General features: G+C 43.7%; 1 long non-coding RNA gene across 1 annotated transcript; it reads right to left on the bottom strand.

Annotated features, from left to right (window-relative positions):
- Positions 1 to 172,219: 172,219 nt before the first annotated feature.
- On the bottom strand, positions 172,220 to 276,575 carry LOC146861805 (uncharacterized). Its single transcript, XR_014978339.1, has 3 exons — positions 276,510 to 276,575; positions 273,027 to 273,183; positions 172,220 to 174,843 (listed from the first exon to the last, which is right to left on the bottom strand). It is a non-coding gene; the product is annotated as an uncharacterized LOC146861805 (long non-coding RNA).
- Positions 276,576 to 288,358: the final 11,783 nt, after the last annotated feature.

Here is a 288,358-nt window from a genome sequence, read left to right as displayed (position 1 = left end):
GGTGAATGAGTGGATGTGTATGTGGATCTTAGAATTACTGAATAGGTTGTAACTGGTATTGGTATGTCCATTCTTTTGAAAATGTTTGTTTCTATTTTTGAATGTGTGTACCAAAGGTTGTATTAGGGGGAGAGGAGGTCTGCCACTATCACAAGGATGATGTCATCAGTGATGTCATCAGTGATGTCATTTGAGATGTCATCAGTGATGTCATGAGTGATGTCACTGACCATGTCATGAGTGATGTAATGTGTGACATCATCAGCAGTGCATTGTGGGCGCGCCAGTTATAGTTAGCTGAACTAACTATAACGGGGGAATTTCAATGGTATTGTACGTGTGAAAAGTCCAGCTAACTATAACGCCCTTGAAACCTATGGTTTTGTCAGTGAATATATATATATATATATACTTTTAAAACTAAATAACTTGCGCTGGATTCGCATACCTGACACAACCCCAATACGTACGTGAGGTTAGGCGGTACCGTCACAGCTCCTATAACTTCATTATATGAAGTTTAATATCCATATTATTTATGTAAATTTCACTTTTATAATTCGTTCAATAAAGATTATACGATTGATTTAATACATTTATAGTATATATCATGTATTCAAATGTTTAAAACATGAAAAATGAGAACCCCGCACCCATCGCATACCATACGTGTATCGTACATGACTTAACCAATATGGCGGCAGGATTCTAGGATTTGCGCACCCACCGTGACTGGTACACGATCGGTACGTGAATCTCACATAAAAAAATTAAATATGTAAAACATTATAAAACATCACATTACCTTAATTAAAGCGTAACAACTTAGAACACGCGTTTTTAATCCATAATGTAAATTATACACACTGTAATTTTTAAAAGATGGTCTAACATATCGTGCCATTGTTGTTCTACTCTAAAATTAAAACAAGCATTGGCATAGCCAATAGGTCTCGCCTTTGGGACCTTATAAGTGTTTAGCCATGCAACACTTGATGTTGTTGCACCAAGGATATTGTTCTGGATAAGAACACACTTATGAGGTCCCAAAGGGGAGACCTATTGGCTATGTCAATGCTTGTTTTTTAAAAAGGACAAGCACTGCTATCAGGCTCTGGCTGCCACTTAGTCCACTGCATCCCACGTAGACGCTGCAGCAATCTTTGAGAGAGGTAGAGAGAGAGGTAGAGAGAGAGGTAGAGAGAGGTAGAGAGAGAGATATAGAGGTAGAGGTAGAGAGGTAGAGGTAGAGAGGTAGAGAGGGAAAGAAGTAGAGAGAGGTAGAGAGGTGTAGAGAGGTAGAGAGGTAGCGAGAGGTAGAGAGAGGTAGAGAGGTAGAGGTTGAGAGGTAGAGAGAGGTAGAGAGAGAGAGGTAGAGAGAGGTAGAGTGGTAGAGAGAGGTAGAGAAAGGAAAAGAAAGGTAGAGAGAGGTAGAGAGGTGTAGAGAGGTAGAGAGGTAGAGAGAGGTAAAGAGAGAGGTAGAGAGAGGTAGAGAGAGGAAGAGAAAGGTAGAGCGGTGAAGAGAGGTAGAGAGGTAGAGAGGTAGAGAGAGGTAGAGAGAGAGGTAGCGAGGTAGAGAGAGAGGTAGAGAATGGTAGAGTGGTAGAGAGGTAGAGAAAGGTAGAGAGGTAGAGGTAGAGAGCGAGAGAGTGAGAAAGAGAGAGAGAGAGAGAGGTAGAAAGAGGTTGAGAGAGAGAGGTAGAGAGGTAGAGAGAGGTAGAGAGAAGTAGAGAGATGTAGAGAGAGGTAGAGAGAGAGAGGTAGAGAGAGGTAGAGAGGTAGGGAGATAGAGGGAGAGAGAGATAGAGAGAAGTAGAGAGAGGTAGAGAGGTAGAGAGGTGGGAGGTAGAGGGAGAGAGGTAGAGAGAGAGAGAGGTAGACTGAAGAGGTAGACAGAGAGGCGCTGTGAAGTTCGATTGCAATTTTTTTTTTTTTTAAAGAATGCCGGCATCGCAAGTGTGCATAGGGAATGAAACACTCTACGATGGTAGAATGTAAGTGCCAGGGAACCTGCTTACCTGAATAGTTATGCTTGATGTAACAGTGGTCAGCTGTTGTCTTGAATGAAGCTGTCAGCCCACTGTAGAAATACCATGAATGGTTCACGTCACGGTTTCCACGCTGAAAGCGTGCGCGGCCTGTCACAGCAGCTAAATGCTGTTGTCTGTGTAAACTGATACCGGAGAGGGCACGTCAGTATCATTGATACTGAAGAGTTACTGAGTCACAACAAAACTTGAACATAAAAATATGATGCAAATAACGTGCCTCTTATGGTTAGAAAGCGATGTTCCCTTCAAAAATAATTATGGTAATTCGAGAATGCCGATTGACACTTACAGGACGACCGTGTTATGGGCATTCAGATTAGAAAAAGTGATTGAGGGTGGATGAACCTATCTTGTGAAAAGCTTGATTTGCGGTGATAGAATTAAAAAAGGAATCAACCGTCTTAGTGTAATGTAACATTATTGGTGAAGTGCTCAATTTTGTATTTAAGAGGATACAATCCAATTATGAATTAAACATACATTAATTACAGATTACACCAAAATCAAACAAGAGCGCGCGCCTCGCGCTGAAAGTTTTTAAAAAAAGCATCAAAGAAACGAATAGGCGGGGGTGGTGAGAGAGAGAGGGGGAGTAAGAGCGGCTGTTTTCAAGCACACTCGTGCTTGTGGTGCCATCCGCCTTGCGGGAGCGAGCAACAGCCAATTAGCATGCGCAGCGCTGCTCGCTCCCGCAAGGTGGATGCCACCACAGGCACGAGTATGTGCTTCAAAAAAGAGCAGGACGATGGCTATAGGCCCACCTATGCAGCGCATGCGTGCTGCATAGGCAAGACCTAAAACCAAGTTACAAATCCTTAGATTGTCACTGTTGCAGGGTCATCCTTGAACTTTTTGCCTTCCTCCTAGCCTTTTTCTTACCTGTTGTTGGTGGTTTTATGACTCTGGGCACTTTTTCGCTGCTGATCAGAGCTAAAGTGCATGTGCTCTCTTTTGTAAATTGTTGTAAAGGATTAGTGACTCCATGATTGGCTATTTGATTTACTTGTCAGATCCTAGTACAGTGCACAATGTGTGCCCAGGGCCTGTAAATAAAATGCTGCTGGTAAAATATGGCTCAGGCCTGCCATTGCAGAGCCTGTGTGCAGTCTAGGGCTGCCATGTCGACTTGGCAAGTGCACCCACTTGCCTGTCCCTAAACCTTCCCTTTTCTACATGTTAGTCACCCCTAAGGTAGGCCCAAGGTACCCCTATGGGCAGGGTGCGTTGTATATGAAAGGTAGGACATGCCCTGGTGTGTGTGGCATGTCCTAATAGTGAATTACAGACAATTTCATTTTTCACTATTGCAAGGTTATCTGTTCCCATAGGCCAGAATAGGCAGTTCGATTATAACATCTTTTAATCCTTACTGACCCTAGGAAAAAGATAGGAAAATAAAGTTTAGTATGCTTGAATTCAGAATGTTAAAATACATCTTTTAGTGTGGGTGATTTTTACATTCTGAGTTTGAAAATACCACTTTTAGAAAGTAGGTATTTTCTTGCCTAACCATCCAGCATGCCTCTTCTAAGTTTGTGTATTCCATGTCTAGTTTGTGAGTGACAGGGGGCTGGAGAGGGCCTTGGCTCCAGCAGTCTGATGGGTCAGGGCTGGGCTGAATAGGACCTGCATTGAATAGAGAGCAGGGGGGAGGAGATTTCCTTTCACTGACCTGAGCCTTCATAGAATGGAGAGTAGGGGGAGAAGTTTTCCTTTCAGCTACCTGGGCCAGGTCTGCTTTCAACAATGCTCTTTCCACCTCCAGCCAGGACGCTGCACCATTGAGGACAGAACTGGTTTTGGCTGGGCACAGACACCCTCTGCCTTCAGAGGACAAAGCATTTTGCAGTATAAATATTGGAGCCCAGACCCCAGAACTTTAGATCACTTCTGGGAATCAAGATGAACCCTTTGCCAAGGAGAAGAACCGGAGAAGCTGAAGGAAGATTAATTCCCCTGTGCTGTTGCTGTTTGGGGTTGGCCTGCAGTGGTTACTTTAAAGCCAAGGAAAGGAGGAAAGGAACTTTGTGTGAACTTTTACTATCTTGAGGAAGATCTCCAAGGGCTTTAAGCTGAGCTTGCCTCCTGTTCTGAGGTCTCAGGGACACAAAGATTTCACCACCAGCTCCCCCTGAATTTCCTTGCTGGGAATTCTACCTGCAGCGAGGTGCCTGCTGTATTTTGGGCCCTCTGGAGACTGCATCTCACTGTGAGCTGGAAGCACAACGCAATGAGGAAGAAGCGTGTCACCGCCAGAGCAGTTGCCGTAGCTGCGCTACGTGCTTGAGACAAAGTTCTGTACACAGCCTCTCTGTCTTTTAGAGATGGTGCTCCTTTTGCTGCTCTAGGGCGTTTGTTAGACAAAATTACTGCATGGCATGCCCTGCCGTGGAGAGGAGCACAATCCCTACAAGGCAGAGAGGCTGTGCACAGAACTTTGTCTCAAGCACGTAGAGCAGTGAACCCCGAAGTAAAATGAACTCACCTTAAGTCCCTCAGATCTTACTAAAGGAAAATAGCGCTTTTTAATTTAGACAAATGGGAACAGATCCCACTCAGGGATAATTTATCCTCTACAAGGACTATGCGTCCCATCATGCAACATGCTAATTGTCATGCGAGATCAACTAAGGATCAGGAAATGATCAAAAACACTGAAATAGAAGAGAGCCTCATCTGTACATTTGTTAAAGCAAAGCCTATGAGGAAAATGCGTCTGTGCCTCGAAACGCGTCAGGCGAGCTAACAAAGAACCGAGTTACCGCAGAGAGTTGAAATGATAAACCGGATGGTGGGTGAGCTGCTGTGTGTCCTTTTGCTGCTCTAGGGCATTTGTTGGACAAACTTACTACATGGCGTACCCGGCTGTGGAGCGGAGCACCAACTCTAAAAGGCAGAGAGGCTGTGTACAGAACTTTGTCTCAAGCAGGTAGCGCAGCGAACCTTGAAGTAAAATGAACTCACCTTAAATCCCTCGGATCCTACTAAAGGAAAATAGCGCTTTTTAATTTATACAAATTGGAACAGAACCCAGAAATAGGGCATTTGTTGGACTAATTTCTTTTTTTTATATATATATATATCTCGTTGCTCCTTCCGGATCGCTGGGACCCGTGGAAAGTGGCGCATACACCTGCAGAGCAAACCAGCAATCAAATCCACATAATCAGTCCAAACAAGTGCGCTTTCAGGATGCCAAATACTCAAACCAAATTGCAAAATGCAAAGTGTTTATTACACTACGCGTTTCGATTGCGTACGCAGTCTTGATCACGTGTAAAGTGCACATCCAATGGGTGTCATTATAAAAGCATGGTTGAAACAAATGATGGTCAAATACAGCAGTCTCAAGCATCAGCCATATTGTAGTGGTTACAAAGGTAAAAGATAATATCCAATATAAATAAAAGGCCATTGCTCAACGGTGAACAGATGGAAATTAACTGTTGTGTAACCATGCAATATGAAACATATTTGAACATAAGTATGTACAGAGGTCCAAGTTCTCATAGTGAATCATGGCATGGTTTACTGTAAAAAAATATGTAATGATACACAATCCACATAATGATTGTCAATCTGTATTAACAGACATTCGCATGATCATTACTGCTTCATCGTAAATTGCTTGTTAACAGTGTGCCTGGCACCAACTAAAAAAGGTTTTAAAAGTACGCCTTGCATCAAATGCATAGGCGTTAAACTCCATTTGTTAAATGCACAGAGATGAATCAAACAATAAGGTATCTAATGTCCCACAAGATCCCAGATCCTAAATATTTACATAGTGCCTGAATGATCCACAAGGACCGTGGGGACATGAATAGTCAAGATGGAGTCAGTATGCTAGCTGTCCTCCACAAAACCCACAAATTGATGTTATGAGGTCTAAAAAAATAATTTAGGTTTTCATAATATTGTAATAACAGACATTCGCATGATCATTACAGCTTCATCGTAAATTGCTTGGTCACATTGTGCCTGGCACCAACTAAAAAAGGTTTCAAAAGTATACCTTGCGTCAAATGCGTAGGCATTAAACTCCATTTGTTAAATGGTGGCCGCCAGTGGGTAGTTATAGTTAGGACCTTGTTTCTATTCAAAAAAGTGTTTTTTCTTTTGCCAATATCTTTGGCGCCTTTTTGACGAATCTTCGCAAATATTTCCAAACTAAATGACCAGCTCAGGTCAGCTCCTGTCTTTAAAGTTTGGGGGTGATTTGTCAAGCGGGGACCAAGAAAAAAGGGGGTCCCAAAACCCGTTTTCCCCATGCTGCTTTCAATAGGAATTTTGGAAGACGCTGCAGCCCGAACTGCTGAACGGAATTAGACCAAATTTGGCAAACATTTTGCTCTTAGTTCAGAAAGCGCGTTTTTCTTTAAATGCTGTAATTCCGTTGAGTAGTTGCTGAGAAACTCAAAAATAAAAATATCGATATCTGAGCACCAAGGAGGATTTGCAAATCCTCATGAGCATGAGCTTCATTTTGATTTGCTGTCAACACTCCAAACCAGGAAGTGTAGGCAGCCATCTTGTGACTCAGTAACCGGCTTAATTCCCACTGGGTGCATGAATCTGGCAGAGAAAATTTAAAAAAGAAGAGCGGCCTCTTGGGTTTCTTTTTTGTATAAGCCCAGGTGGGCTAGGTCCCGGGGCCAATGTGCAATAAATTAGCGGGTCCTGCGGGGGCCCCCACCGCCCCGGGGTTCACCACCTCCCTGTAGCTTTCTCCATTATGCACAGGGGGCACGCAGCCCCCCGGGCCCCAGGGACCACCACCTCCCGGGCCTTTAAACAGTTGGGAGGGGGCCACGTTGCCCCCCTTCTGTACCCCTAGAGGACCCTGGGGGCTGCCACGTCCCAGGGCCAGCTCTTGCAATGTCCAGGGGTGCCCACCCCTGGGGCATTTCCGTTTGCTATGGCAGGGTGGGAGCGCAGATCCTGCCCTGCCATAGCAAACACTGCTTTGCCTCTTGGAAGCAAGAGTAGGAAACCTGCTCTCGCTTCCAAGAAGCAAAGCAGAATTGCTTTTGGGCAAGGGGAGCTGCATGTTAGCAGCTCCCCTTGTCCAAAAGCAATGCTGACTCCCGCAGGAGGCGGGGAGCCAGCTGGGACCGTGGGGGCATTGAGGCTCCCCCCATGGTCCCCATCAAGGAGGCCTGCCTCGAGGGGATGGGGTCCCCAGGGCCAAAAGTGGCCCAGGGACGACCTCAGGACTAAATGAGGCACATTTGCAGAGTGGTGGAGAAAGGGGGCGTGGCCTGTGTCCACCTTTCAGAAATCCTACTATATGTGATATACTGGAGATATCAGGTAGGCTAGTTGGCCCCTGAGGACCCCCAGCAGCGAATGGGACTTTAATCGTCATCCAAGAGTAAGCCCGGACGTGCGTTTGCAGAGTGGTGGGGAATGAGGGCATGGCCTGCAATGAGAACTTAGCAGTCCTGCTGTGTGGGACTTACTGGAGGTAATACGAGGTGTAGTTGGCCCCCAAAATTCACCTTGGGGACCAATTACCCCGCCTGTTACCTCCAGTAAGTGAGACACAGTGGGATTGCTAAATGGTCTTTGGAGGCCACGCTCACCTTTCTCTACCACTCTGCAAATGGACTTCCTGGCACAGTACTGGTTGGGGTATGAAGTCCACTTTATTCCTGAGGGACTTTGTTGGCCAAGTGGCCCTCCTGGTACCTCCTGTGAGTCCTACGCAGCGGAATTCCTGAGTGCTGGTTAGAGGCCTAGCCCCTTTTCTCCACCACTTTTTTAAATGTGACTACCAGTTAAAGAAACATTTGCAATGTAATAGGTCTCGCATTTGCAAGAGTTAGAGCTATTGGCTTTGTAAATCTAAAAGTATTTTACTAATGTTTTTTGGAATGTAGTGGATGTACTTTGTGTGTAGTAGAATTAGGTGGTATGTTGTGCAGTGACATTATGTGGATAGAAAGTATGTGGTATTTAGTGTATAGGAATTATGTAGAGTGGAATTATGTGTTATGAGGAGTAATTATGTGGTATGGTAGTCTGTTGTGGAGTGGTAACCTCAGGTCTAGTCTTCCTCGTTTCCATAGAAGCTAAATTATGAACTCAATGAGACAAAAAAGAAGGAATCACTGAGGAGCACTTCTGGACCTAGTCAGAGGTATGATCAGGGCCACTGGAATTATGAGGCTGTTTGGCTGCACCGACTTTTGCACAATTATACATTTTCCGCAATAGCCCCAAACTCCATCATCTGTTGCATAATCTGCAGATTTGAACAAAAAAAGCCTTGTTTCTAGCTCAAAGGGCTCAAACGTTACAAAAAATGCAGCGACAAGTTTTACAGCGTGGTGGAAGGCCCTTTGCAAACCTAGAATGGTCACCTGTGACTAATTGCTAAATGTGGGTGTTAAATTGGTACTAATGGTGTGCAAACCACTCTTGCTTCTTTCTGTGCCTCTCTTGCCACTTTCTGCATTTCTGTTGCTTCTTTCTGCAACTTTCTTTTTTTCTGCACCTTTCTTGCCTCTTTCAACACTTCTGTTGCCTCTTTCTGCACCTCTCTTACCTCTTTCTTCACCTCTCTTGCCTCATTCTGCACCTCACTTGCTTCTTTCTGTACCACTTTTGCCTCTTTCTGCATTCTTCTTTCCTCTGTGTGCAACTCTTTCCTCTTTCTGCACCTCTCTTCCTTCTTTCTGTACCACTCATGCCTCTTTCTATACCTCTGTAGCTTCTTTCTGCACATCTCATTTCTTTCTGCACCCTTCGTGCCTCTTTCAGCACCTCTGTTGTTTCTTTCTGCAGTTCTCTTCCTTCTTTCTGTACCCCTCCTGCCTCTTTCTCTACCTCTCTTGCCTCTGTGTGTACTTCTCCTAAACCTTTCTGCATCACTCTTGCCTATTTTTGCACCTCTTGGTGTTTTCTGCACCTCTTTTGCTTCGTTCTGCACTTCACTTGCATCTTTCTTTACCCCTCTTGCCTCTTTCTGCACCTCTGTTGGTTCTTTCTGCACTGATTTGCTTCTTTCTGCACCTCTGTTCCAAATTTCTGCATCACTCTTGCCTTTTTCTGTACCCCTATTCTCTCTTTCTGTATCTCTCTTGCCACTTTGTGCACCTCTCCTAACCCTTTGTGCACCACTCTTGCCACTTTTTATCCCTGTTGGTGTTTTCTACACCTCTTTTTCTTCGTTCTGCACTTCGTTTGCCTGTTTCTGTACCCCTCTTGCCTATTTCTGCACCTTGGTTGGGTTCTGCACTGCTTTGCTTCTTTCTGCACCTCTGTTACAAATGTCTGCATCCCTCTTTTCTCTGTCTGCACTCCTCTTCTTTCTTTCTGCACCTCTCTTGCCTCGGGCTGCCCACCTGTTCCCTCTTTCTGCACTCCTTTTGCCTATTTCTAGAACTCTCTTGCCTCTTTCTGCAATTCTCTTGCCTCCTTCTGCATCTCACTTCCCTCTATCTGCACCTCTGTTGGTTCTTTTGCACTACTCTTGCTTCCTTCAGCACCCCTCTTGCAAATTTCGGCACCCCTCTTGCCTCTTTCTGAACCCCTCTTACCTGTTTCTGCACCTCTATTTGCTCTGTCTGCACCCCTGTCCCGTCTTTCTGTACCTCTTTTTTCTGTTTCTGCAACTCTCTTGCCTCTTTCTGCAGTTTTCTTGCCTCCTTCTGCACCTCTGATGCTTCTTTCTGCACTTCTCTTGCCTCTTTCTGCACTCCTTGTAGGAGAGTAGGATCTGCTTCATATGAGTACCCCCACTCTTTTTGCTGGTGTTTCACTGTTTTTCAACCTTAGTATGGCTGTGGCCCTGCTAATCAGGACCTCAGCCTAGCTGCTTCCTCTCTAAAATGGCTTCCATGTATATTAGGTACATTTCTAATTGGATTCTGGAGTGCCTTATAAGCCCCTAGTATATGGTATACTATGTACATAGGGCATAGGTACCTCAGAGGCATACCAGGGGCTGAAGCATGTATTATGCCACCCCTGGGAAGCACTCCAAAATGACCCCACAGGTCTGCTACTGCAGCCTGGTTACGGTGGTGCTTGCACCCCTTACAGTGGTATAGGCTACCTATATCCACCATATATACAGATACATATAAACCTATAAGTCACTCCTATGGCAGGCCTTACCAATCCTGAAGGCAGAGTGCTTGGTTTTGTGTGAGAGGGTACCCAAGCATGAGCTGAGCCCCTCTGCAGCTTTCAGAAATATTTCCTTATGGCTGTTCTGTGATACAGCCATACCATATACTCCTAAGTGCATTATAACCTCGCGGTAAATGCTAACTTTGGAATGGCTGCATCAAAACATGTCGTGTTTGGTGTCAAACATCTTGGAATACTACCCCAGCCAGTTCTGGTGGCAGGTGTAGCATTCCACCCTTCTAGAGGGAGAGACATCTTCACGCTGGTCTACTCGGTTAAAACTTTTCAAAGCCCTGGCATCACAAAATGGATGCCACTGCTGCAGACACGGGTCAGGCCTCCTGCTGCCGAGGGAAACTCCGGCAGGGGAGGCCTGGACATTAGGTTTCCTGTCACAGGGAGGTGTAACCACCTCCCCAGACAGGCAGATGTGTATTGGGGCAGGGTGGGTGCATTCAGAGAATGCTTTTGAGACACTGCCTAGGCACACAAGGGGTCACTGTGCATAGCCCAGTTCAAACTGGTTGCAGAGGCACCCAGCCCCTGCTCTGGTGTGAAACTGGACAAAGGGGAAGGGGTGTAACCACCCCCTCCCCAGCCTACCCATAGGTGGGGCCTTAGAGTTAGTCCATCCCCTAAACTTAGTAAAAGTATAGGAACCCAGTCCCTAGGACTTCAGATTACCCTGGACAAAACTCTGCAACATAAATCCTGGACCTTTGACGTTCTATCATGACTAGAAGGCTGAAGAAATCTCCCTTGGGGTCAAGGAGGGACTCCCCTGCTTAGCAGGCACCAAAGAACCTACTGACCGGTCAGCATCGCTGAAGCTCCCACCGGACGCAGAATTATTTGCATCACCAGATGTATATTTCCCAAATTCTCCGAGGCCACCTTAAGTCCACAGCAAAGCTGAGGCCCATGGCTATCGTGGGTGATGTGGAACCATGACCCCTGGACACTGTGAACTTTTGCAGCAACAGCATCTTCCTGGTCTTCCATGAAGTTGTGCTTTGGGCTCCAAGTAGCCCCAGCCTTTAGCACCTCCTGCACCGAAGATTGCTGGCCTCCACTTCACGAGTGACCCATGGGCCAGTTTCAAGTGCGACTGCTCAAGGCTCCTTTGCGATCGCTAGCCCGTTGGCTAGTGGGTCACCACGAAGGCAACTCCTCTTCTGATTGGGCTTCCCTGGTTGCTCCAGAAGTGCCCTGACTTACCTTTGCAGGGTGAGTCCCTCAGACCTTGCTGGTCTGTTCCGCAGTCCTTTCTCGGTTTCCAAGAGACTTGCCGTTGCCAAGGCTTGTTGTGTCCAATCTGGTCACCGACACTGCAACACTCGACAAACTTTGTGGGACAGCTAGAATCCAGCTCCTGGTTGTCATCAGTACCTCCTGGACCTCATGGCTGAAGAGTCAAGACATCCGTCAACTCACCTGAAGCACCCGACATCTGTGGGCATTGGTCCATCATGCCCCTGGTCACTGGCAAGTGACCCAGACTCTGTCCCCTCTGCTTTCAGGTTCCTTCCATCTTTGATCCAGGCTTGGATCCATCCGAACACTTCTCCTCTTCACGGAAGCAGCACTTCTTGAGCAGCTTCCATTGAAATCGACAACGCGACCCGAATCGACAACGCGACCCGACACCAAAAGGCACTCATGCACCCGGCTTCCCTGGGTGAGGTAACTCGAGTACTCCAGTGCTCCCGTGGGTGCTAGCCCTAGAACTGTCTAAGTCGAAAAGGGTTTGGTCCAGAGTCCATTCTAAGTGTCCTTAATCTTTAAATTTCCAACTGCGACTTTGCCCATAGAAGGTAACGGGAACCCGCGGCTGTGTTCTCACACGGCACACGGCCCCCGTGGGTCCCCTGTTTCACTACCTTGGGTGGTTCCTTGGGGTCCCAGTGATTCTACAGGCTCTGGGCCGTATGTCTTGTTCAGTCATGGTTCTTATACCACTTTTTTGGTATATGGTTTGGTACGCCCCTTGGGCCCAAACGTGTATTTGTGCTATTACTGACTTTTAACTAAAGTACTTCAAACTCTAGCCTCATAAAGAGACTAGGGGGTGTGTTTAATCTTAAATACATATATTTTAAATATATACCTTTTATTTGATCATTCAAGAGATTATAGACTGGTAAAACAAGCTGCTTTACATTCCTTCCAGACTTAGCCTGAAGGCTGCTCCCCATAGCTACCACTAGGATAGTTTTCAATAAAGGTTGTCTTTAACATGTACCAATACGGGGTTGTTTGGACTGATACAGGGTGCCCACTAGAACTAGTGGACAGCATATATCAGGCCCACTTCTCACATTGATGTGCAGCATGTGGGATTCCAGCTTGCTATTGTTTTACCAGATAATCTCATTGAATTGATCAACTGAAAACCACTAAAGGTACCTTAGGTACATATAATATCACGTTTAGTATACAGTAAGTTCTACTGAACTTAGAGTTGTGTGTTTAGGCACACCCTTTCTACAACTCAAGAGAGTTTAGTAGGCCACACTACTGTAGGTAGTGCAATACACCACACCACATTAGCAATGTCTAACCAGCCAGGAACCAGTAGGTCCCTGCCAGAAGCCCCTGGGCTTCTCCCCTATAGATATGATGATCTTACTTTTGCACAGCTTAGGTCCTTATGTTCCATTAGGAAGCTGAAGACAGGAAAAAGCCCAACCACCCAGCATCTCTTAGAGATACTCAAGCTAGAGGATCTCTCAACCTCTAGCGGGTCTGATGGGGTAGCCAGAGTGGGTGGAGCAGTATTTGAGGGTGGGCCTAGGGGTGGAAACTCCCCTGACCCTACCTCCACTGCTGACCAGACTGATGACAATGATCAGGATCTGGTGAACACAGCTCACCTGGATGAGGATGAGGAGGATGACAACAATGCTCCCCTCTGTGTTCCTCCAGGGAGAGTTGAACACAGGGTTAGAAGGAATAGATCTCCCTCAGAGGAGTCTGTTCACTCTACCTCATCTGTAGGGACCTCTGTTTCCTCTCACAGAGGGAGGGAAACCTCCCAGGAGAGGAGAGAGAGACTGCTGAAGTATGAGCAAGATACATTCAACCTCAGAAAGCAGCAGATGGCCTTAGATAGGGAAGCCCTGGAGCTCTATAGAGCTAGTAAAAAGGAGGGACTAGAGTACCTTGGTGGCAGCAATTTCCCTAGAGATAGGGAGAGGTCTTATGGCCATAGAAACCTGAATAAGATTTCCCTCCCTACAAGAGTGGGGATGACATCCACAAATGGATAACTGCCTTAGAGAGGGCCTGTAAAGTACAGAGGGTCCCTCAAAGTCAGTGGGCAGCAATCTTATGGCTCTCCTTTGCAGACAAAGGTAGAGATAAGCTCCTCACTGTAAGAGAAGAGGATGCTGATGATTACCAGGTCTTGAAAAGTGCATTAATAGATGGGTTTAGCCTAACCACTGAGCAATACAGGTTAAAGTTCAGAGATACACAAAAAGCACAAAATCAAGACTGTGTGTACTTTGTTGACTGTTCTGCTAAGGCTCTGGAAGGTTGGTTATTGGGCAGTAAAGTGTGTGACTTGACAGGATTATATAATCTGATAATGAGGGAGCAGATTCTTAATAACTGTCAAAATCAGCTGTTGCACCAGTACCTGGTAGACTCTCTGACCTCTCCCCAAGAATTGGGAAAGAAGGCAGACAAATGGGTCAGAACCAGGGTAAGGCAGAAGGTACAGAACCAAGGTGGTGACCCAAAGAAGCAAGATTCTAAGAACTCTGACAAGGGTGGGGAGAAGGGTAAAGACCAGAAGTCTTCACCAGTGGACAGCATATATCAGGCCAACACTTCACATTTCTGTTGCTTCATTCTGCACTTCCCATGCTTCTTTCTGAACCTGTCTTGCTTCTTTCGGCACCCCTGTTGTCTCTTTCTGCACTCGTCTTCCCTCTTTCTGCACCTCTTTTGCCTCTTTCTACATCTCACGTGCCTCTTTCTGCACTTCTCTTGCTTCTTTCGACACCTCTGTTGCTTCTTTCAGCAATTCTCTTCCCTCTTTCTGCACTTCTCTGGCCTCGTTCTGCACCTCTCTTGCTTCTTTCTGCACCTCTCTTGCCTCTTTCTGTACCTCTGTTGTTTCTTTCTGTACTTCTCTTGCCTGTTTCTGCACTGTTTGTGACTCTTTCAGCACTTCTGTTGCTTCTTTCTGTACTTCTCCTCCTTTTTTCCGTACTCCTCGTGCATCTTTCTGCACCTCTCCTAACCCTTTCTGCACCCCTCTTGCCTCTTTTTGCACCTGTTGGTTTTTTCTGCACCTCTTTTGCTTTGTTCTGCACTTCACTTGCCTCTATCTGTACCCCTCTTGCCTCTTTCTGCACCTCTGTTGGTTCTTTCTGCACTGCTTTGCTTCTTTCTGCACCTCTGTTCCAAATTTCTGCATCCCTCTTGCCTTTTTCTGTACCCCTCTTCTCTCTTTCTGTACCTCTTTTGCCTCAGGCTACCCACCTGTTCCCTCTTTCTGCACCCCATTTGCCGATTTCTGTAACTCTCTTTCCTCTTTCTGCAGTTCTCTTGGCTCCTTCTGCATCTCACATCCCTCTATTTGCACCTCTGTTGGTTCTTTTGCACAGCTCTTGCAAATTTCTGCACATCTCTTGCAAATTTCTGCACCCCTCTTGCCTCTTTCTGTACCTCTCTTACCTGTTTCTGCACCTCTTTTGCCTCTGTCTGCACCTCTGTTCCCTTTTCTGTACCTCTTTTGCCTGTTTCTACAACTCTCTTGCCTCTTTCTGCAGTTTTCTTGCCTCCTTCTGCACCTCTGTTGCTTCTTTCTGCACTTCTCTTGCCTCTTTATGCACTCCTGCTGTTTCATTCTGCACTTCCCATGCTTCTTTCTGAACCTGTCTTGCTTCTTTCTGCACCCCTGTTGTCTCTTTCTGCACTCGTCTTCCCTCTTTCTGCACCTCTTTTGCCTCTTTCTATATCTCACTTCCATATCTCTGTTGTTTCTTACTGCACTGCTCTAGCATCTTTCGGCACCTCTCTTGCACATTTTGGCACCCCTCTTCTCTCTTTCTACATCCCTGTTCCCTCTTTCTATACCTCTTCTTCCTGTTTCTGCCCCTCTGCTGCCTCTTTCTGCACATTTTTTGTTTCTTTCTGTACTTCTCTTGCTTCTTTCAGCATCCCTCTTGCCTTTTTCTGCACCTCTGTTGGTTCTTTTTGCACTGCTCTTGCTTCTTTCTGTACCTCTCTTGCTCATTTCTGCACCCCACTTGCCTCTTTCTGCACTCTTCTTCCCTCTGTGTGTACCTCTCTTTCCTCTTTCTGCACCTCTCTTTCTCCTTTCTGCACCCCTCTAGCCTCTTCCAGCATCTCTTTTGCTTGTTTATGCACTTCTCTTGCCTCTTTATGCACTCCTGCGGTTTCATTCTGCACTTCCCATGCTTCTTTCTGAACCTGTCCTGCTTCTTTCTGCACCCCTGTTGTCTCTTTCTGCACTCGTCTTCCCTCTTTCTGCACCTCTTTTGCCTCTTTCTACATCTCACTTCCATATCTCTGTTTCTTACTGCACTGCTCTAGCATCTTTCGGCACCTCTCTTGCACATTTTGGTACCCCTCTTCTCTCTATCTACATTCCTGTTCCCTCTTTCTATACCTCTTCTGCCTGTTTCTGCCCCTCTGCTGCCTCTTTCTGCATATTTTTTGTTTCTTTCTGTACTTCTCTTGCTTCTTTCTGCATCCCTCTTGCCTTTTTCTGCACCTCTGTTGGTTCTTTTTGCACTGCTCTTGCTTCTTTCTGTACCTCTCTCGCTCATTTCTGCACCCCACTTGCCTCTTTCTGCACTCTTCTTCCCTCTTTGTGTACCTCTCTTTCCTCTTTCTGCACCTCTCTTTCTCCTTTCTGCACCCCTCTAGCCTCTTCCAGCATCTCTTTTGCTTGTTTCTGTTCTTCTTTTGCCTCTTTCGGTACCACTCTTGCCTCCTTTTGCAACTCTGTTGTTTTTTACTGCACTGCTCTTGCTTCTTTCTTCTTTCTACACCTCTCTTGCAAATTTCTGTACCACTCTTGCCTCTTTCGACACCCCTCTTCTCTCTTTCTGCACTCATGTTCCCCCTTTCTGCACCTCTGCTGCCTCTTTTTTCTTGTCTCTTTCTGTACATCTATTGCTTCTTTCTGCAACTCTCTTCCCTTTTGCTACACCTTTGTCGCTTCTTTCTGTACTTTTCTTGCCTCTTTCTGCACACACAGGGCTACTTTTAAACTGACCTCAGGCTCAGCAGTGCTCATATGCAAGTGCAGAAAAGGGCTGCTGGCCTCTAAACTGCCATGCCCTATTATATGCTAGGGACTTAGAGGTAGTTGTAATCCCCCTGCCCTATTATATAGCAGGGGAGGTGATGCCAATCACAGGGGTGCCCAACCCATAGTATACCCTATTGTATGTAGGTGTTTTTCCTGTATTCTAAGTGTCTTTCAGCATAGCACTGGCTCTGGGCCTGGTTAGGCAAAGCCCAGGGTCAGTCAGAGTCAGTTACCACCAGTACCAGTCAGGAAAAAGTTGGGCGGTGCCCAGGGCACAGGATGACTTTGCAACAAGGCCTCTTTCTGTATCTCTCTGGGTTCTCTCTGCATATCTCTTGCTTCTTTCTGCACCTTTCTTCCTCTTTCTGGAATTCTGTTGCCTCTTTCTGCATTTCTCTTGCTTTCTGTGCCTTTCTTCCTCTGTCTGCACGTGTCCTTCCTCTGTAGGCATAGTTCACTGAAAAAAACATAGGTTTCAGGGACATTATAGTTAGAAATTAGCATTTAAAAACACTTTAAAATTCACTAAAAAAACATAGGTTTCAGGGACTTTATAGTTAGAAATTAACATTTTAAAAACCTTTGAAATTCACTGAAAAACCATAGGTTCAGGGACTTTATAGTTCAAAGTAAGCTTTTAAAAAACCTTAGAAATTCGCTGTGAAAAACCACAGGTTTTAGGGATGTTATAGTTAGTTGGAAATCTCACTCGTACATAAAACCAGATTAATTCAGCCGTTATAGTTAGTTGAGCTAACCATAACTCGCGCCCCCGCAATGCACTGCTGATGACGTCACATATTACATCACTCATGACATGGTCAGTGACATCACTGATGACATCACTGATGACATCTTAAATGACATCACTGATGACGTCATCCAGTGACTGTGTGTTTCTGGAAAGTTTAAATATGTTTTATATATTTATAGTGAAAGGCCTGTGGAAGAATGAGTGGCTGTACAAGTGTGTGAATGGATGATTTTATAGGTTCGTAACTGACTCTATAAGTGAGTAATTAAATGTATCTTACTGCAGACTAGTGACTAAACTGTGTGAATGTATGTATGTGTCTGTCTGTTGGTGTATAAGTGGCTGCATGGTTTTGTTCATAGCTATATGAGTGTCTATATGGGTTATTGATTGGTTGTCTGAGGATCTGTGTGGGGGCCTGAGTGTTTGTGTGGGTAGGGTGTGTGTGACTCTGTGCATAGATGTGTGAGTGGGTGATTCTGTGGGTGCATGGTTTTAAGAGTGCATCTGTGATGAACTGTATGGTTGAGTGAGTGTATGTATGGGTGTGTTAGGGATTGAATGTATATCTCAGTGGTACATGTGTGACTAACTACATATGTGAAAGGCAGTATATATGCGTCAAAGAGTATATAAGTGGGTATAGGTGAGAGTGTGTGATTGTGAGAGTGGTTGTATGGATGAGTGTGTGCTTGTATCAATGATTATATAAGAGCGTAAGAATGTGGTACTACTTTTATGAGTAAGTGAACTTGAGTGTGTATAACTGCATAGGTGAGTAAATGGGAGTGTGATTAATTATTTGCATTACTGACTAGGTGTGAGAGTACCTCTATGGATGATTGGTGGTGTGTGAGTGTCTATGTAGGTGTATAAATGCATATGAAAGTCTTGTACGGAGTACCTGTAAGTATGAGTGACTGTACAGGTGAGTGAGTGCAGGTGTATGTAGACCTAAGAGTTAATGAGTGGGTATGTACTTATTGGTATTGGAGTATCTATGGTTTTGAGAATGGACGTCTGAAATTTTGAGTTGGTGTATCAACGGTTAAATTAGGGTGTGAGAAGATGCAGTAATTTATCACATGCATGATGTCATCAGTGATGTCATCAGTGATGTCATTTGAGATGTCATCAGTGATGTCATCAGTGATGTCACTGACCATGTCTTGAGTGATGTAATATGTGACGTCATCAGCAGTGCATTGCGGGGGCGCGAGTTATAGTTAGCTCAACTAACTATAACAGGGGAATTTCTAGAGTTTTGTATGAGGGAAATGTCCCGCTAACTATAACACCCCTGAAACCTATGGTTTTTTCAGTGAATTTCAAAGGTTTTTTAAATGCCAATTCCTAACTATAACGTGCATGAAACCTATGGTTTTTTCAGTGAATTTCAAAGGTTTATTAAATGCTAATTCCTATCTATAACTTATCTCTGAAGATATCATGTTTAATGATTTTGATTGGATTTGTATATTTTTCAAATTCAGTGTGTAAATTTCAGTAATTACATTTTTTTAAAATACTTTTTGATCACCATTTTTTAAACGTAATTTTTCAATTAATTCTTTTAAAAATATTATTTGATTTGAATGGGTTTTTCAAACATATTTTTTTATATTTCTCAAAATATTTTTTTAACTATATGTTCAAAACTTTATTTTACATATTTTATTCCATGTTTTTGGATCCGTGCACCCTAAGCGCACCGCTCCCGATCCCTACGCGATAGCATCCGCGCATGGTATGCGTCGGGTACATGGTTAGTGCGCGATTCCAATGCGACCGGTACGCGACTCCCAGCCTATACGCGACACGTTCGATATACGTAACGCGACGTTTACGCGCTTCCGCGATGCGTCATCTGCATCTATGACGCGGTAGGTGCGCGGATCCCGCGAAGTATTTAACATTTAAAAAAACATATTTATGTCTTTCATGTGAATATTGATTGAAGACAAACTCTAAACTAGTCTTAAAAGTAATATATTTTTACATCTAATCCTATAATTTTTTTAATCCAATTTCGCGGATGCACGCTGGGTGCGTGCTGCGTAAGCGCAGGGTGCGCGGATCCCATGTGACCTGCAGAAAAAGAGATTTGATTGGTTCATTACACTTCCTCTTCTAACTATTGAAAGACCCCACCCATTTCAATCATTCTTCTTTGACCTTCTTTAGAGGACCATCTTTTTGGAGAGAAGAAGATTTTTTAGACTAAGTTTACACTTAGCTCTAACTTTTTTCAACCAAAAATGGCTTCAGGGCAGCAGGCATCACCTGCATCTCCTCATTCATCTGAGGATGAATTTTTGGAGGAGGCACCACCCAAAGAACGTTTATCTTCACTGGTGTGGAAATTTTTTACTTTTTCCAAGGGGCAGAATAAGACCAATGCCACCTTGGTCATGTGCAAAATTTGCAAAAGAGTCCTGTCGCGATGGGATCCTAACAAGAAATACTCGTGCGGCACGGCAAGTATGATGAAGCACATGAGGACCCTTCATCCAAACAATCTTGCATGAGAAGAGTGCCGACGGATGAGAAACACTCCTGCTCCTGCGCCTTCCACCTCATCGCAGCCGAGCACATCAAGAGTGCATCCATCAGCCCAAACCTTGGACATCCGTCCTCAATTTCATTTTTTAAAAGTGCTCTGCACTAAGTGCAATGCGACTTTGTGCTATGGTGAGCAGTCGATCGATCTGATCTGCCACCAGCAAGAAAGTCACATTTGCTATTTTTTTTGTTGTTTTTTTTTATTGTTCCCTGAAGTTCATTGTTTGGTTTCTCCTGTTTTGTTTTTTGTTTTTCTTTTTCAGAAAAACCAAAAAAATCACAAAATTGTTAGAAAACCCCCCAAAAAAATATAAAAGAAGAAAGAAGAAAAGAAAAGTTCTTGCAAGAACTAACTTTCCTGGTTTAAAAAAAAAGAGCTACATTTCTTTGTTAGTGTGTGAAAGTTTAGATGAATGTATGTGTAGTACGTAATTGACTGAATGAATGCATTAGTAGCATATGGTGAATGTATAAGTGCAGAGCTATGAGGAAGTGCTGCAGCATCACACAGTAACCTCTTTAACTACAGTGTGCTGTAGTACTTCCGAAGCACAGGGATGCAACATATGTACATAAATATGTTGCAAATCTATGCTTCTCTCTGCACAGCTGCTTAAACTGCAGCCATGTGGTGACACAGGCACCCTTGCACCATAGTGCAAGGATATTGTGTCATGTGCTGTTTGTTTTTCTGCAGGAAGACACACCTTCCTGCACAAAAACAATTAAAAAATGCATTTTTCTCCTTCAATGTATGCTGAACATTTCAGCATGCATTGAAGATATAAAAATGTGGAGAAATGAAAACAATTCTCCTTGTTGTGCTTTCCTTCACCAGTTTTAGAATGGTGCAGCATTCACACACATATCGAGTTTCATGATTTCTAATAAATCTAGACATCTGTCTTGTTCTATGAGTATTCAGTGCAATCATGCACAACAACACTTATAGAACACCCTTTCAACGCAAAGTGGTGTGCATAATGAGGTTGTATTTACATGGAGTATAAAAAGTGCAGAGTGCCTTTTCCTCCCTTTGTAAATATGAAAGAGTGTCTTGCGCAATAACTATGTTACAAAAAGTGACATATTTCTGTTTTTAAAATTGCTTGCGAATGATAGAAGGTAAGCTCAGAGTTTTGTCTGCAAAGATGTTCAAAGAAGAATGATTCAAATGATTGCTGTCCTTCAATACGTACAATGGGAAATATTATGAACCCCTCAAATCTCTTTTTTAGCAGGTCACATGATATCTGATTATGGTCAGATTTGAAAACTACATACGTATAAACAGAGTGTTTTAAGAAACATGTTTCAACTTTGTAGCTTCTTGCAGACCTCGTCATTCTGCATATTGAGACTTAGTTAAACTTACCTTCACAATAATAGGAATAAAAAATGGTATACATTTTTTTCATATATTCATTGCAATCTAAATTCATATAAATTGCTTGTTTTAAAATTTGGATCTGTGAAAGAAAAAAAAAAAAATTATAACATGTACTAATACATTTTTTATAACACAGCATAATTTCCACAAAGTAATTTGTTTGCCTTTTTCGCTGTTCTCAGAATATATTGAATTTCACTAGAAATAGTGATTTCAATCGTACTCATCACTTAACAGCGGGCAAAAAAAAAACAATCAGAAAGATTGTTAAAATAAAACCAACATACTATTCTCAGTAAAATACCAGAAAATACAAATCATACATATATGAAATGCTTACATATTTCATTTTTTTAATAACTTCAACTTATAAAAACTGTAAATGTTGCCGCATTAAAATAATCACCGAATAAATGACCACCAAAAAGTCCATAATTCAAAAATATACCTTTCCTTGAGGCCAAATGGTATTTCTGCACTTCTTCTTTATGTAAATTGTCCAATGGTAGTCCTATTAAATTATAATAATAAATTCCTCAGAGAGTGAATTATCTTCTTCAAACTTTGGCTTTAAAAATATTAGGTTGGAATTTTTAATTCACTAGGCAAACGTTGTTTGAAAACCAACTGGGCATCATTACAAAGTGTCCAGCCTTTGTCACATTTTAGATAGGCAGTGTAATGTCCAGATGTGGTGGAAGGACCATCATGGAAAATTATTGCAATTGCTACAAAAGTCCTTCCTGACATTGATAGTTGTGCTGCTACAAATTGTTTTATTAAAGTATCCAATTTTCTTCCGTCAGCTGTACAACGTTGCATCATTAAAATGATGTATTTTCCATATTTTGTTAAGAATAATGTGGATAACATTTCTGATTTACATTGGCTACACTCCATGTTTTGAATTGCACCTTTCACTAATTTATTGAAAGACACTGATTTACAGTCTGGTAATGTTAAATACAGAAAACTCTCAGTATCTACATTGGTGCTACATGTATACATGCAATTTTCACACTAATGTTCCCATTTGTAAGAAAGGCCAAAAATATTTTCTATTTCTACACCTTAATTTTCAAAAATGGTAAGCATATACATTAAAAATTCCTGAGAATCCTGTTGGATATTTTGTGTAAATTGTGTAGAACCAGAACACACATCCAAAAGACTACGAACATCTGAAACAGATTGTATTTTACTTCTATCTGGTGTCAATTTTTCATAAACAGAATGCAACAGAGAACAAAATCTCCATAATTTATTCTTGCAAACCTTCAAGATAAAAAACAACATTGACCACTACATTAGCATAGCAGTTGACACCAGAACTATTTTCAAACTGATCACCAACAATCTCTCCAACAGTGTCCAATTTCTTTTTACCTGCAATCACAACATTATCTTGTTCTTTTCTTTTCTTGACACCTTCAGAACAGATATTCTCTAACCTTCTTTTTCGACCACCCACACGCTTTTCAAATACAGGATATTGACCTAAATTTGGAGCATACACCCTTCTTAACCTATTATACTCTTTTACACAGATTGCATCTGCAGTAAAATTTGTCTCATCAAAATCAATCAAAAACAAACCAGATAATGTTCTGACTCGCGACAAAGCAACATATGCCATACCCTCTTTAAATACAGTAGATCCAATGTTCACCAATGCACTGTCTACACTTAATCCTTGAGATTTATGAATAGTCACTGCATATGCCAGAGAAAATGGAAATTGTTTCCTACGGACACATAAATCTTTAACAAGCAAAAAACGAACTGAACAGCGACCAATTTCTTTAAGTTCATCAATCTGATCAAATTTAATTTTTAAAAATTCAATTCCTTCTTTTTTCTGATAATTCACAAAATCCACCACTTTGACCATTGCACCATTAACTAAACCTTTCTCTACATCCAAATTACGCCTTAAAGTTACCCGACAGTTTACACACGAATATAGTGTATTTTCTAAACCAGCAGTTTTAGATATTTTTTTTTCTAAGTAATCCAGTTTTGATCTCAACTTACCCGTCAAAATATTAGTGATTCCTTCGTGCAGTATTTTATCAATGGCTTCCATTTTTACAATTTCTTCATTTTCCAGTTTTAATAATTCTTCGTTGAATATTGAACACTCACGCAGTGTTGGCATTAAGCAAATCACTGACTTATTTTTAGCAATTTCCACATACACTTTTGCAGGGACTGCATTTTCAGTTGGAAAGACATTCCAAGGTAATCGACTCTCCAAAACCTCTTTCCCTTGTTTTGAAAGAATTCCAATTCTTATATATTGAAGAATACTTCCATATTCAACATCATTTTCCTGTCGCATATTTGTTATCAGTTCTTTGTATTCAAAATTACTCCAAATGTTCACATTACCAACACTGCCAAGAGACTTTTTGGTATCTTCATTGGCAAATGTTTTAAATACCGGTTGTCCTTTTACCGGAGTCAGTTGCAGTAGATCTCCAGAAACTATGACGTGTTTTCCTCCAAATAACACGTCATACTCTGTTTTAAGAATTTGCTGCATTCTTAAATGCACAAAGGCAAGCATCACCTCATCAATAATGAGAAGTTTCATTTTCTTCAGGACTCTTGAAACTTCACAACAAGCTTCTCCAGATAGCTTGTGGTATTCCAATTTGTTCTCATGCTCTACTGGTAGCATTAGTAAATGATGTAAAGTAATTCCTTTAATGTTATGTGCTGCCAACCCAGTTGGAGCAGTGACAACACAAGACAAATGCGACTCAGTTGTTTTTTGCAGATAACATGTAATTACTTTAATTAAGAAACTTTTTCCTGTTCCAGCTTGACCACTCACATACATTCAGATAGGATGAAATGTTGTACATGAGCACCCTCTCTTTTCATGAAGTAATCCATGGTCAAAATGCTCTTTCACTTGCTGATATATTTGTTTCTGTTCAACATTTAGTTGCTCTTCCAAGTTTCCTAACTGTATTGCATCTTCTTGTGCTTGATACATTGCTGTTTCCACCTCATTCTTTGCAATCGCTGCTTCATTTTCAACAATTGGTTGTCTTAGTGGATCTTAACTCAGTGCAGCAGAACTTTGACTGTCTTGAGAACTGTCTCTAGCAATCTCAGCTGCAATTATAGCTTCTTGATCAATTTCATCATTCAACATTTTGATATAATTTGCGAAAGCACTGCATTGTATGCTATCTTTCCAAGCATTAAATGAATCTTCATAGCTGGGAAAATCTCCAAGTAATTCCAGTTCTGAACGCCATGGTTTGAACATTTGCAAAAGGGCTAAATAGTAAAATTCCCTTTTGTCAGCAGTGTCGCAACTCAGTTTTTTGTGATTAATTACATTTCCTTTCCTTTGTTTCACCAGACATCCTTCGGAACCAATCACTCCATATTTCCCATCATTGATGTTCTCTGTAGTATTCCGTTTAAAAGTGTAGTTTTGCAGCACTTCATAGAGACACATATTCTCAAGATGATGACCTCTATTTGGATAGTATGTGTCCAACATATTGGTTTTCAAAATATCTGTACTTTCAGGGTCATTTTCTGCTAAATATTCAATTTCCTGAATAGATCTCAGTACCCGATTTCGCATTCCTGCAAGACCTAAACTCACCCAAATGATTCTTCTACTTTTGGAATATAGAATTGCAGATGATAACCGATCTGAACAGTCATATGCTCCAATTTCACGATGCGATAACATCTTCAAACTGAAACTGTATAATTTCTTACTTAGAGTCTTCTCGTGAGAAATCTCTTCCCACATTTCTTTCAATTCAGTCTTTTCTGATTTAGTAATGTAAGACGTTACATATCGAGCAACAGCAATGGAATTGTCCGCAACATACTGAATATCCATGTTAGCGTTCAACATGGATAAAATAACTGGATTGTAGTCATTTATGTATTTTGATTCTTCACTTCTTCTTAAGTTGTAGGTGTTTATCAGAGACTTTCTCGTGATGGTATGTCGTACAGCTGACATAAAACTGTTCACTCTTCCTTTGGATAATACAGGACGTGGAAATCTAAAACGACATTTGGTATAGAACTTACCCTCTGACTTGTACTTTCGTCGACAGTATTTTCCACACCTGTGGCTTTGAAATCGTAAGACTTGTTGTTTTAAGTTTTTGTCTTTTCTGCTATTGGGAAGAGCACATGTAGCATAATCTTCAATGAAAGACAAAACAGTTTCATCTGAATCTGTTCCAAATTTGGGGGCGTCCTTGACCCATAACAACATATGTATGTGAGGAGCACCTCTTGCTTGATACTCCTTTCTCCAAAAGAAATCCACAACTTCTCCAAGAGGAGGATTCTTTTTATTGCAGATGAAAGACATCATAGCTTCAAATCTATGATTGAAATATCTGCATACATTGACAGGATCCAAAGAGCACAATTCTCCAGGTGTCTTGTATTCAATATTTTTTATATTGGAGTTTGCCTCTCGAAGAAATTCAAGTAAATCATCCCAAGCATACTCAGCACAGCTTAGTGTAACGAACCATGTAGGAGTTCCCAAGTTCCGTAGCATACATTTCAGTTCTCCATGTCGACGATTTCAATATTCATTAGTCCCACGCTGACATCCCATCAGATTAATCAACTGAGATTCTAAATGATCATCTCTCTGATGCACTTTATCCATAAAATCCTTTGCAGTTACATTTTGAAGATGCATTCCAGTTTTTAAAATGTGATTTACTGCATATGAAAGTCCAGACAAGTCACTTTCAAACAGAAGATGAAACATATAAGGGATACATTGACGAAATCTTGGATCTTCTGCATATAATCTTGTTGTCCGATATTCAGATGCAGGAATCTGCACAGGACGTTCATCATATCATCTACCTTTTCCTGTTGGAAACAACTGCGGGAAACAACGAGCTTCCAAGCTCTCTTCCCATACACTCATTGGACTTCCTGTTGCTTTTTTCATTTGAAACAACTCAATCGTATTCCCCATCACCTCTTTGGAATGAAGTGGATGTACACTGTAATGTTCATAGATCTCTTCACATCTGGACATGTCCACTTTTTCAATTTGTCCACTTAATGTTTCAGTATCTTCTGCTAAATCTATTTCTTCTTCTCCAACAAACACATTTCTATAGTACTCATTATTTTTTAACAGATACAATGATGCCTTTTGCACTTTTCTAACATCCACTAACTCTTGCCAGATTTTCTTATTCTTAGTAGGAACACCATTAACTAGAATGACTAGTGGCTCATTTTCTGCATGGTCTACACCAATAGTTTCAATATTTTTTCTTAAATCTAATGGTAAATACACAACTCTTCCTTTCAATCCACTTTGCAACTCTGATGGAGGTAATTTACTTGTTTTGGGCTCCATACGAACAATAGCCTGAAACGAGTGAACACATTGTATGAGAATAGACTCATACGTATTTAAATCTATCAGCTCTGGAGGAATAGCAACCAACTCTAGGTTATTATGAACAGCTCTAGCAGGCATTTTATTCTCATCTAATTTGTTATAACAATATTTGCAAATACGCTGCTCACATCCCAAATCAAACCAATCCTCTACCAACAAATAAGTTGCAAATTCCATCTACTTATCATTATCTTCTATTTCACTTTTTAAATACAGATTGACACCCCTAGTCTGATTTTTATAGTGACTTCGCCGACAACAAATACAAGAAACATTTGGTCTTTCACCTGAAATTACCTTAAACTTTGTGATTTCATCCTCAAATTTTTCTGTAATTACGGGTTCTACATTGTCTTCAACATTTTCTTCTACTAATGTGTCCGTTTCTTCACTCTCTTGCTGAGGCCCAAAGTAACAAAACTCAATATCCTCACAGACATGCTTCACATCTGATAATGACCCACGCAAAAGAGCCCTGTTCAACTCACTTAACTTTAGTGCTGGACTTTTTGCATAATACAACCTTCTCACTAACTTCCGCATTTGAGTATGATGTACCGCCAGCATTCTGAAATGGTGAAAAACACTTTAACAAACTTTCCTAGAAAGACAAGCCAGAGAATGACCTTGCAAACCAGTATGTTTTCTCACTCTGCAAGGGTCTAGTTCTTGCTACAGCTTAATCTTTTGTTTTACACTTTTTTTACTATAGGCTCGTAAAAAACTTCATAATTTTTCAATAGATTCCTGTCGTTCACTGCAAACACTACTGCAATCCCAAGTGTACACAGGGTTATTAGCACGTCTCCCTAAAACTTCATCAGCTATAATTTCTTTCAACCATTTTCTCTTTCTCCATTGGACAACCGTCACTAACCTCATAACCTCTACCACTGGTGTCAACTGCATACAATAATTTTTCGCTCAGTGAATAACTCTCTTCATTTAAAAAAGGCTCTGAACTAAAACTGTGTTTCCATTCTCCCAAAATAACATCACAACATTTTTTTTTATTAATAACTCTTTTCCTCCTACTTTTGGCCTTCATTACATATATTGGTTTATCTAGTGATCGAATTCTGTTTAACACTAAAATAAACAGTTTCCTTTTTACTTCAAATGCCTTTTCTACAATGCTTTCAATATGCTTCTTCTTTTTATAAAATAAAGCTCTCTTTTTATATTTCTTCACATCTTTCAGCAAATTATGCACTACTCTCTTGTAAAATATTTTTTTGCGTAGTTCCCTATACTGATTTTGCCTTCTTTTACCATACTTTATCTCCTTTGACTGAACATTTGCTTTTGTACTTTTCCTCTTATTTTGAATTTTTTTCTTACTTGAAAAATTCTCAGAAGTTCCAGCATTATCCACATTCTGTTTTCTCCTACAAACATTTTTAATAAATTGCTTTGTGATCTTACCAGAAGATTTTTTTCTTTTAGTCACATTATCTTGTTCATTCAATACTTGTGGTTGATGTTTCTTCAAACAATCCTCCTGTCTCTGTTCTTTTCTTTTTCTTTTTTTTTTCTGGCATGATTTCTCTATTTTAACAGTGTCTGTAAAAAAGAATCACAAATGTATATTAATAACTTTCAAATTTACACTATTCCATTACTGTACAAACACATTTTATATAAAAACTGACTAAAAAACTATAGCCCTGAACCACAAGTGTGAAGATGGTTAAAACACTGCCTGCATAGTGCATACTACTTTGAAGCAGTTCATTACCTAAATCCTACCTCACTAAAAGACTACATGCTAACTAACTGAATGATTACAGTACTATAAGGAGACACACTGGGTGAGTAACAGGGTGTTTGCTAGAAGTGTATGAATACTAACTGGGGAATTGAAGGTGTGAAAGACAACTGTGTAATTGAATAGATGACTGAATGCATACTGGATAGTCATTTAAAACAGTCCATGTGCTAAGGCCTGGCTCACTGCATAAGTACTTGGGTACTGACTGAATGATTAGAGTACAGCAAGGAGAGTACCTGGGTGAATTTATAAGTGGTAGGCTTTTGGCGCAGTGAATGGATTAGTACATGCTGCTGAATGGGTCACTAGTGGAGTGCAAAGGGAGTGACAGGATGTTTGCTGGACGGTATGGATACTGACTAGGGAATTGAAAGTGTGAAAGAGAAGTGTCTAGGTGGTTAGAAGAGTGCATGCATAGTGGATAGGGGTTTGAAGCAGTCCATGTGCTAAGGCCTGGCTCAGTGCATGAATACTTAGGCACTGACTGAATGATTAGAGTACTGCAAAGAGAGTGTCTTGGTGAATTTATAAGTGTTTGGGTTTTGGCACAGTGAATGGATTAGTACATGGTGCTGAATGGGTCACTAGAGGACTGCAAAGGGAGTGACAGGATGTTTGCTGGACGGTATGGATACTGACTAGGGAATTGAAAGTGTGAAAGAGAAGTGTCTAGGTGGTTAGAAGAGTGCATGCATAGTGGATAGGGGTTTGAAGCAGTCCATGTGCTAAGGCCTGGCTCAGTGCATGAATACTTAGGCACTGACTGAATGATTAGAGTACTGCAAAGAGAGTGTCTTGGTGAATTTATAAGTGTTTGGGTTTTGGCACAGTGAATGGATTAGTACATGGTGCTGAATGGGTCACTAGAGGACTGCAAAGGGAGTGACAGGGTGTTTCCTGGAAGTGTATGGATACTGACTAGGGAATTGAAAGTGTGAAAAACAACTATGTAGGTAGTTACAGGACTACATGCATAGTGAATAGGCGTTTGAAGCAGTCTATGTGATAAGGCCTGGCTCACTGCATGAGTACTTGGGTACTGACTGAATGATTAGAGAACAGCAAGAAGACTGCCTGGGTGAATTTATAAGTGGTAGGCTTTTGGCGCAGTGAATGGATTAGTACATGGTGCGGAATGGGTCACTAGAGGACTGCAAAGGGAGTGACAGGATGTTTGCTGGACGGTATGGATACTGACTAGGGAATTGAAAGTGTGAAAGACAAGTGTCTAGGTGGTTAGAAGAGTGCATGCATAGTGGATAGGGGTTTGAAGCAGTCCATGTGCTAAGGCCTGGCTCAGTGCATTAATACTTAGGCAGTGACTGAATGATTAGAGTACTGCAAAGAGAGTGTCTTGGTGAATTTATAAGTGTTTGGGTTTTGGCACAGTGAATGGATTAGTACATGGTGCTGAATGGGTCACTAGAGGACTGCAAAGGGAGCGACAGGGTGTTTCCTGGAAGTGTATGGATACTCACTTGGGAATTGAAGGTGTGAAAAACAACTGTGTAGGTAGTTACAGGACTACATGCATAGTGAATAGGTGTTTGAAGCAGTCTATGTGATAAGGCCTGGCTCACTGCATGAGCACTTGGGTACTGACTGAATGATTAGAGAACAGCAAGAAGACTACCTGGGTGAATTTATAAGTGGTAGGCTTTTGGCACAGGGAATGGATTAGTATTTGGTACTGAATGGGTCACTAGAAGAGTGCAAAGGGAGTGACAGGATGTTTGCTGGACTGTATGGATACTGACTAGGGAATTGAAAGTGTGAAAGACAAGTGTCTAGGTGGTTAGAAGACTGCATGCATAGTGGATAGGGGTTTGAAGAAGTCCATGTGCTAAGGCCTGGCTCAATGCATGAATACTTAGGCAGTGACTGAATCATTAGAATACTGGAAAGAAAGTGTCTTGGTGAATTTATAAGTGTTTGGGTTTTGGCACAGTGAATGGATTAGTACATGGTGCTGAATGGGTCACCAGAGGACTGCAAAGGGAGTGACAGGGTGTTTCCTGGAAGTGTATGGATACTGACTAGGGAATTGAAGGTGTAAAAGACAAGTGTATAGTATGTTAGAACACTACATGCATACTGCATAGACATTTGAAACAGTCTATTTGGCAATGAATGGTTCACAACATAAGCACTTAGAAACTGACTAAATCATCAGACTACTTGTAGGACAGTGACTGGGTAAAACATTATAATTTTCAGTTGTGCCACAGTGAAGAGAATAGTACATGGTACTGCACCTTAGTGTCAAACCCTGACTCATTTTATCAATGCATAAGCAAAGACTAGCTTCTAATGCTACTAAAACTTGACAACATGACCGGTTTTAAAAGAGTTATCTGTCAGAAAATACATGATGTTACCCAATCCTTCTCTCACAGTGGTTCCCAAATGCACACAGACTCACTGTGTGATTCTAGACAACAACCACTATCCCTAGAAGTTTACCAAAACTCATTTACTACTGTGGAAGTGGTAAGGGAACTGCATACAATCTACATATTTCAGGACTGCACTTTTGTGTCAAAGCCGGACTCATTTAATCAAAGCATAAGCAAAGACTGCCTTTTAATGCAACTAAAACTTGACAACATGACAGGTTTTAAAACAGTTATCTGCCACCAAATACACGATGTTACCAAATGCTTCTCTCACAGTGGTTCCCAAATGCATACAGACTCACAGTGTGATTCTAGACAACAACCACTATCCCTAGGAGTTTACCAAAACTCATTCACTACTATGGAAGTGTTAAGGAAACTGCACACAATGTACATGTTTCAAGACTGCACTTTTGTGTCAAAGCCTGACTCATTTAATCAACGCATAAGCAAAGACTGGCTTCTAATGCTACTAAAACTTGACAACATGACCGGTTTTAAAAGACTTATCTGTCAGAAAATACACAATGTTACCCAATCCTTCTCTCACAGTGATTCCCAAATGCACACACACTCACAGTGCAATTCTAGACAAGCACCACTATCCCTAGGAGTTTACTAAAACTCATTTACTACAGTGGAAGTGGTAAGGGAACTGCACACAATCTACATATTTCACGACTGCACTTTAGTGTCAATGCCTGATTCATTTAATCAAAGCATAAGCCATAACTGTCTTCTAATGCTACTAAAACTTGACAACATGACATGTTTTAAAACAGTTATCTGTCAGCAAATACACGATGTTACCAAACACTTCTCTCACAGTGGTTCCCAAATGCACACTGACTCACAGTGTGATTCTAGACAAACAACACTATCCCTAGCAGCTTACCAAAACTCATTCACTACTGTGGAAGTGGTAAGGGAACTGCACACAATGTACATATTTCAAGAGTGCACTTTTGTGTCAAAGCCTGACTCATTTAATCAACGCATAAGCAAAGACTGGCTTCTAATGCTACTAAAAATTGACAACATGACAGGTTTTAAAAGAGTTATCTGTCAGCAAATACACAATGTTACCAAATGCTTCTCTCACAGTGGTTCCCAAATGCACACAGACTCACTGTGTGATTCTAGAAAAGCAACACTATCCCTTGCACTATACCAAAACACATTTCTTCATCCACAAGGATTACTACATTTTAGTGCAGAAACATAACTCATTTCACAAATTCATAAACAATGACTGGTTTCTAATTCTACCAAAATATAAAAACTGCATAGTTATCTGTCTACAAACACATGAAAAAACCAAATGCTTATCGCAGAATGGTTTCTACATGCACATACACTGTCAATAAGATTGTAGAGAAAAAAAGTACTCCCTACACTTTAGCAGAAGAAATACATTAGTCTGATTAAAATCAAAATAGTCTACATACATCCCCTCACAATTAAATAACTCACCTTTCAAGTTGTTTTGTAGATTAAGAAGTATATCAGTCACACACCAGATATCAGTCACACACCAGATTTTCTTATACAGAATCTCTGCACTGTGCACCAAAGAATGGCAAAGATTTCTTCTAATTTTCCACACATATACATGTAAACATCAAATCACATTCCTTCCCACATCAATTCAAAAGCAAACACACATTTCTATTAGTTAAACGTTTAAACCCTTTCCAAATGACATACACTTCAACCCTTCCCCCAATCTGCCTTCTGCCCGTTACCATAGAAACAGGTCATGGAAGACTGTACTGAGCACACAGGTCACAAGTTCAGCACACACAATGTTGCTAATCAAGACAGCAAGTGTGCTTGACTTTTCAACATATCAGCTTATCGTATATAATGTTCCTTACAATCAGTTTTTGTTGACCAATAAGAATCATGCGTTTAAAAAACAGAAACATGCACCCTACCTTTCAGTGTAGAAGGTTGTCAAACAACCAATGATTTCTTGTCTTTTTTCAAAACTGCATCTTAGCCACCATTTTAGAATCATCTTACTTTCCAAACTGCCATTTCATTTACAGAGACCATCTGAGTGCATCCAGACCTCCTTACAAGATGCTTAGAGTGTGGATTGTGGGATACAGCTATTTTTGCTGGAGCCAAAGGTATGCAGAAAACAAAGGCATTCACAAAGACCTAGGTTTGCCAAATGTAGGCATTAAATGGATTGGACAGAGAGGGTTAAAGTGGCACCAATTGATTCCATTGGTGAAATCCTTCATGCAAATCCAACACCCTGACCTCATAATAGTGCACTGTGGTGGCAATGACCTAGGCACTTTGACCGGGGTAGGTCTGAAAATGCTTATGAAGGACACCTTTACAGAACTGATTTCACTTTTCCCTAAAACTCCCTTTGTGTATTCTAACATATGCCAAAGGCAGAAATGGAACTGGTCCGATCATTTTTGTCCACAGATTGAGAAAGCTAGGAAACATGTGAATAAATCTGTTTCTGCTTTTCTCTGAGACTACAGAATGGGGTCCATTTACAATAATAATCTGCTCTTTCGTATGCAAGAGATGTATAGGAGAGATGGAGTACACTTTACTGATGAAGGAAACAGAGTCTTCCTCAACAACTTTAGACTCTGTATAGGTACTTACTTATAAGTACCAAAAACTCTGAATGAACACAACGGCTCTTTTTAGAGCCTTTCAGGAACAAAACACTTAACCTTAATCTTTATCTCCCAACAATTTAATTTTTAATTCCTTGGATCCGCGAACCCATCGTGAGAGAATCCGTGCATTATTTTTAAAAAGGAGGCCCCAGGGGGTCCATCTGGAACCCCCTAAGCACCTCTAGAGGGTCAGAGTATTTCCACTCTGCCCCCTTTATATGTTTTACACACTTATTCCCCTTGCTTCTTCAGCCTCGCTTCTACCGAGGCAGAAAATGGCCACCAACAGTTCCTGGTTTCGAATGTAGACAGACACTCGACAGCCAATTAGCATTCAGCGCGCGATCGGGAGGGTGCGCGCTTGGTTCGCGGAGGGTGCGCTTACGGTGCGGGTAGGATCTGTGGATCCTCCCCGGCCATAGATATTTATGTACTTTTAACTCTAATTTTCTCTGGAATTACTGAACGGATTCACACCATTTATGCAAAAGGCACGAGTCTGAACTAAGGACTATCTCTGTGCTAAATTTGGTGTCATTCCGTTCAGCGGTTCGGGCTGTAGTTGCGACAACAAATCCTATTGGAAATTGCATGGGGAAAATGCATTTTGGGACCCCCTTTTTTCTCGGCCCCCGCTTGACGAATCACCACAAAACTTTCAGGGTAGGAGCGGAGTGGAGCTGGCCAAATGTTTGGAAAATTTCGCAAGGCTTCATCAACCGGTGCCAGACTTATTGGGAATAGAATGTTGCGGATTTCCTATGGAAAATAGGTCCTAACTATAACTATCTACTGGCGACTGCCAGTAGATAATATAAATATATATATATATATATATATATAGCGTAAGAAGAATAAAACCAAAGCTGGATAGCAAAAGCATCTCCTGTGTCGGTGTCCGATTTTATTTAAGTCGGGTTTGGTTGTAATATATATATTCGCCAGTGTCCGAGTGCAAACTCAATCGTGTGGGCAAATCTGAGCTTTGATGTTAGGCCGCGGCCCGGTCGCCGAGTTTGCACCACCCCAAGAACTGACGGGGGCCACGCGTCCGGAGATATGCCGAATCGCTTTGTGGGACATTGGCTTGGGATGAGTGCTGACACTGCTGGTTGGTGGCCCATCTGAGGGCGCGGACTGTCTTTTCCCCAGAAATCAGTGCGTCCATCTAGGGATTTCATTACAGGACCACGTAGACCACAATGCCATGCTGTTGGTATGGAACCCGCCCATCTGGGGGTGTGTCAAGCAGCGTTTAATAAGAAGGAACTTGGTCCGGTGAGCACATATCTTACCTGCAACAACTCATAGCCTCCGAAGAAGGAAGTAAATTTTCCGAAACGCGTCAGGCATGCTGCGGGAGAGACTGGATTGAAAAGCAGCAGGCAGTTGTCAGCACGTACTGAAAATTAAGGCTTGCCACCTTTCGCCAGTGTCCGAGTGCAAACTCAATCGTGTGGGCAAATCTGAGCTTTGATGTTAGGCGGCGGCCCGGTCGCCGAGTTTGCACCACCCCAAGAACTGACGGGGGCCACGCGTCCGGAGATATGCCGAATCGCTTTGTGGGACATTGGCTTGGGATGAGTGCTGACACTGCTGGTTGGGGGCCCATCTGAGGGCGCGGACTGTCTTTTCCCCAGAAATCAGTGCGTCCATCTAGGGATTTCATTACAGGACCACGTAGACCACAATGCCATGCTGTTGGTATGGAACCCGCCCATCTGGGGGTGTGTCAAGCAGCGTTGAATAAGAAGGAACTTGGTCCGGTGAGCACATATCTCACCTGCAACAACTCATAGCCTCCGAAGAAGGAAGTAAATTTTCCGAAACGCGTCAGGCATGCTGCGGGAGAGACTGGATTGAAAAGCAGCAGGCAGTTGTCAGCACGTACTGAAAATTAAGGCTTGCCACCTTTCGCCAGTGTCCGAGTGCAAACTCAATCGTGTGGGCAAATCTGAGCTTTGATGTTAGGCGGCGGCCCGGTCGCCGAGTTTGCACCACCCCAAGAACTGACAGGGGCCACGCGTCCGGAGATATGCCGAATCACTTTGTGGGACATTGGCTTGGGATGAGTGCTGACACTGCCAGTTGGGGGCCCATCTGAGGGCGCGGACTGTCTTTTCCCCAGAAATCAGTGCGTCCATCTAGGAATTTCATTACAGGACCACGTAGACCACAATGCCATGCTGTTGGTATGGAACCCGCCCATCTGGGGGTGTGTCAAGCAGCGTTGAATAAGAAGGAACTTGGTCCGGTGAGCACATATCTTACCTGCAACAACTCATAGCCTCCGAAGAAGGAAGTACATTTTCCAAAACGCGTCAGGCATGCTGCGGGAGAGACTGGATTGAAAAGCAGCAGGCTGTTGTCAGCACGTACTGAAAATTAAGGCTTGCCACCTTTCGCCAGTGTCCGAGTGCAAACTCAATCGTGTGGGCAAATCTGAGCTTTGATGTTAGGCGGCGGCCCGGTCGCCGAGTTTGCACCACCCCAAGAACTGACGGGGGCCACGCGTCCGGAGATATGCCGAATCGCTTTGTGGGACATTGGCTTGGGATGAGTGCTGACACTGCTGGTTGGGGGCCCATCTGAGGGCGCGGACTGTCTTTTCCCCAGAAATCAGTGCGTCCATCTAGGGATTTCATTACAGGACCACGTAGACCACAATGCCATGCTGTTGGTATGGAACCCGCCCATCTGGGGGTGTGTCAAGCAGCGTTGAATAAGAAGGAACTTGGTCCGGTGAGCACATATCTTACCTGCAACAACTCATAGCCTCCGAAGAAGGAAGTAAATTTTCCGAAACGCGTCAGGCATGCTGCGGGAGAGACTGGATTGAAAAGCAGCAGGCAGTTGTCAGCACGTACTGAAAATTAAGGCTTGCCACCTTTCGCCAGTGTCCGAGTGCAAACTCAATCGTGTGGGCAAATCTGAGCTTTGATGTTAGGCGGCGGCCCGGTCGCCGAGTTTGCACCACCCCAAGAACTGACGGGGGCCACGCGTCCGGAGATATGCCGAATCGCTTTGTGGGACATTGGCTTGGGATGAGTGCTGACACTGCTGGTAGGGGGCCCATCTGAGGGCTCGGACTGTCTTTTCCCCAGAAATCAGTGCGTCCATCTAGGGATTTCATTACAGGACCACGTAGACCACAATGCCATGCTGTTGGTATGGAACCCGCCCATCGGGGGGTGTGTCAAGCAGCGTTGAATAAGAAGGAACTTGGTCCGGTGAGCACATATCTTACCTGCAACAACTCATAGCCTCCGAAGAAGGAAGTCAATTTTCCGAAACGCGTCAGGCATGCTGCGGGAGAGACTGGATTGAAAAGCAGCAGGCAGTTGTCAGCACGTACTGAAAATTAAGGCTTGCCACCTTTCGCCAGTGTCCGAGTGCAAACTCAATCGTGTGGGCAAATCTGAGCTTTGATGTTAGGCGGCGGCCCGGTCGCCGAGTTTCCACCACCCCAAGAACTGACGGTGGCCACGCGTCCGGAGATATGCCGAACCGCTTTGTGGGACATTGGCTTGGGATGAGTGCTGACACTGCTGGTTGGGGGCCCATCTGAGGGCGCGAACTGTCTTTTCCCCAGAAATCAGTGCGTCCATCTAGTGATTTCATTACAGGACCACGTAGACCACAATGCCATGCTGTTGGTATGGAACCCGCCCATCTGGGGGTGTGTCAAGCAGCGTTGAATAAGAAGGAACTTGGTCCGGTGAGCACATATCTTACCTGCAACAACTCATAGCCTCCGAAGAAGGAAGTACATTTTCCGAAACGCGTCAGGCATGCTGCGGGAGAGACTGGATTGAAAAGCAGCAGGCAGTTGTCAGCACGTACTGAAAATTAAGGCTTGCCACCTTTCGCCAGTGTCCGAGTGCAAACTCAATCGTGTGGGCAAATCTGAGCTTTGATGTTAGGCGGCGGCCCGGTCGCCGAGTTTGCACCACCCCAAGAACTGACGGGGGCCACGCGTCCGGAGATATGCCGAATCGCTTTGTGGGACATTGGCTTGGGATGAGTGCTGACACTGCTGGTTGTGGGCCCATCTGAGGGCGCGGACTGTCTTTTCCCCAGAAATCAGTGCGTCCATCTAGGGATTTCATTACAGGACCACGTAGACCACAATGCCATGCTGTTGGTATGGAACCCGCCCATCTGGGGGTGTGTCAAGCAGCGTTGAATAAGAAGGAACTTGGTCCGGTGAGCACATATCTTACCTGCAACAACTCATAGCCTCCGAAGAAGGAAGTAAATTTTCCGAAACGCGTCAGGCATGCTGCGGGAGAGACTGGATTGAAAAGCAGCAGGCAGTTGTCAGCACGTACTGAAAATTAAGGCTTGCCACCTTTCGCCAGTGTCCGAGTGCAAACTCAATCGTGTGGGCAAATCTGAGCTTTGATGTTAGGTGGCGGCCCGGTCGCCGAGTTTGCACCACCCCAAGAACTGACGGGGGCCACGCGTCCGGAGATATGCCGAATCGCTTTGTGGGACATTGGCTTGGGATGAGTGCTGACACTGCTGGTTGGGGGCCCATCTGAGGGCGCGGACTGTCTTTTCCCCAGAAATCAGTGCGTCCATCTAGGGATTTCATTACAGGACCACGTAGACCACAATGCCATGCTGTTGGTATGGAACCCGCCCATCTGGGGGTGTGTCAAGCAGCGTTGAATAAGAAGGAACTTGGTCCGGTGAGCACATATCTTACCTGCAACAACTTATAGCCTCGAAAGAAGGAAGTAAATTTTCCGAAACGCGTCAGGCATGCTGCGGGAGAGACTGGATTGAAAAGCAGCAGGCAGTTGTCAGCACGTACTAAAAATTAAGGCTTGCCACCTTTCGCCAGTGTCCGAGTGCAAACTCAATCGTGTGGGCAAATCTGAGCTTTGATGTTAGGCGGCGGCCCGGTCGCCGAGTTTGCACCACCCCAAGAACTGACGGGGGCCACGCGTCCGGAGATATGCCGAATCGCTTTGTGGGACATTGGCTTGGGATGAGTGCTGACACTGCTGGTTGGGGGCCCATCTGAGGGCGCGGACTGTCTTTTCCCCAGAAATCAGTGCGTCCATCTAGGGATTTCATTACAGGACCACGTAGACCACAATGCCATGCTGTTGGTATGGAACCCGCCCATCTGGGGGTGTGTCAAGCAGCGTTGAATAAGAAGGAACTTGGTCCGGTGAGCACATATCTTACCTGCAACAACTCATAGCCTCCGAAGAAGGAAGTAAATTTTCCGAAACGCGTCAGGCATGCTGCGGGAGAGACTGGATTGAAAAGCAGCAGGCAGTTGTCAGCACGTACTGAATATTAAGGCTTGCCACCTTTCGCCAGTGTCCGAGTGCAAACTCAATCGTGTGGGCAAATCTGAGCTTTGATGTTAGGCGGCGGCCCGGTCGCCGAGTTTGCACCACCCCAAGAACTGACGGGGGCCACGCGTCCAGAGATATGCCGAATCGCTTTGTGGGACATTGGCTTGGGATGAGTGCTGACACTGCTGGTTGGGGGCCCATCTGAGGGCGCGGACTGTCTTTTCCCCAGAAATCAGTGCGTCCATCTAGGGATTTCATTACAGGACCACGTAGACCACAATGCCATGCTGTTGGTATGGAACCCGCCTATCTGGGGGTGTGTCAAGCAGCATTGAATAAGAAGGAACTTGGTCCGGTGAGCACATATCTTACCTGCAACAACTCATAGCCTCGGAAGAAGGAAGTAAATTTTCCGAAACGCGTCAGGCATGCTGCGGGAGAGACTGGATTGATAAGCAGCAGGCAGTTGTCAGCACGTACTGAAAATTAAGGCTTGCCACCTTTCGCCAGTGTCCGAGTGCAAACTCAATCGTGTGGGCAAATCTGAGCTTTGATGTTAGGCGGCGGCCCGGTCGCCGAGTTTGCACCACCCCAAGAACTGACGGGGGCCACGCGTCCGGAGATATGCCGAATCGCTTTGTGGGACATTGGCTTGGGATGAGTGCTGACACTGCTGGTTGGGGGCCCATCTGAGGGCGCGGACTGTCTTTTCCCCAGAAATCAGTGCGTCCATCTAGGGATTTCATTACAGGACCACGTAGACCACAATGCCATGCTGTTGGTATGGAACCCGCCCATCTGGGGGTGTGTCAAGCAGCGTTGAATAAGAAGGAACTTGGTCCGGTGAGCACATATCTTACCTGCAACAACTCATAGCCTCCGAAGAAGGAAGTAAATTTTCCGAAACGCGTCAGGCATGCTGCGGGAGAGACTGGATTGAAAAGCAGCAGGCAGTTGTCAGCACGTACTGAAAATTAAGGCTTGCCACCTTTCGCCAGTGTCCGAGTGCAAACTCAATCGTGTGGGCAAATCTGAGCTTTGATATATATATATATATATATATATATATATATATATATATATATATATATATATATATATATTACCTACTGGCGGTCGCCAGTAGGTAGTTATAGTTAGGACCCCTTTTCCATAGGAAAACCTCAACATTCTATTTTGAATAACTTTGGCGCCGGTCGATGAATCCTCGCGAATTTCTCAAAATAGGTGGGGCGCTATGCTCCGCTCCTACCCTGAAAGTCTCGGGGGGATCCGTCAAGCGGGGGCTGAGATAAAAGGGGGGTCCCAAAACGCGTTTTTCCCATGCATTTTTCCATAGGACCTTTAGAACGAGCTACAGCCCGAACGGCTGAACAGAATTACTCGAAATTTGGCAGAGAGGTAGTCCCTAGGTCAAGGAAGTGCCTTTTGTAGGTTTGGTGTAAATCTGTTCAGTAGATTCTGAGAAAATAGCCTTTAAATCAATATATATATCTGAGCCCGCTTACGGTACGCTTACCGTACGCTTACCGTAAGCGTACGGTGGCGTGCGCGAGCGCGATTCTGATTGGCTCTTAGATCTTAGTAAACATTCGAATCGGCCGAAACCAGGAAGCGGCGGCAGCCATTTTGTGTATTTCACTCTGAAAAAAAAGAGTGAAAACAAGAAAAGGGGACAATGAGGAGAGTTACAGACCCCCTAACATTTGTAAGGGGGTCAAAGAAGGACAGAAAAGTACAAAAAAAACATTTATTGATTTTTAAAAAAATCACGGGGTACGCGTACGGTAAGCTTACGGTAAGCGTACGGTAAAAAAAATAAAAATAAATAAATGAAAAGCAGATTTAAGAGTTTAGATATTAGGGAGCTCTAAAAAGAGCTGTTGTGTTTATGAAGTCATTTTTTTAGTGGTACCTACAAGTAAGTACCGATGCAGAGTCTAAGGTTCAAAAGGAAGACTCTGTTCCCTTCATCATTGAAGTGCACACCATCTCCTCTATAAATGTCTTGCATGTCATAACGCAAGTTGTTGTGGTAAATGGCACCCATACCATAGTCACGGAGGAAAGCAGAAACAGATTTGTTGACGTGCTTTCTTGCTTTGTCAATCTGTGGACAGAAATGATTGGACCAGTTCCATTTTTGCCTTTGGCATATGTTGGAAAACACAAAGGCAGTTTTAGGGAAAAGTGAAAACAGTTGTGCAAAGGTGTCCTTCATAAGCATTTCCAGACCTACCCCAGTCAAAGTGCCTAGGTCATTGCCACCACAGTGCACTATTATGAGGTCAGGGTGTTGGATTTGCATGAAGGATTTCACCAATGGCATCAATTGGTGCCACTTTAACCCTCTCTGACCAATCCATTTAATGTCTACATTTGGCAAAGCAAGGTCTCTCACCATATCTGTTTTCTCTGCAAACTTTTCACTCCAGAAGACATAGCTGTGCCCTACAATCCACACTGTGAACATCTTCAAAGGAGATCTGGATGCACTCAGGAGGTGTCTTTCAGTAGAATGGCAATATGAAAAGAAAGACAGTTTGGAAATGGAGGCATACATATTTTTTTCAAAACAAAAAGAACTGATTGGCTGTTTCATACCATTCTAGAATAAAAACTAGGCTGTATGTGTAAATTAATAGAAGCATGTTTTGTATTGGTACAAAAAAATGTGTAACCAAAGAACAGTACTATGGATTTGCTGTTAGGTTTGAAAAGTCAAGCACTCTTGCTCTGTGGAATTGAAACATTGTTTGGCGAACTTCTGACCTAACTCAACACAGCAGTGTTCCATGAGCTGTTGCTATGGTAGCAGGCAGAAGTCAAGTTGGGGGAAGGGTACTAGGCAGAAGTCAAGTTGGGGGAAGGGTACTTTTGGAAAAGGGTTGGTTTTCAACCAATAGAAATGTGTGATTACATTTGAAAAAAAGGGGGAAGCACTGAGATTTGAAACTTACATGTATATGTGTGGAAAAATAGAGGGAAAGTTTGCCATTATCTGGTTCTGCTGAGAGGAGAGAGGTGAACACAACAGAGATCCTGGCTCTGATAATCTGCTGTTTGAGTGTCACATTTCTTTCACAACTAACTAATTTTAAAGGTGAGTTTACAGTTTGAGAGGGGATGTATGTGGTAACTTAAGAAATGAATAATAGAAATGGAAATTGTTTTTGTTGCGTATTGCTCTGGTGATTTCCCAGTTGCATTAGATGGAAAGGGGGAGCGAATTTTTGGGGGAAGAAGCAGACTCTTAGCACACACCCATGTGCTTGCCATGTATAATCATGCTCAGTATTTACAAGCGAGTGGGGTTTTCAGGTTTCAGTCTGTAATGCAAATACATTCAGCATCACTAAGGCTGGTTGCCCTTGCTGGAGTGTAGGCAGTCACCGAGAATACACATGGTGGTGGTCTGAAAAAACAGTTTGGACATGTGCATTTAAATAAATCAAAAAAAGTGGTTTCATAATGTGTCAGTCTGTAAAAGTGATTTTCACTTGCCCCGAAAAAAAAAGAGCAGTAAGTGTGCTTTCAAATTGGCAAAGAAATTTCGTTTTGGGACTAATGTGAAAACATGACTCTGTGTGCAGAGAGGAATTATAGGCAGAGATTTATTGCGTATTGCTCTGGTGATTTCACAGTTGCATTAGATGGAAAGGGGGAGCGAATTTTTGGGGGAAGAAGCAGACTCTTAGCACACACCCATGTGCTTGCCATGTATAATCATGCACAGTATTTACAAGCGAGTGGGGTTTTCAGGTTTCAGTCTGTAATGCAAATACATTCAGCATCACTAAGGCTGGTTGCCCTTGCTGGAGTGTAGGCAGTCACCGAGAATACACATGGTGGTGGTCTGAAAAAACAGTTTGGACATGTGCATTTAAATAAATCAAAAAAAGTGGTTTCATAATGTGTCAGTCTGTAAAAGTGATTTTCACTTGCCCCGAAAAAAAAAGAGCAGTAAGTGTGCTTTCACGAACATTTTTAAAACTATTTTTTAAAAAAACAAATGAATAAATATTTTTTCAGTGAGTATGGTAAGTCAATAATAATAATTGTAGTCTCTCAAGGACCTTGTAATGTGTTTATTGATTTTTAGTGTTTTTTAAAAAAAAAAAAAAAAAAGTACGCGCACCGTACGCGTACGGTAAAAAAAAAAAAAAAAAGTTTTAAAAAACATATGTAAAAAAAAGATGAAAGATAAGGTTGGCTCTTAAAAGAACCGTTGTGTTCATGCAGGGACAGAGGAAAGGAAGCATGGGAAAATTATTCAAAGCGACAAATGTGCTGATCTATTTTGTTGTTCACTAGGGAAACACTGGTCTCCCTATAGCAAATTAGATCTTGACAAAATGTGCATCGAATATCAACCTTCCGAAATCGAGGGTTGATTTCCAGAGGGCCAGCAAAAGGAGATTCTCCCCCCACAGATGAAGGGCTCACCTGACCTGCAGAAGAAGGAGTCAGCCCTGCAGATGATGGTCCAGGCTGAGCTGCTGTGGATGTACTGGCTTGTCTTTCTGAAGAGTTACCTCCAAAAAGATGACCATGTGTCCTTCTGTGTACATCCTGGAGGTGTCTCTTCATGGTGTGATTCCCAAAGGAATACTTCCTGTTAGGATTACCTCTAGAAAGTACACGCTTACACAGCTTACAAGTCACTAAGGGTGCATTTACCTTTTGCTGGCCTTCAGGAAAAGTAAAATAATCCCATACATAAGAGGGCTTTTGTTTCCTCGATCTCTGCCTCAAGACAGTGCTGCTAGTGCTAGCCTCACTCTCAGAAGAGCTCTGCTGTTCTGCCATCGTATCCCAAAGACAAACCAGCTCCTTCTCCCAAGGGATCACAAGCAGAAATGAGGGGAATGGGTGTGGTGTAGGAGAGTTCTAGAACTGAAAGTAGTTTCAACCAATCAAAAGTTGTGTTTCATGATCACATGACCTACCGTACGCTTACGGTACGCTTACGGTACGCTTACGGCAAAAGTGCGCATGCGCAAAAAAAAGACACGCGCTTGCGCGCATGCGCATAACAGTCACTCCCGGCACTTCCGCGTAACGTGCGCGTGTAGCGTACACGCGTACGCGTCCCACGCGGAGTACGCGCGGCTACGCAAATTGCGTAACTATACGCAAGCAGCGTAGGAAAATTACGGACGTTGCGTAAACCGTACGCTTACCGTGAGCTTACGGTACGCGTACTAAAAAAATTTAAAAAAAAATAGAAAAAAAGTACTGCAAATAAATTTTACATGTTTATTTTAAAAAATATATTAAAAAAAACATATTAAAGAATTTTAAAAATTTAATCATAGTCTTTATAAAAGGTAAGAAAATTAAAATAAAAATATGTTAGAAAAAATAGAAGAAAAAAAAAAAAGTAGCATTTAAAAAACCTTGCAAATTCACTGAAAAAACCATGGGTTTCACACACGTTATAGTTAGGAATTAGCATTTAAAAAACCTTGCAAATTCACTGAAAAAACCATGGGTTTCACACACGTTATAGTTAGGAATTAGCATTTAAAAAACCTTAGAAATTCAGTGAAAAAACCATAGGTTTCACACACGTTATAGTTAGGAATTAGCATTTAAAAAACCTTAGAAATTCAGTGAAAAAACCATAGGTTTCACACATGTTATAGTTAGCTGGACATTTTACTTGTAAAAAACCACTGAAATTCCCCCGTTATAGTTAGTTCAGCTAACTATAACTCGCGCGCCCGCAATGCACTGCTGATGACGTCACATATTACATCACTCATGACATGGTCAGTGACATCACTCATGACATCACTGATGACATCTCAAATGACATCACTGATGACCTCACTGATGACATCATCCTTGTGATAGAGTGGCAGACCTCCTCTTCCCCTAATAAAACCTTTGATACACACATTCAAAAATAGAGACTAAAATTTACAAAACAATGGACATACCAATAACAGTTACAACAACCTCTTCAGTAATTCTAAGATCCACATACACATCCACTCATTCACCAACAGTCCAATACAGTCACTCATACATGTACTCACTTATCATATGTACTCATACACCTATACATCCTGTTACACAATGCCACTCATCCATAGAGCTACTCACACACATAGTCACTCATGCTAATAAAGAATCAAACATACATTTACTTGCATATACAGTTATACACACACCACCACACTTACTTCTACGGAAACTTACACATACTTAGTCTTTTAAACAATTACTTATAGAAATACATACTTATTCATACAGGAACTCTTTCAATCTCTCACTCTCACATATACTCACATATATAAACCAATAGTCACATATACTAGTTTTAAACATATGTAGTTACTCATAAAGACACTATTGAGACAGTCATTCACTCACTAACACACCCATACACACACTCATCCACCCATGCAGTCCTGCACACATGCTCTGTTCAACACATACAAACAGTGAGTCACTCATTCATGCACCGCTCAGCCGAGTCCTTCTTCGGAAGCTCAGCAGAGCCCTTCATCTGTGGGGGCACATTCACCTTTTTCTGAACCTCTGGAAATGAACCCTCGGTTTGGTAGGGTTACTATGCGGTGTTCATTTTGCCATGATCTAATTGTTCATAGGGAGACCAGTGTTTCCCTCATTAACAACAGAATAGATCAGCACAAATGTCCAACCAGCTAATGTTCCCATACTTTCTTTCCTCTGTCCCTGCATGAACACAACGGCTCTTTTAAGAGCCAACCTTACCTCTCAACTTTTTTTTATTTTTTCTTTAAAACTTTTTTTTTACCGTAAGCGTATTTTTTTTTTTTTTTTTTAAAACACTAAAAATCAATTACCACATCTCAAGATCCTTGAGGAATTATTAACTAAATACTAAAAATCTGTTTGAGGAAAAGTGGAAGAAAGGGACCTTCTAATTTCTCAGTTACCTGTCCCACCCAACAATTTAATTTTTAATTAAAATGTCATTGAAATTACTTGAAAAAATGGTTGGTTTTTTTTGAAAATTTTCTTTCACAATCTGAAAAAAAAGAAAAAAGTATTAATATTTAATAAATCAATATATTACACAGTACACGTATTTACATGTTTTTCCCAAAAACATTTTTGCCTTTTTTTTGCTGTTTTCAGAATATATTGCATTTCACTATAAATTGTGAAAGCAATTGCATTCATCATTTAACAGCGGGCAAAAAAAAAATAACAATCTCAAAGATTGTATAAAAAAAGCCCAGAATCTCTTTTAACTTAAACATAACATTATAGAAATGCATAATATTCTAAAAAAATATCAACTAATATCAATACTTATTTCTTTAAAATACCGTCTGACATTTTTGTTTCAGAAGTATAATCACAAAAATATATCTCAAATAACTCCACAATACATCTGGTTCCATTTCCTTTAGGCCAAATAGTAATTTTAAAATTCTTTTTTGATTAAATTTCCAATGGTAATCCAATAAAATTCTAAAGTTGTACAGATCTCACCGATTCTCTGTAACATTTTGGTTTCCGAAAGATTAATTAATAATTAAATAAGTCCACAATACAATTGTTTACCTTTCCTCATGGCCAAATAGTAATTTTAAAAATCTTTTTTGAATAAATTTCCAATGGCAATCCAATAACATTCCAAAATTTAAATTGTGCAGATGTTACCGATTTTGTCTAAATTTTTGGTTTTCCAAAGTTTCATTAAAAATTTAAAAAGTCCACATTACAATTGGTTACCTTTCCATTAGGCCAAATGATAATTTGAAAAATCATTTTTTTTGAAAATTCCAATGGTAATCCAATAAAATGGTAAAATTGTTTTGTACACATCTTGCCAAGTCTCTCTAAAATTTAGGTTTCAGGAAGATTAGATAGGAATTTGCTAAATCAAAAGGCAAACGTTGCTTGAAAATCAATTGGGAATCATTACACAGTGTCCAGCCTTTTTCACATTTAAGATAAACTGTGTAATGTACAGAAGTAACAGTAGGTCCTTCATGGAAAATTATTGCAACTGTTACAAAAGTTTTACCTGAAATTGATAATTGCTGTCCTGTAAACTTCTTTATTAAAGTATCCAATTTTGAACCATCAGCTTTACATCTTTGCATCATTAAAATTACATATTGTCCGTATTCCTTTAAAAGTAACGTTGAAAACATTTCAGATTGACACTCACTGCATTCCATGTTATGATTAGCATCTTTAACTAATTTAGCAAAAGTGACTGTTTTACTTTCTGGCAATGTTAAATAAATAAACCTTTCAGAATCAACATTAGAGCCACATGTATTATAACAGTTTTCACAACTATGTTCCCATTTATAAGAGAGACCAAACAAATTTTCAATGGGAACCCCTTCTTCTTCCAGTACCTGAAGAAAAAACATCAAGAATTCCTGTGCGTCTTGCTGTACATTTTGAGAAAACTGTGTTCGTCCTGAACATACATCTAAAAGTTTTCTAATTTCAGTAGCACTTTCTATTTGAGTTTTATCATTACTCAGCTTTTGAAAAAGGAGACTCAACTCAGAACAGAATCTTTTTCTCTGATTTACTATTATCTGCTCTTGCACACTTTCCAGATAAAATGCAACATTCAGCACTACATTAGCGTAGCAGTTGACACCAGAGCTATTTTCAAAATGACATCCTACAACCTCTTCTTCATTTTCCTTTTTCTTTTTGCTTGCAATTACATCACTCCTCTTTTTTTTCCTCCTCTCTACATCTTCATTACAGATATTCTCATTTCTCCTTTTACGAGAAACTACACGTTTCTCCAACACAGGATACTGACCTAAATGAGGAGCATAGGTTCTTCTTAATCTATTATACTCCTTTACACAATTTGTATCAGCACTAACTTTTGAGTCATCAAAGTCTATCATGAATAAACCAGATAATGTTTTCACTCGGGACAAAGCTACATAAGCCATACCTTCTTTGAACACAGTTGAACCAATGTTCACAAAAGCACAATCTACAGTCAATCCTTGAGACTTGTGAATAGTTACAGCATATGCTAGCGAAAACGGAAACTGCTTCCTACGTACATATAAGTCTTTCACAAGCATGAAACGAACTGAACAACGACAAATGTCTTTAACTTCTTCTATCTGATCAAATTTTATTTTTAAACATTCAATTCCATCTTTTTTCTGATAATTAATAAAACCCACAACTCTTCCCATAGCTCCATTAACTAAACCTTTTTCAACATCCAAATTTCTCCTTAAAAATACTCTACAGTTCATGCAAACATATAGATTTTTTTCTAATCCAGCTGTTTTGGAAATGTTCTTCTCTAGTGAATCCAATTTATTTTTCAGTGTGCCTGTTAATGTGATAGTAATTCTTCCATCCTCAATTTTGTCCACTGCTTCCAATTTCCTGATATCTTCCTTTTCCAATTTTAAAAGCTCCTCATTGAATATTGAGCATTCACGTAGAGTTGGCATTAAGCAGATGACACTTTTCTTTTCTGCAATGTTCTTGTATATCTTCTCTGCAACTATTTCTTCCTTTGGAAATAAATTATGTAGCAGCCGACTCTGTAATGCTTTTTTGCCAACTTCTGTGAGTAGTCCAATTCTGATATCTTTCAGAATACTTCCATATTCTTCATCGTTTGCTTGCCTCATATTAGTAGTAAGTTCCTTGTACTCAAAGAAGGACCAAATATTTGCATTACCGATGCTTCCCAATGATTTCTTTGTGTCTTCATGTGTCACAGTATTAAACACTGGTTGTCCTTTAACTGGAGTAAGCTGTAGAAGATCCCCAAAAACTATGACATGTTTTCCACCAAATAACACGTCATAGTCTGTCCTTAGAATTTGCTGCATTCTTAAATGCACAAAGGCAAGCATTAAGTTTGATACCATGCTTACCTCATCAATAATGAGAACTTGCATCTTCTTCAATACTCTTGAAACTTCCAAGCATGCTTCTCCAGTTAGCTTGTTGTATTGTATTTTGTTCTCATGCTCCACTGGTAACATTAGCAAACGATGTAAGGTGATTCCTTTTATGTTATATGCTGCTAACCCAGTTGGAGCAGTAACCACACAAGACAAAGTAGAATCCGTTTTTTGCTGTGGGTAGCTTCTGATGACTTTTATTAGGAAACTTTTTCCAGTTCCAGCTTGTCCGCTTACATACATCCTGATTGGATGAAATGATGTGCATGAGCACTCATTTTTTCATGTAGAAATCCGTGATCAATTTTGCTTCTGATCTCTTCATAAATTTGTTGCTGCTCTTCATTCAGTTGTCTTTCCAAATTTTGTAAGTCTATAAATTCTTCTTGAGCTTGATTCATAGCCGTTTCCACTTCATTCATGGCTATTGATGCTTCATTTTCAACGATTGGTTGTCCTAGGGGATCTTGACTGAGTGTTCCTGATCTTTGGCTGTCTTGAGAACTGTCTCTAGCTTCTTCAGCTGCAATTGTAGTTTCCTGTTCAATTTCTTCATTTAACATTTGCAGATAAGTTGAGAATGTACTGCATTGTATGCTGTCTTTGCAAGCATTAAAAGAATCTTCATAGCTTTGAAATTCTCCCAGTAGTTCATCCTCTGTACGCCATGGTTTAAACAGCTGTAAAATTCCTTTTTGTCAGTAGTGTCGCAACTCAGCTTCCTGTGATTTATCAAACTTCCTTTTGTTTGCTTCACCAAACATCCTTCCTCACCAATGACTTTATATTTTCCATTGTTGATGTCTTCTGCGGCTTTCCGTGAATAAATGTAGTTCTGCAGCACTTCATAGAGACACATGTTCTCCAGATGATGACTTCTTTTTGGATAATATGTGTCCAACATGTTTGATTTCAAAATATCTGTACTTTCTGGGTCATTCTCGGCCAAATATTCAATTTCTCCAACAGATTTCAGTACCCGATTTCTCATTGCTGCAAGGCCTAAACTTGCCCAAATTATTCTTCTTGATTTCGAGTAGAGACTTGCAGAAGATAACCTATCTGAACATTCGTAGGATCCAATTTCTCGATGCGATAACATCTTTAAACTGAAACTGTACAGCTTCTTACTGACAGTCTTCTCGTGAGAAATCTCTTCCCACATTTCTTTCAATTCAGTTTTTTCAGATTTAGTAATGTAAGACGTTACATATCGAGCAACAGCAATGGAATTGTCAGCTACATACTGTATATCCATGTTAGCATTCCACATGGATAAAATGACTGGGTTGTAGTCATTTATATTTTTTGATTCTTCTTTTCTTTTTAGGTTGTAGGTATTCTTAGGTGATTTTCTTGTGATAGTATGTCTCACAGATGACATAAAACTGTTTACTCTTCCATTTGAAAGAACAGGTCTAGGAAATCCAAATCGACATTTAGTGTAGTATTTTTCTTTGCTCTTGTATTTCCGTCGACAGTATTTTCCACACCGATGACTTTGGAAACGTAAAACTTGCTCCTTTAACTTTTTTTCTTCTGTGCTTTTTGGTATAGCACATGTTGCATATTCTTCAATGTAAGATAACACTGCTTCATCAGCATCTGTTCCAAACTTTGGGGCATCCTTGATCCACAACAGCATATGAATATGAGGAGCACCTCTTGCCTGGTACTCTTTTCTCCAAAAGAAATCCACTACTTCTCCAAGAGGTGGATTTTTTTTATTGCAGATGAAGGACATCATAGCCTCAAATCTATGATTGAAATATCTGCAAACATTAACCGGATCCAATGAGCACAGTTCTCCTGCTGTCTTGTATTCGATGTTTTTAATGTTTGAATTTGCCTCTCGTAGAAAATCCAGTAAATCATCCCAAGCGTACTCAGCACAGCTTAGGGTAAGGAACCATGTTGGTGTTCCTAAATTCCGTAACATGCATTTTAATTCACCATGGCGTCGGTACCAATATTCATTTGTCCCACACTGACAAGCCATCAGATTGATCAGTTGTGTTTCCAAATGATCATCTCGGTGCTGCACTTTCTCCATAAAATCCTTAGCAGACACATTTTGTAAATGTACTCCACTTTTTAAAATGTGATTTACTGCATAAGACAGTGCAGACAAGTCGCTTTCAAATAAAAGATGGAACAAATCAGGAATACTTTGTCGAAATCTGGCATCTTCAGCATATAGTCTTGTAGTCCGATACTCAGAAGCTGGAATCTGTTCTGGACGTTCATCGTATCGTCCTCCTTTTCCTTTAGGAAACAGCTGGGGAAAACATCGAGCTTCCAAGCTCTCCTCCCATACACTCACGGGAGTTCCTTTTGCTTTCTTCATCTGAAACAGATCAATATTGTCTCCCATAACTTCTTTTGAATGAAGAGGATGTATGCTAAAATGTTCATAAATTTCTTCTTCCTTTGACTTGTCCACTTTTTCAATTTGTCCAGTTGATGTTTCTGTGTCTTCTTGTAAATCTTCTTCTTCTTCTTCTATATAAATTGATTCATACCATTTGTTATTCCTTTTCAAATACAAATTTGCTCTTTGTACTTTCCGTACATCTACCAGCTCCTGCCAAATCTTCTTATTCTTTGTAGGTACACCATTAACCAGAATAACTAATGGTTCAGTTTCCAAAGTATCCGCATCAATAGTTTCCATATTTTTTTTCAAATCCAAGGGCAAATACACCACTCTACCTTTTAAACCTCTCAGTAAATCTGAAGGAGGTAATTTACCAGTTTTGGGCTCCATACGTACTATGGTCTGGAACGGATGAACACATTGAATAAGTATAGACTCATATGTATTTAATTCAGAAAGTTCAGCAGGAATAGCATCCAATTCTAAATTATTATGTACAGCTCTGGTCGGCATTCTATTTTCCTCTAACTTGTTGTAACAGTATTTACAAATACGCTGATCTTCACCCAATTCAAAACAATTTTCTAGAAATATATATGTGGCAAAATCTTTCCACTTATAATTATCTTCATTTTCACTCTTTCTGTAGAGATCAACATTGCTAGTTTGTTTTCTATAATGAGTTCTGCGGCAACAAATACAAGTAATATTTGGTCTTTCATTAGAGATTTTTTCAAATTTTGTTATGTGATCATTAAATGTCTTACGTACAGAGGGTTCTACATTCTCTTCCACTTCTTCCTCATTTACTGTGTCCTTTTCTGCACTGTTTTGTTCAGGACCAAAGTAACAAAACTGAATTTCATCAACAACCTTCTCTACATCTGATACCGATCCACGGAACAGAGCCCTATTCAATTCATCTAACTTTATTGCTGGACTTTTAGCAAAATACAACCGTCTCACAAACTTTCTCATTTCAGTATGATGAACAGCCAGCATCCTAAAATGATGGAAAACACTATTCCACACTTTTCTAGATAGACAAGCCAGAGAATGACCCTGCAAACCAGTATTCTCTCTCACTCTGCATGGATCTAGACTTTGAAGCACCTTAATCTTCTGTTTTACACTTTTTTTTACTATATTCTCTTAGAAACTCACGAAATTTATCAATAGATTCCTGACGCACAGTGCAAATACTACTACAATTCCAAGTGTACACTGGGGCTTTAGGACGTCTCCCCATAGCCTCATCCGCCATCACTTGTACCTCATCTCTTGGAACCATTATCTCCTTCTCCATTATGCAACCATTTTTCACTTCATAAGCACGACCTCTGGTGTCAACTGTATGCAGCAAACTATTACTTTGAAAATAACTCTCTTCATTAAAAAAAGGTTCACTACTTGAACTATGCATCCATTTTCCTAAAAACACTTTACAAAAGTTTGTTCTGTTCACTACTCTTTTCCTTTTGCTTTGTGATTTCAGTACATTAACCATTTTATCTAATGTACGCATCCTATTCAAAATTAAAATGAATAGTTTCCTTTTTAATTCTAATGCCTTTGCTGCAATGGCTTCAATTTCTTTTTTTCTCTTGTAATATTTTGCCTTTTGCTTCTATTTCTTCACATCCTTTATCAAATTGGACATAACTCTTCTCTGAAACATTTTTCTACGTATCTCTTTAAACGCTGTTTTTCTGTTTAAGTTAATCTTTGTTGTTGCAGAAGGTATATTTGCATTAACTAAATTCTCAATTTTTTCCTGTTTTTTTCTATTGAAAACATTCTTTCCAGCACAGACATTTTGTACATTTTTCCTTTTTTTGAATATGTTCTTTAAAACATCTTTTGTCTGCTTACCAGAAGATTTGTTCTTTTTCCCAACATGAGCATCTCCAACTAACTTAGGTCCTCCAGTTGTCTTCAAATATAGGTTTTTTTGTGGTCTTTCTTTAGTCTGGATTTTGTAGGCATCTTAAATTTTGTTCACTGCTCTTTAGCAATACCTGAAAAAAACTTAAAAAAAATTCCTTTATTTTATTTAAATATATTACTACATTTTTTATGATCTTTTCAAATCTTAAAATACTATGTACCCCTTTCCTACAAATGAAAATCACAATAACACCATCACAAATTAAATATCTAAAAACAATTCCTGTGTGCACACAGAGTCATGGTTTGAAATTAGGCAGAAAACGAAATTTCTTTGCCAATTGCAAAGCATACTCTCTACTACTTTTTTGGCAAGTGATAAGTACTTTTACAGTCTGACACATTTTGAATCCACTTTTCAGATTCTGAAAACAGCACATGTCCAAACAGCTTTTTCAGACCAGCAACATGTGTAACCTTGGTGACTGACTACACTCCAGCAAGGGCAACCAGCCTTAGTGATGCTGAATGTATTTGCATTACTGATTAAAACCTCAAACCCCACTCGGTTGTGAATACCGTGCTTGATTCCACAGGATAAGCAGCTGGCTGTGTGCTAAGAGTCTGCTTCTGCATACAAAAAAATGGCTCCCCCTTTCCATCTAATACAAATGTAAAATCACCAGAGCAATACGCAATAAATCTCTGCCTGTAATTCCTATTTACACACAGAGTCATGTTTTCACATTAGTCACAAAACGAAATTTCTTTGCCAATTTGAAAGCACACTTACTACTCTTTTTTTTTGGCAAGTGATAAACACTTTTACAGACTGACACATTATGAATCCACTTTTCAGATTCTGATAAAAGCACATGTCCAAACTGCTTTTTAAGACCAGCACCATGTGTAACCTGGGTGACTGACTACACTCCAGCAAGGGCAACCAGCCTTAGTGATGCTGAATGTATTTGCATTACTGACTGAAACCTCAAACCCCACTCGGTTGTGAATACTGTGCATGATTCCACAGGATAACCAGCTGGCTGTGTGCTAAGAGTCTGCTTCTGCATACAAAAAAATGGCTCCCCCTTTCCATCTAATACAAATGTAAAATCACCAGAGCAATACGCAATAAATCTCTGCCTGTAATTCCTATTTACACACAGAGTCATGTTTTCACATTAGTCACAAAACGAAATTTCTTTGCCAATTTGAAAGCACACTTGCTATTCTTTTTTTTGGCAAGTGATAAACACTTTTACAGACTGACACATAATGAATCCACTTTTCAGATTCTGATAAAAGCACATGTCCAAACTGCTTTTTCAGACCAGCACCATGTGTAACCTGGGTGACTGACTACACTCCAGCAAGGGCAACCAGCCTTAGTGATGCTGAATGTATTTGCATTACTGACTGAAACCTCAAACCCCACTCGGTTGTGAATACTGTGCATGATTCCACAGGATAAGCAGCTGGGTGTGTGCTAAGAGTCTGCTTCTGCACAAAAAAATGGCTCCCCCTTTCCATCTAATGCAAATGTAAAATCACCAGAGCAATGCGCAATAAATCTCTGCCTGTAATTCCTATTTACACACAGAGTCATTTTTTCACATTAGTCACAAAATGAAATTTCTTTGCCAATTTGAAAGCACACTTACTTCTCTTTTTTTTGGCAAGTGATAAACACTTTTACAGACTGACACATTATGAATCCACTTTTCAGATTCTGATAAAAGCACATGTCCAAACTGCTTTTTCAGACCAGCACCATGTGTAACCTGGGTGACTGACTACACTCCAGCAAGGGCAACCAGCCTTAGTGATGCTGAATGTATTTGCATTACTGACTGAAACCTCAAACCCCACTCGGTTGTAAATACTGTGCATGATTCCACAGGATAAGCAGCTGGCTGTGTGCTAAGAGTCTGCTTCTGCATACAAAAAAATGGCTCCCCCTTTACATCTAATGCAAATGTAAAATCACCAGAGCAATACGCAATAAATCTCTGCCTGTAATTCCTATTTACACACAGAGTCATGTTTTCACATTAGTCACAACACGAAATTTCTTTGCCAATTTGAAAGCACACTTACTACTCTTTTTTTTGGCAAGTAATAAACACTTTTACAGACTGACATATTTTGAATCCACTTTTCAGATTCTTAAAAAAGCACATGTCCAAACTGCTTTTTCAGACCAGCACCTTGTGTAACCTGGGTGACTGACTACACTCCAGCAAGGGCAACCAGCCTTAGTGATGCTGAAAGTATTTGCATTACTGACTGAAACCTCAAACCCCACTCGGTTGTAAATACTATGCATGATTCCACAGGATAAGCAGCTGGCTGTGTGCTAAGAGTCTGCTTCTGCATACAAAAAAATGGCTCCCCCTTTACATCTAATGCAAATGTAAAATCACCAGAGCAATACGCAATAAATCTCTGCCTGTAATTCCTATTTGCACACAGTCATGTTTTCACATTAGTCACAAAACGAAATTTCTTTGCCAATTTGAAAGCACACTTACTACTCTTTTTTTTGGCAAGTGATAAACACTTTTACAGACTGACACATTATGAATCCACTTTTCAGATTCTGATAAAAGCACATGTCCAAACTGCTTTTTCAGACCAGCACCATGTGTAACCTGGGTGACTGACTACACTCCAGCAAGGGCAACCAGCCTTAGTAATGCTGAATGTATTTGCATTACTAACTGAAACCTCAAATCCCACTCGGTTGTGAATACTATCATGATTCCACAGGATAAGCAGCTGGCTGTGTGCTAAGAGTCTGCTTCTGCATACAAAAAAATGGCTCCCCCTTTACATCTAATGCAAATGTAAAATCACCAGAGCAATACGCAATAAATCTCTGCCTGTAATTCCTATTTGCACACAGAGTCATGTTTTCATATTAGTCACAAAACGAAATTTCTTTGCCAATTTGAAAGCACACTTACTACTCTTTTTTTTGGCAAGTGATAAACACTTTTACAGACTGACACATTTTGAATCCACTTTTCAGATTCTGAAAACAGCACATGTCCAAACTGCTTTTTGAAACCAGCACCATGTGTAACCTGGGTGACTGACTACACTCCAGCAAGGGCAACCAGCCTTAGTGATGCTGAATGTATTTGCATTACTGACTGAAACCTCAAACCCCACTCGGTTGTGAATACTATCCATGATTTCACAGGATAACCAGCTGGCTGTGTGCTAAGAGTCTGCTTCTGCATAAAAAAAAACCTCCCCCTTTCCATCTAATGCAAACGTAAAATCACCAGAGCAATACCAAACAGCTTTCTGAGACCAGCAACATGTGTAACCTGGGTGACTCACTACACTCCAGCAAGGGAAACCAGCCTCACTGATGCTGAATGTATTTGCATTACTGAGTGCAACCTCAAACCCTTAAAGTATGCCTTATTTTTACCAGTACACCTTAAATTTTCGTGAAAACATAGTCCATATTATTTTACATGTTCCTCACATTTAAATTTCTCCCAAAACAGAAAATAATAAACACAACTTCAACAAAAGGAATTCCAATTCTATTATTCATTTCTTAATTTACCATATACATCCCCTCTCAAACTCTAAACTCACCTTTAAAATTAGTTAATTGTAAAAGAAATGTGGCACTCAAACAGCAGATTATCAGAGCCAGGATCTCTGTTCTCTACACCTCTCTCCTCTCAGCAGAACCAGATAATGGCAAAGTTTCCCTCTCTTTTTCCACACATATACATGTAAGTTTCAAATCTCAGTGCTTCCCCCTTTTTTTCAAATGTAATCACACATTTCTATTGGTTGAAAACCAACCCTTTTCCAAAAGTACCCTTCCCCCAACTTGACTTCTGCCTAGTACCCTTCCCCCAACTTGACTTCTGCCTGCTACCATAGCAACAGCTCTTGAAACACTGCTGTGTAGAGTCAGGTCAGAAGTTCACCAAACAATGTTTCATTTCCAAAGAGCAGGAGTGCTTGACTTTTCAAACTTAACAGCAAATCCATAGTACTGTTCTTTGGTAACACATTTTTCTGTACCAATACAAAACATGCTTCTATAAATTTACACATACAGCCTAGTTTTTATTCTAGAATGGTATGAAACAGCCAATCAGTTTAAAAAAAAAAAAAATATGTATGCCTCCATTTCCAAACTGTCTTTCATTTCTTTTTACCATTCTACTGAATTACACCTCCTGAGTGCATCCAGTTCTCCTTTGAAGATGTTCACAGTGTGGATTGTAGGGCACAGCTATGTCTTCTGGAGTGAAAAGTATGCAGAGAAAACAGATATGGTGAGAGACCTTGCTTTACCAAATGTAGACATTAAATGGATTGGTCAGAGAGGGTTAAAGTGGCACCAATTGATGCCATTGGTGAAATCCTTAATGCAAATCCAACACCCTGACCTCATGATAGTGCACTGTGGTGGCAATGACCTAGGCACTTTGACTGGGGTAGGTCTGGAAATGCTTATGAAGGAGACCTTTGCACAACTGTTTTCACTTTTCCCTAAAACTGCCTTTGTGTTTTCTAACATATGCCAAAGGCAAAAATGGAACTGGTCCAATCATTTTTGTCCGCAGATTGACAAAGCAAGAAAGCACGTCAACAAATCTGTTTCTGCTTTCCTCCGAGACTATGGTATGGGTTCCATTTACCACAACAACTTGCGTTACGACATGCAAGACATTTATAGAGGAGATGGTGTGCACTTCAATGATGAAGGGAACAGAGTCTTCCTCTTGAACCTTAGACTCTGCATCGGTACTTACTTGTAGGTACCACTAAAAAATCACTTCATAAACACAACGGCTCTTTTTAGAGCCCCCTAATATCTAAACACTTAAATCTGAATTTTATTTCTCTTTTTATTTTTTTTTTCTACCGTACGCGTACGGTAAGCTTACCGTAAGCTTACCGTACGCGTACCCCGTGATTTTTTTTTAAAATTAATAAATGTTTTTTTTGTACTTTTCTGTCCTTCTTTGACCCCCTTTCAAATGTTAGGGGGTCTGTAACTCACCTCCTTGCCCCCTTTTCAAGTTATCACCTTTTTTTTTTCTGTGTGAAACACACAAAATGGCGGCCGCCGCTTCCTGGTTTCGACCGATTCGAATGTTTACTAAGATCTAACAGCCAATCAGAATCGCGCTCGCGCACGTCACCCTACGCGTACGGTAAGCTTACCGTAAGCGCACGGTAAGCCCACCGTAAGCTGTCACAGATATATATATTGATTTAAATGCTATTTTCTCAGAATCTACTGAACAGATTTACACCAAACCTACAAAAGGCACTTCCTTGTCCTGAGGACTACCTCTCTGCCAAATTTCAAGTAATTCTGTTCAGCCGTTCGGGCTGTAGCTGTGTCTAAAGGTCCTATGGAAAAATGCATGGGAAAAACGCGTTTTGGGACCCTCCTTTTATCTCAGCCCCCGCTTGACGAATCCCCCCAAGACTTTCAGGGTAGGAGCGGAGCGTAGCGCCCCACCTATTTTGAAAATTTCGCGAGGATTCGTCGACCGGCGCCAAAGTTATTCCAAATAGAATGTTGCGGATTTCCTATGGAAACAGGGTCCTAACTATAACTACCTACTGGCGACCGCCAGTAGGTAATATATATATATATATATATATATATTCACTGAAAAAACCATAGGTTTCACACATGTTATAGTTAGCGGAAATTTTACTGATAAAAAACCAATGAAATTCCCCCGTTATAGTTAGTGCAGGCAACTATAACTCACGCGACCGCAATCCTCTGCTGATGCTAATACTGTATTTAGACACTTATTTGCCCATGTCTTCTTCCATACATTTTTAGCTATACATATATTACAAATATTTTTTTTTCATAAAGACACATATGTCATCAGCAGAAGATTGCGGTCGCGTGAGTTATAGTTGCCTGCACTAACTATAACGGGGGAATTTCATTGGTTTTTTATCAGTAAAATTTCCGCTAACTATAACATGTGTGAAACCTATGGTTTTTTCAGTGAATTTGCAAGGTTTTTTAAATGCTAATTCCTAACTATAACGTGTGTGAAACCTATGGTTTTTTCAGTGAATTTGTACGGTTTTTTAAATGCTAAGTTACTTTACGCCATTCGTGGCGTGCGCGCCCACTTAACGCAGTTCGTTCCATGCGCGCACGGTGCGCTTCGCGCACCGTGCGCGCACAGTGAGTACGCGGTGCGCTTCGCGCACCGCGCGCCCACTTTACGCAGTTAGTGCCGTGCACGCACGGTGGGCATGCGGTGCGATGACAAAGCAAGAAAGCACGTCAACAAATCTGTTTCTGCTTTCCTCCGTGACTATGGTATGGGTGCCATTTACCACAACAACTTGCGTTATGACATGCAAGACATTTATAGAGGAGATGGTGTGCACTTCAATGATGAAGGGAACAGAGTCTTCCTCTTGAACCTTAGACTCTGCATCGGTACTTACTTGTAGGTACCACTAAAAAATCATTTCATAAACACAACGGCTCTTTTTAGAGCCCCCTAATATCTAAACACTTAAATCTGATTTTCATTTTTTTTTTTTTTTCTACCGTACGCTTACCGTAAGCTTACCGTACGCGTACCCCGTGATTTTTTTTAAAATCAATAAATGTTTTCTTTGTACTTTACAGTCCTTCTTTGACCCCCTCACAAATGTAGGGGGGTCTGTAACTCTCCTCATTGCCCCCTTTTCTTGTTTTCACTCTTTTTTTTCTGAGTGAAATACACAAAATGGCGGCCGCCGCTTCCTGGTTTCGGCCGATTCGAATGTTTACTAAGATCTAAGAGCCAATCAGAATCGCGCTCGCGCACGCCACCGTACGCTTACGGTAAGCGTACGGTAAGCGTACCGTAAGCGGGCTCAGATATATATATTGATTTAAAGGCTATTTTCTCAGAATCTACTGAACAGATTTACACCAAACCTACAAAAGGCACTTCCTTGACCTAGGGACTACCTCTCTGCCAAATTTCGAGTAATTCTGTTCAGCCGTTCGGGCTGTAGCTCGTTCTAAAGGTCCTATGGAAAAATGCATGGGGAAAACGCGTTTTGGGACCCCCCTTTTATCTCAGCCCCCGCTTGACGGATCCCCCCGAGACTTTCAGGGTAGGAGCGGAGCGTAGCGCCCCACCTATTTTGAGAAATTCGCGAGGATTCATCGACCGGCGCCAAAGTTATTCAAAATAGAATGTTGAGGTTTTCCTATGGAAAAGGGGTCCTAACTATAACTACCTACTGGCGACCGCCAGTAGGTAATACATTCTTGTCCATCAAAATTACGATAAAACACACTCTCAGGCTCCAGAGTAAATGATGAGTGGGATGTTTATTTCCACGCTACGCGTTTCGGCTAAACAGCCTTGTTCACACGGCTGTTTAGCCGAAACGCGTAGCGTGGAAATAAACATCCCACTTATCATTTACTCTGGAGCCTGAGAGTGTGTTTTATCGTAATTTTGATGGACAAGAATTTTGAATACCGGGTGCTCTTCCGGGGCACACACCACCCTCCACGGGTCCGTGGTCTCGCAAGGAGCGATTCTGGTTGGATATATATATATATATATATATATATATATATATATATTTTTTTCACCACGTTCTCCCGTCAACTCCCTGGTCTCAACACAGCGGGTGCCCCAGCCGCGAGGACGTAAACTCGCGAATATGTGGCTGGCATATATATATATATATATATATATATATATATATATATATATATATTACCTACTGGCGGTCGCCAGTAGGTAGTTATAGTTAGGACCCCTTTTCCATAGGAAATCCGCAACATTCTATTTTGAATAACTTTGGCGCCGGTCGACGAATCCTCGCGAATTTCTCAAAATAGGTGGGGCGCTACGCTCCGCTCCTACCCTGAAAGTCTCGAGGGGATTCGTCAAGCGGGGGCTGAGATAAAAGGGGGGTCCCAAAACGCGTTTTTCCCATGCATTTTTCCATAGGACCTTTAGACAGAGCTACAGCCCGAACGGCTGAACAGAATTACTAGAAATTTGGCAGAGAGGTAGTCCTCAGGTCAAGGAAGTGCCTTTTGTAGGTTTGGTGTAAATCTGTTCAGTAGATTCTGAGAAAATAGCCTTAAAATCAATATATATATCTGAGCCAGCTTACGGTACGCTTACCGTAAGCTTACCGTACGCGTACGGTGGCGTGCGCGAGCGCGATTCTGATTGGCTGTTACATCTAAGTAAACATTCGAATCGGTCGAAACCAGGAAGTGGCGGCCGCCATTTTCTCTCTCGCACTCTGAGGGGGGGGCAGTAAATAAAGGAAAAAAACATATAAAGGGGCTGTTTAGACAGCGCCCATGCACATAGCCATGTTAGTTGAGTCCTCAAAGGCCAAAAACGGTAAATTTTTATTTTTTGAAAATTTCGCCGATTACGCTTACCATACGCGTACGGTGCGCTTACGCTAAAAATTTTTATAAAAAAAAAAAACTCTCTGTGCATGGCATATTATTGTCATCACTTACAAATTAAATTTAACAGATTACCTATCACAAGGAAGCGCATAATATGTCCTCCATGTGCGCACGGTGCGTAACGTGGGCACGCGGTGCGCGTAGCGCACTGCGTGCCCACCTTGCGTGTACGGCACTAACTGCGTAAAGTGGGCGCGCGGTGCACGAAGCGCACCGCGTGCTCACTGTGCGCGCACGGTGCGCGCACGGAACGAACTGCGTTAAGTGGGCGTGCACGCCACGAATGGCGTAAAGTAACTTAGCATTTAAAAAACCGTACAAATTCACTGAAAAAACCATAGGTTTCACACACGTTATAGTTAGGAATTTGCATTTAAAAAACCTTGCAAATTCACTGAAAAAACCATAGGTTTCAGACATGTTATAGTTAGCGGAAATTTTACTGATAAAAAACCAATGAAATTCCCCCGTTATAGTTAGTGCAGGCAACTATAACTCACGCGACCGCAATCTTCTGCTGATGACATATGTGTCTTTATGAAAAAAAAATATTTCTAATATATGTATAGCTAAAAATTTATGGAAGAAGACATGGGCAAATAAGTGTCTAAATACAGTATTAGCATCAGCAGAGGATTGCGGTCGCGTGAGTTATAGTTGCCTGCACTAACTATAACGGGGGAATTTCATTGGTTTTTTATCAGTAAAATTTCCGCTAACTATAACATGTCTGAAACCTATGGTTTTTTCAGTGAATATATATATATATATATAACTGTTATGTTAACTGAGGCCGCCCTGAAGGGTCGGGGGCTCCGGTACTCGGAGGTTTGTGTTTGGACTTTCCACTCTGATCGTTCCTGTGGAAGAGCAGCCTTCTGAGGCGAAGGATTTATAAAAAATTATGCAAATCCGGAGAAAGCACATGAATGCCGAAAATAATGTTCACTAAAGTAATGCAGGTACTTACTATGAATTGGGGAACACCCGAGGAATGCGAGTCTATTAAGATTCCAGGTGATACTTTGAATAATGTACACTGCATTATGGGACTTGTAGGGCAAAGACTATGTCATGTGACTTTGAAATATAAAAGCATGCACTGCGCACGTAGCTTTTTCATTGTGTTTCCACCTGTGATCAAGGCTGTAAAGCTGAAACGCGTAAGGAGTTTGGAAACTAGCGTGCTGCTGTCGTCACAATAAATGCTCCTTCACTCGAAATGGGCCTCAAATATATATATATATATATATATATAGATATATATATTACCTACTGGCGGTCGCCAGTAGGTAGTTATAGTTAGGACCACGTTTCCATAGGAAATCCGCAACATTCTATTTTGAATAACTTTGGCGCCGGTCGACGAATCCTCGCGAATTTTTCAAAATAGGTGGGGCGCTACGCTCCGCTCCTACCCTGAAAGTCTCAGGGGGATTTGTCAAGCGGGGGCTGAGATAAAAGGGGGGTCCCAAAACGCGTTTTTCCCATGCATTTTTCCATAGGACCTTTAGACACAGCTACAGCCCGAACGGCTGAACAGAATTACTTGAAATTTGGCAGAGAGGTAGTCCTCAGGTCAAGGAAGTGCCTTTTGTAGGTTTGGTGTAAATCTGTTCAGTAGATTCTGAGAAAATAGCCTTTAAACCAATATATATATCTGAGCCAGCTTACGGTGCGCTTACGGTGCGCTTACCGTACGCGTGCGGTGGCGTGCGCGAGCGCGATTCTGATTGGCTGTTAGATCTTAGTAAACATTCGAATCGGTCGAAACCAGGAAGCGGCGGCCGCCATTTTCTCTCTCGCTCTCTGAGTTGGGCAGCAAAAACGAAGCCCAAAAATGTGTAAAGAAGCAGTTTCTTGAGATCCTAACCACCCAGGATTGATATACGGGTCCCCCAACAACCTCCAAGCCCAAAAAAAAAAATTTTTTTTTCGGAAATTCGCCGATTACGCTTACCGTACGCGTACGGTAAAAAAATGTTTTAAAAAAAATTATCCACATTCTCCCCACCCCGTGTGCAAATGGTGCCCGCAGGGCACCATTTGTGCATGGCCTAGCACAACTATGAAATTAACAAAAAATACATTTCACAAAGATGCGCATAATATGTCCCCCATGTGCGCACGGTGCGCGAAGCGCATCGTGCGTACATGGCCCATCCCGCATAACGTGGGCACGCGGTGCGCGCAGCGCACCGCGTGACCACCGTGCGTGCACGGCACTAACTGCGTAAAGTGGGCGTGCGGTGCGCGAAGCGCACCGCGTGCTAACTGTGCGCGCACGGAACGAACTGCGTTAACTGGGCGCGCACGCCACGAATGGCATAAAGTAACTTAGCATTTAAAAAACCGTACAAATTCACTGAAAAAAACATAGGTTTCACACACGTTATAGTTAGGAATTAGCATTTAAAAAACCTTGCAAATTCACTGAAAAAACCATAGGTTTCATACATGTTATAGTTAGCTGTACATTTCACTTGTAAAAAACCAATGAAATTCCCCCGTTATAGTTAGTGCAGGCAACTATAACTCACGCGACCGCAATCTTCTGCTGATGACATATGTGTCTTTATGAAAAAAAAATATTTGTAATATATGTATAGCTAAAATTTAATGGAAGAAGACAGGGGCAAATAAGTGTCTAAATACAGTATTAGCATCAGCAGAGGATTGCGGTCGCGTGAGTTATAGTTGCCTGCACTAACTATAACGGGGGAATTTCATTGGTTTTTTACAAGTGAAATGTACAGCTAACTATAACATGTATGAAACCTATGGTTTTTTCAGTGAATATATATATATATATATATATATATATATTCCATACTGGTGATTTCCAGTAGGTAGTTAAAGTTAGATAAAGTTAGGACCTAGTTTCCATAGGAAAAGCAATTTTGACTTGCCATTGGTGTTATATTTGTCCACTCCTAATTTTATTTTCCCAAAAAACTGTAAAAGTAGGCTGTGTGTGTCATGGAAAGGTTAGGGGTGATCCGTGCAGTGGGGATCAAGAAATAGGGATGCAAAAAAGGGTATGTTTGTAATGTTCATTCCCATAAGAATATGTTGTCGAACCTTAAGCCTGAACCGCTAGCCGGAATTACACCAAACTTTGGTTTGGGCTTTTTGCTATTTGGTGTACATTCATCCAGTAGTTTTTGAGAAGTTTAAACTAAAAATTATAGATAAATCTCTGGACGCGAATATTTCATGTCAATTTTACGATTAATTGCAAATGCACGTGCCAACAAGAATGCTCTGATTGGCTGGTCACAACCTAAATAGAAAGCTACAGCCGTCATTTTATTGTCGAGGAATGATTCCCGGGCCTGAAAATTTTCGGGAAAGCTAACATAAGGGGTCAGGGTGCAGCTACTCTGACACTATGTTTGAGAAATGGGTGTGTTAGTTACACAAGTTATGTTTCCCAAATCGATTTTTTTAATCACGCGCTATATTTGCTATGATGCCGTGACTGTCTGTGCGGCCTTCCACGTACCAACGAGAGGACATCACGAACACCACAACGTCATTGTGAATGTTTTTGTGAAAATATAACAAATATATATGTATTTGTACTAACTCACTGGTCACTCACTCATGTATGCACTCACAAACTCACTCAGACACTTATACAACCATTCACATATCCACTCACACACTTATACATCCAATCACATACCCACTCAGATACTCGTGCACTCACTCACTTACTCATTCAGGTACTTATTCACCTACTTGCAAACTTACTCATGTACAGACCCACTGGGACACTCATAAACCCACTCACAGATCCACTTAAATATTCATATACCAACTTACACTTGACGTGAGGTCATAAGCAGTGCAAGGCAGGGTCATAAATTAAATCCAGATCAGAAAACTATAATTGCTAAATGTCTATGGTTTTGTGTGTGTCAAATCTAAGCCTTACTATAACGTCCCTGTAACTTCTGTTTTTTTCAGTGAATTTCTAAGGTTTTTTAATGTTATTTCCTAACTATACCGTCCATGTAATGTTTGTTTTTTCAGTGAATTTCTGTGGTCTTTTAATGTTATTTCCTAACTATAACATCCCTGTAACCTTTAATTTTTTCAGTGAATGTCTAAGTTTTTTTAATGTTATTTCCTAACTTTATCCTGCAACCTTTGAGAAAGGGCGTGTCAGTGGCTGCATAGGTCAATAAGTGGGCGTGCTCATGGCTGTAAGGGTCTGTGAGTGGGTGTAAGTGGCTGTATGGGTCTGTGAGTGGATGTTTGAGTAGCTATGTGGGTCTGTAAGTAGATTTGTGAGTGGTTTTGAACTGGATTGAAATGGGACTAGGTAGATCCACAAATTCGAAATAGAAATCATCTCAGGTAACCACAATCTTATCAATGGGTGTTTGAAGTTAGATTCTACCCCTAAATAGTATAGGATTTTGAGGTTCTCTGCACCGATATTGCCATGAGGTTGGTTAAGAAAATCCCCCAAAAACAATCTCCACTGGTGCCTTGTTTTAACAACGAATGTACCAAAGCTCATAAGGAGCTAAAAGAGGACCTACATACCATTCCTCTTGATAGAGTGTGAATATAAACTATGAGGAGCAATTATAAAACAGTGATTGAACAGAGGAGAAGGGAACTGAGGAAGGAGGTGTGGGAGGTGTGGGAGGACTTGGAATGTGCAGGTTCCCTCAAAGATTCCCAAATATTCTGGGAAATTATAAGCCACCCAATGTTCTCTGAAGATGTGAGGCAGATGGACTCACTGATCCTAGTTGAAACTTGGGAATCCCACTTTACTAGTATTTTCAACCCTTCACACAGGATGATAGATGAGTCAGTACGGGATTCATCGTACAATCCAAATGAACCTTTAAAGCTTAGTCTGTCCATCTCAGTTTAAGAGGTAGAGATGGCTATTGCCTAGGGCAATTGTCTGAAAGTCCCAGGTCCAGATGATGTGCCCTTTGCTCTTTTTAAGAGAAATCTTAACCTGTGGGCACCATTATTAACAATCATTTTTAAAGCAGCCATCATTGACCCACTTCCTGGGTATTGGAAGGAGGCGATAGTAGTCCCCGTTTAAAAAAAAAGGGTGACAGTAGTGCCTGGCTGATTAGATGAGTGCATGACTAGAGTCTGAATGATAGCATTACTCCATTGTTAAAGCTTGAGAGATTAGATGAAGTAAGTGTACAGCTTGGGTGGATGGGAGTGTTGCCTCAGTAATTAAAGAAGTGCATAAGTACTGAATGGTTTACTACAGTGGTAGTCTCTATGTAATTAGATGAGTGCATGGGTAGTGCCTGAGTGTTTGCATGAGTGCAACGCATGTACCTCAGCATTTTAATTAGGGGTGGGCGGAATTTGCGAAAGCGACTTTCGCAAATTATCGCGAAAATGTTTAAAATCTCCGCAAACACGCGGAAATATTGCGAAGATGTGGAAGTTTTTTTCCCGCCCGTTCGCGGTATTTTCTGCGTGTTCGCGGCTCGCCAACTTACCCATGCGGTTGCTTGTGGGCGCGGCCATCTTGTTTTCACTCTTCTCGCGGTGCATGATCGCGAGAAGAAAGACGTGATCGCGCGACGCATGACGTCACTGCGGGCGCGAGACAGCGCAAATGGCTAAAACAATACAACATCTCATGGAGAACGCGACCGGATCGGGAAAACTTGTCGGCGAACGCGGGGATTCAGGTAAGGCGATCGCGCGGGCGCGAGAATGTATTATTTTACAGCGCGAGCAAGAACCAAATTATCGCAAAGCTGCGGAATGTGGAAATTTTGACATTTCCGCGCTCTCCGCGGAACGCGGAAATGCCAAATTATCGCAAATTCCGCGAACGGAACGGAAATTTTGCCCAGGCCTAATTTTAATGAGTGAATGGGTTATAAGTGGGTGTTTAGATGACTGCCAAGGTTCTGCGCAAGTGTTATAATGACTGCATAGTTACAGCCTTGTTATTTGCATAAGTAAATAATTAGTGTCTGGGTGATAAGATGAATGTATAAGAAGTGCCTGCATAGTTGAATGACTACATAATTTCTGCGTGCCTGATTGCAAGAGTACATGTGTAGTGTCTGGGTAATTGAATAACTCCATGGATAATGAATCACTGATTTGAACACTGCCTGACTAGTGGCTGGGTGATTGCATGACTGCCTGAAAACTGCCTGACTGATTGTGAAAGTACCTTTATTGCTGTTAGGTACATAACAGTTGTGACTATATATCCAACTCATTGGTTATCTCCTTCTGTCAGTATCAAACAACCTGATTTACTGTATATATGCCTGTCCCCTGTGCTAAATATAATACTTGATATATAATCACATACATGACTCTCTAGGAGCATACATTGCTTTGTTACTGAGCGTGCACATGCATCAGTACGTTTCTAAAACAGGAAAACAACATTTTGAAATTGTTCAAAGCACAAAACCTTTTGTGAATGGCATACCTACATCATTTCTCAAATACGTCTTCTGCTTCTAAAACATATATTCAGCATTTCTCAAATAAAAGTTACACTCCAAATGAAGCTAGCGCAAGAACTGTAGGCATTCTGCTCTATTAATCCTCCTCAATTTTAAACAAACCATGTTTAAAGAAAAAGCACCATCCTCACCATATACATGAAATTTTCCTCAGCCTTAACTGAACATAGATTACCATGTAAACATATATGCAATTTCTTAATAGATGTACACCTTCAAGCCATCTTTGCAAAAATATATACCTCTCTGCATCTTTAAGTAAACTAAAAAGTCCCACCACATATATAGCTATGTACAACAACATGAACTATATCTCACCATGTAAGCATATGCAAAGTGGTCATATAAGTTAAAAACCACATTGACAGTCACTTCTAGGGGTGGGCGACAATTTCCGTTCCGCTCGCGGAAATTGCGACAATTCTACATTTTCCACGCGAGGGAACGGAAATTGTCGCCTTCCACAAAAATTAAACCTCAACAGGAAGCACTTACAGATATAAATAAAGTAGGGGCCCGAGTTGAAGCTCAAATTCAGTAATGCATTATTCAGCACAAAACATTCGGGATCGGTCTCTGGCCCTTTAAGCGGCATGTGAACTGCATGGAAGCCCCGCATAAGGCCTGAAGTCGCGTCAAACGCACTCTGAAACTAGGCCCAAAACACCCCCTCCCCTCCATGGATTTTCTTCAAAACACTTGCAATCAAAATAAGACCTTCCCAACTCTGATCCCAGCTAAGCAAATCCACTCGGAACCACCTGCAACACCCTACAATCGAACCCCAGAAACATGCAAAACTCACGTTTAACATGGGCTCCTATGGCAGCTGTTTCCCTTCCTCGACTTTCCCAAAAAACACCCTTCCCATCGATCGATTCCTCCCAAACTTCCTGCACACTCATGAATTCCCCCTCCCTGCCACTCACAGCAGCCCCGTTCCTGTCGATCCACTGGAACACCCTAAAAACCACCTCTCCGCGCACCCCAACACCGCCCATTGGATAACATTGCAATCCGGGCCTTCACAAAAAAATGTTGGCACTTCCACTACTTCGATCATCTTCAAACTCACTGGGACACTAGTTCCAGCGATTCCCAATAAGCTCAGCAAGAATTACACAAATCCATCCAGTGGAAGGGGTACGACTTTTCGCCCAAACACGTGCCCCCCGCAGACCTATTTTCTGTTTTTGCGGTTATTCATGACGTTGCAATGATGTTGTTAACCGCAACGATCGTGCCTTTTCTATAAAGTCTAAAATACATCTGTTTCTTACAGTATTCTCTAAAGTCATGTTTTTTCCAGGGATTTTCTATCAAAATCATCTCTAAAACCAGTTTTATCTTTTCGCGTTGACTCAGGAGACCGTGATAGCATCAGTTATCGCAACCCCCCGGACATGTCATGAAAACAGACGCACAAAAGAAGACATTCAATGACCGCCAACGCATCCAAAAATAATATGTAAAAAAATCTATTCTGAACATTGACCTACACCTATTAATATGTACATACTTCTTTCAAAGCATTTTAAACTCATATTTTTCTACGAAGTTTCTTTAAAAACCATCTTTCAGACCTATTTTTCATTTTTGTCGTTATTCAGGACGACGCGATGATGTCATTAGCAGTTTTTTATAAAGTCTAAAACACAAATATCCACACATATTACAGTATCTTACACACTAGAGTTTCCTTACAATATTCACTAAAGTCATGTTTTTCTAGAGAGTTTCTATAAAAATCATCTTTAAAACCTATTTTATATTTTCACGGTGACTCTAGAGACAGCGATGACGTCGGTAATCGTGATACACCCGGACACATGGCAAAAACGGAAAACAAAAGCAGAAATTCGATAGCCACCACCACATCAAAAAATTATAACTATATCATTATTTCTAACCATCACAGTAGATAACTCACTATATAAATAATTCTATAAAACATTTATCAGAATCTCAATAGCCCTATAACAATGCGTGTTGATGATTGACTGATATATTTTTTTATATTCCAACCAATATTCGCGAAGACTTGGGTGGTCACAACGTCCCCGTGATGGTACATGTGGGGCCACCCTGGCGATTGCATCATTGTCACAAATATCACGCACAATTAAAAAAAAAGACACATAATTTGTGTCACTAACACCCCCATTTCTCAAACATGGGGTCAGAGTACCTCTACTCTGACCCCTTATGTTAGCTTTTTCAGAAATTTTCAGCCCTGGAAACCGTTGCAGCTTTCTGTTCAGGTTCCGTTCAGCCAATCAGAGTATTCCCGTTGGGGCGTTCATTCACGTTTAATCACGGAACCACTGTGAAATATCCACGGCCAGAGATATCACTATAATTTTCAGATTACATTTCTCAAAAGCTACTGAATAGATTTACACCAAACAGGCAAAAGGTACTTCCCTGAACCAACATCTAACTCCCAGCCGAATTTGCTGTAAGCATGTTCAGTGGCTCGGGCTGTAGGTGTGGCTAAAGGTTCCTATGGAAATTAACATTACAAAGGTACCCTTGTTTTTCACCCCAGATTCTCGGTCTCCACAGGGGTAGCGTTACCATTCAGTCTCGCATTATAATCAAAATCTTTGATGTAACGCGTTAAGGCACACCTGCCTTGTTCACACAAACAGTCACCATTGATGGAATGCATTAAAAAAACAGAGTGTTGCAGTCACATGACCCAGCGTTCATCAGGCATAGAAGATAGACTTTTACATCAACAGGAGCATTTGCATATTATTAAAGCCTAAACTTACTTTCAATCTCCGGCTTATGCATGTATTTTTTATCTAATTATCGTTTTGTTCATTACCACAATTTCTGCATGGTCATAAAAATATTAACAGAAACAATTTTTAAGAAAAAGAGGGTATCTTTGTCATTCATATACAACATAAACCTTTTCATTACGCTATTAGGCATACATGATGTTTTCTCAATGTAACTTCAGAGCAAGTGCCCTTTTGACATATAATTCCACTCCATGATAAATCTCATGAGAAGTGTTCAATAAACAAATTCATCAACTAACATGGGTTAAACTTGTAAGTCTCATTACAGTTTTTCCTCTCTCTAACTGTTCTCAGCATGAAACAATCTGTGCCCAGTTTACCATTGCAAATTTCTTATTAACTATTTTGATACTTTCTGTATTTAAAAACCTTAATCATAAGAACTGTACAAATACGACAAAATAGGGATGAAAAATATGCTTTTCAATAATGCAATCGTCAAGTAAAGTGCAAGTGCCCTTATCCACGTTTTCTTGAATATTCAATCACTTCAATTAAATTAAAAAATTCAGGTAGTTTTTCATTTTGATCTGCAGATGAACATACGAATAAATCAAATATATCACTTTAAGTGTGAAATCTTATATCTTTATCATCTAATATGCAACTTCATTACAGTACTCCAAATATGTGCAAATTTGCTTAAATAAAGTGCAAGTGCTTTACAATACATAAGCTGGTAGGCACATGTCATAATGCACTGCTATCAATAAAAGAATTAAAATTCCATACCCTTTTACAGTGCAAAATGAATTACCACAATTTAAATATGTGCAAATTTGCTAATTAAAGTGCATCTGCTTCACAGTACAAATAATCCTAAAATATATTCATTTTAGATCATTATCAGTTGCATTGATGATTAAATATTACTTCGTAGTTAATAATCGCTACAAACACCTGAATGGAATAAAAATGTACTATTACATAGATAAATGATTTGATATTGACACTGCAGTTTTTATTTTGGATGATGTTTGTCTACCTTCATGACTCTGTTAAATATAAAAAGTGCTGATTTAAAATCTCAGTGCAATGGATAACTCTTTTACATTAAATGAACATGCAAATCCTCTTCAGCATTTAATCCAAATGGATTCTTGAAATTAAATAATAAGATGTATTTTGATTCAAGCTGGCGAAGTTTACTTTCTCAGTTCCCACCCCTTCTTTGTTTTGGTACTTCATCAATTGCAAAATATGATAATTCATTGATGTTACCTTTATGCACCTCATTAACGTGGCGTGCTACGAAATACCTTTTGCCATTATTTTTTACTGCCCTGAGGTGTTGCAAAATACGGACATCTGCCATATGTAGTGTGCTTCCAACATAAATATTTGGACATGTATATTGTAGGATGTAGACCACAAATTCACTTTTACAATTTAGTGAGCATCTTATTTTCCATGGACTATTTAATGAGGGTGATTTCTTTCATTTCAACCAAATTTACATGCCTTACAATTAAAGCATTTATGGAAGCCGGGGCTGGCTTTCAGCCAACTTGCCCCTCTCATCACTTCCGGGCTGGTATTGAACAGGTCGTTCCTCATTGACTTAGCTTTGTTGAAAGTTACCGTGGTTCTACGCAACACCAACCCTTGCAGGATTGGGTCTTGTTTAATTATATGCCAATGCCTACACAGACTATCTCTCGCTTTAGACTTGTAGGCATTGTATCCGGTAATCATCCTGATTTGATTTACAGTATTCTTTTTCTTTTCCTTCTACTTTTTCACATCTGGTCTTAATAATGTTGATCTCTCTATTTTGTTCACTTTGTTTCTTGCGCGCCTCAATGTGTCAGATTTGTTCCCTCTCTGTACATATAAGCTCCTGTAGAACAAGTGGCTCACTGCAGTTTCATTTCATTCTTAAATGTTCAGCATACGGGATGCTCATTTTAAGTCGCTGCAGATGAAAACTTCCTGTGTGCAGGATGGTGTTTGCCGCAGTTGGGTTTCTAAAAGTACGAGCATGGATCACCCCTGGTTTAACATATACTTCTAGATCCAAGTATGAGACACTGGATTCACGAATATGTTCTGTGAATCTTAAATTAAGGTCATTATCATTGATGTCACAAACACAAGCCATGGCAGATTCTTTTGATCCATCCCATAATATGAAAAGGTCATCAATGAATCGGATCAATGTCACTACATGATCATTCCATTCCCTGATGTATTTGGTTTTGAGCACCTGCTCCTCCCACCAGCTCATGTGCAAATTAGCATAGCTGGGGCGAAGCAGGTGCCCATTGCTGTTCCCTGTAGCTGCTTGTACGTGTCATCCCCAAACAGGAAACGATTATTGGTTTAGCATAATCTACACATTTCTACTAGCATGCCTGTGTGTTCGTATAAGTTGATAGGTCTTGTATTTAGAAAGTGCTGTATTGCTTGCAAGGCATCTTCATGAGCAATGCTCATAAACAGACTCACAACATCCAATGTGATCAGGAGATACAAATTTTTACAGATCACATTGGACATTTTAGTCAGGAAATCTCTTGTATCTCGGATATATGCAGGTAGTGCCTTTGCATACACCTGCAAAAATGAATTTAGATATCTTGAAGTGGGTTCAAATAAGCTGCCTATGGCAGAAATTATCGGCCTACCAGGTGGTATTTCTTTGTATATATATTCACAGAAAAAAACACAGGTTTCAGGGACGTTATAGTTAGTTTGACATAGCTGAACTAACTATAACATCCACATTTCTCTGGTTTTGTACCAGTGAAATGTCCAACTAACTATAACGTCCCTGAAACCTGTGTTTTTTCAGTGAATTTCTAAGATTTTTAAATGCTAATTTGCAACTATGCCTACAAAGGAAGGACATGTGCAGAAAAAGGAAGAAAGGTGCAGAAAGAAGCAAGAGAAATGCAGAAAGAGGCAACAGAAGTCCAGAAAGAAGAAGAAAGGTGTAGAAAGAAGTAAGAGCCATGCAGAAAGACCTAACAGAGGGGCAGAAAGAGGCCTTGTTGCAAAGCCATCCTGTGCCCCCAACATTTTGCTGACTGGTACTGGTGGTAACTGACTCTGACTAACCCAGCCTGGAGCCATTGCTATGCTGAAAGACACGTAGAATACAGTAAAAACACCTACATACACTAGGGTACACAGTGAAAACATCTACATACACTAGGGTACACTATGGGTTGGGGTACCGCTGTGATTGGCATGACCTCCCCTGTAAGACCCTAGTACATAATAGGGCAGGGGGATTAAAACTACCTCTAAGTTTGAGGTGCAGAAAGAGGAAAGAGAAGTGCAGAAACAAGCAACAGAGGTGCTGAAAGAGGCAAGAGAGGTGCAGAAAGAAACAAGTGAAGTGCAGAAAGATGCCACAGAGGTGCAGAAAGATGCAATAGGGGTGCAGAAACAAGCAAGAGACGTGCTGAAAGAGGCAAGAGAATTGCTGAAAGAAGCAACAGAGGTGCAGAAAGAAGCAAGAGAAGTGCAGAAAGAGGCAAGTGAGGTGCAGAAAGAAGCAACAGCAGTGCACAACGAACCAACAGAGATGGAAATAGAGGCAAGATGGTTTCAGAAAGAGGAAAGAGGGGTGCAGAAAGAAGGAAGAAAAATGAAGAAGAAAGCAACAGGAGTACAGAAAGAGGCATGTGAGGTACAGAAACAGGCAGGTAAGGTGCTGTCATGTAGTTCCTATAACAAATATACAGGATCTGCGCGTTTAGACAACATACACTGTAGGGTTGGTATCAGACAAACTCTGATCACCCTCTCGGGCATGCTGGCTCTTTTTGTACCAACTTGCTCACAGTGCCACTAGAATCTCCTCTTACCAAGGAGAGAATAGTTCTTGGCAACCATCGAACATGACAACCCCGATCCCTCAGGACCGTGGAAACAATATACTACTTTTCGATCAGTCGCTCGTGCTGTCTCAGAGAAATACACAGAATAAACAGGCTGGGCGTCTTCAATAAGAATTTATTGAACAGATGTTATTTTGGTGTAGAATAGATGAGCTGCAGCAAACTGTAGGCAGTGTAAGATATAAATGATTAGCAGTACGATGAAGGTAAATGGATGGTATTGCTCTACCATCTTACTACAGTCATGCATACATATGAATACATAAAACACAAGATAAAAGATGCGTACTCCTACGATGCCTCCCTATCTAGTTGTACCTAAGTATACCTAGCATATATGTAGGTGTTAAGCCAAGAATCCCTCTAGGATTTAGTCAACCCTATTACCTGAAGTGAGAGACTGTGGGACCCCGTCCTGGTCTTGAGTTCGACACTCCGCGAGCGATGTTAGACCACTGCGAGCTGGAGTGTCTGCATGCAGGAACCTCAGCGTCTCTGGTCGGTGTGTCGCCCGGGAAGTTTCGGTCTCCTCTGTCTTATCTTAGCAAGAAGTGATGTATATATACCAATAGGTCTCCCCAGGGGTCCTACCTTGCTGTATTACTGTGTCGGCATAAGGATGACGTTGGGCATGAACTTTGTAAATAGATTTTATGCAGGAGATGGTAGCCCTGCTGTGCTTCCAAGAATCCTCATACATAATGTATGAGATTTCAAACTAGGGAAAACCTGCGTTCTGACTGCAGTGTAATATCTAGGTAAAAGGTCAATCCCTGTAAACCGTGACAAGTGTAATGTAGGGAGAGAATATAGGTGGTGGGTAATGAGATTATCGGGCCTGTATTATGATACCTTTATGGAATATAACACCCAGTCCTCTTTCGAATGGACGACATTGTTAAATTTTAAACGTACTACTAGGCTAACTAGATACTGGTATGCAAACGGTAAAAACATTTGTTTCTTCTCATGCTTAAAAACAATGTTTAAAACGTTAAAAATAAATTGTTCTAAAAAGAATTCTAAAAAGAGGTAAGAAAAAATTGAAATTGACACTTAAGCTATAGCTCTAATATGTCCGTAGGTATAGTTTGAACTACTACAAGCATTTGAAAGCCATGAATGTTCAAAAGAATGTCAATGTAGATATGTTGTTCCAATTTTCTGTTTGCTCTCAAAAAGGTTGATTTTTTTCCCAGCACACGACGGGCCAAAATGAGTCAAATGTTTATGTGTCCTGGATGGTAGATGCAACATTCTCTTGCTTGCTTGCTTCCAAAGCTGGCAGTCCTTGTAACACCTCGCATATTATGTCAATTGAGCACAAATCTTCTGAACTATCCGCTGCCGGTTCTGGGGCAGCCTGTGCACCATCCAAGGCCTGGGTGTCAGAGAAGCCAGTGTCCGTACCAACAGAAGCTGATCCTACCTGTGGTGGCTCTAGGAATGCCACCATCAACATGGGAATATGCTGGGGACACTGCAGATCTTGGGCCGTTATCGGGTCCAGTAAGGCATCAACGTCGGTTCCGCATATGACGGGAGTGTCAGACAGAGATCCAAAACGCATTCTTCTCCACAAAACAAGCATCGGAGGACAGGTAAGATGCAGTCCATCCAGACTGGTCTAAATGACAAGAACCAAGAAGCACTTAGTTCCCTTAGGCAATGTGTGCCTAGAAGTTGTACCATGCCACAGTATTTTCTCACCAGGAGTACTGTTTTCATCTTCTTGGTGACTGGGACTTCCATTGCATAGCAGAAAAATGACAATCAGGATACCTGCTATTAGAAACAGGATCAGCGGTAGCTCTCCAAAGATGCTTTCAAAGACGGAGTGTATAAAAGTTTGGTATAACTCCGAGGACCGTCTGAAAAGTGCTTAATAGTCCCGAACCTATGGTCTTAAACAGGTGGACAATGCCTGTCGTATCAGATATGTTAAAGATACGATTTACCCTTTCTGTGAAATTAAAAGTACATATAAGTGTCTGTATCTCTGCTGAAGACCTTGCTACTTAAAGATCAAAAGTCTCTCGAGCGCAGGTTAAGGGCACGGATTTCTGTATAAGCCTGGCTTTCATTCTGCTCAAAGTATCATACCGTATTAATGAAACATTTAGTGAAGGCCATAATGGCGCCTCCCTCACTGTATGTGTAGGTGGAAACAATACTTGCATACAGCAAGTAAGCCTGGAACTCACAGTTACCAGATATGTGATTTCTGGAAGCATCCCAAAGCAACCTTGATCGTTCAGCATCAAGTAACTCCCATTTGAAAGTAGCTCGAACACTGGAGTGATCACGGCAGCTGGGGCACCCTTTAAGTGACAGGACAAGTTTGCTACTGAACCCTTACAGGTAACCCTGGGCGTAGGACTATGCTACGCTCGCGTAGTTTGTGTAGTTTGCACAACTACGCGCTAGGCGAATTGCACGTAGCACAGTGCAAAAACACGTAGCGTAGCGGGCATTTTTTGCTTGCTCGCAGTCCTCAACATCAAGTTGGCGACCGCGAGCGAGCAAATGACATCCCGGTGAGACTTTTTCCTCGTTTGCGATCAGTAACATCAAGTTGCCGATCACAAGCGTGGAAAATAAACCTCCCGGCGAGATTCTCAACGCGGGGAGGTCAGGTTTCTCATTGCGAGTGGTCGCATATGCTCGCGACCGCTCGCGATGAGAAACTACCAGTCCGCGTTGAGAGAACTGCAGCTCGAGTACAAATCTACTCGAGCGGCAGAAAATGACCACTTGCACTGTGCAAGATGCTGTTTGCAATGATTGCACAGTGCGGACAAGCATCCAGCACTGTGCAATCAGTGCGAACAGCATTTTCCCCACCGCACTACGCAGCTTGCATAGCTACACGTAGCTTGCAAAGTGCACTTTGCGTAGCATATCGCTACTACGCAAACTACGTCCAGGCTTAATTACAGGCCCCATTAAAGTATTCTCGCAGTTTTTACCGCTTAGAAACACTTCTTTTTCCCCACTCTGGCATCAAAATCCGTATGGTAGTTCCCAAGATTCCTAGATGAATTCCCTACCCATTTCATCATGTCTACCTGCCTGCATTTGTTCAAGGCAATATTGGAATTGAAAAGTAGTGACCGGAAGAGTTATGTGGCCATGGATTAACCATTCTGTGGATGGTGACTCAGCCACTGTGAAGGCTAATCTGTCCAGTTTTCCAATGCACAGCATTGTATACTTTGCCCCCCTCTGTGCCATTTCTATCTGTTTTTCTGTCAGATTGTACAAGGAAAACAGAGACGTGCTGTTTATGAAACGCCAAGGCACACAGCCTGTGTGCAAAGATTGCAGCGTCCAGCTTAGCAACATAATAGAACGCAATTGTGATTGCCCGTGTTGTAATATGGACTAATCTTGTTCAAGTACATCGATAGCAGATGATACAATATTGCCCAGTGAAAATATTCTGGATGTTAGTGTTGTTACCTATTGTCAACCACTGCTAAAGCTTTAGTTAGGTTAATATGATCTATTGCTGGTAATCTTTCTGCGTCCTCTTGTTGTGATATTTTCCAAATCTCATTGTAGACAGTGTAATAGAAACAGTTGTGATGTGGCTTCCTAGGACCTCATAAAAAATCCGTAGGTCCACATCTTGTGAAAGTAAGGATGTGTTGTTTCACCTATGTAAGTGTTAAGGTCTTTAGCCAATCAAGGCATAACTTCCCAACACTGTATGATGTCACTAAATGCTTTAGTTTTACCCAATAATCTTTCTTGACAGTTATAGGTGTCTACGGGCCAAACCAACCATTCCCTCCAATCAGGGTCCGATTTATTGCTTTGCAAAATGTCATCTACTGTAACCTGTTTGTGTGATGTTATGTTAGCCTCAGTGTGTGATGGTGTGGGCATCCAAGGTGTATTCAAATCTTTACTACTGGCTAACCTAAGACAAGTTGTTTGTTACACTGTTTCATTCAAGAATATTACTTGTCGAGTGAATAAGACATGCTCTAAATAGTGCCTCTGTTCCCTGGACCTGCAGTCTCTAGCACCCCAGACAGGGTTTAAGTCTATGTTGTCTTTCCATAGGTCGAACCCTTATTCAGACAACTGGGCAATACAGGAAGCAGAATAAATCTCTTTTGTGTTTGTCAACATATTTTTCTGTGCCAGTGTATGTGCAACCTTATAGTAACATGAGGCTGGGTCTGACGTGTTAAACCCTGAAAAATATGGAAATGTTTGTGCAAATGTTTTTAATCTGCTTTTCGTGATGTCGGGCAATGTTCACATTGGTGATATGTAAAAACATTTCTAAGTTTAACAGATTTATGTAGAAAGTGATGACCATAATGTTGATAGCAATATGTTTTCTTAAAGTCGGATATGTCCTCTAACATTTCATTATTAGAAAAAGCAGCAGATTTTTCTCAATCAGACAACATATTATTTACGGTTTCATAATCCCAATCATCGCAAAATGTAATGGAGGTAATGATATCAATCAACGATATTTTAAATAAATGTGGTATTTTTAAAAGTTCAGTCGGGCCAAATATATCGGAATCAACCTGCCCCACACTATACCGTCAGGTATAGGAACTGCTGTAATGTTCACTGATGATAGGTCTCTTTTTTCACGATGTGATGTTAGATGTGGTTTCAGAATCACATTCACTTTTTGTGCTGCAGAACTTTCTCAAAGATAAGTTCCATTATTAAGCATGCTAAAAACTATAACTAGGCCTAGCCAGAAAAGACAGAAAATAATTCCTGTACATACCCAGAGCTCCACCCAAGGTGATACCAGGTAAGTCTTTTTATGAAAGTTCAGAAAATCTTGAAATCGCTGCAGTCGAATTCTTTGGGCTGGTGTTGTTTCAGGTTCGTTTGGATCTAACTAGAAGGTGTCAAAGTCAATAAAATAGCCAAATGCAGTTTAATCAATTTTCGGTAGTTCCGTAGGTTTTGTAAAAAGTGTAGCTTGGTTTTGTTGGGGCATGTTGACATAGATATCCGTGTTTGGTAGAATTGAAATTTTTCTTTCAGTGGAGTTCTCATTTCGAACTTCAGTTTCAAGAGGAACGATTTCCATTGCATTGTTGTTTAGTCCTTCATTTCGTGCAGGTGACCCTTCAAACGTGATGAGTCTTATTTTTTTAACTTCTTGTATAGTTGTGAGAGGAGGGTGTCTGTTACTTTGGAGTCCACGTGGCCTACTATTCAGTATCGGCCACATAGTGTGGTTTGATTAGGTCAATTGTGACAAATCTTTTGTCCTTTTTACCAGCAAGAGGTGGCAGAAGTATTGTTCTTGTTCCCTCTTTGCCAGGACAGGTACAGGCTTTCTGTATGAAGGCCCAAATTCCTTTTTGTCTGCTATTTTTTCTCTGACCAGATCCCGCCCTTTAGGGATACAGACAGGACTTGCCATGACACTTTTTACTTCCCCAGTGGCGGTCTGGACATTACTCTGTAGTGCCCTGCTTTTGTTCATGTCCTGTAAAACAGCCAAACGTTCATGGATGTCAAAAGGTTTCTCATCCACCATGTGCCTTCACATTCAAGATCAGGTACCCACATTCTCATCCCAAATAGGACCTCATAAGGAGTGACCCCCTTTAGAGAGCTTCTTGGCTGATTGTTTAATACCGTCTGGACTCCATACAAATTATTTTACCCAATTTCCACCCGAGCCTAATACTCTAGCTGCCAAAAATTGCTTTATGTCCCGGTTTTTACTCTCCACAACAGAATTTCCCTCAGGATGATACAGAGAGTAGTACCGCAATGCTATACCCAAACTTCCCATGGCTTCCTTGTGAGCCCTAGAGCTAAACGCTGGACCATGGTCAGATTGTAAGGTGCCAATTGCGTATGTCCCTATAATGACTCGATAATCTTTTTATAACACTTTGAGCGTCAATCGAGTGCTGGGGCCTTACCCATAGGAACCTAGAGCAAGAATCCACTGCAACCATGATATACTTGTAACCACCATCCGACTCTAAGGGGCCGCAGTGGCCCAAATAAACACATGTGAGTGGTTTGGCTGATATTAATAATGATGTCTGCACTGGACGTGTTACAGTGGACACTTTCATCTGCTGACATATGACACATTTCAAGACATAGTACTTAGTCTGCCTTCTTAGTTCTGGCCAGCAGTAGCGTTATTACAATAGAGAAACTGTAGCAGAAACTCCTGCGTGTACAGAACATATAACCTTGTGTGCTGCTAAAATAAATCCTAACCTGAGATCCATATTTGGTATTACTCTATCCCCCACTCCTGGAATTTGAGCAAATGGAACATTGTTTGCATCTAACTTGTAGGAGTTCTTGAGTGGAAATCTTTTCCTGTACTGCTGTGTTCTTGCGTGTGGCAATAATAGCAACTATTATCTCACCGTCTAACGCCGTTTTTGAAAAAGTGATTGCAGAAGCCGTTCGTACAGCCCCCTTTGCGCCTTAGTCAGCCAATGAATTCCCTTCAACGTGAAAGCCATCACATTGATGACTCAATGTGTGTATCACTTGAGCCCTTGGTAGTTCGTTTTTCAACACCACTACCTGTTCCCATAGCGTTTTGTGCTTAATTGTGCCAACCTTTGCATCTTTAAACCCGTTTCATCCCAAGTGATGTAAATATTCATTATATGACTGTACACAGTAAAAGGAATCACACATGATTAGTGTGGGGAATTCTCGATCCGTATTTACAAGAGCCAGTATTAGTGCTTTAATTTCTGCCAGCTGCTCCGTGCAGTCTCCTAGAGACTGTATTTTTGTGCATTGTGGATGCATGCATCATTTAACAATAGCACATGTGGCGCTGTATTGCTGTCTGCTCCCTATGGCCGGTTGCGCAGAACCGTCAATATAAATAATATATTCATACTGATCTAGAGGCATTATTTGGTTTGGTAGAGGATATTGTTGTTCCTTTTGCAAAAATACTTGTATTTTTAGATTTGGGTCGTACCTCTATTCTACATCTGTTGCAGTAAAATAATTTGCCCATTGTATCCATCTCTGATGTAAGGCTTTAGCATTGGGAACGCTTGCCTCTAAGGCTGGAATCAGGGTAACTACTATTATAAGTTTCCCTTGAGCCAGGGCTCTTTCTCTGACTACAGCAGTCTGTACTGCTGTCAGAATTTTTTCAGTTGATGCAAAACACATCTCAGCATTTGTGTACAAATGTGATTTATATGCTATTGGTACCGTCTCACCTTCATTATATGTTAGATAGGTGTACCCTGATTGACCCGCAACTATACGGATCACTATATTGCATACATTTATGCGTTTCGGTAAGTGTTTTGAAGCTATCATGTCAGCTTGTAAGGAACGAAGAGTATCTGTGTGTTCCTGTGTCCACTGTCTAACTGAAAAGTCAGGTTTTATCAAATCGTAAAAAGGTTTTACTCTTTCCGCTTAATCTAAAATGTATGTTCTGCCAAAGTTCAGAAATCCTAAGATTGATTATAAATTTCCTCTTCTAAGCCCTGGTGAGACGAATCCTGCAGCAAGACCGCCGTGAGGGGAACGGCCTGTCGTGGTGAGCGCACAAACCCAGATTCTTGCCTGTTCCTGCCCATTCTACCGCCGTGAGGGAAACGGCCTTTCAGACTACATTACCCAGCGCTCCCAGCCCCGGGCGCCTGCCGCTGACATCATCAGGCAGCGCCTGGGCTGCATTTAGACCACCTGAGTGCCCCGCAGCGCGGGATCCTCTTCTAAGCCCTGGTGAGACGAATCCTGCAGCAAGACCGCCGTGAGGGGAACGGCCTGTCGTGGTGAGCGCACAAACCCGGATTCTTGCCTGCTCCTGCCCATTCTACCGCCGTGAGGGAAACGGCCTTTCAGACTACATTACCCAGCGCTCCCAGCCCCGGGCGCCTGCCGCTGACATCATCAGGCAGCGCCCGGGCTGCATTTAAACCACCTGAGTGCCCCGCAGCGCGGGATCCTCTTCTAAGCCCTGGTGAGACGAATCCTGCAGCAAGACCGCCGTGAGGGGAACGGCCTGTCGTGGTGAGCGCACAAACCCGGATTCTTGCCTGCTCCTGCCCATTCTACCGCCGTGAGGGAAACGGCCTTTCAGACTACATTACCCAGCGCTCCCAGCCCCGGGCGTCTGCCGCTGACATCATCAGGCAGCGCCCGGGCTGCATTTAAACCACCTGAGTGCCCCGCAGCGCGGGACGCGCGCGGGCAGCGCCCGGGCGAAGCCCGGGCCAAGGGCGGGCCCGTCCTTGCCCGTCAAGGACCGTACGAGGCCGGGCTGGGCATACCCTCTGACATCTGCCGTAGATCATCAGAATTGTAAGTGCTGCCAGTGATTGCTTGGCTTTACTAGATACTCTTGTGCTTCTGTTGATCATTAAAGCAGCATTGTTTGTGCACGAATTCATAGGCACCCCTGCGTCAGTCCTGCCTTCGTGCTTTCAGATTCACCTGAATTCGGCTATACCATCTGGCATTGTCCCTTGGGATATATGTTATTACTAACTCTGGACTGATAAGGGTCGTAGATGAGTCTGTCATAGATTAGTAGTTCATGTTGGAACCTTTTTGAACTGCTCTCTATTTCCTTTTGAGTTCCTTTTTTCGCTAAATGTGCTGAGTACTGTTGCACCTATCGACGCCTTCCACATATCAGACCATCGGCCCTTGCTGACGTCGCCAACACGTCCGGTGGCGCCTTTAAGATCGCGGCTCCCCCCGTGTTGCGGGACGCCCCGGCTTAGGGCGGGTTGCCTGTGACCGCAAGGGGTTGACAGAGGCTGGGTCGGGCTACCCCTCTGAGCTCTTGTGATTCACAAGTAAGACTGGTGGACTGTTTAGCCGAGGTTGCGCATCCATCGCTGCCATTGATTTAATACTCTGTTAGCACTTGTGATTGTGATACCATGGCTGGGAAAGGGAAGCGGACTACGGGTACTGCCTCAGTGACGGGAACTCTTGACCAGTTCATCACTAGAGCAGTTTCCGTCCTGGAGCATGAAATTTCTATCACCGAACGCAGCCTCTCAGCTGAACCTATGTATATTAGGCGTTCATCTATTGGCGCATTGCCCCGGGCTAAGTCACCAACCAGGCCAGTGGAACAAACTTGTGATAATTTGCTCCAGCATAGAACTTCTGACTCTAGTCTTATTTTATCTTTGCAAAATACAAGTGTAAGCGCCTCTGAAGCTATTAATCTCCCTCCTCCAACTGAGGGTCATGTAAGCCCTGTAGGCATTGCCCCGTTAACCAGGGCCAATAATAAAGTATCCAAATTATCCAAAGTACCTAGATCAGTTCCTCCCAAAAGGAAGAGGGGTACTGACGTCCAAGGCGCAAGACAGTGTAAAATTCCCAAAATCTCAGAGAATGTGTCTATTTCTGCCATTCCCCCACATGAAGTGCGTTCAGACCCTGCTGAGGCTTCTATTTGCCCACTAGGTCAGCCACAAGCCAATGATATCCTTTCCACGATTGAGCAACTGGTTCGCTCTCTAATGCTACCGCTTTTGGAAAGAATCAAACTGGTTAGTGATAAAGTTGACAACCTAGAGCAGACAATTCTTGACAACTTTTGTTCCTTAAAGAATGTAGTTAAACTCACCGTAAAAGCAAGTGATAACCGGAGCTCTCCACCTATAGTCACCCCTCCATCTGTTGTTTTAGCTCCTTCAGCTCTTCCTGGTACACGACCAGTTTCAACACTTGATAGCTCTGGTCAGGGTCCCTTAAAATCAAGGAATAAAAATTGTGTCCCTCCTAAGAAGGCTTTACAGCCAATTGCTGTCCCAGAGGTTGATCATACCGAGGTTGTCACACATACTGGTCCAATCGAATTCACTTCTCGTCCTGCCTTGGCCCATATCCATCTTCCCCCTCAGTCTCTTCCTTATGTAGTGGTTTTAACTGGTGTCCCCGAAATAAAAAATCCAAAACCTGAAACCTGTGAAGAACTTAAGAATAAAGTGATCCACTGGCTAAATAAGCACACGCCCATTCCTAACAATTTGGATGGAAAAATTTTGCTTGTAAGAAGGGTTAGCTGGGTAGGATCACGACCCAAAGATGTTTTGGGCGATTCTATTATTATTAATTTTAAAGACAGCTGTGTTGTTAATTTTATATGTCACCATGCTCCTTTTTGGTTTCATTCGGGGATCCAGGTGCATGATCTACACTATTTTTATATGCAAGTTGCCATCCACGAGGACAGAAGGGGCCTCGCTTGGCCGGGGATAGGTTTTAACTGTGGGTCTTCTGCTCTGAATCCCAATGATAATAATGGTACGTGCTATTGGAATGATATAGACTGACCAGTGGTTGATCATTCTAGCGCAATGATCCCTGGTGGAGCTTGCTCTAATGTTGATTTGCCACTGGCTTACTCTGATGTTTCTTCCTTGGCTGACTTTTGTACTTCCTCCCCTCCTAAGGAAAAAGTTTTAAACCTGCCTATTCAGCTTCTGAGTCCACAGGTAGTCACACATTGTCTTGATGCCCAGAGCGGGGTGTCAAGATCTAGGCCTGGATCCTTGATTTCCTGGAATGTTGCTGGCCTCAAGGTGAAGATGGATTCCCTTGCATGGTTAGAGTTCATAGGTAACTTTGATGTCTGTTTATTTCAGGAGACTTGGTCTGTTGAGCCATTATTTCTGCCAGGTTATTTAAATTTCCATATTCCAGCATCTAAGGGCCCTAAGGGCCGCCCTATGGGTGGCCTAACCATCTGGGCTCGCCAGGCTTTATTCCCTAAGGCTAGTGAGTTCCAGACCGGGTCTCTAGATATTCAATTAGTTAGGTTGCCCTTGGTCTCTATGCAAGACCTGGTTATTTTTAACCTCTATCTTAGAGGGACAAAGGGGAAAAGGTCGCAAGTTTTGGCCACTCTGGATTCTCTTATGGATACCTACGGCAGTACGAAGGGCACGATTATTGCGGGAGATTTTAATGTTACGTTCGAACCCCTTTTAGCCTCGGATTCAGAATGGAGTCTTGATCCCGAAGAGGATCGTCTGTGGGATATCCCAGCCTTGGCTCTTCCCCCAATTAAACGTTGGTCTGAGGTCATAGTCCAGGTAAATTCACTTTGTTATGAGCATGGTCTTAGGGCTTTGAATGGTAGAACCCAGGGTGATAAGTTGGGCGCTAATACTTTTGATAATGGTCGCTCCAAAAGTAGAATTGATTATGTCTTCTGCTGTAATAATTTATGGCATTCCATTAAAGATATGGTGGTGGAATCTAGAGCCGAGAGTGACCATAATCCCATTTGTGTCACCCACCAGTGGTGGAGCGGTACTTCCTCTGTAGCAGGTACAATTGAACTCCATCCGCCAGAAGTTGTTCCCTCTAATAATATGCGCAGGGTTAGATGGCGGGAGGTGGCGGCTAATGATATGTCCCTAGTAAAAATAGATTCTGATTTGGCTGGTGCCATCTTGCATCTAGAGGACACATTGGCATCCGACGAAGGTTTGTTTCAAGTTACAGGTATTCATGAGCTATTCTTTGAAAGATTAAAAGGTTACTTTTTGAAGCCAGTTGTTAAAAGTAAAACACGCCCTTTTGGGTGGCTTCGATGGTTTGATAGGGAATGCAGAAAGGCAAGATCGAATCTAGCTGCTGCCCTTTCAAGTGGCAATAGGACTCGCACCCAGCTGGCAAGGCAGGCTTACAAAGAATGCCTTGTGCAAGCTAAAAAGAATTGGGACGAGCTCTTTTGGCAAGATTTGAAGGGAGCAAGCTATGGGAATGACCCAAGAAAGTTTTGGAACATTATTAAATGGAATAGGGGTGGCTTGCCCGATACTCCTTCAAATCATGTGGCCCAGGATGAATGGCTTAGGTATTTTAAGCCTCAATATGCCTGTAGTGTTTTATATAGCGATTTGGTTACAATCCCTCATGTTTTTTATAACAAAGGTCCTTTCAGCCCCAAAGATGTTTCTATAGCCCTGGCCTCGGTAGCCACCGGACGTGCACCTGGATCCGAAGGGGTTCCGTCTGATGTCTTTCTCCAGAATAGAACTTGCTGGAGCAAGTACATTGCACTAGTGGCCAACGCGGTGGCTGAAGGTGCCCCTGTACCAAAATCTTGGGGGGGCGCCATTATTATCCCAATCTTTAAAAAAGGTGATAAGGCTCTCCCGAGTAACTACAGACCTATTAGTCTGATAGATACAATACAGAAGATCATCGGGAGGATGGTCCTGAATTTAATATTAGATTGGGAAGAGGATAATGGGGTTTTATCTATATTTCAAGCTGGATTCCGTAGATCGATTAGTATAGTGGACCAGGTTTTTCGTTTCATCCAATTACATTGGAAGACTGTGACTCTGGGGAAAGGCAGTCTCTTTGTGGCTTTTGTTGATCTAAGAGCTGCCTTCGACCTAGTTCCACGTTCAAGGTTGTGGCTTGTTTTAGCAAAGCTGGGGCTTCCTCTGGAAGTTCTGACTCTGGTTATGAGATTACACGAGTCCAACTTTGCTAAAGTCCAATGGGGAGGTTATGATGATGTCACTCCTGAGTTCCCAGTCGAGCGCGGTGTACGCCAAGGCTGTACTATGGCCCCGACGCTCTTTTCCTTGTATATTAATGGGATTGTAGATCGTATGCTCAGTGTTTCCACAGATGCTCCTAAGTTGGCGGGGATAGTCACCCCAATACTGATGTTTGCGGATGACACTCTCATTGTGTCAAAAACACCAAGTGGTTTGCAAAAAGCTTTGTCTGTTTTTGATGATTTTTGTCTAGCCCATGGATTGGAAGTAAATGTCTCTAAGACCAAACTTATGGTTTTCAACCCACCTCCTAGTTACAGAGTAAGGAAGTTCTTTATGAATGCCCAGCCATTAGAGGAGGTTAACAGCTTTATATATCTTGGTATGCACATATCTAATGACAATAAGTGGAACAAGCATGTCATGATGACCTCCTTGAAGTTACAGCAGACTACTGGGGTTTTACTCAAGGAGTTTAAAACCTCCTTCACTAAGCCAATTAAACCTGTCCTTCAAGTCTATGAGGCAAAGGCTTTAAGCTCTGTCTTGTACGGGGCAGAGCTATGGGGTTTCGACTCATTGAGATCCCTAACGGTAGTCGAAAATAAATTTTTACGTAGTATTACAGGCCTACCGCAGAGTACTCCATTGGTCCCCTTAAGATACGATTTAGGTAGGAGAGCTATCCTGGAACTAGCCAACCTCCGTCCTGTCTTATACTGGCGGAGGTTGTGGTCTACTCCGGAGCTCTCCTCCTACGCCAGGGGACTCTTGGATGTTATTAAGTCTGATACTTCTCATAAGATTGGCTGGCTTAGGAAGATACGTGCTGCCCTGGTTGACTTGGGCTTGATGGGGCTGTGGAGTGATCCAATGACAACGACATTCCCTTCTAAGAGCTCCTTGAAAATGTTGTATTGGGAACATATTGATTTCAAGATCTGGAGCCAAGTTAATAGCTCCTGGATGACTAATTGGTTCCTAGTGACAAAAATTACTCCAGCCCTAGAAACTTATTGGGACCTGATTACCAAACCTAGTGACAGGAAATTATATTTTCAGCTACGAATAGGTTCCTTGCCACTCAGGTCTCTGACTAGTAGCTGGTCAAGTGCTGGTAATGATACATGCCCTGTATGTGGCATGCAGTCTGAATCGATTGGACATTTCTTGTTTGTATGCCCCGCTTATATTGTCCCAAGACGCATTTGGTTGTCTCCATTGTGTAGGGCTTTGGGCACTAGGAGTAGTATTGTGGCCCTAAGGATCTTACGCACTAATACCCTACCAATTATTTCCATTGGTCTTGCCAAATATTTGGGCTGGGCATGGTACCTAAGAAACAAATTGTTACGCTCACTCTGTTATTCTTAATTGAGCTTTGTATACTAGAGCTATGGAATATTCTTGCTGTTTTAACTCCCCTTATTTTATATGACATTCTACCATCTAGTCGTCTGCTTTACTGTTTAATCTTTTTTTTTATCCATTTTAATATTTATTATATGATGTACTTTATGATTCTGTTGCATCTATTTTGTGTTTTTAATGAATTGTAATTTTGTGATACTTGTGTCTTTTATGAATTTGAACTTTCGAATAAAGACTATGATGATGATGATGATTATAAATTTCACAATGATTTTAGAGGTTGGAGCAGCAAGCATTTTTCTAAAAATTTAGCTGATAGATTTTTTCCTTCACTTGAAAGTTCATATCCTAGAAAAAGGACATTAAGGTGGGCAATTTTTGAATTTGAATTTGTAACCTTCAGTTGCAAATCCTATAATTATGGTGTTTACTCTGTTCAACAACCCTGGGCTGTTCCTATAACCCTGAGGGAGTTGGCAAAATTGCCACTGAGACCCTAGCGCTGAGAATGCTGTCAAATTAATGCTCTCAAGCGCTATATTTTGTCAAAAAAATCCATTTGCTATATCTAGCATTGTTTTGTATTTTTTCCGCACAATGTTATTCATTAATGTGGCACTGTGTGCATTTTGAAGTGCAAGTGTTTAAATGTCTGTGATCTAAAACTAGACGATATGTGTTGTCCGGTTTTTATACGGGAAACAAAGTGTGATTCATTTCAGAGGTGCACGTTTCAATCACTCTTTGGTATTCAAGTTGATCTAAGATCTCCCTGACCTGTTTTGCAGCTACTTGCCTTACTGGATACTGCCTTTGTGACGTTGGAGTATTTTTTAATGGAATTATGTGGTGGGTTGAATCCTCATTCCATCCAACATGATTTTTGTATAATGCTGGTGCTTGGGCTACCACCCACTCCCGCGCATATGTATATTTGAAATATTTGGGAACGTTGTTGGAAAATGCTGGTAAAATTACCGTTTCTCCTCTAGGGCAATCCATGATGAATGCTGGCTGCCAATCTTGTTCAGCTAACAAAATGTCATAGCCAAACATTAGGTTCTCCCAAAAGAGACCTTCACTGTCCAGCAATTGTCCCCCTCCTTTTGGAGTGCAATTTCATATAGTTTGTGTGGGACACTTACCCTAGTATCAGGTGTTTCCACAGTGATATAATCGTTCAAGTCTGCTGTGTGAAGGTGGCCTGGTATATACTGTCCACTAGTTTAAGTGGGCACCCTGTACCAATCCACACAACCCTTATGATGTATGAGGTCAAAGATAACCTTTATGAAAGCTATTCTAGTAGTAACTATGGAGAGCAGCCTTCAGGCTTAATCTTGAAGGAATCTAAATCAGCTTGTTTTACCAGAATATCACCTCCTGAATGACTAAATGAAGGAGACCCACAAAGTAGTTATATAAAAATATGTATTTATTAATATAACAGGAGGATAGATCACAAAGCACTCCATACTATATCAATAGATCAGTTGTAAGTAGTACAATACACAGCGGGCTCCAAGGGAGACCGATCCATATACTAAAATAGTGGTATAACAATCACGACTTGACTAGACACAGTGCCTAGTGCACGTAGAATCATTGGGACCCCAAGAAACCACCCACGGTGATGACACAGGAGACCCACAGAGGACGGGTGCATTGAGGAAACATGACTGCGTGCTCAGTACAACTCTACGGGAAAGTCACGGTTGCAAAGTTAAAGTTTAAGGACCCTTTTAGGAGGACTTCAGACGAACCCTTTGGAATTTAAGAGTTTAAAGAGCCACCCCACCTGTGGATACCATAGTCTCAGAGTTACCTAACACAGGGAAGCCGGGTGCATAGGTCTAAAGTGGCATCGGAAACTCTTGTTGTTCTTTATGGAAGAAAGTGAAGAAGTACTGCTGCTGTGAAGGTGAAAATAGTCCAGTGGAATCCGAGCCTGGATTCTGGATGGAAGGAACCTGAAATCAGAGGGGACAGAGTCTCGGTCACTTCAGAGTGACCAGAGGCTCGGTAGACGAATGCCCACCGATGTTGGGTGCATCAGGTGCAAAGCAGGGATGCTTGACTCTGCAGCCACGAGGACAAGGAGATGTCGAGGATGACCAGGAGCCAGAGGTGAGCTGCCCATGAAGGATGTCGAGTGCTAAAGGGTCGCTGTCTGGTGGGAGCACCAACAAGCCTTGGCAAAAGCAACCCATGCAGGAAGGTCAAGCAGGTTGCGTGGTGGACCAGCAAGGTCCAGGGGACTCACCAAGCAATGGGGAGTCAGGGCACATCTGGAGCAACCAGGAAAGCCCAAGAACAATTATAATGACCCCCAGGGGGACCCACTGGCCGAGGGACCAGAAGTCGCGAGAGGACCTCAAACAAGTTTGCAAAGCACCATCCCACGGAGCACATGGTGCAAAGAGGCTGGAATTCTTTGGTGCAAATACTGCTCAGGGTCAGGACCACATGGGATCCAATGCACAAGCTCAGGAATCATCAACAAGCTTATGTACTTGCAAATGGATGCAGTGCACAGGGGTTTAGCTTACGCAGCCCCACAAGGGTTACTGGCCTCAAACTCGGTGAGAGGGCAGATCAACCGCAGGGACCTTCAGGAACCCACCTCCTGTGTTGCTGAAATCTTTGGAGTCCGCAGGAGCTCAGAAGCACTTACTGGTCAGATTCCCTTTAGGTGCCTGAGAAGCAGGGGAGTGACTCCTTCACTCCAAGGGAGATTTTTCTGTTGTCTTAAATGCCCCAAAGGTCCTGCACAGAGCCTGTATGGAGTCTCAGCACAAACTAAGCTTTGGATGGAAAGGGGGATGAAGTCAAGCCCAGTCGAGGTCCAGTGAAGTCCAGGTGTCCAGATGGTCGAAGGTCAGTTGTTTCTTCTTTGTAGAATCTGGTCCACATAAAATCCAATGTTCTGTAGCCAGGTAACCCATTTTATACCCACAGGAGAGGGTTGGACAGATTCAGGGGACCCTCCTAGGGAAGGGGCAGGACAGAGGGGTGGCTACACCCATGTCCTTTGTCCAGTTTTGCGCCAGAGCAGGAGCCAATGTCTCCCAGAACTGGTTTGAGCTGGACTATGCACAGAGACACCAAATGTGCCACCAGTGCAGACTTTCAGGCACTCTCAGAGTAAATGTACAGATATTTATATAGCGCAAATCACCAACCGGTCTCTAAGCGCTTGCTTAGGGAACCCGTCCTGGTATTCCCCTGTGAGATAACCCAGCAGGGCATCCACAAGGTGAAAGCCACCCACCTAGCCCCAATACACTAAACCCTGTCTGGGAGGTGGTCACTTCTCCCTGTGACAGGATGCCTATTGTGCTGCCTTCCTCTTCTCAAGCTTGCCTTAGCAGCAGGAGGGCAGAAACATGTCTCTGGCTTGCAGCATCCGTTTTAGGCTGTCCAGGTCGAGGAGGCTGGTACCGGGTAGACCGGTGACCCCACGAAGTTCGCTTCAGAAGGGTAGAATCATACCTCCCACACCAGTCATAATGCACCTCTACTTATATGTCCAGCGGAGTCACAGACAACCCGGGAGAATGGTCTCTGAAGACTGCATAGGGGCTCTGCTCATGCAGGGGCACCCTCTCATATAAAACCCAGCACCCTACCTTCAGGATTGTTAAGGCCTGCTATAGGGGTGACTTATAATTTTTAAGTGTAGTGACCATTAGTTATAGTGACCCTATATCTAAAGTAAGTGGTGCAAGCACCATCTTACAGATGCTACAGTAGCAGACCTAGAGTTCCATTTAGCATGGCCTCTCATGGGTAGCATAATACATGCTTCAGCCCATGGGAGGCCTCTGGGTTACCTATGGCCTAGGTGCATGGTGTACCACATACTAGGGACTGATAAGGGTACCCCATTATCCAATCTGGAGTGTACCAAAGTACATGTATGTCAATTTAAGGGAGAAAGCAGATAGGCTGGGGCCCTGATTAGCAGGATCTCAGCCAGACTAGTCAAAAACAGTGAGACATTAAGCAAAAAGTGGGGGTAACCATAAGAAGCAGATCCTGCTTTCCTACTTCCGCTGTCACCAGAAATTCCATCAGGTTCTGGTGAGCTATTGTTACTTCTGTCACACTGTCTAGCATCTTCAGAGCCTATTCCCCGTTCAGTAGTTGGGTCCTCAGAATTCTGGGTATGTCTGATCTTTAGACCTGCAACCTTCTTCTTTTTGAACTGTGTCATTGGTTTGGCTTTATCATCTTTTTTTTGGAAGTGTATTCTTGAGCGTTCTGCTTGTCTCTGGACTTGTGCACTTTTCTTGTCTGTCTAACCGTCATTCCCTCTCGAAGTTTTTCGATGAACCCTGAAAGTAACGAGAGGGACGTGTATCAGTATCCTGATACCCGTCAGGTTTCCCAATATTATCCCTATTCATAAGGTTATACCTCCTTTGGGAGGGATCCTGTGGAGGAGATCTACATCTGGATTTCGATCTATTTTTTTTAACTTTTTGAATTTTTGTTATTGTCCAACTTCTTCTTAGAAGAAGTAGGTGTCTGCTTCAAAGTCTCCTTCTCGGGACTACCCAACAATTGTGGTTTTAACGTTTTTCCACCCAAACTGTCCCTGACTAACTCTTCATATGCAGTTTCTATTATTTTTGGTAGTTTGTGTTCCTGTTGTAAAGTACTGAACTCCCTTAGGCATTGGTGGATGGCCACTGATGCTGCCTCTCCTTTAATATTTGCTAATATTATGGCTGATTCCTGGGCGTAGTTACCTAGTAAATTCATCCCTCAGTTCAGAGCAGGCTCTGCTCTGTACTCATTTTGTATTTGTCGTAATACATCTGTTATTACAGCTGAGGACGGTATACCATGAGTTCTGGTATATATGGCAGCGAAAACTGTACCGCAAGAGGTGCAATCCTCTATCTGTGGTGTTATCCCCTTGGGTAAGCAGATTGTCAGCATTCTGTATTTTTCATAAGCGCTGGTATTTGGGAATACTGCTTCTAGCTGTGTTATTTTCTGCGCTATCCAGAATGGCATTTGTTCATGTTTTGCAGGCATTTTACCCATTACTGCATGTAATGTTTGTGGTGTAATTCTAGTTGCTGTGTTCTGAACGTGAGCTTTATTTGTTGTTACTATCGCTGGCTGGACTGTAAGAGTACTCATGACGTATTGCGTCATGTTTCTGTAAAGTTTTATTCATTCTTTGTGAAGGATGAGTAAGTCTGGTCCTGGCATTGTTTTAATGTCAGGATGTGGTGTGTAGGCTGCTAGTATTGGCCATGTTGCCCCTTCTCTTACGAGCGGGCCGAGTTTCATTATTTTTCTTTTAAGGGGTAGGGCGCCTTTAAACCAGTATAAATGTTCCTGGTACGTGAGCGGAACTTCAATGTCCTCATATGTACAATAATCCGCTGGTGGTTCATCTTCTGTGTAAAAATGAAATGTTTTTATTCTTGCATTTGCTGTTGGGAATGTAACCCATGAATAAAATACCTCTGTTCTATATGATTTGTGTACCTCAATCACAAAAGCTTCTACGCCACCCCTAGGTGTTAACCCATGCACAAGCAGTTTCTGGGTGACTGCATGTCTAATGTATGCCGCTATATGTATTGTGTTTGCATCTTCCGAGAGTTGTAATAGCTGTTCTAGTGGGTCGAAGACCGGGTTAGTCATTGGGTTTAGAACTCGAAATAACTTTTCAAGGGAACTAAGATAAGGTGTTTTGCACAATTTTTAGGAACACTGTGTCCTTCAAGCTTGATTAACCAACAGCCAATAAATAGGATATTTCGCCTACTCAGCTGTGGTGGAATTTTGCCCACCCACTCTAGACATCTCTGCTGTTTTGTGAATAGGGATTTCTGAGATTAGCACGACTGAACTACTCGGATTCTACTGTTAAATAAGTACCCAACCAATGCTGGTGACGCCATGTTGTGTAGTTCCTATAAGAAATATACAGGATCTGCACTTTTAGACAACATATACTGTAGGATTGGTGTCAGACAAACTCTGATCACCCCTACCGGGCATGCTGGCTCTTTTTGTACCAACTAGCTCACAGTGCCACTAGAATCTCCTCTTACCAAGGAGAGAATAGTTCTAGGCAACCATCGAACATGACAACCCTGATCCCTCAGGACCGTGGAAACAATATACAAATTTTCGCTCAGCCACTCGTACTTACTTACACAGAATAAACAGGCAGGGCGTTTTCAATATGAATTTATTGAACAGTTATTATTCTGTTGTAGAATAGATGAGCTGCAACAACCGTTAGGTAGTATAAGATATAAATATTTAGCAGTATGATGAAGGTAAATTGATGGTATAGCTCTACCATTTTACTACAGTCATGCATACATATGAATATATAAAACACATGATAAAAGATGCATGCAAAAAAGGGAAGAAGGGTACAGAAAGAAACAAGAGAGGTTCAGAAAGAAGCAAGAGAAGTGCAGAAAGAAGCAATAGAGGTGCAGAAAGAAGCAAAAGAGAGGTGCAGAAAGAGAGAAGACAAGTGCAGAAAGACATGAGGGGTGCAGAAAGAGACAACAGGGTGCGGATAGAGACACCAGGGGTTCAGAAAGAAACAAGAGAAGTCCAGAAAGAAGCAACAGAGGTGCTTAAAGAGGCAAGAGAGGTACAGAAATATGCAAGAGAAGTACAGAAAGATGCAACAGAGGTGTCAAAAGAGGTGCAGAAACAGGCAGGAAAGGTACAGAAAGAGGGAAAATGGGTGCAGAAAGAGGTAAGAGGGATACAGAAATTTGCAAGAGAGGGGCAGAAACAAGCAAGAGAAGTGAAAAAGAAGCAAGAGAAGAAGAGAAACAGGGATGACGGTGCAGAAAGAGGCATGAGGGATGCAGATATTTACAAAAAAGGTACAGAAAGTAGCAAGAGCAGTGCAGAAAGAACCAACAGAGGTGCAAAAAGAGGCAAGAGGGGTGCAGAAATAGGTAAGAGAGGTGTACAAAGAAGCAAGAGGGGTACAGAAAGAAGCTGGAGGGGTGCAGAAAGATGGAAGAGAAGTGCAAAAAGAAGCAACAGAGATACAGAAAGAGGCAAGAGAGGAGCAGGAACAGGTATGAAAGGTACCGAAAGAGAGAACAGGGGTACAGAAAGAGGCAAAAGAGGTGCAGAAAAGGGGGAGAGGGGTGCAGAAAGAGGCAAGAGAGGTACATAAATAAGCAAGTGAGGTGCAGAAAGAGGCAACAGAGGTACAGAAAGACACAAGAGAGGTGCAGAAACAATTAAGAGAAGTGCAGAAAGAGGCATGAGAGTTGCTGAAAGAAGCAACAGAGATCTAGAAAGAAGCAAGAAAATTGCAGAAAGAGGCAAGTGAGGTTCAGAAAGAGGCAAGAGAGGTGCAGAAAATGGCAAGAGGACTATGGAAAGAAGGGTGCAGAAAAAGAAAGAGAGGTGCAGAAAGAAGCAAGAGAAGTGCAAAAAGAAGCAAGAGAGGTGCAGAAAGAGGGAAGACGAGTACAGAAAGAAGCAACAGAAGTAAGGAAAGAAGCGAGAGAGGTGCAAAAAGATGGAGAAGGGGTACAAAAAGAAGCAAGATGGGTGCAGAAATAAGCAAGAGAGGTACAGAAAGAAGCAAGAGAAGTCCAGAAAGAAGCAACAGGGGTGCAGAAAGAGGCTACAGGGGTGTAGAAAGAGGCAAGACAAGTGCATGAGGGATGCATAAATATGCAAAAGACTTGCAGAAAGAAGCAAGAGCTGTGCAGAAAGAACAGACAGAGGTGTAAAAAGAGTCAAGAGGGGTACAGAAATAGGTAGGAGAGGTGCACAAAGAGGCACGATGGGTACTTAAAGAAGCAAGAGGGCTGCAGAAGGAGGTGCAATGGGTGCAGAAAGAGGAAAGAGAAGTTCAGAAAGAAGCAACAGAGGTACAGAAAGAGGCAATAGTTGCAGAAAGAGGCAAGAAAGGTGCCGACAGAGAGAACAGGGGTTCAGAAAGAGGCAAAAGAGGTGTAGAAAGAGGGGGGAGAGGGGTGCAGAAAATGGTAAGAGGGGTACAGAAAGAAGAAGCTGAGGTGCAGAAAGGGGCAACAAAGGTGCAGAAAGACGCAAGAGAGGTGCAGAAAGAGGCAAGTGGGGTACAGAAAGAGGCACAAGAGGTGCAGAAAATGGCAAGAGAACTGCAGAAAGAGGGAAGAGGGGTGCAAAAAAGGGAAGAATGGTACATAAAGAAGCAAGAGACATACAGATCGAAGCAAGAGACGTGCAGAAAGCGGCATGAGGATTGCTGAAAGGAGCAACAGAGGTGTGGAAAGAAACAAGAGATTTGCAGAAAGAGGCAAGTGAGGGGCAGAAAGAGGCAATTGAGGTGCAGAAAATGGCAAGAGAACTTCAGAAAGAGGCAAGAGGGATGCAAGAAAGGGAAGAAGGGCGCATAAAGAAGCAAGAGTGGTACAGATAGAAGCAAGAGCAGTGCAGAAAGAAGCAAGAGAGGTGCAGTAAGAGACAAATGAAGTGCAGAAAGAAGCAACAGAGGTACAGAAAGAGGCAATAGAGGTGCAGAGAGAGGGAGGAGGGGTGTAAAAAGAGGCAAGATGAGTTCAGAAACAAGCATGAGAGATACAGAAAGAGGCAAGACAAGTGCAGAAAGAAGCAACAGAGATGCAGAAGGAGGCAACATAACTGCAGAAAGAGGCAAGAGAGTTGAAGAAACAGGCAAAATGGGTGCAGAAGAGTGAACAGGTGTGCAGACAGAGGCAAGAGATGTACAGAAAGATGAAAGAGAGGTGTTGAAAGAGGCAAGAGGGAATTTTCTGTAGAGGTGCAGAAAGAAGCAAGAGCAGTGCAGAAAGAAGGAAAAGAGGCAAGAGATCTGTAGAAAAAAGTAACAGAAACGCTGAAAGAGGCATGAGGGAAAGCAGCAATTTACAAAAGATGTGCAGAAGGAAGCAAGAGCAGTGCAAAAAGAACAAACAGAGGTGGAAAAAGAGGCAAGAGGGGTGCAGAAATAGGTAGAAGTGCACAAAGAGGCAAGAGGGGTACAGAAAAAAGCAGGAGGGCGTGCAGAAATTAGGAAGAGAAGTGCAGAAAGAAGCAACAGAGGTGCTGAAAGAGGCACAAAGGGTGCAGAAATAGGAAGGAGTGGTTCACAAAGAGGGGTACAGAAAGAGGCAAGAGGGGTGCAGAAAATGGCAGGAAATGTGCAGAAAGAGGCAGGAGAGGTGCAGAAGAAAGTGAGGTGTGGAAACAGGCAAGTGAGGTACAGAAAAAGGCAAGAGAGGTACAGAAAGAGGAAAGGGAACTGCAGAAACAGGAAAGAGAAATGTACAAAGAGGCAAGAGAGGTGAAGAAAGAGGTAAGAGAGGTGTAGAAAGAAGCAAGAGAAGTACAGAAAGAGGCAAGAAAGAAGAGAGGTTTGTGCACCATTAATACCAATTTAGCACACACATTTAGCAATAAGTAACACGTGACCATTACAGCTTTGCAAAGGGACTTTCACCACGCTGTAACATGTGACGCTGCATTTTTGGGAACATTTGAGGAGTTTGAGCTAGAAGCAAGGCTTTTTTTGTTCAAATCTGCAGATTAGTTAGCAGATGATGGACTATTTGGCAAATGCTGAAAATGATTAATTATGTGAAAATTGGTGCAGCTGAACAGTCATACAATTCCAGTGGCCCTGCTCATACCTCTGACTACGTCCAGAAGTGCTCCTCAGTGTTTCCTTCTTTTTTTGTGTCTCATTGAGTTTATAGTTTAGCTTCTATGGAAACGAGGAAGATTAAACCTGAGGTTACCACTCCACAACACAGACAACAATACCACATAATTACTCTCCACAACACATAGTCCCACTACACAAAATTCCTATACACTAAATACCACATACTTTCTATTCACACAATTTCACCGCACAACATACCACATAATTCTACTACACACAACGTACTTCGGCTCCACTCCGGAAAATATTAGTAAAAAACTTTTACAATTACAATGCCAATAGCTCTAACTCTCACAAATGCGAGACCTATTACATTACAAATGCTTCTTTAACTGGTAGTCACGTTAGCAGAGTAGTACAGAAAGGGGGCTGGGCCTCCGACCAGCACTCATGAATTCAACTGCGTAGGACTTACAGGAGATACCAGGAGGGCTTCTTGGCCCTCAAAGTCCCTCAGGAGTAAAGTGGACTTCATCCCCTAACCAGTACTGTGCCAGGAGGCATGCTTGCAGAAAAGGGGGCATGGCCTCTGAAGACTTCTTAGCAATCCCACTGTGTGGGACTTAGTTGAGGTAATAGGAGAGGTAGTTGGCCACCAAGGACAACCTTGGACACCAAATACGCCATCTATTACCTCCAGTAAGTCCCACAGAGCCGGATTGCTAAATTGTCATAGCAGGCCACGTTCCCTTACAATACCACTGTTCAAACGCACTCCCTGGCGCACTCTTGGATGGGGATTAAAGTCCCCTTCAATGATGGGGGTTCTTAGGGGCCAACTAGCATACCTGACCCTCAAGTAGGCCCCAGATAGTGGGATTGCTGATAGGTGGACACAGGCTACACCCCCTTTGTCCACCACTCTACAAATGTGCCTCCTGGCGCATTTTAAGTTGGGGGTATGTTTTTTTAATGTTGTTTTTCCCAGGAGGGGGGCCATGTGGCCTTCCTCACCTGTGTCACTTCTGGCCCCACCTATCCCCCGGGGCCTGGACTAATGTTTTTTATTATTTTCCCCAGAGGGGAGCCACATGGCCCCCCCCATCGGCCACTTCTGGCCTCCAGAACCCCATTCCCCGGGGCCTGGCCAACCTGCTTTTTTGAGGAAGGGGCAGCGTGGCCCTCGCCTGAGGCCAATTATGGTCCCGGGGACCCCATCCTCAGGGTCTGGCATTATTATTTATTTTTTTAAACATCGAAAGTGAGTGGGCTAATTGGCCCCCCTCTTAGGCCACTTCTGGCCCCAGGGACCCCATTCCCTGGGGTCAGCCCTCAAGTAGGGGACCATGGGTGGAACCCCAATGCCCACACAGTCCCTGCTGTCTCCCTGCCTCTTGCGGGAGCTGGCATTGCTTTTGGGCAAGGGAAGCTGCTGACATGCAGCTCTCCTTGCCCAAAAGCAATCTGCTTCACTTCATGGAAGTGAGAGAGGGTTTTCTGCTCTCATTTCCATAAAGCGAAGCAGAATTTGCTATGGCTGTGCGTGAGCCATGCTACCACCCTACCATAGCAAACAGCAATGTCCTGAGTGTGGGCACCCTGGGACATTGCAGGAGGTGACCCTGGCGGGTGGCAGTCCCCAGGGCCATTGAGGGCTCCAGGAGGGGGGCCATGTGGCCCCCCTCCCAACTGTTTAAAACCCCAGGGAGGGGGTGGTCCCCCGGGCTGGGGTCCACAACGGACCCCTGCATTTTAATTGATAGCGCCCTGGGGAGGTGGTGGTCCCTGGGGAAGTGTGGGGGCCTGCCCTTTGATTTTACAAGTAGCCCCGGGGAGATGGCGGTCCCCAGGGCTGTGGGGGGGCGCATGCCACCAGCATTTCAATCATGTAGCCTCAGGGAGGTGGTAGTCCCTGGGGCTTGGAGGGGCCCGTGAGACCCCCACCCAAACATTTTGATAGCCCCGGGGAGGTAGAGGTCCCCAGGGCTTGGGTTGCCCACAAGGCCCCCCACCTTAAATTAACAATGCCCCGGGGAGGTGGCAGTCCCCAGGGCAGTGTGGGAGGGGAAGGAGCCCCCCATGCATTTTAAATAAAAAGCCCCAGGGATGTGGCAGTGCCCAGGGCTGCGGGCCCCCGCTAATCAATTGTGAATTGCCTCCAGGACCTGGCCCATCTGGGGGCTTATGGAAAATGAAGCCCAGGAGCCCGTGCTTTGTTTAAAAAAAAAAAATTGGCTGGTTTTGCTCACCCAGTGCGAATCGGCCTATTTGTTTTTTAAAATAAAATGCTTTTTTGGTCCCTGGGGGTCCTTATGGGACCCCCTGAGCAGGCTTAGGGGGTCAGGGTGTTTGTACCCTGCCCCCTTTTCACGTTTATTTGTTTTCACCCTCTTTCTTCTGACTCGGTTACCGATGTACTTGCCATGCTGCTGTCTGTTACTTTATATCTCCAAATTTGATAAATAGGATGGTTGTCAGCTTGAAACCAATGACTACTGGTATCGTCGTCATGGTAAGCTCAAGCGTATGTTGAACATTTAGGAGCACCAACTTGGTTTCTAACCCTCCATTGTGCAGAATATCCATGGGATGACTTACATGACTTTTTGAAAGAAGCAAACTCTAACAAAAAATGCATCAAATTCAAGACACCCGTTGAAACTTAGAGATAGAGTCATGTATTTGCTGAGTTTGTGCAGTTTAACATCTGCAGCCAGTATCAGGAGAGACTAGTAAAACGTATTCTTATGAGAGACGTTCCATGTGAAAGCATCTTAAAACCATTCACGAAAGGACGTACCATTACTTGTTGTGGGAAAATGCAAGTGGAGGAGAACCACACATATCTGTAGAAGTCTTGAGGGATCCTCTAAATGTTCAAGAAATAACACTACCAGCTTACTGCAACAAGTTTTCTAAGTTGGTAACTTTATTATACAGTTTAACCAAAACAATTAACACATAAACATAGCCTAACCTATTTAACTGTTTACATATACACTTTCATGCCCAAGTACTTCAGATGCATAGAGGTATGTCTTTAGACCAGTAAGGACAACATGACCCTGTACTGCCTGAGCAGGGAGAGAATGCACCTCAAACAAGGAGAGGGATGTTTGGAAACATTTCAGTATTCCATGGGAAAGAAAAAGGGTTATGCCAAGTTTGTTCAGTGCATTGTCTGAAGCAAACAGTTGTCGACACAGACTGGGAAGATGTATTTCCATGAAACAAAGTCCATGTGGGAGCGCAATAAATCTATCCATCAATGCATGTACCATTACATAATGCGGGAGAAGGCAGCTGCAGCAGAAGAACAGTCATTATCTGCAGCAACCTTAGGGGAATCATTGTCACTGGCTGTCATACCTGCTCCAGCTGTCTGCGATAAGTAATCTGAGATAGTAACTAAGTGTAGAAAATGCCAGAGATCCGTGTCTCTAAAGATGTCGTCCATGGCTGCATACCTGAATATAGTGAAGAATCATTGTTGGTAATTATTTTTTTAATACGTTTTATTGGGTTTTGACAAACAGCCATGGTCTCATAGGCCGACAAATACGCACAGGATGATAGAATCAGCACAGCCCTGAACACTATAAAAAATCTGCATGTCCTACCCCCTCCCATCCCACCCAAGCACAAGACTGCAAGACATATCTTCTACAGTAATTTGGCCCACTCCCACTCCCCCTTTCACCATCCCATTACATTTGAATTTTCTCCTCAATATATGAGCGTGAGTGGCGACCTAGTTCCAGAGCAATTCACCTATGATCCACCCATGTCTGTCAAATTTCAGGGTGCTTCTGGGGACATCCTCTCGCCTGATACACACCTACCTCCAGCCCCATACAATGTTCCATCCCTTTTTTCCACATAGCAAGGGATGGGGGACTCCCACCATCCATGCCTTGGCTATATCTCTTTTCACCAGGGTTAGACACATAAAATAGAGCCATATTTTATATCTGTTCCCCCAAAGAACATCTGTTGCATGTAGAAGGATACATCTTGTGGGATGTCTACCAGAGGACCTCTCCCAGGTAAGATGTTCTGCCATTTTGAATCAAAAAAGGAGCTATAGAGGGAAGACGCGCCAGAACACCCTCCAATCAAATACAATTTCAACAAACAAGAACTGACACCATGTAGCATAATTTTATGTAGTCTTGAATGAGTGGAAGCAAGAATACTTTATCAAAAACCTCCAGTACCCATTGAATCATATGGTATAACCCCATCCAGTGTGCTACAAATATTTAAAAAAAAAATCAAAGACAACAGAAAAGATGGAAACAAGAAAGTGTAAAGTCAGTCCACAGGTTAATTAAACAATTTAGCTCACTCTACACACACCCTCAATAACGGAAAAAAATAGGTGAAAAAATGTGTAAAGGAAGAGAAAGTATCTCACGTGCGCACCACCAGAGGAGCTACTGGTTGGTTCTCACCAGCTTGCCCATGTCTATTTCATCATTGATAGCTTTCTCTTAGGAAAAACGTGAAGTGTCCAGTGCAAAAAAATACAACAGAAAAAATGTGTATAGTGAAAACAGGAACACAAAAAGTGTGCAACAAAGAAGGGGTTAGACTCACAAATATACTTTTTATTCTTGTTAGGAGTCTATCCCGCTGATTAAAAACACAGCGGGCCCGATTCACAGAACTAACTTAAGACAAAATCCTAAACTTACTACCAATATGGTATTCACAGAAGGCACTTACTCATTTTGGTATTCACAGAAGGCACTTACTCATTTCGGTATTCACAGAAGTTAGGAGTCCTAACTTTAGGACTCCTAAATGCCTTCTGTGAATACCGAAAGTCTTAAAATTAGGATTTTTCTCAGTTTAGTAGTAGTATAGTTAGTACTCTTAACTTTAGGACTCCTAAATGCCTTCTGTGAATACCGAAAGTCTTAAAATAAGGATTTTTCTCAATTTAGTAGTCCTAAAGTTAGGACTCCTAACTTTAGGACTCCTAAATGCCTTCTGTGACTCCCGAAAGCCTTAAAATTAGTATTTTTCTCAGTTTAGTAGTAGTATAGTTAGGACTCCTAACTTTAGGACTCCTAAATGCCTTCTGTGAATACCGAAAGTCTTAAAATAAGGATTTTTCTCAATTTAGTAGTCCTAAAGTTAGGAGTCCACTGGGACAAAAGAGCACAATTCTGGAATGTTATCATTCTTCAAAAAAGGGGTATTTACCGTCTCCCAGAAAAGTTTGTTACTTCGGGTTTTTACTGCAATAGCCACATTTTCCCAAGCCTCTTCCTTACATGTCCTTTTCCGGGCCACTATAGCTGCCTTATATTAATGCCGTAAGGATTGGATATTAGAAAGGTAGAGGAAGTACAAATAGAAAGCCCGGATATACTAGCCATATTTATACATCTGAACCATCCACCCAACATATTGGTGATAAATGTATATGCTAGAGGGGTGGTGGGTGATAAACGATCTAACACGGTCAGTTTACTTGAAAGGTTTATTGACAACAATAGCGGAAGTAGTAATCTGGTGATTACGGGCTATTTTAATTGCTCATTTGAGCCCCTTGACCAGGAAGATGGTAACCTTAGTGTAGAGGAGTATGCCCAATGGAACATCACATCCCTGGATCTACCCCCAATAAAGAAATGGACAGAGGTCGCACTCCAGTTAAAATGCCTCTGCCTGGAAAAAGGGTATCAGGGCAGTTAATGGAAGGACCCCTTCAATAGAATGGGCTCCCACACATATAGTAATGGATATAGAAGCAGTTGTATTGATTATTTTTTAATTAGTTTGGAGCTATGGTCCACCCTCTCTGATATGGTGATCCTTGAGAGAAGTGAAAGTGACCACTGTTGATGACCTTGCACGTACGGTGTTCCCCAGAGGCACAGCTGGCAATAATAGAGTGTGAGACCACGGATGGCGTATTGTGCAATGACATGAGAAGAGTAACATGGGTCATGATGGTTAAAAATGAGAATTCGTTATAGCAGATGAAGGAACTGTTGGAGTGCATATTAGTAGTTGTTCAAAACCTAGATTCCCAGGAGGAAATTAATATAAACATCATGCACATCCACTATAATAAGTTCACGAAACTCAAATCCTTCTTTATTAAACCCCTAAACCTAAGAAAAAGCCAATTTTAAAAGCAGCTAAATGGTATAATAAGGCCTGTAGAGAAGACTATAAGAGGCTCCCCCAAGCTATAAAACATAAACAAATGGAGGAAATTAAAATTGCACGGAAGAGTTACAAAATAACCCAGCTTATAGCCAAGAAGGAGAGGGACGAACAACGCTGACTTGACCTTCTCCATGCCAGTACAGAAAAGAGTACGTGAAAATTCTGGCACATAGTAAAATGGGGCAGTAGAGATTGTCGACACACGCCTATTAACTATGTAGCCCCTGATCAGTGGGTATCCTATTTTGAGGCTCAATTTGCTGCTACTGGCAACAACCTAGACAACATAGATCTACCAAGACCTGAAACCACTGTTTCTTTTACTAGAGGCGAGGTTGAATCTGCCCTAAATGCAATACCAAGAGGAAGGGCTCCGGGCCCTGATTGCATTCTGGCAGATTTATTCTTACACGATAAGGATAACTGGCTGACATATATACACATACTTGCCAATGCGATAGCTAGTGGTGCTCCCATCCCAGATTCTTGGCGAGGTGCCGAAATTCTTCCGATATATAAAAAGGGGATCGCTCTAGCCCAGGAAACTACAGGCCAATTAGCCAATAGACTGCATACAAAAGATCATGGCTAGGCTCGTGTTGAGCAGAATCCATTCCTCGATTATAGACAATGACATTCTGTCCCCACTACAGGCTGGCTTAAGCCAACATGTAAGCACTATAGATCAAATTTTTAGGTTCATATTGATCTATTGGCGTGTGGTGGTCATCGAAGGAGGTACAATCTATGCGGCATTCATAGATCTCAAATCCGCCTTTGACCTGGTCCCCCGTACCAAATTATGGGGGGTACTTAAAGATTCAGGGATGCCACTAGAATTGTTATCATTGGTAGCCAAGCTACATGAATCCAATTTCGCCCAGGTTCGTTGGGGTGCGCAGGGTAACGTCACTGACAGGATTCCAGTGACTAAAGGGGTGCGCCAAGGGTGCGTCCTGGCGCCAACCCTATTTTCACTATTTATCAACAGAGTTGTTAATTATTTCACCTCTCATCCAACTGACGCCCCTACCCTTGCAGGCATGAAGATACCTATATTTATATTTGCCGATGATAGTCTTATAATATCGAAAAAAACAAAAGGGGTTGCAAAGTGCACTGGAGAGATTTAAGGATTTTTGTGGAGATCATGAGTTATTGGTTAATGAGGAGAAAACCAAATTCATGGTTCTCCATTAACACAAAGTGATAAAAGGAAGGGTTTTTATGAATAAGGTCCAACTCGAATAGACAGATGTATTTACATATCTAGGGATAACACTGGGAAGGAAATTAAACTGGAGACCCCAGGGTGACATAATGTCCCTGAAACATGCCCAAGAGGCTGTCTCACACCAAACCGGTAAGCCCGGCGCTAAAGATATATGATTCAAAAGTCAGGGCCTCGGTTTTGTATGGCACAGAGCTTTGGGGCCTCGACAATTTGACACCCCTGACTACTGCCCAGAAGAAATTCTTGAGAGATCTAGTCAACCTACCAAAATCTACTCCTCTCAAGTCCCTACATCTTGATTTGGGTTGCTGTCCTCTAGAAGAAATAGCTCGATACAGACCTCTATCGTATTGGGGAAGGCTCTGGTATTTGTCACAATATGCGAATGCTCTATCAGATGTAAGAGGGGCGAATTCATAATGCAAAATCCCCTGGTTACAAAAAATAAAGTGTACACTGGCTAACATGGGGATGAGCCATTTATGGGAAGACCCGATAGGCAGTCTGCTTCCCTCCAAGAAAATCTTTAAGGAGGCATACTGGAATATGGCCAAAATGAATTGTCTGAAATCCACCAATGACACCTCCCTGTCAGGCATTTTTCTTGGACACAAGCAATATACTGTGTATGAGGAGTACTGGGATCCAATCATTAAACCTTGTGACAGAAAGCTATTCCATCAATTCAGGGTGGGTACACTTCCCGTTAAAATGTTTACTCATAAATTGAATGGCTCATTGGACAATAAATGTGTTTCATGTCCCGAGCAGGTTGAGTCAATCCCTCACATCTTATTTTTGTATCCAGCATATACCCAACAGAGGGAGAAATGGTTAAAACCTATCTGTTCCAATCTGGGTACCAGATCTAGTGTCACAGCCCTTCATATTTTAAAGACCAACACGCAGGAGCTCATTGTGATAGCCATGGCCAAATTTCTGAGCTGGATGTGGGGTATGCGAGCCAAAAACATGAATAAATAAGAAGTAATGAATGGCATTTGTATCCGAAGAAAGATGTATTTACATTTGCTGTATAATCCACTATGCTATTGGGCTGCGCATGTTAGCCATTTTGCCCACTCTTGTATTTTTAGTAGTACTGGAAAGAAAACATTTTGTACGAACGATAGCTAGGTGGAGGCGATTGAGCAATGTATTTGTTCAATTACTAAAATACTGAAATTATTAACTCTTTTTTAAACTTTTAATATCATAGCCAATTTTAAACTCATTTTGTATTCAATGTATTTTATTTTACAGCTCTATGTTGGTTATTCATCAAAATTATTGCTGCATTTTAACAATTGTATGTATATATGGATCCTTCTCCTATTTTATGTAACAGTGCTATCAATTGTGTCTTTTATGATCTAAATGATCAAAATAAAGACTCTTTTTACTTGACTTGATAGGTCACGTGGAGATTGACACAGGGCGTGCTTCAAACCCCTTAGGGCTTTAGAGCAGGCACCGTCAAACCACCCCTTCTTCTTACCGCCTAGTGGCCTAGGAATCTTTGCTAAAATAGATTTCATCGATTTAGTGATATTAAAAAATGTCTTGGTCAGTACTAATGGAGTAATTTCCTCCTGCAGACAATATGTAATTGCACTTTTGTTGGAAGTTATTATTTTCCTCATTGTCAAGGAGGGATCAACGCCTGTCCATTTAATAGTGACCCCATTTGTCCCGACCGGTTTTATATGGTTAGCTAGGTTAAAAACATCCATCTTTTTACCCCAGAAAAAAAAGGTTAGTTTTAGAAGCTTATGGTCACTAACCAATGAGGGTACCTGAGTAAGATTAGCACACAAGTGGCTTACAGAGGCAGAAAGCAATACATGATCAAGTATAGAATTAGAGTTCCTGCCTATTAAAGTTGGATTGGAGGTCTCATTTACGCCACTGGCTCCTCTAAGGAGGTAAAAATCATATTTGACCATCATCTGATGCTTCCCCATAAGCATTGAGGCAACAATGATCAGATTCCTCATCTATAGTTATGAGGCCACATGGCTTAGTATTGGGAGCTCCACATGCCTGCAATACTCAGTATTAACTATGGATAGGAACGTTTCCAGACCCTGATCAATAGCTCTAACCACACTATCTCATGAACTGTCAAAGACATTATTGTAGAAGTTTACTATTACCAGTTCTTTTACCCCTTTTATGTTTAGCCATAGGATTTGGGCATATGGGCCCATAGTTACAGCCTTCTGGACATTTACCACAATTTTGTTGGAAATTTGGATTTGCAGGCCCCCCTTTTTCTCGGCCAGATAATGAGCTTGTAGCTGCCAAAAAATGGGATGAGTATCCTTCCATATGAAACGGGCTAGTACACCAGGTCTCCTGGAAGCATATGATATCATAGCCAAGGATGAAATTAGCCCAGTCTGTTGTTAGGACTTACCGGAAAGCCCATTCACATTCCAGGTGGCAAACACAAAACCTTCACCATAGGAATGCTCTACCAGGTGCCTTCCTATCAGATTCACAGAGTCACTGCTTATATCATCATTAGTTGGCGTACCATAGTTTACTGCCACTGAGGGTAAGTGCAAGGTGTTTACAATTATAGGCTGAGGTCCCATAGTGCTAATGCCAGATGCATCACTGGTTGGCTGTGCACCAATCAATGCCCCCCGTTCGCTATAATTATGACCATCAGGAGGGACAATCCTAATGCTACGGACATCATGGATAAAGTCCCTTGCTACATTGACCATAGATTTCATACCAGATCTAAAAAAGTTGGTTGAGATTGGCCCTCTTTGGACTATAGAATTAGGCAGAGGAGTAAGTCAATCTATGTCATCCAGGGATGGAAGGATGTCAGATCTAGTATATAAGGGCAGCCTGAATCGTTGACGTGCATTTAGAATAGTGGATATCTGTTTTAAGGGGGAGTTAGTATTATTCACTGGGGAATAGAAAAAGACAAGGGGCAATACATTCATGCCACTGCCAATTGCAAGATCATTACCTAGTCTGCGTAAAACCTCAAGTACCAGTCTCGGTGATCTAAATGTAAGTACAATACAGTCACCTGGAAGTTTTTTATCCCTTATCCCCACCCAACTTACTTGTCTCACCATTTTGAACTCGCCAAAAAGGGCCTCTGTGAGCCCAATTTTTGTTCCGAGCCAACAAAGAGCCTTGTTTCTCAAGCCCTCCCATGTTTCCTTAGCCATGGGGGTAAGCTGCAGAACATTTGCTAGTATGATGGTATATGGAGTAGCTTCCGGGGGCAAACTCAATCTGGTCTCCTCCCTATCCATAGGGGTCGCGCAGGAAATAGGCGGGGGCTGAATATCTCTTGGCTCAGTATTACCCAGGGCAACCCTATTGACAGTGTTGCCGAGCCCCTTATGATCTTCGGGCACTTTAACTGAGCTATGCAGGGGTTCAGTCTGCAAGAGAGGAGCTACCTTATCATCATCCCGCACAGAGTTGAAAGGGTTGTGTGAAGGGTTGGTGAAATAAGCCCCCGGCCTGACCTTAGGAGTTCCTCAATGGCAGTAACCCTAGTCAACAATTTATCCAGGGAGGCAGAGGCAATACTGTTATAAAGTACATCAGATGCAACCGGTACAGCTAGGCCCACACCCTGCCCTGTAGTATCAGTATATTGTGACCCCTCAAATTTACCAATCAGTGTGGTCAATACAATATCCATGTGATCTAGACGACCTTGGAACAAAGCAAGACTATTATCTAATAGTTCTTTAAGGCGCATAAAAGTGATGTCAGAAACAAACTCCCCAGTGGTATTTAGAACAGCATCCCCAGGAATACAGGCTAGCGAAGTGGGAGGGGCGACTTCTGTCTGTGTACTGATGGAGCAGGTATGAGTCGTTACACTATTGGCACGGCAGGGCCGTTTCTGGTGTTTTGTTTTTTGAATACCCGATTCCCTCCTTCGCTTCACTATTGGCTCCTTTGTTTTGTCCTCATCATGGGGTTTAGAAGTCAGAGTTCTTGTAACTCTGTCAAGTCCTCGTGTGGTAGTTGCAGGGCTTTCTACCAAGGCGGATACATTGGGGGATTGCGACTGACCATGGGTGATAGGGGGCGTTTGTACACGAGTAGCATCTCCCAAATCAATATGACCCAGGGAAAGGCACCTCTGCAAGGGTATAGGATCAAGAGCGAGGCGCCTCTCAGTCAGTGCGATCCCATGGCTAAGCATTGATTCTGCCTTAACAATGGAAGCGTCCAGGGTCCCCGCAACTCCCTTACGCTTACTCATTATTAAAACCAATGTAAGCCCCACCACGAGCACAGTTAATGGTATAGAGACAGCGTTGGAATGCCAAAGTACCTGGGAATAGTTGATAATTTGTTCAGATACCCCGCCAATCCATTGTTAGAGGGGCGGCCCAGCCTCTTCCGGGAGATGACGGACAAGGACGGGCCCGAGCTTTGCCTGGGCGCGTCCCATGCACGTCCCACGCTGCGGGGGGAGGGAGGCAGCGCTATAAGCGCAATGGCTAGTGCCACCCCCTCACTTGTGGCACCTGAGGCTGGAGCAGGGGATTCTGGGACCAGTAGTCTCGGTAAAGTGCCTCACGGGGCTGGCGGTGCTGGGGTGAAGAAACCCTGGGACTCCAGTCCCACCAGGGCACAGCATGATGTCACCACGATGTCCCCAGGTAGCATAAGAGCAGTGAAGCAACTGTTGCAGACCTTTGAGTCACCTTTTCAAGGGTGAATAGGAAAGGTGCCATTTAATTCTTGCATGTCGTACACATTGAGAATGACTACTATAACCAAATTAACATGCCAGTAAAATCTTGTTGCTGTTGTCCAATTTTTATAATTATATCTGTTAACATCTTTTCTCCACTGCAAATCTCAAGTCAGAACTATGGGAATTCTTCTCCACTCTCAGTAGAAAAGAAACTAAAATGGCCCCCATTCGTGCTCTTACTCACACTCCTATACTTAGCAAATCACAGACTTCCGTTCATCTTTTATTTTTGTTATACCACTCCTAAAGGGTAATAACTTTTTAACCGTTTCCATGTTTCCTGGAAGGAAACCTAATCGGTAGTTTTTTTTGCAGGTCCACAGTGACACTCATCGCGCCCCCCCTCTCGTGTAACTTTGCAGTAGAAAGCGGATTCACATGGAAGACTTTAAAAGCCTTCAACACCCTACTTTCAATGCTTTTTAATTATATTTCATTTTGTAAAATATTGCCATCTACCAGGCGTATAATCCCAACTGAGCAATTTTTGCACACTGGTTCTATGTTTTACACAGCAGCCTCTTGTGTTTTCTTCCCCTACAGTCTGTTTCCATAGTATCCACATTTCCAGTAGTCTATGCCTGCAGCTGAAAGGTTCACAAGACTTTCTATAAACAGCATACTAGCTTTACATTAACTGTCGCAGGTGTGGTTGTCTATTTTCAATCCCAAGCATATTGCAAACAACATAACTTTTTTCATTTTTCCAAAGTTAATCACAGGAGTAGTTACTTTATTTACAGACACTACATAAGTTTAGTTCCATCCAATCAAATGTTTTTTTTTTATATTTCACTCGCTGCTCTCCATTTTAGCTGCCTTTCATCTTAATAACTACCTCATTCTGCTACAGCCTTTTCCTGTGTGCGACTCCTTCTTGTCTCCAAAATGATCAGAGTTTAGTTTGTGGATCATAGTTTTGCATTTTGGGCCAGAGTGAGTGTTATAAAGAGTGTCATTAACAGGGATCTAGGTTTACCTAAAGTATACATTACATGGGTTGGCCAGAGAGATTTAAAGTGGCATCAATTGCGGAGTTTGGCTGAAAGCATTGTGGATTGCCAACATCCAGACCTCATGATTGTGCACTGTGGTGGCAGTGACATAGACACAATTACTGGAGTGAGACTTGAAATCCCAATGAAGTATAACGTTGGTAAATTATTGTCATTTTCATTTTCATTTTCATACGTCTTTATTTCGATATTATTTCATCATAAAAGACATGCAATAAAACATTCCACACATGACTAAAAACTCCAGATGTCAAAATAATCATAATGTTAAAAAAAAGTCGTAAAGATAGATTAAATACATAAAAGAGTTAATTTAGGACAAATCATCACTAATAAGCGGAATTAAACATGTAATACACAGTAAAATAGAATTTAAAAGTAATTAAATTGTCAGTAAAAGACGTATTAGAAATATGTACTGATATCAAGGACTATTAAGCCACTATTACAATGTTGTCTGGCTCTAATAATCCATGTCCAACCTAAAAATGTTGCAACAGCTATGGCCACTGGAGTCGATGTATTAGTCCTTAAGAGCCATAGTGCCTCCTGACTCACCCGAGTTTTCATATTTTTACAAATGGGTTTAAGCCATTTTATTCTAGGGGCTGAGTAGGATGGACAAACAAAGAACACATGGCCTATGGACTCTTTTTTGTCCCTACACCAAGGGCAATACTCATTCGTCTGACCACGCCATGTAGCTGTAAAGGATTTCACTGGAAGTGACCCCACCCTAAACTGATGGTACAATTTTCTGTCACAGGTCTTAGTAATTGCATCCCAATACTGCTCTAGAGAGGGAGTAACCTTGTGTTCCAGAAATCTACCAGAAAGAGAAGTAGGATCTAACTGGACTAATTGTTGGTGACGTATGGACGCCCAGTACTGTTCTTTGAAGTCCTTTTTTGAAGGAAAAATGCTATTGCCGGGATCCAACCATAACTGATCATAACCCATATTTACCAATATCGATCTCACATTTCTAAACCAGGGGATATTAGCAGATCCCAATATGGGTCTAACATCTAATATCTCCTTTGCAAAAATAGCGAGTTCGGGTGTTGACCAGATCCTTCTCCACAGAGCAATGGATCTAAACCGTGCCACTTCATCAATGGGGTAGCAACCCAGGTCTAGTAACAGGGGTTTCAAGGGACTAGATTGGGGCAGGCCAATAAGATTACGTAAAAATTTATTTTGGACTTTAACCAGGGAAGACAAGTCTGAAGAGCCCCAAAGATCTGCACCATATAGGATTGCTGAGCTTATCTTAGCATTATAAATTCTTAACGCAGGGCCAATCCTTTTGGTGATGGAGGTTCTTTGTTCCTTGATTAAAGTACCAGATAGTTGGGCAAACTTCAGAGACAGGACATCAACCTGTCGTTTCCATCTTAACTTGTTTTCGAGTACGATCCCTAAATATGTCATAACTTCCACCTGCTCTAGTTCAACGTCATTCATCCTGACATGACCCTTCTGTGGCTTATTTCTAGTAAACACCATAAATTTTGTTTTGCTGACATTGACTTGAAGGTCGTTGACTTTACAAAACTCCTCAAACTTATTTATGGCGAGTTGGAGCCCCTTTTGAGTCTTAGATAGGATGAGGGTATCATCCGCAAAGATGAGAAGTGGAAAGTTAGTACCACCTAAAGTAGGGGCATCAGTAGGAGTGTCTACAAAGTACTGCACAACCATGTTAATAAATAACAGAAACAGTGTCGGTGCAAGGACACATCCCTGGCGAACGCCGCGGGTGACTGGAAACCTCTCTGTTATCTGTCCTTGCCTGCCCCATCTCACCTGGGCGAAATTAGCCTCATGTAATCTTATTATTATATCCAGTAGTGCTGGCGGCATTCCCATGTTTCTTAGGGCAGCCCATAAAATTTCTCTTGGTACGAGATCGAATGCAGACTTTAAGTCTACAAACGCTGCGTAAATAATTCCTCCGCCCAATGTCACCACCTTCCAATAAATAATAAGGAATCTGAACACCTGATCAATTGTACTGACGCTAGGTCTAAACCCTGACTGCATAGGAGATAATATATTCTTGATCTCCATCCATTCAAGGATTTTAACCAACACCATCCAAGCTACAACTTTCTGTATTGAGTCTATTAGACTTATAGGTCGATAATTTTCCGGGGCCGAGCGTTCCCCCTTCTTAAATATAGGTAAAATTTCTGCCCCACGCCATGAATCCGGAATTTGTGCACCACTTGCAATGGCATTAGCCATAAAGGTGATGTAAGGGACCCAATTCATTAAATCAAATTTAAATAGGTCGGCCGGGATACAGTCTATACCTGGGGCTTTACCTGCTTTGATCAAACCCAGTGCAAACTCTGCATCTGTGTTCTCAAAAACTATAGGTTGACAGAACAGTGGTTCACTTAAATGAAAAACAGATAAGCCACACACAGTTTCTGGTTCACTACTCCTGAACTGGTGCTCAAAATATTCTACCCACACTTCTGGAGAAACAAAATTCGTCGGGATCTGACTGTCCTGATTATTACCCCATTTGACTATCTGCCAAAACTTGGTCTGGTCCTTTAACTTACTGGCTTCATACAAGTCCAGCCAATGCAGATCATCCCATTCTCTCCTTGACTCTCTTTGTGCCTTTTTATACGCGAGCCTAACCAACCTAATCTCTGGATTTTAGGGCTTTGATCAGATGAGTATGTGCCTGTCTACAGGAATTATTATACCATTTTTTCCCTGATTTTTGTAGTAAAAAGACTTTTTAAAACACCAAAAAGCTTGTCATGCTGTCTAGTTATATACGATAGATGGTCCGACGGGTCAGCCAGTGCTTGTAGGGCAGATAAGGTGCAAGAGACCTCCAATGAAATTCTATCTAATATTGAGGGATCCTCCACTATCCTGCTCCACCTAAGCCTTCTGCTATCGTTTGTTAAAATTCCCTCCGCGGTTGCACACTCAGTCGGACTTGATCTCCTTAGGCAATCCTTTAGATTTAAACCAAGCACTAACGGGTTATGGTCGCTCTCAGGTCGAGCCATTATTGACATGTCCTCCAATAGCACCCAGTACTCTACACCGATTAAAATATAATCAATTTGACTAGTACTGGTGACATTATCAAATGTGGCCCGGCCTTCTTTATCAGAATGTGATCGGCCATTAACCGCTCTCAACCCCCACTCAAGACACAAGCCCATCCATTGAAGTACTGCCTCTGTCCCTCGCTTAATCGGTTTTAGTTTGAGGGAAGGGATATTCCATTGCACATCTTCTTCAGCAAATATATCTGCTCCCTCACATTGGAGCGGTTCGAAGGTACAATTAAAATCCCCCGCCACTATCTTGAACTTATCCCTACCGATATTATTAAGGAGGAGGTCTAATTCTCTAATGACCAACGGACTACGTCCCCCTGGGAGTCCGCGAGCATATATGTTCACTATAAAAATCTCCTGGCGATTGGGACCCGTCAGCATAATCCCGAGGATATCAGGATTATCCACTAGCACTTCATTGGTCCTATAACTAAGTGACTGCCTCACCCAAATGGTTAGTCCCCCAGAAGCTCTGCCCATTCTACTCCTCTGGGCAGGTTTATAAAAATTGATATACCCATGTCTATAAATAGGATCAAGGGCCCAGGTTTCCTGAAATAATAAAATGTCATGGTTGTCCACAAAGTCAGCCCACTCTCCTAGGCCTACCTTGCTTTTCAACCCCGCAATGTTCCAGGAAACTATTTTAAGCGGGGTATTTATACTAGGGGATTGTGAACATTCAATAGCCTGAAGACAATTGCTCGATAACCCACCACTCTCCAACAAGGGATCTCTATCAATGGTTATCCTGGTTGGAAGTGCAGACTGTCTTTTTCCTTGCACACCCTCCATTGTCGCCGTCACCAACTCCACTAGGCCACCTAAAATTAAACCATCAGGGTCGGCTACTACCCCCCCAGAAGTACCAATCCCCATAGAGGCCACTTCAAGATTCAACGGCCAACTGTTTTTGCCCTGCCTAAGTGAAAGTCAATCAACCCCCTCGAGACCTATAAGGGGCTCATAACGATTGGACAAAGGAAGGTGTCGCTCCATCTGGACTACAGGATTTCCCCCCGAGTGTCTTCTCCTACATGGTTTAAGGGTAAATAGGAAGAGCCACTAGTTGAGCGAGGGTAGAAATAATCCAGACCTAAAGATTGTATGTCTCCTTCCCTCCCAAATCTTGGCTCTCTACGAATAAAATCAACCACCCAAGGGTCCCTAAAATTCTTGATAATACAGTCACCCTCTAAATCCTTTGGACATTGTCCCACCCAGTTCACCCTTCTAACACACAGTATCTCAGTATTAGAGAAGGGAGGGAGAGATCTTTTCTTATTAAGCCAAAATATGACTTTGTTTTTTAGCTCTCTATCTGATTCTTGTCTATCCTCCCCCAGTGGAGGGACTCCCACCAGAATGATAGTATAAGGTGTGGATTCTGGGGGAAGGTTTACACAGGGCAGTCGCTGCTTGTTTTTCTCCTTCTCCAACCGAGAATACCCAGATGGCCTACTGCCTGGGACTGGAACTTGCAGTGCTACCTTTCTTTTAGACACCGCCCCCACCCCAGTGTTTCTAGCCTGTGTGGTAACTGTAGTGGTTTTACCAACATGGGGGATCTCCGTACTCTGTTGTACTTCTTGGGAATTAGGAATGTCATTTACGACTGGCGTTAAAGCACCTATTCCATTTTCTGTCCCTGTTTTTTGGGATTTAGCAGTCAATACATTAGGGTTATCCATTTCTTTTGCTAATTTGTGCAGTAAATCTGTGTTTGACAAAACAAGGGTCTCCAGCTTGTCTATTTTCAAATTAATCAACCTTGTTCTCTCCACTAAGGGTAAGATCAGGGATTTAATTAAGGTTTCCAATTTGCCCGATGGACCATCACCAGCACCACTCATGGGGGTCTGTTGGGCTGGACCTCTTTTGACCAAAATTGGATTTGTTGGCTGGGTATTATCTTCAAGGATCGATGCTTTCCCTGTTTTCTTAGGGATTTTGGGCATTTTAGCAGTTCCACCCTTCTGCGGGCCACCCCCTCTTTTCCTTTTGCTGGGTTTAGTATATACTAGTGAGCCTGTTATTTGGGTTTCTGTAGTGGGTCTATGTGGCGGAGAAGGGCTAGAGACTGTACTGACTAGGCTACTAGAAATCATGCTGGGTAGAGAAACGTTGGGGGTAGAACAATCCGCTGAAATGTCCGCGACCAAAATCTTTGGGCTTAGGCAGGAACGAGATTCCTGGGTAATAATAGGGTTGGGTAATCTTGAGGGATCAGGGGAGATCACAGACCCAATAGGGCCTAATGATGAGCGTTTCCCTGTATTGAGATCTAGGGACAGACGTTTCTCAGTAAGAGCTATCTCTTTCTCTAAAATCACTGTTGCTCGTTTTAGGAATTGGTCCATTGTTCCACTGACCACCCCACCCGTGTTTGGCAATTGAGCAATTCTTCCCTTCCCAGAGCGTAATGCCATTACTGGATTAGTGACAATACTAGGCTACAATAAATGAACAACTTAAGAACCAGATGTGAGGGGAATAGCCCTGCCCGGCCTCAGTCGACCTCGGACGGCCTCAGACGGTCCCGCCCTTGTCCCGGGCTTCTCCCGGGATGCTCCCGCGGCGCTCCCGCGCAGCGGAATTATCAGCTTGCTATGAAGGGAGAGAGTGATTAGGGGGCGGGGCAGGCATGCAGGGAGAGTGGACCAGGTGGTGTTAATTGGTCATGCAGGGGCTCCTGGGAGATGAAGTCCCTGTATATACGCTCGCAGCCCTGTAGCCAGTTGGACCCTCACCTTTCCTAAAACACAACGTTTCAGCGTCAGTCCTGGTGCAGGCAAAGTCAATATCCCCAGACAGCGAAGCGGGACCCGCGGAGCGGGTCCGGCGAGCAGTTGGCAAAGACACGGGCAAAAGCACAAACAGTTTTTCCAGTACTGCTGCACCTCCTCACGATCAGCAGCAAGAAAGAATGTCACTTTTCCCACATAGTGCCTTGGTGTTATCCAACATATCCAAAGACAAAAGTGGCAGTAGTCAACCCAGTTGAATTTTTCCACAGATAGCGAAATCCAGGATATTTGTCATGAAACAGTTTCTTCATTCCTCCGAGTCCACAACATGGGCACAACAACTTATGGATTCGATATGGACAGAATATATGGAAAAGACGTAGTCCATTTAACAGATGGAGACAACAGGGTGTTCCTCAGCAACTCGAAAGGCTACATCCTGTTCTATGTGTAATTATCATCCAGACATCATAAACACAAAGGTTCTTGAGGGTGTGTGAATGGGAATGTGAGTGACTGCATGGGTCTGTGAGTTGGTGAGTGAGTGGTTTGTGAGTGGCTGTATGGGTCGGTCAGTGAGTAGGTGTCTGAATGGCTGTATGCATGATTGAGTGGGTGTGTGAGTGGCTGTATGGATCTGTGAGCAGGTGTATGAGTGGCTCTATGGGTCTGAGTGGGTGTGTGAGTGGCTGCATTGGTATGTGTGTATTTGAGGGGCTGCATGGGTCTGTGAGTGTGTGTGGCTGTATGGGCCTGTTAGTGGGTAAGTAGCTGTATGGACAGTGAGAGGGTCTGTGAGTGGGCTGCATAGGTGTGTGAGTGGCTGCATGGGTCTATGAGTGGCTGTATGAGTCTGTGAGTAGGTGTCTGAGGGACTATATAGGTCAGTGAGTGAGTGTCTGAGTAGCTGTATGGGTGGGTGAGTTGGTCTGTAAGGGGCTGTGTGGTTGTGTGAATGAGCGTCTGTATGGATGGTTGAGTGGGTGTGTGAGTGGTTGTATGATTCTGTGAATGGGTCTCTGAGAGGCTGTATGGGTGGGTGAGTGAGTATATTAATGGCTGTATGGGTCTGTGAGTGGGTGTGTGGGTGACTGTATTGTCTGTGAGTAGGTGTATGAGTGGCTGCATGGGTCAGGGACTGGGAATGTGATTGGCTGTGTGAGTCTGAGAATGGGTCTCTCAGTATCTGTATAGGTATGTGAGTGGGCATGTGTGGATCTAAGAAAGCATTTAGAGTGGCTGAGTGGGTCTGTAAGTGAGTGTGAGACTATGGGTGTAGGTCTGTGAATGGTGTTGGAGTGGCTGTGTGGTGGGTCTGTGATTGGGTGGCTGTAAGAGTACCTGTGTGGATCTGTAAGTGGGTGTGTGAGTGACTGTGTGGGTCTGTCAGTAGGTGTGTGGGTACCTCAGTGGATCTGTGAATGGGTGTTAAAGTGTCTGAGTGCCTACATGGGTCTCTGAGTGGGTCTGAGCAGGTACATAGGTCTTTGAGTGGGTGTGTGAGTACCTGCCTGTTTATGTTAGTGAGTCTGTGAGTGTCTGCATGGGTCTGTGAGTAGATTTCTGAATACCTGTGTACGTCTATGGCTCTGTGAGTGCTTATGTGGGTATGTTAGTGGGTCTGGGAGTACCTGCATGGGTCTCTGAGTGGGTGTGTCAATGCCTGCATAGGTCTGTGAGTGGGTGTGTGACTGCCTGTGCAGGTCTGTAATATGTAGGGGAGTGCCTGTGTGGCACACACACCATAATAGCAACAGGCATCTAATCAAATACTTTTGTATTGATCATGTATCGCGTGACAAGGAAGGGGGAGACAGAGAGAAGCGATTGCGAAGATTGGAATCGCTTTATATTTTAGATATGGTGACAAGGTCATCGTCAGGCCTGAATATGGATGAGGAGCTTGGGGTTCATCTGTAAAGTTGTATAAATGGTCTAGGGCAGCATGCAGAACAGGGGTTTGATGTTCTTGTCATTAGACAGTTTGTGGAGTGGTATTGCTGAATACATAGCCCATTCAGGGCCCAATTGTGTTACATGTGCAAGTATCATGTGTAATCTGCAAGAGGCTGGGTTCCCAGAGGAGCAGGCCCATTCAGGGCGCTATCAGTGTGTATATATACCCATCTCATTAACCATTAGAGGTTTTATCTATGCTCTTTGAGATTAACAAATGCAGTTAATTATTGTAAGGGAGCAGGCTATGATGCGCTTATGCGACCCAGGAGGTGATGAGACCGATGATGCACTCATGGTAGGACCCATGAGGATTTTCATTTAAATGTATTGTTTAACCACTCTAGCATGGTGCGATCTATGTATGCCTGACTTGTTAAACGCTTTCTGCCGACTTCCAATTAGCTTTGAATGTAATTAATATGACAATGTCTATATGATGAGCCACAAACATGGCGGCCCCCAACACTGAGGAAGGAGTACTGCTGAACCGCGTTTGTTTGTTTATTCAATGTGCCAATACATCTGAAGGAGAATATACACGGCGTGAGTGCTGGTATTTGTACTTTGAGCCCTAAGGTGATGCGCGAGTCTGCCCTCACGCACCAAGCACCCGCTAGCGAGTGCAGGAGCACTGGCAGGCTGTGGAGCAGAAAAATATATATTAATTTCCTTTGCGTTCCGTGTAGGATTCTTTGCACGGTAAAAGTCATGGCACCACAGCAAGGGTAATGAGTTTAAATATAATTTATTTTACACACCACAGTGCAAAACGAGCAAAAATGACAGTATATATATATATATATATATATATATATACACAATGAATTCCGTCACTCAAGTGGGGGCGTGGTTTAAAAAACGTTATTGAACTCTGTTGCCTTAAGAGACACGTTTCGGCAAAAAATTGCCTTTTTATCAGTCTGATATAAAAGCACGTTTGAACAATTCAAGCAGGTATAGTTCATTTAGATAAAAATGAGGACAGCACCCTGATACTTTTTCACTCCATGCTGGCGTCCTGGTCAACGTAATCCCTACCAAGGTCAATGAGTGTTGTCAGTGTTCAAACAGTGCAAATTACAAATGTGATGGCAGTTCTTCAACAAAACAGTGTTCCGGGGCTCAGTCTGTTTCTCTTATACAAGGGTCTGCCACTCACCCTTACACTTCCCTGTTTCAAGCAAAGCCCTGCTCCGTGATCCTCTTCAAAAGCGGACAGGCAGAGAACAGGCTACAATCCAGGGTGCCTGCTAATCACTCTCGTAAGTTGTGAGTCTCTCGTAGCTGTGGCGAGCACCATGAGCCTGTCCAACATGCCTGCCTGTATATATATATATTCACGAAAAAAACATAGGTTTCAGGGATATTATAGTTAGAAATTAGCATTCAAAACCTTAGAAATTCACTGAAAAAACCACAGGTTTCAGGAATGTTATAGTTAGTTGGACATTTCACTCGTATACAACCAGAGAAATTTCACCGTTATAGTTACTAGAGCTAACTACAACTCTCGCTGCAGAAATGCACTGCTGATGACATCACATATTACATCACTCATGACATGGTCAGTGACATCACTCATGACATCATCCAGTGACTGACTGTTTCTGAAAAGTTTAAGAATGTTATCTATTTATACGCCAAGGTGCATTTAAGAATGAGTGGGTCTATGAGTGTCTGTATGGATGACTTTGTGGGTGCGTGACTGACTGTATAAGTGAGTGATTAAACGTGTCTTAGTGAATGCATGGGTGAGTGACTAATCTGTGTGAATGTCTCTATCAGTCTGTCAGTTGCTGTGTAAGTGACTGCACAGGTTGTTGAGTAGCTACATGAGTGTCTATAGGGGTTAATGATTGGTTGTCTGAGTACCTGAATGGGTGCCTAAGTGTCTGTGTGGGTGCCTGAGTGTCTGTGTGTGTGGGTGACTCCCTGCATGGATGTGTGAGTGGGTGACTCACTGGGTATATGGTATCATAAGTGTATCCGTGAAGGGCTCTATTGGTGGGTGAGTGTGTGTGTGTAGACCTATGAATCAGTGAGCGGGAATGTACTAACTAGTATTGGTGTGTCTATGGTATCAAGAATGTTAACCCCTTCGCTGCTAGGCCTTTTCCCCTCCTGTGCTAAGCCTTTTTTGGGCTATTTGGGGTAGTGCGCGCTTAGGCCCCTGTAACTTTTTGACCACATTAGGTATCCACGCCAAATTTGCGTCCTTTTCTTCCAACATCTTGGGGATTCTAAAGGTACCCAGGGTTTGTGGATTCTCCTAGAGGGTTCCCAGAAATTAGTCAAAATACAGCAAAGTTTTTTTTTTTGTGAAAAATGGGAAAAACGGGCTGCAAATGAAAGCTTCTGGGTTTTTCTCTGCATATGGTATCAAAAAAGGGTTTGTGGGGCTGAAATCACCGTTTCTCCAGCTTTTAGGGAATGACAGAATTTTGTTAGAAAACCAACATTTTTTACACAGTTTTGGCATTTTTCTGGGACATACCCTCTTTTTGCTATTTTTTGTGCTTTCAACCTCCTTCCAGTTAATGGTAGAAATGGGTACAAAAACAATAATGGATCCTGGAAAGCTATACATTTTTAAAAAGTAGACAAAATTCTGAATTCAGCAAGGGGTCATTTGTGTAGATCTATCAAGGTTTCTTTATAGAAACTTACAGGTAAATATAGGAAAAATTAAAAATTTGTTGAAAAAAGCAGCCTTTTGAGTCAACGTTTTCACCTGTAACTTCTTCGAATTATGACATCTCTTTAAAAGCAATGTACCGTTACATCCGGTGGACCTTCCTGGTTGTGGGGACATATAGGACTTGTAGGTTCACCAAGAGCCCAACGAACCCAGAGTAGAAAACTGAGCAGCATTTTGTAATGTTTTTTTTTTTTGTTCCGGGTATATAGCAATTATTGTGGGAAAATGTATACATGGAAAAATCGGTATGAAAGACACCTATGTATTTCTGAAATGGGAACGAATTACAGAGTTTAGAAACAGTGCATATTTGCACATTTTCGAAATTGGGAATACTCATACTTGCATGACAATTATTGGTCATTTTTCAAAATGACTTTTTTTTTACACAATGTCTTTCATTTGGAAGGGAGAAATGCATCAAAAATCAATAGGTAATAAAAGTTGCTGTACAAATCTGAACTACCCTAAGTCTCCTGATAAAAATGGTACCTCACTTCTGTGGGTAGGCATAGTGCCCACGACAGGAAGTGGCTCAAAACTTAAGGTGAACGCACCACATTTTCACACTGAAAATTTACACTTTTTTTGCGAAGAGTCTAGCTGTAGGTTTTGAACCCTAGCCCTTCCCCAAAGTCCTACGAGAAAAATGGTACCTCACTTGTGCGGGTCGGCCTAGTGCCCGCGACAGGAAACGGCGCAAAACGCAACGTGGTTTTGCAGTGAAAAATGACCCTTTTTTTGGCAAAGTGACTAGCTGTAGATTTTGAACCCTAGCCCTGCCGGCACCTAGGGAAACCTAGCAAACCTATACATTTTTTAAAACTAGACACCCAGGGGAATCCAGGATGGGGTGACTTGACTGCCTCCCACCATGGTCTGTTACCCAGAATCCCTTGCAAACGTAAAAAACTGACAAAAAACACATTTTCCCCACATTTCTGTGATGGAAAGTTCTGGAATCTGCGTGGATCCACAAATTTCCACCCACCCCTCGTTCCCCAAAGTCCTACGAGAAAAATGGTACCTCACTTGTGCGGGTCGGCCTAGTGCCCGCGACAGGAAACGGCGCAAAACGCAACGTGGTTTTGCAGTGAAAAATGACCCTTTTTTTGGCAAAGTGACTAGCTGTAGATTTTGAGCCCTAGCCCTGCCGGCACCTAGGGAAACCTAGCAAACCTATACATTTTTGAAAACTAGACACCCAGGGGAATCCAGGATGGGGTGACTTGACTGCCTCCCACCATGGTCTGTTACCCAGAATCCCTTGCAAACGTAAAAAATTGACAAAAAAAACACATTTTCCCCACATTTCTGTGATGGAAAGTTCTGGAATCTGCGTGGATCCACAAATTTCCACCCACCCCGCGTTCCCCAAAGTCCTACGAGAAAAATGGTACCTCACTTGTGCGGGTCGGCCTAGTGCCCGCGACAGGAAACGGCGCAAAACGCAACGTGGTTTTGCAGTGAAAAATGACCCTTTTTTTGGCAAAGTGACTAGCTGTAGATTTTGAACCCTAGCCCTGCCGGCACCTAGGGAAACCTAGCAAACCTATACATTTTTGAAAACTAGACACCCAGGGGAATCCAGGATGGGGTGACTTGACTGCCTCCCACCATGGTCTGTTACCCAGAATCCCTTGCAAACGTAAAAAATTGACAAAAAAAACACATTTTCCCCACATTTCTGTGATGGAAAGTTCTGGAATCTGCGTGGATCCACAAATTTCCACCCACCCCGCATTCCCCAAAGTCCTACGAGAAAAATGGTACTTCACTTGTGCGGGTCGGCCTAGTGCCCGCGACAGGAAACGGCGCAAAACGCAACGTGGTTTTGCAGTGAAAAATTACCCTTTTTTTGGCAAAGTGACTAGCTGTAGATTTTGAACCCTAGCCCTGCCGGCACCTAGGGAAACCTAGCAAACCTATACATTTTTGAAAACTAGACACCCAGGGGAATCCAGGATGGGGTGACTTGACTGCCTCCCACCATGGTCTGTTACCCAGAATCCCTTGCAAACGTAAAAAATTGACAAAAAAAACACATTTTCCCCACATTTCTGTGATGGAAAGTAATGGAATCTGCGTGGATCCACAAATTTCCACCCACTCGCGTTCCCCAAAGTCCTAGGAGAAAAATGGTACCTCACTTGTGCGGGTCGGCCTAGTGCCCGCGACAGGAAACGGCGCAAAACGCAACGTGGTTTTGCAGTGAAAAATTACCCTTTTTTTGGCAAAGTGACTAGCTGTAGATTTTGAACCCTAGCCCTGCCGGCACCTAGGGAAACCTAGCAAACCTATACATTTTTGAAAACTAGACACCCAGGGGAATCCAGGATGGGGTGACTTGACTGCCTCCCACCATAGTCTGTTACCCAGAATCCCTTGCAAACATAAAAAATTGACAAAAAAAACACATTTTCCCCACATTTCTGTGATGGAAAGTTCTGGAATCTGCGTGGATCCACAAATTTCCACCCACCCCACGTTCCCCAAAGTCCTACGAGAAAAATGGTACCTCACTTGTGCGGGTCGGCCTAGTGCCCGCGACAGGAAACGGCGCAAAACGCAACGTGGTTTTGCAGTGAAAAATGACCCTTTTTTTGGCAAAGTGACTAGCTGTAGATTTTGAACCCTAGCCCTGCCGGCACCTAGGGAAACCTAGCAAACTTATACATTTTTGAAAACTAGACACCCAGGGGAATCCAGGATGGGGTGACTTGACTGCCTCCCACCATGGTCTGTTACCCAGAATCCCTTGCAAACGTGAATAATTGACAAAAAAAACACATTTTCCCCACATTTCTGTGATGGAAAGTTCTGGAATCTGCGTGGATCCACAAATTTCCACCCACCCCGCGTTCCCCAAAGTCCTACGAGAAAAATGGTACCTCACTTGTGCGGGTCGGCCTAGTGCCCGCGACAGGCAACGGCGCAAAACGCAACGTGGTTTTGCAGTGAAAAATGACCCTTTTTTTGGCAAAGTGACTAGCTGTAGATTTTGAACCCTAGCCCTGCCGGCACCTAGGGAAACCTAGCAAACCTATACATTTTTGAAAACTAGACACCCAGGGGAATCCAGGATGGGGTGACTTGACTGCCTCCCACCATGGTCTGTTACCCAGAATCCCTTGCAAACGTAAAAAATTGACAAAAAAAACACATTTTCCCCACATTTCTGTGATGGAAAGTTCTGGAATCTGCGTGGATCCACAAATTTCCATCCACCCCGCGTTCCCCAAAGTCCTACGAGAAAAATGGTACCTCACTTGTGCGGGTCGGCCTAGTGCCCGTGACAGGAAACGGCACAAAACGCAACGTGGTTTTGCAGTGAAAAACGACCCTTTTTTTGGCAAAGTGACTAGCTGTAGATTTTGAACCCTAGCCCTGCCGGCACCTAGGGAAACCTAGCAAACCTATACATTTTTGAAAACTAGACACCCAGGGGAATCCAGGATGGGGTGACTTGACTGCCTCCCACCGTGGTCTGTTACCCAGAATCCCTTGCAAACATAAAAAATTGACAATAGAAACACATTTTCCCCACATTTCTGTGATGGAAAGTTCTGGAATCTGCGTGGATCCACAAATTTCCACCCACCCCGCGTTCCCCAAAGTCCTACGAGAAAAATGGTACCTCACTTGTGCGGGTCGGCCTAGTGCTCGCGACAGGAAACGGCGCAAAACGCAACGTGGTTTTGCAGTGAAAAATGACCCTTTTTTTGGCAAAGTGACTGGCTGTAGATTTTGAACCCTAGCCCTGCCGGCACCTAGGGAAACCTAGCAAACCTATACATTTTTGAAAACTAGACATCCAGGGGAATCCAGGATGGGGTGACTTGACTGCCTCCCACCATGGTCTGTTACCCAGAATCCCTTGCAAACGTAAAAAATTGACAAAAAAAACACATTTTCCTCTCATTTCTGTGATGGAAAGTTCTGGAATCTGCGTGGATCCACAAATTTCCACCCACCCCGCGTTCCCCAAAGTCCTACGAGAAAAATGGTACCTCACTTGTGCGGGTCGGCCTAGTGCCCGCGACAGGAAACGGCGCAAAACGCAACGTGGTCACATCTCAATTTTGCAGTGAAAAATGACCCTTTTTTGGCAAAGTGACTAGCTGTAGTTTTTGAACCCTAGCCCTGCCGGCACCTAGGGAAACCTACCAAACCCACACATTTCTGAAAACTAGAAACCCGGCGGCTTCCAGGGAGGTATGGCTTGTGTGGATCCCCCAACGTTTCCTTACCCAGAATCCCCTGCAAACCTCATTTTTTGCTGAAAAAATCACTTTTTTCACACATTTTGGGGTGGGAAAGTTGTGGCATCACCGGGCTCACACAAATTTACCACCACCCAGCGTTCCCCCAGGTCTCCCGGTAAAAATGGTGCCTCACTTGTGTGGGAGGCCCAAGTACCCGTGGCAGGCAAGGGCCAGGGGGAACGCTGGGTGGTGGTAAATTTGTGTGAGCCCGGTGATGCCACAACTTTCCCACCCCAAAATGTGTGAAAAAAGTGATTTTTTCAGCAAAAATTGAGGTTTGCAGGGGATTCTGGGTAAGGAAACGTTGGGGGATCCACGCAAGCCATACCTCCCTGGAAGCGGCCGGGTGTCTAGTTTTCAGAAATGTGTGGGTTTGGTAGGTTTCCCTAGATGGCCGCCGAGCACCGGGTCAAAAACCAAAGTGACCCCCCTTGCAAAACCAGGTGGTTTTGCGATAGGCCATTTTGATGTCACCTCACTACGTTTTGGGCCCTTGCCTGCCGCGGGTACTTGGGCCTCCCACACAAGTGAGGCACCATTTTTACCGGGAGACCTGGGGGAATGCTGGGTGGTGGTAAATTTGTGTGAGCCCAGTGATGCCACAACTTTCCCACCCCAAAATGCCTCCCACCATGGTCTGTTATAATTGAAAAGGCGAGAAACTGAACCATTGACTCACAGCTCGTGAGCTGTAAAGCCACGACAAGGCACCAACCTCTTTACAGGCCATTCATACACCTTTCATACGTGTGAGACATACAAAACCATTCACACCGCCAGCCGCGGGCCCATCACATAACAAAACTCACACCAGCACACAGCGCCATTCAAGGGCCCATCACTTTCACACGCCCACAATCCAGACACAGCAACTACACAGGCTGATGGATTGCGTGGAGTGGCACTCAGCTAGCAGTGTGTGTAGTGACCAGCAGAAAGTCACTACTCACACACAGCCAGCCGAGCACCAGTCCACACACACCGCTAGCCAAACGCCAGTCCACGCACACCGCTAGCCAAGCGCCAGTCCAGGCACACCGCCAGCCAATCGCCAGTCCAGGCACACCGCCAGCCAATCGCCATTCCAGGCACACCGCCAGCCAATCGCCAGTCCAGGCCCACCGCCAGCCAATCGCCAATCCACCTACACCGCCAGCCAAGCTCCAGTCCACGGACACCACCAGCCAAGCACCAGTCCGCACACACCACCAGTCCACGCACACCGCCAGCCAAGTACCAGTACACGCACACCGCCAGCCAAGCACCATTCCACGCACACCGCCAGCCAAGCTCCAGTCCACGCACACCACCAGCCAAGCTCCAGTCCACGGACACCACCAGCCAAACACCAGTCCGCACACACCACCAGTCCACGCACACCGCCAGCCAAGTACCAGTCCACGCACACTGCCAGCCAAGCACCATTCCACGCACACCGCCAGCCAAACTCCAGTCCACGCACACCACCAGCCACGCACCAGTCCACGCACACCGCCAGTCCATGCACACCGCCAGTCCACGCACACCGCCAGTCCACGCACACCGCCAGCCAAGCACCCTTCCACGCACACCACCAACCAAGTGCCAGTCCACACACACCAACAGCCAAGCGCAAGCCTACACACACTGCCATCACATTTAGGATTTTTTTAGAAAAAAATAAAAACACAAACAAATTGCAAATAGATACAAATCTTCTAACAGAAAATCAGCAACTAAATACATTGCACTAACACCAACCTTGAAACAGAATCAAATTTTCCACAGAATACAGACCAGGCAGTTCACTTTACCACTCATGAATGCTCCCAAATTTTTTTTCGCGTGTGGTACGCTCTGAAACAAGCAGGGAGACACAGTGCAGGATGAGAGGGACAGTCGGGGCAGTACATACGACTCTCCTTCCGCGAACCTCTTCGCCAACAGACTCTACATCTCCTACTGGGAAAATCTTTTGCGGGTGTGGGAGGAATGTGATCTGGAAAGTGGCGTTCTTTCAATCTAGCAACATCCTCCACCAGTCCAACTCTAGGAACACTTGCCTGTTCCACTACAACAAGGCTGCCTATTACAGACTCCTGAAACTTAGCAAAAGTCATCTTTGACTCAGGGCAAGAATCCTGGAACACAACAAAAGCATTAAACATTGCCAAGTGGAAAAGATGGATAGCCAACTTCTTGTACCAAATGTAAGCCTTACAAAGAGCAGTGTAAGGTTCCAACCTCTGATCTACTCTGTCAACACCACCCATGTGCCTATTATAGTCTAAAATGCACACAGGTTTGCGCGCTTCAGCGACCTGACCCCAAACAGTCACAGGTGCAGTGCTTTCATCATGGATGGTAGTCAGCATGTAGACATCTCTCCTGTCTGAAAACTTCACAGCAAGAAGCTCCTCGCAACGCAACGCACTGCACTGTCCCCGCACAAGCTTTTGACAAACCAATTCTTTTGGGAAACCTTTTGGGAAACCTTTACAGTTAGAGCGGATTGTGCCACAAGCAACAGTGTCCACTTTGGCCAATTCCCTGAACAACCGCACACCAGTGTAGAAGTTATCTACATATAAATGGTGGCCTTTGTTAAAAAATCCTCTACCAAGTTCCCAAACAATTTTCTCAGTCACTCCAAAAGTGGACGGACAACCAGGGAGGTTAATCCTAGATTCCTTACCGGTGTACACCCTGAAATTAGAGACATATCCAGTCCTACTGTCACACAGCATATACAGCTTAATTCCATAGCATGCCCTCTTACTAGGAATGTATTGCCTAAAAACCAAGCGGCCCTTGAACAACACCAAAGACTCATCCACTGCAATTTCTTTCCCAGGGGCATAAATCTCAGAAAAACGATCAACAAAGTGATCAAGGACAGGCCTTATCTTAAAAAGACGGTCACAGTCAGGGTGATCTCGTGGCAACGCCAAACCATTATCAACAAAATGCATCATCCGAAGCAGAAGCAAATACCTGTCACGACTCATGACAGCCGGAAAAATAGACGTTGCCATCAAGGGACTGCTAGACCAATATGAAGACATTGATGGCTTCCTTAGCAAGCCCATCAAAAAAGTTAAACCCAAGAACTTCTTCATCTCTTCAACATTTGTGGGAGTCCACCGGGTAGCTCTAGAGTGTGGCTTAAGACTGGCACTGTTGTCCCTCAAAAACTGTTCGGCATACAAATTAGTCTGCTCAACAATCTCAGCAAAAAACACATCGTCCATAAACAACTGAAAAAAATTTACCGGCAAAATGTTTTCAGTATTCACTCTAGACCCTGGAACACCAGTAAACTCTGGCAATGCCGGCTGCACCATGCCAGGGGCAACCCAGAGGTCATCACTTTCAAAGGGAAGCCTTGCAGCCCCAGCCTGCAGCCCAGATGCCTCTTGCCGCACTACACCAACGGGAAGCCTTGCAGCCCCAGGCTGCAGCCGAGATGCCTCTTGCCGTACTATCGGCACATCAGTCTCCTCCTCTAACACAGGCACTTCATCCGCACTAAGAGTATCTTCATCATCCGATGACTCCATACGGAGAGACAACTCACTGCCAGAATCATCCCCTGCCTCCTCTCCCTCAGATGCAGAGTCAGTCTCTGAACCAGTATCAGAGTAAGACTCAAACAGCAAACCAACAACCTGCTGAGCAGTAATCCTGCGGCTAGCCATTATACTTACAAAGATTGAAGACTGCACAAACAAGTCAACAACAACCAACAATGTGCAAACCAAGTAAGTAAAGAAATGTGTACCTTTATCACAAAGATCAATGTACTCAAAAACTATACAATCCCAATTACAAGAGACAGCTGCACTCACCAGAAACCAACTCTGCAGTGACACAGCAAAAACCAACGATATCAAACTAGAAAGAAGAAAAAAAAACAAATTACTCACAATACACATCGAGCACCAATGCAAAAAGTTTTTGACACTCAAAAACCAAACATACTGCTATTATTACACCATTTGCAAAAAAAAACAGGCAGAGAAATCAAACACATTTACATTGTACAAAAAAAAGTCTCTTACCAAACAAATCAAACAGCAGAACAAAACGGCACACTGAAAAGAGCAAAAGCCTTCACCTAGAACAAAAAAGTAAAAAAAAAAAACATTACAATTGCAATTCACAAAAAATATAACAATAAACATTATAACATGCTATGTCACTACCCAAATGGTCAATCGGGTTGTGTGCCAGGTGGGACAGAAAACAAATTGCACCCTGGAAGCGAGGGGTCACTTCTATTTTTAATTGAACTAATTCCCTGGTGTCTAGTGGGCTTTTCTGCCCCCCCTGGGAGCAGAAACGGCGAAAAAATAAAACCGATCTGCCCCCAGAGGGGGCAGAAAAGTCTACAAATAAATTAGGGGCCCAAGGAAGCGACCCTTGCCCAAGGGGTCGCTTCCTACAATAATAATTAGATCCCTGGTGTCTAGTGGGCTTTTCTGCCCCCCCTGGGAGCAGAAACGGCAAAAAAAAAACACCGAAAGTCTTCAAATAATTTATGGCCCCAGGAAGCGACCCTTACCCAAGGGGTCGCTTCCAAAATAAAAAAAACACACATCCCTGGTGTCTAGTGGGGCATCCCTGCTCCACGATCGCGACGCTGTGCGCGACCGTGGTGCAGGAATGCCCTGTATTGAGACATCAGGGGAGAGGAAATACTCTTTCCTCTCCCCCGATGCCTCAATACACTTCAAAAGGCCCCCGCCGCCCCACCGGAGCAAACAACACTCACCCTGCCTCTGTGGACGCCTGGAAGCAAATGGATTCCAGGCGTCCGAGCGCTTCCTGATGACGCCGGCGTGCGCTGTGCGCGCTGACGTCACCAGGAAGCGTGGGGGGGCTCGGGGGTGGCAGCGGAAACTCTTCCGCTGCCATCCTCGTCTGTGGGGGCACGATCGATGCCCCAGGGGGGGGAGCGCCAGCGCTTCCCCCAGGGGCTGTCCTCATGACGGAGCGGTTCCGTCATGAGCACAGCCCAACCGATGCTCATGACGGAACCGCTCCGTCATGAGCATCGAAGGGGTTAATCTGTATTTTTGAGTAGGTTTATGAAACGTTATATTAGGGTGTGAGGAAGTGCATCAGATAATAAGTGGATGATGTCATGAGTGATGTCATTTCAGATGTAATCAGTGATGTCATGAGTAATGTCACTGACCATGTCATGAGTGATGTAATGTGTGACGTCATCAGCAGTGCATTGTGGGGCGCGAGTTATAGTTAGCTCTTCTAACTATAAGGGCCGAATTTCTCCGGTTTTATACAAGTGAAATGTCCAACTAACCATAACGTTCCTGAAACCTGTGTTTTTTTTCAGTGAATTTCTAAGGTTTTTTAAATGCTAATTTCGAACTATAACATAGTAGTCGCGTTAGCAGAGTGGTGCAGAAAGGGGCCTGGGCCACCAACTAGTGCTCAGCAATTCTGCTGTGTAGGACTTACAGGAGATACAAGTAGGGATACTTGGCCCCCAAAGTCCCTCAGGAGTAAAGTAGATTTCACCCCCAACCAGTAGTGTGCCAGGAGGTGCATTTGCATAGTGGTGTAGAAAGGTGAGCGTGGCCTCCAAAGACTTCTTAGCAATCCTACTTTGTGGGAGTTACTGGAGGTAACACGAGGGGTAGTTGGCCCCCAAAGACAACCTTGTGGGCCAACTACCCCTCCTATTATCTCCAGTAAGTCCCACACAGCAGGTTTAGTAAGTTCTCATAACAGACCACACCCCTCTTTGCCCACCACTCTGCAAACGCTCTCCCTCTCGCGCTGTTGGATGGGGATTAAAGTCCCCTTCACTGCTGGAGGTCCCTAGGGACCAACTAGCCTACCTGATACCTCCAGTATGCCCTAGATAGTGGGACTGTTGAGAGGTGGAAAAAGGACACTCCGCCTTTCTCCACCACTCTGCAAATGCACCTCCTGGTGTGCTCTTAGTTGGGGGATGAAGTCCCCTTGCCTACTGAGGGTCACTGGGGGCCAACTTGCCCACCTGTAATCTCTAATAAGCCCCACAGCTGGATTGATGAGAGTGGTCCGAGGCCACACACCCTTTTTATTCCACTCTGCAAATGCGCCTCCTGGCACACTGCTGCTTGGGGGATGAAGTCCACTTTAGTCCTGAGATCCTCAGGACACAAGAGGACCCATTCGCCCTCCAGCAGTGCGCTAAGTGGTGTAAATAGAGGCATGGCCTCAGACTACCTCTTAGCAACCCCACTGTGTGGGCTTACTGGAGGTACCTGGTGGGCTAGTTGGCCCCTAAGGACCCTTAGGATTGAAGGGGACTTAATCCCCCAGCCCAGAATGCTCCAGGAGGCGCATTTGCAGAGTGGTGCACTGAGTGGGTGGGGCCTCCGGTGAGATGCCTGCTTCTTTTTCCTCTTTTGCTTCTGGAAGGGGGTTGTGTGGCCCCCGTCCCTTAATACTTTTTGGGCCCTGGGAACCTCATCCTCCAGGGCCTAACCCACTTAAAAAAAAACAGGAAGGGGGCCACGCGGCCACCCTCCCGAGGCCGATTTAGGCCCCGGGGACCCCATCCCCCGTTGCTTTGCCTCTTTTAAAAAATGTATATTATATTTTATGGGAGGGGGGATGCATGGCCCCCATTCCCTGGGCTACTTCTGGCCCTGGGGACCCCCACACCCCCAGGGCCAGCCCTCCAATTGGAGACCGTGGGGGAGCCCCAATGCCCCAGCAGTCCCAGCCAGCACCCCGCATCGCTTTTGGACAAGCGGAGCTGCTGACATTCATCTCACCTTGTCCAAAAGCAGCCTGCTTGGCTTCATGAAGCAAAGCAGTGTTTGAAATGACAGGTCATTGCAAACTGCAAAGTCCCGGTGGTAAGCACCCCGAGACATTGCTGGAGCCAGCCCTGGGGGGTGACGGTGTCCAGGGCCTTGGAGGGCTCCAGGAGGGGAGCCGCACCTGTTGTGAAGCCCCAGGAGGTAGTGGTCCCTGGGCCAATGTGGGGGGTCTTTAGCCCCCCATACTCACTTTCTATAATAGCCCCGGGGAGGTGGTGATACCCAGGGCTTGGAGGCCATGAGGCCCCCACCCATAATTAAATAAAGCCCCAGGGAGGTGGCGGTCCCCAGGGCTTGAGGAAGCCCGTGAGGCCCCGCCACTCATAATTAAATAAAGCACCGGGAGGTGGTGATCCCTGGGGCTTGGGTGGTCCCTCGAGGCCCCCCCAAATGTAGCCCAAATATCACCCAGATGTAGCCCAAGTATAGCCCAATGACAGAATGTCCCAGAGTGTTCTAACGAACAACTAGAGCGCTAACAGTCTTACTTATGACAAAAGTATGGCACACCTGAAGCCATCTTGATTGGAATAAACTGGTAAGACTTAAAACATTTAATTTAAAAAGGAAAACAATGAGGGGGTTCATTTTGCCATAGAAATTATGATTAGTGCCGATGAAAGAAAAATTAGGGCACTTTTTGAGTGACTTCTCAAATCCTCGTCTATTTCATTAAAAGATTCTGATATGCAGACTGAAACATGCACTTTTAATACCAGCAGCAGACTTCCGTGGTGAGCAGTAGCTTTACTACAGTGATCTAATGAGCAACTAGAGTGCTAACATTCAGAATTTATGGCAAATGTGTGACATATTTGAATACCTTCTTGATGGAATCAAAGTAAAAAACTGAAAGCATTTCCTACTGAGAAGACTGCAGTAAATGAGGAAATTAGGAAACTTCATAACAAATAAATCTCCCAAGATGGCCACCAGAGACAAAAGAGCCCAAATGCAGCACAGACATCACCCAGATGTAGCCCACATGTAGCCCAATGACAGAAGTGTGCAAAACACTTATTTTGTGTGTATTTGCAGTTTTATATAGTGCAGACTTGTCAGGTATTGGAGTGCTTTACATGAGCAATAGTTACATCACACAAGATCAAATTCATTTTGGTTGTAGACATGGGGAGATTAAGTGATTTGACCAGAATCACAGAATGTTGAGCTGAAGCAGAAACTCCAACCTGGTTCCCCAGTTGCAAAGTTTGCAGCTCTGGAAGTAACACCACATTCTCTCCCCTAGGTGCAACATTTAATCAAGTGGTCAACTGGATAAAAAAACATAAAGATTACAAATAATTTAAAAGTTCTTTGTCGCTATTTGAAAACTCAGAAAATATGTCCTCATTTTAGTTTTTTAGAGCAATAACCATAATTTTGATGCAAATAAGACCCTCTCATGTAATTTCTAAAGGAAATGCTCTAGGTATTACAGTTTTGATTACATCAAGATGACATCAGGCGTTCCACACTTTTGTAATAAATATAGGGGCAGATTTATGAGCCCCTTGCGCCACTTTTGCGTCACTTTTCCCATGTTAAAAGTGACACAAAAGTGGCGCAAGGGGCTCATAAATCTGCCCCATAGAATGTTAGCAATCTAGTTGTTCATTGGGATACTGTTGAGATGCAGAGGCCAGGGGCACGGACTCTGAAAATTGAAGGCAGGTAGGAGAGTGCAGAGGCAACAATTTGACCACACTGGGCAGGCAGGAGGGGCAGTGGCAGCACAAAGGGGGGCATGGGCAACAAACCAACAATACAGGACTGGCAAGAGAGGCTGTGGCAATATAATAGACCATTGTGGGCAGAAGGAAGAGGCAGTGGTAGTACAGCCATACATGCCAACAGACCCGTTTCAGCCAGGAAACGTCCAATGCTCTAAAGCTCAAATGGGCTTTATTTGATCTGTCTCCTGTCTACAATCTCCTCTTTTTCAACGTAACTCAAAGTGGACAATCAATACCCCAGGTTTTTTTTCAAAATCTCCCTCTTACCAAGTTCAAAATGTTCGCAAGTATGGTACATTGAATCATGGTAGGCAGGAGGAATTGGGGTAGGGACATGGACTCGGATAACAGAGGACAGGAGGGACATGGAGAGGTGCACCAAACTGACCCTACAGGGCAGGCATCAGGGTTTGCAGCAGCACAATACACCACACAGGGCATGAGGGACGGGAGTGCAGCACAACAATCCATAGAAAGCAATAGGGAGGGGACAGGACCATGCACATGGACAGCAGAGAACAGAGGGGAAAGAGGCAATGGTAGCTAGCTGACCATAATGGACAGGCAGGAGAGAAAGCTGCAGCATAACAGACCATAAAGGGCAGGAGGGACGGATCAGGGCATTACAATGGAACAGACAAGCCAGGAGGGAGGGAATAGGGTTCTGCACATGGAAACAGAAGGCTGGGGGCAAGGGGGCTGGCAGGAGCAGCAAGATGACCATGGAGGTCAGACAGGATGGGCACTAGAAACAAGACACACCATGGAGAGCAACAATGAGACTATGATGGCATACACACAGACCATGGAGGGAAGGTGGGAGGGGGTCAGGGGCAGCTAGCTGACCACACAGGGAAGATAGGAGGGGCCATGGCAGCACAGAAGACCATGCATGGCAAGCGGGAGGGTTAGTGACAGCACAATGGCTATGATGGGCAAGAAGGAGGGTGCAGGGGCATGCACAAAGGACCATGGAGGATAGAAGGGAGGGTCAGGACCTGGGCACAGACAAGAGAGTTCAGGGAAGGGGCCCCACAACAGACGGCACGGGGCAGGCAGGAGGAGCAGTTGCAGCACAACAGACCAGGGAGGGCAGAAGGGTGTGGCAGTAAAATGGACCATGGAGGACAGGAGGAAGGGGATAGGGGCATGGCATGTGGACAGGCAGGGTGGAGGTGGCAGGGACAGGTTACAGTCATCTGACAATGCTAGGCAGGTGGGAGGGGATTGGCAGCTTAACAGAACACTCAGAGTAGATAGGAGTGGCAGGTCCATGGAACATAGTGGGCAAAAAGGATGGAGCAGGGGCATGTCCAAAGACATCAGAGGGCAGGGGGAAGGAGAATAGGGGCAGCAAGCTAAGCACCGAGGCTAAGCAGGAGGTCAATGATGGGCCATAGAATTAAGCAATGGAGGGCAGGTGGAGTGGACTGGTACATCATGCTAAATGGAGGGCAGTGGTAGCACATCAGACCATGCATGGCAGGAGGGAGGAGGCTAGTCCATGGATTCAGACAACAGAGGATAGGGAGAAGGTGGATGGGGCAGCAAGCTAACTGTTCAGAGAAGGTGGGAATTAGGAACTTTATTGTTTTTAAAATGTGTGTCTGTGCGAACTACTTAAAATATGAACAAGTATGCAGCATAATCTCACTTTTATTCAGGAAGAAGAGGACGTTTGTGACTGTGACTCCGGGCTCACTTGGCAGAAACACCCCCTGACCCTCCACCCCCATCGCAAAATGTAATGCCCGTGAAAAGGGTAGGTGGACGCATATGTTATATAGAACATAGTCCTGAGAGCGCGATAGAAAATGAAAACTAGATATAGTATATGGTATAAACTATGCACCAAAAAGTGTGATATAAGATGAACCGGGGTGTGAAATATAATATGCAATACATTGTGCGCAATGGCAGATTCATTGGAGAGCGCGAGATACCACAGGCACTAGCTCGTGCTATGCGATAGGCGCCTTGGAGTGTGATATGCACAGGGCAGTGTTGTGTAACCTAACTAGTCTCTAAAGTCGTAATATAAAATATGTGCTGGGGAGTGTATCATTGCATATGCACTGTGACAAAGATATGGATCCGAGATTGTAATATGTATGGCATAGCGCTGTGCGTTATAACATAGGCATCGAGGAAGGCAAGTTAGATGGGGCAATATAACCCGTGCGAAGGCAAGTGTGGCATGACATATTCACGGGGTGGTGTTACAGTGCACATGGGCTAGAGAGTGTCATAGCATATGCACTAGCTGGTAGAATACAACATAGAGGTGTGTGGCACTCGGCGGGCACTGGTGGGTGTAACACAGCATTGGGCTCAGCCAGGAGCACGCTGTGACTCTCAAGTGAGGTTTGTCTCCTTTCCAGAGAGTAAAATAAAAGTATTACACATCCGGCGGTGGATGTGTGTTTTATTAACCGTGAGGGGGGTTTCTTGCATAGTTTGGTCGAATTTTTATCGAATCCCCTTTGAATGGCTTGGTGTGCGTGTGTATTAAATGGGCCCGTCAATAGCTACCCATGTTTGTATAAATAAACAACAAGGGTGTCTACTTGGAGAGTACCCACCGGCGGGGGCGCCGGGATTAGGCACGGTAGGACGTCAGACACGTCAGAGCTTCACTAGCGGTGTAAATACATTCCACGTGGATTCATTATATGCATATTCGCCTTTTAATGAATATCACGCAAATCGTCATGGTTATAGGTACATACGGTCTTCCAGCATGTCCTAGGTGTTTCTATAAATATATAAAAAAATAAAAGAATAAAAAACAAAGGCCGGCCCGAGGGATGGGGTCCTCTGGGCCATAAGTCGCCTGAGGAGGGGGGCAACGCAGCCCCCTTCTAAAAAAATAAATAAACAAAAGGCCATGACCTGGGGGTTGGAAAAAGAATGGGGGCCACACAGCCCTCCTTAAAAAAATAAAATAGATAAAAGACCGGCATCGCGCTGGAGGCCACGCCCCCTCCTTGCAGCACTCTTCACACGCGCCCCCTGGCAGTTGTAAGTTGGGGAATTAATTCCCCTTCAATACTGAGGGTCCCTGAGGGCCAACTAGCCCACCAGGTGCTTCCAGTAAGCGCCACTGCTCTGCGTTGCAGAGAGGTGGTGCAGGCCGTGCCCCTTTTTACACCTCTCTGCAATGGCGCTTATTGGACGTACCTAGTGGGCTATTTTGCCCCTAGGGACCCTCAGGATTCAAGGGGACTTAATCTCCCAACTTACAAAACGGCCACAGGGTGTGTTTACACAGTGGGGAGGGAGGGGACGGGGCCTGAGGTGACGTGTGCAAACACGCCCTATGGCACGTTTTAAGTTGGGGAAATAATTCTCCTTCAATCCTGAGGGCCCCTGGGGGCTAACTAGCCCACCAGGTACTTCCAGTAAGCGCCACTGAGCTGCATTGCAGAGAGGTAGTTCAGGCCGTGCCACTTTTTATACCTCTCTGCAACGCAGCTCTGTGGCATTTACTGGAGGTACCTAGTGGTCTAGTTGGACCCTAGGGACCCTCAGGATTCAAATGAACTTAATCTCCCAACTAAAAACGGCCACAGGTATGTTTACACAGTGGTGAAGGGAGGGGACGGGGCCTGAGTTAACGTGTGCAAACAAGCCCTGTGGCACATTTTAAGTTGGGGAAATAATTCCCCTTCAATCCTGAGGGACCCTGGGGCCCAACTAGCCCACCAGGTGCTTCCAGTAAGCACCACTGCGCTGCGTTGCAGAAAGGTGGTCTAGGCCGTGCCCCTTTTTACATCTCTCTGCAACGCAGCTCTGTGGCGCTTACTGGAGGTACCTAGTGGTCTAGTTGGACCCTAGGGTCCCTCAGGATTCAAGGGGACTTAATCTCCCAACTTAAAAAGGCCAGAGGGCGTGTTTACACAGTGGGGAAGGGAAGGGACGGGGCCTGAGGTGATGTGTGCAAACACGCCCTGTGGCGCGTTTTAAGAGGTAGTTTTAATCCCCTGCCCTATTATATACTAGGGGCTTACAGAGGAGGTCATGCTAATCACAGGGGGACCCCAACGCATAGTGTTCCCTCATGTATGTAGGTGTTTTCACTGTATTCTGAGTGTCTTTTAACATAGCACTGGCTCTAGGACTGGTTAGTCAGACTCAGTTACCACCAGTATCTGTCTGAAAAAGTTGAGGGTACAGGATGATTTTGCAACATGGCTTCTTTCTGCTCTTCTGTTTGTTCTTTCTGCACGTTATCCTTCTTCCTGCACTTTTCTTTGTCTTTGAGGACTTCTGTTGCTTCTTTCTGCATTTCTTTTTTTTCTTTCTGTGCGTTTTTTCTTCTTTCTTCACATGTCCTATCTCTGTAGGCATAGTTAGAAATTAGCATTTAAAAACCTTTGAAATTCACTGAAAAAACCATAGGTTTCAGGCACGTTATTGTTAGGAATTAGCATTTAAAAAACCTTAGAAATTCACTGAAAAAACCATAGGTTTCAGGGGCGTTATAGTTAGCTTGACTTTTCACTCGTACAAAACGATTGAAATTCCCCCGTTATAGGTAGTTCAACTAACTATAACTCGCGCGCCCGCAATGCACTGATGATGACGTCACATATTACATCACTCATGACATGGTCAGTGACATCACTAATAACATCACTGATGACATCTCAAATGACATCACTGATGACATCACTGATGACATCATCCTTGTGATAGAGCGGCAGACCTCCTCTCCCGCTAATATAACCTTTGATACACATATTCAAAAATAGAAACTAAAATTTTCAAAACAATGGACATACCAATACCAGTTACAACAACCTATTCAGTAATTCTAAGATCCACATACACATACACTCATTCACCAACAGTCCTATAAAGTCACTCATACATGTACTCACTCATCATATATACTCATACACCTATACATCCTGTTACACAACACCACTCATCCATAGAGTTACTCACACATAGTCACTCATGCTAATAAAGAATCAAACATCCATTTACTTACATATACAGTTATACACACAAAACCACACTTACTTCTACAGAAACTTACACATACTTAGTCTTTTAAACAATCACTTATAGCAAAACACATACTTATTCATACAGGAACTCTTTCAATCTCTCACATATACTCACTTATATACACCAATAGTCACATATACTAGTTTAAAACATATGTAGTTACTCATAAAGACACTATTGAGACAGTCACTCACTCACTAACACACCCATGCACACACTCCTCCACCCATACAGTCCTGCACACATGCTGTCTTCAACACATACAAACAGTGAGTCACTCATTCATGCACCTATGCACTATGTAACACCCCCCACCGAACCATGCAGACACTCAGACACTCATACTGATACTCAAAACACCAACTAATAACCTTTATAGACACTCATGTAGCTACTCACCAACCCATGCAGCCACTTATACACAAAGTGAGAGACTGATGCAGATATATACATATTTAAACATTACTCACTAAGCCATGTATTCACTAAGATACACTTAATCAGTCAGTTATACAATCAATTATTCAAAAACAAATCATCCATTTAGACACTTATATACCCATTTATTCTTCCATCAACCTTGAGATCTATATAAAACATATGTAATTTTGAGAAAAACACACATTTACTGGATGATGTCATGAGTGATGTCATCAGTGATGTCACTGACCATGTCATGAGTGATGTAATATGTGACATCATCACCAATCACCAGTGCATTGCGGGCGCGCGAGTTATAGTTAGCTCAACTAACTATAACGGGTGAATTTCTCTGGTTTTATATGAGTCAAATGTCCAACTAACTATAACGTCCCTGAAACCTATGTTTTTTTCAGTGAATTTCTAAGGTTTTTTAATTCCTAATTCCTAACTATAACGTGCCTGAAACCTATGGTTTTTTCAGTGAATATATATATATATATATATTGTTTTTCAAAGGCTCTGCATTCGGAAAAGCACTCGACAGCAGAGTAGAAGAAAACTTCATTTATTCATGGCATTTTAAAGGTCACTCCAAGCCGTCATTGTTACTTCTAGCCAACGCGTTTCAGAGCTGTCTGCTCCTTCCTCTTGGGCAATGAGATTTACGGAAATGCAAGGCTTCAGGTAGTCCCATGATTCAGCTTACTTTAGTAGTCGCCGTTTCAGGTGTGCGCACTTAGTAGCTTTCGCGCATACGCAATGTATGATGGGACATGCAGTCCTTGCTTGTTAAAATCTTCACCCATAGTGGGCTCCGCAATTTCATTTTATTTAACCAGTCTCACAGTGATTAAGTACACATCCTCTGTGAATTGAAAAGCACTCAGTGTGCTCCGGATTGGAATTTCCTTCGTAAGTGAAGCCATCTGCTGTGCCCCTTCAGCACGAAGATTCCTGCTGGCGGCCCCTCCTTTTTCAACAGGTGGTGCTACACCCACGACGAAGCTGTCATGCAAATTAATTGTTTTTCAAAGGCTCTGCATTCGGATAAGCACTCGACAGCAGAGTAGAAGAAAACTTCATTTATTCATGGCATTTTAAAGGTCACTCCAAGCCGTCATTGTTACTTCTAGCCAACGCGTTTCAGAGCTGTCTGCTCCTTCCTCTTGGGCAATGAGATTTACGGAAATGCAAGGCTTCAGGTAGTCCCATGATTCAGCTTACTTTAGTAGTCGCCGTTTCAGGTGTGCGCACTTAGTAGCTTTCGCGCATCCGCAATGTATGATGGGACATGCAGTCCTTGCTTGTTAAAATCTTCACCCATAGTGGGCTCCGCAATTTCATTTTATTTAACCAGTCTCACAGTGATTAAGTACACATCCTCTGTGAATTGAAAAGCACTCAGTGTGCTCCGGATTGGAATTTCCTTCGTAAGTGAAGCCATCTGCTGTGCCCCTTCAGCACGAAGATTCCTGCTGGCGGCCCCTCCTTTTTCAACAGGTGGTGCTACACCCACGACGAAGCTGTTGTGCAAATTAATTGTTTTTCAAAGGCTCTGCATTCGGATAAGCACTCGACAGCAGAGTAGAAGAAAACTTCATTTATTCATGGCATTTTAAAGGTCACTCCAAGCCGTCATTGTTACTTCTAGCCAACGCGTTTCAGAGCTGTCTGCTCCTTCCTCTTGGGCAATGAGATTTACGGAAATGCAAGGCTTCAGGTAGTCCCATGATTCAGCTTACTTTAGTAGTCGCCGTTTCAGGTGTGCGCACTTAGTAGCTTTCGCGCATCCGCAATGTATGATGGGACATGCAGTCCTTGCTTGTTAAAATCTTCACCCATAGTGGGCTCCGCAATTTCATTTTATTTAACCAGTCTCACAGTGATTAAGTACACATCCTCTGTGAATTGAAAAGCACTCAGTGTGCTCCGGATTGGAATTTCCTTCGTAAGTGAAGCCATCTGCTGTGCCCCTTCAGCACGAAGATTCCTGCTGGCGGCCCCTCCTTTTTCAACAGGTGGTGCTACACCCACGACGAAGCTGTCGTGCAAATTAATTGTTTTTCAAAGGCTCTGCATTCGGATAAGCACTCGACAGCAGAGTAGAAGAAAACTTCATTTATTCATGGCATTTTAAAGGTCACTCCAAGCCGTCATTGTTACTTCTAGCCAACGCGTTTCAGAGCGGTCTGCTCCTTCCTCTTGGGCAATGAGATTTACGGAAATGCAAGGCTTCAGGTAGTCCCATGATTCAGCTTACTTTAGTAGTCGCCGTTTCAGGTGTGCGCACTTAGTAGCTTTCGCGCATCCGCAATGTATGATGGGACATGCAGTCCTTGCTTGTTAAAATCTTCACCCATAGTGGGCTCTGCAATTTCATTTTATTTAACCAGTCTCACAGTGATTAAGTACACATCCTCTGTGAATTGAAAAGCACTCAGTGTGCTCCGGATTGGAATTTCCTTCGTAAGTGAAGCCATCTGCTGTGCCCCTTCAGCACGAAGATTCCTGCTGGCGGCCCCTCCTTTTTCAACAGGTGGTGCTACACCCACGACGAAGCTGTCGTGCAAATTAATTGTTTTTCAAAGGCTCTGCATTCGGATAAGCACTCGACAGCAGAGTAGAAGAAAACTTCATTTATTCATGGCCTTTTAAAGGTCACTTCAAGCCGTCATTGTTACTTCTAGCCAACGCGTTTCAGAGCTGTCTGCTCCTTCCTCTTGGGCAATGAGATTTACGGAAATGCAAGGCTTCAGGTAGTCCCATGATTCAGCTTACTTTAGTAGTCGCCGTTTCAGGTGTGCGCACTTAGTAGCTTTCGCGCATCCGCAATGTATGATGGGACATGCAGTCCTTGCTTGTTAAAATCTTCACCCATAGTGGGCTCTATTCCCACCCACACAAAGTAACTCCCAAAGTTCAACTTGGCCTTCAATACCTACTTTGAAAACAGATTTTATTAAACGGAGCAAACTGAAAGCGCTTTTGTTTCAAACAGAAGTGTCCCTCACTTCTCCAAAAGTAATTCATCAACTGCAGATAGCACAAATTTTAAGTAAAATGCACTCCCTTTTAAATACGAACCTCCCATTACATTTTGTGAATTGTTACACAATTTTCAACACATCTGACATTTAAGGTCTGGCACACTTTTTTAACATTGTCTCCTCCGGCCTTCTCACAGGCTTTCAAACTGTTTTAGTCTAATACCAGACTTCATTCATTCGATCATCTCTGGAATAACAGCAACAGTGCCCATAATTCTCTCTCTGTTTGCGGCCATCCTATTACTATTTTAGCTTGTTAAAAATGGCTACGCTCCCTGTGGTAACAAGCATGTCCTACAGAATACGCCTCTACGCAAAGCTACATCAATACCGTGAAAAAAAATTTCGGCTGCCTACCTCTATCTATTATCGGAGCTAGCTACAACATGACATTTATTTACACATATACAATCTGTGTGCAACCATCTTTTTATTGCAAAACGTGCCCAATCGACTGGCGAATGGATCTATGCCTTGCCAACATCCCAGCAAATGCTCCTGATATCCAGCAGGTAATGGAGCATCTTGGAAACCATGAACTTGATTGTTCGGGCAGTGGAGCAATGGCGGTTGCAACGCAAAAAGGTATCCTGGCGGAATGGGATTTCTGCGCAGCCACGAAAGATCTCCTGCAATGTGCGACCTTTGACAACATCGCAGGTTGCCTGCCAATTCAAATTGCCGCTCCAACATTCGAGGAACATTACTGTCCCTTAGAAGATATGAATTGGATCACTTCGCTTTTCTCACATGATGGCAACAATCGCCTCTTGGAACATTACGCATCTCAAGCCACTGAAGAACTTCTGGACTGCAATCTCCAAGACTTGTAAGAAATTCACTTTATTCTTGGATTGATTTTTTCCAACTTTTTTGACTTTTTCCTATTACATTTTTCAATACACTTCAATTTAACTATATTCATAAAATAACTTTCTAAGTATGCTTAGGCATTTGAACTCTGTTTTCATTAATGGCCCTTACCTCTCCACACTAACCACGGATGGATGATGTATGGCCTATGCAAATACGCTATTTACTTGCTAAATTAGCCTAAACCCGACATCTATTTTGAAACCATATCCATTCTTTTTACACGCGTCTCTCTGCCTGCCTCTTATCCACGAAGCCCTTTCACACAAATTAGCTCATCCTCAGCCTCTGCTCATGAACTGGCCATCAAGATCAAGAAACACAGCATTGTTTAGGAACTGTTTGGCACAGTGTAGTAATCATATCCTACCTTTATTTCATTGTTCAATTTACAATCATTCATGTCTTATAGGTATTGTTTATGTCACATGGAACTGTGACATTTAATGTGGAATTGACTGATGCAGAAGCTTAGCTTTGAATACAGCAGAAGCAGTTGGAGTTTGCCTCAGCTGGACCTTAGCTCTTGCACCAGTGTTTCCATTTATGGCACTTACATAAAGACACTTTTTATATAACTTGCAGACTCCATCGCTTTATCCCACACAGCCACTTTCTTAAACACACCTGATTTCACCATTTGTCTTCTGTGGCATTGCAACATTCTGCATTATATTCTTCATGATTATTCCTTTATTCCTGCTTGCTAAAACATTCCATTCAAGTCTTCAGACCGGTAGGGGTGAGTAGTTTGCTTCCCACTCCTGCTATAGTCTAAACCCATGCTAACACCACTTGCACAGCTATGCTACAGCGCCAGGAGCACATCAGTTTACAGCAATCAGCTCATGCTTTCATCCCTGAGTGTACTGGCACCTCATCTCAGCACCATCTCACTCTGGTCAAAACAGCACTTTCACACCGCTAGGGGTGAATACTTCACTTCACACTCCCTGTAAAGCACACCCTAACCACCCCACAGAGCTCACACCGCTATACTCTAAACCCATACTAACACCACTTGCACAGCTATGCTACAGCGGCCAATATCCTACAGCGCCGAGAGCACATCAGTTTACATCAATCAGCTCACAGTTTTATTCCCAAGTGTACCGGCACCTCACCTCAGCAGCATCTCACTCTGGGTAAAACTGCACTTTAACACCGGTAGGGGTGAATACATCGCTTCACACTCCCTGTGTCCCACACCCTAACCATCCCACAGACCTCACAGCACTCCTATCCTCCTCTTTCCTACTCTTTTTGCCCTTTTTTCCCCTTACTTGCTTCAACGGAATCACAAAATGGCGGCCAACACTTCCTAGTTGCAACCGCTCGCAGTCCTCACAACCAATAAGCAGCTAGCTCGTGCTCGTAACGCCTCAGCCAATCAGATGGCAGAATTCCTAAATATCAATATCTGTAAATTTCGATATTTCTCAAAAACTACTGAACAGATTTACACCAAATAAACAAAAGTGTGCTTTCTATACCAAAACCCTTGTCCCTGCCAAATTCGGGGTAATTCCGATCACCCATTCAACCTGTAGCCTTGTCTAAAGTTTCCTATGGAAATTAACATGGGGAAAACACGTTTTGGGACCCCCTTTTTTTCAGCCCCCCCTTGACGAATCACCCCCAAACTTCCCAAATAGGAGCGGATATGAACAAAGAATTAGTTTGGAAACTTTCATGAAGATTCATCAAACAACGGCAAAGTTATAAGCAAAACAAGAACTGCTCTTCCTATGCAAACTTGGTCCTAACTATAACTACCTACTGGCGACAGCCAGTAGGTAATATATATATATATATATATATATGTATATATATATATATATATATGTGTTCCAACAAACGCCACTCGTTCCGCCGAACACTTTGCTTGATGGGTGCCTCCCTCGTGCAAGTGGCATGCACGCTTTAAAATAATTCAACAATATGTCCCTCCTTCAGGAACAAACATGGAGCACTCTTTGGGTTCTTAGAAATACTTTATTACATCCAGCATGACACGTTTCGTCTTCTTTGACTTCCTCAGATGCTGTCAAGTGAGTAAGGAGATCTGTAGCTTCATCATTTTGTTAAGAAAGCCTCATTAGGCTCCTCCTGCCCAGTGTTCAGCGAGGAAGGACTACGCTGGAAATGCAGTCCCTCCCGATTTTTAGCCGCCATCTTTGAGTGTATGTTCTTTCGTTTGATATTCCATGGTGGTATATATTTTACAATGTTTGTTCTTTTTAGTAAACTTCCATTATTTGATGGGAAACAGGACATACCTCTTTTGTCACACTGTATCGCTGAGCAGTTGGTTGAGGAGCTTCAGTATTTGTTTTTAAACCCTTTCATCAGCCGCTTTTGTTCAAACACGATATCCTGAGTCTGAGAGTGCCGGTTATAGTAATCCGCACTCAAACATGAGGTCATGTTCCAACTTCTTGTTGGCAGAAACATTGTATCCTTTGCTGCGGCGGTTCTGGCAGAGCACATTTAAGAGTTCCAACAAACGCCACTCGTTCCGCCGAACACTTTGCTTGATGGGTGCCTCCCTCGTGCAAGTGGCATGCACGCTTTAAAATAATTCAACAATATGTCCTTCCTTCAGGAACAAACATGGAGCACTCTTTGGGTTCTTAGAAATCCTTTATTACATCCAGCATGACGCGTTTCGTCTTCTTTGACTTCCTCAGATGCTGTCAAGTGAGTAAGGAGATCTGTAGCTTCAGAATTTTGTTAAGAAAGCCTCATTAGGCTCCTCCTGCCCAGTGTTCAGCGAGGAAGGACTACGCTGGAAATGCAGTCCCTCCCGATTTTTAGCCGCCATCTTTGAGTGTATGTTCTTTCGTTTGATATTCCATGGTGGTATATATTTTACAATGTTTGTTCTTTTTAGTAAACTTCCATTATTTGTTGGGAAACAGGACATACCTCTTTTGTCACACTGTATCGCTGAGCAGTTGGTTGAGGAGCTTCAGTATTTGTTTTTAAACCCTTTCATCAGCCGCTTTTGTTCAAACACGATATCCTGAGTCTGAGAGTGCCGGTTATAGTAATCCGCACTAAAACATGAGGTCATGTTCCAACTTCTTGTTGGCAGAAACATTGTATCCTTTGCTGCGGCGGTTTTGGCAGAGCACATTTAAGAGTTCCAACAAACGCCACTCGTTCCGCCGAACACTTTGCTTGATGGGTGCCTCCCTCGTGCAAGTGGCATGCACGCTTTAAAATAATTCAACAATATGTCCCTCCTTCAGGAACAAACATGGAGCACTCTTTGGGTTCTTAGAAATACTTTATTACATCCAGCATGACGCGTTTCGTCTTCTTTGACTTCCTCAGATGCTGTCAAGTGAGTAAGGAGATCTGTAGCTTCAGAATTTTGTTAAGAAAGCCTCATTAGGCTCCTCCTGCCCAGTGTTCAGCGAGGAAGGACTTCGCTGTGAATGCAGTCCCTCCCGATTTTTAGCCGCCATCTTTGAGTGTATGTTCTTTCGTTTGATATTCCATGGTGGTATATATTTTACAATGTTTGTTCTTTTTAGTAAACTTCCATTATTTGATGGGAAACAGGACATACCTCTTTTGTCACACTGTATCGCTAAGCAGTTGGTTGAGGAGCTTTAGTATTTGTTTTTAAACCCTTTCATCAGCCGCTTTTGTTCAAACACGATATCCTGAGTCTGAGAGTGCCGGTTATAGTAATCCGCACTAAAACATGAGGTCATGTTCCAACTTCTTGTTGGCAGAAACATTGTATCCTTTGCTGCGGCGGTTCTGGCAGAGCACATTTAAGAGTTCCAACAAATGCCACTCGTTCCGCCGAACACTTTGCTTGATGGGTGCCTCCCTCGTGCAAGTGGCATGCACGCTTTAAAATAATTCAACAATATGTCCCTCCTTCAGGAACAAACATGGAGCACTCTTTGGGTTCTTAGAAATACTTTATTACATCCAGCATGACGCGTTTCGTCTTCTTTGACTTCCTCAGATGCTGTCAAGTGAGTAAGGAGATCTGTAGCTTCAGAATTTTGTTAAGAAAGCCTCATTAGGCTCCTCCTGCCCAGTGTTCAGCGAGGAAGGACTACGCTGGAAATGCAGTCCCTCCCGATTTTTAGCCGCCATCTTTGAGTGTATGTTCTTTCGTTTGATATTCCATGGTGGTATATATTTTACAATGTTTGTTCTTTTTAGTAAACTTCCATTATTTGATGGGAAACAGGACATACCTCTTTTGTCACACTGTATCGCTGAGCAGTTGGTTGAGGAGCTTCAGTATTTGTTTTTAAACCCTTTCATCAGCCGCTTTTGTTCAAACACGATATCCTGAGTCTATATATATATATATATATTATCTACTGGTGGTCGCCAGTAGATAGTTATAGTTAGGACCGTGTTTCCATAGGAAATCTCAAAATTCTATTTTGAATAACTTTGGCGCCAGTTGACGAATCCTCGCGAAATTTTCAAAACTAATGGGGCGCTCCGTTCAGCTCCTACCCTGAAAGTCTCGGGGTGAATCGTCAAGCGGGGGCCGAGAAAAAAGGGGGGTCCCAAAACGCGTTTTCCCCATGCATTTTTCCATAGGACCTTTAGACGCAGCTACAGCCCGAACGGCTGAACAGAATTACTTGAAATTTGGCAGAGAGGTAGCCATAATGTCAAGGAAGTGCCTTTTGCAGGTCTGGTGTAAATCTGTTCAGTATTTCCTGAGAAAATAGCATTTAAAAGCATATCAATATCTATACACGCGCAGGGTGCGCGCACCGTGCGAGCATCGTGCGAGCACCCTAACGTGCCCAAGCGTAATTCTGATTGGTGGTTACATGTTAGTCAACGTTCGAATCGGTCAAAATCAGAAAGTGTCGGCCGCCATTTTGTTTGTTTTCAGTGCGAGAGTGAAAAAGGAAGGTGGCGAATGTGAAAAGGGGGCAGGGTAGAGAGTTTGTGACCCCCTAGCCTTTGTCAGGGGGTCCCTGAAGGACCCCGAAGGCAAAAAAAAAAATTTGACACGCAGGAAGGGGGGGGGTGTACAATGCATTTAAATAGAGTATGGCGGACTGTGTTCCGTATGTGAACAAGGGCACTTGTTGCTCGAAAAGCGTCATCGAAGTGAGAAGGAATATAAACAACTTGCCAACATATCCCTGGGTGTCCTTTACTCTGTCATTGCCGAGATGAGGTTTTGAGAGTGTGGAGGGTTGGGATATATATATATATATATATATATATAAATCTGATGTTTTTTTCTGAGCCCTCTCTTAAATCTATTCCATTGCGTTTATTTTCTGCATTTTAGGAACCCAAACTTCTGTGCACCTTGTGCTTGTGTAGCCTCTGCTTCAGAAGCCATTTTGAGACCACTCTTGTGTGTTGCTATTTAGTGTCTGTAGGGGCCTGAGAGAATCTCTTTTTCCTCATAACAGATGGCATCTGAGTCGTGAAAAGACAATTGCAATGGAGCTTTACTGGTCAGTGAGGATGGAGAGATTCTGACCTAGAGCACCTTAAGTGGGTGTCTCTCACTTATCACTCTGGTGGGCTCGCCCAGCCCTTACTCGTCTCCCAAGAATCTGACAGGTGGAGCAGTTTGACATACTGCTTAGCTATCCCTGCAGCATTGCTAAGAGTACCTCCGCTCTTTTCTTTTACACTTAACTAACAGTGGCTCAACAGTTTCTGAATACAATTCACAGTTACTCAATATACCAGATGTCCCAGGCACCATGGTATCAAAGACATCTCACTCCCCTGTCTTTGCATAGTAGTGTGTGGAGATTAACCCTCCATCCACTGTTCTCCTCTGGCCAGCCAGCTTTGTCAGGTGTTTTTCCAAGCAAACTGCCTATCGCTCTACCAGTTTTAGTTTAGGGCCAAAAACAAGTCCTCTTTCTGCTCCTCTGTTGGTTCTTTATGCACATGTTTTGCTTCTTCCTGCACTTTTCTTCATCTTTTTGGACTTCTGTTGCCTCTTTCTGCATTTCTTTTGCTTCTTTCTGTGCGTTTTTTCTTCTTTCTTCAGATGTCCAACCTCTGTAGGCATAGTTAGAAACTAGCATTTAAAAAACGTTAGAAATTCACTTAAAATACCATAGGTTTCAGGCATGCTATAGTTAGAAATTAGCATTTTAAAAACCTTAGAATTTCACTGAAAAAACCATAGGTTTTAGAGAAAGTTATAGTTAGCAGGTCATTTCACTCATACAAAACCAGTGAAATTCCCCCGTTATAGTTAGTTCGGGTAACTATAACTCACGCCCCATGCACTGCACTGCTTTTGACGTCACATATAACATCACTCATGACATGGCCAGTGACATCACTGATGACATCACTGATAACATCTCAAATGACATCACTGATGACATCATCCATGTGATAAATTGATGCATCTTCTCACACCCTAATATAACGTTTGATACACCCACTCTAAATTACAGACTACCATTTTCAAAACCATAGAAACTCCAACACCAATATCTACATACCCACTCACTGATTCTGAGGTTTACACACACATCCACTCACTCACCCACACAGTCACTCATACTTATGGTCACTCAGTACAGGACTATCACATACACTCATACACGTATATAGACACTCACACACCACCACTCATCCATAGAGGTACTCAGACACCTATTCAGTCATGCAAATAATTAATCACACTGCCATTTACTCACCTACACAGTTATACACACACCAGCTCAATTACTCATACAAATACTAGCACATTCTTATGCTCTTATACAATCACTGATACAAGCACACACTCATCCATACAGCCACTTTCACTCTCACTTATAGCCATTTATATACTCCAACACACATATATACTGCCTTTCACAAATGAAGTTACTCACACATGTACCACTGATATATACATTCACTCACTAACACACCTATACAGACACTCACCCACCCATACAGTCCATCACAGATACACTCTTGAAACCATGCACCCAGTGAATCCCCCACTCACACATCCATGCAGAGTCACCCACACCCCACCCACACAAACACTCAGGAACCCATACAGATACTCAGAGAACCTATCAATAACTCATGTAGACACTCATGTAGCTATTCACAAACCCATGCAGCCGCTGACACACCAACAGACAGACGGATACAGACATTCACACAGTTTAGTCACTAACCCCTGCATTCAGTAAGATACATTTAATCACTCACTTATAGTCAGTCACACACCTAGTAAATCATCCATTCAGACACTTATACACCCACTCATTCTTCAATACACCTTTCCCTATATATATTAAACATATTTAAACTTTACAGAAACACACAGTCACTGGATGATGTCATGAGTGATGTCTTTTGAGATGTCATCAGTGATGTCATCAGTGATGTCACTGACCATGTCATGAGTGATGTACTATGTGACGTCATCAGCAGTGCATTGCGGGGGCACGAGTTATAGTTAGCTGAACTAACTATAACTGGGGAATTTCACTGGTTTTGTACGAGTGAAATGTCCTGCTAACTATAACTTTCTCTAAAACCTATTGTTTTTTCAGTGAATTTCTAAGGTTTTGTAAATGCTAATTTCTAACTATAACGTGCCTGAAACCTTTGTTTTTTTTCAGTGAATATATATATATATATATATATATATATATATGTATGCATTCAAAAGAAGCCCGCACTCGCGTTCAATAGGAGATATCGTGTTTATTTTCTGGCAGCGTTTGTATTAGAAAATAAGTAACAGGAACACATTTCGGCTGTCTCTGCAGCCTTTGTCTACCTGAACAGTACACATAAAGTTCCACATTTTAAATGCTGTCCTCAGCTGTTGATTGCATCGACATGGAAAAGTTACTTCCGCTTTCCCAGGCTTACAATTTTTTAAAGATATCTGTCCATTTCTGAATAAACACCTGTGGTAAAGCAAAAAATTATATTTCCGTATTCAGCAGTTTTGACATGAATGTCGTGTTTTCACAAGTTCGTAATAGACAGTGTGAGCACTCTGATCTTTGGAAAATAGATATTATTATCGTAACCACTCCACAACTGTCTGACGTGTTGGCAAACATCATCATATATATTTCAACTGCGTATGCAGGTGAGTATACCTTAATTATCCGATGACTGTTACCAGCCCCGCACTTTAAGTTGTTCCTCTTGGTAATAATAAACTATAATAATAAACAATCCTTTTAGTTTGTGCTCACCTTCTTATTGGTTTACTGCTGAAGTTGTTGGTTTAATAAAACAAGTGCTGCCTTTATAGTTGCAATGTCTCCTTTGAACACGCTGTTTAACATAAAGTAGTACCAACGCCCGGCTCCGAGATTGCACGTAATCCAATGTAGAGGCTCCCTGCATAGCTGAGGACCCCGCCAAGGGCAGCCATCTGACTCCCAGTACGGAACCCTCACCTCTGCTGTTAGCCGTTTTCATTCTGTGTTGAAAATTCATAGCGGGCGGGCCTATCAAAAAGGCCCTGCACGTAAACTTTATCCACATTTGAGCTATGCAGCCGACGGGCATCCCTTTTGAAAAATATATCCAGAAAAAAGCGGTGTAAGGAGCGCCCAGCCTCTCGGGTCGTAAGGAACGCCCTGCTATGACATTTCTGATGAAAACAGCCAGGGTTGAGGGGGAACCCTTGGACGGCATGCAGGAAGAAAGCTTTTTCAGGCAAGTTAAGAACCTAAACATCATGGATGAATGGAAAGTGACATTGCCTCTTTGTTTTAAAGTTACCAAATGTCTCTGCCACATATGGAATTGTATTCTTGAAAGTCTCCTCAGCGGCCATTTTGAAACTTTTACTCCATGGTGAGGATATGATTTGATTAAGAGGTGTTGGAGGAATGGGGCATTCTTTAAAAGACTTTCATGAAGCATTATGGTATTTGTAGTCCAAAAAGGTGATAAATAAGAACAAAACCGGCATTGAAACCTGTGTGTATGAAACAGTGCTCAGATAATGGATTGACCATTGTAAAGATGTGCTCCGACTTTGAATTGCACTGAGTTATACGAAGTTTCCTTTTTAATAATTAACTAATGGATCACTTCCACTTTAAAAACTGCGGCTTAAATTCCGATACTTTGAAGTCCTTCAACACTTTCATGAAAATGACGCTGAAAAGACCTGATGACTGCTTACTCTGACCTTGGCATATGATTAAGACTTGTAAGAAGTTGAAACCCGTTATGCTGCAGTACTTCCCTAAATTAAAGAATATTTCTATTGAAGCACGTCTGAGTCAGTGCATGTTTTTCTTTTGGAATATATATATATATCGCTTTGGCGATCGAAACGTGTCCAGGGTGGACACTGGTCTGTTTCATTGGGTGAATACAAGAATAAATAATGGAACTTTTGAAACAGCTCTCTTTGGATTTATTGGAATACTTTGTTGGTCCGTACCTGCTGTGTTTTCCCTCCCTATATATATATATTCAGCTCCTTGCACACGGTAAATGATGACCAGCACACGCGCTAGGTTAAATCCCAGTTGCGGAATTTATTGCGAAAAGTTTTGATCAAACAAACGCGTTTCTGCGTTGGCCTTTGTCAACACAAGAATAAAGTGGGACACAATCCTGTATCCAACGCAACATATATAACAAATGACACAAATGAACAGAAATACATAAATTAAGAAAAAGGCCCAGGCAGGGCAAGAAATGCTTGTAAATTGTATAAAGAATTACAAAAAGCAAACAATATGTAGTGACACCTTTACACATTAGTAATTAATTCAATTGCGTTTACGGTGCATAGGAGGTCGATGATGTTTCGATCTCGTAGAAATAATATTGGGATCCTCATCAGGACGTAAATAGTAGGCATGCTCGTAATGGTTTTAGACCATCCAATTGGCGGTTATTTCAGATATTCATCTCTTTTTACCAGCAACAAGACACTCCAGTGATCTAACAGGCCCCTGTGCGTCCGTAGTAATCGCTTCCTGGCATAATCACAACCACCTTATCCCTTACGCTTGGTAAGCTGCGCAAACTCACGCCGCTATAGCACTTGTTTGCAAGGCTGCCATTTCACCCCATGCATCCATGCCATAACAATTTAAGGTCTTGCTCCATTGTTGTACTTTAAGATCGGGTTTCTTCTCACCCAGCATGTGTATCATGTCAACACCTAGTACACAACGTCTGGATGGATGAGTTGTACCACCATTGTCTCTCACTAGCACTATGTTATTGACCATTTTTTCTAAAGTCCTTTTTATCTACTTTTCTTTTGTCCCCTTTTACCTCTCACTATTGTCTATCAGGCCAAAATTCTCTCAGGCATGTTATTTTTACGTCCTGATGATGATTCCAGTATTTTTTTACCGGATCGAAACGTTGTCGACCTTACATGCACCGTAAACGCAATTGAATTCATTACTGATGTGTAACAGTGTTACTACATATTGTTTGCTTGTTGCAATTCTTTATACAATTTACAAGCATTTCTTGCCTTGCCTTGCCCTGCCTGAGCCTTTTTCTGAATTTGTGAATTTCTGTTTATTTGTGTCGTTTGTTATATATGTTGCGTTGGACGCAGGATTGCGTTCCACTTTATTCTTGTGTTCTATCTGATTTGATACATTATTACAATATTTCTGTCTGGCTGGAAAGCTTTAATATAGCACCGATCTCAGGCCTATATTCATTGTTTTCTGTCTGAATCTCTCCTGTCAGGGACTGCTTTGCAAATGTAACGTACTACTAGCTAAGGTCCCTGACAATTACAATTGGGTTCCCTTGTTATTTAAAGATGTCACATATGACCTTAACTATTACATGGTCAGTGACATCACTGATGACAACCCTCATGACATCTCAAATGACATCACTGATGACATCATCCAGTGTCTGTGTGATGCACCTCCTCACACCCTAATATAACCTTTCATAAACCTACTCTAAAATAGAGACTACAATTCTCCAAACCATAGACACACCAATACCAGTTAGTACATACCCACTCACTGATTCATAGGTCTAAACCCACATCCACTCACCCATACAGTCACTCATACATGCAGTCACTCATCAATACAGCCACTGTTATATTCACTCATACACCTATACAAATACTCACACACTGCCACCCACCCATAGTCTGGTTTTGTACAAGTGAAATATCCAACTAACTATAACCTCCCTGAAACCTGTTATTTTTGTGAATTTCCAAGGTATTTTAAATGCAAATTTCTAACTATAACGTCCCTGAAACCATTGTTTTTTTCAGTGAATTTCAAATATTTTTTAAATGCAAATTTCTAACTATAAAGTAGTAGTCACGTTTGCAGAGTGGTGCAGAAAGGGGCCTGGGCCTCCGAACCAGTTCTCAGGAATTCCACTTCGTAGGACTCACAGAAGGTACCAGGAGGGCTACTTGACCCCCAAAGTCCCTCAGGAGTAAATTGGTCTTCATCCCCCAACCAATACTGGGCCAGGAGTTGTATTTGCAGAGTGGTGGAGAAGTGTGAGCGTGGCCTCCGAAGACCTCTAAGCAATCCCACTGTGTGCGATTTACTGGAGGTAACAGGAGGGGTAGTTAGCCCCCAAGGTCAACTTTGGGGGGCAACTAACTCTCCTATTACCTCAAGTACGACCCACACAGCAGGATTGCTAAGTTATCATATCAGGCCATGCCCCCTTCCCCCACCACTCTGCAGACGCATTACCTGGCGTGCTCTTGGATGGGGATTAAAGTCCCCTTCGCTGCTAGGGGCCCCTAGGGGCCAACTAGCCTACTTGATACCTCCAGTATGCCCCAGATAGTGGGATTGCTGACTGGTGGACACAGGCCACGCATCCTATTGCCACCACTCTGCGAACATGCCTCCTGGCGCGTTCTGGGTTGGGGAATAAGTCTCCTTGAATCCTGAGGTTCCCTGGGGGCCAACTATCCCACCAGGTACCTCCAGTAAGCCCCACACAGCTGGATTGCTGAGAGTGGTCTGAGGCTACGCCCCTGTTTGTCACCACTCAGGGATGAAGTCCACTTTACTCTTGGGGTCCTCAGGACACAAGAGGGGCTCTTCGCCCAACCAGCAATGCGCCAAGAGGCGCATTTGCAGAGTGATGTAAAAAGGGGCGTGGCCTCGGACCACCTCTCAGAAATCTCACTGCGTGGGGCTTACTAGAAGTACCTGGTGGGATAGATGGTCCCCTGGGACCCTCAGGTTTCAAGGGGACTTAATCCCCAAACTTAGAACGCTCCAGGAGGCGAGTTTGCAGAATGTTGCAGGGAGAGGGTGGGCCCTCTGGCGAGATGCCAGCTTTTCTTTTTTTTTTGTTAAAAGGGGGCTGTGTGGTCCCCCCTTCTCTTAATATTTTGTGGGCCCTGGGGACCCTACCCCCCTGGGCCTGACCCATTTAAAAAAAAAAAAAAAAAACAGGAAGTGGGCAGTGTGGTCCCCTCCCGAGGCCGATTTCAGCCCGAGGGACTCCGTCCCCAGAGCATGGCCATTTGTTTAAACATAAATTTAAAAAAAAATACAATTAAAGGAGGGGGCTGCGTGGCTCCCCTCCTGAGGCCTTTTTCAGCCCCGGAGACCCTGTCCCTGGGGCTTTGCCTCTTTTTTTTATTTAAAGGGAGGGGGTTCGCGTGGCTCCCCTCCCCTTCCCAGGTCCACTTTTGGCCCCGGGGACCCCATCCCCGGGGCCTGGCCTCATGTTGTGGATCATGGGGTGAGCCCCAATGTGCCCGCGGACCCAGCCTGCTCCTACCTCCTGCGTGAGCCGGCATTGCTTTTGGACAAGGGGAGCTGCTAACATCAATAAAAGTTCACATTAAACATTCTTTATTTGAATTTGAGCCTTATATGAAATGTTATCCATGTAATGCATTTCTTTACATTTTCCACAAATGTTTCTGTTACTAAAGTGATTCCACATAGTTACAATCAATCTCTTTATACTCTTAATAACTGTGATATGGGAAACATTTAATTAAAGGTTCATGATGAAGCTGTTTCATTTTAAAAGTTATTTCTATCTGTTTCTCTCTAAAATGGCTCTCATTGTTAAAGGTATATTGTAAAAATATATAAATTGTAAACTAATCGTTTTAAGAAATTCAGGGGCAGATTTATCAATCTTTCACACAGCACAATGCAGCAAGCCACTTTGCTGCACTGAAAGCGTGAAAGAGGAATGAGCCATATTTAACATTATGCGGCACATTCCTATCCTTTCCTAGCACTGGTGCGTTTTTGGCTGCCTAAATCCAATTCAGGCACCCTGCGTCATGTTGCAAGCGTGCCTGCATTTTAGGCAGGATTATTTTTGTGCCTGAAGAGACACCTTTTTGCACAAAAACTGTCCTGAGAGGGATTTTCCTCTTTTTATGTGTGCTACTGTTTTTTTTCACATGCCTCACACGGGAAGGCATTCCCAATCAACCACTAATGATATATCTGAAAATTTGCCACAATACATGGGTGGGATCACCCACTCTCCACCCATGGAACGCCTCCGTGCTACAGAGTAATTCAATATTAAAAAGAAAAAGGGGCAATCCAGTAACCCAGGGACCTGTGCTAGACACTTATTATCAAAAAGGGGGTACCTAGGGGAGAAGTGTAGCCTTGGATTTCAACAGAAATAGCATCCTAAAGAAATGTTTCATACAGATTTATTTCAATTATGAGATAAGTGCATTTATTTACTCAAATTACATGCACATATGGCACAGTATTAATATTTTTTCTCTTTTCAAAAGAGAAGGTCCTCCTGTAGAGTGACAGCGCAATGAAAGTGAGTAAAGTGACTGAGTAGTGCACATGTTTATATACAAAATATAAGATTTGGGGGCATATTTATCAAAGGTTCCAGAAGTGTATGGCAGCAAGCAATGTTGCTACTAAGATATGGTGCTCTTCAGGTTTCAACTAGTGCTGGCACGTTTGTGGCAACCTAGTGCCAATGTAGGCACTGTTCCTACGTTATAGACAGGGTTGTTTTTGTGCAGGAAGGAATATGGTAGGCATACCAATTTCATTCAATTCAAGCTTTACAAACCTTAGCAAATTTGGAATTGCATGTAATCAATGGGTGTATGCGCGAATGCCCAGGCTCCAATTTATGCAACTCCTACCACTAAGAAATGTAATGTAACACAGCACAAGCTGCTGTGCTGCCTTACCCTTTTTTCAAGGCCACTTATATCAATTAATACTTATTGTAACCCACAAATAAGCTTTTGCGTCTACTTGTGAGACGCAAAGGTGATGCAAAGGCTTAGTAACTCTGGGCCTTGGTTTGGTATTCTTAAATGTTATTGAAACAATGCTTTTCAGTTTCTTAAGTTTCCCTGCATGTTTGAACACTTTTTTGATAATATTATTTTCTTGGGTAGGATCATGATCTAGTTCTATGTAAGTGTTTGGCTCTGAACCTAGTTAAATCAGAGCAAATTCCTATTATAGAAATGTACATTTTATCAGTTTGTTTTTCATGATATATTTTTTGCCTGAATTACTGGCACATTCTCGCTTGTCACATGAATCGTGATGCTTTGCTTCTTGATTTGGTTAATCTGTGCATTTTTTATAACAGTTTACAAAGTTCCTAAGTAGGTCAAATACCCACTACGTACAATGTTTCTTGAAAGGTTCATGAGTTTGGCAAAGTACAAAGCTCATGAAGGAAAATAAAAGGGAATCTTCAGGCACCTTTTGAAACAGCTGGAAACCCTTCCTGCTCATGTAAGATCGTTTAAGGGGCTACCACCGCTCAATAACAGACAAAGACCTTGGGGCATGGCTAATGTCCAACGTATATGGACGAGTATATTTGGAGCAAAGCCCGTGCAGCCTCTGACCTTGGAATATGCTTGCTGAGGGGGGCTCTGACCCACCCATTCAGGCAAAACATTGGGATGGGCATCTGGGGGCACCAGATGCAGTAATCGGAGTACCAATGGAGGTGCGTGTCTCCTCTTAATCTACTGAATTCAAGACTCAAAGCGAGGACGACATGGATCCCAAGATAGCACCACAGCGGCAAGCCTCGCCTTAATGGCAATTGACTGGGAGAGCCTGCATAATCTGAAATGGCTAGGAAATCCTGAATTTCTACCAATAATAGAGTGCTGTGAATCTAGAGCTGCCCGCACGGTGACTGCTCTGCTCCACCTCAAGGGCCCACACTCACTGGGTTGTGTTTTCACTGGGTTGTGTTGGCCAAAGAGTTTGATACTGCCTCCAATTCTCATTTTCTGCGAGGGGAGTAACCTGCTTTTGCTCTTGAAATTATGGTGCTACAGATAATGGTGATCAGACTTGTGTGGCCCCTCTTTTGATCTCCTGATCACGGCAATTATTTTAAACGCTTAAGTGACATCGTTGTTGGCATTTTGTCTCTCCACTCCTTCTGAATTCATTGTGTGTCTCGGAGTTTGTTTAACTGAGGGCCACTTTACTGTCTCATCTAGCGTTTAGTGAACTTTACACACTTATCATAAATCTACAGCTACCCTGCACTTCCCATCTTCTGGTCCTTTTGCGACCTTGGGTTTTAGGTTCTCTGCCACCACCTACGCAAACCTGCTGTGCTAAAGCCGATTGGGCAATGCCAGTGCACTCTATCTAAAAGGGCTTTCCAGCATGGCCGATGCTAAGGAAAAAGACCTAAGGAGGAGAACAGAGGTACCAAGTAATTGATTGAACAGACACCTAGCAAAAACGACTCAGAATCTAGGATCAGCGGGGTTGAGGATAATCAGACCTTTCTGAAGAGAAAATCGAATCTAATGTCACATAAAGTAGTATCCCTGGAGAGGGAGCTATGCAAAAAAGAAGGAGTAATTTAAGAACATTTGGGCATCCTAAAAATACAGAAATTACTGAAAATTCTTTGCAGCCTTCCTAGAATCCTGGCTACGGCAGGTACTCAAAATATTGTTTGGTAGGGACTTCGAAAATTAAAGAGTGCATAGAATTCCATCAAGAGTCACCTCTGCTTCATCATCACATCCAAGAGCCCTTATCTTTAGACCTCTTAGATACCAACGTACAAAAATGATCCTGGAACACATGAGATGGATTGAAACCATTGACTGGATGGGTCACAAAGTGGGAATCTCCCAAAACTATGCCAAACCCACGGTGAACCAAAGGAAAAAATCCTGTATTCCATACAGAACTTAGGTTCTGTTTTGTTGACCAGGTCAAGGATGAGGATTACACACAAGTATCCCTCTATGATGAGCCTATAGACCTAGAGACTTTTGTGTAGAACTTGCTGGACTCTTGTATGTCTTATAACCAAATGTTCTCTTCCCTTACCATTCTAGTACAGGTGCCTTGCTTTGAACTCTGCGGCACCTATCAACTCTGGATAGGTATCATTATACATCACGTAATGTTTGTTTGAATTGCTGCTTGTCATCAACTATGTAACTGTTGGCGCCTTATCCATGCTAGAATTTGGTCACAGGTATCCTACAATGGGATTGTTCAGGTGATTCACTGTCTGTGCCATACTGTAATATTAAGAACTACTTGTGGCATTGTCATGCTTTGCGGTAAACTGCTTGACTATGATCAAACTGTTTGATAATGTTAACCTATTAGTTGGCCACTTTCCTCTAAGGGGGCAGGTTGGTTGTTGGTTTTCATGATTCAATACTCTGTGGTATAGAGCCTATCTCTATTGATAATGTTAGGCATTGTGATCACTCTGTCATGTATGACACTCAGGCAGAGAGTGGTGTTACCATAGATTTAATGGTTCAAAGCAAACCGTATCGTGGGGTACCGTCTGGGGAGGGGTGTCTTTGCACCTCACATGGGGAGGAAAAAGCCTTAAAGGTGTCATTTTCTTCACTGTACACCGGTGTGGCTCCGTTTATCCAAGGTTCCTGGGTCTGGTCAGTGGTTTCCTTATTCTTCTTGTCCCGTCAGGAGGGGGGGTCGGCATATGTCCCTCAAAAATAAAAATAATGAAAAAAAGGTCCGGTGTCTGTGGGTAGTTCCTGTGTACACACCAGCCCTTCACCATTACTGTGCTTTTCCCTGCTGTATGTTCCCAATACCAGTGTGTCAATATTTATTTGTGCCCCGACCTCCACCTACCCAGTGCAAGGAAGTTCAGGAAGGGTACTTGCCTTGGGCCATGGCCCTCCAGGGTCATGACAGAGGGAGTCGCGCTGCCCTTCTCTCCTCCAGGATGGCTTGACTGGATGGCAGTGCCCTCGGCGTCACACCTCCTGGTGCTCTTGCTCTCTGGTCCTCGATGGCTCCTGTCAGTACATCTGGCAGCTTTCTGTTCCCTGCAACTTCGGCGTGTCTCCTCTTAGATCGGGGCCTCGCCTGGGCCCCCCATGGTTTGTCTATTCTGTTTGCCGTATTCTGTTACTGCTCTTCTCCTCGTCCAGCTTTCTCCTTCCCCTGTTTCTGCTTTCTTCATCTTGACGCGCCTGCGTCACGTTAAGTGTGTCTGCTAGAACGCTGCTCTCCCTCTCCCGGTGCCCTAGCTCTGGCGCCATATTGGAAATCCCACCCGGGAGCGGCGTGGGATTACACTGCCTTCACTCCAAGTATGGAGGATCAAGCCATATGGATACTGGACACCGGGAAAAAAAAGTCCACATTCCCTTGGGACTCTCCTGGGGTATGGAGTGCCTGAAAAGAGAAAGGCTGTAAGGGCTAAAAACCAATGAAGCACCTTTGGATTTGTGTCTTTATGGGTGGTGAGCCAGGTAAGTGGGGCATGGTTGGTTATCAGGAAGAAGGTACAACCTAACAAGTTGTACTGCAAGGCTTCCATGGTCCATGTATTGGCCAAAAATTCCTTTCCCGTGATTGCATAGTGTAAACTGTTTTCAGCTACAGTAGAGGAGAGGCCAAAGATCTCCCTGTGGGTCAGGGTGGGACAACACGGCCCCCAAGCTGCGATCAGATGCATCCGTTTGTAACACAAAAGGCTTTTCAAAGTTTGGACACAGTAGGACAGGGGCCTGACACAAAAATGTGTTTAGAATTTGGAAGCTGTCCTCTTGAGCCGTAATCCACTCTATTTTGTGGTTCGGTTGTGGGCTTGTCAACAAGTCTGTGAGGGGGCAAGCTATGTCAGATAATTGAGGGATAAATTGCCTATAGGAGCCTACTATACCCAGAAATGCTCTTCTGTCCTTTTTAGTTGTTGGCCTTAGAATCCCCTGGATGGCTTCTAGCTTGTTAATCTGTGGTTGTCGAATTCCGAACGGTATGGAAAAGCCTAAATATTCTATGTGGTCAGTCCCCAGGGTTGTCTTTTAAGGGTTGAGGGTAAGCCCAGCCTGGCATAGAGAGAAGAAGAGGTGCTGCAAGTGTTGCCTGTGTGTTTCCAAAACAGGGCTATACACAACGATATCATCAAGATACGCTACTGCATACTGTTGATGAGCCCTTAAAAGTACGTCCATTAATCTCTGAAAGGTGGCAGGGGCAACATGTAGACCAAAGGACATAACTTTAAAATGATACAAGCCAGAGGCAGTGTAGAATGTTGTTTTCTCTATAGTGGCTGGGATGAGGGGGATTTGTTGGGCGTAGTTCGCGAAGTAGCACTAGTGAAGTTTACACTACGCGAGCTACGCGTAGCACTTCGCGAACTGCATAGTAACATGTTCGCACTGTGCAAGATGTTGTTTTCAATGATTGCACAGTGCGGACAAGCAACCGGCACTGTGCAATCATTGAAAGGTGTAGGTGCGAGGTGTAGTTTTCTGCTGCTCGAGTAGATTTTTACTCGAGCGACAGCTTTCTCAACGCGTACTGGTAGATTCTCATCGCGAGCGGTCGCGAGCATACGCGACCCCTCGCAATGAGAAACCTGAGCTCCTCGCGTTGGGCATATCGCCGGGAGGTTTATTTTCCATGCTCGCGATTGCCAACTTGATGTTGCTGATCGTGAACAAGGAAAAAGTCTCGCCGGGACGTCATTTTGCTTGCTCGCGGTCGCCAACTTGACGTTGAGGACCACGAGCAAGCAAAAAATGACCGCAGCACTACTCAACACTACGCTACGCGTGTTCGCACTGTGCTACGTGCAGTTCGCGTAGTGCGAAGTAGCGCGAACTTCGCAAACTACGCGAGCATAGCGTGGTGCTTCGCCCAGGCTTAGCTAGTACCCTTTTGTGAGGTCAGTAGTGGACATTGCCAGTGCTCCTCCCAGTCTTTCTATGAGTTTGTCGACTCTGGGCATGGGATAGTTATCAACCTTTCGAATGCACATTCAAGTGGCGGAAGTCAATACAGAACCTGAGGCTCCTGTCTGGTTTGGGGACCAAAACTACAGGTGAACTAGGGGTGGGCGTGTTGTGTGTAGTGGGGCTACACGGAGTGCCACAGAGGGGGAAACAATCTCCGCACACTTTGCTCACTCCATGTAGCGCCACTACGCGCCACCCGCCTCCCTCCCGCCCTATTAACATTTAAATTAAAACATTTAAAAACAATGTAAAATAAGGAAAACTGCTTACTTAAGCTGCAATGTTGCGACTTCTTCATCAAAACTGCGCATGCGCGGACCCGCGCATGCTCATTTTTATGAAGAAGTCTCGATGAAGGAGGAAGAGGGAGCCTGGGAACGTCGCAGCTAAGGTAAGATGTTTCCCTTACTTTAAAATTGTTTTTAAAGCTTTTAATCTAATTGTTAATAGGGCGGGAGGGAGGCGGGGGCTGGTGTCAACTCCGCTCCGCCACGGAGTGTGTAGGGTGCTGCCTACTGCGCCTATTCGGCAAAACGCGGAGTAGGCAACACTCCGCATATTCCGTGGGCGGAGCAAAGCTCTCCGACCACCCCTAAGGTGAACACCAGTTACTATGAGATGGCTCAATGATATCTGCTTGTAACATAGCCTCTACTTCCTGTTCTACGGCCTGCCTTCAAGCGGCCGTAATATGATAAGGTCTCAACTTTATCACTTTCCCTGCCTCTGTCTTGATATCATATGAGACAAGCGAGGTTCGTCCGGGTTTGCTGAAACGTAGGCCTGGGAAACAGTCTAGTAGATCATACATTTGATATTTCTGGTTAGTAGTGAGTTTCTCCCCAGTATTGGGTTGTTTCCCTGAAACTTACCTAAAATGTAAAATTTCTATCTCCATATGTTTGTTAAGAGTGACATTGCTGGCCGACCCAAATGTGTCCCCTTTTGGAGGGGTGGGATCTTCACATTTTTTAACAGGTTAACATGATACACCTGTCCACTAGGCCTCATCCGCGGAATCGCCACTCTGTAGGTAACAAAGTGGTCCTTGCCAGGTTGCTAGGAGATTCTTATCCGAGAATGGTAGAAGAATCAATACATTGTCTCCCTTTATCAATTCTTTCAGTCTTGCACCCTGATCATTATAGGCTTTTTGATTTTTGTTGTGCCCTCTCCATGTTCTGTTGGACCTCCTCCCACAAGCTAGACAGAGTGGTCTTCAGTCCCACAGTATATCCTAACAAAGGTCTCCCTTCTTTCTCCTACTCAGTCCACTGCTCTGCTGCCATGTCCAAAAGGGTGCGTGGTCGTCACCCGAATAAGAATTCAAAAGGACTTTTGTTCATGTCTCCTGATTGCAAACAGCACCAGAGGGAGTTTGCGGTCCCAGTTCTTTCCAGTGTCATTGATACACTTCCTTAAGATGCTTTTTCTAGTCCGGTTGTACCTCTTGACCAGTTTGTCTGTCTGCGGGTGATAGACTGCTGTCCAGATCTGACAGACTCCAAGAAGGGTACAGATCCCCTGTATCTGTGTTGCATCGGAAATCTGAGTGGGAGGAACCAGTTCTCTGGAAACCACAGTGTGATGGCACCCAGTATCGAGCATTGCATCTTTGGGTCAACCATTAAGATCGATGGTGATCTTGTAGCGTCCCTAGGGTCCCCCTGTAGCCAGGATCCTACCCCGGGACAAGCCTACCTCCATGGGCTCTACCTTGTCACCCTTGACCGGGCAGTTCTAGAAATATGTCCCCATTCTGAACATCTGAAGCATTGAGGCCTAATCATGCTTCTATTTCCACTGGGGTTCCTTGGCTCAACTACCCTATGATGTGGTTTTTGAGTATTTGTATGGACTTTTAGTGCTTGTACCCTGAATTCTGGGGACCTATGATAGGCACATGCCAGTTCCACAGCGGTCTGCACCATTAAGTGTCGATGTTGTTTTTACCCAGGTTTGAGTGTTGGTGGGTAGGACCTCTAGGTACGGTTCTAAATAAACCTTGACTGTGACCTCTTCTATGGGAGTTGTAACCACCTTTCCCCCAAATCCTTGATTCGATAATAGAGAGCCCAGGGGTTGCCGCCCGCTGTCCACTTCTCCTTACACAACATAATTCTGTAAACTAAGTGTCATGTCCTCGTCTTTCCAGGATGTTTTTTTAATTTCAGGGTATGGTGTGAGTCCAGCAGAGCTAGCAGCCTGATAGGTGGCCTGCAACTCACCAGACAGCAGGGGAGTTATGTATTGATCCCATCTTTCCTGGGGCCAAATAGCAGTTGTCGCTACTCTTTTAAAGTTTACAAAAAAAATAGTCAGTTTCATCCCCTTCCTGGAACTTCTGTAGTACTGAGCTGGGGATATTTGGGTGAACTCGTGCTGTGGTGATGGCATCTGTCAGGTGCAAAATGGCAGTGTCCGGTTTCTGTTGGTTGATCATCAGGATGCTTGCTTGTTCTTTAAGGGCTGTCTCCCTCTCTTTCTGTGCACTCTGGTTCTGTCATTCTATTACCAGCTGCAAATGTATTTGGCCCTCTGCTTACTGAGTGATCATGGCCTCCATGGTGATAGTTTGGGTCATGGCAGGCTTAAATGACTGAAAATCCCACTTTTGACTTCACTGTGATCACTCGCTCACGTATGACGCTCAGGCGGAGAGTGGCTGGTGTTACCATAGATTTAATAGTTCAAAGAAAACAATATGGTGGGGTACAATCCTGGGAGGGATATCTTTGCATCTCATTTGTAGAAGAAACAGTCTTAATTGTGTCAGTTTCTTCACTTACACCGGTGTGGCTCCGTTTATCCAAAGTTCCTGGTTCTGGTCAGTGGTTTCCTGCTACTTATTGTCCTGTCAGGAGGGGAGGGTCGACATATATCCCTCAAAAATAAAAATGTTGAAAAAAAGGTCAAGCATCTGTGGGTAGTTCCTATGTACACACAAGCCCTTCACCCTCACCGTGCATTTCCCTGTTGCATGCTCCCCATGCCAGTGTGTCAATATGTATGTGTGCCACCTACCCAGTGCGAGGAAGTTCAAGAAGGGTACTTGCCTTGAGAGGCGGTCCTCCAAGGTCGTGGCAGAGGGAGTCACTGTAGGAGAGTAGGGTCTGCTATCCTATGGTCACCCCAAATTTTTGCTTTTTGCTTCACTGGTTTTTGACATATTGAGGCTGTGGGCCTGCCAATCAGACCCCCAGCCTGCTGTTCTCTCTACTAAATTAAAACTATGCACCCTAGGTGCATAACCAATTGGAAGTGGATCACCCTGTCAGCCCCTGTACCAGTGTACACTAGGTACCCAGGGCATTGGTGTACCCAAGGCCTGCCAGGGGCTGCAGCATGTATTATGCCACCCCAGGCTTGGCCTAACAATCTGACACAACTGGCTGATCACTCAGCTGGGGTAAGTTGGTGTAATCACCTCTTAGTTAGGTGTAGTATACCTATACCTAACCTTAAATGGGACGCCTGGTAACCTCTAAGTCACTCCTATGGCAGGCCTTAACAATCCTGAAGGCAGAGTGCTTGGTTCCATGTGAGATGGTGCTCTGGCATGATCAGTTTGTGGTGATGCCCTTTGGTCTGAAGAATGCACCTGCCACCTTCCAAAGGCTGGTGAACCAAGTCCTTACTGGGTTGGATGACTTTTGCGCAGCATATCTTGATGACATTGCTGTCTTTAGTTCCACCTGGGAGGATCACCTGATCCACCTGAAGAAGGCTCTTGAGGCTCTGCAAAGGGCAGGCCTCACTATCAAGGCTACTAAGTGCCAGATAGGGCAGAGTAAGGTTGTGTATTTGGGCCACCTTGTAGGTGGGGGCCAAGTTCAACCACTGGAGAGTAAGATACAGTCCATCAAGGATTGGTCCCCTCCAACCACCCAGACTCAAGTTCGAGCTTTCTTGGGCTTGACTGGGTATTACAGGAAGTTTGTTAAGAACTATGGGTCCATTGTGACTCCTCTTAATGATCTGACATCCAAGAAGATGCCCAAAAAGGTTCAGTGGACAGTAAGCTGTCAAAAGGCATTTGATGACCTGAAGGAGGCCATGTGCTCTGCACCTATCCTGAAAAGTCCTGACTACTCCAAAGAGTTTATTGTCCAAACAGATGCTTCTGAGTTGGGTGTGGGAGCTGTGCTGTCACAACTTAATGTAGATGGTCAAGACCAACCCATTGCTTTTATTAGCAGAAGGTTGACCCCCAGAGAGAAGAATTGGTCAGCTATTGAGAGGGAGGCCTTTGCTGTGGTGTGGGCCCTGAAGAAGCTGAGGCCATACTTGTTTGGCACTCACTTCAAGATTCAGACCGACCATAAGCCCCTCTTGTGGCTAAATCAGATGAAGGGTGAAAACCCCAAACTGCTTAGGTGGTCCATTTCCCTACAGGGGATGGACTTTACAGTGGAGCACCGGCCAGGTACTGACCATGGGAATGCAGATGGTCTCTCCAGGTACTTCCACTTAGGACATGAAGACGAGACTGGTCAAGGCTAGTTTAATGTCCCAGCGTTTGGGGGGGGGTTGTGTAGGAGAGTAGGGTCTGCTATCCTATGGTCACCCCAAATTTTTGCTTTTTGCTTCACTGGTTTTTGACATATTGAGGCTGTGGGCCTGCCAATCAGACCCCCAGCCTGCTGTTCTCTCTACTAAATTAAAACTATGCACCCTAGGTGCATAACCAATTGGAAGTGGATCACCCTGTCAGCCCCTGTACCAGTGTACACTAGGTACCCAGGGCATTGGTGTACCCAAGGCCTGCCAGGGGCTGCAGCATGTATTATGCCACCCCAGGCTTGGCCTAACAATCTGACACAACTGGCTGATCACTCAGCTGGGGTAAGTTGGTGTAATCACCTCTTACTTAGGTGTAGTATACCTATACCTAACCTTAAATGGGACGCCTGGTAACCTCTAAGTCACTCCTATGGCAGGCCTTAACAATCCTGAAGGCAGAGTGCTTGGTTCCATGTGAGATGGTGCTCTGGCATGAGCTGAGCCTGTCTGCAGTGGTCGGAACAACTTCCTTCTGCTGTTTCCAGATATCGTCATACCATATACTCTTAAGTGCATTATGAACCAAGCGGTTAAATGCTATCTTTGGTTTGGCTTTATCAAAACATGTCGAGTAAGGTGTCATACGAATTGGAATACTAACCCCTCGCCAATTCTGGCGACGGGGTTAGCATTCCACCCTTCTAGAGGGACACGACATGTACAGTACCTGAAACCCGGGTAAAATCAGACATAGCCTCAGCTCCACAAAATGGATGCTGCCACCACAGACACAAGTCTGCCCTCCTGCTGCTGGGAGTCCTTCCAGCTTGGGAGGTGTGGACAAAGGGTTTCCTGCCAGGGGAGATGCGTGCACCACCCCAGACAGGGTTTTGTGTATTGGTCAGGTAGGGCTTGAAAGAAACCAGACATGCCTGTGGCTCACAAGGAGCCTCGGTGCATATGCCAGTTCAAACCGGTCCTGGGGCACACCAGTCCCGGGCCTGGGGCGAGCTGGACAAAGGGTTGGGGGTGTAACCACCCCCCTTCCTGGTCCCACCCATAGGGAGGGACCTAGCAGGTAGTCCGGCCCCTAGAATCCGCTTAAAGGTAGGAGCTGTGTCCTAAAGACTTCAGACATCCTGGAATCAACTTGAAACTAAGAAGAAGACGGGAACTTCGACATTCTGCTGCACAGAAGACTGAAGAAAATCTCCCCTGTGGTCAGGGAGTGACCACCTTGCTAACGCAAGCACCATCCAGCGAATCACCGTCTGCTTTGCCGCCGCCTCCCGCCGGAGCCCGAGCCCAGAGACTGACAAGACCTGGACCTCCAGACCTCTCACCGCCCGATCCACAGTCCCTGAAAAGAGGAGACCCGTGGAGGCACCGAGACACGTGGAGCCAGCCATCTTGGAACGACTACGACAAGCTGACCAGTGCAACAACCGAGGCTCCCTCCAAGTTGTGCTTTGGGTCCTGAGAAGCCCAACCCTCGAGCAGCATCTGCACCAAAGGTGAGCCCTCCAGCATCTCCACGATCTGCGTGGGGCCCTTCTGCATTTTGCCACTCGACGCGCCTAACCGGTTGCTGGCCCGCTGGCTAGTGGCCATCTTGGCGACGAAATCTACGACAAACACCGCTGGTCTGGTTGCTCCAGACTGGCCCTTGCTCCCCTCCAAAGGAGCAATCCCTCTGACCTTGCTGGTCAGAACCAACAGCTGATTTCCGAATCCTCCTGCAATTGCTTTTGCCAAGGCTTGTTTGCTTCGATCAAGTCGCCGACACCGCCGACAGCGAGAGCCTGCGTGGGACAGCTCGTGAGCCGACTCCTGGACGTCGTCGACCTTCAGGGACCACGTGGCTGCGGAGACAAGCTACCCCTCATCACCTGTTTGCACCCGACATCGCCTGGTACCCACCTGGTGCCACGCTGGTCACTGGCTAGTGACTGTGAACACTGTCCCCTCTGCTTACAGGTCTTCAACATCTCCGATCCACTCTTGGATCCACTGCATCTCTCCCGGACCGACCGCCTGCAGCATCTTTGTCTTCAAGCTCCACGGAACAGATAGAAGAAACCCGACGCACTTCGAGGCCTATGCACCCGCTTCCTGTGGGTGAGGTAAAGCTGGCACACCTGTGCCCAAGTGTAGTAATACATCTCTAGTGCCTGTGTTCCAAATCTTAAGTTCCTAGGTCATCCGGAAGATTCCTTTTGCAGTAACTTTGTACTTTTTACGCACCCATTGAAACCTATGGGAGCACGCGTGTGACTATTTGCTCTGCACACGCCACCCGTGGACCTCCTGGTCACTAACTGACGTTAGCTCCTTGTAGGCCCAGCGATTCTAGAGGCCTTAGGCCTTTTCCCTTTTCTGTTCGTGGTACTTATACCACTATTTTAGTATATGGTTCGAGTGGCCACCAGGGCCTATCCATATAAAGTGCAACTTCTGTGTATTCTGTGATAATCTTGTTTGACGATTTGTGCTCCTGTGCTCATAAAGAGACTAGGGGTTACTTTGATAAATAAATACATATATATTTTGAATATATATCTGTGTGGTGTCCTTTCATTGGTATAAAAGGGGGTTGCATTTGGTAAAACAGCTGGCTTAACACGCTTCACGAGTTTAGCCTCAAAGACTGCTTAGCCTACGCTACCACTAGGGCAGCTAGTCCGAAAAGGTTGACTTACAACCACACCATAAGGGTTGCTTGGCATGGTACAAGGTGATCACTTTAACTAGTGAGCATCATATACCAGGCCAACTTCTCACAGTCACGCTGCCCTTCTTTCCTCCGGGACAACTTGACTGCATGGCAGTGCCTCTCAGCGTCACATCCAGCAGTGGCCGCTGCAGGTAAGAGCAGTGGGGTTGTGGGGCCAGGTGAGGGGGGATTTCGAGAGACAACCACGAGGGAAAATTATTATTTATTTAATTTTCCCTTGTGGTTGTCTCTCGAAATCCCCCCTCAGCTGGCCCTACTGCTCTTATTTGCAGCGGCTGGTCACAACTTTTGGTGCTCTCTGGCCCTCGATGGTGCCTATCGGTACCTCGGGCCGCTTTCTGCTCCCTGCAATTCGGCGCGTCTCTGCTTGGGTTGGGGCCTCATCGGGGACCCCCTTGGTTTGTCTCTTCTGCTTTTAATCCGACTTAGTTAATCCTCTTTCTCTTATCAGTGCCTTGACAATAGACAGTTTAAAGTCCCTCACTCCTTTAAGATTCTGAAAGACATAAAACTGGAGATAAAATCTCTGGATAGATGCTTCATCCACAAAATAAAACCTTCAGAATTTAATTCTTTGTGGTTCAATAGTGCCATCAAATTAGATACTATCTTATACTTCTGGAAGGAATGGGCTGCTCTTTGCATACTTTACATTAAAAATGTTGTTGATTCCGGTACTCCCCTCTCCTTTGGTATGTTGTCCGAAAGATTCAACCTACAACCATATGATTTTTAAAACATTCTGAAACATAAAGTCGCATTACGTGAATTTAAGCATCCTCACCCGGCCAATTGCCTACGCTTCCTTAAGAAACTTTTGTTCAAATCCCATACTGCTTCCCATATTTATAGAATCTTGTAAAAGAATTCCAAGCTGGAATTTGCACATACTCAACAGGTTTGGGAGGATTCCTATTCTGAGTGCAACATTAAACCCATCTCTCCCACTTATTGGGGAAAATCTGGGATTCCTTTTTGTGGCATAAAATGTCCCCTTTAAACCTTCAATGCAAGTTTAGGATTGTTTACATGTCATTCTTGTCTCCTGTGTGACTGTACAAATATGGTTTATCACCCTCAGCAGCCTGTTGGTATTTTGATCATCCATGCAATAAGCTTGACCACTAAGGGCCCTATTTATGACGCCTTGTGACACTTTTGTGCTTCCGGTGCATCACTTTTTGTGACGCACCGGCAGCGTAAAAAATGTGCCATGTTGTGCCCTATTTATAAGGTGACGCAACTAGGCAGATGTATCACTTTGCAAACCCCTGCACCACATTATATCTACACCAGCTATAATGTATGCAGGGTGGGCATTCCCCCACATCAAAGCCTTGTAGAAGTGGCTCATTAAAATCTGTGATTTCTGTGCGCCACTTCTAGGATGCCATTGCGTCAATATCTTACTCCTGCCTCACACCAGGCATAAGACTGATGCAATGCTATAATCATAGCCCTCCCTCCTGCATTGCTGGAATTGCGTTACGCTTCCGACACAACTCCAGCAATGCGTCAGTTTTGTGCCAACAGATACGCCACTAATACTGATGTATCTGTCTTTCCTTGTGACATGATGTGTCATACAGTAAATATGACTCATCAATCATGTCGCAAGGAGGGCGCAGTGAAAACTGTTACATCGCGGTTTTTACGCAGCGATGCAACAGTTTTCATAAATAAGGCCCTTACTATTTTACTGCAAACAATTTCATCCTCTCTGGATAGAAATCGGAGAGACTCTGAACAATATTTTTGATATAAAACTCACCCTAAATCACCTAGTCGTTACACTAGGAATGCTGACCTGTGCAGACATCCCATTATTAGCTCCTCTAAACAATTGGGACTGCTTCCTAATCAATATTTTGCTCTCTATCGGTATAAAACCCATCCTTTCCAATTGGAAAAACAATAACGTTTCAAACCATATATGGTGGGCATGGAATAGTTTACACACAATGGTGATTTTAATAACATCCTCCAGCTATTGTGGTCTAAAATGGATATGTACCTGCCAAAAAAAACCTCCTTGAGTTACGCTTGCCCAGAACTCTTCATTTAACTCATTCTTCCTCTCCTCTCCTTTCCCTTTCTCTTTTACTCTCTTACTCTCCTTCTCTTTCTTCTCTGTTTGTGGCTCAACATCTATCTCCTATCATTTTATGTTGGTAAGTTGAATTAGATTCACACAATTGTACAATGCTTTCTCTTTATTGTATGTTTGCCATCTCTTCTTATTCTCATTTTGAAATAATTGCTTACTGCACTGAAAGTTTGCATTTGTCACATTTCCCTAACCCTGCTGTAATGCCTGATGATTAATTTCTCCAAATAAAAAAGCTTTTTGAAATTCAAAAAATTAAAAAGAACAGTCAAAGACCTCTACCTGGCAAGTCACTTGCTCATCCCTATCCCTTACATCTTTCCTTGCCACATAACTTTTCTATCCATGCCAAAGTGTCTATTGGTAAACCTTCACATCCTTTATGCACTTACCAAAAGCTCAATCTTTATGCCAAGCCCTGCCCCATCCACTGCTCTCCCCCATGCCATTCTCGTATCAATGTGTCTGTTGTTCAGTCACAGGATGGTTAAAACTTTCAATGGATAGAAAATAGTCTAGTTTGTGGACAACCTTTAGATACACTTTCCATTGGGGAAATCTGTGAACCTATATATTTTCATAGCTTTGCCATAGCAAGCTTTCCCCCAAAAACCTTACTTTACAGACAATGGATTTACTTTTTGTACAGATTGCACTGGTGCGATTTCAACTGCCATTTCTGAATTATAGAATTTCCTGGCACAAATTCTGCACTAACGTTTTCACTGCTGGGAACAAAGTGAGCAGTGCAGGGAGGACATTTTGCACTGGCTGGGTGGTTTGAATGTCATCTAAAAAATTTAACCACACCAGTCCAGCTGGCATCCAAGCAATCTGTTCAATCCAGTCACAGGAGTGTTGTACTGCAACTGTTCTATTCACTGATTCAAGCATTTTCTGTTAGTCATACCCTTCACTTCTGCCTTCTTTACCAATCTAATTTAGGGACTAAAAACTGACTGGTAAATCACTATACTACCACACGACATAGATAACAACCCACATTCTTGCATCATGTCCGGAAATCATGTGCTATAATTCATATTTCAAATGTTCCTTCTTGACATGAAGTTGTGATACAGAACAGTGATTAAACAATATCTTTCCATTTTGGTCTCTTGTAGTACATCATTCGAGAAGCTTGGAGGTTTCCACGGACAGACTACATAACTCGGGGGTATTTGTGCCACAGCATTTAAGGTATATGTTTTCTCTGATAAACAACCACAGGTTTAAATTGCAAATAATATTCAACCTTATGATGTATGGCATTGTTTATATACTTGTGCAATATGCTGACCCTTATTTGTTTTCAACCTGGAACACATTACAAACTAATCCCCATACCTGGCATCATTTTACAGGGATATTATCCCAGACCAATGTGTTGTTAATAGTCCTATGTTGTAACAAAAAACAAGAACAACCCATATGTCCTTGTCAACCGGGAATAGATAATCAGCCAACAAACAATTGTTCACAAGGAACTCATTTGAACAGCAAATGTAGGAACAAGACAATTACGCCCATGTTCGGCTCAAGTGGGCTTGATAGAATCTTTTTGTTTTTTGTGGGCTTTAATATCTAGAAACGTTGATTAGTTTATTATGGAACAAATATAGTAACAGTGTTAGAAGGATACCATTCTAACTACAAACTCTGACTTGTATGCAAGCAATTAACACTCCTTGTCTTATTCTTACATTTGTTGTTCAAATGAGTTCCTTGTGAACAGTTGTTTGTTGGCCGGTTAAAAGTCCTCTGGCAAGCGACAGCTCCCTGCCAGAATTGATTTATACAATGCATTCTTCTACTAACTGCCATTACTCTGGTCTTACAAACCACAGATGTGTTCTTACAATAATGTGTGGTGAAATGTGGCAAAGCCTTTCAACAGCGTAAAGATCCATTGGATTTTAAAGTGGGTCAAAATAATGTCAGAGATCATCTCTTTGAATCTATGTGTCAGTCATGAACATAGGAGTAGGTATTTAGTTTTGCATTTTTAGGTTTCATTGCTCCTATTGAAGTCTCTAATAACGTCAATTTTATCAATGCAATAGAAACCAGAACATTGTTTTTCTCCAGCATGAGTTTTGGAAAGGCTACTTCATCCGTTGTATTGGATGACCCTCTCTGAACTGATATATTTCCTTCTCTGTTGAGGAATATCATTGCAACCTTCAACAATGTCAGCATCTTTGGAGGTGATCTAACTTCAGCGCAATCATTAGGGTGTTGATCAGCCCTTTGCCAAATCTCCTTGCTGGGTTTGGGAAGAGATTTGGTCACTTTTTCTTGTGGTCTTGATGGCATCTTCTTAGTCTTTTGTGATAATTTGTATTCAGCTGAAATAGATACAAGATATAAAATTAGCAGGGACCAATATAAAAAGACATTTGTACATGCATAAACCATTACCTTGAATAGCAGCTTTCGCATGCGCTAGAATAAAAAATTCATAAATCGATTTTATGTGCCTAGAAGCGTATCAAAGTGCAGCAGTGCCTAAACCACCCTACCAAAGCAAAGATATTAATTCACATTTCACAAAGAATTAAAGTGCCTTCTGTACAAAGTGTGTTTCATATCCACTTGTCCTTCCAGCCTTGGATAGTTGGCTTCAAGCAGGCTCTCCAATTCTGAAAGATGACGGAGTGAGCAATCGTAAGTGCAATAGTCATAAACTGTTCTCCCCTATTGAGCCGCTGGCTTTCTTTGGAGACCCCGAACAACACTAAACTTGCTTCTGGAGTTATTCTAGACTGTAAAGCCTGACTGATAGCATCAATTAATTTCTCACAATATTTGGATAGTTGCGGGCAAGTAAAGAATGTATGGAGCTAACCTCCTGCACCTTGCTGATGACTGCGGAAACAGTTGTCAGAAACTGACTGGTATATGTTATGAAGTGTCGCTGGGGTATGATACGGCATCCAGGCGGGTAAGAGTGATATTTTTTTGTTTGCTGCTCTTAAAGATTTATATTCAATCTCTGAAATAGAGTGCCAGTCATTTTCAGATAATTTACATGGTGTTTTTTCAAGAACCTTGGACGAAAATCTATTAATATCCTGTTTCGTGGACTGGTTATGAAGCAGCCTATACCAGTTACCCATCGCCGTCAATTTACTCTTCACAAGCGCTCAACTGATAGGTGCGGTCCTTGACCATCACCCTGGATATTGGCTGCCAAAAAGTTGGTTATCTGTTCAAAGTTAATTAAAGATAAAACGCTTGCAGTGTTTCCCACTCCTAGTGAGGACCTCCTTCCAATAGATGCATTTACCCCATAAAAAGAAATCCCGGAGATCTTTAAAACCTATTGAGTTCCAGAACTTGATCTCCCTACCAGATAAAGATAGACCTAGAAAATGACCTTCCTTGAGTTGTAGGAACAAACAATCGATACAAATTTGATATGATTTACTGAGGGCGCTCAGCCTTCCTCTGAATCCCTAGATAAGCTTGTATCTGGTCTTTTTGGGTAGTTTTTGCTGTTTTAATAAATGCTGGTAAGCTAATTTCAGATTCCTGCACCATTCTATTTCAGAGGAATAGTACCCTACTACCATCTAATTACCTTGCTTAAAATATCCATTAAGGCTGCCTGATAGTAGCTCTGTATATGGCCAAACCACCCTGTGTTTTCTCTAGTTGCAGAACAAAGAATTTTACCCTTGGTGCCTTTTTATTCCAAATATAGCTCCTTATTGATGAATCTAGTGCATTAAAAAAGGTATTGGGAACTTTAATTGGTGCACTGGAAAACAGAAATATGAGTAGTGGTAGGACTGATATTTATATGAGCGCGACTCGCCCAATTATGGTCGGAGAGAGACGAGATCATCTTTCAAGTAACCCATTCATTGTTGTAAGCGTTGCCTCCTAATTCAAACTGAGCAAGTGAGTAATATTGTTTGTGATGAATATCCCACAATATCTTATGAGAGTTGCAGCCTCGCTTGTGGTTGAAGTGAGTCTGGAAGATCTGCAATTACCACATTGAAATGCAGAACTTCGGTTTTGCTTTGGTTCAGCTTATAGCCACCTATGCATATACATTCCTTAATCCTCTGCCTAGCCCCCTTTATATTCAGCTCATCTGGTTGAAGACAGAGAATAATATCATCTGCAAATAGCTTGAGCCTGGCCATCCCCTCAACTGGTGCCCTAATATCCCCTTTACATAGCTTTTCCACAAGAGGATCAATAACGAATGTAAATAAAATTGGGGAAGGAGAGCACCCCTGTGCCTCTGTTAATTGAGATGGTGCTGGCTATCCTAGAGTTTACCATGAGTTTGGCCTATACACCCTGATATAGATTTACCAGCATTGAGGTAAATTGTGGGGGAACTCAAATTTGTGTAGGCTAAAAAATTAGGCACCCCAATTCACGAGATCAAATAATTTTTCAGCATCTAATCTCGAGGTGAGTCTCCTGGAGAAAAATGACATCAGGTGAGAAAGAGGAGAGCCACCTCATTAAACTCCTGTATTTGTGCTTATTTATAATGCACTTTGCAATATAAGATAGAATCCTCAACTTCTACATCACATGAAAAATAGATTGTACTATCCCCTTTATTAAGCAGATTCAAATCCCACATTACCGAGCCACCTTCCACAACTCTGCTCCCACGTTGAAGAGATACTACAACCAAACCCTGCAGTCTATCAATTAAAAGTTAGTCCAGATCCTAGCAAGTCCTGATTTTCCACAATGCTCACCCTTCTCCCTGACCATCATATTTCTGACCTTTTTATGCATATTCTCTCCCCTCCCCTCCAGTGCACCCAACCTCAGGATCTCCGTTTACCCCATTGATTACTCCCCTACCCTGCAGGGGGTTGCCCCCCTTACCCCCACCCACCCATGGTATAATGTGCCTTGGTGCAGCACTTGATATGTACTCTCTGGTGGCAGCTGACACCCCTCCGCTTATCTGAGTAAAGCACTGTCTAAGCCTTGAAACATAGCTAGCGCAAAAGTAGCAAACTCAGAGCTAGGTCCTATTTCCCCTTCCCCAATCACAAATTAATTAGATAAAAAGTCACAAAAATGTATATAGGCTCGAATACACATGGACTACTTAGCATGATTTTGCAACAACATAGAGCCACCTATATGCATAAATCATTTATCATGATGCAGCCTCTGCAAAAGTTTGTTCATCTGCTGAACCAATCCCAAAATATGGAACTGTCCATTAAAGAGAACTTTCAATTTTAACTGTTGCATTAATGCCGCTCATACGCCTTCTTTCTTGAAAAGTCCAGAAGGGATTTGAATTCCCAGCAGCGCTGAGCTGCCATTGCTGCCGTATCAGAAAAGATATTAAATCAGAACTTATCTGGCATCTGGAATTCTTTTTTTATGGCAGTCAACAGGATTTATTCTTTCATGCAAAAGTCTCCAAAACTGGTCAAAAAGGAAAAAGGGTACCTGGCATTAAATGGCTGATGAAATGGAATGTGATGTGCCCTCATGATTGAAATATTTTGTGTGTTGGGAGAACGCTCTGGGAAGATATTGCTTTGATTTAAATCAGAGATACATTTTATGGGCTCTTGCCCTGTTTTCTGTCCTTCTGAGATAGCTTTGAAGTGGAAATTTGAGTGTCTGGACCAATTCTCAAACTCATCAAGCTTCACCTGAATTTCCAACATCTCCTTCTCGTGCTTGGCTTGGAATGATTCAAAACTTTTCTGAGCACCTTACAAATCTGATATACACTGTTCTGCTTGTGTAGGTCTCTGATTTACTTGCAATAATCTATCATTCATTGTCCCATGCTAGATCCAAACTTCCCTATGGGCATTTTTTTGTGCATTCTTCATCCTCCTACTTTACTCTAGAACCACTTGAAGAATCTCTCCCAGCAGAGTTTAATTTACAGAGGTTTCAGAAGCGGCATCCCCCATTTTGCTCAGGGCATATTCATAAACCAGGGAGGTCTGGTGAATGATAGCAGCTTGAGATGTTAGCATTTCCTGTTGTGCGTTTGTGGGATTCGGGCCAGTATGTAAAGTTAGCATAACGTATCTTGGGTTGTATCTCTTTCCTATGTACATCGAGAACTGCTTTATAAGATGGCCTATTCCTTTCTTTGCCTAGTATGATAGAAAGGGCCGAAAAGCCATACTACGGCCATCTTGGATCATGACTAGTTGTGCTCAGGTCACGTGGTTCTCTCTGAACACCATCTGTATAATTTAGCTCGTACCAGCCTAAAGACAGGGTGAATTGTATTTACGACTGAGGCCCAAGGTCACATCTGCAGTAGGGAGTATCAAGAGAAATTCCTCAGAGCCCGAGACGAAAGGGAGTCACCCCGCCAACCTTCTCTGCAGAGATAGTAACCTTATGTGTGAAGATGGTATGAGCTCATTTAGGAGCTCTAGGGCTAACTGGTGTTTTTCCATTTACAATGCTTTGTATGCTGACTCTGTTATGTATATAAGTGTGGTTCTGTCAAGGAGCCAGTAGTCTTCCTCGGCGCACCTGATGGGTGAGGTTCGATGAGGCTCCTCTATGTAGAGTTCTGCTGTGGCCAATAAACGCTTGAACCTTCTACGTTGCCAACTGCTTATTATTGACTTGATATTATGGGCCACTGGTAAGTGTGGCCCATGGGATTACTATTAGATTACTTCACGTTCACATTTTAAGACACCTGGGGTATTTGCATACTGTTGGGAACCAAGGAAATCAATTCCTTTATTCCTGCCCCAGATTCAAGAGGCATTTGTAGTACCCTACCATCCCCAGTTAAGGATTTCACCTCCTTGGGACCAAATAAAGGGTATGTTGGTTTCTCTCTAGGTTTCGTACTAGGAATTATGGTAGGTACAAAGGCCTGGCTGTCACCTGAAGCAAACTCCTGAAACTGCAAAGAATCATGCCTTATGGGTTGAGCAGCCCCCTGTACTGTTGGAGTTTTGAGAGAGAGTGACAGCTGATTCATGGCCATCAATGTGGTCAAGCCCGCAGACTGATACTTGGCAGAGGCCCCATTAGAATTCATGGAGTCCATGATCCATTCTTTATCCAGAGAGACACCCTTTGACGCCCTTAAGTTATTGGTTGGGCTCCAATTATCCCTCTCTTCCGTATTCAAACAACCAGACTGCCCATCCTGGTTTTTACAGGCCTTTACCACCTTTGCAGTTTTTGACACATTCACGGAAGTGCAAATTCTTCCTGCAGCCTCACAAACTGTGTGCTACTTCATGAGCTATGGATTCTCGGGACAGTTTTCATTAATAATGCTGCTTTTACTAGACCTTATGAGGGCTTATTTTCCCCCATAGCAGCTCCTTCGATGTTCCTCATCTATCTGAAGATGAAAAGGAGGGGGCACCAGGCTGCAGCAAGCCATACCCGCACCTAGGAGGGCCTCCTCCGCCACCACCTAAGCCCCTTGCCTCACTTGAGGATTGCCTAAAGCACTCCTTACCGAGTTTATGTTCCTTTCTTCGGAGGCAGCTCTGGCAACACTGGAAGAGCTGAAGCTAAGCACAGCACTTGTTCACCTTGGCACAGTGTGTCCTTGATGGCATGATCTACGCTAAGGTGCCCCTTCCGATGGACGAAGCGGTCCATATTGTGGCACCAAGTTGCACCCAATCAGCCGAACCACTGGAGCTGCTCCCCCGGACTCCACTCCTGCACTTCAGGAGCACCAGTAAGCCCTCTCGGTAGCAAACGCTGAAGATGCCATCTGCAGTGCAGCGGCCTCACCGGAAACGAACCCATAAGCACAAAGCATGAAGGGAGCTCAACTCACCCTCCCTCGGCATCTTGTTAGCCAATGGTAACCAAAGTTGATGAGGTGTGCACCACATCTGTTAAAAGGGCACCCATACTATCTTCACAAACAAGGTTGCACTGGAAGGACTTTCTTTGAAGCATAATAAAGTTTACTTGTTCCACGGCCCGTTCTCAAAGTGATTTTGAGTCCTCATTGCCAGTCCTCTATACACAAGTGTAGTGAGAGGTCTGTGGATAAGGAGGATGGACCGAGAGCTTGTATTCTATTATGGCCTTAATCCAACTTTTTTCACCAGTTTTAACTGCCTGTATAGGCTCTTGTAATTTGATTGTTTTTTCTGCCTATTTACCTGAACTGTGCTGGTCTTTTTTGCTACTAGTAGCTTTAGTCCCATAAATACCGGTGCATTAGTCTTAAATTACCCTTTGTGATGTAACACCAGACTGTTCCCTTTCCAATTATTTGACTGTCCCTCAATAATTTGTCTTAGTGTATAGGCCACCAAGACCCAGGAGATATTTCCAGCTTCATTTTTGCAAAACAGACCGTGGTTTGGATTCATAATAAAATACTAAATTATTGTGACAAGTTAAACTTTTGTTTAGCCTAAAAGACTACTTGATTCTGTTATGTTTTTATATCTGGCATAACCACAAAATTGCATTCAACCTCTTCAGCCAAGACAGACACTAAAGAAGCCTATGTGAAGGACTCTCCAGAGAAGTATATTAATTCACACTGCACAGCATCCATTGAGATCACTTCCTCTTTCTCCAAACAGCAGAAAGAGCAGAATAGTACACGTTTCAGAAGGAAGTTGACTGGGAAACCTTTAGGGTTCACTACCAGGGGTACAAGATTGCAGTATTCAGGTGAAGAATGCTTGCTTTGCTTAAAGGATTGTTAGACCTGGCATCCTTGGCGTGGTTTCCCCTGTCCTTTTTGCTTCTGGCTCCTATATATTTGACTGTATGTTGTACGTTTTTGCTGGATTTTAAACTCTGGTTATTTACCACTGCTGATCAGTGCACGTGCTCCCTGTGTAAAATGTGATTATGATTGGTTATCCATGAATGGTATATTTCAGTTGCTGGTAAGCCCCTAGTAAAGTATGCTGTGTGTGCTGAGGGCCTGTAAATCAAATGCTACTAGTGGGCCTGCAGCACTGATTGTGCCACCCACATGAATAGCCCTGCAAACATGTAACAGGCCTGCCACTGCAGTGTCTGTGAGTGCATTTTTAAACTGCCATATAGACCTGGCCAGTGTACCCATGTGCCAGGCCCAAACGTTCCCTTTTTCTACATGTAAGGCACCCCTAAGGTAGGCCTAAAGTAGCCACAACACTGAGACAACCTGGGTCTGGGGCTGAGTAAAGAAAGTACACAAATTAGCCAAGGTAAACCCCATTATAAACGTGACAGCTCTATAAGAGAGCAACTCCTTAAACAGGACCCATCAATCACTTAAGGTGGTTAATTGTTATTATCATCTGGGTCTGTATGCTCCAACCTGCTGGACCAGTTCATGAAGCAACGATCCGGTCACTAGCATAGAAGAGGCAATAAAGGAGGATTGTCACCTGATCCCTCACGGGTATTGTCTGGGATGAAATCCTACCCAAAGAGCAAAACGGGAAATCCTAAAATCAGCAGTAAAAATTATAATGGTGTGAATTTAAAAATGGCTAAGGGTGCTCAAAGGTTCTTTATTGGTAGAGGACCCTTGTCAAGATTAAGAAGCAAAATGGCAATATGGCATAAATAGTTTTGACATTATGCTATTGTCCATAGCAAGATCGGTCAACATGTTTCTGCCCGTAATAGATCAAATAGTATCAGGGCTTTCGTCAGGACCTAAATTACTGCTGTGGTTCAATGTGAAAACGTGTAAACACAAATATTCAAAAAGGGGTGTGTGAATAAACTAATCCTACCGCACCGGTCAGGTCAGGAACAATCAAAACCGGATACCTGTGGAAGAAAGTAGAAAGATACAATGGCCATTGTGTACAAACATACTTAGTTAGAGGTCACTGATCCTAAATGACCTTGAATCACGCATATACTAGTGCTGAATGGCATTCAATGTAGTAAATTGAATTGCACTTACCCATATCAAGTGGGTGCTGCCCTCACCTCAACCTGGTCTCAACTCAGGGAAAGGGGCCCCGCTCTAAACACAAAACACAGTAGGAGAGAAAACAGGTAGCAACTGGTAATACCTGAAAAAACTCTCCTCTAAAAAGCATGGCTTAAAACATGAGAGATGCACCCAAGCAGCGCAATGAATGGCAAAGATGGTCAATCAAAAACGTTAACAAACTGATAGTAATCAAGGAAGTAGATGGACCTGGACAGGGGTGCCATATATATAAAGACGGTTAGGTATTCACTATCGTACTGACTCTTATGGTGCCTCTAGGCAAGTAGAAGGGCCACATTAAGATGTACCCTAGAAAGACAAGCCTCTAGACAAGATCACCAGATCTCTAAAGGTGTAAAAGTCAGACCAGAATGAGGTAGAGTAAGAAGGAAAAAACCAAAGGTGATCTCTCTACCCTCCCGGCGCTACCAAATGTGCAAGACCAAGAGAGTCAACTAAAGTTGAAGATCGCAACCAAAGTGCCTAGCATATTCGAAACAAGGGCGAAGGGCTGAGTTGACAGAGCTAAAAGGACTAAACTCACCTGTCCGTCGGTACCCCGGGGCGGTCTTTGAATCAAGACCGGAGGTATCGGCGGACGAGTCGACACTGTCTATTTATCCCTCTGAACCCGAAGTCGATACAGGTGCGACGGGCCGGATTAGGTGTCCACAGAGATGCCTGTTCTCAAAGACCCGCGCATGCGCAGAGAAGGGAACGCTAACTCACAATCCCTCACTCGCAATGCGCGTGCGCAGTGTCTGGTAACCGCTCAGTACCGCGCCTTTACCACTCACACCCGTAATATGGACAAAACTGCTGCTATACGTTGGAGTCAAAAACAGATAAATAGCAACACAGTCTGTTGCTTGAAAACACCATACCGTGCTGTACGTATATACCCAGAGTCGGTCAAATGGGGCAGTGTTTTGTATGCTCAAAAACCCAATCATGAGTGCTAAAGACCAAATACAAATACCAATGGGGGTTACAAACAGTCTCCCTATGGTAAGTCTGACAGAATATCACTTATAGTACCAGAATCCCAGTATATCAAGGTATTATCTGTCTGGTATGCAGGTCAGTCCATCTCATTAATACCCTGGGAGAGGAAATACTATAGCAACAGCCAAGGAATCTCATCATTCAGACCCTCAGTATCTGAGTGTAGTCTGTGCACCCATCTCTGCTCTCTGAGTAATAGGAACTTTTGAATGTCAGTAATATGAGGTGGAATGTGTGGTTGTTCTAGGATGACCCACTGCAGCTCACTCTCTTTGTGACCCACTGTTATAAAGTGGTTAGTGAGCTTGGTCGCACTTTTCTTGCACCGAATGGTGCTCTTGTGCTCCGAAATTCTCACTTTAACCTTACGTGATGTCATCCCCACATAGTTCTTGTTACAGGGGCATTTTATTAGGTAGATCACCCTTTCACTGTTGCAGTTCGTGTGTGTTTTGAGGGACCAAGGTCTATTTGTCCCTATATCTACCTCGGTAGTATGCCGAGTTTGAGAACATACTGAACAGGTTCCACACGGGAAGTGACCCACAACTGGCGGTAACCCCCAAAGTGTAGTTGATTCTGGGTTTCTCATTAACTTGGGGCGGGTATGTACCAATTGGTCTTTCAAATTCGAGCTCCTTTTAAAGGCAAAAAGGGGAGGAGGTAGAGAGCTACCCTCTATTTTGAGCACCCTCCAGTTCTTTAAGATGCTCTTCTTGAGTGCATTGGAGTAGTTGCAGAACGTGTTGACACAAGTGATCCTTTTGTTGTCTTCGATGGGACTCTGTGTTCTCTTCTCAAGCAGAGCCTCTCTATGGTTGTTCCTAGCTCTTTTCATAGATGTCTTTATGATCTTCTTTGGGTACTGCCTCTCCTGTAGTTGTATGGACAGAAGAGAAGCATGTTCATTGTATTTAGACACCTCAGAACAATTCCGCCGAATACGGAGAAATTGTCCAAATGGAAGGTTCTCCCTAAGAGCTCTGGGATGATAACTCTGGAAATGTAAAAGGGAGTTCCGTACCATTGGTTTCCTATAGAGTTCAGTACTGAGAGTGTCATTATTTGGGCTAATCCGTAAATCCAGGAAGGATATGCTTTCTCTTGAAAATTCACAAGTAAAATTCAGGAACTTGTTCTTGTTATTCAACCAGGTGTGAAAATCCCTGATTGTCTCGATCGAGCCTCTCCAGATGACAAAAATATCATCAATATAACGTTTCCAGGTCAATATATGACCTAGAAACGGGTTTGTATCAGAGTGGATCTCGGTCTGTTCAATATGGTGGACATACAGATTTGCTAAGGACGGTGCAAAAATGCTCCCCATGGAAGTCCCAGAGACTTGTAAAAAGAGATCCTCCTCGAACTTGAAGAAGTTCTCTTTCATGGCTATGGTTGCACATGTCATGATAAAGTCCACAGGAGTCGGGCTCTGCAGGGAGACACCTTCAAGGAGCATTCTTACAGTAGATAATGTCTCATCTTGTGGAATGCATGTATACAATGACTCTACGTCAAAACTCACCAAAAAATCTTGGGTGACATCAAATGGCATCCTGTCCAGGATGCGTAGCAAATCTTTCGTGTCTTCGACAAAAGAGGGCATAGTTCTCACAAGCGGTTTCAAGAAAAAATCTACAAAGGTAGATAGGGGTTCAAGAACAGACCCTATCCCCGAAATTATGGGTCTACCAGGTGGAGGAGAGACCCCTTTATGTATTTTGGGTAATACATAAAAGTAAGGAATGATAGTTGACTCTCTTGGTCTTGCACATTTGGTAGCGCCGGGAGGGTAGAGAGATCACCTTTGGTTTTTTCCTTCTTACTCTACCTCATTCTGGTCTGACTTTTACACCTTTAGAGATCTGGTGATCTTGTCTAGAGGCTTGTCTTTCTAGGGTACATCTTAATGTGGCCCTTCTACTTGCCTAGAGGCACCATAAGAGTCAGTACGATAGTGAATACCAAACCGTCTTTATATATATGGCACCCCTGTCCAGGTCCATCTACTTCCTTGATTACTATCAGTTTGTTAACGTTTTTGATTGACCATCTTTGTCATTCATTGCGCTGCTTGGGTGCATCTCTCATGTTTTAAGCCATGCTTTTTAGAGGAGAGTTTTTTCAGGTATTAACAGTTGCTACCTGTTTTCTCTCCTACTGTGTTTTGTGTTTAGAGCGGGCCCCTTTCCCTGAGTTGAGACCAGGTTGAGGTGAGGGCAGCACCCACTTGATATGGGTAAGTGCAATTCAATTTACTACATTGAATGCCATTCAGCACTAGTATATGCGTGATTCAAGGTCATTTAGGATCAGTGACCTATAACTAAGTATGTTTGTACACAATGGCCATTGTATCTTTCTACTTTCTTCCACAGGTATCCGGTTTTGATTGTTCTTGACCGGTGCGGTAGGATTAGTTTATTCACACACCCCTTTTTGAATATTTGTGTTTACACGTTTTCACATTGAACCACAGCAGTAATTTAGGTCCTGACGAAAGCCCTGATACTATTTGATCTATTACGGGCAGAAACATGTTGACCGATCTTGCTATGGACAATAGCATAATGTCAAAACTATTTATGCCATATTGCCATTTTGCTTCTTAATCTTGACAAGGGTCCTCTACCAATAAAGAACCTTTGAGCACCCTTAGCCATTTTTAAATTCACACCATTATAATTTTTACTGCTGATTTTAGGATTTCCCGTTTTGCTCTTTGGGTAGGATTTCATCCCAGACAATACCCGTGAGGGATCAGGTGACAATCCTCCTTTATTGCCTCTTCTATGCTAGTGACCGGATCGTTGCTTCATGAACTGGTCCAGCAGGTTGGAGCATACAGACCCAGATGATAATAACAATTAACCACCTTAAGTGATTGATGGGTCCTGTTTAAGGAGTTGCTCTCTTATAGAGCTGTCACGTTTATAATGGGGTTTACCTTGGCTAATTTGTGTACTTTCTTTACTCAGCCCCAGACCCAGGTTGTCTCAGTGTTGTGATTATTGTTCTTTAGGGGAAATGCAACCTGCTGGTCTACACTTTTTGTGCTAAAACTTTCCCTTAGACCTCCCCCCACATTAATTTGTGATATTAGGCCTAAAGTAGCCCCATGGGCAGGGTGTAATGTATTTGACAGGTAAGACATGTGCTGGTGTGTTTTACATACCTTAATAGTGACATACTGCCAATTTAGTTTTTCACTTTTGCAAGGACTAGCTCTCCCATAAGTCATAATTGGAGCTGCTTTGTAACATCTTACAAGTGTAACTTTCCATTGGGAAGAGACATAGATTTGGAGTTTGGGTTGCTTAAACTCAGAATTTAAAAACACATCATTCTGTGAAGGTGGCTTTTAAATTGTGTATTTGAAAATGCCACTTTTGGGAAGAGGGAATGTTCTTGCTTTACCACCCAGTGTCTCTTCCTGCCTGTGGAATCCACGTCTGGTTTAGACTGACAGTTGGGCTGTTTGTGCATTCACTCTAGACAGTCACACAAAAAGAGCTGAGTTGTGTCCTGCATATCCTGATTACCCATCACTAGGCCAATGGATCTTCCTGAGCTAGCGTGGTGGGAGGAGTTGACACTGACACCTGATTAGGGCTGTGCCTGTCCTCAAACAAAGCTGTCTCCATCCCCTATATTGTGTCCGGAATCAGATCAGGGCAAGGCAGTATATGTGCACTGCAAATACTATCCTTTGAAGTATGCGTTCTTCAAAGTCAGAAAGGGGCACTGTAATCCCACATTTTTAGAAATCTTCTGGACTAAGAGGAGATTCTACCAAGAAGAGCTGGAGAAGCTGTAGGAGGGAAACTGCCACTCTGCTTGTTTCTGTGTTGTGCTGGGCTGCTGCTTGCTGCTTCTGTCTTCGAGAGTGAAGGGACTGGACTCTATTTTTGATCATCCTGTTTATTAAGGTTCTCCAAGGGATTGTGTGTGGGTGCCTCCTGTTAAGAAGTATCAGGGCCATCAAAGACTTCACCTGCAGCTCCTGAACTCCTGTGCTGGGCCCTTGGAGGTGGCTTTTGCTGCAAGAAAGAGAGAAAATCAATGCCCCGGTCTTCAGTGCCTGTTTTTCCTGCTGCAAGCTCGCCATGCAGTTGAAAAACCAACACATCATCGCAGCGCAGCCAAAGAATCACTGCAGCAGCAGCTGCGTTGCCCGAAAGTCGCCGCAGCCCGAGCCCTGAGCACTGTGTCTCCGACGTCCGAGACCCCAGCTTTGACTCCGACGCAGGCCCTGCTGTGTGGCTGAAGATTCAATGCATCACCTGCTTGCGGCTGGGAGAATTAACGCTGCACTTGTTTGCTTCTTTGACCCCAGTGTGCCAGGATTTTCCATGCCTCGCACCTGTGCACTAAGTCTGCATTGATGCTGGGCTTCAGAAAGGAAACGAGGCCACTTGTCCGGAGAGACAACGCAACACTTTCCCTCACAGTAAGAAACCAACATATCACCTCCCCTCACAGTAAGAAACCAGCATATCACCTCCTCTCACAGAAAGGAACTGAAGCATCACCTCCCCTGCCAAGCAGTAAGGAGCTAAAGCATCACCTCCCCTGGGAGCCAGGAACCGACACATCACCTTCCCTGCAAGTAAGGAAACAAAACATCCTCTTCACTGACAGTAAGAAACTGATGCATCGCTTTGCTTTTCTGGCGTCTCACCTCCCCTGTGCCTGTTTTCATCTTTGATTCTGATGCATCCCAGGCACTTGTGATAAAAGTGACGCAGCCATAGTATCCTATGGACCGAAATAATTTGAACCTTCAAAAAGTGATATCTGTGCTTGTGTATGTTGGATTTTTATCGTTTTGGTCTTGTTTTATTTAGATAAGGATTGGTTATTTTCTTAAACTGATATGGTGTCCATTTGTAGTGTTTTCACTGTGTTACTGTGTGTTTAGGAACAAATGCTTTACACATTTCCTCTGAGAGAAGCCTGACTGCTTCTGCCAAGCTACCAAGGGGGTGAACAGAGTTTATTTTAGCTCTGTAATCCCCTTACACTGACTAGAAGGAAGGGTCCCCTATTTTGACAGGGTTCAAGCCACTGCCAACAAGAGACCCCCATTTCTAACAAGGATCAACAAGATAAAAAACAGCCTAGCTGCTGTTATCTACTATATCATCACTTAGTTGTTGACCACAACAATTTCACCATACAGGTCCAAAGATAGACGTTTTGAGATAAGGAGTGTTGTAGATGTTATGAATACTCACAATACAACCAGAGCCTTTTTGTTTTCATCTGTATTTTTATGTTGCTTTTAAATGTACATATCTTATTTCATCTTTTCATTTGCACTCTTTAATCTCTGCATCATCTGCACTTTCACCACCATAGAAAGATGTTTTCCTCATAAATTAATAATTAATTAAAGGTGTTCCACAATAACACTCCCATTTTTAAGTACCATCCAAAAAGCCACATGGATACATTCTACACTTACATTTGTGATTACTGGTGTTCTAAATCAGTCCAGATGGGATACCGTTTTCAAATTCCTCCTGGCATACTAGGTTACTCTACTTTACCCCCCACTCCAGTTCCTCACTGGCATGAAAGCATTCATCATAGTGGCATTCAATGTCTGGGGTGTCAGAAACCTTTCATTCAATGTCAAGGTAGAAATTAAAGTTACTCAGCACTCCAAAACATATCACAGAAGCCATGTTGTATTATAGACCGTGTGAGGCAGATTAATGTATTTTGTTATTGCAACATGAGGTATCTCCATTAGATGACATCATAATTTCCACAAGGTCAGCAATAGAGCATCGAAGAGGGGCCATAAAAAAGCATAAACTGTATATGAGCCCACTCTTAATTGTAGATGCTTCTTTTCAAGCCATACGCCAGACAAGTGGTAGCTTTGTTCCAGGACTGCAAAAGCTCACCAGTCACACCTTCTATAAAACAGGGAGAAGATATACAGACCACCCGAGTTACAGCCATTACTTTGTTGAAGAAACTTATCCTTCTGACTCCCTGGTTGTTTTCTTCAATCAGATAACACTACTATACCATAGAATCAATATCCACCACTCTCCTGGAAAAGAACCACAAAAGGGAGGGCTTCAAAGGGAAGAAAGTCTGCCAGATTCAATTTCATTACCATCATAGGGATATGCTATAGGGAGTTGTAGAATTCCTTGGACTGTTCCACTGACCTTCCTTATAGAGAGAACTAGGACTACTTCAAAGTCATCCTAAAAGAAGGCCTGTTCACCCACAATCTCACCATAAGTACTGCCACACATTTTACAGATCTAGCTTCTTGATACATTTGCTGTGGTGTTTCCAATAGATGCTATTGTTGCTTCTAACTTACACTTTTCTTCCATTATACTAAAAAAAAGATAACAGTCCTGCCTTTTTGAGGATCATCACTCAGACTGATTTGAAATGAAACCTGAGACTAAAACTTTACATTTGTTTCGCAAGGATAAGTACAAAGCATTTCTGAACGTCCAATTTAATGGATATTGCAGAAGTCAATAAAACTCCCTTATTCCTTATTGATAAAGACATTACCAGCCAGAAGCAACATTTTCCAAGGGGCATGTATCTTCACAGCCTTCCACGGCGTGGGTAAGGATCACCTTCAGAGAAAGACTTCTCCATCATGCTGCCACCACCAAATTATGGCGAACAATCCAACTGTATTCCCTTGTGGCGGAGAATAACAAAGGACATCCAGTCAACCCTGGTTCTGACCCTGCAAATCAGTTCTTCCAAATTGATTGTCTATCATGTTCTGGTCATCCATCACATGGATGCAATGCTGGGACACAAAATTGCAAAAGGGAAGACCATCATGTATAAAATCAAAGACATACCTCCTGAAAAATAATCCAGCCTCAATCATCAGATAGGTCTCTCTCTATTTCTCTGGAAGAATGGCCCTTTACTCCTTCTCTGTTCCCAATGCCAGAATGCATATTGCTTTTCCATGATTTTCTAGAATATCACTGGAGTCAAACACCAAGGCACTGCAAGGAAAAGATTCAATTGACTAACTGGGTCACCAGGAAGGCAACCATGGTTTAAGGAGAACTATTTCAGAACATTGCTTTGACCAAAACCGTGGTGATGGATGCATCTGTTGAGGGGTGGAGAGTCTACATGGGTGAGCTCTCTGCTCAAGGGTATTGCACTCCGTAAGAAAAGTAATAAAATATATATTTGTTAGAGAACTAAGGGCTAGCCATAAGACTCTCTCTTCCATTACACTTCACATCAGCTATCCGCCTCCAGACAGGCAGCACACTGGAATTGCACTGTTTCAAGATACAAGAGGAACCAACCTATTAAGGTAGAATTCAAGGGAGTCATTCTGTCATTTATCTTTGGCAAGGCATAGCTTGTTGATAGTGGTGCATTTCCTAGGACAAAAGCATTAGAAATCGTATGACATCAGCAGGTACCGTAAGCGAGAACATGAGTGTGTGCCCGACAACAGTGTTTTATCAGACATCTTCAGAGCCTGGAAATATCTACAAGTTTGATTGTTCATTACACCAAAAATGCTAAATGCCCTGAAATGGCATCCAGGGTCCTAGAGTCTCAGTCCATAGGGAATGCCATTTTCATAGACTGATCAAGACCATTTGCCTTTACCTTTCCTACAATCCCCCTAACTCCCAAAGATATTGTCAGGTTGAGTCAATTCAGGATGATTGTGATCACCTGTCTATGCAACCACAGTAGAGATTGCAGTGAAGGCAGGGTCTTCTCATCAGGATGCCAGGCAAGATTTTCCATCCCACCCTGTCATCACTAGATAGACCACTTGTTCCTGAACACCTATAACATGGCTATTTGATCCTGTCAGATGACATGATGAACTTCCAAGGAGAGTTTAAATGTCGTTCCACTTTTCCAATGTAAGCAGCCTTCAAGTGGAAGAGAATCTGCATCTCATGCCTTCAGATTGTCCTGGGTACTTGCTAAAAACTGTCGATATTTTGCCATCTTTATTTGGAAAAATCAGATCTTTGGTTTTCATCTTTAAAAGTGCTTTTGCCTGCCGTCACTTGTTAGAGAAAAAAGTCCATCTCATGCATCATTTGTCAAAATACCTATGTATAAAGATAGTTAGAAGGTCTTAGGACATGGTTCCACCTGATAAAAAGGCGATCCCCCCTGTGAATTGAACATTGACCTCTACAAATTAATGAAACTCCCTTTTTGGGACACAAGCGCAAATGAGTTCTGCAACAATTGTCATGGTAAGATGTTTTCCTCATCGACCTTCACTTTGGCCAAAAGACTACGGATCTAATTTAGATCTTAGTGGATGGGTTACTCTGTCACAACGATGATGGATATCCCGTCCTCGAAAATATAAATCATTTATTTCCAATGGTAGTTACATTTCGGCGGATGGGATACCCGTCACTGTTGTGACGGCATAACCCCTCCACTAAGATCTAAATAAAGCCTAACTTTTAAGCTCTTTCCATGGAGGATCCTTAAATGATATTCCATCCTTGAAAAGCATCTCTAAGAAATCACCCTTCTTTCTTATCAAAACTGTATATCAGATTTTCATTTCAATTAGATGATTTCTCTTACAATTTGTTAATTGGACCCTTCTCCGGCAGAGCGGACCCTTCGTTCAATAGGTGCGTCAAGAGCTCCGAGACATTAATTATCAAAAACAGAAAACCTAAAACAATTCAAACAGTAATACATCCATTACGGGTATTACTATAGATTTGTATTCTACAAAGAATATAAGCACAAGATGAATATGTTTTGCATGATTATGTATATCAGAAGGTGAACAGAAATTCACTAAGTAAACTGAGGACCCATTCTGCCAGAGGCATGGGATGTATTGTTACCCTTACAAGGAGGATCCTTATTCAAGACCTTAGTGGGGTGTTCCACTTGAGGATCAGTTCTTAAATGTTCTTCGCACTATTGTATTGATTCTGATTCCAGGTCAGGAAAAATTGGTCAGCATTCAACCTCTTACTTATTTGCTTGCCCCTTGCAGTTGTTAGTTGTTTTCCCTTCTGTGATTTTCGATCACCACCTCAGAAGGATTTTCTTTAACTTACTACTCAATCCTATAATATGTTGTTTGTTTGTTTTGTTTGTAAAATCTTTATTCGACAGAGGATGTGATAAAAAGCTATCGAACTACATTTTTCAAAGAAAAGTGCAATCACGCAATACAATAAACTTGTGTGAACAGACAATGCAACATGGTAGCCTATTAGGCCCTAGGCACGATAATGCATTTGTCATGATCAAATAGTTAAAAATTAATTAATCGGATAATAATGTGCAATTGATAAATCAGATAAAAATATACAGTAGCAACAAGATAAAAACAAATAACATTTCATCTTAATACCAAGCCTTCATGATATTAAAGGCGTCTAATAATTTGCTGAAGCATTTTAAATTTTGCCTAGGGTGACATCAAAGATAACAAATAAAGTGCTTGGGCATAAAACAAGGTTGAGTGTTTAGCCAAGCAGACTTAGGGTCGTCGCACATGTTTGTCACTGCCTCGCTCAGGTTAGGGCTGTGCCACTCTTGCAAGGGCCTTCCACCTAGTAAGCCATGCCTGGCCAAGAAACTTTGCTACGCAACAAGCAAAGAGGGGTCTGGAGTCGGGCCTAAGGATGCGCAAACCTGCCTGATAATCTCGTGTGCCCAGTTGCTGACAAATCAATCCTAGCCATTTTGCCCGCAAGTTGTTATATGCCGGGCAGGCAAACATTACAGGGGCAATGCTTTCTATCGGGGCTCTGCAGGATGGATAGGCTTTTGATGTCTAGTTGCATGGGTGCCACTTCACAGTCACCTCACAATGTCGACAGTGAGAGTTCCAAAGCTGAAATGTATATATATAGCATCCTGTCCCTCGGGACCTGGATTATGTCGAGAAAGGGCTCGAGGTATCTATTATGTTCTTTTGTGAGAGGAACTCTTAGTTAGTTTGCCCACGTTAGGTTTGCTATTCTCCCGTTGGTACACCCATTCTCAGTAAAGCCATTTAAGCTTGTCTCTCCTAGGGGTTCCTGGCTATCCCAATAAGCTTGGAGGCCAATAGATGTCAGCATTTTTTAACTTTGGAAATCCAGCCTATTTTGCCGCCAGTATCTAGGCGGATGATCTCAGTAAGGTCTTCACCATAGGGGAGAAGCTCTACGGTCTGCCTGATGCGGGCCCAAAAAAGTAATCGACCAACTACTGTAGTAAAAGAGGCGCTCTTATGATTTGGCACCCAATGATGACCCTCAACTACCACCATTTTAACTGACTTTAGTGTTGTATTTTGCCCTAGCCTGGATATATGAGATGGTCCTGCATATGCCTGCTTCTCTTCTATCCTGAAATCTTGCTGTCTCTGAGTGGGACCTGTCACGGAGTAGAACAGTCTTGCCAAGAACAGAAGGTGTGGGATGTGCATTTGAAAGCGTGAGAGGGAGAGAGAGGTGTGGAATGTACTCTTTGGTTTTGAAGTGCAGTGTTGTGAGCGGTGGTGCACACATGTGCTCGGTGTTGTACATTGAGAGATAAAGTATGTGATGCTATAGGACATTGAGAAATAAATTATGTGATGCTATAAGCAGTTGTGCAGAAATGCGTATGGTGTTGTTTGGGTTATGTGAATTATGAGCTCTTACTATTGGCTTTGACATGGTCTCATATCATTTTTGTTTAATGCCATCAGTGATGTCACTGACCATGTCATGAGTGAAGTAATATGTGACATCATCAGCAGTGCATTGCGGGGGCGCGAGTTATAGTTAGCTGAACTAACTATAATGGGGGAATTTCTAGGGTTTTGTACGAGGGAAATGTACAGCTAACTATAACGCCCCTGAAACCTATGTTTTTTTCAGCGAATATATATATAGATATATATATAACCTATTGGCGGTCACCAGTTGGTCGTTTTAGTTAGGACCTTGTTTCTATTCATAAAGCGTTTTTTCTTTTCCCAATAACTTTAGCGCAGGTTGACGAATCTTCGCGAAATTATCAAACTGTTGGTCCCGCTTCGGTCAGCTCCTATCCTGAAATTTCGGGGTGATTCGCAAAGCGGAGGCTGAGAAGAATGGGGGGACCCAAAACGCGTTTTCTCCATGTTATTTCCCATAGGAAACTTTAGACACGACTACAGCCCGAACTGCTAAACGGAATTACACCAAATTTGGCAAAAAGGTAGCCCTTGGTTCAGAAACATAAGTTTTATTTAAATGGTGTAAATCCGTTCAGTAGTTCCTGAAAAATTCAAAAAATAGAGGTAAAAAAAATAAATTTCTCATAGGAAACTTTAGACACGACTACAGCCCGATTTGCTGAACGGAATTGCACCAAATTTGGCAAAAAGGTAGTGCTTGCTTCATAAAGCGACCTTTTTTTTAAATGGTGTAAATCCGTTCAGTAGTTTTTGAGATATTAAAGGAAAAAAATCTTTATATATCTAGACGGGCCCTAACTACAATCTTGGCTCTAATTGGCTGCCAACACTTCAATCCAGGAAGTGTTGGTAGCCATCTTGGTGCAATGCTTTTTAGGTCTCGCCTAGCGATGCAGCACATGTGCTACACAAACACAACTGCACTGCCCTAAACCCTAAAACACTACCCCAGCACAAGCCCCTACGCTGCACGAACACCACTGCACTGCCCTAAACCCTGAAACACTACCCCAGCATGACTTCCTACACTGCCCGAACACCGCTGCATGGCCCTAAACCCTGAAACACTACCCCCAGCACGACCCCCCTACACTGCCCGAACACCACTGCACTGCCCTAAACCCTGAAATACCATCCCCAGCACGACCCCCTACACTGCCCGAACACCACTGCTCTGCCGAAAACTCTGAAACACCACTGTGAGAATTTGGCCTGGTATATGCTGTCCACTAATTAAAGTGGGCACCCTGTACCAGTCCAAACAACCCCTTATGGTGATAGGTTAAAGACAACCTTTATTGAAAGCTATCCTAGTGGTAGCTATGGAGAGCAGCCTTCAGGCTAAGTCTTGAAGGAATGTAAAGCAGCTTGTTTTACCAGTCTATAATCTCCTGAATGACCAAATGAAAGGACAACCACATCAGGTATATATTCAAAATATATGTATTTAACCCCTTCGCTGCCAGGCCTTTTCCCCCTCCTGTGCCAAGCCTTTTTTTGGCTATTTGGGGTAGTGCGCGCTTAGGCCCCGGTAACTTTTTGACCACATATGGTATCCACGCCAAATTTGTGTCCTTTTCTTCCAACATCATGGGGATTCTAAAGGTACTCAGGGTTTGTGGATTCTCCTAGAGGGGTCACAGAAATGAGCCAAAATACAGCAACATTTTGGGTTTTTTTCCAGAAAAATTGGAAAAACGGGCTGCAAATGAAAGCATCTGGGTTTTTCCCTGCAAATGTTATCAAAAAACGGTTTGAAATCACCATTTTCCCAGCTTTTCGGGTATACCAGACTTTTGTCAGAAACCCAAGATTTTTTACACAGTGTTGGCATTTTTCTGGGACATAGCCTATTTTTGCTATTTTTTGTGCTTTTGACCTCCTTCCAGTTAATGGCAGAAATGGGTACCAAAGCAATAATGGATCCTGGAAAGCTATACATTTTCGAAAAGAAGACAAAATTCTGAATTCAGCAAGGGGTCATTTGTGTAGATCTATCAAGGTTTTTTTATAGAAACAAACAGTTAAATATAGGATAAGTTGAAAAAAACAGCCTTTTGTGTCAACGTTTTCACCTGTAAATTCTACTGGTTGTGGGGATATATAGGACTTGTAGGTTCACCAAGAACCCGACGAACCCAGAGCCAAAAACTGAGTAGTAACTTGCAATGGTTTTTTATTATGTACCGGGTATATAGTAATTATTCCGTAAAAAAGTGTACATGGAAAAATCGGTATGAAAGACACCTATGTATTTCTGAAATGGGAACAAAATGTAGAGTTTAGAAACAGTAGATATTTGCACATTTCTGAAATTGGGAATACTCATACTAGCATGAGAATTATCAGTCATTTTTTAGACTTTTTTACACAATATCTTTCATTTGGAAGGCAGAAATGCATCGAAAGTCAATAGATAATAACAGTTCCTTTACAAAATCTGAATTACCCTAAGTCTCCCGATAAAAATGGTACCTCACTTGTGTGGGTAGGCATAGTGCCCACGACAGGAAACGGCGCAAAACGCAACGTGGTCACAACTCAATATCGCAGTGAAAATTTACCCTTTTTTTGCAAAGTGCCTAGCTCTAGTTTTGGAACCCTAGCTCTGCGGGCACCTTGGGAAACCTAGCAAACCTATACATTTTTGAAAACTAGACACCCAGGGGAATCCAGGATGGGGTGACTTGACTGCCTCCCATCAGTGTCTGTTACCCAGAATCCCTTGCAAACCTAAAAAATTGTCAAAAAAAACACATTTTCACCACATTTCTGACGTGGAAAGTTCCGGAATCTGCGTGGATCCACAAATTTCCACCCACCCCGCGTTCCCCAAAGTCTTACGAGAAAAACGGTACCTCACTTGTGTGGGTCGGCCTAGTGCCCGCTACTGGAAACGGTGCAAAACGCAACGTTGTCACACCTCAATGTCGCAGTGAAAAATGACCCTTTTTTGGCAAAATGACTAGCTGTAGTTTTTGAACCCTAGCTCTGCGGGCACCTTGGGAAACCTAGCAAACCTATACATTTTTGAAAACTAGACACCCAGGGCAATCCAGGATGGGGTGACTTGACTGCCTCCCACCAGGGTCTGTTACCCAGAATCCCTTGCAAACCTAAAAAATTGTCCAAAAAAACACATTTTCCCCACATTTCTGTCGTGGAAAGTTCCGGAATCTGCGTGGATTCACAAATTTCCACCCACCTCGCTTTCCCCAAAGTCTTACGAGAAAAATGGTACCTCACTTGTGTGGGTCGGCTTAGTGCCCGCGACAGGAAACGGCGCAAAACGCAACGTGGTCACACCTCAATTTTGCAGTGAAAAATGGCCCTTTTTTGGCAAAATGACTAGTTGTAGTTTTTTAACCCTAGCTCTGCGGGCACCTTGGGAAACCTAGCAAACCTATACATTTTTGAAAACTAGACACCCAGGGGAATTAAGTATGGGGTGACTTGACTGCCTCCCGCCAGGGTCTGTTACCCAAAATCCCTTGCAGACCTAAATAATTGTCAAAAAAAACACATTTTCCCCACATTTCTGTCGTGGAAAGTTCCGGAATCTGCGTGGATCCACAAATTTCCACCCACCCCGCGTTTCCCAAAGTCTTACGAGAAAAATGGTACGTCACTTGTGTGTGTTGGCCTAGTGCCCGCGACAGGAAACGGCGCAAAACGTAGTGAGGTAACATCAAAATTGCCTTTCTCAAAACCACCTGGTTTTGCAAGGGGGGTCACCTGGGTTTTTGGCCCGGTGCATGGCGGCCATCTAGGGAAACCTACCAAACCCATACATTTCTGAAAACTAGACACCTGGGGGCTATCAGGGAGGTAGGGCTTGCATGGAGCCCCCAACGTTTCCTTACCCAGAATCCCCTGCAAACCTCAATTTTAGCTGAAATAATCCCTTTTTTCACACATTTTTGTGTGGGAAAGTTGTGGCATCACCGGGCTCACTCAAATATCCCACCTCCCAGCGTTCCCCTGGGTCTCCCGGTAAAAATGGTGCCTCACTTGTGTGGGAGGCCCAAGTACCCGCGACAGGCAAGGGCCCAAAACGTAGTGTGGTGACATCAAAATTGCCTATCTCAAAACCACCTGGTTTTGCAATGGGGGTCACCTGGGTTTTTGGCCCGGTGCTCGGCGGCCATCTAGGGAAACCTACCAAACCCATACATTTCTGAAAACTAGACACCTGGGGGCTTCCAGGGAGGTATGGGTTGAATGGATCACCCAACGTTTCCTTACCCAGAATCCCCTGCAAACCTCAATTTTAGCTGAAAAAATCACTTTTTTCACACATTTTTGTGTGGGAAAGTTGTGGCATCACCGGGCTCACTCAAATTTCCCACCTCCCAGCATTCCCCTGGGTCTCCCGGTAAAAATGGTGCATCACTTGTGTGGGAGGCCCAAGTACCCGCGACAGGCAAGGGCCCAAAACGTAGTGTGGTGACATCAAAATTGCCTATCTCAAAACCACCTGGTTTTGCAAGGGGGTCACCTGGATTTTTGGCCCGGTGCTCGGCGGCCATCTAGGGAAACCTACCAAACCCATACATTTCTGAAACCTAGACACCCGGGGGCTTCCAGGGAGGTATGGCTTGTGTGGATCCCCCAACGTTTCCTTACCCAGAATCCCCTGCAAACCTCAATTTTAGCTGAAAAAATCACTTGTTTCACACATTTTTGTGTGGGAAAGTTGTGGCATCACCGGGCTCACTCAAATTTCCCACCTCCCAGCATTCCCCTGGGTCTCCCGGTAAAAATGGTGCATCACTTGTGTGGGAGGCCCAAGTACCCGCGACAGGCAAGGGCCCAAAACGTAGTGTGGTGACATCAAAATTGCCTATCTCAAAACCACCTGGTTTTGCAAGGGGGTCACCTGGATTTTTGGCCCGGTGCTCGGCGGCCATCTAGGGAAACCTACCAAACCCATACATTTCTGAAAACTAGACACCCGGGGGCTTCCAGGGAGGTATGGCTTGTGTGGATCCCCCAACGTTTCCTTACCCAGAATCCCCTGCAAACCTCAATTTTAGCTGAAAAAAATCACTTTTTTCACACATTTTTGTGTGGGAAAGTTGTGGCATCACCGGGCTGACTCAAATTTCCCACCTCCCAGCGTTCCCCTGGGTCTCCCGGTAAAAATGGTGCCTCACTTGTGTGGGAGGCCCAAGTACCCGCGACAGGCAAGGGCTCAAAACGTAGTGTGGTGACATCAAAATTGCCTATCTCAAAACCACCTGGTTTTTCAAGGGGGGTCACCTGGGTTTTTGGCCCGCTGCTTGGCGGCTATCTAGGGAAACCTACCAAACCCATACATTTCTGAAAACTAGACACCCGGGGGCTTCCAGGGAGGTATGGCTTGCGTGGATCCACCAACGTTTCCTTACCCAGAATCCCCTGCAAACCTCAATTTTAGCTGAAAAAATGCCTTTTTTCACACCTTTTTGTGTGGGAAAGTTGTGGCATCACCGGGCTCACTCAAATTTCCTACCTCCCAGCGTTCCCCTGGGTCTCCCGGTAAAAATGGTGCCTCACTTGTGTGGAAGGCCCAAGTACCCGCGACGGGCAAGGGCCCAAAACGTAGTGTGGTGACATCAAAATTGCCTATCTCAAAACCACCTGGTTTTGCAAGGGGGGTCACCTTGGTTTTTGGCCCGGTGCTCGGCGGCCATCTAGGGAAACCTACCAAACCCATACATTTATGAAAACTAGACACCCGGGAGCTTTCAGGGAGGTATGGCTTGCGTGGATCCCCCAATGTTTTCTTACCCAGAATCCCCTGCAAACCTCAATTTTAGCTGAAAAAATCACTTTCTTCACACATTTTCGTGTGGGAAAGTTGTGGCATCACCGTGCTCACTCAAATTTCCCACCTCCCAGCGTTCCCCTGGGTCTCCCGGTAAATATGGTGCCTCACTTGTGTGGGAGGCCCAAGTACCCGCGACAGGCAAGGGCCCAAAACGTAGTGTGGCGACATCAAAATTGCCTATCTCAAAACCACCTGGTTTTGCAAGGGGGGTCACCAGGGTTTTTGGCCCAGTGCTCGGCGGCCATCTAGGGAAACCTACCAAACCCATACATTTCTGAAAACTAGACACCCGGGGTCTTCCAGGGAGGTATGGCTTGCGTGGATCCCCCAACGTTTCCTTACCCAGAATCCCCTGCAAACCTCAATTTTAGCTGAAAAAATCACTTTCTTCACACATTTTTGTGTGGGAAAGTTGTGGCATCACCGGGCTCACTCAAATTTCCCACCTCCCAGCATTCCCCTGGGTCTCCCGTTAAAATGGTGCCTCACTTGTGTGGGAGGCCCAAGTACCCGCGACAGGCAAGGGCCCAAAACGTAGTGATGCGACATTTGGGATAGGCAATGTTGATGTTGCATCACCATGTTTTGGGCCCTTGCCTGTCGCGGGTACTTGGGCCATTCACACACCTTTCATACGTGATACACACAAGACCATTCACACCACCAGGCTCAAAAACAACACATTACAAAATTCACAAAAGGGACAAGGTACACTCTGCTTCAGAAAGGCAAATATTACTGCAAAGCCATCTAATCCTGCAGCACACACACATACTGGTTGGATTTGGCACGAGGGTGAGTGATGGTTCAGTATATACAATTGTATTAGCAAGTGATTTCACAAAAATGAAATGCACTGTTAATAACTGAAAGGGCGAGAAACTGAACCATTGACTCACAGCTCGTGAGCTGTAAAGCCACGACAAGGCACCAACCTCTTTACAGGCCATTCATACACCTTTCATATGTGTGAGACACGCAAAACCATTCACACCGCCAGCCGCGGGCCCATCACATAACAAAACTCACACCAGCACACAGCGCCATTCAAGGGCCCATCACTTTCACACGCCCACATTCCTGACACACCAACTACACAAGCTGATGGATTGCGTGGAGTGGCACTCAGCTAGCAGTGTGTGTAGTGACCAGCAGCAAGTCACTACTCACACACAGCCAGCCGAGCGCCAGTTCACGCACACCGCTAGCCGAGCGCCAGTCCACGCACACCGCTAGCTAAACACCAGTCCACGCACACCGCTAGCCAAGCGCCAGTCCAGGCACACCACCAGCCAATCGCCAGTCCAGGCACACCGGCAGCCAAGTACCAGTCCACGCACACCGCCAACCAAGTGCCAGTCCACACACACCGCCAACACATTTAGGATTTTTTTAAAACAAAAATAAAAACACAAACAAATCGCAAATAGAAACAAATCTACAAACACAAAATCAGAAACTAAACACATTGCACTAACGCCAACCTTGAAACAGAATCAAATTTTTCAAAGAATACAGACCAGGCAGTTCACTTTACCACTCATGAATGCTCCCCAAAATTATTTTGCATGTGGTACGCTCTAAAACAAGCAGGGACACACAGCCCAGGTTTAGATGGACAGTCGGGGCAGTACATACGAATCTCCTTCCGCGTACCTCTTCGCCAACAGACTCTGCATCTCCTAGTGGGAAAATCTTTTGCCGGTGTGGGAGGGATGAAATCAGGAAAGTGGCGATCTTTCAATCGAACCACATCCTCCATCACTCCAAATCTAGGCTAGCTATCGCAGAGTGCTGAAACTGAAGAAAAGTCAACTTTGACGCAGTAGAACACTCCTTGAACACAATAAAAGCATTGAAAATTGCTAATTCGAAGAAATGGATGGCCAACTTCTTATACCAAACATAAGCCTTCCGAATAGCAGAGTAAGGTTCCAACCTCTGATCTACTCTGTCAACACCACCCATGTGCTTATTGTAGTCTAGAATGCACGCAGGTTTGCGCACTTCAGCAACCTGACCCCAAACAGCCACAGGTGAAGTACTCTCATCATGGATGGTAGTCAGCATGTACACATCCCTCCTGTCCACAAATTTTACAGCTCGTAGTTCATCACTACGCAAGGAACTGCACTGCCCCCTCTGAAGTTTTTTGCAAACAAGCTCTTTCGGATAACCTTTATGGTTAGAGCGGATTGTGCCACATGCAAAAGTGTCCACTTTATACAATTCCTTAAATAATTGCACAGCAGTATAGAAGTTATCAAGGTACAAATGGTGGCCTCTGGTAAACAATCTTCTAGCTAGATGCCACACAATTTTCTCTGAAACTCCAAAAGTGGACGGACAACCTGGAGGGTCAATAGTAGAATCTCTACCAGTGTACACACGAAAATTAAAAACATATCCTGTCCTACTCTCAGACAACATATACAGCTTAATTCCATAGCGTGCCCTCTTGCTAGGGATGTACTGCCTAAAAACCAAACGGCCCTTGAACAAGACCAAAGACTCATCAATAGATATTTCTTTCCCTGGAGTATAGATCTCAGAAAATTGATCTACAAAGTGATCAAGAACGGGCCGAATCTTAAAAAGACGGTCACAGTCAGGTTGATCTCATGGCAACGCCATAGAATTATCAACAAAATGCAGCATACGTAGCAAAAGTAAATATCGATTACAAGTCATAACTGCAGGAAATATGGCAGTTGCCAACAAGGGGCTAGTAGACCAATATGAAGCCAAGGTTGGCTTCCTTACCACACCCATCAATAAAGTGCAAACCCAAAAACTTCTTAATCTCTTCCAGATATGTGGGAGTCCACTGGGTAGCTCTAGACTGGGGCCTAAGTTTATCGCTGTTGTCCCTCAAAAACTGTTCAGCATACAAATTGGTCTGCTCAACAATCTCACCCAAAAATACATCATCCATAAACAACTGAAAAAACTGTATAGGCAAAAAGTTTTCACAATCCACTGTACACCCTGCATTACCGCTAAAGGCAGGCAACACCGGCTGTACCATGTTTGGATCAACCCAAAGTCCAGCACTTCCAGTAGGAAGCCTAGCAGCCTCAGACTGCAATCCAGATGCCTCTTGCACCATCTGCACAGCAGTTTCCTCCTCTAAGACAGGCACTTCATCCGCACTGAGAGTTGTTTCACCAACACCAAGAGTACCTTCATCTGCACTGAGAGTACCTTCATCATCCGATGATTCCATGTTGAGTGAAAACTCACTGCCAGAATCTTCCCCTCCCTCCTCTCCCTCAGACGCACTGTCAGTCTCATAATCATGCTCAGAGGAAGATTCAAGAAGCATACCAACCACCTGTTGAGCAGTCATTCTACGGCTAGCCATATTGCTTACTGATAAAGGTAACTTGTCAAACAAGTCAACAACAACAAACACTTTGTAAAATAAGTAATAAACAAAAAGCACCTTTATCAAAAACTCATATATACTCCAAAACAATACCACTCACTTGCCAGAGGCAGCTAAACTACTCCCCACCACCTACTCTGTACAGACACAGTATGGATCAACAATATCCCACTAAAAAAGAAAGAGAAAAGCAATTACACATAAGACTATGCAAAACACATCGCAAAGAATTTCATGCTCAAACCACTAACTAAATATGCCGCCATTATGACATCACTTACAAAACAATTCATTCAGACATTATAATATTACTCATTTGGAGTAAATTCAACAAAAAAAAAATTCTTACCAAAACAATGCAACTACACAAAACTGCAGAACAACCACTGTCGAAAAGCTTTAGACTAGAATAAAAAGGAGAAAAAAACTTTATTGTCACATTTGCATATAATGCTCTAGACCATCACGTACTGCGCAAAATGTATTACTAGAACCTCCCACTTTCAAGAAGGAAAGATCGATGGCACAATCCTTTACAAGCAACGCGGCGAGAATCTGAAACTGAGCCTCAGCTCCGGACCACCCCCTCCCTCTTCCCAGTCCTTCAAAACTTAATTCACACCCTCTCTATTGTCTGAAGGAAGTCTTTACATTATAGGAAATTCTGTTCTCCATGCCCATAGAAGTGCCTTCCCAGTGTGTTTCTGTGTTTTGCGTGTCTGCCATTTACTGCACTTTTATACCTCTACTTGTACTTTGTACTCTTTTGTAACTTGCACACATCACTTTTCCTCTTGTAACGTATTGTTTGCTACCTCTTGTATTTCGTTTGCTTTTGATACATGCACAATTACCACCATTGCCTCAAGTAAAATAACGTTTGCTCTTGTTTTCAGAGTGTCTGCCATTTATTGCAGTATTTTACCTCATGTGACATCCATCAGAGAGCTGCGTGAATAATTACCTGGTAATCCCCTCATCACAATGCAAACACCCACCCGAAATAGGTACCCAGTGAGGACACACCGTTCGCATCGCCCTAACCTGCTCAAGGTTCATGTGACCTCAGTGACAGTCACAGCGACTGGATCACTGTTGCTCTAGGGTGTGCTGCTTCAAAGGCCTGCCCGCAACACTGGAGATGAACTTCAGTATGGATTGTGGTGGACAGGCCTTCAAGGATAACCCACAATTGACACCACTACAGCACACCTGCTTGTGCTAAGACATCAAGCCTTCTAAGGTCTAGTGGGGCCTTCTACGGTCTAGCATGGGAATGTGCTCCCTCAGTACAGTGGTATGGTGGACTGGTCATGAATGCTGAACCCGGTTCCCCAGTTCCAAATTCGACAGCTCTAGCCATAGTGCCACATCCCCACTGAACGCCATACTTGCCCACTGAGAGAAACTCGCACTGCCTTCAGCTATAACCTAATTGTGCCCGCTATAAACACTTGGATGTGGCTCAATTCAAATTATGCACTTGATAAGAGTAATACGCTGCCTAAAAATAAAATAAAAAGCAACCACTCATAGGGAATGCAAAGCATGTGAAATGTAAGCAGAAACAACATGGTTACCTAAACGATCTCTCACTAACTATTCAGAAATCAGCGAGTGGTTTCACCTGAAAAGTTATGGACATGACTAGAGTGCCCTGAAGGGAACCGTTTCACTGTCCATTGCTTACATCCTTACAAAACATAAACAGTATGGTAGACCACATCCATAAACACAGAGCCATGGTGCACATTGTGTTTTCCATTTCACCCATCAACCCGGTATTGCAGTACCTCCAGGAATGGTACACTCTCCCACCCTGGAAACAACAATGCTGTTCAAAGGAAGACGAGAAAACGAAAGTAGCACTTCACTGGCAAACTCTGTGATGCTGGTGTATTTGGATGTAAAAAAAAACAATCTGGCCACTTTGCAACCCCTCTGTCTTACTTTATTTCGCCCCCCCTGGGAACAAAAATGCTGTTCAAAGAAAGAAGAGAAAACAAAAGTAGCGCTTCACTGGCAAACTCTGTGATGCTGGTGTATTTGGATGTAAATAAAATCAATCTGGCCACTTTGCAACCCCTCTGTCTAACTTTATTTCGCCCCCCTGGGAACAACAATGATGTTCACAGAAAGAAGAGAAAACGAAAGTAGCGCTTCACTGGCAAACTCTGTGATGCTGGTGTATTTGGATGTAAATAAAATCAATCTGGCCACTTTGCAACCCCTCTGTCTTACTTTATTTTGCCCCCCCGGGAACAACAATGGTGTTCAAAGAAAGAAGAGAAAACGAAAGTAGCGCTTCACTGGCAAACTCTGTGATGCTGGTGTATTTGGATGTAAATAAAATCAATCTGGCCACTTTGCAACCCCTCTGTCTTACTTTTTTTTCGCCCCCCTGGGAACAACAATGCTGCTCAAAGAAAGAAGAGAAAACGAAAGTAGCGCCTCACTGGCAAACTCTGTGATGCTGGTGTATTTGGATGTAAATAAAATCAATCTGGCCACTTTGCAACCCCTCTGTCTTACTTTTTTTCGCCCCCATGGGAACAACAATGCTGCTCAAAGAAAGAAGAGAAAACGAAAGTAGCGCTTCACTGGCAAACTCTGTGATGCTGGTGTATTTGGATGTAAATAAAATCAATCTGCAATCACCACGAACCAAGCGGAGCCTAAAATAAAACATTTCTCCTCCCCCCAACATTGTGCCCCCACCCTACCTAACCCACCGATCACAAAATACCCCCCTCCCCAGCCCCAAAACTCACCTTTCCTCTCCGACGCGCAGGAAGCAAATGGCTTCCTGCGCCTCGGAGAACAAAGGGGAAACCTCTATAACGTCAGCGCGGCTTGCGCGCTGATGTCATTGATGACGCAGGGGTGGGGGGCGGGGGGAGGCAGGGGAAGGTCTTCCCCTGCCTTCCCAGTAAAAAAAAAAAAAATCGAACACTCACGGGGGGAGCGCCAGCGCTTCCCCCGTGGGTGGGTGCCATGACGAGCTGGACTCGTCATGGGAACAGCGTGACTGTGCTCCATGACGAGTCCAGCTCGTCATGGGCACAGAACGGGTTAAGATAAAACACACCCCTCTAGTCTCTTTATGAGGCTGGAATTTGAAGTACTTAAGTTACAAGTCAGTATTCAACAGTAAAAGCACAAATACACGTTTGGGCCCTAGGGGCGTACCAAACCATATACCAATAAAGTGGTATAAGAACCACGACTGAACTAGACACAAGGCCTAGAGCCTTTAGAAGCGTTTCGGCCCCAAGGAACCACCCATGGTAGTGACATAGGGGACCCATGGGGGACGCGTGTAGTGTTAGAACACAGGCGTGAATCGCCGTTAACTTCTATAGGGAAATTCGCGGTTAGAAAATTACAAGTTAAGGACACTTAGAAGATGACTACAAGCAAACCCTTTTGGACTTAGAGGTGTCTAGGGCCAACACCTACGGGAGCACTGGAGTACTCGAGTTACCTCACCCGGGGAAGCCGGGTGCATAGGTGCCTTTTGGTGTTGGGTCGCGGCACTGTTATCAATGGAAGCTGGCAAAGAAGTGCTGCTGCTGTGAAGAGGAGAAGTGTCCGAAGAGATCCAAGCCTGGATCGAGGATGGAAGGAACCTGAAAGCAGAGGGGAGTCTGGGTCACTTACCAGTGACCAGGGGCACGATAGTCCAATGCCCACAGATATTGGGTGCTTCAGGTGAGTTGACAGGTGTCTTGACTCTTCAGCCACGAGATCCAGGAGTTGTCGACGACAACCAGGAGCTGGATTCCAGCTGTCCCATGAAGTCTGTCGAGTGGTGTGGTGTTGGTGATCAGAATGGACCCAACAAGCCTTAGCAACGGCAAGTCAAGTGGAAATAGAAGAAAGACGTCGGTGCAGACCAGAAAGGTCTGGGGGACTCACCCAGTGAGGGTAAGTCAGGGCACATCTGGAGCAACCAGGAAAGCCCAAGCAGAGAAGGAATTGCCTTCGTGGAGACCCACTAGCCAATGGGCTAGCGATCACGAAGGAGCCTCAAGCAATCGCACTGGAAACCAGTCCACGGATCACTCGTGGAGTGGAGGCCAGAGATCTTCAGTGCAGTAGGTGCCCAAGGCTGGGGCTTCTAGGAGCCCACAGCACAACTTGGAGGAATACCAGGAAGATGATGTACTGGCATAAGTTCATGGTGTCCAGGGGTCACGGTTCCACATCACCCACAACAGCCACGGGCCTCAGCTTTGCTGTGGACTCAGGGTAGCCTCGGGGAAGATTGGAAATCCACATCTGGCGATGTAAAGACTTCGGCATCCGGCGGGAGCTTCAGAGTTGCAGACCAGACAGTTGCTTCCTTGGTGCCTGCCAAGCAGAGGAGTCACTCCTTGACCCCAAGGGAGATTTCTTCCATCTTCTAGTTGAAACAGAAAGTCGAAGGTCCAGGATATATGTTGCAGAGTTTCGTCCAGGGTAATCTGAAGTCTCAAGGGCTGGGTTCCTATACATATACTAAGATAGGGGGTTGGACATACTCTGGGGACCCACCTATGGGAGGGTTTGGAAAGAGGGGTGGCTACACTAATTTTACTTGGTCCAGTTTTGTGCCAGAGCAGGGGCAGGTAGCCCCTGCAACCGGTTTGAACTGGACTATGCACAGGGACACCAAGTGTGTCCCCAGTGCAGGACTTCAAAGCACCAGAGAGTGCTCCCGCCCAGCCCCAATACACATCTGCCTGTCTGGGGTAACCACCTCTGACAGGAAACCTATTGTCCAGGCCTCCCCTGCTGGAGTTCGGTCAGCAGCAGGAGGCCAGACCTGTGTCTGTGGCAGTGCCATCCATTTTGTGATTCCAGGGCTCTAGAAAGTCTTTACCGGTTAGACCAGTGGGTACATATCTCTCCCTCTAGAAGGGTGGAATGCTACCCCCGCCACCAGAACTGGTGGGGGAGGTAGTATTCCAAAGTGTTTGACACCAAACACGACATGTTTCCGTGCAGAAAGTCCAAAGTTAGCATTTACGCATATGGTCAGGCTGCACCACAAACAGCATCAGAGGAGGTACTCTGAACGCTGCAGAGGGGCTCTGCTCATTCAGGGGCACCCTCTCACATAAAAACCAAGCACTCTGCCTTCAAGATTGTTAAGGCCTGCCATAGGAGTGACATAGGTTTTATATGTGTGTGCAATGGTAGTGATATAGGTAGCCCATACCACAGTAAGGGGTGCATGCACCACATTACCCAGATTTCAGTAGTAGACCTGTGGTGTCATTTTGGAGTGCTTCCCAGGTGTGGCATAACACATGCTGCTGCTCCTGGTAGGCCTCTGAGGTACCTATGCCCTGGGTACATAGTATACCATATACTAGGGACTTATAAGGCACCCCAGAATCCAATTAGAGATGTACCTATTGTACATGGAAACCATTTTAGAGAGGAAGCAGCTAGCCTGGGGTCCTGATTAGCAGGGCCACAGCCAGACTAAGGTAAAAAAACAGTGAAACACCAGCAAAAAGTGGGGGTACCCATGTGAAGCAGATCCTACTCTCCTACAACCACACCCAGAATGTCCCCCTACACTGCCTGAAAACCACTGCTCTGCCCTATACCCTGAAACACCAGCACGACCCACTACACTGCCCGAACATCACTGCACTGCCCTAAACCCTGAAATACCAGCCCCAGCCCAACCCCCTACACTTCCTGAACACTACTGTATTGCCCTAAACCCTGAAACACCAGCCCCAGCATGACCCCCCACACTGCCCGAACACCACTGCACTGCCCTAAACCCTGAAACACTACCTCCAGCAACACCCCCTACACTGCCCGAACACCACTGCCCTAAACCCTGAAACACCACCCCCAGCAAGACCCCCTACACTGCCCGAACACCACTGCACTGCCCTAAACCCTGAAACACCACCCCCAGCAAGACCCCCTACACTGCCCGAACACCACTGCCCTAAACCCTGAAACACCACCCCCAGCAAGACCCCAACACTGCCCGAACACCACTGCTCTGCCCTAAACCCCGAAACACCACCCCCAGCAAGACGCCCTACACTGCCCAAACACCAGTGCACTGCCCTAAACCCTGAAACACCAGCCCCAGCATGACCCCCTACACTGCCCGAACACCACTACACTGCCCTAAACCCTAAAACACCAGCCCCAGCACAACCCCCTACACTGCCTGAACACCACTGCAGTGCCCTAAACCCTGAAACACCACCCCCTGCACGACCCCCTACACTGGCCGAAACAAGTGCACTGCCCTAAACCCTGAAACACCAGCCCCAGCATGACCCCCTACACTGCCCGAACACCACTACACTGCCCTAAACCCTGAAACACCAGCCCCAGCACAACCCCCTACACTGCCCGAACACCACTGCAGTGCCCTAAACCCTGAAACACCAGCCCCAGCACGACCCCCTACACTGCCCGAACACCACAGCACTACCCTAAACCCTGATACACCACCCCCAGGAAGACCCCCTACACTGCCCAAAGACCACTGCACTGCCCTAAACACTGAAACACCACCTCCGCACGACCCCCTACACTACCCGAACACCACTGTCCTGCCCTAAACCCTGAAACACCACCCTCCACACGACCCCTACACTGCCCAAACACCGATACACTGCCCTAAACCCTGAAACACCACCCCCAGCACGACCCCTACACTGCCCGAACACCACTGCACTGTCCTATAGCCTGAAACACCACCCCCCAGCACGACCCCCTACACTGCCCGAACACCACTGCACTAAACCCTGAAACACCACCCCGCATGACCCCATAATCTGCCCGAACACCACTGCACTGCCCTATACCCTGAAACACCACCCCCCAGCAAGACCCCCTACCCTGCCCGAACACCACTGCACTGCCCTAAACCTTGAAACACCAGCCCCAGCATGACCAGCTACACTGCCCGAACACCACTGCACTGCCCTAAACCCTGAAACACCACCCCTGCACGACAGCCTACTCTGCCCAAACACCACTGCACTGCCCTAAACCCTGAAACACCAGCCCCTGCACGACACCCTACACTGCCCGAACACCACCGCACTGCGCTAACCCTGAAACACCACCCTGCACGACCCCTACACTGCCCAAACACCACTGCACTGCCCTAAACCCTGAAACACCACCCCAGCACGACCCCCTACAGTGTCCGAACACCACTGCACTGCCCTAAACCCTAAAACACCACCCCCAGCAAGACCCCCTACACTACCCAAACACCACTGCACTGCCCTAAACCCTAAAATATCACCCCCAGCACGACCCCTACACTACCCAAACACCACTGCACTGCCCTAAACACTAAAACACCACCCCAGCACGACCCCTACACTTCCCGAACACCAATGCACTATCCTAAACCCTAAATCTAAACCCAGCATGACCCTGTACACTACCCAAACACCACTGCACTACCCTAAACCCTAAATATACCCTCAGCACGACCCCTACACTGCCTGAACACCACTGCACTGCCCTAAACCTTGAAACATCAGCCCCAGCATGACCCGCTACACTGACCGAACCCCACTGCACTGCCCTAAACCCTGAAACACCACCCCCCGCACGACCCCCTACACTGCCCGAACACCACTGCACTGCCCTAAACCCTGAAACACCACCCCAGCACGACCCCCTACAGTGCCCAAACACCACTGCACTGCCCTAAACCCTAAAACACCACCCCCAGCAAGACCCCTACAATACCCAAACACCACTGCACTAAACCCTAAAACATCAACCCCAGCATGACCCCTACACTACCCAAACACCACTGCACTGCCCTAAATCCTAAAACACCACCGCAGCACGACCCCTACACTTCCCAAACACCACTGTACTATCCTAAACCCTAAATCTACCCCCAGCATGACCCCGTACATTACCCAAACACCACTGCACTACCCTAAACCCTAAATCTACCCTCAGCACGACCCCTACACTACCCAAACACCACTGCTCTACCCTAAAACACTACCCCCAGCACGACCCCTACACTACACAAATACCACTGCACTACCCCAAACCCTAAACCACTACCCCAGCACAACCCCCTACACTACCCGAACACCACTGCACTACCCTAAACCCTAAAATACTACCCTCAGCACGACCCCCTACACTACCCAAACACCACTGAACTACCCTAAACCCTAAAACACTACCCCCAGCACGACCCCCTACACTACACAAACACCACTGCACTACCCCAAACCCTAAAACACTATCCCAGCACAACCCCCTACACTACCCAAACATCTCTGCACTACCCTAAACCCCAGAACACTACCACCAGCCCGACCCCCTACACTACACAAACATCACTACACTACCCTAAACCCCAGAACACTACCACCAGCTCGACCCCCTACACTACACAAACACCACTGCACTACCCTAAACTCTAAAACACTACCCTCAGCACGACCCCCTACACTACTCAAACATCACTGCACTACCCTAAACCCTAGAAAAATAACCACCACCCCATGCCCAATCCCCCTTACCTCTCACTCCTTGTGGTTCCTCTCTCCTCATGGTTCCTGCTTCATGTCATCTCTGAGGAGTGGTGCACATCGTTGTGAGGAAACGGAACAGCCTCTGTTTCCTTACAACGACGTAGATCGTCTACATATTTTTAGAACTCATGGTCATTTACCATACATACCTTTACAACAAAATTCATTGTAAAGGCATGCGTGGTAAATGACCATGCGTTCTAAAAGAATGCGTAGTAATGACTTCGCGATGTACACCGCATGCGTGGTAATGCATGCATTGTAATGGTATCTCAAAGTAAAAAATTAATTGTAACGGCTGTTTACCGATCGAAGCTGGCCCCTGTTTTTCAGTGAGTCGTTTTTTGATAAATTAGGAGGAAGGAATGTGTTTTATTTACCAAAAAGTGCATTCCTGGCTGTTGTATAGTGAAAGTGTCCGCGTGGCCTGGTTTCACTTCCGGTGAGAGAGTGGAAGAGTCTGTTTGGATCTAAAGGGGTTCTGCTGTTGGACCAGGCCGGTGCGACACGTCATCAGAGAACACAAGTAATGGAAAGCATTGTCCCCGAAGTGTGGATCAGTGCCATGAGAGGTCAATGAGTGGGCGTCCCACCGCAGTATGACCGTACCGCGTGACTCATGTGCCGCCTCCAGTGTACGGAAGGCAGAAGCGGCATCCATCGCAGGTCCTCTTAAAGACCGTTGTAGCACTATTTCTACATTTTGGAACTAGGGCATTTTAACCTTGTTGTTCCTGCCAGATACAAAGCGAAGATCCTGTGTTATTCAGTGCCCTCGTTACCTTTTCTGTGGGTAGTGGTGCTTGTCACTTCGCTGCCCCGCCGGTGCACACGACTGGGCTCCCCACCTCATGTGCCATCTGCAGGGCCTCTGCCCTCGGATCACTGGTTTCGGTTTCTGGAGTGGAAACATAAACAGTTGCTCCCAAAGGCCTAGCCTGAACACTTAGGTGAATATCCCCTGCGCCAGCATTCTGCGGAAATTCTTTCCTAGCTCTCCTACGTCAACGACGATGTCATAATAGCATGGCTCCGCTCGCAACACCGTATGACATCATAGGAGCCATAAGAGGACCTCGTCGGCATGCTGACTTTCAGTTCCACCCATTTTTTCCGTGCCACAGAGGTAAACAGGTGGACCGACACATTTTCACATGCATACATAGTATACTAAGTAAATATATATATATATATATTATCTACTGGCGGTCGCCAGTAGATAGTTATAGTTAGGACCCTGTTTCCATAGGAAATCCGCAACATTCTATTTGGAATAACTTTGGCGCCGGTCGATGAATCCTCGCGAAATTTTCAAAATAGGTGGGGCGCTACGCTCCGCTCCTACCCTGAAAGTCTCGGGGGGATTCGTCAAGCGGGGGCTGAGAAAAAAGGGGGGTCCCAAAACGCGTTTTTCCCATGCATTTTTCCATAGGACCTTTAGACACAGCTACAGCCCGAACGGCTGAACAGAATTACTTGAAATTTGGCAGAGAGGTAGCCATAAGGTCAAGGAAGTGCCTTTTGTAGGTCTGGTGTAAATCTGTTCAGTAGTTCCTGAGAAAATAGCATTTAAATCAATATATATATGTGGGCGGAGCCTAACCACACATCTCATCCTGAGATCTGATTGGCTGTCAGCACTTCATCCAAGAAGTGTTGGCAGCCATCTTGGGACCAATATACATGATAGCACCTCATTAAAAAGCATTGCAGTTAATAGAAGGTTTTAAGACTTTAGTTACATTATAAATCATTTGTTGATGGTACCATACTCATTTTAGGAATTGTGGTATGTTCTAAGGTGATTTCACCATGTGAAAAAGCCTTCTGCTGGGATATCATGATTGAGAGAAAAATATTTTCTCATGCTTTTACCACAGAGGTTTGGAAGGTGATCTATAAGCTAAACTGAGAGCTTATTTTCTGTAAATTCACATTATCTTTCTCAGTCATGTGAGAATGAAGTCTGACATTCTCAGTAAAACATGTACATCCAACAAGGGCAGAGACTGTCAGTTGATTCCTTTGTGTTCTACTGCAGCTTTCCAGAGTGTTCCAAAGAACTACTAGAGCGCTAACCGTCCTACTTATGATAAATGTATGGCACACCTGAAGCCATCTTGCTTGGATTAAAGTGGTAACTCTTAAAACATTTAATTTAAAAAGGAACAAAATGAGGGGGTTCATTTTTCCATAAAAAGTATGATTAGTGCTGCAGAAAGAAAAATTAGGGCACATTTTGAGTGACTTCTCAAATCCTCTTCTATTTCATTAAAAAATTCTGACATGCAGACTGAAACATGCACTTTCAATACCAGCAGCAGTTTTCCCTGGTGAGCAGTAGCTTTACTACAGTGATCTAATGAGCAAAAAGAGTGCTAACATTCTGATTTTATGGCAAATGTGTGACACATTTGAATGCCTTCTTGATGGAATCAAAGTAAAAAACTGAAAGTATTTCCTACTGAGGAGACTGCAGTAAATGAGGAAATTAGGAAACTTCATAACAAATAAGTCTCCCAAGATGGCCACCAGAGACAAAAGAGCCCAAATGTAGCCCAAATATCACCCAGATGTAGCCCAAGTATAGCCCAATGACAGAATGTCCAAGAATGTTCTTAAAAACAACTAGAGCACTTACTGTCTTCATTATGACAAAAGTATGGCACACCTGAAGCCATCTTGATTGGAATAAACTGGTAACACTTAAAACATTTAATTTAAAAAGGAACACAATGAGGGGGTTCATTTTGCCATAGAAATTATGATTAATGCTGAAGAAAGAAAATGAGGGCACATTTTGAGTGACTTCTCAAATCCTCTTCTATTTCATTAAAAAATTCTGACATGCAGACTGAAACATGCACTTTTAATACCAGGAGCAGACTTCCATGGTGAACAGTAGTTTTACTACAGTGATCTAATGAGCAACTAGAGTGCTAACATTCAGAATTTATGGCAAATGTGTGACATATCTGAATACCTTCATGATGGAATCAAAGTAAAAAACTGAAAGCATTTCCGACTGAGGAGACTGCAGTACATGAGGAAATTAGGAAACTTCATAACAAATAAATCTCCCAAGATGGCCACCGGAGACAAAAGAGCCCAAATGTAGCCCAAAATCACCCAGATATAGCCCAAATATAGCCCAATGACAGAAGTGTGCAAAACACTTATTATTTTGTGTTTTTGCAGTGTTATATAGTGCAGACTTGTCAGGTATTGGAGTGCTTTACATGAGCATTGGTTACATCACACAAGAACAAATTCATTTTGGTTGTAGACATGGGGAGACTAAGTGATTTGACCAGAATCACAGAATGTCGAATGAAGCAGAAACTTCAACCTGGTTCCCCAGTTGCAAAGTCTGCAGTTCTGGAAGTAACACCACATCCTCTCCCCTAAGTGCAACATTTAATCAAGTTGTCAACTAGATAAAAAAACATAAAGATAACAAATAATTTAAAAGTGCTTTGTCGCTATTTGAAAACTCAGAAAATATGTCCTTATTTTAGTCTTTTAGAGCACTAACCATAATTTTGAAGCCAATAATACCCTCTCATATATGTAATTTCTAAAGGAATGCTCTAGGTATTACAGTTTTGATTACATTAAGATGATGTCAGGCGTTCCACACTTTTGTAATAAATATAGAATGTTAGCAATCTAGTTGTTCATTAGGATACTGTTGAGAGGCAGAGGCCAGGGGCACGGACTCTGAAAATTGAAGGCAGGTAGGAGGGTGCAAAGGCAACAATTTAACCACACTGAGCAGGCAGGAAGGGCCGTGGAAGCACAACAGACTATGGAGGGCAGTGGAAAGGGGGGCAGGGGCAACAAACCAACAATACAGGACTTGCAAGAGAGGCTGTTGGAGGGAAGATCTATTACGGGTCAAGGAAGCTAGGGGCGGTCCCCAGAGCCCCGGGAGCCACCACAGAACTGAGCAGGAGAGTGAGTCAGGGACAAAAGGGGCACCTTAATTTGAGGCGGGGTGCCTAGGAACGCTTGCTCCAAAAATGAAGAAAACAGACATATGAGACATGGAATTGGAGGCAGAATACAATGGCAGTTTAATGAGAAGATGCAACTTCAAAGAAACCGCAGAATAGAGACATAAAGTACAAAATACAGAATCCAGATAATCATACAGCTGTCATGATATTCTCTGTATCTCAATTAATGGACTGACAGAGAGAGAGAGAAAACACATCTATAAATGCATCATGAGAAACAAGTTTCACCAAGGAAAATGTTACCTAGGGACACTCACATTTACTCTTAGAGCAAGCATTCCTGCAATTACAATACAACATCTTTTAAATGCAAAAGTAAAGAGAACAATGGTTAAACATAACATGACATTTCATATAGGTAAAATAGAATAAGATACTTCAAGCAAAGCAGAGCAAGACATTTTAAGCAAAGGAAGACAAGAGCTCCCAGTTCTTGGGGAAAACCTGCACAGCCTGTTAACCTACATACAGACGGCGAGGTTGTCCGTCGATATCTGTGGGTGCTCCCTTTTTATATCATTTTGTGGGCTCCTTTGCACGCTACATCTACCTACGTATGCTACCCAAAAGCTTCGTCTGCAGATTTTACCAGACATTTCGTCATTTACCCACTTAATGCTGACAATGGACTGGGTGAAAAGGTCAGTCTCTCAGGCCAATCGCTTATCGTAAGTTCCATAGAGCAAGCAGAAAATAATGGGTGTTGTACAGGAATTCAATATATTCATGTATAAAATCTCCTCAGTTCTCCTAACTTGACGCTCTGCGGTTGCCACTTCCTTAAAAGCGGGAAACCTGCCCAGGAAGCAAGTACCAGTCCAGGATGCAGCCTACTGTATGTCGACAGCTTCAGGGGGATGTTGAACTTTGATACCGAGCACGGAGCACTCGGGTAGGGTGGGGGCTACTAGTTTGGAGCAGAAGGCCTCGCAGACCTGCCTTCAGACTGCTATACACTAAAATTGCAGAGCTATGGTCAATTTAACAAAGAGGCCTACATATTGAACAGAAGGGCCTACACAGGGGTTTTATGCTGGCTGAGTGGTAAGGATGTCTCAGGGTAATTATATAGCAACACAGGACCCGCTGGTCAATTTAATACGGCCTACAAATGCGGCTGGCAGGGCAAGGACAAGGGTCTCATACTTCAGGTGTGGACAGAACGGGCCAGGGGCCCCCTGTGATACAAAATCTACCCTCCTTCAAGGCTGTGGCAATGTAATAGACCATTGTGGGCAGAAGGAAGAGGCAATGGTAGTACAACCATACATGCCAACAGACCCGATACAGCCAGGAAACGTCCAATGTTTTTAAGCTCAAATGGGCTTTATTTGATCTGTCTCCTGTCTACAATATCCTCTTTTTCAATGTAACTCAAAGGGGAAAATCAATACCCCAGTTTTTTTTCAAAATCTCCCTCTTACCAAGTTCAAAATGTTCGCAAGTATGGTACATTGGATCATGGAAGGAAATGGGATAGGGACATGGACTTGGATAACAGAGGACAGGAGAGACATGGAGAGGTGCACCAAACTGACCCTGCAGGGCAGGCATCAGGGTTTGCAGCAGCACAATACACCACACAGGGCATGCACAACAATCCATAGAAAGCAAGAGGGAGGGGACAGGACCATGCACATGGACAACAGAGAACAGAGGGGCAAGAGGCAATGGTAGCTAGCTGACCATAATGGACAGACAGGAGAGAAGGCTGCAGCATAACAGACCATAAAGGGCAGGAGGGACGGATCAGGGGCATTACAATGGAACAGACAAGCCAGGAGGGAGGGAGTAGGGGTCTGCACATGTAAACAGAGGGCTGGGGGCAAGGGGGCAGGGCAGGAGCAGCAAGATAGCCATGGAGGTCAGGCAGGATGGGCACTAGAAGCAAGACACAACATGAAGAGCAACAGTGAGACTGTGATGGCATACACACAGACCATGGAGGGAAGGTGGGAGGGGGTCAGGGGCAGCTAACTGACCACACAGGGAAGGTGGGAGGGGCCATGGCAGCACAGAAGACCATGCATGGCAAGTGGGAGGGTTAGTGGCAGCACAATGGCTATGATGGGCAAGAAGGAGGGTGCAGGGGCATGCACAAAGGATGATGGAGGATAGAAGGGAGGGTCAGGACCTGTGCACAGACAAGAAAGTTCAGGGGAAGGGGCCTCACAACAGACCACACGGGGCAGGCAGGAGGATCAGTTGCAGCACAACAGACCAGGGAGGGCAGAAGGGTGTGGCAGTACAATGGACCATGTAGGACAGGAGGAAGAGGATAGAGGCATGGCATGTGGACAGGCAGGGTGGAGGTGGCAGGGACAGGTTACAGTCATCTGACAATGCTAGGCAGGTGGGAGGGGAGTGGCAGCTCAACAGAACACTCAGAGTAGATAGGAGTGGCAGGTCCATGGGACATGGTGGGCAAAAAGGATGGAGCAGGGGCATGCACAAAGACATCGGATGGCAGGGGGAAGGAGAATAGGGGCAGCAAGCTAAGCACAGAGTTTAAGCAGGAGGTCAATGATGGGGCATAGAATTGGGCAATGGAGGGCAGGAGGAGTGGACTGGTACATCATACTAAATTGAGGGCAGTGGCAGCACATCAGACCATGCATGGCAGGAGGGAGGAGGCTAGTCCATGGATTCACACAACAGAGGATAGGGAGGAGGGGGATGGGGCAGCAAGCTAACTGTTCAGAGAAGGCGGGTATTAGAAACTTTATTGTTTTTAAAACATTTTGTCTGTGCAAACTACTTAAAATATGAACAAGTATGCAGCATAATCTCACTTTTATTCAGGAAGAAGAAGACGTTAGTGACTGTGACTCCGGGCTCACTTGGCAAAAACACCCCCTGACCCTCCACCCCCTATCGCAAAATGTAATGCCCGTGAAAAGGGTAGGTGAACACAGTGTTATATAGAACATAGTCCTGAGAGCACGATTGAAAATGAAAACTAGATATAGTGTATGGTATAAACTATGCACCAAAAAGTGTGATATAAGATGAACCAGGTGTGAAATATAATATGCAATACATTGTGCGCAATGACAGATTCATTGGAGAGCGCGAGATAGCACAGGCACTAGCGCGTGCTATGCGATATGCGCCTTGGAGTGTAATATGCACAGGGCAGTGTTGTGTAACCTAACTAGTCTCTAAAGTTGTAATATAAAATATGTGCTGGGGAGTGTAACGTTGCATATGCACTGTGACAAAGATATGGATCCCAAATTGTAATATGTATGGCATAGCACTGTGCGTTATAACATAGGCATCGAGGAAGGCACGTTAGATGGGGCAATATATCACGGGGTGGTGTTACAGTGCACATGGGCTAGAGAGTGTCATAGCATATGCACTAGCTAGTGGAATACAATACAGAGGTGTGTGGCACTCGGCAGGCAATGGTGGGTGTAACACAGCATTGGGCTCTGTCAGGAGCGCGCTGTGACTCGCAAGTGATGTTCGTCCCCTTTCCAGAGAGTAAAATAAAAAGTATTACACATCCGGCAGTGGATGTGTGTTTTATTAACTGTGAGGGGGGTTTCTTGCATAGTTTTGGTCGATTTTTTGTCGAATCCCCTTTGAATGGCTTGGTGTGCATGTGTATTAAATGTGCCCGTCAATAGCTACCCATGTTTGTATAAATAAACGACAAGGGTGTCTACCGGGATTAGGCACGGTAGAGCATCAGACATGTCAGAGCTTCACTAGTGGTGTAAATACATTCCACGTGGATTAATTGCATGCATAGTCGCCTTTTAATGAATATCACGCAAATCGTCATGGTGATAGGTACGTACGGTTTGTCCAGCATGTCCTAGGTGTGTCTATAAATATATATTTTTTAAAAATAATAAAAAACAGTGGCCGGCCCTGGGGATTGGGGTCAAAAAAATATAAATGGAGACAGGCCCTGGGGGATGGGGTCATCAGGGCCAATAAATTAGAATAAGAAGGGGAACCACACAGCCCCCCTTCTTAAAAAAATAAAATAAATAAAAGACTGGCATCGTGCCGGAGGCCATGCCCCCTCCATGCAGCACTCTGCAAACGCGCCCCCAACAGTCATCTCCAGTATGCGCCAGGGAGCTGCGCTGCAGACAGGTGTTCTGAGGCCAAGCCCCTTTTTACACCTCTCTGCAACGCAGCTCTGTGGCGCTTACTGGAGGTACCTAGTGGTCTAGTGTGACCCTAGGGACCCTTAGGATTCAAGGGGACTTAATCTCTCAACTTAGAACAGCCACAGGGCGCGTTTACACAGTGGTGAAGGGAGGGGACGGGGCCTGAGGTGACGTGTGCAAACACGCACCATGGCACGTTTTAAATTGGGGATATAATTTCCCTTCAATACTGAGGGCCCCTGGGGGCTAACTAGCCCACCAAGTGCTTCCAGTAAGCGCCACTGAGCTGCATTGCAGAGAGGTGGTCCAGGCCGTGCCACTTTTTACACCTCTCTGCAACGCAGCTCTGTGGCACTTACTGGAGGTACCTAGTGGGCTAGTTGGACCCTAGGGACCCTCAGGACTCAAATGAACTTAATCTCCCAACTAAAAACGGACACAGGGCGTGTTTACACAATGGTGAAAGGAGGGGACGGGGCCTGAGTTAACGTGTGCAAAAACGCCCTGTGGCCTGTTTTAAGAGGTAGTTTTAATCCCCATGCCCTATTATATACTAGGGGCTTATAGAGGAGGTAAGGCTAATCACAGGGGGACCCCAACGCATAATGTTCCCTAGTGTATGTAGGTGTTTTCACTGTATTCTAAGTGTCTTTTAACATAGCACTGGCTCTAGGACTGGTTAGTCAGACTCAGTTACCACCAGTATCCGTCTGAAAAAGTTGAGGGTACAGGATGAGTTTGCAACAAGGCTTCTTTCTGCTCTTCTTTTTGTTCTTTCTGCACGTTATCCTTCTTCCTGCACTTATCTTCGTATTTGAGGACTTCTGTTGCTTCTTTCTGCACTTCTTTTGTTTCTTTCTGTGCATTTTTTCTTCTTTCTTCACATGTCCTATCTCTGTAGGCATAGTTAGAAATTAGCATTTAAAAAACCTTTGAAATTAACAGAAAAAACCATAGGTTTCAGGCACGTTATAGTTAGGAATTAGCATTTAAAAAACCTCAGAAATTCACTGAAAAAAACATAGGTTTCAGGGGTGTTATAGTTAGCTGGACTTTTCACTTGTACAAAACCATTGAAATTCCCCCGTTATAGTTAGTTCAGCTAACTATAACTCGCGCGCCCGCAATGCACTGCTGATGACGTCACATATTACATCACTCATGACATGGTCAGTGACATCACTCATGACATCACTGATGACATCTCAAATGACATCACTGATGACATCACTGATGACATCATCCTTGTGATAGAGTGGCAGACCTCCTCTCACCCTAATATAACCTTTGATACACACATTCAAAAATAGAGACTAAAATTTTCAAAACAATGGACATACCAATACCAGTTACAACAACCTCTTCAGTAATTCTAAGATCCACATACACATCCACTCATTCACCAACAGTCCAATACAGTCACTCATACATGTACTCACTCATCATATGTACTCATACACCTATACATCCTGTTACACAATGCCACTCATCCATAGAGTTACTCACACACATAGTCACTCATGCTAATAAAGAATCAAACATACATTTACTTGCATATACAGTTATACACACACCACCACACTTACTTCTACGGAAACTTACACATACTTAGTCTTTTAAACAATCACTTATAGAAACACATACTTATTCATACAGGAACTCTTTCAATCTCTCACTCTCACATATACTCACATATATACACCAATAGTCACATATACTAGTTTAAAACATATGTAGTTACTCATAAAGACACTATTGAGACAGTCATTCACTCACTAACACACCCATACACACACTCATCCACCCATACAGTCCTGCACACATACTGTGTTCAACACATACAAACAGTGAGTCACTCATTCATGCACCTATGCACTACGTAATACCCCCACCGAACCATGCAGACACTCAGACTGATACTCAAAAAACCAACTAATAACCTATATAGACACCCATGTAGCTACTCACCAACCCATGCAGCCACTTATACACAAAGTGAGAGACTGATACAGATATTTACATATTTAAACATTACTCACTAAGCCATGTATTCACTATGATACACTTAATCAGTCAGTTACACAATCAATTTTTCAAAAACAAATCATCCATTTAGACACTTATATACCCATTTATTCTTCCATCGACCTTGAGATATACATATATAAAACATATTTAATTTTCAGAATAACACACATTCACTGGATGATGTCATCAGTGATGTCATCAGTGATGTCATTTGAGATGTAATCAGTGATGTCATGAGTGATGTCACTGACCATGTCATGAGTGATGTAATATGTGACGTCATCAGCAGTGCATTGCGGGCGCGCGAGTTATAGTTAGCTGAACTAACTATAACGGGGGAATTTCAATGGTTTTGTACAAGTGAAAAGTCCAGCTAACTATAACACCCCTGAAACCTATGGTTTTTTCAGTGAATATATATATATATATATATATATATATATAGAAATGCATAACCAATAAAGGCATAAAGAAATAGCAACAGATCAAGCATTTCTCACTATTAAAACATAAGCATGATTAAGACATATTAAAAACATTCATGCCAAATAGTAAAAGCATCTTTTTGGTAGAAACAGGTGGACAACGGGGAGGCGGTGGGACAGTGAGGAATCCACAGGCAGATACTGTATCCACCAGAAAAAGCGTTACCGAAGGTAAGTAACTTGCTCTTCTGATGGATATTTCTGCCTGTTGATTCCTAGCCTTTTGAATAGAATCCTCAAGCCGTACCTCACCCGGAGGAGGGTGTCCACCTGACTAGACCAAAAAATCTTGCAACACAGATCGAGCAAAATAGTCATCCCTCCTAACCTCCGAATCCAATAATAATAGAATAATTTTTAGTCGAAATTATATTGAAAATAATATTTTAAAAATACTTTTATTAATAGATTTAGACACTTAAAGGAAAACTTTTATTTATAATAAATTTAAAGATATTTCATACTTTACAAATTACGCCTAAGTCGTGACCACAGCGCAACTTTTCCAAATGGCTACCGGAATGCACGCAGCAATTTTGTAGGGTGCGCGACTTCTGTATGATATTTTTTAAAAAAAAAGAATTAATATAGTTTTCCTTACTAAAAATTATTCACAATTTTTTAAAATATATATACATATATATATATAGTAGGAATACTGTGTATAAGCACCATTTTTGCCATATGCATTCTGAACAATAGTGGAATCCATGGTAAAAGCAATCTTTCCATGTTTTCCTAAAAACGCAATTTAAAAAAACGCAATTTAATATGTAAATTTAAAAACTCATTAGAGTAGTATTATATTGCTTTTTTAGCGTTGAGTAGTACATTCATACACTCGTATTGTAATTTGCGTGTGGTCCCACTCATCTCTAATATATTCACACCTATTTTTGTATCAACACATAATTTGCATTTATGTTGTGTATTTAACAACAGTCTAAAACAAAGCCTCTTTAGTATGTTTCATTTTTCTACATTTAGTTGGTAAGTGTGATATTTTCTTCGTAAACGCACTGATAAGTTATATTTCTTCTATTTCCTTTCTAAAGAGAAACGGTTGCTGTGACAACCGATGTACTTTGTGCCACGTACATGTACATAAAAGTAACACTGTATAGAGACCAGATGTAGTGAACAAGGCGGTCTCATCCGTCGAAACGCGTCTGGGCGACCCTATGGAATAAACATTTCTCTTTGACTAATTGTCCCACGGTGTCAGCGCCTGCTTTTGCATACCTGAAATCAGGACTGGTACTATATATATATATATATATTAAAAAAACATAGGATTGAGGTACATTAGACTTACAAATTTTCATTTAAAAAACCTTTGAAATTCACTGGAAAAACCATAGGTTTCAGGCATGTCATAGTTAGAAATTAGCATTTAAAAAAACATATAAATTAACTGAAAAAACCATAGGTTTCAGGAACGTTATAGTTAGTTGGACATTTCACTCATACAAATCCATAGAAATTTCGGCGTTATAGTTAGTTCAGCTAACTATAACTCGTGCCTCGCAATGCACTGCTGATGACGTCACATATTACATCATTCATGACATGGTCAGTGATATCACTGATGACATCACTGATGACATCATCCACATGAAAATCTGATGCACCTCCTCACACCTGAATATAACCTTTGATACATCCACTCTAAAATACAGACTACCATTTTTGAAAAAATAGACACATCAATACCAGTTACAAAATGCGCACTGACTGATTCCAAGGTCTACATACACATCCACTCATTCACCCATACAGTCACTCATACATGCAGTCACTCGTCAATACAACACTATCATATGCACTCATACACCTATACAGACACTCACACACTGCCACATATCCAGAGTTACTCACACACTTAGTCAGTCATGCAAAGAATCAATCATACTTCCATGTACTCACCTATGCCGATATACAGACACAACCTCACTTATTCATACAGATACTAACACATAATTACTCTCTTATAGAATCACTGATACAAATACACACTCATCCATGCAGCCAATCTCACAATTACTGACTCTCACATATAGTTATTTATATACACCATCACTCACATATACTGCCTTTTACATATGTAGTTACTTGTACATGTACCACTGAGACATCCATTCACTCACCAACACACCCATACACACACACTCACCCACCCATACAGCTGTATCCACATGCACTCTTGAACCCATACACCCACCACCAGCTTCGTCCGAGGGGGCTCCAGCCGCTCCAGGGGACCCTCTTCCTTGAGTATAGCGGTCCATGTTGTTCGTCTGGACCGGACCCCCGCGGAGGGATGTCTTAGTCTTACGCCCCTCGGGGCCCCCCCTGCCACCCATGAGAACCACGCTCACCAACGGGGACCACCGGCCCAGCGTCAAGGGGGCACCGGCCACTCAGTCAGAAGCCGCACCAGATACCGTGATGCGGCCGGGCGAGGAAACCAAAGTCAACGGGCACACTGGCGGCAAGCGGAGACAAGGGCATCCAGCAGAGATAAACACCCAGCCGCTCCAATCAGTTACGATCTCCAGCCCCTCAGGGATCCAAAAGTGAAACCGAAAGTAATGGAGCGGCCACTGGCACAGATCCGCTGCCGCTGTTGTTCAATTACACCCCGGCTCCACAGGTCACCCTCACACCGGGCACAGCCATCGATTGGGCCTCGAAAGTTCCAACCACCGTAGATCAGGATTCCCAGGTCCGATTCGGTTTCTGAAAGAAGGTCCACGTTCAGCCAGAATTCGCCTTCCAGATTCCGTCAGCTAAGTCAGGATAATGTCAGGATAAATTCCGAGGAGCAGCGAGGGTCCGGGGAGCCCTGTGCTCACGCGACCATCTTGGATGCGCGCTAGGCTCCTCCTGGCTTGGTCCTTTCTAACCTCCTAACCCTAAATGTGGTCCCTCTGTCCTCATGATTTGGCTCTCCTTGTCTAGATAGTTCTTCTCGTTTGCCTGTGTGTAATATTTCTGCTCCTGCTCTAGGAGTACATAGTAATGAAGACAAGAGGGACCAGGAAGTCTGGACCATCAGAACTAGGAAAGGTTAAAATGATCACTGGTGATCTAGCAAAGTTACTGCAGACTACAAAGACAAGGAGCAGAAGGTCTAGTGTCAGGAGGATCAGGATCAGATTATGGGGAAAAATGAAGACCAGGACACATATCAATGGCCAGTATGACCAGGAGACAAGGACAAGCAGAATAAGGACTAGGAATGCCAGGGTACCAGCACCAAGGCCATTTGGAGAACAACAGCAATAAGAACTTTATTGACTAAAATGGCCATGACCGGGAAGGCCAAAAACAGGGTTAAGAGGGCAATGTGGATCAGTGCCTAGGGAATAAGGGCCCAGAGTACCACATGGAGCAGATTGATCATCTCAGGTAAAATCAAATGTAAGAAGGCCTATTATAATCAAGGAGACCAAGGAGACCGGAGAAGGGCAGACAAGAGGACCAGAACCAAAATGACCAGCCTCAGGAATATCTGAACAAGCACAACCTAGATCAAGACGGCTAGCACAGGTTAGTTCCAGGAGGAGCAGGACCATCCAAACTCGGAGGACCAGGCATAGAAGAACTACAACATGAGTGGCCAAATGGGCCAAGTGGATCATCAGGAGGTCAGGTAACAGGGCTTGGAGGTGTACTGTGAGGAAGAAAAGAGAAAGTTCACCAGGGCCAAGAGAACCAGAATGGACCAGGGCAGGAGAGGCAAGACTGAGGGAACCAGAAAGAGCAAGGATAGCCTGAAAACACATGTGTATGATTCTCAACATGAAAGAGCAATAACAAGGAGGACTAGGACAATCAGGACTAACGCGGCCTGGACTAGGATGGCTAGGAGGACCAGGTCCAGGAGTACTAGAACCAGAAAAACTCAAACTGTAAGGAACAGGATGAAGACAATCAGATCCAGCAGGCACTGAATCATCAAGAAAAGATTCCCAACTATGCAAAGAAAGAATAGGAGGACCATGGATCTTAGGTAATCAGAACCAGAAATATAAGCTCTAATAGGACTGGAAACAGAATGGTAAGAGGCCCAGTGGGACCAGGAAGATCAGGGCAAAGAGGACCAGGACTTGGCGTGCCAAAACAAGGAAGACAAGGGTGAGGGGGGAAGGAGGTTTGTGACACAGCAGATCAAGACCAGGATGACCATATCCAGGAGGATCAGGACAGAGGGCTAGGAACAGGATGGCCAGGAAGACGAGAACTGGCTGGAAAGGAGGACCTGAACAAGGAGGATAATGGCCAGTTAGTGTAAAACCACAAGGACAAGGGGCAGAAGGACCAGAGCCAGAAGATTAGGACCACATCTAGTAGGTCTAGGAAGATCAGGAGCATGAGTACTCTTGCCAATAGGACCAGGAGACCATAATAAGCAGGGAAGATAAGAGTGTAGTACCAAGGATACCAGAAGGACCAGGACCAGAGCAAGGAGGATTAGAAGGATCAGGACAAAGAGGATTGGTAACAGGCCTGGGAGTGTCAGGGGAACCAGGACCTCAACACCACGGTCCCAAGTACCAAGTGGAGCACTTGTGAATAGCAGTACCAGGGCCAGGAAGACAATAGAGACTGAACCTGGGTGTCCAGGAGAAGATGCTAGCTCATCTTGTCTATTTCTGGCCCTCTTATCTCATGTCCACTTGATCTTGTCCTTCTAAACCTCTTGACCCTGTTCATTCGATTCATGGTACAATAGCTCCTGGTCCGGTGTGTCCGCTTTGTCCACCTAGCCTTTTGTGTATTGGTTCTCTTAGGCCTGGCTCTCTTAATTTTCAACCTCCTGGTTTGACTATTCCTGGCTATCCTGGCCCTGTTCCTTGTCCTTGTAACACTGCATCCACTGGTCTGGGCCACCTGTTCCTGTTGTCTTTCTCTGGGCCCTTCTGAGCGTTTTTATTTTAACACTCCCCACTCTCTTGACACATGCTTTTTCAAACTGTTTTGTCCGTAGCGTGTTTGCACACCACCCCTGGAAGGTTGGAACCATTCTTGTCTTCCAGTTTTGCAGCATTAATAAACATGCTATTTTTGATAAAATTGAAGTAAAATACAGCCCATATTTATGTATTGTACGAGTTTCTTTAAAACTCCAAATATCACAAAACTCACCTCCACATCCACCCTTAACTGCACAACTGTATTATAACTACAAATACTTTCTTCAGAACTGAGAAAGGTTTGGGCATGAACAGAATATGAGAAGCTAATCCCCCATTGCTTCCTTATGACTATGAAAGCACTGATACAGAACTGAGGGAAACGTCTTATGGAGAACTTGGAAAGTAATATGCCATGCAGCAGGACAAAAAGGACATTCATTTATCATTTGCTGCTCTAAGGAATTTATACCCTAGCTCAGCTATTAGCTGCCAATCTCCCTCTAACAACTTGCATTGAGATCTTTCTGAAAAAGTTTCCAGAAATCTGGCTGTCAATTCCTGAGCTCGGTGTTTAGAGAGCAGCCTGAACCAATTGCAAACACCTGTAACCATAATCTAAACCAATGCACGCCAGGCTGAATGGTCTTCTTGACTCGATTTCTGTATATTAGCTGAGAAAAAATGAGTTATTTGTGCAAAACTTAGAAAAAACTGACTGCGCTGAACCCCATCTGGCATGAGGATCTCTGTCCACTCAATATAATTGTCCCTTCTAACAAAATCACACAGCTCCCTTGGAGTTCCAAAAACCTATTGCTGTCCTGGATAAATTTAACCCAAAATAGTTACAGTCCTGTAGCTTAAGATAGCTATAGGCAGCTGTAATCTGACGGGAACTTAATAGGATGTCAAGCCTATGGTGCAATTCCTGAATGAATTTATATCACGTTTTCTTGAGCAGTTTTGATAAAGTACACATCTTAATAAGTGAGGCCCTCCCTATCAATGTCAACAGAAGAACAGGCTATCTTTCCAAAAGTGCTTGAACTTTTCTTATCATGGTCATGTAATTACATTGAATTACCTGATCTTAACTTTTGCCCACATACCAAATAATGAATTGGTCTCAAAGAACTTGCCTGTTGCCTTAAAAAAGTGGGAAGATCATTGGCTGTTGCCTTAAAGAGAAAAAGCTCTGGTTTGCTTTGATTGATCTTGTATCCACCTATCTTAGTAAATTCTTTAATCAACTCAAATTCCCTCTGTATATTTATCTCATCCGGCTTCAATTATAAAATAAAAATGTCTATGAATAGCTTTATTTTGGCCATGCCAACACCAGGTTAATGATTTCCCCCCATACTGCAGAACTTTACTGCCACCGGATCAATAAAAAAAGCAAATAAAATGGGGACTGGGGTAACGGGCACCCCTCTCGGGTGCCTCTCTTAATTGTCAGCAAACCCACAAGTCTGGAATTGATAATGATCTTGGGCTGTTGCTTCTTGGTATAAATTCCTAAGCATTCTAATGAATTGAGCAGGGAACCAAAATTGACCCAAGCTATAGAACAAGGGTTCCCAATTAACTAGATCAGGTACCTTCTTGGCGTCCATCATTATTACTGCTGCACTGGTTTGATTATGTGAAAAATAATCAATAGCATGAATTAAAAAAATGGTATTTTCTGCTATAAGTCTATTGGCTACAAATCTCCTCTGTTCTCTATAAATTATCAATTGAGCAACCAGGATAAGTTGAGTGGCCCAAACTTTTGTTAGCAATTAATAATCTGCTTTAAGCAGACTTATCAGAAGATATGAGGTGATATTAGTTGAGCATTTGTCCTTCTTTAAAAAACTAACTTTTGTGAGTTCCTTGAAGGTAGAGGGGATCTCCCCTTCTTCCTTTATACCATTATAGAGGTCTACAAGGATTGGGGCCAATTCTTTTGCAAAAGCCTTACTAAATTATGTTGGAAATACATTATTCCCACATGCTTTTGAGCGCTTCTGCAACCTTGTGGACAGTTGTTTTTGCTAAGATTTCATCCATGTGAGTTCTTAGCAACTGGGGCAGGTGAATAGAGCAATAGTACTGTACAGTAGTGGAAAGTGGAACAGGATAGTTATTCTCGTATATTCTACCACAATGCTGCAGAAAAATAGAGAGAATATCATTGTTTTGAGTGACTTATGAATGAGTAATGATGTGTTCAATTTGTTTGTCGTGTTTAATTCGGATAGACCAAGCCAAAAACTTTCCAATCTGTTGATTTTCTTAATACATTTGTTGGTGGAATTACCTTGAGTTATTTATTTCCCCAAGTATGAAGAAGATTTTGCTTGGCCTTTTCCTACTCTTTTTTGGAGGTCTCAAGAGTTCTCACTCCAATATAATCACCTTTGGTATTATTCACTGCCAACTGTATTTCCTTTATTCGTAGAGCCCGTGTTTTGTTTTGGCTAGCTATATATGCTATAATGTGGTGACGCACCTTGGCCTGAAAGGACTCCCATACTATAAAACCTGAGAACGTGTTCCGATATACAAGAAAAAAACTCTTTTATGAAAGTTCTCATCTCTGCCACTGGTTAGTTAGCAGAGACCTATCAAACTGTGATTTGGGCCTTCTCTGATAGTAATACCTAGCTCTAACAGAATAGAGATTACCGAGTGATCTGAAAATGTGTTTGCCCAAATATCCGAACCCCTCCCCTCTTTTGATTACTTGGGATATGTTTTTTAAAAAAACAACTGGGATACTGTTTTAAAATGATGTGAGTAACAAGTATATTAAGCGAACCCTGGATGATCCTTCCTTCAAGTATCTACTTGTTGTAAATCCTGATTTATAATGGCGACAATTTGTTTTGTATTAGGTTTAAGTTGCTTTTTTGCTTGATTAGTCGGTTTAAAGGTGAGGTCCTGAATATAGTTAAAATCCCCCCCAACTGTGATAAGCCCTTGTACCCCCATTGCAATGTTATGCAACTTTGTTAATGAATTGATCTCATCACTAAAAGGACCATAATAATTAACCAGCCTTAATGAGACACCCTGAACTGGAAAATTCAACAAGAGCCATCTACCTCGAGGATGCCCAATAACTTCCTTTTTTTCCAATCAATATCGTTCTACAGATAAATCACAACCCCCCCTCATTGCAAGTCCAGAGGAAGCAAAAAATGCAGAGGGAGTGCCTCTTTGGAATATAAACCTCCAGATTGTTGCTCTTTCAATGAGTCTCTTTAAGTTAAATTACTTCTGGACTGAATGATAGCCTTCTTAGCAAACCCACAAACTTCAAATAATGCATATTTAAATAATAGAGATATAATTGCAGAAATGCTCATCACTCCTCTCAAATTGACTTCACTGAGACCTGTTTGTCTCGTGCTCATTTTCACCAAAAGTGCATCCTACCTACCCTGAAACCCACCCTCTAATAACCCAGTGACCGTGTGCCCCTCCAAAGTCAACAGGGTGGAAAATTGCCCGCACTACTTTTCCGTGTCCCCCGGTCAAGGGTTGCGTGGTACTTCACCCTACTGCTTTTGTGACCCCCAAAAGAAAAAAGGAGAAGAGCAGCTCCCCATTCTTGTAATAATCACGCCCCTTAGAATCTTACTCAATCATGGCGTGGGCTTTCTTTTTATCCCCATCACAAAATGCAACGATCTGCACAGCAGATTACATTTCTAAACACTAACCAGAAATTGTAGCCAAACGTTTTTGGGACTGTTATATTAAAGAACAATTGAAACTGACCTTTCACGAAGAACCTTTAGTTTTGACTGTTGCACAATATATTTCTGAGGACCCTGAGTCCTGAAGAGCCCTGCCATCCTTTTGAACTCTTTCTGATGACGGGCTGAAGATTCTGGCATGTCAGAAAATATGCGAAACTGGGATATGCCTGAAGTCAAGAAATTTTTTTTTACGATTGCGTTAGTAAGAATGCACTCTTTTATTCGATAATCAGCAAAATTTACCAGGATGGTATGTGGGTACTTGCAACTAGAAAGACATTGAGCCAGGACTCGTTCAGCGCTCGTAATAATGAGGACCCCTGACAAATCAGTTAAACTGAGTTTTTATTCAAAGTATGCACCCACTGGGGTACCTGCTGGCCCCTTCATCCATCTGGTATACCTACAAGTCATAAATTAGAGCATTGCGTGTAATTCTTGAGCTCTTCCATCTTTTTCTCCAAGTACCCCTTTTGCTTCTTAAGCTTCAACATCCATTGGTGCACCAATTCAAGCTCATCCTCCAAATCTGATATCCTGGATTTTGCCTCTTTTAATCTTGCAGGGAGCTGTGTCATGCTCTTCTCGATCCAAGGAAATCTCTCATGCAGAACAGCAATCTTGTGTGCCTGTGAAACTTTAAGTCCTCTAATATCCAACAATATAATTTCAAGAGTTCTTTTAACAGAGTCCTGGTAGGAATCTTCACACAGGGTATCCCCCTAGCTTTTGCTCATTCTTAGCAGTGAAATGTAAGGAAATATGATCCAGGACAGCACTCTGGGGCTCTCGTGTCCTCCTTGTAGCTGATGATGCAGGCATCTGGTGAACAAGAGCTGGTAGCTCAGTTACTATTGCCAGGGGGCTAGTTGGCTGAGATATTAGCTGTACTCCTAGTGAGTTTTCTTCCATGAGTGACTCTGTCTGGTCAATCAATGCACTGCCAATTACTTTTGTTTTTTCAGTAAATAGCAGATACTCTTTAGGCTGTGCTTGATTTTGCCCCTCTTGTACTATATTCGCTACTCCCAACCTTTAATTAGTGTCTAAAAGTTGAATTTCTGTTGAAGGAAGCCCTGCAACATTATAGTCATGCTCTGTGGAGTCACTTGTCCCAGCGGGTTCCAGCTCTTTCTCACTACCACTCTGAATACTAATGGTATTAGCATTTAAAATTGCTGCAGACTTAGAGTCTACCCTTAACTGGAGACTTCGATGTGCCTGGGCTGCCGCTGACGTGGCCTGAATAGCATGTCTTTGGGTGAAGTGCTAGTGGAGCTTGGGTGGTACTTGTCTTAAAATGTTGCTTTCTCACACTTTTGGAGATTATATGAATCGTCGCTTCATCACGTTGCCTCCTATTGTCCTTGCTTTTATCTTACTTTTGATTTTAATTTCTTTATGTCTTGCCTTGTAATTGGCTTGTAAGTTTAGAGCTCTTAATATTCTAAAGAATCTTGTGAGCAATGCAATCTTCATGAGTACTATGATGACGACTTCCCCAGTACTTACCCGGACAGGGCGCTTTTCTGGCGATAGTCCTTTCTTACCCCAGATTGCTCTAACTTACAGAAAAATTCAACATGGGGCCGTGTGGTTGCGTGAATTGAAAATGTTGCCTCTCAGCTTGACAAGAGAGTTCCGTGCGGCACTAAGTGCTTTTGGCTGGCTTGTACTTTAAATGAGAATGGTGGGGTAAAGCATCCCTAGACTGGAGTAAACAGAGGGAGGATGTAAATTAGAAGCTCATAGAAGCAAATAGAAGTTGTGTCTCCATTGAATTTCAAGATACAAGACTAGAAGAAAATGAGCCCATCAGCAGTGATTAATAATGGCCTTGCACATTTGCAAAGTATTCCAACGGAGCTGACTCCGAGGTAGTAGCGGTCGAGTTCTGATATAATTTGGCTGGTTCCAGGGTGATTTGGCCAGCAATTTGGCTGGTCTTTCTAGAATATCCCTCTGGGCCAGTTACCTGAAGAAACACTTCTTGCAGCCCAGTAACCCTGCGGGTGCGAGCGCAGACCCACCGACTCCTTGCAGCCGGCGGCACTCCTCTCTGCCTGTGTGGTGGTGGCTGCTGTCGCCAGCAGTCCATCTCATCTCCCGATTCTCCTACAGCTGTGGTTGCAACTCAGGCATTTGCCAGGATCTATGCTGGCGTCAAGGAATCCTTTGAATCCTCGCTATCCTAAATTCCTGAAGGAAGGTCCACCATTCATTATTCCTCGTGTACCTCCGTGGCGTGTAAGAGTGCAGGTTGCTGCCTGCTGTTCATGGAATCCATGACCCTAGAAACAATAACCTTCAGCAGAGGGGGTGGGTGAGCCACTGAGTGCAGTAGCAGCAGAGCACATGGGTTACGTCTGCTGATCCCCAGTGATCTGCCACCCTTTAACTATTCACCATGAATGGGGTCACCAACAACATACACAAAAATCTCAGACATATGCAGCTTTCTTTCCCGAAAACAACTTCAGTAGTAAGTTCTTAATTAGTTCTTAGCTGAATAGATTAATGGGTGTGTGCTGTCTCTCTCAATCTTCTCAAAACGTATTGCAGGGTTTCCCGATGGGCCTACTTAATGCTGGTGATAGCAGTGGGCTATAGAACAGGGAAGTCATCACAAAATGAGATCCCACTCCCACTTATTCTGAATGATGCCTGTGAGGTGAAGTCCAACTGTTGTATTATTCAGGAGGATTGTCTTTCACAGACAACTAGACTGAAAGAAAACACAGAATTAGTGGGTAATACAAGACTCAGACCAGACAACCATGACAAAAAAGTCATATTACAAGCAACAATCAGCAGTGGTAACTCTTAAGCAATCTAGGGAGATAGGAACTATTTAATTTATTTAAAAAATGTAAAATAAACAAAATTTGAGTCAGGCCTCAGGAGAAGGTTACTCCATGTTGCGTAGATATTCTAAGCAGCACAAGGCCTTATTCACAAAGGTAAAGTAAGTAACACTTTTGGTGTTACTTTACTCTGGCAGTGTAAGATTATGACAAGTACCTATTTCCATCAGTAACTTTATTAGTAGCACATTTGCAAGCAGTATGTAACACCTATAACTTTTAAGGAGTTAATATTACTACTAGCTATTTACTATTCATAAAGTTCGTACTCGTTAAGGGGCCGATTCACAGAACTAATCTGAGATAAAATCCTAAATTTACTAATTTTGGTATGCACAAAAGGCATTTAGTAGTAGCAAAGATCAGGATTCCTAACTTTACTATTACTAAATGCCTTTTGTGAATACAGAAAGTCGTAAAGCTAGTATTTTGTCTCAGTTTAGTAGTAGTAAAGTTAGGAGTCTTCACTTTACTACTACTAAATGCCTTCTGTGAGTACCAAAAGTAGTACGTTTAGGATTTTATCTCAGATTAGTTCTGTGAATCGGCCCCAAAGTTATTGGTAGGTAGTATAGTTACATTGCAGGAGTAAACGTACACCAAAAGTGTAACATTACCTTTGTGAATCAGGTCACATAGTGCACACTAGTACTACATATCCTGGGACATGAAATGTTCTAACTAAGACTCTGCACTATGATGATGAGGTCCCTATCATGCCTGGGTGGATAGTAGAGCTGGCGTGGGCTATATATATCATAGGAGAATTGCGTCAAAGAGAAAAGTAAACTTGGGGAGGACTATCATTTTCACCAAGTAAAGTCGTCTGAGTAAGGTGAGCTGAAGATGAGACTAATTCTTCAATAGGACTCCCACTTCTTTCCTAACTTTTTCAAAGTTTACTTTAGTTAGTTTAGTGATATCTTGGGGGGTCTTAACTCCCAGGTATCTCATTTCCCTTCTGCTGGCATCATCCCCTACCTCCATGTTCCAGGTCATGGTCTCCGTCCTATCTCTGTTGATATCATAGCTTGAGATCTTCCCAAAGTCTGCCGTTAGGGTCATGACATGGCTCAAGGTATTTTGTAAGTGGGTTGTATAAATTAGTATATCATCTGCATATAAACCTAATTTCTTGCTCCAACTCTTATATTGAAAAGGTAAGATATCTGGGTCTCTCTTACATTTTCTGGCTAGGGGTTCGATGTAAAGATTAAACAAGAGTGGTGACAGGGGGCAGCCTTGCCTTGTGCCCCTAGTGATCTGTACAGGGTTTGTCAAGAGCCATTAACCAGCACCCTAGCTTCTGGTACTGCATTCAAATCTGCCACCATCAACACCTGGACACCGGTCATCACTGAAGACACCGCAATGACCATGAAGAGCACCAACTCAGGAGCCCACACAGACCCCTGCCCGCCGTACTGCTTCAACAGAGCCGCCGCTTTAGCACCTGAGATACACCCCATCATCAACTCCAGCTTTGAATCCGGCTTCCCCGATCACTGGAAGCGGGCAGAGGTCATGCCCCTCCTCAAGAAACCCTTGGCTGACCCGACAGACCTGAAAAACTACCGTCCCATCTCTCTCCTTCCCGATGCATTCAAGGTAATTGAAAAAATCGTCAACGCCCAGCTGACAACCTACATCGAAGAGAACGCCATCCTTGACTCTTCCCAGTCCGGCTTCTGCAGTAACCACACCAACGACATCCGCACGCTGCTCTACCAGGCCCTCATCCTGCTAGACCTCTCCGCAGCTTTCAACACCACCTCCCACTGCACTCTTGCAGCCAGACTATACGACGTGGCATATGGGGAACTGCCCTCGACTGGATCCGCTCCTTCCTAACCAGCAGAACCCAAAGGATCAGACTCCCACCCTTCCTCTCCGAACCCACAGAGATCAACTGAGGAGTAGCCCAAGGATCTTCGCTCAGCCCCACGCTCTTCAACATCTACATGGCCACCATGGTCAGACAGCATGGACTCACCATAGTATTCTATGCCGATGACACCCAGCTCACCCTCTCCCTCATGAAGAACCCAGAAGACACCAGGCTCAGCCTCCAGGAAGGAATGAAAGATGTCGCATCCTAGATGAGCAGCAGCTGCCCTAAAGTTCAACTCAGAGAAGACTGGGGGTCCTCATCCTTGGACCCTTCCCCACTGCCTGGGACAACACCTGGTGGCCCTCTTTCCTCAGAAACTCACCCCCACGGACAACGCCCAAAACCTTGGCATCATTCTCCACTCCTCTGTCACAATGACTTGCCAGATCAACACCGTCGCCTCCACCTACTTCAACTCCCTCCACATCCTCTGCAAGAGCTTCAAGTAGATCCTCCCCGAAGCCAGGAAGACCGTCACCCACACACTCATAACTAGCAGACTGGACTACAGAAATGCCCTCTATGCTGGAATCAACAAATCCCTGCTACACAAACTCCAGACCTCCCAGAACACTTTGGCCAGACTCGTCCTCAGCACCCCACGGCACAAGCACATGACCCAACACCTGAGATACCTCCACTGACTCCCCGTCGAGAAGAGAGTAACCTTCAGGCTACTCACCAACACCTGCAAATCCCTCCACATCATCGGTCCAAAATACCTCAACGGAGTCTATTTCCATGTACCCAAGAGAAACCTCCGCTCCACAAACCTTGCCCTAGCAGGAACCCCACGCATCCTCCGAACCAGAGCAGGTGGAAGAGCCTTCTCCTATGTTGCAGCTAAGGCCTGGAATGAGCTCCCAGTCAACATCAGATGCTCCCCTACCCTGCAAACCTTCAGGAAGAGCTTCAATACCTGGCTTTTTGGCTGATCCAGAGCTGTACCCCCAGCCACCCCCCAGCGCATTGAGACCCTCACAAGTGAGTAGCACGCTTAAAATTCCCTGATTTATTGAAATCTAATAAAATCACATCATCCACGTAGAGAAGACAACCCAGATTAATTGCTCCTAGTTTTGGTGGGTCTCCCTTACACTGTCCTGCTCTGCTAGGTAAGTCATAAATATAAAGGGAAAAGAGAAGGGGTGCAAGTAAGCACCCATGTGTCAGCCCATTGTGTGTCTCTACTTTACTAGACGAACCCTTATTTCCTTTCCATCAGGACCTAAGTAATGCGCGGGGATCCTTAATGCAACCAATGTCCTTCTCAGCGTCCCACGATCAACCCTTTCGAACGCTGTGGAGAAATCTATAAAGGCAGCACATAAAGCCATACCCTTACCCACAGGATAATTTTCAATCCAGGTTTGGAGGCCAGTGATATTATCTAGGGTACCACAATGCGTACGTAAACCAGCCTGCTCCACAGGGCCAAGATTATTACCAAATGCCAAATCCTGAAGGTGAAGAAGAATACTTTTGACAAACAATTTACCAATTGCATCCAATAATGCAATCTGCTTAAAACTGGTGGTAGAAGGTTTAGGACCCTTTTTATATAAACCATTATAAACTAATGGGATACTCCCAGAAAGCACCAAAAGACCTGGGTACAATGCAATAAGTGCAACAATTGACCCTGATGTAGTACCTCTTTAAAACACCCAAAGAGGCAAATGATCCATCAAACGAGTCAAACGAGTCATCAGAAAAAACTTTACATGTATATAGGAATAAAGCACTCTTAAGGACTATACGATATAGAAAGTCAAAAAATCAACTTAATTTTGAACACAAAATCGTTCTTTGTATAATCCTTATTGAATAGGTATAATCAATATAGCATTTGACCTTAAACACATGTCCAAATAGAAAGTGCAGAAAAAGTGCTCATGTGCAACGAGTGAAGAGAAAAAGGAAAATTCAGAAGAAAGCAAATGAAAATCAAATTCTCATAATTCATACATAAACAACACTGGTTGAGGTTGTTCCAAGATGGCTAAACCAATGTTAGGCTTGTTTACAACACCGTTATAATATATTGCTATATGACCTCATTACAGAATGATGCTTCTTGTTTTAAAATGCATCATCCAACTTTTAGAATGGCCAGCATACTGTATTACAGGTCACAAAATAAAGTGTGTTGATATTTCAACCCGTCTTAGGCGCTGATTGTGGTTCATGACCTCCCCATGCGGGTCTTCATCAGGACATAGAAAAAAGAACCTAAACATAATAAAAATGCAGTCAGGACCTGTCTCTCTGGTGTGTATAATATCATAAAAGAAAGTGTAGTGAAAGCACTAATCGTATTTGCTGCCTAAAGTCGGCCGGGACAGTCCAATAAATGAGTAGTCTGTAATGAGGAAATGGACTGAATCCATACATCAATCAATAAAATGGTGGTCTGCAGAATAGATAATGCAGCAATTCAGAACCACTCTCCGTCAAAGAATGAACCAAATTAAAAGGGGTTAAATGGCTAGTCTTATTAATTCTAACCCTGGGCGTAGGACTACGCTATGCTTGCGTAGTTTGTGCAACTACACGCTACACGAATTGCACGTAGCACAGTGCAAAAACGCATAGCATAGCGGGAATTTGTTGCTTGCTAGCGGTTCTCAACGTCAAGTTGGCGACCGCGAGCGAGCAAAATGACATCCGGGTGAGACTTTTTCCTCGTTCGCGATCAGCAACGTCAAGTTGCTGATCGCGAGCGTGGAAAATAAACCTCCCGGCGAGATTCTCAACGCGGGGATGTCAGGATTCTCATTGCGAGTGGTCGCGTATGCTTGCGACCGCTCACGATAAGAAACTACCAGTCCGCGTTGGGAAAACTGCAGCTCGAGTACAAATCTACTCGAGCAGCAGAAAACAACCGCTTGCACTGTGCAAAATGCCGTTTGCAATGATTGCACAGTGCGGACAAACATCCGGCACTGTGCAATCAGTGTGAACAGCATTTTCCCTACTGCACTACACAGCTCGTGTAGCTTGCGTAGTGCAAAGTGCACTTCACGTAGCGTAGCGCTACTACGCAAACTACGCCCAGGGTTAATCACCCCCATCTTGAAGTGGAAGGGCTCCCTAGAAGATTTGTAGAAAACTTGGCAGGGCAATATTCGAGTGACTCCAACTTGGAGTTGACTGCCTCAGTGAGCACTTCGTCAAGAAGATCTAAATCAAATAATAAAATGGCCGTAAATGTGCACACTAAATGCAACTCGTAAGAGGGCTTATAAAAATCTTTAAGAAAAATGCGCTCTATCTTGGCAGGTAGCCGTGCGGTATGATGGCTTCATGAATATTCATTATTGGTGGGGCCCATAATCAAAGTCCAGAGAAAAGCGAACAAATCGCCAGGTTCGTTTAAAAATGAATAAAGAAATAATGAATGTAAAGATCAGTATACTAACGAAAAGATCTAATTCATTCCAAAAACAGGAGCCAAACAAACCTTAACTCGTAAAAGTGCCGTTGGTTTGGTGGAGCGCTGTAGCTCCTATTTCTGTGGGAGTCCAACAAGGAGTGAGAGTCTCACGGCTCACGGTTAAAAAACTAAATCGCCTTACGCCTAGTGTGCACGTCGTTCGGTGATTGACGTGACACGGTCGAGCCGCAGATGCTGTAGGCTGTCATGGGGTGGACGCGCCTGTCCTCTCTGTCAGTGGCCTCAGTGCATTCCAAAGACTAAAAACTATTGACAACTGACTAACCGTCAGTTGTGGTGGATCATACTGTAGTGAAAACATGCCCCAAAAGTACACGTTGGTAAGGTTAGAAAATCTGCAAAAAGCACTATATGAATCTGATATTCTAATGCATTAAAAATGGGGATGTGTCTGAACCTATATCACAAAACATAACATAAAGGACCATAACGAGACAGACGACAAGACTCATAATTTGTGGAAAAGAATGTAAAGAATATAAGATGCCAGATAAATGACATACAAATATTCAGTTACAAATTCAGAAATAACACCACAAATCAAACATGATGACAATTAGACAATGATTGAGACAAACTGTATACAATTACTAAACAAAATATATCATGAAACAAAACAAGCACCATTGACAATATTACAATATTTACAACAAGGAAATCAAACTGTATTAAACAATTATAAAAAAGTACCACATAGTGAGAGGAGCATGTAATTCAAGGAGCCACACAGGGATGTGGTATCTGCAGAGGTACATAACAGGTAAAAAGAGAAACAGGTTAACCATTATTCAAGATAGCAACTTGCCGTGCAATCTCTTCATATTCATTTAGCTCCCTTGCCGTAGTGTCAGAAACATGAATCTATTTACATTCCCTTAAGTTTGTTGTACTTATTTTTTTTTATATAAAGGCACCACTACTCTTCCTTTCCAGTATGGTCCCATATGAATAACACTATTGAAACAGCGGGTGCAGAAAAAGGGCAGATGCAGCAACATCTTGTTTGATAAGAGATATTGGGAGATCATCTAGGCCCATCTTCCCGGAAACCTAGCGCCCTTAATAAAACTCTTTATCTCCTCACAGGAAGTAGGGCCATACACATTCAATGAGGGAGACTCATCATTCAACTCCAACAGAATCCCACAACTAGAATTAGATGTCTATAGCTGTAAGATATATTGAGTCCACTCTGCATGATATATATTAAAATGGCTTCAGCTGTTGCAGGGATTCTGCTCATGCACAGAACTATGCACAGGAAACCAGGACCTCAGTGAATTGTGGTGTACCAAAAAACTCACCTCAGTAGCTAGAACCCCTATTCGACTAGCATCAGTGTCTCATTTGTTCTCCGTATCACAGCGAAGCTACCAATGATTAGACAACCCAGAACAAGCGACTTAGGTTACTCTCAGGAATGGTGGGAATCAGGGAACACAGTTTCGTTGTTATTCTCATATCAGTCCACAACATGAGTAATCAGAGACACGGAAAAGTTTAAAGTGTTTATTTTAACCACGTGCTCTAAGATCCAGTATTTTGGCTAACATAAGCAGGCAAATGATTAGAAATAAAACAATCAGCATTGTTTCAATTCCATAAAACACAAAGGGAGAAATCATATTCTAATGATAGTGGAAAGAGGTCTTATAGCACCTTGTGTACCACCCTCCCCTGGCTAGAAGCTAATTTTATAATAATAGAAGGTCTCTAGGTTTGAATGGGGAACCCCATTCCTCCAAGATCAGCTTAGGTGAATCAACTCAAAGGATCAGCAACGCTTTCTGTAGCTGGAAAGGTTTTCTTCAAGTGCCACGATCATGCATGCAATGCAATATTAAAGGCACCAGAGTTTCAGATATTTGCAGCTGTGTGTTTGTTGTGTCTAGAGTGTGGGCCGATCAACCTGAATTCAACAGCATACATTTTTATTTGACCGTGAAGGCTTCTGCACACAGTGTTCAGATTAAGTTCGCGGTGTAAGTCTAGGGATGTGAAAAACAGACCGTTCTCATGTGAAGAAAAAGCAAGCAAGCAGTTTTACTTATAATAACAGTTACCTGTAGTATTGTGTGCAAAAAGCGGCAAAGTGGCAAGATGGCGTTTAACTTCTAAAACGCTTATGCTAACATAGCAATGTGTGCAGGCAGAGCCCTGTCTTCACTACACAGCCTTAACTCTAAAATCACAATATTCAGCTATTAAGGACCAATATTTATGCTTGTCACCAGAAAACCCAACTTCTCTCAGATTAATCCAGATCTGATCCTCCTCCCTCCTACATTCATGTACCTTCAGTCTCATTCTTACCCGCTTCAACCTGCTAATTTCCCTTTGTCTCAGTAGCGACGGCTGCTTAAATTGTTCCTCTACTAGGGAATTTCAGATCACGATTTTCCTTTTTTACCTCCCAAGGGGTGACCACCAAGGGTTTAACACTGGTGGCTTGTTTCTTACTCCCACAAGATCGAAACAGAGACAATTGCTTTTTTAACCAGGAAATAGGGTTCTCTCGTGAGCCTCGGCTCGCTGTTTTAACATATCCAGCCAAATTCATCATATTATTGTTTGACCAAAAAGTAGGACCATTTATTTTGTTATAGATAATCATATCATTTCTGGAATTTCAGGACTCGTGCGCCTTAAATTCTAAATCGATAGCCACCGAGAGAATACTGTGATCAGTCAAATCCATCCTCAATCCCTCAAACTGTGTGCAAGCACCAAACATTTGGTAGGAAACCACCATATAATCAAGTAATGGTTGCCCTCGAGAGAAGTGGAAAGTGAAGGAGGCTGGAGAATACTCTGGGAATCTACCATTTAAAACAACAAGGTCATTGGTTCTCAGGCAATCCAAAAAGCATAACCCCGCCAGTCTGATCTCCTAATAATAGGTAAAATTGCCTCTGGGATACTCCACACCTTTTCCAAACCTAGGTTTCAAAAGATCAAAGAGGAGTAATTTATGGTTTTAGCATTACAATCTACCACCATAATTATCAGTAGTCATTCTTCTGATAATACTATGCACAAAAGAAAACATAGACTCAACTAAAGAGTCAGGCGAGCTTCCAGGGGAAATATAAACATTTATAAGAAGAAAAGATAAATACGATCCTGCCATTACATTGCACAGGGCTAACTTTAAACAAATGCAAAGATTTGAGGGATAGACAAACACCATAGGATTCCAATTTATACTGTTACTTAGCTATACCTCAGCTGGTGTGACCTTTTACTATGGGTTTTGCTGCACACAGAAATATAAAATAATTCTCATATTTAAAATCAGAACAAATCCAAGTTTCCTGTAAGCAAATTATCATTGGGGAAAATGCATTAAAAACTTAAGCTTGGAATTAGACTGTTCTGAACCCGCCATATTCCAAGAAAGAATTTTACCTAAGGGGCTGCCTCAGCAGCATTGGAAGTTTTATGGGTTTTTTTGGAAGCATTCAGTGCACCTGCTACCCAACTCCAGTGAACTAACTCATCTCCTTTTCCAGATTCCCTGACCATCTGGTCCTCATGTCCCACAATATTTATCACTCTCCTCCCCGTGACTCTATCAATAGAGATTACGATATCCTTCGGATTTACGACCCCCTACTATTGCATACATCTCTGGTGGGGTCTTGAAGGCCCACCCTGTGACTAGCTATCTTAGCGTCAATGGTTTCTTCAAACGTGAAAACATCAATACCTTTTTTCCAGAAATGGTCCACAATTAGCCTGGATTAGCATTACAACAATTGTAGAACTAAATCTGACTCTAGAAGTCAGAAGTGTGGTTAGGGAATCCAAGAACACCCGCGTAATATCTCTAATTGATAAAAGGCACAGATCCTTGATATCTAAAAAGAGCTGCAGGATGAAGCTTCTATTCAATGAGCACAATTCCCTATCAAACAGAGAGACAAAATTTAAGATATTAGGAAAATGAACAGACCCAAGTCCTTTGCCTGGATTATTACTCTGCCTTGGACCAGTCCCTGATTTAAGCATTTTGGGCTGATCGAAAAAATGGAGGAGCCTTCCCATTGAGAGTCCTCACATGTTTGAGATCAATCCGTACAGGAAACAAATTTCCACAAGAGTAGACTGGGGAAAATCTTTCAGAGATTCAGCCAGCCTCTCGAGGAACTCCAGTACCCTCTACATCTGAGCTCACTGATTCTACAATCCATTCCCAGCATCATCATTCACTATTCCCATGCTCAAACCACCACAGCTATTATGAACAGTTACCCCCATATCAATAAGCCCCTTCTACTGCCGATGACAAAAATTGATACATCTGATATAATAGGATAAGGGCGCATACTATTTACCACTGGGGACTCAATCTCCCGACCTATAAGGGGAACGGTCTTCAACGTCTCTTCTGCTTTTGAAGGCTGGATAATGGCAGCAGACTCTACAAAGGGGTTAGAAAACCTCAGTTTTTTAAACGTATGCTTCATAATGGGCCGTATCCTTTTCTTTTTCTCCTTCTGGCATTTTGCCACATTACAACCTGGGAGAGAGGTTTGCTTCACGGAAGAAACACCATCTTGTTTAGCCCTTGACAGTTTAGCACTAGGAGGGTCATCTTGTAAAACTACAGCCCCAGGGGTAAGGGGAACCCCTTTTTTAAGTATCATCAAAATGGGAAGTGGGTTTTCAGATAAAGATACATTTGCCCCATGGGCTGCCCGGCATTGATCTCCAGATAAATGGTTTGGGAAGGAAGAAAAGAGCATTGTGGCCGCTCCTTAGTGGCCTCAAATATACCATTGGATTGCCCAAGAGGAGTGGCCCCAGGTCCATCATAGTCTCCCACCTAAGTCCAACTTTTGTAACCCCATTAAATGCCACTGTATTAATTTGTGATGCCTGAGATCACATTTCAGACTGATTGTCCAACTAGGCCAAAATAGAGGAAAAGATCTTCTCTACAGAAAATGAGATCCCAGAGTGGAACCTTTCCCACCTGTTCCCTTGATTTCCAAATTCAATGACTGCACGAGGACTTCTGCCCCTGTGGATGTGAACAGATCACAATTCAGCGAGTCCATTCAACCTAAGACAGAGACCCTCGAAGATGGTGTACTGTTATACAAAGCTAGTAATGGAGGACGATTAGGTAGGCAGTCAAAAGGTAAACTCAAGACCATGTCCGAGTCAATTGGCGATTTTAGGTTATCCTCCCTAATGCAATTTTTCACTATGGGAGTGGCAATGTCTGGCAGAGAATAGTCCTCCAATATATCAGGGTCACCGCTACACACATCGCCACAGAGTTCACCATGAATCAATTGAGAGTCCTCTTTAGACAACGACATTCCTGATACAGGAGCAACATTTTAACCACCAGATAAGGCCACAAAACCCTTAGGCTTGATACCGACCATATTCATCTTAGAAACAGCCTTTGTGTCCTCTATGTCCATTTCTTACACTGCTTCCCCTGAGCGACATAACTTGCTGGACTGACTTTGGGGAACGGGCTGCACTGGATTATGGACAAAGCGATTAATCTGACATGAGACTGTGCCCTGGGACAGAGCCGTAACTAAAGTCAACTCATCTACTTTGTTTACGCCAGAAGACAATTCCCACTCCTCATTTCCTGTCCCTCTCCCCCTCTTTGAAAACAGAAACAAAACAGAATTATGGGACTTCAAGAGAGACAAATGGGACAAGTTGGACTGGGGCTTCTTTCCCCAAATAGTTTTTTTAATTTCTAAAATAATGTGGCTAGCAGTTGGACCAGTTGGGACTGAACAGGAAATTAAACGACCAGAGCGCAGACACCTAAAAGGCATATTCTAAAACAACTTCTAAAAACTTGTCCACAGGTATCCACTTGTCCAAAGATGTCACGAAAGCCCGATGCCTGCTTTCTCTCTCCCTGCAACTTCACAAATTGACGTTAGCTCCCAGAGGGCAAAGCAGCGGCACACAAGAGAGCACCCAAAGTGAGTAATGCATGTGTGTGCAGGGAGCAGGCCCTCCTAGAGGCACAACTCTCACCAGCCTAATACTGACTGCCTCCACACCACCGAGGGGGCCTGCGGCATAGGCCTCCCTAACACACAGCAACACAGCAGGAACTAAGCTTCCAATACACCAATGCAACAATGCTTCAATACTCCAAGGGCAAGAATGAGGAAAATCTCCTTGCAATTTCATGCAGTCTTGTGTCTGGCAAAAGACCAAACAAAGAACATGCTGGGGGGCAGAGCCGGGTAGGTGCAACAAAGTAGGAATGTGATGTGGGCCTCAAATATTCCATGTTGCCCACATCTCCTGGCTCTCTTGAGGAACAAAACTGGGATCTGGGCTATGTGTAGCTCCACAGTGGCCAGTCGCCTCTTCTTACTCCCTTCTCCTTGCTCCCCCCCACTCCCAGCTCACAGCTTGCTGTCTTCTGTCTGGGGGCCACTCAGAATCACAGAACACTCCGGGCTACAGGGGCCACTTCTTAAGTCCTCAAACGCTTCCAAACGCCGCCTACGGCAGTATAAAGATGTCCCAGGTTGGGCTTCCAGCTGCGTAAGCCCCGAAGGACACAGAATACACAAGTGGGCAGCAGCCTGCGGGCACACAGGAAGCACACTGAATGACTGTTTCAGACCTCTGTGTTGAAGACGGAGGGCCAATGGCAGAGCGCAGAACCAGAAATGATGGGAAAAGATATGAACGATCGTTGAGGATAGGTGCAGTGTTTTGCACAACGTTCAAGCTGTGAGGATCCTCCTCCTTGCATACATGCGTGCGCAGGCACGAATACAATCTCAAAAAAATATATTTGCTATGAGACAACGGCAATGCCCTCTCTGGAGGTTGAAGGCTGCACACCAGACCTTATACTCGGGCCTCCAACTTCTAGCAGCTCTCCTTCCAGGTCTCTCACTTTCATTTGCTGTGGAGAAAGTATTTTGGCACATATGTACTCTTCGGAGGATATATTCTCTCTTTTCATCCTTGGATTAACAGCCAAGCAAAGTATTAAGCTCTGAACCAACTGATAGGCGTCTTAGTTAACACTGGTGAACCATTGCACCACCATTTTCAACTGGTACTGTTGCAACAACAGAACAGCTTTGCTCATCGTACTATCCTCCTTGCTGACTTCCCATGTGAAAACCTTGAAAGGAAGGAGCATTTGTGTCAAGCACTTGACTAGCCCTCATTTGTCCACATCAATTGGCATGCTTTTCCCAGTTGCACTCATTTCTCTTTGAAGGACGTAGTTGTGAATAGTCTGTACTGCTCAAACAGATGTTACAACATGTAGCAGGTAGAGTTCCAACATGTTGACACCTCCTGTAGGAAAGCTTTAACTGGTATTCTGTTAGTACACTGAATAATTCTCAACTGCTTTCGGGCTTTAAAAAATGACTTTAAATGAACGCACATTCTTCAGCAGGTTGGCTAGTATGTTGTTGAGGATGTCTTTTTCTTTTAGAAGGTCCAGCACAATCAGGTTGATGCAATGAGCCAAACACATGACCTTGAAATAGCCACCATATGCCATGGCGTTAACTATTGTTGCAGGGTGATAATTCTGTACAGCTTAATTTGTATCGGGGTGCTGCGTTTTAACGAAGAAAACACACGTGTAAACAATAGAAATTGAATCAGGTTTGTTTGCACTTTATTACAATGAAACCACTTCCAACATGAAGTGAAAAAGGAAACACTTTTAAGTGCAATAAGGAAATGCTGTGTCTTAGCAAAGACAAAATGGAACACAATACACGCAAAAAATATGACATGAATATATAATGGAACGCTTTAATTCAATAATGAAAAATCACATATGTAGAGAGGGAGAGAGAGACCTTTTGTGCATACCATTGCACGAAATTAAACAATGAACACAATATATATATATGTAAATGATGAATACTTTAAAGCGTTATGAGAGAAATATATCTTTTGATAAATGCAGTGAGAAAATCATATGTTTAAATGACACAAGGAGAAAACACATGGAGAAAAATGCATTCTCTGACAAGTGAAGCATATAAAAGGAGAAATGCTACCTAATAATACATTTGCAAATATACAATACTAAGACAAGAATTCTATAATGTGCACCAACGATCAATCGGGACAACCCACATGTGACTCACAAACACAGTGTAGGGTAATCCAACGAGTGGACTGTGGGCTGGCGTTTTATAGTGGTTTAATACAGAACAGTTAAACCACAAATTCATCTTTTGACCTTTTGTGTACGTCAATCCTACCACTATTTGGAGACATCTTTATCATCATCATCATCATTAACTTTATTCGGTCATTAAGACCATCAAAGTGCATAGGCGTACAAAAGTATGGTAATTAAAACAAGATTTGCATGATATAAATTGTAAGCCAAAGTAGATGACATTATTTATACAGCAACAAAACATATTAAAACCCGAGCCATTAAGAATTAAAAAACAAGTTAAAAGATCTTGCTTCCAAGGTAATAAAACCATACAAGCTAAAAACACATAAAAGATACACAAAGTGCTAGTGTGTAATTGGCAAAAATACAGTGTAGCTCAGTTCTCTGTAATTTATAAATGAGTCATAAAATGCCATGATCATAAGACATCAAGTACAAACTGGATACTTTGTGAAAAATAATACTTAATCTAATGATATGCTCAATTCATTTTAGCTTCTGCCTCCTAATGAACCAAAACCTCCCCAGGAATTTGGCATTGCACATGCTATTTGTGGCCTTTTATCTGTCCTGAGGATGCGTAGTGCCTCTAGGTGACTACGGGTTCCTAGTTGTCTGCAAACAGGGGCTAGCCATATAGTTCTTGGGTTTTTGTATAAAGGGCATGCAAAGAGAATATGCTTAGTTGTCTCCTCTGTCTCGAGGCAACATGGGCAGTTGTTTGGTTTCGCTTGGGAGCCCCTATTCCATGATGCGGTCAAAAAATTTGAGGGGAGACATCCAAATCTAAATTGGATAAATAACTTCCTCTCTTGCGGGACAGTGATAAAGTTTAAATAGGGCTTGTACACACCAACCATCATAGACTCCATGAACTCTATTGTGAGTCGACCTCCTTTCACTTGCGTGACTTTTCTCTCTGCCACCCATTTCCAATAGTAAGACTTGACCCACTCTCTACTAGGCAGTAAGCTAAAGTCCTTTTCTTCTGAAAGGTTTCCCAGGCCTATTTCAAACAGCAATGTTTTGAAATTACAGAACCAAGCAATTTTTTTTAAACGATCCAGCTTAAAAACCTCCTTGGTAGCAATCGCATAATGGACAAGCTCAGGCGTTTTTTTAATGCGGAGCCAAAAAACAAGAAGACGAAGCCTCGCTTTATCAATAATTGTAGTTCTGCCCAAATCTAGTCATAGGGGAGTGAGCGGGGTACTCTGGGGAAGTGAGCAGAGTGATCTTAAGAATTTGTTCTCTGCAAGAAGCAGGTCCTCCAAGTTATCGAATCCCCAGATTTCGACCCCGTAAAGAGCAGAGCCAACCACCTTCTGATCATATATCTGTAGTGGTGCTACAACCGGTCTAGATTGTGATGACCTATATTCTAAGATTATTGCCCCAGAAGTCTTCCTCTGCTGTAGAATTCGCTTCAAGAAATGTTGTTTCCATTCTATTTTTTCGGTGAGGGTTATACCAAGATATACAATGGAATCTACCCTTTCCAGCGGACTCCCCCCAGTAATAGTTTCCCTTTAAATAATTTGTGGGGGTTGATTAACAAAAGTTTAGTCTTTGAGGTATTTACTTCTAGACCACTCCTCTCACAGAAAGACATGAAGCGATCTAATAGGAGTTGAAGGCCACTTGGGGTTTTAGAAACTAATAGCGTGTCATCCGCAAAGAGCAATGTACTTATTTTTACACTCCCTAATGAAGGGGCATCTGCATGGGATTCCGCTAAATAATTCACCACCCCATTTAACAAAAGTGAAAATAAGGTGGGGGCTAGAACGCACCTCTGCCTCACCCCTCTTATAACCTTTATTGGGTCTGTCAATTGCGTTTGATCTCCCCAGCGTACCTTTGCATAGTTGCCTTCGTGAAGGCGAATTAAAAGTGCCAAAATGTCGTGGGGGAGCCCCTGATCATAAAGTACTTGCCAAAGTGTAGCCCTTGGAATAAGATCAAAAGCTGACCTCAAGTCAATAAAAGCAGTGTAAAGACTGCCCTGTTCCAATGTCACAGACTTCCAGGCCAAAAGGGTAAAACGAAAAACCTGATCGATAGTACTGACCTTTTTCCTGAACCCTGCTTGGAAGGGGATAATATGTCATTCCCTTCTATCCAATCGATAATTTTTGTGAGCAGGGCACGAGAAAAGACTTTCTGCGCCCCATCTATCAGACTTATCGGTCTGTAGTTTGAGGGCAGAGATCGATCCCCCTTCTTACTTGAAGACCGGGATAACCTCCGCTCCTTGCCAAGACGGGGGTATAGGGGCCCCAGCAGCTATACCATTGGCAAGTAGCCACATATAGTTAGTCCATTTAGGAATATCGGCTACAAATACATCACCAGGTATTCCATCTGGGCCTGATGCTTTATTTTTAAGTATAGAGCTAATACTTTCAGTAATATCTGCTACTGAGAAAAAATTACCATCAGCCTGTAAGTTGGTTAAGTCTAAAGAGGTATCTCCAGGAGTGGACATTCCTGTTCCAGAATAAATTCCGGAAAAGTGGTCAAACCAGGCTACCGCTGTGATATTATTAGTGGGTGAACTCGGTCTCTCAGCATCTCCCCTTGTTACAAGAAGCCAAAATTGCTTTTGATCTTTCAGTTTACAAGCGGCATTGATCTGTTGCCAGCAATCCTCCACATGTTCCCTTTTGGCTACCCTCTGTACATTCTTATATGCTCTTCTAGCTATACTTATATTAATATTATTTTTGGCTTTAATCTCAGCTGCCAGAAGTGACCGTGCCTCCTTACACTTTTTGTTAAACCAGGAATAATGAGAGTTAACAGATGTCTTCTTACGATGAGATCTCTTACATACAAAATGGGAAGCTAACTGTGTAAAAAAGGACGAGTGTAGCCGTTTTAAGCTCATCCTGTTGGTCGGCTCTATTATAGAGCCTATCAGTATTTTCTTGTAAAATTAAAATTATAGCTTGAATCTTGTCAGTATCCAATGCTCCCCGCGCCCATTTTAATTGTCTATTATCATTTGTAGGGTGTAAATCCTTAGACGAAAGCATCATCTCTAAAATAACACTGGTTTTACTTAAGAAGGAGGTCATGGAAAGCTCAAGTGGATTGTGGTCACTGTCAATTGTTTCTCCAACCACCATGTCCTGTACTTCTGGCCATAGTCTGATATCTATCAAAACGTAATCAATGCGACTCATATTTGTTGTCCTATTAAAGGTATTAGCTCCCATCTCATCCGAGTTTGTACGGCCATTTGCTGCCCTAACTCCATATCCAAGGAATATGGCCTAATGCTGCAGGGCAGTTTGTGTCCATTTTTTGATTGGTGGTAAATCAAGGGGGGGAACATGCCAATATGCCTCTACCTGGTCGCTGCTGGATACATCCATCGAAGATAATGGTTCATATGTACAATTAAAATCACCTGCAACTATCAGGGTATTGATATCTCCCTCTCTTCAAGGGTGTTTTCTAATGCATGAAGAGTTGGTGAGGATGTGCCTGCCTTGGTCCAGCGGGCATAAACATTAAAAATGTCCATCATCCTACCATTTCTACCCCTGAGGCTAGCTGCAAGCATGTTAGGATCATTAATTGTAATCTCTCTTATTGTACATATAATATCAATCCTGATCCAGATCAATAGCCCTCCCGCTGGTCTTCCTGGTCTATCTGTAATAGCCGATCGGTATAAAGTAACATACCCTGGGATATAAGTCGGTGTAGTGGCCCAGGTTTCTTGTAAGATACATACATCAAATTGTACAATATATTCAATCCAATGGGGAAGTAGCATTTTAGATTTTATTCCAGCCACATTCCACGTCAGTATATGGAGTGATGTTTTTTTCCGTCTAATTCTCGAGGAGTAATATGGTGGCACCTCTCAAATGGTCTACTCGTCTGTGGAACTTGGGAGATGGTTTGCTGATCATACCTTAATAGTGTTTCTTTTCCCCCACTAGAAAGCAATGAACCAAAAGGCTCAAGGCATCGAAGCGGCGTTATAGCCAAAAAAGCAGTTGTTAAGCCTTCTAGTTGTAATATCTCCGGGGCCTGATTAGTGTTTCTGTCATGAGGACTAAAGTTTTTACAGGGTGAGGTGTCATGACACCTCAATCAGTCAATCTGAGCTAGTATTGAATCGAATCCCATCGAGACACTAGCTCTTCTATTCATATGTGGGTGCACTAATGCAGAGGGACTATATTTCATCTGGATGTTAGTGGTGGTTGGAGAACAGGTTCTTGCTTCTAAAGCAATTAATTTGTGGACTAGATTTTCATCACTTAAATGAAGTTCAATAGAATATGTGGGGGAGGCACCATTTGATATTTGTTTAGCCCAGAGAATATGTTCTCTAATAATAAATCTACACCCTCTTGTTTTTCGAATCCAATGGATTGATTTATTGAGTAATGAGTGTTGATCCTCTTGTCTGCCTTCCAATAAAGCCTTAGGCACATTAGTCAAGAAAATACTCTTAGGGCTTTTGGTGGAATCATAATCCTGAGTCTGCCTTAGAGTACTATAATCTCTATTCACCGTACGCCTTAGTCTGGGAGGACTTATATTTCTATGTGCTAATGGGCAGCATGTTTGGATGGACATTTGGGGAACTAGATTTCTCTTAAGCCCTACAGAGGAATTGTTATCTTTAACAGGGGCATGAATCGTTAGAGGGCTGGGGAGCAAAACACTAGATTTTACAGTCATTTGTTCACTTGTTGTCAAGCATTTCACCTGGTTTGACAGCACTAAAATCAGTGTTTTAAGTGAGTTAATTTCTTCCCTTAATTCTGCAATGAACTTACAAGTGTGGTTCTCTTCCATTGAATGCTGTGCTCGGGAAATCTCCCCCCTTTCCCCAAGGACCTAATTCAGGCTCTTTGTACCTATAACACCCTTATTAAACTGTGGATTATCTCCCAACACTGCTTCCTGGCGATCCGCCATTAGTTCTGTCTGGTCTTGAAGTGGCGAAAATCGATTAAATAGTGGAATATCAATTGTGTGCGTGTCATTCCTACTATTATCAATGTTATTATCTAACTCAAGAATAGGAGGGGGGGAATCCTATCTTCCTATCATTCTCCTCGGTTGCGCACTGCATATCGGTGTTATGGTCAAGAGGCTTAAAGACCTTGGGGGCAGTGCTTTGTGTGGTGAGCTTTGCGAATATAGATGGAATTTGCTTTATTTTGATGAGAAGGCCAGGCTCTATGCCTGGTTCGATGGTGAAATGCTGCTCCTTTGGCTTAGAAATAAGGACAGGAGTACTGGAGGGAGGAGTCAGGATATCTTGACATTCTACCAATAATTCATCTATACGAGCTTAAACACAATTTTGGGCTGCCGTTTTACGTGCAGTTTTGGCTTTCCTTTTTTTCTTACGCCCCTCCTCGGGTGACCTACCCTCCTTGTTGGCACTCACAGTTAGTTTCCTTTTCCCCATTAGAAGAGAGAACCAAGTACTCAGATATTAAAATACGTTTTTGATTGGCCAATATATCTAGATATTCCTCAGGTAAAGATGCAATATACCATCTATGCAATGTCGATGCTAGTAGAACTCACAGTTTTCGGAATATCTAGCGTCCACAAGTCCTGAGAGGTTCGCCTAAGTCCTCGAGAGTAGGAGAGCCAAGAGAGGAAGCCCTGCCCTGTCTCTTCCTGACAATGACGGGCAAGGACGGACCCGCCCTTGGCCCGGGCTTCTCCCAGCGCACGCCTGCGTGCATCCCACGAAGCGGGTGCCGCAAGTCGTTTAGTAGGCCCCCCTGGGCGCACACAATGATGTCAGCGCCTCCAGGCGCATGCAGCTGGGCTCTCTGGGACTTTGAGTCCCTCCACAAGGTGCTGATTGGTGGCGAAGCGGCTCGCGCGAAGCGGGGTGTCGCGAGTCATTTAGTAGGCACACACAATGATGTCAGCGCCTCCAGGCGTGTGCAGCTGGGCTCTCTGGGACTTGGAGTCCCTCCACAAGGTGCTGATTGGTGGCAAATCGTTTAGCATCATTTCTCTGAATTTTTATAAATAGCACAACAGATCAAAAGGTTAGAGGTGATTCTGGCATGCCATGATGCTGTCGTAAGTTTTGATAAGGCTAGCTAGCGAGAATAACTATAATAAATTGAGAAATTGCAAGATGTGCAAGTAGCCCATGCCCCAGCATCTTCCTCTTACGTTAGTAAGTTCTGTGTTCTTGTGGTCTTGTAGGTGAGCACAGCGCAGGCTAAGGACATCCAAGGAGAGGGGGTTTGGGCTGTTGTTGGCCAAGAAAGACAGAAGCTGCAGCTTCGTGTGTGTCGCTGAAGAAATATGTGAAAGGCTATTTAGGAGGCACTGGGCCTTTGAAGCTAAAGGAATCAGTGAAACAGTTTGGTCAACTTAACAGATCCCTGTTCATTGGCAGGTGAGGCCTGTATGAGGGGCTCATGTTTCAGGTGTAGCAAGATGGGCCTACTGTGTCCTATATAGTAAAACGAGACCCTGCTTCATTTCCCTCCTCTTCTTCATTTTTTAACAAATTTCTTACGGCATACTTTGCTGGTGTTCATCCCGCTCAATCATCCAGGGGGTGTAATTGACATAGGGGCACTTGTAATCTCTATACGCCTGTGCTCTCAACTCGACGTACTCCCCATCTGATCTGTCAAACAGAGTATCGAAAGGAGGTATGGTATGGTGTTCCCCTATTAGTTTTCTACCTGGGGGAAGCGGGGGAACAGTAGGAACTTGGTGTCCTGCTGGGGTCTGCAACAGGGGTGAACTTGGGGTGGTGACTTCAATAAATCATAATCGTGTTAGCCCATCCCCATCCCCTGGTGCACGGTCCTCATGTATTGCCTCACTGTAAATCCCTGTATTTGCATCCGTCCTGGAAGTCCCTGTATTTGCATAATTCATTCCTACAATTTTAGTGCTAATTCTTTTTACACAGTGGGAAACTATCTGTATGACGCAACACAGTAGCAACAACACTCCTATTATTGGCACAATCAATGTTAGGATGACTGTCAGCCATGAGTGCATCCAGCTAAAACTGAACCAATCCGTTGATATGTCTACCGGGGGAGCACCTTCTTCTTCTACCATTTTCTTTCCTAGGTTTGTCAAGTCCTCAATGCCCGTTGTTATGGAGCCATTCTCCGCATCATTTGCTGGTACGAACGTGCAGTAGCTCTTGCCGATCTTGTGGCATACTCCTCTTTCCATGTCTAGAACATAGCGGTGCTCTAGAACCATAAGTCTGAGGGGACGTAGTTCTTCCTTGATAGCATTTAGTCTCTCCCTAGTGCTGTTGAAGGCCTTCATGGCCTCGTAGCGGGTATCCTGGAGCCACTTTGTAGTTGCTGTTAGCTGGACCAGTGGAACGAGGCCTCCAAAGAACATTTGGGCACTGTTGAAGAGGCGGAATTCATCAGGAATTTCATCAAAAGAGTCGCTGGCAAAATATTGAGCTGCTCACCGGTGTCGATGGAGGAAGGTGACGTCATCAATCATCGGGTATGACTGAATGTAGGAGACATTGGCTGCTGGAACGACTAGGTGGACCTCATGCAGGCTCACCAAGGCACAAAGGCCATTCCATTGAGGTGGCAGTTGGAGATAGAGGTGTTCTCCGCAAGCCCAGTAGTAGTCCATTAGACTGGATGTTCCGAACTGCATATCATAATTAAAAATTGTGCTATTGCGTCCGACAGGTAGAGTGCCATTCCCTAGGAAACAAAGAAGAGGTGTTTTTAGTTTGAATGCTTTCTTAGGTTTGAACGTTTTCTTTCCACCCCAGGTGTATCTCCCACTCTCCTGAGGCCAGATCTGTTCACATTCATCTTCAACCTCCCAGTCAATCCCTTCTTCATAGTCTGAATCTACCCACGGGAGGCCCAGGTATGCTGCTTTACAATACACATCGCCGTGTCCATTCCACCTATTCTTGGACTAAACTTGCCCCTGCAGGCGCAGTACGGGCGTATTTTGACATGGACATGGGTGGCCGTGGGGTATTGTTCCATCTCATACTGCCTCAGGTGATGATACTGAGAGGTATCCACTCCTCCTGAAGAAAGATGCCTTAGTATCCATGTCAGGAACTCCTACTCTGTACATGTCCTGTATTACCCTTTCAAGCTCATTTGTGTCAGTGATAACCTTGTGAATGGTATGGATATAGTCCTATTCTGTGGTATTCACAAATGCTGTGGTAATATCAGCCGAAACGATCTATACTTCCCCTTATGGGCGACAGAGGTACAAGTGGAAGAGGAATTTGGTAATGTTTAGTGGGACTTCTTTAGGAAAAATCAGTCTGTCAGCGCCCACTGCATGGGGAATATATGAACACACATAGCAAGACTCGTTTGTTACCTTCTTCCCAACTGTTGTCATGTCTTTATACCATGAGTTATGAGTTATCTAATAGGGAGTTATGGACTCCATGGAACCTTATCGACTCGTCAGGCCTTGGTGTTGGTGGGTGTTCTCCTAGAATAGAGTATATGACAGCCCTTTGAATGTCATGAATATGCTGGCCTTCTCTGCGTCTGCAGGAATTGTGTCAGCAGGAATGGCGTCGGTGAGACAGCAGTGGGGGTGCTATGGTGAGATCAACTGTACCGTCCCATCCTGTATTGTTGTCATTGGGTGAAGGTGGTGGGGAGATGAGGGACATATTGATACTGGCAGTACTGAGAGGAGAAGTAACCCCTTTTTCACCACCTGGGGTGCTTGTCTGAAAATGTGTGGCACGGGGTATGTTACCAAGCAGGGGAGAAGGCAACCTGGGGCATACAGTGGCATTTGCACAAAGGTGTTCTTGCCACATTGATATGACCATATTGCAAACCAGTTGATAACTGCCACTATTCCTCCCACAAAAAGGAACAATATTAATATGCATGTACATAACTTAGCATGACTTATTTCTTTGCGTCGTGTTCTTCTGTTGTGGCTGAAGCCATAAACGACCATGCGATCACCGTCTTCTTCCTCTGTGATAATGGAAACATGGTGTCTTCCTGGAGTTGTTCATCGATCAGTTCTGGGATGGCACAGGTTTGAGTCGCACATCGGTCCTGTGTGTCCATGCCTTCCTTTCAGTGAGATGGACAGCTGTGGGTGAAGAGCTTATTACATTGTAAGGTCCTTCATACTTTGGATCCTTCCACTTACTAACAGTTTTCCTGACAAAAATGTGCGTGCCAGGATGGATGGGCAGGGATTCAGGAGAAATGGGGCCCTTGTTCTTTCTGTTTGATACCTGGGTAGAGAGGAACTGTACAGCATGTGTAAGTGCACACAAATATTCATATAATTCTGCTTTAACAATCTCAGAAGAAGTCTCAGAGACAATTTTGGATCTTGTTGAGGGAACTGTCACATTTATTGAGCGACCAGTAACAAGCTGGTGGGGTGTGAGATGGTGATCGGAGCTTGGAGAATTTCTGAGTGCAAATAAGGCAATTGGTAAACAATGGAGCCATTTCTTTCCAATTGTTGCACTTATCTTGCTTATTTTACCTTTGAGCAGGCCGTTGAGGCGCTCACAAATGCAATTGCTTTGTGGGTGATATGCTGAGGTCAATTTATGTTTGATCCCTAACATGGTTGTGAGAAGGGCAAAGATTGCATGAAAAATGGCTGCCATTGTCAGAGCGGATTGCAGCTGGCAAACCCCAGCGTGAAATGACCTCACAGAGCAGGACGTTAGCTGCTGCTTTGGCATCGCAGTGGACAAATGGTGCAGTTTCGATCCATTGTGAGAATGAGCAAACTACCACAATGAGGTATCGATAGTTTTGGCACTGATCAATCAGGTCAACATAATCAATGTGTAGTTCTTTAAAAGGGCCATCTGGTTTTGGTATTGTAGATGCAACTGTTTTCATGGAGGGATGTGGTGAATATTGCTGAAAAATGAGACATTTATTAACAAAAAGCTGTACTAGTACATGGGCATTGGGAATGAACCAGACAGTTTGTAAAATGAAGGTTGTAATATCTCGGGAGACATGTGTGGGAAGGTGTAACTGGTCTAGCGCTACTTGTAACAGGGCCTGTGGCATGACTGGTTTTGCTGTCATTGCTTGTTTATAAATGGAATCTGAGGCATCCTGTTGTACTCCCCTCGTCTTCCACAGCGCTTTTTCTTGTGATGGGGCACTTTCCTGTATCTCTCTGAGATGTAACTGTGCAATGTGATCATATTGCTCTGTACTGTCAATTACATATAGAGGCGTAAATTTAGGAGTGTCTGCATCTGCATCGTCTTTGTCCTGTTGTGTTACTGGTGATACATGTTGTGCAAGCAAGATGGAAGCATGCTGTTCTTTGTGGGTTACATCAGGTGGTGGTGGTGGTGGTGCAGGTGTGAGGATCCTAGCTGCGGCTTTAGCTGCCCAGTCTGCCAGAGCATTACCTCTAGAGACAAAGTCTTGACCATTCGTGTGCAGGACATTTCACAACAGCCACTTCAGTTGGCAGTGTCAATGCGTCTATCAGCTCTTCGAGCAATTGTCTGTGCATTACAGGTGTGCCATCTGATTTGAGGAAGCCACGCCTTTTCCATCATAAGATACTGGAATGTGTTGTTGTTGTGACATAAGCAGAATCTGAATATACAGTGATAAGTGAGTCTGCGCCCTCTTCAAGGCAGCGACCAATGCCACAAGTTCTGCCGCTTGTGCTGAGTAGTGTGAAGGTAGAGTGATTTGCTGTACAATGTCTAGGGAATCAGAGGAGTCATTTTGTTGTGCTTGAACGACTGCAGCTCCTGTATACATTATTCCTGTCTCTTGATCGATGGTGGAGGAACCATCGACAAAGTATACTGTACTGTCTGGCAATGGGTCCTCCTGTGCTGTCCCGGACTCATCCGGACAGTATGTGGCACAGTCATGGGGATCATCATCTATGCTTGCAATGGGGTGGGCGAAGAACGTGGCGGGATTTACTGTGTGCCACTTAACAACTTTGAGAGAAGGTAACAATAAGTTGATTTTGTAGCCTAATACTCTTTGTGTGGTTAGAGTTGTTTTGGCTTTTTGTATTATTGCAAAAACAGCATGTTCAGTGTACCGTGATAATGGGGAACCCATGATTATGGGGGTGCCCTTTTTAACGGCGAATGCAGCAGCAGCCAATGCTTGCTCACATGGATAATGTCCTCTCATGGCTGCGTTTAGCATGCCACTGAAGTAGGCAATGGGCTTGTGGCCCATGGGGTATTTCTGAGTAAGGACTGCTGTCATACCTTGACCATCACAGTGGGTGAAAAGGTAGAATTCTTTTGTGTAGTCAAGAGATACTAACACTGGTGCATTTGTAATTTCATCTTTCAACTGCATGAAGGCTGTAGTCATTTCAGGTGTCCAATCTATTTTGTTATGTCTGCCTTTGGCCATTTTAATAGCTTTTAGCAGTGAGACAGTGATGGTGGAAAAGGCAAAGACCCACTGTCGGACATAATTCACTAAGCCTAGGAATTTCTGCATGTCTCTGACTGTCTGTGTCTCAGATGTAACCTGTATAGCTTGTATTCTGTCTTGGGTGAATTTTCTTCCTGACGCTGAGAGCAACTGTCCAAGGTAGTGTACTTCTTTCTGACAGTATTGAAGCTTCTGTTTGTCTACCTTATTTATATCCTCTCTGTGCTAGTGTTGTGAGCAGAGCAATTGTATCCTGTCGGCACTGTTGCTCCGTTGAACTTCAGAGCAGTATGTCGTCGACATATTGCAGCAGGGTACTGTCACATTGGAAATTTGATAGATCAGCCTTTACGACCCTGTTAAAGACACAGGGGGATTCACAATACCCTTGTGGCAATCGCGTATATTGCATTTGAGTATTGCGAAATTGGAACGCCTTCAGATATTGACTATCTGGGTGAAGTGGGACACTGAAAAAGGCATTTTTTAGGTCAATGAAGGAAAAATACGGTGCATCTTGAGGAATCACTCAATCACTGAGGGGTCAGGAACAATTGGGAATTCTGGTACAACAATGTTGTTAAGTAGACACAAATCATGAACTAGACACCATTGGTTCAACTTGGATTTCCACACAGGAGACAGGCACGTGTTGCAAGGAGATCTGCAGGGGTGTATTACTCCCTGATCCAGCAATGCCTGTATGGTAGGGGCAATTTCCTCCTCTGCTTCCTTGGACAAAGTGCACTGGCGCACTCTTGGGAGTATGGCACCCTGTTTGAGTGTTATTCTGAATGCTGCAGCAGATCGAATAAGGCCTACATCATTTGGACCTTTTGTCCACAGATTGTTGGGAACTTGAGTTAGGTCTGTCTCACGTATGGTGTCTACTTGTGAGGGTGGTGTTGGCGTCCTTATTTCCATTGCTACTGAGAGAGGAACTTCATTTAAGTAGACAATCTCTGTTTCTGAATAATCCTCAGGAGGGCCAAAGAGTTGGTCATCTGAAATGCTCACCAATTGTCCAGGCTCAATGAAAATGACGCAGGCCCAGGTGTGGGCGTTATCGTCAATTGCTTGGAAAGCCCCATATGTAGATGTGATTTCAAGAGCATGTATGTCTAAGATCATGTTTCTGCCTGGTACTTGGGAATTCTGGGACTTTGGGTGAAAAATGAACTCTTTTGGGAGCTGGACAGTGCAGCTGGGCAGTTCTGGTGTGGCGCAACAATGATGTGTACCGCAGTGGAGAATGCTTGTTCATCCACTGGGCGGGCTCTTATTTGACCTTTCAAGGAGGAGTCCACAGTGAGTGCCAACATCCTTGCCAAAGGTGTTCCGGGAATGGAGCAAATCATTGTGCCGTTCTCAACAAAATGGATGGTCATATTTAATTTAGCTATGAGGTCACAGCCCAAGAGATTCACTGAGGACCGTGGTGAGTAGAGCAGACGCTGCTCCACGCATTTACCTCCTATTTCCACTGGTACTGGCTTGGTGAAAGGGACCCTTGCTATAGCCCCAGAAAACCCCTGTGTGTCCGCTATCTGATTTGAAATTGGTAGTACTCCACCTGTGATACAGGCGTAAGTGGCTCCGTTGTCAATGAGAAAGCTGTATGTTTTGTTGTTTATCATGACAAAAACAATGGGTTCCTCCCTGATATCAGTTATACATGACAAAACTGGGCACACAAGAGTTATCTGTGGGCTGTCCTAACCGGAATACCCTCCAGCTTGACATTGCTGGATGGTGCCCGGCGTGAATGGATTGGTAGGGGACAGCACTGTGCCTCCCTGAGGTGTGAATGCTTGTTGTTGGGGCATCATTTGGTAAATAGTTGTTTATGGCTGTTGCACTTGTGGCTGTGCTCATGGTGTTGGCACCTGTAACTGCGTAATTGCAGGGGCCTGCAGCTGTAATTATTGCTGCATATGCTGCTGTTGTATTGGTGGGAGATAGGAATGTAATATTTGAGGCTGAACTTGTGACTGCATTTACTGTTGTTGCTGGCATTGGGGAGGATGCATTAGCTGGGGTCCCCTGTCTACCGTCCCATTTTCATCCCGCATTTTTGCCTGGCATTCTCTTGCGAAGTGTCCTGGTTGCCGACAATAGTAGCATACCCGTTGTTCTGGCTGTTGTCTGTTCCTTTGCTGTCCCATCCCTCTACCTGTGCCTCTGCCTTGCATGCCTATATTTCTAGGCCTCATCTGCTGGTTACCATAATATGGTTGCTGCTGCTGGTTACCATAATATGGTTGCTGCTGTGTATTGCCATGTGACTGTTATTGTACGTAGTCATAGGGGGGCTGTGCCTGTATGGGTGGTGCCGCTATCTGTGTGTTACCCGCTAATGCATTTAGGGGCTTTTTGTGGAAAATTGGTAATGGCAGTCATTTGGTTGACTGGTGAGGCGAGCATGACTGTGTCTGGAAGATCTTTTTACTTCTGCTGCACGTATTTTGCTGCTGTATTTTCAATAGCTAATTGTCTATTCTTGTCCTTTTCCTGTTTCTTTTTGCCGAAGTGGATAATGTGATCCTGTATCTCAGGCCATGGTTTGGCTTCCATTGCTACAATTCCATCTAAATTGTCCTGTATGTCAGTTGATAGTCCTTTCTTTACCATGTGGTAGAAAAGCCTACTGTTCCCTCCTGCTGTGTTCCATTTATCTGCTAACACTTGATACCATTTTTCCTTCATTCTTGAAATATAGTCAGCTGGATCCTCATTTGCTTGCATTGTCTGTGACATGAGAGACCCAATGTCTGGGACATCCGGAAATTTTCTACGCAGTTGGACCCAGACGTGTGCTTTTATTTTGTTAAATGTCTCCCCATCGTACTGCGTTTCAATGATGGTGATTTTGTTAGCACTGATGCTTTTGAATATGTCTTCTGCTTCTTCCCCCATGATGGAGATGAGCAGACTTTTCATATCCCCTATCCCTAAGTTGACACCTGCAGTGTTCTTTTCCATGGCCGCTATCCATTTGCCAGCGCCCTCTATCAGTGGTGGGAGCAGTTGCTTCAAATTGTCTTTGTCCATTTGAGACCATGGAACATAGACAAGCAGGGCATTTGCGCTTTTGAACAATAGGGGCATCTGGCATGTTACCCTAGTGGGTGGTACTTCTAGTGGTGTATGCAAGGTAGGGTCATATTCACGTGCATGCTTCTGCCATATTTTTAGGCTTGCTGCCATATAGGCATAATCCCAATCTTCATCTTCCTCTCCATATAGGATGCAGTCTTGGGTCATGGCCAAATGTTGTGGGTGGAAGGACCCTCCTCTTGGCCATGAAAATGTCTCTTCGTTAGTGCAATCTGCCAAATTATCAGAAAAGGGCATGACATAAAAGTCAGACTCCTCTCTAAGTGTTACTATGTCATTCGGTGTTAATTCGGTATGGGTTGATGGCATTTGTTTGCCGAGCAGCATCCAATTGTGTTTACTTCTCAGTCTGACAGAGCGTAATGATGCTGTACCTGTGACATCATACGTTTTGTTATCCGGCCTACCATGCATCCCTAAAACTTGCTATTGCTCTATTTCTGTCCTTTTCCTCCTCTTACTTTTTGCTCCCTCTATGTCATGGGGCAGTGTTTTTTCTGGGTTGATCATTAAATCGGGGTGGGCTTTGATGATGGGGGCAAGAGAAAGGGGTTCAGGCTAGTGGTAGGTACTTGTGTCCGGGACATGTTTGAAATGCGATCTTCAGTCCTGTATGGCCCTGTCGCACCCTGTGTTATTTCAGAAGCGTCTGTGTGTAGTGTCTGCAGTAACTGTGTGTCTAGCCCTGCACCATCCTGAGACTGGGGAGCTGTGATGGCCACACCATCTAACAAATGCGTAAGGATCGTAAGTTGTTGGCATGCTTGTTCTACTTTCATTGACATGCACCTCATAACTGCACCATCACCAGTGGGGCTAGGCGACTGACTTTCAGGTATCACATTAGTGCTTGGGTTAAATGTGATGCCATTGGTACTTGTATTCATATATCGCTCACTTCTCCATTTGTTGAAGTGCTCCTGAGAAAATACATCGGGTGGGTCTTGTTCACTATCCTTAGAGTGCATTTTAACAATTGGGTGATCCAATAGTAGGGACCTGTCCTCACATTGGGAAAAAGAAGCTGAAGGCAAATTCCTATTTAGTTGACATTGTGGGTTTGGAAGGTGCTGATGTTTAGTAAGGGACAAGGTGCTGGGATCAGATGGGATAGGTGGCTTAGGAACGGGGTATGAGCTATGCAAAGAGGGCTGTTGTGCGTGATCATTTATCCATTCATTTATTTGCGACTGGGTGATTATTTCAGGTGGCTCTTGCCTACCAGCCCTATATTCCTTATGAAGGCCTGGCAGTTGGTGATTAGGTAGGATGGGAAAGAGTTGCTGCTTGCCACTGGAGGATGTGTGAGAACCAGGGTGTGAGGTGTTCGAGGTGGAATGTGAAGCATTGGATAGTCTTTCGCAGTCTTTGTCCTCTTCTAATTGATATGCTACACTATTGTACGCTGGTGTGAGTTTCAGAGTAAATTGTGCGTCTACCTGGCCTGGCAGTCCTTCTATTGTGGCCTGTTTTGTTGAGTTCTGGGCGGTGAGGGCTGGTGGGCTTTGGGTGCTATCCGTTGGCTGATCACTTTGTGGAGTAAGGGTGTCTTCTGGGTATATGCCAGAGTGGCCTACGGCTGTTTTGTCATTCGATCTTGGCTCTAACTCTGTATCGATAATTGTTTCAGGATACATCCCCACTGAATTTTTGTTATTTGATGCTAGCCCTGTGTCTGAATCTACGGGAAGGGCAGGGTACATCCCGCCCATATGGTACGCCGGGGGAGGGGCAGTGGGCATTAATGTGGGCTCAGCTGTTTCCTTGAAAATGCGAAATAAGGCTAGGGTATTTTTTTTTTTTCTTTTTTTTATATTCCTCATTTACTGCCATGGTTCCAGACTACTGAGAGCCAACTGTATGGGTGGCGAAAGTTGCGAGTGTACCAATGCGCTGTCACAGCTGATGCTGGAAGGGCAGTAGGTGACAAGTCAAATACAGGAGCCCTACAGCTGCCATGGTCACCCCAGCAGCCCAACCCTTACTAGTCAACAGACAGAAGTTAACCAACTTTAAGGTTATATGTGCTGTTGACGTAGAGACCTACAAGCCTGGACCATCGGAAAAAGAGAAGAACAGCAAGATAGTACCAAGGCAGGATAATCATCGGAGCTGGGGAAAAGAAAAAAGAAAAAAAAAAAACCCCAGCCAGCACAACAAATTCAAACCAGGCCATCCAGCAACCTCCAAAAGTTTCTCCTGTCACGATTACCAGCCCTGGCGATATCTAATATAGAGAACTGAAGCAGGGATCTACGCCACTCAAAGAAAGATGGTACAGTGGGCTCTTTCCAGCGTTTACAGATTTCTCTACGAGCCACCAACATTGCGTAGAATAGAAGGTTACCAGCCGTTGATCGTGTGCATTCTGCTGTTCCAAAAATTACTAGCTTCAGATCTATTAATAGTGGACGACCCAGCCAGGCCGAGAGTTTGCTACTAATTGCGTCCCAAAATGGAGTTAAGTGAGGGCATTCAAAAAACATTTGAGCATCAGTAGCCTCCATAAGTCCACATCTCGGACAAGCCACCAGACCACCAACCGCGAATTTCGAAAGTCTATGTGGAGAGTAGTAAGCCCTATGTAATGTAAACAAGTGATTCCTGCGTAGCCTAGCTGGTTTCACTAATTCCCACAGCAGTTTACAGGAAAACAACCAAAGATCTACAAGATTGGGGGTCGGTACCAGGGAACTCCACAGCTGTTCCGGGAGAAGAAAATCGCCGTCCATTTCATCCATTATTAAGGAGTACCATAGCGAGACCTCTTTTTTTACAGGAGGCTGATCAACTAAGAGGGTTTCCAACTGACTTCCTCCCCCTAGAATGAACTTAATAGAACGTGTAGGTCGCATTCTTACCGCTTGGGCCCAACTTACTATTTGTAGATATTTAAATCTCGAAAGATTGGGCCCAACTTTACGAACTAGGTCCTCCCAGGGGAGCAAAGTCCCTTCCACAAAGAGATCCCCCCAAACAACCAACCCAGATTCCCTGAGTGGTAAAGTCAGTGCGTCATTTAGCCAGGTTGGCGCCTCAGGGAGGTCCCATAGAGGAGCTCTGCTAGAATAATACCCCAAGTTAATACAGGATTTTATTTTTGCCCAAGTTCTTGCCAGACCCTGTAGGATCTTCAACTTGACCTTTTTGAAGAATTTGGGGTCTCCGAATTTAAACAGAAAACCAGATTGCCCAACTCCTTCGCACTTCAACAGAGTGGCAAACAAATTGCCGATCCCGACGCCAGAAGGTGTTTTTAAGAGCATACGTGAGTGGGAAAGCTGGAATGCCCAGAGATAAACCTGTAGGTCAGGCCCGGCCAAGCCCCCCTTCTCTCTCCGACGCCTTAACTTTTTCCAGGCTATCCTTGGGTTTTTATTACACCAAATAAAAGAGCTTATCTCGCTCTGGAGTTTAGCCAACAAAACGGGTTCAAAGTAAAGAGGAATTGTATTAAACAAGAAAGAAACCCTAGGGAGAATAGACATTTTCACCAGGTTAACTCTACCAATTACAGTAAGGGGAAGGTGTAGCCAAGCTCTCATCAATTTGCGACATTCTTTTGCAATTCTAGCAAAGTTGGTAGGGGCGATCTGAGAGATATCCTTAGTAATGTTTAAGCCCAAATAACGAAGAGTCTTATTTGAGCCATTACCAAAGCTGCTACCGACATCGTTCCACACCAATGTTTCTGTTTTGGCTGCGTTTACCTCATAACCAGAAACATTTCCAAATTCCACAGCCAGCCCAATGACAGCCGGGAAGGCGGAATCGATGTCAGAGGTCATAACCATGAGATCATCCGCATATAACGCAACCTTCTTCTCCCATCCCCTACATGCGAAAGGTATGATGGAGTTTTCTTCGCGTATTTTTTGAGCGAGAGGCTCAATATAGAGATCAAATAGGAGGGGGGAAAGAGGACAACCCTGACGGGTCCCTCTGGAGATAACAAATGCATCAGAAAGACCTCCGTTAACAAGTACCCGAGCTGTTGGGCGATTATATAGCAAACGTACAGCCCTTCGAAAATTTCCTCCCAGACCAATCTTGGTCAAGGCCCCCGACAGGTACAACCAATTGACCCTGTCGAAGGCCTTAGTCGCGTCGAGTGTTAAAATGGCCAGTGGAGCTGCACTCAAAGTGGCCATGTCGATAGCCCCTATTAGGTCGTATGTTAGCTCGAAGAGCTGATGGCCTGCAATGAAACCCTTTTGGTTGGGATGTACTAATGTTGGAATGACTCGACCCAGCCTTCTTGCCAGCAGAGAGGCAAAAATTTTATAATCAGCATTTAATATAGATATAGGGCGGTAAGAGCCACAATCGGTAGGGGGTTTGCCAGGTTTTAATATAAGGGTAATGGAAGCGTCATTCCAAGTTGCTGGTGGTGTAACCCCTCCTACTAAGATTTGATTAAACAATGATGTAAGAGAAGGAGAAATTTCTTCAACTAGGATCTTATATAGCTCTACCGGTAAACCATCCGGACCAGCAGCTTTCCCTGCCTTGGCAGCTCGCACAGCCTCCTCTACCTCTTCCCTGGTTACCTCCCTTTCCAGTATTTCAGATTGCAGATCCGATAATCTCGGAAGAGAGATACCCGCTAACCAACTCTCAATAGCTGATGAGTCTATGTTATTGTCCTCCTGATAGATGTTCTGGAAGAAGTTTTTAAAAGTGGTTCTAATCTCCAAATCCGAGAAGACAGTGCCCTGGGGAGATGTTACAGCGGTTATTATATTACGCGCCCTATCAGATTTGGTCTTCCAGGCCAACAGCTTGCCTGCCCCTTCTCCATATTCAAAATGCGATAATTTACTCGCTTCCCATTTTTGCAAAATACGTTAGTTTAATACAGATGCCAGATCAGCTTTAAGGGAAGCAAGTTTCTCATGGAGAGCAAGACATCTATCTGTAGAGTCTTGACTAGTAAAATTAATTTCCGCTTGCACTTGAATAAGTGCAGCTTCAATGGATGATATCTTCTGCGTGTATTGCCTCCTTCGATATACTACCTTATTTTTAATTAATCCTCGAAGACAACACTTGAATGCGTCCCAAACGACCGGAGGGTCTGAGGATCCAAAATTGATGCGCATAAACTCAAGAGTGTCAGCTCTAATAGACAGGACATCTTGGGGACAAGAGAGTAGAGATCTGTCAAATGACCAGGAAGTAGTAAGAGGTTTAATAACCCCGACTATCTCAAGAAGAACAGCAGAGTGATCTGAAAGGTGTGATGGATAGTAAGAAATATCTTTAACAGAATCAACCAAGGCGTGACTTATCAGGAAGTAATCAATTCTAGATTGATGGTGGTACTTATAATTGTGAAATGAAAAACCTGGTTTTGTACCTGCTCTTGCCCGCCAAATGTCGGTGAACCCATATTGCTTCATGGAACTCAATAAAAAAGCTCTAGCTTTAGATGGGGTCAACTGTCTACTACGGGGGGTCTTATCTAACATTGGATCCAGCACTATATTAAAATCCCCTGTAAGAATTATGGGATCTGGAAAGTGCAACAGACTTGAAAAGAGAGACTCTAAGGGAGATGAATCGTCCAGGTTAGGGCCATAAAAACCTGCCAATGTTAGTTTTACCCCACCAATAACTACCTCCCTGGTCGACCTGCTGAGTTAAAATTCTTGTATTGATGGATTTTTTGAACAAGATAGAAACACCCCTCGTATTAAGCGACTGGGAGGTGGATACCGAAAGATCGATCCACCTATTCCTTTTCACCAAATCGAGCATCTCCTCCTCAATGAGATGAGTCTCCTGGAGTACAATGATCTGCGCATCAATATCACGAAGATACTGTAAAATTCTATTAGCCCTTGGTTTGGTGCGCAGACCATTGACATTCCAAGAGAGAATCCTAAGATTACTCATGGGTCAAATTCACATTAGAGAGAGTAAGGTGAAATTTAAGCTCAAGAACCAGGAACCTAAACATGCTCCTAAAGTAATCGTCCTGTCTAACACAAAAAGAAAAAACGTGACTACATATAAATTTACACCACTGAATCTGAGACCAGACTGAAAATGAGGAAATTTTTCCAATAACACCAACCCACACCCTTAACCTATCCCCTACACCCCTGTGACCTAACCTCACCCCCACCGCCCCCTGAGGAACCCTTGTAAGGACCAACCGGAGACCGGTTTGTGGTACCCCTTGCCCAACCCCACCCCCCGGAGTGAGTGCACAAAACGTGGTTCCATACGTGCGACTTGTGCTATATCTTTAATAGAGAAGAAACTTTTTTTTTTTTTTCTTTTCTCCCCCCTCCATAAGTTTAAACCCTTTATTTACCCGCTCTTTTTTTTTATTTTTTTATTTATCTCTTCTTCTCTCATTCCTTCCCTCTCCCTTTTTCTTTTCTCTCTCACCTCCCTTTTATTTTTTTTTATTTTTTTTTATTTAACCTTCCATTTATCTCTTTTTATTATTTTCCTGGTACTGGGTTATATTATATTACAAATCACTTTTTACATTCACCACCACCTTACTTGTAACTCCCTTTGTACTCATGCACTCATGTACCTAGCCTATACATATACAAAGAAATATATAAATTGAGATTACCAAATAAAAGAGAGTAAATTAAGAAGGAGATCAACTATAGATATGCGCTCAGGAAGGGCCACCCGTTGCGCCCCTGTCACTTTGGAGGGTAGATAACAATTCATCAACAGCCTGCGCAGTGCGGATATTGTACATTTTGTTATTCAACATGACCTTCAATAGCGCAGGAAAACTTAGCTGAACGGTGGCACCATGTTTCCGAAATGCATCCATCCTTTTGCCCAACTCCCACTGCTTTTCAAGTGTCACTCTAGATAAGTCAGATTGTACCTGAAATGTGAAACCTTTATAGACCAGGGACTTCAGCTTTAAAGCTGCACTAAGAATCTGCTCCTTTATGGTGTATGTGTGGAAATTCACAAGGATCCGCCTCGGTTTTGATCTTTGGGCATTTCGTCTAAAAGGATCCCTATGGACCCGTTGAATATCATTAGCTATTTCTTCTTCAGATAGCCCCAGCGATAAAGAAGAAGCTAACAGGGGAACAATGAAACCTTTGACGTCAGAACCTTCAATTCCCTCAGGAATATTCAAAAGCCGGATGTTGTTACGCCTGGCATGGTTTTCCAAAGTCTCCATCCTCTCAGCAATTGAAACGTCTTCCTTCTTGAGACTCACTATCTCATCCCTCGCAATATCTAGATTCAAAGATAAGCCGCCAACCGCTTCTTCTAGCGCAATAGTTCTCGTGGTGAGCCCATCAACTTTACTAGCCAATGACTCACAATAGCTTTTGATCTCTCTCTGAATTGCAGCTGATTCTTCAAAGCCACGTTTAATATCGGCTGAGAGAGACCGAAACATTTGCTCCAGAGAGGGAGCAGGTAAAAAAGGTAGAGATGAGGCAAGGACAACTGGGGACTCTTGAGGTGGTCCGGCTCCCAAAACATGTGAGGCCTGTTGATGGCTGCCAATCAGTGTTACTTCTAGCCCCCCCCCCCCGAGACGGGCTCTGCACCTGAGCCAGTAGGCCTGTATGTGTTTGATGCGGGGGCTGCCCATCACCCACTACTCCAGGGGGTACTTGAAGCTCACCGCCTGACCCCCCGTGCTCTGACAATAAGGGGGGGACGGGAACTAAGGCAGATCCAATGTTACCAGATGAGGTGACACAGGATAATGGGGGAGCTCCCAAGCAAGTCGAGTCAACAGACAGAATCTGCGATTCAGAGATGAAGGTCCTCATAAGCTCAGGAGAAAGTGTAGGGGCCTGTACAGGGACAGAGGGCAAGGGACCAGGGCAGGGAGTATAGACCAAATTACCCATTATAGGCTGCGGGGAGGAAAATTGCAGGAGAATTGGAGGAGAGACGGGAGTAGAATTTGTCTGGTTATTAGGGGGCGGAGAAGAGAGGTCAGAGACTGAAACGGGAATGGGCTCTAGTGACGGTGACGGTGCTGAAGAATAATCTTGACTACCCACATGAATGTCCTCACCTTCAGGTAGGAGGGTGGTGGCAAATAGTGTATCAGGGCTTTTCCCAATGTTAAGCAGTTGGGGGACCGCTTTGAAGTAAGAGCGCAATGAGGGTGTAATCTTTGAATTCGAATCTAGAACAGACTTTCCTGACTTTCCTGACCTTACAACCCTATCAGCCTTATAAGCTCTCTTACCCTTCACCTCATTCGCTAGAAAAGAAGAAGCTTTAACAGTGTATTGTGACCTTAGTGGCAAGTTTTTTGTAGACTGATAAGGCTTTGGGGTCTTTTGTATCTTCACACCCCTACTAGCCACGTTGCTTTCAGGAAGCGGGTGGCCCTTTGCACACTTGTCCTCCCAACCTTCCTTTCCTTGACACTTATTCCCGGCTGTACGACTACTCTCCGAAGACAAAACCTCCAAGGCTCCAGGCTGACACCCCGGCAGGTCACCCAGCTCCTCTCCCTCAGGCAATTTGTTCGAGCCTCCCCCCGACTTGCACCCCTTCACCTGAGGTCTTCGCTTCTCTAATGCAGATTTTGTTCTCGTAGCAACTCCCGAAGCCGATGAGCTGACTTCGCCGTCAGGCGCCGTCTCCACTGATGCTGTGAGGGCTACGGGAGCCGCCACCTCCGCGCTGGAGAGAATCAAACCACCACTGGAACCGGACGGAGAAGCTAACGGCAACTGATTTCGCCTTCCCCGCCACTGACTTCGCTTTCCACGCCGTAGCTCCAGAGCCGCTTCACTCCAGCGCTGGACTCCAGGCGCAATGCTCCGCCTCTGCCAACTCGAGAACGCCAGCACAGATTCCTCGGATTCCTCGGTGCCCACAAGCAGCAGACACATGGAGGAAAAGAAAGAGCGTGACTAGAAAAGAATCAGGTAGAACTATTCTTTCCACACTGTTTAGCACGGAGGAACCGTAAGAGAACGCCGATGCAACATTCCTTACTCCGGAGGTTTAAGGGCGGAGTACCGCGGCAGCTAGCCTGCTGCCGCCATGTTCCTCATTCCCCACCGAGCAGTAGCAAGGCTAGGGTATTTTTACGTTTTTGGAGTTTGGATCCGGAATACTTTGCCTCCAGGAATGTCGTGGCGTGTTCTAGAGCTGCGTGGTCAAACGTACCTTTGGGGGGCCAAGGGTGAGTCAAATTTTTCGTGTTTGTGGAGCTCTTTACAGTGTTTAATTATGTGATGCTCTTGGCCTGTGAAGTTTTGCAATACGTATTGTAAGGGAGTGGCCATAGTAATGTATTTGGTGTATAAATGTAGAATAGGCTTCAGTGAAAACAGGCGTATCGCTGTGGGGACACGCGCACTAATTATGCTCTGCCCTTCAAATGCTTGGATCAAGGTCTCTCACAAGTTCTCCTATTACCTAAAGGATGGTAAGGTATATACTCTTTTAATTCCTTCTCCTGTGGTCCTGAATATACCCCTTCAGGAGAGAAATCAGGGAACTGAAGCTGGCTTCTCAAACAGGCAACAGCAATCTTACTTTGGAGTGGGTTTCTTGGCCATGAACTGGATAATAACGTTGGAATCTCCAAGCCTGGAGCTACTAGGATATTATGTGCATAGACTTTATCCAGTGTTTTGTACACTGTACTGCTCAAAATTCTGTTCATGTGTCTGCTTGTGTGAAACCACAGATTGCAGGAAGACAATAGGGGTGCACCAAAGGTGGGTTGCTTGCGGACTCAGACGTCTAGGACCACAAACCACACCGAGCCTAGCTTGGCCAATTCTGTGATACTGTAGTACGCAATGTGTTTAAAGAGTAGTTGTAGGATGTAACTGAGTAATGTAGTTGGGAATTACTGAGAGCCTTACTTGTCGTCCGTGGGCGACGTCGATGCCCAGGACGTCAAATACTGTCAAGAGGACAGCACTTGTTAATGGTGTAACTGGGATGAAGGAGGCAGGGTGACCCCTGGATAGCACTATAATTTGTCAGTTAATTAAATATACACTGATCTGTGGTATTACAGGGACTACTGGGGTTGCGCTTGAGTTTTGTGTTGCACTGCTCATTACCTAGAATGGGGCAGAGTTGGACTCTGGATCTCTTGGCGGACTCCGTAAGAGAGCACGAAGTAGCTGTGAGTGTGTTTCTTGATAGTTTTCTTGGTCTGTTACAGTGGCAGAGCTAGATGCGGACTATGTGGGTGTCTCTGGGCACACAATATCGGGACTTTGGGTGTCCTCAGTCGGTTCTACTGAGTAAGCGGATTCTGTGGAGGACTCCCAATCACTAATCACCACTGGAGATGATGATGATAGGAATGGTGTATAGCGCGTGTCTTCAGCAGTCGAAGACGTTTGTGAGCAATGGGGGCAACTCAGGTTTGGACGTGTGGTATCTGGAGCTTGTGTGTTAAGTTGGGGGTTGGCGTGAGCCCTGCAGACAATGGGTAGTTGTGTTAAATTAATTGTGGGTAGCCTTACTTCTACTGTGGGGGTGAGATATATTCCCAATATATTCCACACAATTAAAATGAGGTCACCGTGATTTTGGCTTATAGGGGACAATGTATCTGTGATGCTGTAATAAACAGACACGGGACGGTCATTCAAAGTGTGCAGAACTATTCCAACAATTTGGTGTTGGTTGTTGTTCATTATGTGATCAGTTACCATATCTATATATTGAAAGCCACACTATTTAAACTGTAAAAAAAAAGGGTGCATCAGCACCTGACTCAGCGGCTGTTTACACGTGGTAAAAGATGAGGAACTCGTTTACGTAGCAAGATACCAGTGGAAGGCAAAGAACTGTGATCAGTGGACAGAGGGACACCCAGAGAGACAGAATCCGCTAAGACAGGCAAACAGCACACTGAGGGAAGACCAAAAGTGCAAGAGAAAAATATACTCTTAACTTAGGCTTACCCGAGGGCTGCCTGTATTTGCTCAGTCAGGAAACAGGCTCAAAAGGCAAGCACTCCACCCGCCGTCACAGGATGCGTCTGGAAACGTAGAACGTCCCATCTGGGTCGCCAGATGTTGCAGGGTGATAATTCTGGGAAGCTTAATTTGTACCGGGGTGCTGCATTTTAATAAAGAAAACACATGTGTAAACGATAGATATTGAATCAGGTTTGTTTGCACTTTATTACAATGAAATCACTCCCAACATGAAGTGAAAAAGGAGACACTTTTAAGTGCAATAAGGAAATGCTGTGTCTTTGCAAAGACAAAATGGAACACAATGCACTCAAAAAATATGATATGAATATATCATGGCGCGATTGAATGCAGTAATGAAAAATCACATCATGTAGAGAGGGAGAGAGAGACCTTTTGTGCATACCATTGCACGCAAATAAACAATGAACACAATATATATATATGAAAAGAATGAATACTTTAAAGCGTTATGAGAGAAATATATCTTATGTTAAATGCAGTGAGAAAATCATTAGTTTAAATGACACAAGGAGAAAACACATGGAGAAAAATGCATTCTCTAACAAGTGAAGCATATGAAAGGAAAAATGCTACCTAAAAATACATTTGCAAATATACAATACTAAGACAAGAATTCTACAATGTGCACTAACGATCGATCAGGGATAACCCACATGTGACTCACGAACACAGTGTAGGGTAATCCAACGAGTGGACTGTGACAGGCGTTTTATAGTAGTTTAATACAGAACAGTTAGACCAAAAGTTCATCTTTTGACATTTTGTGTGCGTCAATCCTACCACTGTTTGGACATCTTTATTGGAATCATTTAGCATCATTTCTCAGAATTCTTATAAAAAGCAGAACGGATCAAAAGGTTAGAGGTGATTCTGGCACGCCATGATGCTGTCGTAAGTTTCGATAGGGCTAGCTAGCTAGAATAATTATAATAAATTGAGACATTGCAAGAGATGCAAGTAGCCCTTCCCCAGCATCTTCCTCTTACGTTAGTAAGTACCGTGTTCTTGTGGGTGAGCTCAGCACAGGCTAAGGACTCCAAGGAGAGGGGGTTTGGGCTGTTGTTGAATAAGAAAGACAGAAGCTGCAGCTTTGTATGTGTTGCAGATGAAATATGTGAAATGCTATTTAGGAGGCACTGGGCCTTTCAAGCTAAAGGAATCAGTGAGACAGTTTGGTCAACTTAACAGACCCCTGTTCACTGGCAGGTGGGGCCTGTATGAGGGGCTCATGTTTCAGGTGAAGCAAGGTGGGCCTACTTTGTCCTATATAGTAAAACAAGACCCTGCTCCACTATATCATTGCCATTGTCCGTGGCAACAAGTCCAATTCCGAGACCTCTGGATCAAAGACATTCAAACCCCTTCACTGCTAAATTCTTTCATAGAGGTTTGCAGCTGTATGGGATTTCTCCATGGTAAACATTGCTACTGTTGCATGATGCCCAATGCCCTTAAGACTTTCTTTAGTGCTAAGATCTGCAGATAGCTGTTGCCTAACCCCAACAAACAAGATCCAGTATGCAGTGATACACATGTAATCAGTTGCTTGACAACTCGTCCACAAGTGTGTTGTCAGGTGGCTAGTGTGAACAGCATTCTGCTGCATAGCTTGGCCAAACAAGTGCAGCATGTCATCATGGAGAACTGGAATAACAACCCTGGCAATATAGGTCCAGCCGGAAACTTTCCATTTCAGGCAGATGGCCACCACACATTTTAAAAATCCCACTCCTTCCCAAAAAAAAGCAAAAACAAGGTGGTTCAGCACTCATTTTTAGACTTCTTCTCGTTTTACAAATGTGCCATTGGGTGGTTGGGTTCGTAGGACCCCTCCTGCCTAAATATTGCCATAACTGTAGCTTGGACTTTCTTCTTTGTGGTGCCACTGACACATGTGACTTCTGGAGAGAACCAGGAGGCTTGTCATCATCAATGTTTTTTGCATATGTAGGGGTGAATGGTCCCAATCCCTTACTCGCCGTTTAAATTGAGCATAATATAATGGATACACTTGTTCATGACAAAGGGGAAAAAAAAACTATCCCCCCTAGAAGGAAGAGAATTCCGAAAAACCGTCTGGACAAGTAAGGATTGTTATTTAGTGCAGATAAAAATATAGCAGTTCACGTTTTGCACTTGGTGAGATTTATATTATCTGACTCTTTTGATTCATTGAGTCAGTGCAAGAGAAACAGCCAACACGTGTTTCGCCCCATATACATGGCCATCCGGCCTGGGGCTTCCTGAGGGCTGTATATAACATATATAGGTGAAGCAAATCGGGTACCAAGGGAACATGCAGTGTGCAACAGACAAGAAAATTAATAAATTTGTGAATCATATAGTTGGGTTTGAAATTAAGGGACAACTGTAAGCAAAGAGAAAGGAAAGAAAAAGTAGAAAAAGAAAGAGAAAAATAAAAAAAGAATGTTGAGATATGAAAGGATGGGAGAAGGGTTGTTTCGGATATATTGGAGGCATGTTTAAATGGACCAATACGATATACACAAAGAGAAACATCCTCATAAACGGCAAACAGAAGTAAAAAAAATGGTATTCAGTGTTACAAGGTATCAGAGGGTACAGATAAGAAAGAAGGCAGGAGAGATACAGAGGAAGAACAGAAGGAGAAAATAAAATAAAAGGTAGTTGGGGACAAATAGAAAAGTAATTAAAATAGAGGGTAAATTACAGATAATTAGGATTGGTGATTGGCAGTTTAGATGTGGGAGAGTTTGAGAGAGAGTATACAAAGTTAGATAGATAGGTTAAACAGTTAATACGATTGACATAGATAGTAAGCCGATAGTCAGTGATCTAATATATAATAAATAATACATGACATTTGTATAGCAATCAATATATGGGTGACACCATGAGTATATGCAAAAAAGGAATAAATTATGAGCATATTTATGTCATTTTGACAACCAGTCAGGTGTTCAGGACCCATGTTCAGAAACTGGATATATGAGGAGGGAACGATGCGAAAGATAGAAAGGTTATCCTTGAAGTTTGGGCTTAGGACACAGGGGTTAACCTAACCGGGGGCTAAATATAGCCTGCTTGTCCAGTGCATGTAAGAGCAGCAAGTCTGCTCATCAATGGCGGTATTTTGGAAAAAGTGTGTGGCGCATAGAAGAAAGTGAATAGGTTGTGACTAAAAGAATCGTCGGACTGGGTAACGGGAGGCCGCGGCGGTTGGGAGTGACATGCAGTCTAAAATATGGCTTTATCAGCAGTGTAGCGCGAAGCGGCATACTCGTTTTTCACGCTTACCGTGAAAAGGCATTCATGCAGGACTGGGCGGTCCTGAATTTCAGTCTCGTAGTAAATCTGAAATAGATTATGTTAAACACTGGTCAGTCGACCAGGAAGGTTAACAAATGGGGTCTAAAGAGAAACCGGTGTCAGTATTCCGTTTCGCTTCGAAGATGCGCTTACCTCAAATATCGCGGGTTAGAATCCAAGTTACAGTCAATCCATTCAGTCGGCAGCAGCTACGTGGGGTGCAGACCGGAAGGCTGTTAAGTACTCGTGAAGTGCGGTACTTCCGGGTCAAGACATAGGTTCTGGTGTGGGGACCAGGAACTGGGTGCATTATTGGAACGGTGTAATAGGTGTTAGTAAGAATGGTTTAAGTGTACTCCGAGGAGGTCAGTGGGATATTCATAATGAGTAAAGGTTCTCATGCTTGTTGCGATATAATTCTCAGAGTAGTGACAAGTTGAGTTATTAACGAGGTTGAAAAACGAGCAGCAAGTTAAGACTGGACGGTAAAGAAGGAAAGGTGTTTATGGGTACTAGAGGAGGTCAGATGATTAGTCATAATGAGAAAGAGTTCTCTTTCTTGTTACAATATAATTATTTCCCCCAGAAAGTGACAAGCTCGGTTTATTATGCAGGTCGAGTTTCGAACAGCAAGATAAAAACTCGCCGGATAAGGATAAGTGACTACTTTAGGGATGTTCTCATGATTCGAAAAATGAAGTGGTAGTAATTTCCTTAGGGGTCCTGTAGTTCTACGTTATGATATTCAAGGAGCTGAACAGGTTATCGTGGCGTAATCTGAACGTATAGCTCCAAATGTGGATGGTATCACACCATAAAATGTATAAGCTGGGAAAGAATCCCATGCGCCTAGGAGTCACTGTAGACCCCTAACATGCGGTTATTATTCTTCCCCAACCACACATGCATTTCTGCATCTTTGTTCAGTCCATGGTTCACTGTATCGAATCTGAGAATTGGTTCACTTTCTCTTCTCCTCAATTTTAATTAACGGTCCCCACCGCGTTTGCCTGATTGTACTACTTCCAGGCCATAGAACGTAAAGTCTTTTTTGATTAGGTGGTTGAGGTGAAAGTGTTCAGTAAGAGGGTGCCCAGTATTGAGTCTATGGATGTTCCTATAGTGTTCTTGTATGCAAATCCGTTGCGGCCGTATTGTGCTCACAATGTAAGGCAGATTACATGGACAAAGGATCACATAGATAGTAAATTAGGTATTGCAGTCTATCCAGTCGGTGATTGTAAAGTGTTTATCATGTTGAATTGGTATCCTGGTTGTCTTGCTGATGCTTAGTTTGCATATGCTGCAATTGCGGTAAGTATGAAAGCCAGGAGGCCTGTCTAGGAAAGTGGTTGTTTGTTTTCTTTTATCCACAAATTCAGATTTGCAAAGCATTCTTTTTAGGTTGGGTGACCTCCGGAATGTCATTTCAGGATATGTTTTGAGATGATCTTTCAAGCTCGGGGTATGTTGTAGGAGGTGCCAGTGTCATTGAAGTGTTTGTCTTATAAGGCTATGTCTATTATGGTAATCTGTGATGAATCGTATCTCAGTTTTCTCCTTAGTTTTCTTTTTGGTGACAAGTGTGGTTTTACGGTCCAGTTTTGCAATTGTGGATAAAGTATTCGTAAGTGAGTTATGGTCATAACCCCGCCTGGCGATTGTTTCTTGTCCCGTTTCCCAAAAAATGTAGTCTTCACTACAGTTTCTCCGAGTTCTGAGTAATTCCCCTTTTGGGATGTTCCTCATATTGTGTACTGGGTGGCAACTATCTGCTCTCAAGATGGAATTGGCTGCAGTTTCTGTTTGTGAAGTTTACTGTGCAGGATATTGTCTTTGCTATATAGTGTAAGGTCCAGGAAGTTGATCTCAGTCTGGGAGTAATTGGAGGTGGTTTTGATCCCCCACGGGTTTTTATCCAATTTGGCCAGGAATGTTTGTAGTAATGATATGTCACCCTGCCAGATGCACAGTATGTCATCTATATTCCGTCGCCATAATATAATGTGTGTTGTGAAGTTAGCAAAGTCTGGGTCCCATAACCAGAATTTTTCTACGTAGCTCATGAAGATACACGCATACGGAGTCGCAAATTTGGCCCCCATAGCTGTTCCGCGTGTCTGTTTGTATATTTTATCATTGAAACTGAAGACACTATTGTTCAGACAGAATTCGAGCATCTGCAAGACCATTTTGTTACTCTCTAGGAAGTTGGTTGGTTGTGTCGAGAGAGATTGTTGTGTTGCTTTCATACCATCGTGGTGTGCTATTGAGGTGTATAAGCTGACAATATCAATGCACATCAGTATGAAGTCGGCTTCCCAAGTAATAGCCTGTATTTTAAGGAGAATGTCTTTTGTATCCTTGATAAAAGACGGAATTTCTTTCATAAGAGTTTGTAGTTTTCTGTCCACATATTCTCCCAGTCTCGAGCATGGTGAGTTGATGCCTGCTATGATGGGTCTGCCGGGCAGAGGATATGTGCCTTTTTGAATTTGGGAAGGAGGTATAGTGTCGGCATTGTTGGGTATGCAATGTATAGAAATGCTTTCTCAGATGAAGTTATTAGTTCCTTCCCATACCAGATGTCAATTTTCTCACTGATTTGTTTGAGAATCTCTGGGGTTGGATCTCATGGCAGAAGTTGGTAACATGTCTCGTCTGCAAGCTGACGGTTTGCTTCCTGAATATGGTCATCAATGTACAGGGCTACATGATTACCTCCTTTATCCACCTCCTTCACAATCAAGTCTGGTCTGTTTTGAAGTGTTTTTTTCGCAGCTCTCTCTGTTTTAGTGATGTTTTGTGGTAGATAGCTACTTTTCTTCTGGTATTTGATATATTCTTGTTCTAACAAGTGCCCTTCGAAGAGCTCTATTAGCTGCGGAACAATCAGCATTAAACCAGCTAGGGCCGGAATGTGTTTCCTTGATGGGCTTGGACAACAAGGTTTTGATGCCCACACATAGCTGCGTGAAAGCAGCAACTACCGCAGAATTATGTTCCTTAAAAGACAAATAAGTATCGATTAATTCCGTATATGTTCTTGCCATCCTGCCAAATACGACTTTATTATCTATACCACACCAGGCCAATCTAAGGTCGTCAGTGGAGGGAGACAAATCCCTTATACCACACACTTTATCATAGATCGGCCTGGGGGCAAGACTCAAAATTAGGTTAATGGGGTTATGATCCCCATGGACAGTAGGAACAACCTCGGCTTTTAACACACATTTCTCTAATAGAGGGGTGATAACAATAAAATCGATGGTGGATGCCTAGCCCCTGGCTCTGTACATAGGTTCATATATGGTTGGCTCTTGCAGGTATTGCAGCGAATTCCATCACATCCAAAATGTTATTAGTGCTTATAAGGTTTACTAATTGGGCCCCCCTATTACATAATGGTGCCTTGTTGGTAGGGTGAATAGCAGAATAAATTCCGCTCGGTAACTCAACATTAAAGTCACCCCCTAGACAAATTCATGTGGAGCTAGCAACACATTTGGACTTCTGTAAGTCAGAAATGAATTTAAACAAGTTAATGAAATTCATATTTGGGACACTCTGAAAATCAATATTATAACACTTAATTAAGCAATGATAAAAGGCAGTAAAAGCCACAGAAGGCAGATGGGACGTCGAGTAGACGGTCCATTTTTGCCATCCAATACATGGGACCCTTTGCCTAGCATTATCTACATAGCAGCTAAAAGGTCTTCAACCGCATCTCATTCAATTTTTAAATCAACAGTTTAATTATATGTTTCAAGGAGCGCTCATAGCCCATCCCTGTAAAATACCATTCAGGACTTCCTCCTCCAGTTTACCTCTATAGGCATGAGTGTAACATTAGAGAAATATATCTGGGTAGAGGCAATACTGTCTATTAGCAGAATAAAGTGCATCGTCATGTTTATCTCACACTAACAGGGCTTGCCATGCCAATTATGCCTTTAAAACCTGGTGACCGGGTTTTCCTCTTGGCTGAAACATTTTGTTGCTTGTGTTGGGTAGCTTAGCATGAGTGTTGTTTGTTGATCTATTGGAATTAGACCCCCCATCACTTGCTCAGTCTGCCTTCCCTTTGTGGCCATTTGTGGATACAAATTTGTGTTGACCAAGATTGAAACTTAACAACACAATTTACTTCATGAGCAGGTTCATTTGCACTGGAACATAGCTCATGCTCTCTACAGTTATGCGTTAGGCTTGATTACAATTTGGTAGGGGTTACAACATTTCATATTTCAATTGAATGTTGGTTTTCCTTTGGTGAAGTGGAAAATAGGATGTGTCATTTCACTGGCCTCGGTTCCTACCTTCAGACTTCTCTCCAGGCACATTCTTCCACCTGTCTTGCAAGATATGACTTCTCCTAATGCAATTTTGTCATTTCTAAATTTCACAGCCTAACTCTATTTGATCCTGGCTTTGAGGATCCGTATTACCTGTGCCCATAAACATCCTGATGGTTTTGCTATTTTTGCTTCCTTATAGTCTACTTACCCCCTGGCATCGTGGTACGTTTTAGCTCCAGCATGGACTGCTTCATGTAGCCACCCTGCACCTGCTGACAAACTATGTTTCTGACTGGATTAGCCACTCAAATACCTGAGTTGCAATGTCTATACACTCTGGAGCTTGGCATACCACCACCAGCACTCCACCCGAAGTAAATAAAAAAGAGTTAAACAGAACCCAAAACTGTGTGTCCTGATGCTAACAGAGTCTGACAGGCAGTTCAGATGAATATACAGATAGGACCATGAGCAAGATTTTCAAGTGTTCGCAATTTTCTAAGGGGTACATTTGAGGACCGTAATGAGTTTGGGGCTCCGCAGCTGAGTATGGTCAATCAATCAATACATTCAATATTATCTTAAGTTCATTAGGTTTCTCAAAAAGGTCAAAGAATAATTTAGCATCACAGGGTATTCCTGGCATAGACAGGCACTGAAAATCATCTATATGTCCGCCCATCTAAATTAGGTGGAGTTACAGCCAAACCTCTAATGGCCCTTACTTTGTCGGGCTGGCGGAGGAGTTTGACAACCGAGGAGAAAGAGTAGTCTCCACCGTCATCAAACTTATAGTCCGCCTCACTCTAAATTGGGCAGGCAGACCATAATGTTGAAGGGGAAGGAACTCCGTTGACACTTTGATGGAGTTTCCTTCCCACTAACATATACATTTGGTCTTCAGTATCTAACAATGGCTGTTTTTTAAAGTTAAAGTTTTAGAGAAAGCAAAAATCAGGCTATTGGCAATTGTAATCAGAATGGATAGGCTCAATAATATTTAAATTAGATAAAACAAACCTTATGAAACAGGGAACGAACCGGCATGGGTTGCCTCAAAAGAACAAAAGAATCGTCAGTCCTCTCTGAGAGATCGCTCTAAAATTTCCTATTCTGCCCTGCTCTATTCTGTTCTCAACTGCTTTCCATTTTAAACTAGACATACAACTCTAACATTTTAAACACCTACATGCCATTCTCTTAAGACTTCCCGATCAGTTTAAAGTGAGATGATACAAATATATGCTAGCCTGTTTCTTAAGGTTACTCACAATACAAGCTTTTCTCAGCGTCCTTCAAGCTTACTCTATCTGTAACTAGATAAGATACTTGGACTAGTCTGCACACTGGAGGTGTCTCTCGAATGCACTATTCATTAAATCATTCCAAGGAAATCACAAAGAAAAGAAAACTGTTCTTCACATGATGAAGGAGAAAGAATAATGCGTTCGACAGTGAAGATTCCAGTTTGCTTAGAAATAAATGGCCAGATGTATGCACCTTTAGAAAAAACGATTCCCAAATAGCTATTTCTTTCAGAATCGCTATTTGCAAATAAGTATTCTAAATGTATGAAATGTTTATTTCTTATTTTGCGATTCCCAGTAGGTTGCAAGTCGAACTACCTCAAATATTAATGAGGTAGGTCGCAATTTGCGACAGATTAGGAATTGCAGCAATCACAGGGATAAGGGTCTGCCGAGGTCAGCAGACTACCATTTTTCTGATTGCTTTTTAAAAGAGCATTCTTTTCTGCAGCCCATTTTCCTTAAAGGAATGGAGGCCCCAAAGGGACCCCTTCGTGAATGGGTCTCCACCGCTTTTAAATTTGTGGTAAACTATTACCGTTTTCTGACTGGAATTTGGTCACAAGACAGTTATACGTGCTGTAAAGATACGGTTTATGGAAGGGACAACCAAAGAACGCCCCTTCCAAATACCGAATCACAAAAGCAAATTGCAATTCAGTAACAAGTTACTGAATGACATTTTGTATTTTGCACATTTGCAACTGATTTTTCCAGTAGCAAATGGCCTGATTCTGTGAATAAAGCTAGTTTACGACGCTTTATTACATTGCTTTGTACATTTGGCCCAAAATGTTCATTTTTCACAAAACAAAGATGGCAACTAACATTAAACATTTTGAAATTCAGGCCGACATTAGCTACTCTCATTCCAAAGGTGAAGAACATGATTTGTTTTACTATATTTATTAAGAGTTATTTTGTAAATTAAAACACCGCAAAAAGTTTAGGAAACAATGATAGTCATTTTCAAGACATAGGTGAAGAGAAAGCCAATTATAATGTTTGGAAACAAGATTGGAAAAGGTATGCCCCTTTTTGGCTTACATGATGAGTGTGAGGAACGTTTGGAAACAAAGCATCAACAAAGCACAAAGTGCACCTAGGAAGATAATCAGTCACTCTAAAATGTGTGAAAGCTGAGCCAACATTATGAAGTGCACAGTAGCAAGTACACTTGAATTTGTAAATGTATCCTCTGGCGACCAGAAGCCAAAGTAGAGTCCTAAGGTGATTATGAAATGGTATTTCAAGAAATACGTCTAGGAATACCCTGGCAGGAAGGATCAAATGTAGTGAAATGCCATAATCACTAAGAGACAAGACGATTTTCTGAAACACAGATATGTGACTTTCAAGAGGCAAAAGCGAAATAATTTTGCAAAGCATTCAATGGTGGTAGAAGCAAAATGAGTTAAATGCATTCATTTGCTTCACAAAAAAAAGAGAGCCCTCAAAAAGATACCTAGAGTTTGTGCAAAGTCCTCAGAAGTTGTCACCAGACTTTATTCAGAAGTATGTTCACCAAGAGAGAAATCAGGCGGAGAGAATGTTTCCAAAGATCAAGACCTCAGTTTTTTCACAGTTCAGCTTCTTTGGATTAGTACTCTTGCAGGTAGCCAAGCTGAGAGACAAGCAAAAAAAACTGTCCGGGTTCCTCACAGATTGTTCAGTAACAGAAGTGATCTGCATAGTGTCTTCAGAAGACATCAAAGAGAAATCAAATTTGTGTATCAGATCAATCAAAGGGGACAGATCTATGGTAAAAAGTGCAATACTCCGAGAACGTCCCTTGAAGACACAAAAAATAAGGCACCATAGCGACACATAAAATGGACACAGAAATGGTAATTGGGTATTTTACGGATTAAAGGACGAAATCCAGGAAACCGCCATACCCCAAATTCATACCAAATGATTTTGAATGCATTGCCCACATTTTACTACCAGAGTTGCACTGCCTCCCCTGGCTAGCAACATACAGATTAACCCCAAGTGGTAAACTCGGCTCAGCTCATGAAGTTTGCGGAAATCAGGCACTCCGTGCTCCATGGAGTAGCACGGATTTACTGAATCCCGCCATTCGGATGTCAAGCAGAGTTTTTTTTCAATCACACTTTCAACTGCGAGTGTCAAGACTTTCAGGCATCTTTCGAGCACACGCGAGACTTCTCACACTGTTAAAAGAGCTCCTGTGAGACTGTGCTAACTTGCAAACGGAGCAGTGAATTTTCTTCTCAAACTGGCCGTTGGAGTTGTTTTTTTTGTGTGAGAAGCCATTTTTTTTAAATGTGTTTTATTATCATTAGTACACTGCACACATTTCTCTTTAATTCAAAGCATCAGTAAGATGTTCCTGGCATTAACATTCGGCCCTTGATAGCATACAGTAAATAAAACCGGAAAAAACCCAACTCTCCCCACTCAATCCCTCTCTCCACCCCTGAAGGACGGGGCCCTCTAGGGCCACACGGGTTATATTCAGCCACCAGCCAAGCCTTCCCAAGAATGAAGAGTCTGTCAGACAGTAGAGAATACCTGTAGGCATTTTATTATCTATGCTCTGCAGAGGAGTCCATTAAGACCTGCACCCTAAGATGTCTGCCAAGGGACTGGCTTTCCCAGGCATACAAGTAAAAGTTATACATTTCAGCAGGAGCGAAAGACACACCCACCCATTACCTTTCCACAGAAGGCAGCCAGAGACAAAGAGGGGCACACAAGAATGAGCTAAGAGTCTGAGGCCGGGTATACACTATCTGTCACTGGCAAGGTCATTCTGTTTGTGCCTTCAGCTGAGCAGTGGAAGCAGGCTCTGTCTCATGGGTAAGGTATGCAGAAGTATAAACAATATATCCATTAGTACAGCGAGGCCCAACCTTAGGAGAAAATGCACCCTAGCATCTTTCTGCTGAAGCAAGCAGTACATACACATTCAGGCCCAGTCTAATATGGATTGTGAAATGCAAAATGGAGTCGCACTAGCTAACTAAAGCATACATGCTGCGAGGATAACTCAGTGGGTTGCATAACGTGAATACAAATGGAATCTATATTGCCACATATTGCTAACCTAATATAGCATAACAAGCGCATTACGGGAAAGGGGGATTTCAAGACTAACACCCCCCCCCCCCGGGTACCAACCAAAATGCGTTGCTCTTTATCAGAATCCCAGAGACTATGTCTTATTGGGCCGTAGGGTCGATTAGGCTCAATATTCGTGAATACCTGGGGCAGTTCAATTCAGTGAACTCCTGGGATAGTAAGTCTATAAATGGGCTCCAAATCTTGCTGAACGCATCAGTTTGCTGTGTATAGCGTGGCTGAGAGCCTTTCCATCAACCAGAAGGTGACATAAACAATGGATCCACTGCTGGTGTGTTGGAGCCGTGTACATTCCCCAGAGCACCAGGATTGATTGATGGGCAGCCCCCAATGCTAATGCTATATTCTTACCCCATCGTGATTTTAGGGGGTAGGTGAGAGGGTTAGGGAGGCCCAGTATTACAAACCAGGGGAATCTGGGAAGTTGGGTATCGCAGTGTGTGTCTCTGTTTGCTAGGATTTCTTCCCAGAAGCCATTGAAACAAGGGCATTCCAACATTATGTGAAGCAGTGTCCCCAGCCCATCACACCCTCGCCAGCATCTGTCATCCCTGTCTGGGTTCCCTTTCTTTAACCATTGTGGGGTGAGATACCAATGCGTGGCCAGATTTGTTGCTGTTTCCATACTAGCTGCGCTTGTGGAGGTGTGTTGCGCTCTATAAAATATGTCACGCCACTCCTTCAAAGAGAGTGACCTTCCCAATTCTTGCTCCTACAGGCCCTGGGAGGGCACCTTGATCCCCTGCCCTTCCCCTCCCAGGCGATTATAGATCTCCAAGGTCAGGCGCTTGTCAGAATGTTTTAAGAAAAGCCACTTCTCAAAACCCGTGAGTTGACGCTGTGCCTCCTCCCTCACATTCGGTTGCATCACCCAGTGCTGTATCTGTCTATCTGTAGCGTTTGCTCTCAGGAATCCCATACTCCTGTTTCAGGTCATGAAATGGCCTGAGCCCTTCCTGGTCAAAGAAGTGACCAATAGATCTTCATCCCATCTCCATCCATGCTGAGAATGTGGTGCTATCAATCCCTGGGGGAACCACTCTGTTTCCGACCATGGGAGAGAGAGGGGACGGGAAAGACGTCAACCCTGCTCCCGCCACTGTTGCTTCCCAGACCCTTAAAGTAGGCTCCACAATGGCCGATAGATATAAATTTGGCAGGCGGTGATCACAGGGCAGGAAGGGTATCTTCCAGAGTGCTGTGTTAGCTAGTGCCCTGTCCATAAATAGCCATCTCTGCTCTGATTCATGCCTAGACCATTCTACCAAGTACCTTAGTTGTAAAACTTGATAATATCGCACCACAGAATGAATACCCAGACCTCAGTCTTCATGGGGCCACCAGCTATGGTCTTGTCTCACCCTAGGATGCTTCCCGCCCAGAAAAAGTTTTGAAGGACTTTCTGAAGGGTCCTGAGTATGTCCTGTGGAGGCCGAACCAGCAAGGTTTGAAATTTCATCATCTTCATGGCGGCTATCCTGCCCATCCATGCGTGTGGGTAACCTTGCCAATGTCCAAGGTTGGCTTTAACTTTCCTAAGTGAATCTTGATAATTATGGGTAGCAATTTCTTGTATTAAGGGGGCAAGCTGGATGCCCTGGTATGCCATTGGGGCTGACGCCCAGTGTATAGAGTGAGATCGAGTTAACTGTTCTGTAGTGCTCGCTGTAGTTGTAAGAGGACCCATCCGGGTACTCAGTGTGAGGAAAGGCTGGCAGTCAGGAGTATGGTTTGGCCGACCGGCTCTTTACATCAACTCGCTATAGCCATAGCGGTATGGTTAATCCCTGGTAAATTCTGGAAACAGTGACAATGCACTGTGTAGGTCTGGATGATATTCTGTGCGCAAAGAATCACAGCATCTGCATTCCCAAGCTGTGTGAGTCAGCTTCAAGGATGGTACAATGACCACAGGTCCTCACACTGAGTACCCGGACGGGTCCTCTTGTGAGTAATATCCTTTCACTTCTCACTTGTGGCACATCACTAGTTCACAAGGCTGCGCATTAAGCAAACCAGATGTCACTGCATCACTAGTCCTGAGGAGACCCTGTACTGATAGAGGGTCGAAACGCCGTCGACAAGCTGAAAGAGCGAACCATTGCCCAGCGCGTATTATTATATACAGTTGCTGTTTACAAAGAAATTATACAAGAATGGTCGCCTTTTAAGATTTATGGAAACCTTGTATATAAATATACACCCTGTCACTTACGATTAGGTTCCATTTTTAGGTCTCGGCTAGCGAAGGCTCGCTCGCAAGATTTAATGATTTTCAGAAGTGGGGCTTGAACCCGCCCCTCTTCTTCCCTCTTCTCCATTGGCTGGCCTCTTAAATGCTGGTCAGCCATTGGAGAAGAGCTTTGTCTCTCCAAACAAGCCCCGTCTTTTTCGGATTCGGGGCGTGTTTTTTACTTTCTTTCTCTCCTCTGGAATGTAAACATTCCAGCCAATGGCAAGAGGAGAGAAAGAAAAGCACGCCCCCGAATCTGAAAATGCCGCTGCGTTTCTCTGAGGCATTTCTGCTTGACCTCGGAGAAAGGCGGCAGGTTTCATGGCTCTCGCCAGGTAAGGCGCTGGGACTTGAGACACTTTCCCCCGTCTCAACAGCGACTACTGCTCGCAAAACAAACTTTCACACACAGGCAAGTCTCCCTGCACAACTGATCCCTTCTTGTACACTGTTCACAGCAGAAGCCAGAGCACAGCCACCCCCCACTTCTCAGTGTCTCCTTGAAACCAAGCGCTTTGGACCAACTGTAAGTGAGCTGCAGATATCGCTATATGAAAACCTTAAAACGGGCTCCAGAAATTAAATGGCGCCTTGATGCCTTGTTTCGTCCAGAGCGCCATGAACTCTCCTTGGGCGTAGAAGTGTCAGGTCTCAAGAACAACGTGTGCACCATTCTGGCGATGCGCCGGCGGGGCCTTCCACCCTCCCCTCAATTCTCGGTCGTTTTCCTCCCCAGACACTTTAATTCAGCTAATTGCAGCGCATCTGGGCCGGGAGGGGTGAGTCATGGCAGGGCGCCCCCTTGCAGCCTTTATTGCGAGGTTGTGGGGCCCGGGGCAGGTGACGGTGTCTGTCGAGCCTTTGTTCTGGTGGGTGAGGCGCACAGACCCACAGCTCCGGTGTGTGAAGAGCAGTCCACAGACATGACGAGCAAACACAACTCTGCGTCCCTGCCAGTCGGGAGGCGGGGCCAGTCGGGGCCCTGGTGTCCGTGTATCCCGACGCACAGAGAGCACTTTGGAATGGTGCCGCTCGGTGCCAGGCTGTCTG

This window comes from Triturus cristatus, chromosome 2_2 (assembly GCF_964204655.1).
Source record: "Triturus cristatus chromosome 2_2, aTriCri1.1, whole genome shotgun sequence".
Lineage (NCBI taxonomy): Eukaryota > Metazoa > Chordata > Amphibia > Caudata > Salamandridae > Triturus > Triturus cristatus.
This window is presented reverse-complemented; position numbering and strand designations above follow the sequence as displayed.